At 45.3% G+C, this 217537-nt stretch overlaps 1 protein-coding gene and 1 long non-coding RNA gene across 9 annotated transcripts; both read right to left on the bottom strand.

Annotated features, from left to right (window-relative positions):
- Positions 1-36617: 36617 nt before the first annotated feature.
- ERG (ETS transcription factor ERG) lies at positions 36618-213232 on the bottom strand. 8 transcript variants are annotated; one of them, XM_032464733.1, is made up of 11 exons: positions 213143-213232; positions 205005-205092; positions 94028-94245; positions 77718-77869; positions 58234-58437; positions 57336-57416; positions 55354-55425; positions 47864-47932; positions 47127-47183; positions 46427-46474; positions 36618-39399 (listed from the first exon to the last, which is right to left on the bottom strand). In XM_032464733.1, the coding sequence occupies exons 2-11, from the start codon at positions 205041-205043 to the stop codon at positions 38879-38881; spliced, it is 1461 nt and encodes a 486-aa protein (XP_032320624.1). In that variant the 5' UTR covers positions 205044-205092; positions 213143-213232; the 3' UTR covers positions 36618-38878. The 8 variants fall into 8 exon arrangements, with proteins under 8 accessions (XP_032320624.1, XP_006193495.1, XP_014422114.1 ...); XM_006193433.2 differs by lacking the exons at positions 205005-205092; positions 213143-213232 and adding an exon at positions 141433-141579; XM_014566628.2 differs by lacking the exons at positions 55354-55425; positions 205005-205092; positions 213143-213232 and adding an exon at positions 141433-141579.
- On the bottom strand, positions 40614-46420 carry LOC116658986. Its single transcript, XR_004314265.1, has 2 exons — positions 45482-46420; positions 40614-45167 (listed from the first exon to the last, which is right to left on the bottom strand). It is a non-coding gene; the product is annotated as an uncharacterized LOC116658986 (long non-coding RNA).
- Positions 213233-217537: the final 4305 nt, after the last annotated feature.

The following is a 217537-nucleotide window of genomic DNA, read 5'->3' as shown; positions in this document are numbered from 1 at the left end:
GTCACTGGCTGTATGATCTTGGATAAATCATCCTCGCAGGGATTTGGTTTGCTCGTTGCCAAATGGGGAGACTAACGATCCGACGAGAGAGTTACTTCATCGTGAGGGTCTATTAAGATAATGGGTGCACATGTGCATGGGAGACCATAAAACTCCATCTGCTCATGACCGTTTCTCTCCCCTTCAACTGAAGATTGGAAAGGCCGTGGCAGCTTGAAAATAACAGCCTGAAAGGGTGAGTTTCTACCCTGCCCTTCAAGTCAGGCTGGTGGAGCAAAGAGGTGCAGGGAAGACGGGAGTGCACTGTCTCACTAAACCCGGCAGGTAATGCCGGGCACCTGTCACCCTCCAGGCACCATGCCCGCTCCTGTGCTCACGGTGCTGATGCGCGGGTCGTGAGCGTTCACGTAAAAACCCCCCAAACAAATAAAGCCTCCGCCAGGGACACGAGCCAAGTAAAAGCAATCCGAGAAGACCGCCCCTGAGGAAGTGATGCTTGAACTGAGAAATAAGATGGGTAGGACTTACGTCAACTAAAAAGGAAAGGAAGATGTTTCCTAAAGCTGAGAAAATGCAAGTACAGAGAAGGTCTCGTGGTAAGGAGGTCAGCAGGCTCGAGACCTGGAAGCACGAGGGTGAAGCCCAGAGAATCTGGGGAGTGAGGTGGGGGCTAGGGCTGCAGAGGAGGGTGAGCGCCACAGCGAGCAGTTCCTCAGACCAATTAAAGACCCCTGTCTTCATCCTAAGTGCAACGGGGAGCCGTGGATGGGCTTTAAGAAGAGCGCTCAGATGTTTATTCTGGCTGCAGAGGGAAGGACAGGTGGGAGGGAGGACAGAGTGGGCAGTATTACTGACGATCATTGAGCTTGCATTGATTGATTTATTATGTGCCTTATAAACACTTAAAAGTTTACATGAGGTAGGGACACTAATGAAACAGGTACTAGTATGATCCTCATTTTAACCATAAGAAATTAAAATACAGAAGGAATAAATAACCAGGATTTCAGCCATGCTGTCTAGCTGCAAAGCCACACGCTTACCAATTACACAATACTATACTATGGGTAGACCAGATGGACAGCTATTTCAGTAACCTAAGTTGGGTGGCAGCAATGAAGCCAGGGAGATGTGGATGCATTTTGAGGAGATGTAGGTGATTGAAAGAAAAGACAAGACAGAATTCAGCAATAGATCATTTGTAGGGACGTGGGGGAGGTGGTCTCGGGGAAAGTGTGACCCCTGACGAGTCTTCTCTTGAGGCAGAAGTGGTGTCTTGCATCCCCTTAGGAATGTCCTACACCAAAGCCTCCCCAAAATGCACCCAGTGTCAAGGTGGTGGATCCCATGTGCTACAGCCCCTCCCGGGGTGATTATAAAGCAGGCAACTGAGTCACACACTTTATAGCCTCCAGGACATGGGTGACCTCTCACCTCAAGGGTAGGACAGGAAATAGGGCAGCTGGGTCCCTTAGACCCTGATTTCATTGACTGATGGTTGGGAGGAAAGAGGGTTCCTAGATACCCCAGATCCTGGAGGGGAAATGTCTCTGCTTATGAAAATTTGTGGGGCATAATCATGCCTGATTTGGGGACAGGATTTCATGGGGGAGGGGGACTTTTACAGACAGGTCTCGCCTCCTTTCCTGCACCAGCGGCCACAGGGAAGAGTGCAGTATCTTTGCTAAGATGCCTCGAGATGCCATCACCATTTGCATCAGGAATAAGTAGCTAAATTCCCCAGTAATTGTCATCATCTGCACTAGGAGAGAGGAAACTCATGTGAGCAGAGGTTTTTAACAAACAATAGTTTACTTAGGGAAAAAGAGAATCACAAACAAACAAAATCTAAACTTATGCTTCTGTGTGCAGTAGGAAGAGGAAGAAGGGGAAAAAAGGAAAACACATGCACCTGACCTCCAGCTACCCTTTTTCAGGATGGGAGGATCACGTCTGGAATCTCACACGCTGGGGCTTCATAAGGCACCCCCGTTTCCCGGAATCTGCTGAAAGAGAACAGCAAACCAGCCAAGATATTTGACTGAGGTTTGTTAAGAAAACACATTCTCGGTTTGGGTTGTTTTCCGAGAGGAGGGTCGGAGAGATGCGGTTTAAGTAAAAAAATTGCCCGTGGACGGTTATGGAAATAATGACTCTCCACACTGTCCCGCGCGAAGTTCCAGGAAGCAACATGGAACAGTGTTTGCAAGTTACTTGGGGACGCGGGCAGGAGGGACAACCAACTGAGAAGGCTGGACACGGGAAAACATCTTCTGTGTCGGTTATCAGGGTAGTTCCACAGCCCGAGCGCGAGAGCACTTACTTAAGCAAAAGGTGGGAGGGTTCTGATTCCTGGAGCCTGAGAGACTTTGAAATGAAATAAGAGAATCTATGTCATCTGATTTGTTGCCCACCCTCCCCAGAGAAGACATCGCTCAGGTCTCTGACGTCAACCCATATCGAACCTCAAAGGACCAATTTTCATGCTCTTTTAATAAGGTCAGTCTATTATACATCAACCAAGTCTAAACTGTTTGACTTGACCTTGAAGGTGGTTTTGGGCAGTTTACAGCTCATGGTATAAGTGCTTGAGCAGTTTCCAAAGCTCTGAATCAACTCGATAAATAACGCTAACAATTCTAAAGAGCAGATAGTTTGGCCGCCGCGATTAGTTCTTTCTCCCTGCGGTGCCTTTGTGGTTACCCCGTGCTGTCGTGTGTCTGCTGCCCTCTGTCTATCTGGGGAAAGATAAACTGAGGGTGTGCTACATTTGATTTTATATTTTGCAGTAAGGACTCAAAAATTCCTCCTAGCTACCTTCAGTAATTGGTGGAGAAGCCTAAATTTCTAGAGATCACGAAGTTCACATGGTTATATCGCATCATTACGCATAGTCATTTGTTCAATCATTCATTCATTCCCTCAGCCTATCGACACGTGCTCTGCACCTGCAGGAGCCTGTGCTGGACCAGACTCTGGCCCCGGGGAGATGAGTGAGACCCCAGCAGAGAGCCTCCCAGCACCACGCACAGCACTGCAGGGAGTCAGGGGAGGGAGTGGTTACTTCTCAGGGACGTCCCCAGAGAGGGAGACTATTGCTGTTGGCCTGGAAGGATGGAGGGACTTTGGCAGGGAGAAACAAAGGGCTAAGGGGCTGTAGGCAGAGGAGTCTCCAAGTATGAGCAAACCGAGGAAGCAAACAATGAGAAGAATTGAGTGATTAAAACAGCAGTTGCCCGTGTCGACTGAAAAAAAGTATGACCTAAAAGTTGAGAATTATGTTTTATCCACAGACTTTCTGAGGACTTTAAGGCCAGGACAGCCTCTTAGATAGCCCTGAGGGACTGGTCCCAGGAGGTAAGGGAGGAGCCAGGATATATAGGAATTTTTGCAACAAAACCTTGGTAGTCAGAACATCAAAAGATTACCATTTGGTAAAGAAAGCCGGACATCTCAGGTTAATGAGTTTAGCGCTATTCTATGTAAGGGAAAATGCAAGAGTCTGGGCTCATTGAAATCACTCCTTTGATCTGCACCTTAGCTCTCTAGGGCCAGGGTCCCACTTTTCTCCATCCTGAGTCCCCTCAGGGTGCACCGATGCGGGTGGCTGCAGTGGCTGATGGCTTGATGGCCGCAACATCCTTTGTTTACTGACAGGGCAGGTGGCATTCTAAGTCCACATCTGGAAGATGCGGAATGGAATGGTGGGTGATTATGGTGACAAATGAGTGGATGGCAAAACACAGAGGCTTCTCAGAGAATAGGAGTTTGGGCTTTTTTTTTTTTTTTTGGTAGCAGCTGGGAAGCACAGAAAATGTGTGAGTATGAGCAGAAAAGAATAAGGGATTTAGGGAGAAATTGCAGTCAGCTGTCAGTATGAAGAATGGATCAAAGAGGTGGATTAGAAAGGCAGGGTTCAGAAACAGGAGAAACAGGCCACAGAGAGAAGCAGGGAGAAGGTAAAGTAGGGCACCGAGAGGGGAGGGAAAGACGAGGTGGTCCTGGGGGAGGCTCTACACCAGGAACCCAAACCTCTGGGCTCAGTCCTCAGCAGCTGCGCCCCAAGACTGAATGTCTCTGGCCTCCAGTTCCTCCAAAGGGAAGGGAAGAGGTGGAATGAACCCCAACATCCTGTACAGCAGCCCCTCCTGTGAGCCTGCGGGGACACTGTAGGGAGGAGAGCTTCGTGGTCTGGAAAAGAGAAGCTTTTAGAGCTGGAGGTGACCTTGGTGATGGTGGCTCTCAAACCTTCCTGTCGGTCAGAATCATCTGGGCGATTTGTCAAGATGGGGACTCACCCCGGGGAGTTCAGATGTGGTCTGAGCTGTCAGTTCACTGCACAACCCTTTGTGAGGCCCTACTCTCACGTCTGGAGTGTTCCAGAGCCTCCCAGCTTGGAGGGATCAGAAGCCCAGTGGGGCTGAGTTGGCGTTGGGCCAGAAGGGGGCACCTCTCATCCCCACCATCAACTAGCTAGGGGCCCCAACAAGATGCTGCCATTTCTACAGCTCTCTCTTTAGTCCACCTCCTCAGGACGCGATGAGAGCCTGTTGACCTCAAAGGATCCCCGAACTATGTTCAATATCTTGTAATAGCCTTTAATGAAAATGAGTATGAAAACAAATACACACACACACACCCACACCCACACACACACACACACACACCCACGACTGGGACGTTGTGCTTTATACCAGAAACTGACACATTGTAACTGACTGTACTTCAACAAAAAAGAAAAGGTCCCCAAGAGCCAAGATGGGAAGCTGCAGATTTTAGCACAGCTGGTCTGAGGGGGCCCAGGGGCTGGTGGTCCCTGTGGCACCAGCTGCTTTGCAGTGGCCGGGCCTCAACACCATCAGTCAGCTGCCCCCATTGGGTCCTCATCAGAGCACGGAGGCTCGGCCAGCGCAGGGAGCTTTATCCTTTGACACCTCCTCATGCCTTGCTGTCCGAAGCATCACCCAGCAGCAGCATCTGAGAGCATGCTGGAGATGCAGAATCTCCGGCTCACCCCAGACCCACGACTCAGCATCTGTACTTTCACAAGATCCTGAAGTGATTTATTTGTGTGCACGTTAAAATTTGAGAAGCTCTGGTGTCTGCCTCCTCTGCTGGCTGTACACAGTCCTCCCCCATCCTACACCCAAGATAAAGAAAGAAGGAAAAGGGAGGGAAGGGAGAGAAAAAAAAAAGGAAGGAAGGGAGGGAGAAAAGGAGGGAGAGAGAGAGAAAAAGAATCACTAGACCTTGCCTTTGTTTTTTTTGGTAATTGAAATATAGTTGATTTACAATGTTGTGTTAATTTTGGGTGTACAGCAAAATGATTCAATTATACATATATATTCTTTCTAAGATTCTTTTCCATTATAGATTATTACAAGATGTTTAATATAGTTAGTTCCCTGTGCTATACAGTAGGTCCTCTGAAAACTATGACACTGATGAAAGAAATTGAAGACAACACAAATAGATGGAAAGACATACTGTGTTCTTGGATTGGAAGAATCAATACTGTTAAAATTGCCATACTGCCTAAGGCAATCTACAGATTCAACACAATCCTTATCAAATTACCAATGTCATTTTTCATAGAACTGGAACAAAATGTTAAAATTTGTATGGAAACACAGCAGACCCAGAATAGCCAAAACAATCTTGAGAAAGAACAGAGCAGGGGGAATCACACTCCCTGACTTCAGACTGTACTACAAAGCTATAATAATCAAAATGGTGTGGTACTGGCACAAAAACAGACACATAGATCAATGCAACAGGGTAGAAAGCCCAGAATAAACTCAAGCATTTATGGTAATTAGCTGATGACAAAGGAGGCAAGAACGTACAATGGAGAAAAGACAGTCTCTTCAATAAGCAGTGCTGGGAAAGCTGGACAGCTACCTGTAAAAGAATGAAATCAGAGCATTCTCCAACACCATATACAAAAATAAACTCAAAATGGATTAAAGACCTAAATGTAAGACCAGGTACTATAAAGCTCCCAGGGGAAAACATAAGCAGAACGCGCTTTGACATAAATCGCAGCAATATTTTTTCAGTCCATCTCCTAGAGTAATGGAAATAAAAGCAAAAATAAGCAAATGGACCCGGCCTCAACTTCAGTTCAGCCACAGGACACATCTTTCCTGGCTTTTTTTTTTTTTTTTCTTTTTTTGCCTGTAAGTTTTGATGATGTCAATAGGACCAGAGGGTGGGGAATTTAAGAACCCTGAAATCAAAGACCTCTTCTGTTTGCCTTCCACGTCCTAAAAAGGGAGGCCTTAGCCCCCGGTCCTGTAAGAGGCACTAAGCTCTATGGATTATAGGTGATTCGTCACACTGCAGTTTGGACCAGGAAGTACATTAAACCCCTGCACGCAGCTAACTGAAACCCTCAATTAATCACATTGGCTTCCACCTTTGAGAGAAAAGCAAATACTAAGAAAACAAACTGGATTTACCTTCTTTTCTTCTCGTAATACTCAGAGCCCCGGGTGGCTCTGGGTGCAGGCGGGCACCTCCGCCATCCTCCAAGGCAGGGCGGTGGGGCTGAAGGGGAGCTGGCAAGGACCCCAGGGTTTCCATCCCAGCGCAGCCGTGCATGGGCTGTGCACGCTTGGAGAGCAAACCTACCTCTCTGAGTCTTGATTTTTTGACTATGCACTGGGGATTAAGAAAAAGAATAACTCATTCAGCAGAGTCATTGTCGAGAGGATTAGGAGTTTGTGGAACTGCTCACCTGGTAGCTATTCAATAGGGAGGGATAAGTTCTCTGTCCTAATTCCTGCACAGAGTCGTCCTTATCCAAGACGAGGGGGGCCCCAAGGCCAGGCCCAAGGCCCCAGACCTGCCCTCGGCTCAGGAAGCGTTGATTATGGTCGGCCGACAATGGCCTCGCAGAGCTGGGTGTTTCCCGCTGTGGGGAATCCCAGTAAGGGCTTTCTGTGTTTTGAAGCAACAATGCACACAAAATAGGAGCCTAAAGATTTCAGGGGCAGCTTTGCAGTGAGATGGGCAGCCGTTAGCCTTTTAGGGAGCACCAGCGCCACCTGTTGGCTGAGAGCGGCATTGACTCGAGTCCCTGGGGGGTTTGGCCGGTCCTCTCATTCCCACAACTGCAGTTTCCAATTAGAACCCCAGGGCTTCTTCCCAGAGAAACATTCTTAATTATTTATTTGTAAGAATTTCGAATATCTCTGGTCTCCTCTCTTCCATCCACATCATTCTTTATCTCCTGTCTCACTGGGTCTTTGACTGGAATATCCAAGCTTCAGTCCTAGTCCCTAAATTTATAAATCAGTCCAAACCGTCAAAGAGCTAATTCTCTAAGAGGATTATGTTTATCCTTCTAACACAAAGGGCCTTCCTTCTGACACGTCAGCAGAGGCAGTGGGGCATAGCTGCTAAAATCCTGGACTGTGCTGCTGGGCTGCCTGCGTTAGGGTCCCGCCTCCAATCAGCCTCTGTCCTGTGACCTTGGGCGACTTACTTAACATCTCTGTGCCTCGGCCCCTCATCCAGAAAACCAGGGTGATTGCAGAAACCACCAAGAATGCTTGTTGTAGCATTAGATGAATTACTCCCTAAAGCACGTGGGACAGGTCCATGATGGATGAGGGGCGAGGTGTTTGCCATCGCTGGTTTTGGGGGCTACTCTCTTGTCTCTCAGCACTTGCCACCCTGGGATACAATTTTACCCATCAGGTCAGTGTTTCTGCAGTGCGTGCAGTACCAGCAGATTAGGCCTGGGCCACACACCAAACACCAGACATCGTTAACAGGCGACACCACATGCAGGTGGTCTGCGGGCTGCACTCACCTGTGAGCCCTTCCCCTCCCCCAGCGCCATCACCTGCCCTACAGGCACACCTTTGCAGAGTGAGCACCTGGCCCCTCAGAAACACGGCTCATGTTCGTTTCCTTCTCCACCTCCTTTGCTGACTGATTCTTGAATGAACAAATGACAGATTGACCGGCTATTAAAGCAAAATAACAAGGCATCTCAGGGCAGCTTACAGCCTGAGTCTTCCCGTTGTTTCTCCATCAAGAATACACATGCACGCATTTTCCCTGTTAGATTTGAGCTGTTTTTATGAACTCTGTCTGAAAAGGAGATGAAATAATTAAATGAGTCTCTCACGACACAAATAGAGGCAAAAAGGTTGTCAGTGCGAGTGGTGGGGATTCTGGCTCTGAATTTAATCGTGTTTTACTACAAAGGAATGCTGTCTCCCTGTGGCATCAACCACCAAAAAGTCAAATTGATCAAGGATGTTCGGATTGAGAGGAAGAGAAAGCAAAACCACCCTGCCCAGCCGCGCATCCTGAGTTACAAACATGCTGCCTTTTGTGAAATACTCACAGGTCGCAACAACAGGGGGGTCACAGGTGTGTCGTCCGTGTTCTCTCTGTTTTTATTCAGTATCATGTCTGCAGCCCTCAGCCAGCACCCCTGGTGGATGCAGGCTGTTCCCTTGGCACCTGACACCCCCCCCCCCCCGAGACGCAGTAGGACACACAGCCCACGTGCTTGAAGGGTTTCAGATGCTCCCAGGAGGACCACACCTGGGTCCTGGAAGTGGCCAGTTGCACGATCTGCAGGGGGCTTGGGCTTTCGCTGACTGGGATGTTCCCACACCCCAAGGGCCATCAGATCTGTTGATCCAAATCTGCCAGTGCTGCCTCTTCTCTGGGGGACCTAATCCAACCTTCTCCCCATCAATAGAAACTGAAAGGACATTTCAAGAGGTCTGAGGTTGCAGCCCACAAAACCTAGACACACACACACACACACACACACACACATAGCCAAAAAGAGAAGTGTGTGCCTAGATTCAATCTCAAAATCTCTTTCCAAGCACCCCCCAGGCTCCCCTGGGGATCCAGCCCGCAGCAGGCTGGACGTGACCTCACAACTGACCTGTAACTTATTCTAGAGACATGAGAGATGCCTCATTTACATAAAAACTAAAATGATCGAAGTTAAGAAGGCAAATGATGAGGTGGGAACTGGGACTTGCGTCCCCGGCCGCGGTGGCCGTGACACGCAGCTCCAGCGCCACCTAGTGGACGGCTGGGACGAGTCCCCGCGCTTCCACGTCGCCCACGGAGACACCTCGCCACCTCCGGCCCGGCCCAGAGGTCTTCCCTGCCCGCGGCTTTCTAGGCTCCGTGACCACACCGTGTGTTCTAGAAACACTTCTAACACTGGGGCTTCTTCATGGGGCCTTCTGCAGTAAAGAGGGGAGCAACTCCAAACTTCTCCCCATCGCTATGAACTGAAAAGATGTTTCAGAGGAACTAGGGCTCTGAGATTGTAGCTCGCAAAACACACACACACAGGGACACACCTACAGATACACACAGGGACACACACAGACACACAGAGACACACACAGACCCACACACAGTCAAACACATACAGGGACCCACAGGGACGTCCTAAAGAACCGTGCGTCCACAGCTTCAATGCAGGGTCACTGTCCAGGCCCTGCCAGGCTCCTGGTGCGGGGGGGCAGCCATCTGGCAGCATGCTGGCCTCCCCAAATCTCGCTGCATTCCAGAGCAGGGAAGAAACAGGAAACCTCATGATCCCTGATGAGCAGAGCTGCCTTATCAAGGTCCTGACCCTGGTTTAAAGAAAAGAGTCCCCTTTCCTGCCCAACCCCAGAGAAGGGTACAGGTCTGGGCAGTCCCAGGAGAGGGACAGTGGGACAAGCTGGAAGCCTCCGGCAGGGACAGAGGTAAGTGACAGTTTACATTCTCATACACTGCTTGGCCGGCCCTCAGGGTGACAGAAGTCCCGGGTCGGGTCCCACACCCCCACTGCCTGCCTTCTGTCAGGGGCTGCTGGCCCACCAGGCGGTGACGACCTTCCTGGAGGGGCTGGCAAAATGGGGGCTGATGACACGACTTAGAGCCTCTTCCCCAGAGGAAAAAAGAAAGCAAGTGATGATCCACCCTTCAGGGGACACATAGTTTACCCTGTGGGAGCTGATGTAAAGTAAGTTACAAGTGGTCAGGGAGACAGGATTTAGAAGAGACGAAGGGAAAGGAGCAAACAACAAACAGAAAGTGCCAAATATCTGTGAGTCCTGACAGCTGCGGGGGAGAAACTTGGCTCCCCTTTGACAGGAGACCTCAGCTCTCAGGCCTGGGTGTGAATCTTGGACTTTGGAGCTGTGTGACCTTGGGCAGGTCACTTAACCTCTCTGAGCCCCAGCTTCCCCATCCACAGAAGGAGGATTCTGAGAGCGTTGCCTCATGATGGAGACCCGGTGAATTAGCAATGCGGGTTTACCTGAATAAAAGTGGCTTCTCCTTTTAGAGCCATCCTACGTAGTAATACATCCAAAAGACTCGGAGCTGAATCCACGCTCTTTGACAAGTAATGTGGGTTTTTACTGACTGTCGCTGGAAGGGAGGAGGGGAGGCAGAGCCACCTAATACACAACACAGCTCAATTTACAAACACAAATGATACAACCAAGCTTTACCCACTTATCCTGCTGAAGTCCCTGGTCCCGGGCAGCAGGCAGTGGTCGCAGATCTCTTTTCTCTCTCTAGTGTCCCCTCTCTCCCCCTAAAACTCCTCCAAAAATATTGTCTTCTCCAAGCACACCCAACCCCCACCTCACACGCATGGTCCCCAGCCCTAGCTGCCCAGCAGATGCACCTAAAAAGCTCTTTCAAAGGGCCAACCCCTGGGCTCGACCACGGATGAGTGAAATCTGAATTTCTGAAAGCTGGGTCTGGGCATCAGTAATTTTTAGATGCGCCGAGTTGGTTTTATTTGCATGTAGGGTAGAAATCGCTGTTCTGAATATTTGCAAACAGTTCCTTTAAAATATGAATCAGCTTACTGCCTCTGGCTTCTGCCAATGCTCCCTTATCCATGACTGTTCACTTCAGTGTGGTTTGCACAACCAGTTGAGAGTGGATGGGGGTAAAGTCCATGTCTGCCCTTTATATCCTCACTGTGGGGACCAATTCTGGGCCTCTACCTCTGTGGAAGACCGCTGACTGTCTCTATACTGGGAAGCGTAGCTTTGCTATAATTTTCTGCATACTCCCTGGGTATATCTGAGGACTTGAATTAAAATGAGTTTAAGTAATCTTCCCAAGACAGTTATACCAAACATCCTTCCTGAAACAAGGGTGTCAATTTCTAGATCAGTTACTTTTTTTTAAACTTTTTTTTATTGAGTTATAGTCATTTTACAATGTTATGTCAAATTCCAGTGTAGAGCACAATTTTTCAGTTATACATGAACATACATATATTCATTGACGCATTTTTTTTTCACTGTGAGCTACCACAAGATCTTGTATATATTTCCCTGTGCTATACAGTACAATCTTGTTTATCTATTCTTTATATGCTTGTCAGTATCTACAAATTTTGAACTCCCATCTGTCTCTTCCCACCCCCCACCTCCTTGGCAACCACAAGTTTGTATTCTATGTCTATGAGTCTGTTTCTATTGTGTATTTATGTTCTTTTTTTTTTTTTTTAGATTTGCTTTTCTGGCTTACTTCACTTAGAATGACATTCTCCAGGAACATCCATGTTGCTGAAAATGGCATTATGTTGCCTTTTTTATGGCTGAATAGTATTCCATTGTATAAATAAACCACCTCTTCTTTATCCAGTCATCTGTTGATGGACATTAAGGCTGTTTCCATGTCTTGGCTATTGTAAATAGTGCTGCTATGAGCATTGGGGTGCAGGTGTCATCCTGAAGTAGGGTTCCTTCTGGATATATGCCCAGGAGCGGAATTCCTGGGTTATATGGTAAGTCTATTCCTAGTCTTTTGAGGAATCTCCATACTGTTTTCCACAGTGGCTGCACCTAACTGCATTCCCACCAGCAGTGTAGGAGTGTTCCCTTTTCTCCACAGCCTCTCCAGCATTTGTCATTTGTGGACTTTTGAATGATGGCCATTCTGACCGATGTGAGGTGATACCTCACTGTAGTTTTGACATGCATTTCTCTGATAATTAGTGCTACTGAGCATTTTTTCATGTGCCTATTGATTATTTGTATTTCTTCCTTGGAGAATTGCTTGTTTAGGCCTTCTGCCCATTTTTGGATTGGGTTGTTTGTTTTTTCCTTATTAAGTCATATGAGCTTAATAAGAGTCATATGAGATCAAGCCTTTGTCTGTTTCATTTGCAAAAATTTTCTCCCATTCTGTAGGTTGTCATTTTGTTTTACTTATGATTTCCTTTGCTGTGCAGAAGCTTGTAAGTTTCATTAGGTCCCATTTGTTTATTCTTGCTTTTATTTCTATTGCTTGGGTTGCCTGTCCTAGGAGAACATTTTTGAGATGTATGTCAGATAATGTTTTGCCTATATTTTTTTCTGGGAGGTTTATTGTATCTTGTCTTATGTTTAAGTCTTTGATTCATTTTGAGTCTATTTTTGTGTATGGTGTAAGGGAGTGTTCTAGCTTCATTGCTTTACATGCTGCTATCTAGCTTTCCCAACACCATTTGCTGAAGAGACTGTCTTTATTCCATTGTATATTCTTGCCTCCTTTGTTGAAGATTAGTTGACCAAAAGTTTGTGGGTTCATTTCTGGGCTCTCTGTTCTGTTCCATTGGTCTATATGTCTGTTTCTGTACCAATACCATGCTGTCTTGATGACTGTAGCTCTGTAGTATTGTCTGAAGTCTGGAAGAGTTATTCCTCCAGCCTCTTTCTTTTTCTTCAGTGATGCTTTGGCAATTCTAGATCTTTTGTGGTTCAATATAAATTTTATAATGCTTTGTTCTAGTTCTGTGAAATATGTCCTGGGTAATTTGATAGGGATTGCATTAAATCTGTAGATTGCCTTGGGCAGTGTGACCATTTTAACAATATTCATTCTCCCAATCCAGGAGCCTGGGATATCACTCCATTTTTTTAAGTCTTCTTTAATTTCCTTAATCAGTGTTTTATAGTTCTCCATGTATAAGTCTTTCACCCCCTTGGTTAGATTTATTCCTAGGTATTTTATTACTTTGGGTGCTATTTTAAAGGGGATTGTTTCTTTACTTTCTTTTCCTGTTGATTCATCGTTAGTGTAAAGAAATGCCACTGATGTTTGAACGTTAATCTTGTAACCTGCTACCTTGCTGAATTCTTCAATCAGCTCTAGTAGTTTTTGTGTGGACCTTTTAGGGTTTTCTATATATAGTATCATGTCATCTGCATATAGTGACAATTTTACCTCTTCTTTTCCAATTTGGATCCCTTTTATTTCTCTCTCTTGCCTAATTGCTGTGGCTAGGACTTCCAGGACTATGTTGAATAGGAGTTGTGATTCGGGCAGGCTTGTCTTGTTCCAGATTTTAGTGGGAAGCTTTTGAGCTTTTCACCGTTGAGTGCTATGCTGGCTGTAGGTTTGTCATATATAGCTTTTATTCTGTTGAGATATGTTCCCTCTATACCCACTTTGGTGAGAGTTTTTATCATAACTGGGTGTTGAATTTTATCAAATGTGTTTGACACCTTGATTTTAGAGCTCTGGCCCTCAGGATCACAAGAGAGTAAACTGCTGTTGTTTTATAAGAGAATAAATGGTCGTTGCCATTGTGGGCATTCAGAGACAGAGCTTTTCACAGAAGCCCGTGGGGAGCCCGGGAGCCAGAAGCTGTTCAGGCACAAAACCACTTCAGACATTTTAACGGCAAGGGAGAAGGAGGAAGGGGGCCTTTGAAGGTGGAGTTAACTGGAGGAGGACCCCCACCCGGTCCAGGCAGTGAGACCGCTCCGTGGTCCCTGATACGCCCTTGGAGGAGGCGTTCTGGCCCCAGCGGGCCCAGGGCAGATCTGGACCACCCTGGAGCGTTAGTACGATCTTGTGTTTTCTCACTGAGAAGAGAATCCCCCCCAGCAAGTGAGCGAAGACCTGGCGTGAGCCGCTGCTGCGCTATCCCAGCAGGACGAAGGCCAGTCGAGAAACCGTCAGTCACTGACAATTTTTGACCAAGTTAAAGCCATAAAGCCTGTTGACCCCACGAACACTTTACTATTTCCTGACAATAGTACAACGACCAAAGCTGGGATTTAACACTGCCATAATGCTTATCTAACCCACTGTCCATGTTCAAATTTTGTCAGTTTTTCAGATACTATCATCTCTGAGTGTTTTGTCTTCCCTCTGGCCCAGGATCTAGTCGAGGATCATGCATTGCATTTAGATGTCATGTTCCCTGGGGTTTTCATCGGAAACAATCCCTCAGCTCCCTTCTAAAGGAATTTTGTGACCTTCATAGTTTTGAAGCATATGTGCCAGGAATTTTGTAGACTGTTTCTCGCTTCGGATTTGTCTTATATTTCTTCATGATTAGATTCCAGTTATGTATTTTTGTCCAGAAAACCAAAGAAATTGTTGTTTTCAGGGCGTCGTGATAGGAGGCACATGGTGTTAGCCTGTCCCAATGTAATTCCTGCAAACTTTCGTCACTTGATCTGAGGGTGCACCCTGATTAATCCTAAGCTACTGTTTCCCTCTGCCTAGAAATCATTCCTAAAGTGTGTAGAGACCTGGACTCCAATGTCAGATGCGCGACCTCTGCAAGAAGATGGCCCAAGACGCAGGCGAGGAATTGGAGAGAATCACCTCCTACCACCTCAAGAAGATCCGCTTCCGAGAGAAAAGAGCTGAGGAAGGCTGGCTGGCGGTGCCGGCCACCGAGAGAAAGCTCCAGGAGCTGCGACAAGAGAGTGACTGCACCAGACAGATGCTGGCCCAGGTCGAGTCCAATATCCAGCCTCCCCCCAGGGGCCCTGTTGCTCCTGCTGCTCCGCCCGCAGCCCCCAGGGGCCCAGCAGTGTCGGGGGGGGGGGGCCTGGGCCATCAGGCCCCCCGGGAAGGAGGAGGGCACCGCGGTGAGGGAGCAGGGACCTGCGGTCACCTGCAGGTGTGACTCAGCTCACAGCAGCCGGTCCAGACGCTCATAACCACAGCACAACATCTGCATGTTTCTTTCTTATATTAATGTCGATGTATTTCTTTTCAGTTTAGCTCCTGCTGTTTAACTGATGCCGCAATTGCTCTTATAGAAGTTTGGTATGTAATTTTAAGTTAGTATTTTTAAATACAAATTTGTTCATATGATGCTTATGAATACATTATTTCTCCATCAATGGACCCTTTAGAATTAGTGTAAATTTTATATTTTGACTTAAATGAAATGTCTACCATGATTTATGCCTCCTCAAACTCTGACACGGAGAGAAACGTTCAAGACCATGCAGACCGTTTCTGTCTGCGAGGACCTGCTACGAGAAACCTGTATGAGTGATTTAATATCTGCAGGGAGGAATTTAAACTGGTTTTAAAAATGAATGCAAAAGAAACCTTGAAAACGACGACACAACCTTCAAGTTCTGTAACATTTTTATTCGGGTGGCGGTAAATTCATTGATTAGTTTAGGGGCATTGATATTTCTCAGTCATTGGTTTCTTCTTTAACATTTTTTTAAACAACGTTGTTGTGGTATAGTTTCTGTGCAGTAAACTACGCATATTTCAGATGCACAGTTTGATTTAAATGAAACGTCCACCTTTGCCGTAAACTTATTTTGCTTAAAATACTGTGTGTGGTTTAACTATTTCTAATACTTAGCAGTCAAAATTAAAGTCTTCCCTTCATGGCAAACAAACCCACTCACACACACACACTATTACACACACACTCACACACACACACACCAGGTTGGGGCAGCTCAAAGGGGACACTGAGGAGGAAAGGCTGGCATCACTCTGCACAGGAAGGGGACCCTGGGAACAGAGTAAGCGGAGAAGACCCTGGGACGAAATGAAGCCTGGGCCCCGAGTGCTGACCCGCAGGAGGCACAGGCTGGTCCAGGACGTGGTACTTCCACTTCCCTCAGCAGAAGAAGCAGGAAGGAGGGGCTCACATCCTGGAGACAGTGGGGCAGACCTCAGGGGACACTGTGAGATCTGGGGGACCAAACCCCCACCTGGCTACCTGTCAGGTGTCACCTAAGAGTTACAAATGACATATGCTTGTAGTAACAATATCAAAAATTTTAGAACATGTTTTTAAAAACAGAAAAGAGGAAGGAAATAAGAAGACAGAAGAACAGAGGGGAGGAACTGAAGAGAAGACAAAAGAGGTGCAGACAGGGGAGGGAGGGGGAGGATGGGGGGGGCGAGGGAAGACCACTTCCTGCTGCTTTAAATTCCCGTCCCCAGAAGGCACTGGAGAAGTGCTATCCGTCCAGAACTTCTCTGGAATTCTCTCGCTATATACCGTCTGGCCCCGAGCTGTTTTAGGCAATAAAACACCCTGGACCTCTTGATGGGCCAATAGTTTTCATGCTGTTTCTCTCATCTTAGGGCTAGCTGAGTGCTCGGGAGAACACTGCCATTTCTTTCACCCACGCGTGATCTATTTTAAAGATCAACCACGTGCACTTGCAGACGTGGTTCTGACGGCCCTGAAAAGGCCCGACTTCCCTGGGAGGGTTCCTGCCCCCAGCCCACCCTTTCAGCCCTCTTGGGCCTGGCATCCATTGGGACCCTTGAAAAGGTCTCAGATGCCAGTTCCCTTGGTTCCCTGTGCAGTAAAGGAATGGAGGATGAGGTGCTGGGACAGATCCAAGAGTCTGACTAGGAGTCTCTGAGCCCGGGTGTGCCAGAGAGATACTAGGGGAGCACGACGTGGTTTAGTGAAATAAACGGGGCCAAAAGAAAGGCCTGTCCCCTTACACAGAGGCCACTTCTGAAGATGGCTCAGTGGACGGGAGACCCCCCTCAGGCCCACCTTGGGAAGTACGAGCTGAAATGGCAGGACCATCTGGGGACACAGCCCATGTCACTGTGTCCCTCCTGGAACAGAATCAGCCCCTTCTAGGAGCCTTAGATTCAACAGGAACATGCTGGCTCCACAGATAACACAGGATTGTAAGACCCTGAAATTCAGACTGATTCCTCCTGAGTTGTTACCATTGGAATCCTGGTCTCACACGTAATATCGTCGAGAAGACCTTTCAGACTGGGGCCCTGTCTTCCCACAGTGACCACACAAGGGGGAGGGGGGCCTCAGAGGAGGGGGATCCCCGGGACCTCTGGGGCAGGACCAGCTGTCTCTGCAGCAGAGGGAACCCTTAACTCAGGAGCCTGGCTCTCACCAGAACAGGGTCCCACCACTCTGCCCTGACCTCCTCTTAGGCACAGAACGGGACCGGCCTGGCCCTGCTTTGACCCCCTAGGTCTGCTGTGGGGCCAGGCGGGCCTCGAGTGGCCCAGCTCCAGGCTGTGCTCAGCCCTCCCCCTCCCCCAGGGCCTGGGTAAGTGAGGTCGCTTTCCACTGCCAGCGACGTTAGGGACAACTGCGGACCAGGACCTGGCTGGCCTCCCCTCCCCCGGCCCAGCTGCCCGCCCTGGCGGGCAGGCGCTTGCTTACCTTGGAGACGGAACACCGCAGGGTTCTGAGCGGGCAGTTGGGCCCACAGGACGCTGGTCCTCAGAGGCAGAGCTGCGGAGGCCTCGCCGCCATGGAGGTCCTGCAGGCTGCCCGCGGGGCCACTTTCCAGCTGATCCTGGAGCCCCTGTGGGGCGCTCTGCTGCTTGTTTACGAAAGCCTGACACACGTCCCGGGTCTGCCTGTGCTTCGCTGGGAGAGCCTGGTGTGTGCTGGGGTGCTGGTCCTGGCAGGAAGTGGACGGTACGCTTTAAGAAGGGGGAGGTCGCTTGGAAAAACGTCTTCAGCCCGAGACGAAGTCTGTGGAAAATGTGAAGAGACTATGGGCCCGATGACTCAGGCCCACGAAGCCCTCAAGCCACCTGGGCCGGAGGCCAGTCCTCCCTTGTTAAAAGTCTTATGCTTTTGGGCCTTGAAAGAAAACCTGAGAAGGACATTGTTTGAGGGCACTGTTGCCTTTATAGAAAAGGCACTGAAGAGCCAGCCTCCTCAACTCTCCCGAGTCACTGACGGAAAACACACCTTAAAGCCATCAGAGGAGAATGGAGAACGAGCTCAGAAGACAGAAAAGAATGATCTGAATAAGAGGGTTGGTTTTCCAGAGAGTCCAGAGCGGTTTCACCCAGAAATTGGAAGAAGGGAGCGACAAGTCCAGGGAAAGGAGGAGCTGGGCGGGAGGCTGGAGCGGCCGAAGGCAGGAAAGGCGCAGGGCCTGCAAGGCAGAATCAGCCGACTCAGATCCGTCGCGGACCACCTGCTGAAGGCCAGCCCCTCGCCCCGCCTCCGTGGGGGCCCCGCGGGTGGCGGGCGCGCAGACATCCAGCAGAAGGAGGGGGCAGAAGGTGGCCATCGCCCTGTCCCCGGGGCGGAGGGCGATCTGAAGGGCGTCACTGGTGATGCTGGCCGCAGTGTGCGCCTTCCCCGTCCCCAAGAGGAACATCAGGGAACAGCCAGGCGCCTGCGGGAAGAAAAGCAGATGATCCAAGAGCTTACAGCACAAGTTACAAGTCTCCAAACAGAAGAAGCCTCTGTGAAGGGTGAGAATTCCCGGCTCGATGGTGAGATTGAGCAGCTGAAGCTGAAGCTTCAAAGTCTGCCTGACGCCTATGACGACTGTGTGACGCAGCTTCACAGAGAGTTGTCCCAGGTGGAAGCTCGCTGCTTACAAGTTGAGAAGCAACTCACCCACGTGTGTAGAGACCTGGACTCCACACGTCAGATGCGCGACCTCTGCAAGAAGATGGCCCAAGACGCAGGCGAGGAATTGGAGAGAACCACCTCCTACCACCTCAAGAAGATCCACTTCCAAGAGAAAAGAGCTGGGGAAGGCTGGCTGGCGGCGGTGGCCACCAAGAGAAAGCTCCAGGAGCTGCGACAGGAGAGTGACCGCACCCGGCAGATGCTGGCCCAGGTCGAGTCCAACGTCCAGCCTCCCCCCAGGGGCCCTGGTGCTCCTGCTGCTCCGCCCGCAGCCCCCAGGGGCCCGCCAGTGTCGGGGGGGGGGGGCCCTGGGCCATCAGGCCCCCCGGGAAGGAGGAAGGCACCGCGGTGAGGGAGCAGGGACCTGCGGTCACCTGCAGGTGTGACTCAGCTCACAGCAGTCGGTCCAGACGCTCACAACCACAGCACAACATCCGCACGTGTGCTCTCTTTTGAAAGTAATTTTGATTTTTCTCTTTATATTTAGCTACTATAACTTAATTGTTCTTTTCTAAGTAGATAAAACATAATTTATAAGATTTTCTCAAATTTTCATTTCCATCTGCATGTATTTCTGCTGAAGGAATTTCGTTTGTTCCTTGTTTAGTTAAGCTATTATTGCTAAATTGATGCCACAATTACTCTTATTAGAATAGCATGAAAACTCTATGGTAGTGTTATTTAAATGTAGACCCAATAATATAATTCTCATGGATACATAATAAGTATTTTATTTTGATGAGTTGAATGCCCACGATGACTTGAAGCATCCATTAAGTCTGACATGAATGGAAAAGTTGAACACAATAAAGACCATTTCTGTATGCAATGGCTAGTTTTACAAAACTGAGGAGGTAATTTAACACTTACCTTAGTCAACTTCTGTTGATTTTAAAAAATGTGAAAACAAAACAAAACCCAAACAAAAATGTTAACAAAATAGCACCACGTTCAAACTAGGTAATCTTCGTTAGTGTACGCCTAAATTCACAGTTTAGTCCTAAATTCATCGGATTAGATTAATCCTAAACTCACAGATTGGAGTACTTAAGATTTTGCAGCCATGTCTTTCTGTTTTGTAATTTTTTTCTTAACTGTTGTTATTTTGTTAAAAAGTTTTCTCTGTTTTTACATTTCTAAAATTTATGAAGTCAAAATTAAAAAGTATTCTCTTGATGGCAAACACACACACGCCAACCACAGTACAGATAGTCAGCCTATTCAGTTGCTTTGTGGGTAGCTGAAAATGTAAAGTTAGAGTTTCATTTTTTTTAAGTGATTAAATAAATGTTGAAAATAAAAATGGTGTTGTTTTGGTATATAATTTGTATATAGACAAAAGAGTCATAGATCATATCGACAGAAAATGAGAGGTACCTGATGATTCAGTAAGGGTCCAACTAGAAACCCTTCATCCAAACGGTGCAGCTGAGGGCGCTGAGATGCAGGCAGTCACCTGAGCTGTATCAGGGATGTGGGGGGACCGAGGAAGAGGGCTCTGAGGTGCCGGCAGTAAGGAAGCTCTTCTCACTGCTGGGTCTGGAGGATGAGGGGCGAAGACGGCATCTGAGCTCAGCGAGGGGCCGTCAGGGGGACAGGGAAACCTTCCCCGCCTCTGTCCTGTCCCTCCTTTTACTGCTGGAGCAAAAGGCAGCCACCCAGGGGACCCGGGGAGGGCAGGCAGGAGTCAGCCTCCGGTGCAGAGCAGCCCAGAAAAGGCCCGTAGAACCTGGAGAACGACCAGCACACTTGACCCTATTTGATCCAATGTGTGTGTGTGTCTATTGCCTTCATTCACATCCACTTATTTAGTATGTTTGGAGTGTCTGTGGCCTTTGACAACGTATAGGTGTTGGAGTGATGGAAAAAGGCAGCCAGGTGAGGCCTGTGGCCCCCTCCCCATGGACCCAGGGAAGGACGAGCTCAGATAATAAAGAAAAAAGAGACAAAGGATGGCAATCTCTGCTCTGCAGACAGCTCCAGTGGGTGACGTGCAACATGCGAAACCAGGAGGTGGTATTTATGCTGAGATTTTAAAAGGGAAGAGGAGTTGGCCTGGGAAAGTCAGGGGGCAGAGTACTCCAGGCAGAGAGGACAGGAGTATAGAGACCTGAGAAGCTGGGTTTCTGGGCAGGGAAATGGGGCAAAGAGGACGGGGAGGGGAAGAGGGGGCGGGGAGCAGGCCCGCTGCACAGACATCTCTCTAGCGCAGGGTAGGGACACCAGGGGAGGGTGCAGACCTGGGGGAGAGGGCTGGAGGCCGAGGACACGGAGTGATGTGTATCCTACACAGGTCTCTGTGGGCGGGGAGAGAGCGGAAGGTGGGGTGGGGGAGGGGGGAGTTTGCAGGAAGGGGGCTCACAGGGGTCTGCGTGGAGCACTGGGGGCTGTGCTGGGGGGTGAAACACAGATCCAGGAGAACACAAAGACCGTGTGCAGGTGACTGGACGGTCAGAGAAGAAGACTGAGGAACGACTCCTAGACTTTTCTAAGAACCCTGTGTACTTTTGTTCTACTTCAAGGAACTTTTAACAAATCTCATCAGAGGAAGCCTGAAAAAATCCAGCCAAGCGTCCCTGAGTGACACCCCGTGAAAGCCTTCATCTCTGGGGCACAGAGGGTTGAGCAGGCGAGCACTTGGGCTCCCCAGGTGTCTGCCATCCCTGATGGCCCTCGGGATCAGTGGTCTCACCCCTGGGGGTCCCACCACAGGGACTCCAAGGGCAGGTACGGGAGGGGCTGGAGGGGAGGGGGAGGATTCCCAAGTGTGAGGCGCTGGCTACCCGAGTGGAGCTGTGAGGACGCTACTCGTGGGGAGACCAAGGTGAACCCTAGGTTTCCTCCAGCAGGGTGTGCGGGCTGTGGAGAGACGGACTCAGGGCCCAGGAGTGCTGGTGAAGGAGGCCTACACACTCACTGTTGGCTCTGCACCGGCGCCCAGACTGCCTGCAGCAACCTCGGGTGAGGTGGGAGGTCAGGGAGGGCTCCCTGGGGGAGGTGGCCCTGAGCTGAGTACTGAAGCACCAGCAGGAGTTCTCTACAGGGCTTTCCACACTTGGAGGGGCCTGCGAACCCCTTGGAGGTCTTGTCACAAAGCAGATTCTGATTCATCAGGTCTCGGTCGGCCTGTGTCCGCGCTGGCACTGGACCTGAGCCAGGAAAGGTCTTTCGCTGGTTATGGGGTAGGAGCAGAGGGAGTGGAAGCGGGCAGAGGCATTTCTGGCTGAAGGCACAGCGCAGGCGAAAAGGCAAGGACCTAGAGCAGCCCGGGCTGAGTGAACAGGAGCGTCTGTGCAGTTAGCTCTCTGGGGCCAGAAACCTGAAAGCCAGGAGGGCACGACCAGAGGGCAGAGGAGGTGTGTCTCCTGCACACACACGGTTCCCACCTGTTCCGTCACTGCTCCCTCTACCTTGTTGTCCCTGGAAGTCCCCTGTTTCAGAGGAGCACAAGGAACCACAGAGGCCCCTTGGGGGGCCCGCCCTAGACCTGTTTTGCAAGACAAAAGGCTCTTTAACCAGGGGAAGAGTCTATGGCTTCGGACCACAAACACGAGCTCGTCTGTCCGTGAGTGGGGTGTCTGACAGCTCAGCTGTCTGTGCGGCTAGTGGACACCTCAAATGCAAACACATCTTACGTGTAAGTGTTGGGTGACTAATACAGAAATTTACCCACTTGTGAAGAGAAGTAGAAGTGAAAGAATATGTATTGCTCTGTCTCCACCTCCAGCGAGGGTTTAGAGAGAGATGTATTTAATATATGGTGCTTTAAAAGCGTCACAACATCTGTACGCTTTGTCATTTCAACCTACAAAATTCTCAAGCGACAGCTACCCCAGGCACAAATTTCCAAGACAGCGGCCAAGAAGGCTGTGTGTTCTTTCTCAGGGTTAAACTGGTGAGACTTTTATTTTGTTCATTCATGCATTCACTCATTCACCAACAATGATTTACATATTTATTAATAACAATTAATTACAGTTTATTGCAGACCTAGAAGGATCACAGCATCAGAAAGAACATGAAATTTAAAAAGAGATGAGTGCAGAGTCACAGCAGGAAAAGTCACCCATTAGCCTGCTCCCCGTGAGCCTCGGGGCAGGACGGAGACCTCCAGCTCGCCCTCGGACCTGCACAGAGGCTCTTCTCAGGGAGGCTTCCATTCTGAGCCCGCGGCCACCTCCTCCTCAGCTGGACACAGCTGGAGAGGTCGGTCTGCAGAGGCCAGAGGCACAGGACTGACTGCAGGCAAGTGCCTTAACCCCAAGAAGGCTCAGTTTATATAACTGAGAAGTGAGAACAATTGTGCCTTGGCGGGGTTGCCACCCGAGTGAGAAACCACACTCGTGCTGTGACCAGGATGTCAGCTCTCAGAGAAGGGTGACTCTCAGAGGCAGGCTGAGCCTTCGTGGAGCCCGGGGCAAAAGGAGAAGTCAGTCATGCCCTTTCTCTTTATCTAAAATTTCGCTATTGTTCCTCGTGGATTTTTCTCCTTTAATTTGGATTTTTTAAAAATACACTGCCTTCAAGGATTATTTGGTTACTGGATTTTGAGAGCCTTTTTTGGGCATTCTTGAAATTGTTTTATCAAAAAATATATAAACCATTTTAACTATGTTTAAGTTAATAGTTACCATTTTAACTATTTTAAATGTAAAGTTCACTGGCATTAAAGGTAATTTGAGTGTAAAATTCACCCCCACGGTCATACAACCTATCTCCACAATCCGTCTCCAGGACTTTCTCATCTTCCCAAACTGAACCCTGTCCCCATTAAACACTGACTCCTCAGCCCTTTAAAACCTCTATTCTAATTTTCATATATATATATATATATTTTTAATTGGAGTATGGCCGGTGTACAACGCTGCGTCAGTTTCAGGTGCACAGCACAACGCGTCAGTCTTTCATGGACGTGCATGTATTCGTTTCATGCTCTCCTTCACCATAAGTTACTGCAGGGTATTGAATACAGTTCCCCGGGCTGCACAGCATGAACTTGATGTTCATCTGTTTGTCTACCTTCTGTCTCCATGACTGACTCCTAGGTACCTCCCTGAAGTGAACATACAGTATCTCTCCTTCTGTGACTGGTCTATTTGGCTCAGCATGTTTTCAAAGTTCCTGTTGTAACATGTGTCAGAATTTCATTATTTTTAAAACCTGAATAATGTTCCATCGTATGGATAGACCACAAACAGGTCAATTAATTTACTCAAGGTCAGCCACGCACCCAGGATCCGCACCAACCCTAATTTCCAATGTGATGGCCTTTGGGGATGGAGCCTTTGGGAGATAATTAGAGCATGAGGGTGGAACCCTCACGATGGAGTTAATTCATTTCAAAGAAGAAACGAGAGAGAGCTTGCTTCCTCTCTGCCGCGTGAGGACACAACAGGAAGACCGCCACCTGTAAATCAGGAAGAGGGTCCTCACGAAGAACCCAGCCACGCTGGCACCCTCCCCTCGGACTTTCAGCCCCAAGAACGATGAGAAATCAATGTTTGCTGTTTCAGCCACTCAGCCTGCAGTAATTTGTGACAGCAGCCCAAACTGAGATACCAGCTACGTAAGAAATGGCTTTGCTTGTCTTGAAGCTTGTTTCCTTATCTATCAAATGAGATAACCACATCTGCTCAGTTTGGGGGATGGTGAAATGAGATGAAATATATCAAGTCCTGGGTACACCGATGCCCTCAGTTTATAGAGCATGACCCTGGCATGACACAAGGGTTTGAGACGTTGCCATGAGCTGGATGACACACCTGCATTCACTGTCTAAACCCAAGAAGACTTCTCCTTGAAGCATCCCCATCATGGGCCGTTTACAATCGGCAGGATTCCAGTCTTGGCTCATCAGAGTCTGAACTTCCTAAGACACTTTCCCTAAGCCACTCTCCTAAAGGTAAATAGCCCCGAAGCAGGTAGTTTTAACCCTTCCTCTGTTCTTCTTTACTGGGAAGGGTAGCTTTGCTATAATAATCTGCATACTCTCTGTGTATATCTGAGGACTTGAATTAAAATGAGTTTAAGTTATTTTCCCAAGACATTTATACCAAACATCCTTCCTGAAACAAGGAGGTCAATTTCTAGATCAGTTGCTTTTAATATTTAAACTTTGGGGATTTTTAATTTTTTTAAATTTTTTTTCTTTTTTTACTTTTAATTTTTAAAAATTAAAAAAATTTATTGAAGTAGAGTGGGTTTACAAGGTTGTGCTGCTTTCTGGTGTACAGCATAGTGGTTCAGTTATACATAAGTATAGGTTTATCTATTTTCATATTCTTTTTCATTATAGACTATAAGAAGGTATTGAATTTAGTTCCCTGTGCTGTGCAGTGGGACCTTACTGTTTATAAACTTTGGAGATTTGGTGAAAGCAGTGGGCCATCTCACCAGAAAAATTCACAAATGCAAAAAATTTTGCTATGCAGTTTAGAGGGTAGCCAGCCCCAGCTAAGGATCTCTGCTCTGTGAATTAAAATACTTAAAATCATCTGCATTTTCTTAGGGTATGAGGACCACCATGACATTGGCATGATATTGGCATGGCATGGCCCAGTGCTGACCTCTGGTGGCATGAAAATAACAATGCAGACTCTTCCAAAGAGACTGCATTTAGACGAATAGGAAAATTCTTCCCTTCTGGTTACAATTCCCTCATTTCCCTTTGGGTGACAACTCCTCCTTAACCATCAAAGGCTGGAGTGTGATTGACCCAACCCCAACTCGATGGCACATGAGTGATTCAGGCTGGCCAATCAGTGTATTCCATTTCTCTGGCTACAGTGATGGGCTCAGGGAAGGGCATGGGACCAAAGTCCAGGAGGGAGGCTTAATTCCAAGTCTCCTCTTCACACTGTTGGGAAAAAGAGATGCTTTTTCACCTGGAGCGGCTGAAAGGCCATCATGTAGCTGGTGATTCTCAACCAGGGGTGCTCCTCAAGGGGTGTTTGGGAAAACCTGGGTAACGTTTCTGAGCTGTCATGTCCGGGACGACTGGCATGCTGGCGGGTAGAGGCCAGGGATGCTGCAGAGCATCTTACAGTGCACAGGGCAGCCCCACAGCCATCATTCGGCCCCAAATGCCAATAGCGCTGATGTTGAGAGATTGTCCCTAAGCCTGAAGTTTGGTTTTGGCAACTATGTTGGTGTGGCCTAAAACAAGCCCACCTAAGGCTGAACCCTCAGAGAGGAAATGAAGCTGAGAGACAGAGTAAGACAGGTCACAAAGCCCCTGGAAGCATCCTGCTGGAGGCCTAGCCCTGAACTTTCCAAATCTGTGTCCCTTACAGGTAAGAACACCCTTCCTGAGTCACCCCTCCGGGGGCCAGGACTCTCCTTCGTGGAAGCTTCAACAGCAATGATGAGACGATGACAAAAGACAAATACGTAAAAGGGGAGAACGCCAGTGATAAAGGGCCCGGAGGGAAGTACCCCTGGGGAGGTGGCATTATGCAGGAGGCTGAATTAGATGCGATCAGAGATGGCCTCGCCGAGATGCAAAGGACAAGAAGACGACTGCTCTGTGATGATCTGGAGAAAAAGTGCCCTGGGAATGGGACCTGCTCATGCAAAGGCTTGAACTTGGAAAAGGTGATGAGTTTGAGAAAGACGGAGAGTAGGGGGAGGGCCGAGTAATGAAACTAGAGAAGGCCGCGGGGGTGAGCCCTGCGGAGCCTGCAGACCTGGCCAGGAGTTTGAGGTTCTATTTTCAACATGATAGGAAGCTTCTGGAATCCAGAATCAGATGTCCCCTGCAGCTCCCTTGTGAGAAGGAACATTCTCAATTTGTATCCCTTTTAGACCAACTAGACATGAAAATATAAAGTTTGCAGTGTTTGGCGCTCCTTAAAAAATGTAATTGCAGGTGTGGTCATCAAATCCTCTCAGCTTCTTCACAAAGTCTCAAGCTCAGAGCCCCTCGAGCTTGGCTGTTTAGGCACCTGTGCAGGAAAGAGGTCTCCGAAGAGCCAAGATTCAAGATTCGGCCTTCAAACAGCCTTCAAACGGGAGCACAGGGCACAGGCTTGTTACAAAAGATTCCCAGTACTGACCCCCAGGTCCGGCCAGTTCTGAGCAGCCTGGGGCACCGCAGAAAGGTGCTGGCTGAGGGGCTGGGGCAGGTGGAGGCGGACACGAGGTCAGTCCCTGTCCCCTGGCCCAGGGGCGTGTCACCCTGGGGAGGCCACGTTGTTGTGAACCCTTCACCCAGAGGGTTTGGCTGCCCAAAGCGAGCGCCTTTTCTCATTTGCACAAAGGGGCCCTGTGTGCTGGTGGCAGCCCTGCTGGCAGAAGGGACAGTTACCAGTGTCTTTTCTTCCTCTTTTTCCATATTAATAGAGCAACGAGTGCATCCTTCAGACTTCCTGCTGCTGGGCGCGCGCTGGGGGAGTGAGCACGCTTGCCACGTGTGCTTGGTCCCTCCTGTTCATCCCTTCCTCACTGGCGCCAGCTGGCCTGCAGATGGCACTCAACCAAGGACACGTGGCCCGATCCCCCTGCACACACTCAGGACCTGCTGGGAGGCATTAACTGGAGAAAATTCAGGGAGTCAGAAGCAGAAGCGGGCGCGTGGGTCACCCGTGGACACATTGTCCCATGGCTGGCCGGCCATGGAGGGCTGGCAGGGCCTGGCACCAGGCTGCAGGAGAGGGACCCCTGCCCTTTGAGGGGCTTAAGCTTGTCTCTTCCAGCAGGACCTGGAGCCAGGATCCAAGAGCCGTAGGGGTGGCAGGGCTTTCCCTAGATCCCTGTCCCAGCAGCTCAGACTCACGTTTGGGGAGCACAGGTCCCTTTCCTGGCGAACCAGGGCTCGAAATCCAAGCCTGGCAGGTGTAGTTTCTGTAACCTGGCAGGAAGGCCCTGATTTGCCACTGCCCGCACTCAGCTGTCCCTGGCCCTCACGGAGCTTTGAGGGAGACCAGCTTGTGGGAAATCAGTCTCAGACCGGACGGCAGCCTGGGATGTCTTGTGTGCTCTTGGCAGTTATTCAAACACTTACCTAGGTATTACTGTAAGGTGTCTTGTGGACGTGCTTGACAGCCATAGTCAGCTCACTGTAAGGAAAGGAGATTGTCCCTGATAATCTGGGTGGGCCCCATCCAATCAGTTGAAAGACCTTAGGAGCGAAAGTGAGGAAGAAGAAATTCTGCCTGTGGACTGCCTGAGAGCTTCCATCCAGCTGACTCGCCCACTAGAGTTCAGCCTTGCCAGCCAGATGCCACGGCTGCAGAAGCCAATTCCCTGAAATACATGCACACATACATTCATGTCTTCATTCATATCCAACTAGTTCTGTTTTTCTGGTAGAATCCTAGTGGATACATGGTCCAAGTCCAAGTTTTTGCTTTTCAGTGAATATTTTGGAGTTAGAGCCTTTAGTTAGAACATTTGACCAAAATAACCACACATGGTGGAACAAGAAGATACAAAGATCCTGGATTTCTCGACATCATGGAGGCCACACCAGCTCCAGACTTTTGGATTTTGACATGGAAGAGTAAACTTCTACCTTGATTAAACCATTGCTCTTCTTCTTCCATAGCCAAACTGAATCCTAAGTAACTATTATTTGACCAACAGAGAAGGAGCGAGAGCTTCCGAGAAGCTAAATACAATAACCAAGTTCAAACAGCCAGCACATTAGGTAGGACCCAATGCATGCCTGTGGGGTTTGGAAACCCACACTGTTTCAGCTACAGTCTGCAAAACCCAGAATTTTAGGGTTCTAGGCTCCTGTAACCCCCCCCCTTTTCATCTGTGGGAAAAGTATTTCTTTAAGCAATATTCTTTAGCCTCAGAAAACCAGAGAGTTGACACATAGCTTGTCGACAGAATGAGAGAAAAATCAGACAAAGATATTTCAGAAGCAGAGGGATCACCAGGTCTGAGGTCAACCCAGGCTGTCTCAGCTCAGCCTCTCTTAAAGTCTAATGCAATAGGCTAGGTTGGGCAGAACCCATAGGCAGCAATCTTGAGAAAGCAAGTTGTATTAGTTATCTATTGCAGTATCATCAATTTCCCCAAAATGTAGTGGCTTGAAACAACAAACATTTATTATTTCACATTTCTGTGCATTAGCAATTCAGAAGCAGCTTATTTGGGTGGTTCTGGCTCATAATCTTTCATGAAATTTTGTCAAAATGTTGACCATGAATGATGTCATCTGAAGACTTGATCGGGGATGGATGGTTGGCTATTGGCAGGAGGTCTGGGTTCCTTACCCATGAGCCTCTCCATAGGGCTGCTTGAGTGTCCTGACATGGAAGCTAGCTTCCCCAGAGTGAGTTATCCAAGAGGGAAGGCAAAGAGAAGGTCACAATGCCTTTTACCACCTAATCTCAGAAGCCACCCGCCATCGCCTCTGCTACTTTCTATTTATTAGCAGCAGATCATTAAGCCCAGCCTACACTCAAAAGATGGGGAATTAAGCTCTATCTCTTGAAGGCAGAAGACATAGAGGGGACCAGAGAGAGACAGAATGATGCACAGATATTCATCAACAGTAGCTAACCCCCAGAGAGCACTTGGTAGAGGAAGTAAAGCTTTCTGGGGAATACCGAAACTCATTGTACTGAGAGTGAACGTTCAGCCACCTCACCAGAGGAAACGGAGCATCCTTTGCCGGGAGCAGTCAGAGGGCAGCACGTTCCGCAGTGCTGCTAAACGCTGCTCCAGCAGCGTGCTGCTGGTGGCTGTGAAGCTGTGGCTGTCTATGTGTTTGTCCTCTTTTTGACAGCATTTTAAAAGACATTTGTATCAGAAGATACATCATATGCACAGAACAGTGTTTAAAATAAATGGACAGAGCAAATAAAGAAATATTTCCCACAATGGAAAAAGAACATTGCCAGGTTTTTAAAATACCTGAGTTTCCCTCCTTGACCCCATCCCTCTTCTTCTCACTGAGAGGAGATCACTATCTTGATCTTGAAATTATTAATCCCTTGTTTTCAGTCATTCTTTGAACACCTCTGCATGATCTCTGAACAGTGTATTATTTGTCTTTGCCTGCTTTTGAAATCTAAACAAATGGAACCATATTGCCTGTGTTTTCCAGGTATTTGTTTCTTTGGTTCAATGTTAAATTTGTGAGTTTCTCTCATAGCTGTATATATTTCCATTAGGTGGACATACTGAAACTGGCTTATCTAATCTAATGTGGATGGATCCTTGGGCTGTTTCCAGTTGTTATTATTACAAGCATGCTTAGAGAGACATAGTGGTTCATGTGTCCTATCCCAGTGGACTTGTGAAAGGTTCCTAGTTTCCTTCGGAATTTCCCTAACAAGATTTTGGGTGTACACTTCATCTGTTCTACAGTGAATGCCAAAGAATGCCGAACTGTTTTCCAAAGAGATTGTACCCAGTCTCTGCTACCCGCAGTGGTGCATGAGTGCTCCTTTTTTTTTTTTTTTTAACATCCTCACCATCATGGCTCATGATTGGATTTTTTTAATATTTGCCAATACGGCGGGTATAAAATGGATATCATTTTGGTCTTAATTTACACATCCTCAATTACTATGAACTTGATCACTACCCATTCATTTATTGTCCATCATGTTTCCACTCTTGGGAAGTGAGCTATTCAATTATTTTACATTATTTTTCTGTTGTTCTTTTTCCCATTGATTTGTAAGTTACACATCCTGGATACTAGTGCTTTGCAGGTTATATGGGTTACAAATACCGTTTCCTGGAGGGTAGTTTGTCTTTTCACTCTCTTTAATGATATCTATTAAAATGAAAAGAAGTTCTTCATTTTAACACAGAAAATTTTATCAATATTTCTTTTATTTCTTGTAGTTTTTTGTCATGTTAAAAAATTCTTTTGTACCTCAAGGTCATGAAGATATTTTTCTGTACGATCTTTGAAAATCTTTGTGCTTTTGCATTTTAAATTTTAGCCTTAACCAGATGTAACTGATTTTTGTGTGGTATTATGTAACACTCCATTATATTTTTCCCAACATAGATTTCCATTTTAGCTCCATTTATTAAAAGGTGCATTCTCACTGCACTGATCTTCAGTATCATTTCTGATTATATTAGGTATCCATGTATGTGGATTTGTTTATGGACTTTTCTTTTTTCCATTCATCTACTTTTCTCTTTCTGAGCCATCTCACCTTGTAATTCTTAATTACTAGAACTTTATTAAGATTTAGTATCTGGGAGGACAAAACCCATAAGATATAGACTGTGTTTTCTTTAAGAATGTCTTGGTTAATCTGGGCCTCTGTATAAAGTTTTAAATTTGCTTGTACAGGTAAAAAGGAAAAAAAAACTGTTGGGGGTTTTTGATAGGGATTGCAGTCAATTTCTAGATTTTGCAAATAATCGACATTTTCATAATACTGAATCATCAACTCCATGAACACGATTCTTCTCTTTCTTTTTTTCTTTATCTATAGTTTATTACTATTCTTTTTGGCAGACATCTTGCTTTGTCCATAATATTGACATCTTGTCTTGAATCATACAAGAATTTTAAATGTTTTACTTACTTACTGTTTTCCCTTCCTACCAGTTTCCTCCTGTCTTATCCAGATTCCTACCATCATATGAATAATAATTCATGAATAATTGGTGCCCAGCCTATGGTTTTACTCCTAATTCAGCTTTCTTTGACAGGCAGAACACCACAGCGGCTGCACATAGAAACTTTGGAGTCAGACTTTCATTCGGATCCTGTCCCTGCCACTTAACAGCCATGTGAACTTGGATTAAATGACCTTAACAAGTGCTCGGTCTTCCCTGAGTGAGTGATTTAGAACATGTTAGTGTTTTCTTCTTAATTGGAATAAGGCCACTACACTGTGAGCACAGACCAGACAATGTAGGTTTGAAACCCAGTGACCACCCCACAGTCACTCTTGCTCTCTCCCCACCCCTTCCGGTCCCTCCCACAGGAAGAGGCGGGACTTACCCTGCTGGAAATCGATTCTGGTCACTCTCTCCCTGGGTATCACCCTCTTTGGAGAAGGTGAGTAACTCCGAGCTCTGCCCACCTCCTGCCACGTTCTTGGAATATCCTGGCCTTCTAGTCAAGAGACCTTACCAAATGGTTTCCTAACTTCCAGCCCAAATTGTTTCTTACATATTTAACTTCTGCTCCCATGCTTTCCATAGCATCTTAAGTGGAAAGCCAGCCTTGGCTCCCAGGCTCGGCTCCCAGCCTCCGAGGCCTGCTGGGAGGTGGAAACGGTGAGTCTGGAGCTGGGCTGAGGCTCCCTGGGGCAGCCCTTACTCTTCCAGCTGAGCCGTGACTAATGCTGAGCAGGCTGTGACCAACAACCCCCACGATGTGTGCCTTTATGGGAGAGTGTTGCAGTGGGGCGGTCTTCCTCTTAAGTGAGAAAACGTGGAGGGGAAGTTCAGCAGTCCCACCAGCCAGCTGCCTCTCCCCATTCACCAGGGCCCTGTGGTGTTGAACTGATATGATGGATTTTAACCTCCAAGCAAAGTGAGCTCAATTCAATCTGGAGACAGAGTCACAGGACAAGCAGATTTGGGGGGCTTCTAGTGGCTATATAGTGTTTAACCCCCAAATGTGCTCCTGCCCTTAGGACTAAGTGATACTGGCCAAGAGTGGGGTTTCCAAGCCATCACACATTTCAGACCATTTTTCATGATCTTCCATGTACATATATGACACCTTATCATCTTCATCATTTTACAGAATACAAATTACATCCAATTAGTCCACCTACCAAGTGCTGCTAAATATCTGGTGAAGAGTCACATGGTCTGTCCTTGAGCACATCCACATCCAGCTACTCCTGGGCAAAGGATTGGCCATTCCATGTGGAGCTCCTCTGTCAAAAAGTTCTTCCTTGAGTTTGGCCAACGGGCATCCCTGCTGAGTCCACCTTTGGCCTCAACAGTTACCTTTCCAGATGTTCATTCATCTCACAGCTGAGGGCATGATGGACAGCTTAATCCTGCCATTCACTGTGCTTGGGTCCTGGATGGACGGACCATAAATGTAATCCTGCTTCCGGTAGATACACTGGGCAGTCCCTTCACCTGCTCTCCCATGGCATAATCTTGGGTTCCCTCTTTCCCCTCATCTTTCTCTGCTGGGCTTGTTCTAGCTGGCCTGTGTGCCTCTGCAAATGTACGTCCAGAGTTGTGGGTGGCATCCATTCAAAACAGAATAAATAAGTTCTCTTTCACAATCTATTTTTTTTTTTAATGGAACCTACTTTTGGGCAATCACATCTCTTTCCCAAGTCCTGTCAATATGAGATGACATAGCTTAAGATTAAGAATAGAGGTTTGGAAGTCAGTCCTGGGACAAGCGTTAGCTCACTCTCTTACCTTGGGGGGCAGGTGAGCTAGGTAAATTGTTTCATCTGAGTGTCAGGATTTTTTAGTTTTAATTGGTATCCAGAGGGCAATTGGAAGGAGTAATGAGACAGTGCACCTGATGTGCTCAGCACAGTGCCTGCCCCTGCCCCTTAGCTCATTAAATATTGAATATTCCACATCATCACTGCTATCACCTGCAAAATCCGGAAGTGCTGTCCACCTGTGCTTTTGCTCAGTCCAGCTCTTAGGTGTGTTCAATGTGATGCAGATCCTAACATCACTAAGCTCCAGTAAGTTTGATTGATTTGACCCATCCCTTCAGCCTGCTCTTCAAAATGCTGAACTTATAATGTCACCTATTTTCCCCTTAGCCCACAGCATCTGGAGTTGTTGTCAGAGTACCTTCTATGTCTTCACTCTAGTAAGATATCAATAAATAAGGTCAAGGGCAGAGGCCTGGAGTCTGTCCCTGGGACCTCTTTTCCAGGTGCATCTCGATCTTTTTTAATCAGTACTCGTTGGCTGTGCTCACTCAATCAGTCATGACTTTGTACAATCTCAAAACTGCCTTATGAAGTTTATTCTGGCTACCATTTTTTTTATTATTTTCTTTAGGGAATGTGCTGTGTGTCTATGAATCATGAAAAACTCCTATTTTTTTTCATCAAGTTCTTATGTTTAACATGCTGCCTTCCTGAGTCTGTAAGTCAACATGTTCTGACACAAATGATAAGCAAATGATTATTGCCTTGCCAGAATAATATCTTGTAAAAGCTTTTTATGAGAAAACAAATGAAAGGATCTCACTTTATAAAATTAATTTGAAATAGAAAAATTGTAATTTAGATGAGTTTGCGCAGTTATTTCTATACAGAATGAAGTTGGGCTGCTTCTTCCATAGACTCCAAAAAATATATAAATACTATTAAAAAGTTAGCACTTGCCCTTACATTTTCAACATAAAGGTTTTCAGACTGGCCAGATTTTAGACTTGTTCAGAGAAGTCCACATTGCCAGTGGAAGAGGAAGCCATGGAGACCAGGACCTCAGGCTTATAGTGCTGCTGAGTCAAGGCTGGCATTTGGAGCAATGTGTGTTTTAAAAAGGTTTGATTGGCCAGAGGATTTTAGAAAATGCTAGAAGACAGGCAGTATATCCATGGTATGTAGGCAGAATTCTAAGATGACACATAAGTTTTCCATCCCTTGGAGTACATGCCCTACAGAATCCTCTCTGCTTGAGTGTGAGCAGGACCTTTGACTGTGATGGGTTCTCATCCCATGATTTAGTTATGTTATCTGAATTTTGCAGATATAGTTAAGGCCCTTAATCACTAGACACTGAATGAATAAAAAAGATTATCCTCGGCCTGACCTAGTCAAGTGAGCACTTAAAAGAAGTCAGAGATTTGAAAGGAGAGAGGTTCTCCTGCTGGCCTTGAAGGAGCCACTGCCTTGCTGTGGAGAGGGCCACGTGGCAAGGACCTCTAGTGGCCTCTAAGACTTGAGAGTGGCTCCTGGTGATGGCTGGTAAGGAAAAAGGACTTCAGTCCTACAACTGCAAGGAACTAAATTCTGCCAGCAACCAGGGAGCTTGGAAAAGGACCCCATCCTCAGATAAGATCACAGTCCTGACTGGTTCCTTGACTTCAGCCTGGTGAGACTGTGATCAGAGGACCCAGCTAAACTGTGCCTGGACTCCTGACCTGGGAACTGCGAGATAACAGATGTGTGTTGTTTCCAGATGCTGAGTTTATGGTAATTTGTTACACAGCAGTAGATAACTAACACACATGGAAGCGAGTAAACAGTAGGGAGGAGAGTTGCTCAGAAGAGCTGAGTCAGAAGCAACTCAGGATGATGCTTCCAGAGTACACTGGCTTCCCTGATGGTTGATTTTCATGTGGCCACGGAAGGAAAATGTTACAAGTTTGAGATTTCACACTGAACGCTCCACACACAGACACAGATTATCTTTTCCTCTGTTGCAGTGGTTCCCAAACTTCAGCTTGCTTTTTGAATCACCTGTAAGGGGTGTTGGATCTGATGGCTGAGCCCCACCTCCAGAGTTTCTGATTCAGCAGGTCTGCAGTGGGTCCGAAGACTTTGCAGACTTCACAAGTTCCCAGGGGAGGCTGCTTCCGGCCCTGGGACCCTACCCTGAGAACTGCTGCTCTATGATAAATGAGGAGGTTTTAGTTATTTCTAACATTTGGTTTCTATATCCAATCTTTTCCCCATGTGACATGGAAACATTTCACCAAGATTTTTTCATACAAATTAAGTTTTTTTGCATCTGATTATGACTTCAAGAAGTTTATTTTTTATTTTTTATTTTTTTGGGGGGGCAGGTAATTAGGTTTATTTATCTATTTACTTATAAATGGAGGTACTGGGGATTGAACCCAGGACCTTGCACATGCTAAGCAGGCACTCTACCACTGAGCTATTACCTCCTCCATTTTTTAAACCAAGGTTAAGATAAAAAGAAGGAACAAAACTTGAGACACCTTTGAGTAGCCCAAAGTGTTTTTCATTCTCTGAGTAGTCATCTCAGAACTCCCATTTGGGTGGAACAATGAAAAAACAGTTAAACCAGATTAAAAAAAAAAAAAAAAACAGGTTACAGGTCCCACGTGGGGGCCTGTGGGACCTCCATGTTCTCCCATTTGCCATCACTGCCCCACATCCCGGGTGTTAGTGGTCCCTGCTGCATCCCCCATCTATCCGGGCCCTCATTCCCAGGTGGCAGGGGCTGCAGCAGCACAGAGGTGCCCCGGGGAGCAGAAAGTCCTCTCCTGCACCAGTCCTGACAAATCACTTTCATCATGAACCCCTCTGACTCATAGCAAGGAAATCAAACTGGGAGCAAAAATGAAGTCTTAATTGAGATTTAGGGATCTGCAGAGATCCCACCAAGTACAAAGCCCCCATGACTGTTTAAAACAAGAAAAGAGGGAAGATCCCTTGCCAGTAGAAGTGAGATTCTGCCGGGATCATGGTGAGTGTACGTCAGGGCAAAACGGGAAAAGCAGAGAGAAAAAGGTTCTTCATATGATTATGAACAGCAACTGGAGAGTGCTCTGGAATGCAACTATGCAGGAGCAGAGAAGGAACGTTATTTTAGGATGTAATTGAAGAATTATTTATTTGGGAGAGCTCAGCATTAGCATGTTATCCAAAATGATCCCAGTTGCTCATGCTTGTCATAAAGTTTGCTAATAATCCGGATACGGGGGCGGGGGGCAGTTGGGGAACCTAAATGAAAACATCTGTGAAAACTGAATATGAGACTCAGTGTCTTGTTTATATTAATTCGCCCACGATACAATCCTGAAAGAGTGGAATTGAGTGATTATCCGAGTAAATGTCTATTTATATGCAGAAAGTAGGTGTGCTTTGACTTTGTACTCAAAATAAAAATGACTGATCTCTTCCATCAGAACAGTGCAGGCGTCCCAGCTGCCAGCTTCTATGTTTTTATTTATTTACTTATCTCCCCTAAGGAGATCCAGGCACTTTGTGGACCTTTCCCAAGCTGCTGGAACTGATTGATGGTTGGACTTCTTTTAATCCAAGTAATGCCGAGTGTCTGCAGCTTTGGTAATCGGATCCTACGGACTTGAAAGACCACTGCCAAAATACCCAGAGCACAGAGGTTTGGCAACTTCATTTAATCATCGCAGAAGGATTACAGAGTGCAAAACAAGCCCCCAGACGGCAATGAGATGGGCCAAGTCAGAAACTGACTCAGGCTCAGGAGCTGCCCAGGTTTGCTCCCTCCCACGGCCTGGCCTCCCACCTCCTGAACCGCCTTCACCTCGGCCAAGGCTGGCATCGTTTGCGGTCCGTAGGAGAGAAGAGATGTCAAGGGGGATTGACTTTAGATCAGAGAAATAAACTGTGTCTGATACTATGTCAGGCTCAGAGCTGGTTAATCCGACTCTGGTACCCAGATTTATCCTGGTGGGGGAGGGTGAAGGCCACAGTCTACCTGGTGAGATCCTCTGACGGAGAAGCCAGGTCGCAGATTTAGAAGCTGTCCCTGGTCTGGTCAAAGTGAGAAATTGTAGCCACCCGTGATGTTTTATTCACCCACGACAATACAGTTGGCATTGAGAGCAATAACTTATTCACCATCCAAGGGTTGCTTTATGATCAGAGCAGGAATTAAGGGCGATTCATGACTGGGTGTGGATCTGGAATTTCTTAAGGACAACCTCAGCTTTCGAGGCCTTTTTCCACTCTGGGCTTAAATCTGGAGGCTCCCACGTGAAATGTGGTCCTTCTGCTCCAGATGGGGTGAGGAATGAGAGCGGGCAGGAAGGCGCTGGAGAGACTGCGCCGTTTGGGTGCCAAACATCCCATTTGCTTGCCTCTCCCTTGCACGCACTCCCGGACCAAGGAAAACCCTAACACAAAACCCACAGCAAGCAGCCCACGTTTCTATTAGGCAACTTTAGTCACTAAAAAAGTGCAAATGCAGACTCCCGTGTCGATCGGATTTGCCGTGCGAGGCCAAGCTTATTTTATTACATACATTCTGCATTCTAAGAACTAATAACTTCATATTGTAAACATTAAGCATACAGAGTTAATGTTCAAGGCCACATTTTGATCATGGATTGTCTCTCTTGTGTATCTTTGGCTGGCCGAGATCAACTCGTAGTGTATAAATGCATAAGTTATATAATTATTATATAAAAAGGAAGAAAAAAAAAACTCCATGGACTTGTAGACTTCATTCTGACAAACGCACAGCGTTCGCGACTCAAAAGGAAAACTGGGGCCCCCCTAACCTCGATGCCTAGGTGATCTCGGCTTGTGGTCCCCAAGAAGGCTAGTTCTTACCTGACCCCCTGGAGAGCACTGCCCCCTCCTCCACCTAACCACGAGGTCCTGAATGTTTCGTTTAAATATCAGACAATTCCAGTTACAATTTTCTTTTGATAGACAAACAAACAAAAGAGATGCATAATTTTGCTTCTGAATTCTATGACTTCCCTTTCCTCCATCACGCCGGGTCCCTCCTCCTGACACTGGATTTGGTATAAACTCTAACCGCCTTAAGCCTCAGGTCTCCATGACTCGTTCTCTGCAGAACCAGCCCTGTCCTGAGTCCCGTCTTTACCGCTTGAGAAGTTTCTTTCCCAGTCCTCACCTCTTCCTCCTCCGCTTTCTCCTCTCCCACCTCCTCCGGTCCTTTGTCTACATCCACACGCTCATCTCTCCGGACACATCCTCAGCCCCACCCTTTGGCTCAGAGTTCCTGTCTTATTGGAAAGGAGTCGGAAGCTTTGGGTCGTCTTCACAGTTGGAGAGAGCTGAGAGCTCTCCATCAAATGGAATGAATCTGATTTCCCCCAAAAGGGCAAATGCCAATGAGTTCTGTTCCCATGTCTGTGGATGGGCCACTGTCTCTCTCTTTTCTTCTTCTTCTTCTTTTTTTTCCTTCTATTTGTGATATGTTTCTCTTTTTAAATACAGGTAGTTTTCCTTAGAATGACATGAGAAATGGCATGTTCGGTCCAGACTGTGTGATCTCTGTTGCTTTACTTGAACCCCAGTTTGCACGAGCAGGATCCCAGAGTCCACTCTAAAGTCTCCACACGCCTTCAGAACATTTTCTGTGGCACTTAGTCCTTGTGACTTCATGCTTCTACTTACAATGTCTTTTACAAGGTTGGTCACAGATGATACGCCCTTGTGCATTACATTGGTAGCATCCTCTTGATTTTGGTAGCAATACTTCAGTCATCCCCTCCCGCTAAGAGTCTTTGAACCTCTTCCCCGGCGTCCTCCCCCAGCCCCAGTCAAGCGTGGTCCTTCCTCTTGAGGCACTTCTGATTCATGTTCTACAACAGAGTTTGTGGCAATTTATTGGTGATGCATGTGGTTGAGAAAGGCCTCTCTCGGGTCTTTAGTAGTAAGTGCCCAGATGCGAAGGCATGTGGCTGGCTGGGAGCCTAGCGTTGGGGTAGATGCCTCCTGTGGGGGAATTCCAGTATGGGTTGGGGGCAGCAAAAAAACTGGACGACGTCACGGGTAGGGCCGGAGGGTGGGGGGCCACAAAGTTCATCTTCTGTGGGTGGGCGTGATAGGATCCCATGTAAGGGAGGTCCGAGGGGTACTTGTACAGGGAAGACTCTGGAGGGTGGGGCTGCAGGGCCTGGGCGATGCCGTGGAAGTCAAACTTGTAGGCGTAGCGCTTCCCGTGGACTTTGGTCATGATGTTTTTGTCATAGTAGTAGCGGAGGGCCCGGCTGAGTTTATCATAGTTCATATTGGGTTTGCTTTTCCGTTCTCCCCAGCGCCGGGCCACCTCGTCCGGATCTGTCATCTTGAACTCCCCGTTGGTGCCTTCCCAGGTGATGCAGTTGGAGTTTGAGCTGTCTGACAGGAGCTCCAGAAGAAACTGCCACAGCTGGATCTGCCCGCTCCCTGGGAGGCGGGAAAGGAAACAGAACAGCAGTGAGAACAGACTCTGAGCTCCAGGCATCCTTGCTTTAGGGATACAGGTGGGTGCTGTCAGTGTCCCACCCAGAGCTCCCTCCCCAGGCTCCCCTCTTCCCCAGAGACCCACCCTTGGCTGCACAGGTACTGCCTCAGCCACCCCCAGGGAGCCCTCACCCCGACGAACTGACACAGGGTACCAGACGCCGGCCCTCCTGCCTCAGAGGGGGACCAGTTCTATGATGCTGTTCGTGCCCGGAGATCCCCACGGGGTCAGACTGGAGCAAGAGCCCAGCTAAGTCCACAAGCTTCCTGAACCTTTCCCTGCCCTAGCCTGCTTCCTCACTTCCTCTGTCCCGAAAACACAGGCTTCATTAATCACCTGCACAAGCTTCCCCAGCCCAAGCTCTGAGTCTGAGGAACCCGACCTAAGATGAGGATTCCTGGTGACTCTCCGGCTGATCTACAGGTCCCAGTCCTTTATGGAATGTAAAGAATTCCTATGGGGCAGAGTTCAAGTTGGCTCCATCCATTTCTGACTTCCTTAGCAGAGCAGGTAGGTCAACTTTGTGTTTCGGGGGTGGAAAGGCTTATTTTTCCTATTTTGTGAGGCAGAGAGCGCCATTATATGGATGGCAATAATGACCTAATACCATTTATATTGGCGAGGTCAAGTCAAATAATAAAAGTCAGATTTAGGAAATGGACGTCTAAAAGTTTATGGAAAAAAATAGAGAATGGAGGTAAACACCGTTATTTCTAACATAACATTTTGCTGGCGCTCAGAAAGCAATTCTGTCAAAGCTTTTTCCTAGAACAGAATTAACCCACTCAAAATGAGGAAGTTTAGAAAAAAGCTGGCTCTGTTTCAAACCAGATCACCCATTTCCAGTATTCAGGCAAATGCATCTTAACGGAAACCCACGTGTTGCCCCGGTGCTGCGACGCCCATTGTGTTAAGCAGAATTTCCAAAAGGAAAACTGCAAAACCGAGTGATTGCAAGGCCTCTCGCAGAGCCGAGCGAGACTCCAGCTGAGTCAATGGATCTCATTTAACTGGGTGTATTCGGTCAGAATTCTCTTGATCCCACCAGAGGCATATAGATGTGGCTTTTATGTTTTATTAAATTCAGAGAAAAATCCAGGCACATCGCTCTAGCCACCATGCCACAATACTTTAAGATGACTGATGGCTCCCTAGAGGAGAGATGGCTGCAAACATCAACAGAAATATGGAGCATGAGGCGAAGCTGAGATGTGCTAAGCAGATTTTAGAAGCTTTGAAAATGGGTAGAAGGCAGGCTTTTCCTCCCAAACTCCAGCTGCAGCACCGCCTTGGGCTTATTACCAAAACGACCACCTCTTCTTACACCATCAGTAATACCAATAGATGTGGTAAAATGACTAAAGGAACTATTCAGGGAACTGATGAAATGTAAAAAGTGATTATAAATTTGTTTTCTCAAAATTCTTCCCACTAGCTCCCTATATAAATTGTCCAACTCAAAAATCCTTGTTTCCACATTGGCTACATGGAAATGGGTATGACTGTGAATTCATCCATGCAATAGCATCGTGAGAAAGGTCAGCCTTTTCTGAATATGTTCTGGAAAATGATCATTTTCAGTCTAGCAACACATTTGAAATGTATTAACAGCTTGTAGTTCATCGCAATGGAAGCCTTTGCTTTCTCCAGAACCACATATTCAAACTGTTCTCAATCAAGTTTTGTTGCCCCCAACATTTCATTAATATGCATTTTTAAAAATACAAAGAGGAGTTTGAGAAAACCATATGGTTTTAGTATATATAGTGTAACCATAGGATCACTGCTTGAAAAAAAAATTCCATATATGACCTGGGAATAGGGAAAAACATGGATTTTTGATTTAACAGTCTAACATATGCTTCGACATAAACACATGGCGTTGTTTGAAAATGAATATTCACTGTCAACCTCCTCTCATAGAGAGTGCAGTCCCACAGATTTTGTATAAGGACACAGATCTACCTAAACAGCCAAAATTCTACTTGGTATCCATTCGAACCTTGGCACTGCCTCTTGGGAATCTGTCGTTCATCCGCTTCCTTGATAAATGTGTACTGGATAAAAACAGTGCGCAAACGTGGTTTCCTAGCTCTTCTGCTTCGGAAGAACTAGTAAGGCGGGAACCTATATTCATGGCTAGAAACTCAAAGCTGAAAGGGCGGAGGAAGAATTTCTCCCTAGACTGTTTTACCCATCAGCCCTTAAGACACAGGGCTCGGGGCCTCTGAGCGTTGCAACGGCCTATGGAAGAAGACACCTATGAACAAAATTCATCAGCTTCCAAACCTGAGAACAAAACCATAAATGCAAACCAACTAACGTTTAAATAGATGTTACAAAGTGCAGCACTATGTCAAGGTCATTAATTGTCAAATTTAATATAACAAAAATCCGCTGTGTTCGCAGTCTACAGCAGATTTTCTTGCTGTGCAAGAGAGAATCTCAAGGATGCACCATGGTCGCTGAGAAGTCATGGTCAACAGGTCAGTTAGATGAGTTACTCACGGCCACAGAATTTCAAAAGCAGTTTATTTAATTCTTATTTTACTATCAAAACAATGGTGTGCACTAAAAGTGCATTTTAGAATACAGAATAGGGGTTCCAAAACACAGGTACCTAAGATTTAGGAAGTCTAAGAGTGGCCGAGCATCTCACTGGCCAAACCAGCAAGTAAAAGGAGACGCTCTTCTAGGACAGGATCTTCCATCCAATCAGCACCACCACCTGCCCCTCATGAACCACCTTCTTCACCTTCTTTGGAACTCGTCACACCTAGGACTCTCCCTCTGTCCTGGTAACACCCTGGCAACATCAGTAAGGAGCAGCTGCTTTTCTCCTAGATTTGTCCAGGGTGATTAACTAAAAAGGCAGGACTGCAGGCGCGGGGGTGGGGGTGGACAAAGATGTAGGCTGCAAACCTGCAGGAGAGCCCACCGGGTTGAAGCAGTGCGAGGCATGGCTTTGGAGAAGACCAAAGGCAATCTTTTCATTTTTAGGAGGAAAATGGTCTCTGAATGTGATTAAAAGAAGGGAAACACAGTAGCAAAGAGGTACAGACTGAGCAAAAAAAAGGGCAAAACATCTAAACGGTTTATAAACCACAGAGAAAAGCAGAGCTGGGAGTGACTCAGCAGCGGTGGGTCAAGTAGGAGGGGTGGCCCCGAGCAGGGCACTCAGGCGCCAGCTGACGGGGGAACAGAGCAGTAAACAAAGCGGAGGGGGCCCAGCAAGCCCCACACTCGGGCTTCCTTCTGCAGTAGCTGGGGGTGCTCACAGCCTGGATCCCCCACCATGTCAAGGTCAAGGGAGCAGGCGTGTCCCTGACGCGAGGCTTTGCCGGGGCTCAGCATGGCTCAGACGGGACTTGCTGGAGGGGCAGACCGTATGGTGGCTGAAAGTCAGCACTGCTTCAGCTAAATCCTGGCTCTGCCCCGTACGGGACTTTGAGCAGCTCACCCGGCTCTATATGCCTAGGTGTTCTCACCTGCAAAATGGGGGTGGTGGTAATATACTATCTTGCAGAGTCACTATGAGGATAAACTCCATACGTGAATGCTCTTATGATTTGTCTGAGCTGAAAACCAGGGTTTAAAGAAAGATCTTCCCTTGCCTAGAGTGGAGAGATGCCAAAAGGGAGACAGCTACCCCCACCCTTCCACCCTGGCCGCGTGGAAGCTGGGGATGACGGTGCTCTCAGGGTGGCTCGTATCCCTGGAAGCTGACTTGTGCCAGACACCATTCTGAACACTGTACATGTGTTTACTTAATCCTCCCCAGAGCCATGTGCTAGCCCACTATAGAGAGGGGGCATTAGAGCCCAACGAGGCAGAGTGACTGATCTTGCCCCAGGTCAGCATGGGTTGGAACCCCGACTCCAGGCCTTGGTGCTGAATCACTATACGATGCTGCCTTCAAGCCTGGCTTCTGCACACACCTCCACCCCCTCCTCCAGTCCTTTTCAGGTCGCCCTCCCCCCTACCCCGGGCCTGGAGCTTGGTAGGTTCCCAGTGGAAGAATGGACACTCCCAGCTCCTAATCAATGGCAAAGCATCCTTAAACGGGTCTCCAGCTCTGCATAAAGCAGTTAAATGCCCACCATTAAAGACCATCCAGTTGGCACCAAGGGAGCCGCTGAACTCTTGCTCCCAAGAAAGCTAATGCCTGGGAAGGGGATTTCTGTTCATTAGAGGAGCCACTTTGAATGCTCAGCCATTCTGGTGGGACGTAAAGGGGCTAAGTCACTTCCATCTGATCCAGAACATCATAATGCAGGGGCGCACGCTTCTCAGCAGGGACGGAGAGGTTGAGATGCTCTTACCATCTTGTGCATTCATACCATATGATGTCATCCTTCCCTTTAAAATGGCTCTAAAAAAGTTTGCATTGTGTAACGAGCAGAGGCAGCAATGTTAAGTGGTGAAGGATTTACTTATCAGAGGATGGGAGAATAGAATCAAACAGGAAGAAACATTCTCATTAACTGAAAGATAAAAGACATTCTGGTTTTAGGGGGAAAGGCCACATGAATACAACTGACACAAAGCCACCGCCCAGGAGATGGAGAGAAGACCTAACTCACTAGAAACTAAGGAAAATACAGCTTTATCCTCAAATCTGACGTGCACTGCTGCCATCTTCCCCAGGCCCAGTGGGCACGGTCTTAGCTGCATAAGGGGCAGTCCCTGCTCCCAGTGCCAGCCCACCTGAACCGTTAGGCACCAAGGCATCTTCCCAGGCCAGGGGTGGGCTGGCCGTCTCCTCCCTGCTCTGCCCCAGGTCCTTCTAAGCCCACCAGCGAGCGTCCCCCGGCTACCGGGCATTGAGTGAGTAGACGGGCCATCTGCTGAGGGGCCAGCAACTCTCTTCTGCCACCAGCGAGCATCCCCCAGCTACCGGGCATCGTGTGAGTAGACACTGAGCCCTCTGCTGAGGGGCCAGCAACTCTCTTTGGCCCCAGGCCATCAACCAAGCCACACCGTTGAGCTGCGACACCATGGGCACTGACATACGTTTCATTTAGCCAACCTGTACGAGTGAAAGGGCCAGTTTGGTTTTGCTTGGTGCAGCATGACCCTGTCCTCTTCATCCCTGACCTCATACCCATCCCAGGCGCAAAACAGTTGTCAAACGGAATGGAAATCCTTCCTTTCTGTTCTCTTGGTCCTCATTCTCCAAGACCTCCCACTTCCCTCCCGTTCACTCAGGGCCCGTCTAGGGCAAGAAAACAGAAAAATTTGGAGACAGAGAGTCAGGGTTCACACCTGGCCTCCCTTCTTATTGCCTGTGTGACCCAGGAAAAGTTACCCAGTTTGTCTGGACCTCCGATTCCTCTTCTGTAGGATGAAGACAATGGCCTCCTGGGGCTCCTGGGAGCCGGGACCACAGACAGAAGCACTTGCATCATTGGGGTGGGAGCCGTTGGTTTGTTATTTCACATCATTGTGTTAACTTTCCCAGAGCGTTTCAGCTTCCGTCCTTTTCCCCTCTCTAATCTCTCCTGACCGCTCCTGCCAGATCAGTCTTCCTGAAGCACTCCTGATAATGATCATCTCAAGACACAGTCATCGTTTTTATTTGAATGGTTATAGAGGCAGCTGCATATGAAACGCTGGGCACAAGCATGAGGAGGGACCAGAGACCCAGGAAACGTGGCCACCAGGTAGATGCTGGGAAAAACCTATGTCCACTTCTCCACTGGAATGTAAGCTGCTTCCGGGTCAAGGATGGTATCGTGTTACTCCTCGCATTCATTTATTCAACAAATAATTACTGAGCACCTGGCCTAGGCCCAGGGGTACAGCAATAAACAAAACAGACCCTTCTCACTGCTCAGCTGCTCAAAAAGTATTTGCTGAACTAGTTAGCATCAACCAAGAGCTAATGTCGAAGATGTGGGCGCTCGATAATGACCATATTCATATTTCTCAAAAGCATAGATTCCCTCGTGGGGATGTATCCTGATGGAATCTAAATTGTCCCGTTTCCCACCCCATTTTGGCCTCGATGTTTAGGAAAGATACATTCCAGCTTGTATTTGCAATACGCCTCTGACATGCTGGTATTTGAATTCGCTGTTTAGAATAGGCAAACATATGCTGTGAACTTCTGAAGTTGATGCCAGCACAGCTGGTTCTGATCTGAATACAAACAAATCCAACAATTTGGTTGGCACTGAAACGTGATGACAGGTGACGATCCTTGGCGAGGTACAGGTTACAAACGGGTCCGTTAAGAATCTGCACTTTCTTCTAGCCTTGAGGCTCAGGAACAGACCATTCATAGAAGATGATGCTAAATTTGAAGCCTCAGGGTTGTAATTACGGTTCTTCTTTTTAAGATATAATTTTATCTGCCTGTGTGATGGACTAAACTGTGTCAGTCCCCACAAATTTATACGTTGGATTTGCCCAGGACTTCAGAACGTGATGTTATTTGGAAATAGGGTCTTCAGAGAGGTCATCAAATTAAAGTAACGTCATTTGAGTGGGCTCTAATCCAATATGACTGGTGTCCTTATGAAAAGGGACATTTGGGCACAGATAGAGAGAGAGAGGATGAGGCTAAAAGATACAGGCAGAAGAGGCTCATCTACAAGCTAGGGAGACAGGTCTGGGCTCCTTCCTTCCTTCACGGCCCACAGAGGGAACGAACCCTAACAGTTTGATTTTGAACTTCTGTCCTCTAGAACCAGGAGACAATAAATGTCTGTTGTCTAAGCCCCTTTCTTAGAGCAGCCCTAGGGAAACTGCCACAGCTTGGATTGGGTAATAATGCTCTTTGCTGAAGCTACATCTTAATTTATAGCCTGATCCATTTTTTTTTCCACTTAGGCAAATGATCCAGTGAGACCTAAAACTTAAATTTGTTCAGTTGAAAAGATTTCTCAGCAATACAAGTTTCTCTTTCAAAATAGCCACCGCCAAAAAAATAGCTGTGGAAGAACAAAATGATCAACAGTATCTCACCTGGATTTGCAAGGCGGCTACTCGTTGGTCCAAGAATCTGATAAGGATCTACGGCAGAAGGAGAAAAGAAGTCAAGTTCCAAAGACATCGCTGTGGCCAGGACTGATGCAACTGCGGGAACAAGGCTGACCCGGACTTCGGAGTGGAAAATGCCTCCCACACCAGAGTCACCGGGCGCCGTTTCCTGTATTAGAAAAGGTGCCATGGGGGTCTGAGAGAAGCTTCTTGCTAAAGGCCTCCTGCTGGTGGCCAAGCTCAGATTTGGTCCTGGGGTTCCCAATACCCAGCCCAGTGCTCTCTCCACCCCAGGACAGAAACGGGGTGAATGTCTTCAGTCCACAGTGGGTCCCAGGGCTGTGCTGGCCGCAGCAGCCTTCCTCAGTGTCCCCGCCTTGGACCTGGCACACATGCTGCCGCTGCTGCACGTGGCCTGGGAGGTGAGAGTAAAAGAATTCATCTCACACGTCACAAAGACGCAGCCTGTGTGCAAGCCCGATGGGTTTTTCCATATTTATTGCAGAGGTTTGGGGGAATGTTTTAGCCAAATCTCAAATCGTCCCAGTTAAGTAGACTAATCATTTGGCCCCCACTTTCCGTGCAGAGCAAGAACAGAGAACACAAAAGAACATGAATTTCATTTAGAAATTGACACATTTGAGTCACTTTTCTCATGGCCGTCAGGACGCTCCCTGAAACATACCTAGTTGAGGACGCTGGTCTTCAGTTTTGGGCACTGTGGAAGGAGACGGCTGAGCAGCTGAACAATCCAAAAGTGAATGAGACAATTAGCTGGAACTTGCATTTGGCTACTGGTCTTTGATCATCATTCCATCAGTTCCCTCAGTGATTAACAGAATAGTCTTACTCTTAGAACAAGAAGCATCTTATGGTAAGGAAAAATTGTCCTTTCTAATAAAGCCCAATGTAAATGCTGTAGCAGAAAGAGGGTGCTTTACGTTATTTTAAAAAATGTATTTGTACCCTACTTTTTCCAAAACTAAAAAAAAAAAATTGAGATAGTTTACAAAACAGATGAAGATGAACTGCAGTCTAAAATAAACAGGGGGAGAGTATAGCTCAGCGGTAGAGTGCCTGCTTAGCATGCATGAGGTCCTGGGTTCAATCCCCAGTACCTCCATTTAAATACATAAATAAACCTAATTATCTTCCTTCTTAAAATAATAAAAATAGTAATAAAACATTTAAAAAATAAAATAAAATTCACTTCTTTCATTTCTTTTTGTTATAGAAATAGGTATAACCCCAACAGAGAAAGAGCCATTGCATTTAAAGGTGAGTTGTGCTTTGTTGCCAAACGGACAGACACTTCATGCTGAGAAGGCATAGGCTGGCTACAGAAACTATTATTTACTCTCTCAACAGTTATCCTCTGCCTTGTGATGTGAGGATTCAAGGCAGCGGAAGCCAACACGGTACCTTTTGACTGGGGGGTGGGGTGGCCATGACTGGTCCAGGCTGATCTCCTGGGTGGTTCGTAAGGTAAATCTGTAAAGACAAATAAATTGACTAAGAGATCAGTGATGTAATTTTATAACAGCTATTCCGTGTGCTTTTTTGTTTTGTGTTTTATTTATCAGAATAAATATTGTGCAAGAGAACTCAGTTATCCAAAGGGACATTCAACCTGGATTCCATGAGATTTGGATTTGATTTACAAATTATGATGTTGTCTATTTTATTAAGCTAACATTTTCCCCCGTTAACCTGAAAACTCGCACTGATGGCGTCTCTCAGAGCTGGCTGATTCTTTAAGGTAATGTCCTACAATCAGGTCAAGACTCCATCAAACGCTTCTTACAGCCTAACGCGCCCTGCTTCCAGCTGGGGCTGACCTAGGTCCACCCCTCTACTGGCTTCACGACCTGTCCGAAACAGAGCCTTCCTTCAACGCTGACGAGTCAGTCGATTCCTGCTTGAGGTCTGACCCTAAATCCGCCAAATGACACTCAGCGCTCCTTCCTCTTCTCCTTCCCTGGAAACGAGCACTGCCTTCTTAGTCCCTCATTTGCGAGCTGCCTCTCTCAGCCACCCCTCATTTGCCCTTTAAATTCTCACCCATTTATATTAAATCAGTCTGCAAGTTCTAGTTATTTTTCTATGCCAAAGTCTACTCTTTCTCCTTCTCTTAATGAATTTAGAATTTCTCTAAAATGAACTGCGTCAAATCAGATGCAAGACTGAGACAGTATTGCCCCGGCAACATGTTAGCAATGACTGTAGACAGCTTGAGGGTAAGCCAGTAAGGAGCGGGTGGGTAGAGCTCAGGGGTAGAGCGCACGGGGTCCTGGGTTCCATCCCCAGGACCTCTATTAAAATAAATAAACCTAATTACCCCCCCCCAAAAGAAGTATACGCCAATGATTTTCTTGTGTTTATAACGTATTGCCACTTGTCCCACAAACCTTCCACACTTTGCATATGCAAATTGAATAATTATACTTCTGCAGGCTCACTGCAAGTTCTGTTAATGATTATGACTCTAAGTCATTTCAAGTTTCTTTTAAAAATATCAAAAATATTTTAAAACAGTTTTATCTTTCAATGAGTTGCTCTTCCTGGAATAAACTTTGTAAAAAAATTTTTAACTACAAATATATTCAAGAAACATTATTATGCATGCTCTTACTAACTCTGCATACACAAAGCTATTTCCACATGCACTCTTATTACAGAATTATTTCAAAACTACATCTTCTTGGATTGATGGTTCTCAGTTCAATGCCATGTGTCATTCTGGGCCAGCTGAACACCATAGCCAGGTTCTTCAGCAGGTATTCTGCTGCCAGACACCTGGAGATAGCTATAAAATCTCACTTGGAGGGCAGAGCCATGTTTAAACCTTGTTTAAAATTGGAAATTTGGTGGGTCAACCTTCAAAAAGCTTAACTATGTTGCAAAAGATGTGTCTCTTCCTATTTTCCTCTCCCAGAGAGAATAGCAGTGAAATGCAACGTGAAATCCAACACAGAATTGCCTTAATTTATTCAGTCTGTTTGGCCACAGCATCTCAATGAGTGTGGTCTGTGAAACCCTACCCTCCAGAGCTCTGGTTGAGGTCGATCGTTTTGCTTTTGAAACTCTGCTATTGCTCACCACTCCCTCTCGGCTGGCATTTTTGCATCTTTGGACAGTAAGCCTTTCCCACCCAGTTCCTCAGATTCTCACTTTCCTGGTGTTGAGGTTACACATGGGAATCAAATCTGCAGCCGCTATCAATTTACAACTCAATTTCAACTTATGTCTCAGGGAGCATTTGCGTACGGATTCTCATCCAGTTGCATTTTGTCTAGAAAATGCTTAGCCAGAGGTTCAATTTGAGAATTGTCTCAGAAAGAAAAATCGATTAGCAGGGCAATGTAAGAGCATGTAGCCGACTTCAGGAGCAGACAGGCGTATCACCAAGGGGTTCCTGTCTACCAAGTGAAAAAGCCAGATAATCCAGAAATAGGTTCTAGATCCTCAATTTGCAAAGTGTGGTCCACAGACCCAGCAATACTGGCAACATCCAGGAGCTTGTTAGAAATGCAGAATCTCGTGGGGAGGGTGGAGCTCAGTGGTAGAATGTGTGCTTAGCATGCACGAGGTCCTGGGTTCAATCTCCAGTACCTCCATTAAAATATAAGTAAACCTAATTACCTCCCCCCTTCCCCCCAAATATGCAGAATCTCACTCTAGATCTACTAAGTCAGAGTGTGCATTTCCACAAGATCCCAGTTGACTTGGGCGCCCGCTAAAGCTTGAGAAAGCCTGTTGTAGACAATTCCTACTGTTCTCCTCTAGAAATCTGTGTTCCTACAGATAATGGTTTCAGAAATGCTACCTGAGTGTGTTTAAATAAATAAATAAATATATAAATACATGTATGTGTGGGAAGAGTTCTAGATTGAATGCTTTTACCTGAAATATGAGACCACGAATGGAATTCCTGGCAAGTGTCAGTAGGTCAGCTGGCTGCTATTTTAAACCTAAAAATATTGCCCACTGAAAGGTGGCTGGAAAAAAATTAAACATCAAACTACTCAGAGAAAAATATTTTGAGACGCTTTCTTCATAAAGTCCTTAGGGTGTAAAGCCATGTCTCATCCTCCCTTGAAAGTAAGTCTGGACCTAAACAACTCTAAGTCTGATTCTCAGCCAAGAATCTGAGATGTTTATATGAACAATGATGAATGTGTTCATAAACATATTGCCCTGGGAGATAAGTGGGCTTTTGTTTTTGTTCATGAAATTCTGACTCTTATCAGCTACCGATCACATGCCATGGGCGGCAAGCCCCCTCCTGGGGGACGTGACACTGGGGACTGTTGAGCTAAGCCCTGTGGAGATGAGAGACAATCATCTCAGGGACCTTGTCAGCAGCTACACCACCTCCAACAGGGCCAGTTTTGTGCAGTTCTACTCATTGGCTGCTTGAAAAATTGTTACTCCATGTACATTAGCCCCTTCTGGACAGTAGATCACAGGACTTCTAGTGAGAACACGGTTTGCATTTAATTCCTGGTGTCATTTCCACCCACTCTCCATTTCCCTTTAGCTCTAATCTTCAAGGTAATTAACTCATACCCTTGGCAGAAGGTCCTGTGTCAGGGAAGGCTGCTTTCTGGCATTGGCCCTGCTATTTTTTATGTAACAGATCATGTTTAAAAACTGAACTTTTTAAAAGCCATTTCATAGGCAGCTTAGTAACCCTATTTCATACGGATTACCAAAGAAGAACGCTCTATGCCTTGATCTAGACCCCCAAACAGGAAACTACACACAGGAATCTGCCTGGCGTTGGCTCTCCCGACACCAGCACCTCTGTTTCTTTACTGGGAGTGACGACCAGTTTCTGATTCTGAATAAGACTCCTCCCCGACCCACTCCCTTCCCTGGACATCAATGAATTATGTCAGCATCCTCGCTGCCCTTCCTGCAGGATTTTTTATATTCTCCTTTCTTCAAGCTTAGGGACGAACAGCCCTCTAGCCCTCTTGACGTCCACCCACCACTTTATTTTTTAAAGGACCAGAACTTGGATCACGAGAGGGCTTATCTTCATTCTATAGGATCCACGCCATGTTGACAAAGGAACTCCAGAGGTCCCTGGCTCCCTGCGCACTGGCTGTGAAAGGATGAAATCTGCCCACCTTCAGTGAACTTAGATGCTAGTGGCAAAGACAGAAAGACTGAGAGCTATCGCCCAAAACCAATCTATAAGCCCCTATTTAATGCAAGGAATTTTTAGAGTCAAGCCTACTAGCATGATTAAGTCAACCCCCTCTGGTTTTCCTCTGGTTTTCCTCTAGTTTTCCTACAGTTCTCTAAACTCCTCTGTCAAAGACATGGAGATCTGGGGGCATTTGCCTCTCCTTCCCTCCCAGGTGTGCAGATCTCTGTGGCTACAGCATCGCCTGGGCAAAGTAAAGAATACACATTTTTGGTCATTTGCTGTGATACAGGCTTTACAGAGCACTTAACTGAGGAGAAAGGGCATCAGCTGTGTTGTCTCGTGGTGACTGGAGATGCCAAGTGGCGCCCAGCTGCCAACGCCAAAGGAGGAATCATTTAAGATTCTGACAAACCCTTGAGAAGCACCAGCTGAAAAGTGAAAGTCAAGGCTGCATTCACAGGCCCAACTCTCCAGGCTCTTGATAACATCCTCAGTGCGCCTCATGGGGCGTGGGCCGCCATGGTGATGGAGAAGGGGAGGGCGGGGTTACAGAAAGTCCTCGGCACACCCCACAGCTTCCGCAGACACTGCTTCTAAGAGGCCAGGCAGGGTGGCACATCTCGAGGTCAAAAGCCAGCTCACAAGTTCCTCTGAGTCAGAACTGTCTCTACTCATGCCCCTTGAGTCCTCAAAGGGCCACGGCCCTAAAAGGCATGCGTTCAGCAAAGAAGGATGCTTACGGGGGAGACGGGGAAAGCGCTTCTGGTATTAATAAGGGACTACCTGGGAAACCGATGCGACACCGTAAGATATGATCATAAAAACAGAAGGCAAACTGCTATGCCTATGTGCTAGCACTTTCCAAGAATAGAGGAGGAACTGATTTAAATGTTAATTCAACAAAGGGATCATGAAGGAAGGTGCATTTTGAATCAGGAACATTTGGAAAAAATAAACAGGAACAAGTATGGCAAGAGAGGGGATGGGGCGTGAACATAGAGTGTATTGTCCGTCACGGGCTGTCTGTAAGGTCGCTGAACGGTCCGTGGAGTGCAGGCAGTAAGGGGGCACTGGGATACATGACCTACTGGAAGGTCAGGCTATGAAAAGAAAAGGCAGATTAGGGGTGGCTACTTAAGGCAGGAAGGAAAAGAAGGAGGAGGGGCAGGGGGTGTGGGGAGGGAGCACCAGGAAGGAGGACTCCACATGTGCGGGAGGAAGGGGTCCCCGGCTTCCCTGGATGTAGGAATGGAGGGGACACAGAAAACCAAGAGTGCCTGGGAACAGGGACTCGGGTCTCTATTCCCAAGGACCCAAGGACCTCTCCCAAGCAGAGTCAGCAGTCACCCCTCCTGAAAGCAGTCAGATGCCCACTGACCACAGGGTCACAGATTCCCAGTGACTCCCTCCCTCAGTGACTCCTGCAATGCCCATCCTCCCTGGGTCACCACAAAGTTCTCCCTCTGACCTGTTATAGGCTCTCATACTGACAAAATCTCTCCTGCAGTTATCGCTGGTCTGCCCAAGGTATACAAGTAAGTCTCTTACTCAATGTCAAATCCGTGAATCTGGCTGACAGCAAACAGTTCTCTGGCTCAGTTACTCTGATTTAAATTCTTTGTAGCTCAGAGACCAACATTTGCATCTCCATTCAAAATCACAGTAGCAGCCATCAAAACAAGTATTTCTAGGACAAACTGAATCTCTTTCAAGTCATCCTCAAATGACAGACCCAAGGAAGAGCATGATCTGAGCCTTGCTAGGTGAATTAGCACTGGCCACCCTTGTCTCTCCCTGGGCTGAGGGGTGTCCCAGCCATCACACCCCAGCCACTCTCCTCTCTAACACCTGAGGCACCATGTCTTCAAAATCCACCATACCCTAAAACAGAGTGGGAAAAAAGGAAGCTCCAGGATCCATTGTTCTACGGAGCAAGAAGGCCAGCTGGTTGCGCAGACCATTGTACTGAACCAACTCTCAGGACCAGCGTAGCGATATTTCCGCACAACCCTGACACCAGCTCACAGTCCCTGGCTTTTGCAACTCCACCGAAGGCATCTATGAGATTGCTTCAAACAAACACACCCTGGCCGAATGCTTTACAGATCGCTTTTATTTTTGTGAGCATGAATGGAAAGTTCTTTAGAAGGCTCACAAAATCATGGCAATTTTCCTCCACGTCCCAGGTTCTCCCAAGGGCGCATCTGCTGGAGGTGAACTCGGGATTCTCCAGAGCTAGTGGGACGTGTGCACTTCAGTTTTCCTTTTTTTCAATTTGCACAGTGGGTTTCTTTAGCGCCAGTCTAGTTCACTCCAGACCCTGGGTCCTCCCTCCCCGTCTACCATTAAATGGCCTGTGACAGAGGAGACTAAGCACTTTGGCTGACACTGTCCACCACCTGCCCAGGAGGAACAGGGGAGCAAACTTTCTCTCTGAGGCTGGAGAAGAAAAGAGCGCCAGCCTGAAGTCACTACGAGGTACCAGGGCCGTGTGAGGGTGAGAACAGCTCTGAGAAGCATCTTCACTCGGGCTGTTTAGCTCCCTGGCCCCTCGTCTTCTGCACTGGGCAGAAAGAGCAGCGGCAAGCTTAGTGCCTTGGACCAGTTCAGACTGAGACTCGTGCAGCCTGGACACGTGACAGAGGTCAAAGCCCAACAGCTTGGGTCTAAGAAGACGGAATTCTAGATCCATGTGTGAATATAGTGAAACCATCCTGTGGCCTCGATCACGAGGCTGTCGTATGTCATTGCGCTCATGGGGTTGTACGTCCCGGGGAGGGGACAGACATTTAAACCATGCTTGCCCAATGCCAAGCCTTCCTTCTCCCCCGGCAACACCTGATCCTCCTTTGGTGCACGGCCCTTGCTCCGGGAAGCCTCCTCCCTCCTCTCCTGGGGGATGGACTCCTTTCCCTTCCTGCTCCGACAGCCTCTATCCCTAGAGGTGGGGCCTCTACTGTAAAGTCAGTGCTTTAGGTTAAACATCCCCATCTGTCTCCCCAGATCTAGGTTACTAGGCCTGCACGGTTAAACATCTACGTGGGTGAGTCTGCGTCTGGCTCTGGGTGGCTCTACTGAAACATCTGGAACCCCAGGCTGTGTGACTGGGGCTGGCGCTGAGGCGCTCTGTGGACATGTGGGAAGGAGCAGGCCGGCTTTCTGAGCACAGGGCGCTTTCTGATGTCTGGGTCACCTTTAGGTTCCCAGAATCTAACGTCCTGCTTGGCACTAAAAGGCACCTGATAAGTCGTGATATTTTTGTGTGAGTGACACATACATTAATTACCTAAGTAAGTCATCGGGAAAGACATAAAGTAAGATTCAGGTGTAAGTTTTATCAATGGCATGCTTCTGCTCTGAAACCACCTGCTCTGGCGACAGCTGGGAATGCGTCACTAGTGCTATGTAAGAGGAATGCCTCTTGCTTTGCGCTGTTCCCTGGCCAGTACAGGTGACACGGATATGCCTCTGTAAACTCAAAATGGGACTGATTCTTTATCGCCAGGCATCGAGAGCAGCTAGTTAAGGGGCCGACCGGCTTTCAACTCCGCAGTTCGGGGACTGTTCATGCCACCTCTGAACGAACTGTCTGACTGATTCTAGGCTCCAGATCCCCAGAGGCAGAACAGGACTGTTTAGGACTCGCTTCAGATCCAGGATGAGCTGGCTTTGTGTCACGTGACTTAGGTCACGGCTCTCCTGGGACATCCTGGGAGGTCCCTCAATGACCAGATGACACAGGGTGTTTGCGTACCTGGCCTAGTTGTAATTCTTTGCGTGGCTTCAGGATATACTGAAGTATTGGGGAAAATAAAAGTTGCACCCCCTGCAGACAAAAGGAAAGACAAAACACGTGAAGGTCTTTGGCTGTGGTCGTCCATCTCAGCGACAGCGCCTACTCCACTTTGCCCCGTGACAGCCGAGGGAGACCACCTCCTGGAACCTGCCACACAGACTCGGGAGGGAGGGCCAGCACACGGGGCAGAGACACATCCTGAAGACGGGAGGGGACGCGGAGCTCTGCTGTGCCCCGCTTGGCACAAGATGTCTTGTGTTCTGATTGTGCGACTTCCTCCTGAAGCCCTGCTGTGTGTCTTCCCAGCCCCTCCCCTGTCCCCATCCCCAGCAAGCTCATTTTATTAAAACAGTTCTATGGTGGGTGTTTTAATTATCAAAGTGTATAAAAACCCATAAAACATCTTACAGAGCCCTTGGAAAGTAAGTACCAAAGAATTATGACTATTTTACCAAGGAATGTATGGATCTTATTAAAAATGAATCCACATCTCTCCCTAAAAGCACTTTCTCCCTTTCTCTCTCTCAATCAATGCTCAAATCGGGGGCGGAAAACAAACCCCCTTTTCACAGTTTAGCCCATTTGGAATTGGTTGTTCTGTGTTTCAGTTGCTTCTAGGTTTTGCAATAACAAAAATAATGAAATCAGAGCTTTTTGAAACTTTCACTTACTGCTAAAAGTTCTTTTAAACAACTATGAAATTATCAGAAAGTGTGTGTCTCAAAGGTGTTTCTGAAGGGGGGAGATGACTTTGTCTAAGGAACTTGGTATTTCTGGCCCAAGGTCATTAATAGGCTGATATGTGCAACTTACATTGAAAAAGTGCACTATTGACTCAAAGCAACTTTTTTTCTGACTTTAGATTACTCAGTTCTGAATATTGAGAACCAAGACCATTAGTCATTTCTCTGTAATTCTCAAATCTGGACTCCCTCACACTCTACATTTAGAAAGAACAAGGCAACTATTTGGGAAATGGCTGTACTTCGATGGAAGGGCTGCCCATGAATTGGCTGGCTTGCTTCCGAGCGGTGACCTAATCTTTCCCACACTCGATGGTTTTCTCCCCAGCCTGGGGGTGGCAGAGGGTCCCTGCAGGCTGGTACGGGGGGTGAGCAGCCTGAGGCCATGCTTCTGTTGTGTCTCCATCAGGAGGGAGGAAATGCATGGGACCAGGAGAACATTCATCCACAGAAAGCCCAGCCTCTACTCTCAGCCTTTACTAGGACGGGAGGGAGGAGGGTTAGCTGGGGAGAAGCAGTATGTTAAACTCCACAAGGCTCAGGCACAACAAATACACAGATAAACAAACAAATACATAAAAGGTAGACTCAATGGTTAGACACAGGATAGCAGGTATTCGGTTAGTAACTAATCTCATATCTGCCAAAATTATAACACAGTTTCCCTCTCAACCAAAGCTCACAAAAAACAAGCAACATCCCCTCCAACCTCCTTTTGCAAAGGTACAGTCTGTGCGAGGAGATTAACGTCCAGACAACTCAAATGGCCTAAGCCTTTACCAAAGGGGAAAATAAAACTGCTTGTCCAAGTCAACATTCCTTTAACAATAAAAATTTATAAAGGGAAAAAAATTGGAGAATCCTAAGGGTCACTTTATCCAGAAGATGCTTTCAGTTTCTATAATCAGCACAGTGCCTATTGGAGGACTGACTGTAATCCAGCACATGGGCTAAGGCTATGGCCAAAGGCTAATTCCACCCAGCTCCTGGTTGAAAGAAATCCTTCCCCTGGCGAGGAGAGGGGGAAGTGTTCAGGGACCGAAGAGCGCCCCCTGCCTTGTGTGCCTCCAGCACAGAGTCTCCGACCTACCACGGACCCCTCAACCTGATGAACGTCCCACGTTCTACCTGGAAAGCATGCAGCCTGCAGACAAGAGCCTATGCCTGTCCTGTGGGGAGGGGCAGGGCCAGCATTACCTGTGTTTCTAGCATGCATTAACCGTGGAGAGTTTTGTAAGGCTTTATCAACATCATCGGAAGTCAAATGTGGAAGAGGTGCTACAAAACAAAACACAAAGCAACATCCAAATGAAAAAAAAGAGAGAGCGAATGACCTTCCTTAAAAAAAAAAAAAAAAAAAGAAGAAGAAGAAGAAGAAAGACAAACATCCCCACCCCAATCCCCACCCTAATATTAAGGGCTGCTTGGAAATCTGTCCATGGCCCTGCTACTTGTTAGCGTGTTAAAACCTGGATGGGGGGCCCATGTTTAATTCCAGGAAAAAGTGGTTGGGATGCCAGGCAAAGCATTGACACTCAAGAGTTCACACCACCCATTGCTGCACTACGTCTACATCTCCTTCTGATCATGCTTGACATTTGAAGAAGTAAAGCATGCAGCAGACTCTGTGGATTCATGCCTCTCATCGCCAGTATGCCATTCCCACTCTGACAGGCCTGGGCCACACCTCAAGACACCGAGCAGACACCTCGCTCGTGTCATCTTCCAGCGGAATGTGGAAGGGGAGCTTGGTTCGGCTTTAGGGAAGATAAACTCCATAATTCTCATCAAGGAGGAGCCTTTCTGTAAGGTTCCTCTTTCAATTTAGGCATCGTGGAGATGAAATAATGGGTGACTGGATGAATAATAAACAATGTGTTTCCCTCTGACATGTGATCTTCTTGGTTGGGGGACCCTGGAGGAGGCAGCAGGGCTACTCACTACACATTCATCTAAGTCATCACCTTCTAAGCATTCAGTTCTCTCAATCTTAAATGGGAATCGGGTTGGGGCAGAAAGAGGACGGACCTCTCTGCATCTCAGGTTAACAAGAACCTCTCGACAGGGATCTCTGTTGGAGTGGGGACCGTCTTACTCTCTCTGAGGTAGTGGAGATGCGACAGAAGGATGTCAGCATTGTAGCTCGGGGTGAGCCTCTGAAAGTCGTCTTTGGTCATCTTGCACAGTTCCTTTCCGTCAATATTCTGAAATAATAAGATGTCGACGTCCGGAAGGCCGTATTCTTTCACTGCCCACTCCAGCCACTGCCGGACGTGGTCTGTACTCCATAGTGTAGGATCTGAAAGGGGATGCAAGCACATTTGATCAACTCCTGGAGACAAACTTCTGGGCAGAGCCACATCCCAGGTGGGATCTCCCGCCAGCCACAGATTTCCAGACCACCCCTCCTGCTCTTCCAGAAGCACGGCCTCAAGCCAGGCTCGGTGACTGGTCCCAGGAGATCATCTTTGGGGAACAAACCGACTCAGTCAGAGACCACTGTCTTCCAGGTGAATTGTTCTGAAAGTTCAGGATTATTCGTACCACCTGCTCCTGTTGCTCAGCTAGTCCAAGGTTTCCCACAGGGATGGGCTTCTCTTTTTATTAATTTCTTTTCATTTTTATTTATTCATTTATTCATCTGAAAAAGAACAGCTATAGCTATAGACGTACGTGTAACTGAATCCCTTTGCTACACACCTGAAACTAACACAGCACTGTAAATCAACTGTACTTCAATCCAAAAAAAGAAAGAATGGGGGAAAAAATAAGAATAAATGAAAATCTTCTTTCCTTAGAAAACTACTGGCATCTTTATATGAAACTAAGACCACACATGTCAGGAGGTTGCTAATTACAGATTACCAAGAAAAACACAACAGTATTTGTATGAAAGATGAAAAACTATGGAGCACAGAACTGGAGGTAAAGTGGAGGTCAACCAGAAGGCTAGCACCTCCTGTGCGCTTGGGTTTCTAAGAGAGAGCTGTCAGTTACATGCCTTTCCTGCAGGGAACTTGGTTTTGCCAGTAACTCACACCTGCAGGAGGCAGGCTGGCTTCCACAGTCCACAGCTGTGGTAGAAACACCCCACAGGATGCAGGCAGCATCACGCTCCACTGCCATGTATGGGAGGGGACCCCGGCAGGACCAGGAGGACAGGGCCCTGGGGAGAAGGAGCAGGTGATCCCCAACGGAAACACAAGCTGGAAGCACCCCACACAAACAGCTTGGGTGGAGGGGTCCTCGGGGCACCACTGGCACACAGGGCTCCTTCCTGGGGTCCCCTGAGAGCTGAGAGACACCAGGGCAAGAATCAGGAGCCCAGAGCTCTAATCCCAGGGTCTCTCAGCTCACTGCGGCCTCCGGAGGCTGCTTCTCCTGTGTCTGTTTCACATGAGAGATGGAAAGCCTTGGTCTTGGTCCTCTGGACTGGCCCAGAGCAGGCAAGCCTGCCATGATGTTCGGGTCATCACAAGTGGAAACATCTACTGTGGGAATAAATAGCCCTTCTGAATCTCTTTCTAGCTAATAATTTTAGAACCTTGTTTGGTCTTACTAATGTTCTGAGGTGCTTGAGAATGGGCAGGCGGTGTCCTGCTGGAACACATTTCAGTCTAAGAAGTCAGTGAGAAACAACCAGACACAGTCCTGAGACTAGAATTCTCCCTCCCTTTCTTCTTTCTTTTCCTTTCTCCCTCTCTTTCTGCCTCCCCCTCCCTCCCTTCTTTTGTTCATTCTCTACCATTTCATATCTTTTTTTAATAGAAAGAAATTATTTCAAATCCGATAGAATCCATTCCTATCCCATTTCCCTCCTGGACCCCCCAGGAGTAACCTCTATCCTAAAGTGATACAGCCGTCATCCTTATGTATCTCTTACCAGATCCACTACATCTATTGTTTTGTGCCTTTAAAGTGAACATCAGTGGTATCTGATTTGCTTTTGGTGCTCAGCGCTGTATTTTCAAGGTGTGTCCAAGTTAAGCTATGGAGGTATATTCCATTATCTCAGCAGCTCTCGGGCACCTCTCTATGAATATACCCAATTTACTTATTGATGAACATCCCTGTGTCTACCTCCCTGCACACATGTGAAGGAGCCTGCCTTGGTCCGCTGCCTGGGCAATGACGGGGAGATGAAAACCTACTGACACCTGTCTCACCCACGAGGATTCTGACTGAATTCTGCTGGGGGGCAGCCCAGGCGTGAGCTGTCCAGGTAATTTTAATGCGGTTCAGACCGTCTACCCTGGGACTTCACTGTTCAGATGGTGGTTGAGAGACCTAGCAGCAGCCACATCCCCTGGGAACTCATTAGAATGCGGAATCCCAGAAGCCCCCTCGGACCCGCGGAATTAGAGTCTATTTTCCCAAGATCCTCAGCTGATCCATGTGCACATTACCCTTGGTGAAGCGCTGACCTCGGGTGAGCACCAAGATATGGAATTGCTGGTCACAGGGACCGCGAGTCCTCTATGACCAGTACGTAGTGGATTTCAACCAATGCTACACGACTCACACTCGCAATCAGCCATCGGTGCACAGAATCTGAAAACTAGGAAACGTTCCCGTTGCAGCAGAACTTCTCCAAAAGCTCAAATGGCAGTGTTGACAGAAAGGTGTGTGCACCCCTTGGTAATCCAAACACATGGAAACATTTTGTTAGTCTGCGAAAATTGAATGTTAACTTTGCCCAACTCATTGAAGTTCAGATGGCTCTTTGCCATTGGGTCAGGATTGTGCTTCCAGGGATAAAATGTTCAAAACCCCAGACTGTTGCCACAGAAGGTCTTTCCCCCCCCTTTTTCTCATGGTATGTCACACTTCCTCATGATGCAGGATCAGATCATATATTGCCCTTAGGATGATGCCCTTAATTCAAGTCCTCTTTCCTTGTTTCTGTGCAGAGGACGGTTAAACAGCCCCCTCACATGGAAGGCTCTCCTTTCCATAGGGGTCCCCAAGTCATTTCCTATAAATTCCTCTGCTAGATATCAGCCAAAGCTTTCTTTTTGTTTTGTTTTGCTTTTAACAACATGGGAGGACTACGTTTTGGTATAACTACTTCCTAGAAATCAGTTCACTCTAGAAATGCATTTTCTTCTCTTAATGGTGGAATCAGATATTTTTTAAATGATTCATCAACATCTTCCTGAAAGTTACTGGGCTCATGTTAAAACAGTCAGATGACATCTGAGGAAGACAGCCAGCGAAGAGGTCCAAGCTCTCCACTGTCCCTTGGTTTGCCCAGTAATTGGTTTCCCTTGCTAAGGCCAAGGTCATAATGGCTCATTCAGTTTTACTTTAAGGCAATCGCATGCAAGACCCTAGAGACCAATTCCTCCTTGACCTGCTCTGTTATTATCTCTAAATTCTCACTTTGGATTGGTCAGACGGCAATTCTCTGGGACTGCTGGCGTGAGCATAAATCACTACAACCTTTCCAACAAACAATTCAGCAATATATTTCAAATGCCTTTTAAAAAATGTGCATCATCTCTGAACTAAAAATTCCACTTCTAGAAAGTTACCCTAAGGAAATAATAGAGGAAGTGCGCAATGATTTATTTTCAAGGATGTTCTTTGTGGCGTTGTTTATAATAGCAAAACACTGGAAACACCCTAAATGTCCCGCAAAAAGAGAATACATTTAGGAACAGTCCTGTGATAGTTAGAAACTAAAAATTACACTGCTGAATATATTTATTGCTATGAAAAAAAAAAAGTCAAATTGATTAAATTTAAAAATTTGAAAACATTACGGTAGCATAATTATATTTTACAAAGAAATACAAATCTACCCATGGAAAGAATTTTGGAGGGATATGCAGTGAAATGGCAACTACTGTCTCTGAGGAAAAAGTAATGAAGATTTTTAGATTCTTTTCTTTTCACTGAATTGTATATCTTCTCTTATTTCTACAATAAGTTATTTGGTTAAAAAGTTATTTATGAAAAAATGTATCCCCTGTTTTAGAATCAAAACAAGGTCTTACAAAGGAATATATATATATATGTGTGTGTGTTTTTATAAAACTTTCAAAGGTATAGAATTTTAATGTTATTTTCTCATACAGTTTGTTAACAGGAATTGCTTCATTTGAAAAGAATAAAATTACACAAAGTCACGTTACTCCTGTATCCTTTTGGAATTTGATCTCCGCACCTCTACCCTATACATTAATAAGAAAAGAATATTAAAAACAAAATATGGACACTTGATAGAGTAAATGAAGATGCTCCTTTCCAACCTGTCCATGGGCGCCATAATTCTGGACCTACTCTACAGATGATGTAATAGAGAATAGTTCGCAAGGGATAAGTCCAAACTCTTCAGCCTGAAGCACGTGGCCCTTAGGGCTCTGGGCCCCACCATTGTCATGGGTGTCATCCCCAACCACCGCCCCCTTCATCCTACAGCACACACAACCAGCTGCCATCTCCTGAACCAACACCCCATGCCTGTGCCCACACACCACCCACCGCTTGAGGAATCACCCTTTCTTTTACCCTCACCTACACTCACCACCTCCTTTGGGCATCTGTCCTCCATGCCCTTGAGGTGTGAGCACTTACAGTGAATCTCTGGGCAGGGAAGTGATAACAAGACTGATGGCCCAGCCGCTGCCTCGGTGACAGAGCCCCTGCCGGGCTCTCCCCCAGCTCTCTGGGTCACCAGGGATGCAGATGCAGATGGATGATACAACTACAGAGAGTGTTTTTAGGGTTCAGGTCAGTGCTTTGGGTCCTGGCTCACCTTTCAACTCCACAGAGAGTGCCCTAGGTTTCCTCCATGGCCCAAGATATGTCAGCAAAGCTTTCTTGCTTCTGCCCCAACCCACCAACACAGAAGGCGGCTCCCAAGGTCCCACAAGATTCAGCAGGATTTATCCCTTCTCCTGACCCCCAACTATGCATGTGAGGGAGAAAGGGGAGGGAGTGACAGAATGAGCCCCAACCAAGGGTCACCTCTGCCTCTGTTCAGGTGTGACCCCACACCCTCTGTCTCCAGGTAGCAGTACATCAAAACCTGTCACCTAACCTCAAGACTGAGCCTGGGTTTCTTCCATAAACAGTACGCAGACTCCAAGGACCTAAGGAATGACTCCAACAGGATAGGGACTAAGCTGAACTTAACTGAGTTACTGAGCATTTGCTGCAGGGACAGGTGCTTCAGGGATTCAGAGGCGGCCAAGACGAAGATGCTGAGAGTCTCCCGAGGGAGGCAGCCATGAACAGCACCCACCAAGCAGAAGGAAATCTGGGTTATCCAAGCAGGATGTGGGAGTACAGAGAAGTAGCAACTGGTCCCAACCAGAACAAAGGGAAAGGTTTCACCAGAAGGGTTTGGCTTGAGCCTGTATTCACAAAAAGGATTTAGACAGACGGTGACAGAGCAGAGAAGCCCTTTAGTTGAGGGGAAGAGCTTAAGCCCAGCTTCACAGACACAGAGGCATGAATCACGTGATGTTTTGAGGGACATGTGAGCATTTCAGTGTAGCTGGAGTCGAGGGTTTAAGAGGGAGCACAGAAACATATGAGGGTGGAAATGAAAGCTAGGGTTAGACCAAGGAGAGCCTTGAGTATCTTGCTAAGAAGACTGGACTTTATGATCTAGGAATTTCAGAGTCATTGCAAATGTCTAAGGAATCAACGAATGTCTTAAATTACATCAAGCACAGCAAACTTGGTGATAAAAATAAAAGGCTTTATTGGGAGCCAGCTTAGCCATATTTGGATTCTGACTCAACCATTCATTAGATGTAAAAGTTAACCTCTCTGGAATCTGTTTTCTTTTTATTGTGGGTAATTAAGTGAAACGCTAGGGGAATTGGAAAGTAAATGAGATAATGTATGTGAAAGCACTTTGCCAACAATAACATATTGCAGAGAAATAATGCATCCACATACTGGATTTTGCATTGCAAACTCTGCTAAAATGAAATAGGCAATCTATTATCACAGGAGCAGCCTCTTCCTTTAAACACAGAAGTCTGATTTATTGCTTTATTTTAAGAAGCTTTTGGAGGGGTTTCTGTCAGATGAACTATGAGCCACTGGAGATAAGCTGTTTTGCGTGCAGCCCTCCAGGCCAATTGTTTTGAAAACATCTGTATCATCACCCCGCATTTCGCGGACATCAAAATGGTAAAGATTCGCGGTACAGGGTAAAAGAAAAAAAAGCCATCTCTCTCTCTAAAGCCTCTTATTTGTATCTTCGATTACATGGTTAATATCTAAAAGTTTATGAATGCTATTTCAGTACACTGGGATTAAAACAAACAAAAGCAAAGCTGTCTTCTGGAGTTGCCCTGTTTAAGGTACTGGAGGTGGGGGTCAAGCAGTGCTGGGGGGGAGGGTTGAATTTTCTTTTTTTACACTTCCCTGAAACTGGATTCTGACTTAGTAGAGCCCCACTGCTGCCAGGAAAATATTAAGTCGATATTTAAATTAGGCAAAAGGATATTGCATTGCTGAAGACATACTGCGTCTTCATGAAACAAAATATCTCATGCAGGCAAACATCCTGTTTCAGAGACCCCCCAAGAGGAATGAATAAAAGCAAGATTAAGCAAGAACCAACTTGGTGATAATATAAGCCCTGAGTGTCATTTGTCTTGAACAATAGCAATGCAAAATATTGGCTTCCAGATAGAAAAATCACCCTCGGTAATGAACAAATACCAAAAAAAATAAAATGTACCTCTAAGCCATATCACAATCCTATGAGGTCTTTGTTTATAAAACCAGACCCTGGCAAGTCCGCCAGTCTGCTCTCCAAGACACTCAGAAGCCTGCAAAAATAAGATTTAACATTTTGCCGCCTCGTAGGAACAGACTTACGTTTATAAAGTCCAATAAAGAGAAATGGCTCAAATCTGAGCTTCACTCCACCAGAAATTGAAATTTGATCTCAAGTAAAGAACCTACCCTCAAGGTTATTCCTGAACCTTTTAATTTCCAAACTATGAATGGAGTTCAGTTATTGCATTGATAATTACCGATTTCGAATTTTATTGCACTTTGGCCAGTGAATGAAGTCTAACATGAAAGTGATTTTTTAAATCCTGGTGGTTACTCTTTTGGTGGCCTACGACATGGTCAATTTCTGCAAAAGTCCTTTGAGCGCTTAAAAAGAAGGCATATCTTCTCATCGTTGAGTGCAGATTTCTATAAATAACCACTGAATCAAAATTAGTAACGCATACGTAATTTTCACATCATTAATCTATCAAATGCTGAGAAAGGCAAATTAAAATCTCTCACTAAAGTGGATTTGTCTATTTCTCCATAGAGTTCTTTATGTATTTTAAGACTATGTTATTATGTGTTTACAATTTTATCATTTTATATATTCTTTATAAATATAAACTTTTAAAAATTATGTGATAACCCTTAATTTTCTACAGTAATGCTTTCTGCTTTCTGTTTCCATTCTTGTTTGCTTTATTTTGATTGGAATTTGACTAATATGTCTTGTCCCATCTGTTTGCTCTCAGTCCTTCTCTGTGGTAGATGTTTCTGTAAATAGTACTTAACTAACTTTGGAGTTTTTTTTTTTAATCTACTTTATCACTTTCTGTCTTTCATGGCGAGTTTGGTCACTTACATTTATTGTTACTGACATATCTGATTTCTACCACTTTATGCTTTCTATTACTGTCTGTTCCTCTTTAGTTCTCCTTTCCAAATGTCTGATTGGATTCATCCATTTTCCTTTGTTCCTTTTTTTTTTGTTTCTTTCCTCTCTAATGGTTGACTGTTCAACATTCTACTTCTATTTCTTTGTTTGTCAGTCTTTAAACAAAATCTAAATTTAATCACCAAATGTCCTTTTCCCAAAGAATGCAAGGATCTGGGGAACCTTCAACTCTAGTCATTCACCCTTAATCTTATCCGATAATGTTGGCCAGTATTTCTATTCCACCTTGTCCCTCTACTCCCCAGATAGGACGCTGTGTTGTCAGTTCACATCCATTTCTTGCTAGATCTGCCCTCATATTAACCAGTTTCATTGCAACCGTGTCCTTATATTTCACTCCTTTCTTCTAAGATCTGTTCTCTCTTTTTGTTTACTAAATCTTGCGTTACTCCCTAAAGTGAAGGTCAGTTAGCAACCAACTCTCACCCTTTGTTTGAAAGTATCTTTATTTCACTCTCAATTTACATAATAGTTTAGAATGTACTCTCTATGTAGTTAGTTTCCTTTGTATTCCTCTGAAGTTTATTTAAAGATATTATTCTAAAGGATCCATTGACTTTACCAAGTTACTAAATGAGTCTGTGGCAGAAAAAAGAGAAAAAAAAAAAAAAGGTTAAGAGACCAGAAGATATTTAGAGTTTTGTCAGTTTCCCCCAGCTCACTGGAGATTTTCCTCTACTGCCCTCTGTGGTCTGTTTTGTTGTTGAGAAGTTTGCTGGCCTCATAACTATCATTATTTTTAGACAGTCTGTTTTTATTCTTTAGTTGGCTCTAAAATACTTTGTCTTTGGTGTTCTGTGGTCTCACCATAATGTGATTAGAGCAGACTAATTCTTATTTATTCTTCTCTGACTGGTGCTTCCTGTATTTGGAGAATGGTTTTGTTCATCAGTTTTGGGAAAGTCTTAGGTTTTATCTCTTCAAATATTTCATCTCTTCCATTCTCTTTATTTCCTTCTTTCTGGAATTTCTATTAGATCTACATAGGATATTACCATGAGTCCTTCCCAATTATTGACTTTTTTTTCTTATTTTCCACCTCTTTGTCACTGTGCTGCACTTTGAGAACACTCTCAAGTCTCCCTCCTTTAATTCAGTATTCAGCATTATCAAATCAACCGTTGAACCCATCTACTGAGTTTTCAATATTTTTTTGACACTGAGTCTTGAAGACTGTTTTTGTGTTGTTAGGAAATCTATTGTTTCTTCTTTAGGATTGTCTGTTCTTTCCCATAATGTCTTCTTCCTCTTTTTTGACTCCTTCTTTTATGGATCTAGTCATTTTAAAATCCATTTACTCAAATATCTAACATTCTTGAGGGTTTAATCATGTTGCCTGTTGTTTCTGCTAAATCTTGGTCTTGGTAGATGGTTTCTTCCTGTTTTTGTAATTTGGGTTGCAGAGTCATCTTCAGTGGGTCTTTATCGGTAGGAATTTAGTAAAGCTTGAATTGAAGGAATGCTTCTCCAAGATTTTGTGTTTACTTCTGCCAGGTGCCCAAGGCTATCACTAGCCCATGATCTCTTTTCAATGGTTAATTTCACAGACTGGGATTGTTGGAACACAGCTTTGTGCACGTGTGTATAGGATAATGGGAGGGATCATGTCCAACTCCTGCTTTGTGCAAGCCCAAGATCTCATCTCCTGCCTGCAACTGGCCTTTAAAATCCAAACCTCTGTATCATAGACATTGGAACCCCACCCCATCCATGCCATCTAAGACAACCAGGTGATCACATAAGAATGGGGTGCCCTATTCTCAGTTCTCTCCGTTGTCTTTAATCCCTAAGGAATTCACTGAACTTTCTCCTCAGATCAGCTGTGCATTTAAAAGGATGTTAGAGTCTAGGCATCATTTCCAGGTGCTCTGCAAGACGTCCTTTTAAGTTCAATATTTCACTAGAACCAAGAGTCTTCTCTGCATTTTTTTAACATTTACTTTAAAACATTTCCACTTTCAGTGCAACCATCAAACTACCTCATGCTCTGCTCTACTTGATTCATTTATTAATTAATCGATTATCAAAAAATTAATTGTACCAATGAAGTGTTTTAAACCCTATGAAAGAGCCAAAAACTGTAAAAAAAAAAAAATTAAGAAAAAGTATGCCTACTCTCAACTTGGTGAGAATCAACAATTCCATTGTGTTTTAATTAAAAAAATACATGACTGAATTATTTTCATTGGGCTCTAAAGATATCTTTCACATTCTGACATGCCAAACTATTTGGATGGAGTCAGTCTCAACTCTTCTTGAGTGGATTATCTAGTTTGGGGATCTTGTTTTTCTTTATTTGCCCTGTTGCCTCCCTGTAGTTATGCCATGACAACACTGCTTACGCTCATCATGTGTTAGAAGTGGAATGACTTGTTCTCCTTACAGGTTTCTCCCTTCCTGGTTTTCTTTCTTTGCCCCTCTTTAAATGTTGATGCTCCTGGAATTTTGTCCTTGGTCCTCCACTCTCCTCATTCCATAGACATCACTGGGCATTCTGTACTCCCATGTTCTAATTACAACATGCATGCTGTATACTTTCCAAGGGTTTCCAGAACAGAGCACCACAAAAGTGGCTTAAAAAAAAAGAAGTTTATTATCTCATATTTCTGGAGGCTAGAAGTCTGAAATCAAGGTGTCAGGAGGGCTGCGCTCCCTCTGGGACTCTAGGTAGAATCCTCCTTTGCCTCTTCCAGCTTCTGGTGGTGGTCAGCAGTCCTTGGTGTTCCTCTGCCTAGGGGCTGCATCCTTCGAATCTCTGCCTCCATCTTTACATGGCCTTCTCCCCATGTCTTCACATCTTCTCTCTGTGTATGTTTGCATCCAAATTTCCCCTTTTTATGAGGACACCAATCATTTTATTAGGCCCACCCTCATGACCTCATCTTGGCTTGATCAAATCTCAAAATACTCTATTTCCAAATCAGGTCATATTCCAAGGCACTGAAAGTTAGGACTTCAACATATCTTTTTGTGGGGGCACAATTCAACCCGTAACACATGCTATCGCTTGCGTCTAGAGCTTTCTCCCAAATGCCTGATCAAATATGAAAAGAGCTGCAGTTTTTGGGAGAACTACTATATCCCTAGCACTGTTTTTGCATTTCACACATATTGTCTTATTCAATCCATACAGCACCAGATAAAGTACGCATTGCTATCATCTTTATTTCGGTGTCAAAAAAACTAAGGAACAGCAAGACTGACTTCCCAGAGCTCAGAAATGGCACAGTTTAGAACTCAAGTGTGATGACTTCTGATAAAAGATTTTAACCCCAAGCTCTACATGGGCCCACTGAACTGCCTTGTGGGTGACCCATAGCGGTCTTCAAAATAAATAAACCTAACTCTCCCCATAGGGATCTTCAACACAGGAGGAACCAAGCCAGAATCATCTATCTTAATTTTTTTCTACATTTACTAACATCTTCTCAGTCACTCTTGCTAAATCAAAGGTATTTTCAATTCAATTCTATTCATTTCTTGGTTTTCAAGAAAAACAGATAAATCATTATCATGGAGGCGTAGGGTTAAGTGCTGAACAGCATGGTAGATAATTGTGAACATCTCCTCCCCTCCTTTATGTATTAACAGAGTATCTTTTGAAAAGGCCATTTCAGAATCTCTGCAACAATCTCACAAATACATTCCATCATTCTATTCCCTTGTGTTCTTCCCAGGCACTTTTGATGGTGTTTGTTGTGTACGAATAAGAACTCAAACTCTAGATTCAGACAGAACTAAGTCAGAATTCCGTCTCTCCAAATCATTAGCTGGGACATCCTGGGAAACTCTCTTAGTTCTCCTAGTTTTTAGTTTCTTTATCTGTAAAGTGAGAATAGTAAATAGCACCGACACCATAGGGTAGTTGTGGGATTTAAATGAGATAATATCTCTCTAACAAAGTACATGGCCAAGTGCCTGACAATTGTGTACACTCCGCAGATAGTGGCTCTCGCCATTTCTGTTTTTACGATTCCACACACACATATAAAACCCAACTGCAGTTTCCTCAGTCACGACTCAGCTCATAGTTTAAAAATATAATTAGGTTTGGTTTTAGGCTTTAAGTTTTAGTTGGTTTGGTTCTTTAGTTGCTTGACTTAGCACACAAAAAAATTGTAAAACAGACGCTTATAGAAACACATTCCATAGTGCAGGCATAATGGGAGAGATCCCTGGGGGTGTTCAGAAGCATGACAAGATAAAATAAAGAAATGCGTAGTTTATGTAGAGAACACACTTGTGCTCACCAAAGGGGAGAGGGGAGGCAGAAGGACAAATTAGGGGTATGGTATTAAGAGATACTACTATTATGCATAAAACAGATAAGCACCAAGGAGATACTGCACAGCACAGAAAATTATACCCATTATCTTGTAATAACCTGTCATGGAGTATAATCTTCAAAAATACGGAATCACTATGCTGTACACCAGAAATTAACAAAATTGTGTAAATCAACTATACTTTAATTAGAAAGAAAAAGGAATGTATAGTTTTACCAACAAGTGCTTTAAGTACAAGTGAACACAGGCCTAGGGCCTGGTCTGGTCTCGCCCATCTGTGAGTCTGTCCTCGGGAGAGTTGCTTCACCTCTCTAGGGCTCCATTTTCTCATGTTTAAGAGATTTCTGATAATTAATTGTATGTGTCCACTTGACTGGATCATGGGACGCCTAGATAGTTGGTTAAACATTATTTCTGGGTGTATCTGTGAGGGTGTTTCTAGAAAAAGCAGCATTTTACTTGGCAGAATGAGGAAAGCAAAGAGAGGACAAGAGAGACAGAGACAAAAAGAAAGAGAGACGGGATGGCTCTGTTTCTTTGAAGAACCTAATACAAAGTTGAACTAAGACCATCAAGAATCTTGCAGCTCCAACTCCTGTGATCTGTGAGTCCCACTAACTAAATCTGGATTTCCATTAAATCAAGAAATGCACGTTTAGTGACCTCTGCACACAGGCCACCAGCTTGCTGCTTTGTCCTCTGGGTAAGCATGCAAAAGATACAATCACCAACCCGCGAAGCTCACAATCTAATGGAACAGACAAGCTTATAAATAACTCTAGTAAGATTAAATCGTCATATGTTGGCCATCTGGGCTTGGTTGGAGAGTATATTCTTCTGTGACTCGTTACTTATCTGCTTTCAAGCCCAGCTCAGAGATGCCACATTTGGAAGGATTGCGTGTAGGCTACATGAGCCTTCTGCCACTCCAAGAACGCAAAATCCTGACCTTCTAATAAACCAGACAAACAAAAAGACTCACACTGGGCACGCTGGCTCTCTGTCTGCACTGAGCTGTTTGCTGGTGCAGTTCACTCTGTTCATGGAGGGCGTCACAAGAAACAGGTTTCTACCATGTGGTACACGGCCACTGAGGGAGGAGGGCGGTCACAGCTGCGGCCTCGGTGAACTGCGAGCGTTAAGTCCAGGAATGCTGCTTTCAGGATTCTGCGCTGAGAAAAACATTGCCTTCCCTCTGAAATTTCTTTTTGAAAATGGAGATAATTTCCCCAAATGGCTCTTCTTATGTGAATTCTGGGTGCTTCCAACTCACTTCACGAAGGCCATGAACGTAGATCAATGTTTAGAAACAGTGGGTCCCCGTTGTACAATAGAACCAATATGTTCTAGAGAACGTAAGTTTTGTGATGTCTCATGAAGTATCTGCTTCAGGGATGCGGCTCAAAGCCATGCTGGGGGCTCAGCTACAGCATCCTGGCCAAGCCGGTGGCCAACTTGGCTACATTCTTCCTTCATGGGATTTTGGTTTTACCTTAATCATTGTAATTACCTAGTACAACCCCGAATTTCTGTTTCTTCAGTCACTGGTTCACATGATTATCAGTTTTTAGTTCACAAGTCATCTCAAACGCTACATCCAGTATACAGGTGCATTATAAGTAACATAATACATTATATAAAATATATAATATTTTCTAAATAATGTAAAACAAAATTAAGTGTGGTGATGAAAGAACTGGTAAGATGTTGTCAGAGAAACAAGACGTCAGGAGACCGAGGATGACTTCCTAGACAGGGTGGATCTCAAAGATGCCTTGAGGAAGGAGAAGGATTTGTTAGCAGAGAAGGAGGAAGGGCACCCCGTCAGGGGGAACAGCATGAATGCAGACACTGGATGGTGACCACGCAGAGTACCAGTGGCACCATGTGACCAGAGGGCAGGATGGGCCGAGGCAAATGGCGGAGGCTGCAAAGGAATTTAGAAATCATGCCATGAGGGCCCAAAGGCAGCTTTTCTTTATGAGTCGCGTTTATAGTCATCTTGTTCCTCAGATATGTTGAAACATTCATCTGAATCACTCATTTGAGCTCTTAATCACACACTCTCCGGTCACAAACTACTTACTTCATGTGTCCGGTCCTTATCTGCGTCTCACAGGCTCTGGTCACTTCCTCTGTGACCAGCATCAGAGTAACAGGCACCCGGGGAACACCTCGCGAACTGAGTACAAGTTACCCCGCACGGAGGGCCCAGGTTAGACACAACACAAGTAGTTCCAGCCATGCATTTTGGGGGCCATGGAGAGGGAGTTCACAATCATGCTTTTATTCTTGGTGACTGGGGTATTATCAGTGCTCGGTATTCAATGAGTGAATGAATGAATGCAGACAATGAACCAGTGAAGGGATAAATGTGGCAACTCCATCTCTGAGACTTCTGACTACCATGAGCACCTGGGCTCAAGGTGACTTAGAAAGTCAAAATAGAAGTGTTTGAAAAGCCTGACGCCTCGGCATTTATTTTAGGGAATACAAACAGCGAGAAAAATCTTTTCACAATGATGTAAGCTGCTGAAACCCGAGGTTCTGTTGCATTTTGGTCAGTATTTTGCAACATTTAAGAAAAGTGGATGAAGACCATGCCTTCCTCTTTGCTGGCCCTCTGGGTTAGCAAATCACCGAGCACACTGTCAACACCTAAAAAGTAACAATGACTGCCAGAGGCTGCCCAGTACACAGAGGGACAGCATCCCTGATGCAGATGCTTCATGAGACATCACAAAACTTACGTGCTTTAGAACATACTGGTTCCGTTGCATGATGGGGACCCATTGTTTCTAAACATCGGTCTACGTTCTCAGCCTTGGTGAAGGAGAGTTGGAAACCCCCAGCGTTCACATTCCATGTTGTTCCCAAGTTGTTGTGACTGTTGATCAAAACACAGTAAAATGGATGCAGGCCGAGTATTGGGCCTGATCAAGGCGTCAGAATGGAGCTCAGCGCCAATACGGTGCATGGAGCGGCGGGGCTCCTTTCTCAGCCTGCACACTGTATGCTGTGCTTTGTTACTGGCCCAGGATTTTCCTGTGAATGCCTTGACATGTGCTCTTTACAGAATTTATGGTGCCAGCCAATGCCAGCCCCCAAAAGCAGCTTTAGGAAGACAAATTTCCTTCCTACAAGTAAGCAATTCTTCATTTTTTGCATGGGGAGGTGGGGTGAGGGGGATGTCACTGTGCAATTGTTCTTTATTTTCTGTTCTTCCATTTTGTCAACTCCCTCTTCCAAAAGTGACATATCATGCCTTTGTTCAAAATAACTAAGCTCTATTAGAGTAAAATTCCTTCAGTGTCTTCCCTCTGGATCAGAGCCCTATCATGCGTGGAAACCCCCCAGGAATGTGTTCACAATGCTCACAATGTAGAATCCTCAACCCTGCACCCGGATTCAGGAAGTTTGGAAATTTAAATGGTTAAATCAGAAGTCTCCCAGGGAATCCTGATGCAAGGGGTTCTGATCATACTTGGAGAAACATTTCCCAGGCAGCCTCCAAATTAAGCTGAGGTGACAAAGAGCCCTTTAACTAGGTCACCCACGTCTGGGGCCCCTCTAATTAAGACTGATGGCACTGAATGATATTTTGATCTATAACCATGAGCCTAAGAAACAGCCTAACCCCATGAGATGTAGACCTAGACACATAGATATGCACACCAGATAGACAGACAGACAGACATAGAGACAGAGAGAGAAAGAACAAATGATAGATAGATAGATAGATAGATAGATAGATAGATAGATAGATAATAGATAGATAGATAGAAAGCACAGGTGTGATGTCTTATCTAACTAGTACACCTCGAGAAGGAGAGGTACAATCACCAATCTTGCCAGGACAACAGCCAGGGCCCCCCACAGTGTCTGGTGACCTTACTGATTGAGCACTTTCCTCGTGCCTTCCCTGTCACCCTCCTATGACAAACCGAGGAATGCATTTTTCTCCAGACTCAGAATTACCAGCTGGGCCATCCGCCCACATTAGTTTTCTTTTTCTCCTGGAGACACTGAAGCACGTATTGACTGAGACATCCCCTTCACTCAGCCTGCTGACCCCTCGGGGTCAAAGAACACCCACCTTTTGCAGTTGTGTGGGATTTAAAAGTTTGTATTAAAAGATACAAGCACAGATACATAAACATACAAACCTCACTCCTGGTCTCACTGCCTCTATTAAGTTCTTACTTTAGCCCATGTTTCTAATACATTTACTTACATTTGGGTGAGCTTTCTTACACTTGTTCTGAAACAAGGAGACAGGGTAAATTTATTAAATGAAGGCATGTATTTATTCATTAAGGGGTATTTTATGAGTTTCTTTAAAGCTCTTGAGTTAATTAAAGGCAGAGAGTCTCAGAACCAGGGACTTGGAGAAGTGAGAAATCCAGGCACAGGAGCCCAATCTGAATGCAGACAGTGCCCCCAGGTCTTGTTTTCCCTCCTCTCTGTCTACCCACTGATTTTCTGCTCAGTGTGCACCGGGACCGTTTCTAGGTCTAGAAGATGATTGTTGGTATGAGGTTGATTGAAGGTGCAAATGCTTAGGAATAATTAATGTTTTTTTTCCTGCTATCATTTTGATTTGCTTTTATGAGTACCAATCGATATGTTTAACTAGTAGGAACTGCATGAACCAGTCGGAACTGGGTTTGGAGAACTCCCACTATGTACACAGACCTCTTTGTGCCCAAAATGTGCCTGAGCGAGGTGCCTGGATCCCACAGCTCCAGCAGAGATCCAGTGGCTAACAGAGCTGCCCCCAGTTCCTGCAGTTTTCACACCGGGGAATCATTCAGATGGTGCAGTGCAGGGGTGTGTGTGTGTGTGTGTGTGTTCATTCGTGTGCATGTATGAGCACACATACGTGAGGTTTGACCAATAACTGAAAGCCTCACAACTTGCACAATCAGCCACAATTAGCTCTCTTACAAACACCATTAACTGAATAACTGCCTCCGTGCTGGTGTGAAGCAACCAAAGGAGGGAACAGCTGAAAGAGGACTTTCTTCAGGAGATGAAACCAGCCTTTACACAAAAACTCCATATGAGCCAATCTGCGTAATCCTCCTCCCACCCGTCCAACTGCCGTTCTCTGAGTACCCACGACCCAGCTCAGAAACGCTGGGCGCTCTGCCTCGATTCTACTGGTCCTACGCCTCTTTCCATGTAACTATCTCTCCTGTTTTCTGAACATTTCATTTTTGAATGTTTGCAGTCAAACATTCATTTTCGTTTGAATTCAAAATGGTTTTTAAAATTTTTTTTGAATTTTTTTGTATTTTGAAACGTTTGAATGCAGACATTTCATTTTTGAATATCTGCAGCCACATGCTTGGCCTCCGGAAAAGCTATTGATGGCATCAAAGCGCACTGATAGCAAGACAGAAACAGGACCTCCTCAGTGAAAAGGATGTGATTCCACGAGCAACCAAGATGAGAATCTTCAGTGCGGGCCTTTCCTCAGGTTGACTCTCTTCCCATCTTAGAGAACTAAAGACTTTCTTTTGCCTAAATTGAAGAAATTACATTCTTAAGGAGGAAGGCAAGGGGTGAGGTGAACCGGGGCTTGGGCGGACATCCTTTGGGCTTCTGCCTCACCCTGTTCCTATCCAGCCCGTGTCTGAGGCAGCAGCACCCCTGCCCTCCCCAGGCACATCCCTGTTCTCAAGCCTCTTTTAGGTGCCACACACCCAGGACGGGCAACTCGGGCATTCGCACTGCCGTGTGTTTTCCCACTCACAGGGGTGCTTCCTGTTGTAAATCACGGCAAAAGGTGACGGGTCTCAGGTCACAGTTCAGTTGTCACGATCAAACCAAATTCATGCCTTCTCTATACATGTTGATCGCCTTCCTGGGAGTATCAGAACCAGCTTTGCCCCTCTCATAAGGCACACATGACACTCCATGCCCACCGTCTCCCACAGAAGTCTTACAGCAGTGCTTTAGGATCAGGGGTGGCCCCGAAGGACGACCCCTCTTACACCTAACTGCGTGCAATCAGCTTCATGCATTCTGCTTCAAACCACAGTGCCAGCCCTGAAGGGAGACCCACCATGAACCCAAGTCGGACGTTATGCCAAGCGCTCTGCACTCTGAACGCTCCTGTTTGGAAGGTGGTGGAAAGAGAAGTCCGCGGGATGTGATCCTACAGAGAATAAGGAGCGGGGTGGGAATCACACCGTGGAGGGGGTCACGGAGGTGACGTGAGGTGAGCTCTGGCGCAAGGGAGAATCAAGTCTGCGCCACCTCCGCCCACGGACACCTTCCTGGGCGGTACTGCCCAGCGGCTGGGCACCCTCTCACCCCTCCTCCCCTCAGTTAATATTCACCGAGCTGCTACGTGCCAGGCCCTGTGCTTGGCCATGGACGGGAGGACTTTGTGGGGCTTCCACTCCATGGAGGGAGGAAGATAATAAGCAAAATTTCACATCAACATCCACGACGGCGACCAAGGGGAACATGCAATAAAGGAAAACGACGCAGGTTGGGGCTTGAGAGTCGCTGGGGGAGGGGCGGCTCTAGAAGGCGGTGGCCAGGAAAGGAGAGATGTTTGCACGGAGCCCTGATGAAGGACAGAACTCCCTGGAGTCAAGGGTTTGGGGCTGAGGCAGAACCACACGGAGACCAGGTGGCTTCAGAGAGTGATGGGACGGAGCCCTCAGGGCTACTGAAGGCGCTGGGATGCATTCCAACACCCGAAGGCAGAGAATGAAGGCGTCAGGCCGGCCTGTCTGAGTTCCAACTCGGCCTCTTATCAACTGTGTGCTGACCTCTCTGAGGTTCATTTTCCATATCAGGGTCACTGGAATGAGGACACTTCTGGTTTCCTAGAATTTCACGGCACCAACATCTCAATGTCTCCAAATCGCTTACCAGACACCTACTAGAGAGTGAGGACCCACCGAGCAGTGGCTGCCGGTGCCAGTGCTGTGGTTGCTGGGATGCTCTGCGTTGTATGCAGTGCATTTCCTCTGAGGAATTTGATGGCAGCCTTCCTAAAACCTTTAGTTTTGCTAAATAAATAAATTCCTGGCATCTTCCTCAAATCCAGAGCTATTGTTGCGGGTTGGGTTTAGAATAACTTCTGCAGTAAAGACTTACTCTGACTCCCAGAGTCTAGCATAAGCCAGTGATAGCTGGAATTTCAGATTTTGAGATGGAACCACATTATAGGGTTCCTAACTTTTTGTTCTGCCAGATTAGAAAACAATTTTTTAAAGGCCTGCCTTCTAGTATAAACAGCATTTCATAAAAGAGAGGCTTATTTGGTGTCCTTAAAATAAAAGAAAAATGATTTTCTGCCAAATCATCTCAGAGAAAGGGCGAGTCCTCCTTAGAAAGGTCACTTTTTATGGATTCTCCCCCCGCCACACACACATACATACACACACACACACACACAGATCAGGGAACATGTCGTCACAGGTAGACCAACTTCTCATGGGTTCCATTGACAGGCATCTTGCTAGGCGGCTGAGGGTGAGCAAAGCCACGGGCGAGAAGAGAGGGTTGAAAGAAGCTCTAGAAAGGCGTGGCCTGCGGACGCGGAGCCGGCCGCGAGCCTCTGACCTGCGGGGACGATGACCCTGCGCTCGTTCGTCGTCATGTTTGGGGGCGGCATGTGCTTCTCCTCCATGTAGCTGCCGTAACTCATCCCCACGGTGTCAGGGCTGCTCACCATCTTCCCGCCTTTGGCCAGGCTGCACTCGTCGGGGGAGTTTCTGCAGGAGAAGAAGACACATTCTTCCGTTACCGTGGCCACCCGAAAGCGGGCCTCCTTGGTCTTCTGGGGACCCGCAGAGGGAAGCCAGGAAGGGGGAGGAGAAGACACATGTGTGTGAAAAGACAAATACGGGGTCTGTTATGAACTGAATAACTGTGTCCCCACCCTTGCCCCAAGAACTACCTGTTGAAGCCCTAGTCCCAAACATGATGGCATCTGGAGGTGCGGCCTTTGGGAGATAATCAAGTTTAGATGAGGTCCTGAGGGTGAGGCCCCCAGGATTGGATTAGTGTCCTAATAAGAAGACGAAGAGACAAGATCTCTCCCTCCCTCTCTCCCTCTCTCTCTCTGCTACGGAGGATACAGTGAGGAGGCAGCCATCCACAACCCAAGGAGAGTGCTCTCACCAGGCACCAAGCCTGCCGGCAACTTGATCTTGGACTTCCAGTCTCTGCAACTGGGACAAATAAATTCCTATTGCTTAAGCTTCCCAGTCTACGGTATTTTGCGGTGGCAGCTGGAGCAGACCACGACGGTGCCCAGGCTCGGTGGAAGCAGAGGGTAGGCACATGGGATGCAAACCTTCCACCTGGCTTCCATTTCTCCAGCTAGCTCCTTCAGAAACTGTCACGTCAAAACCCCATCTGTGACAGCGGATTGGAAACATTCACAGGGGAACAGTGAACTGTGGCCTGCTCTCCCCCTTTGACTATAACCAGCCACACGCACAGATGCTGGGAGGAGACCCTGGGGCCACTCAGTTTAGCTTAGAGTGACACGCCTCTTCAAAACCTCAGAAGGAAATCCTTGTGTTGAATTTCCAACTCCAGCAGCCAAGTCTTTAGATATGGAGTTTGAAGTCTCCCAGTCTTCCTGGCTGAGGGGCAGGCCCAAAGGCAGAGAAAGGACAGGCTTGGCCCCCTGGGAGGCAGCAGGCCAGGGGACCCCAGGAGCCCCACAGGACTGGGACTGGGGTGGGAAACCCGCTGTGTGTCTGCAGGAAGGAGTCGGCTGTTGGCCCTCAGCTCACAGCTCACAGCCCACAGGGCCACTGTTAGTCCAGGCAGCCAAGGCCACGTGGATAAAGACAAGCATGCTTTTCTAGAAAAAGAAAAAAGGGACTATATATATTTTTAAGTGAGATCTGAAAGTTACCGGACACAGTGAAATCATACGCAATAGGGAAACACCAAACAGAAAATCCAGCTTAGTGGATGAAACAGAAAAATGTGTCAGTGCCTTCTTAGGTGGTTAAGCCACAGACCATTAACCCACGATCCCTGTAGCTGCAGGGGTCTTGGTAATTGGGTTGAGTTCTTCTAAGGTGGACATCTGGAAATTTCCTCCCAAGTGCTGCCCAACACAGGGTTTTCATACTCTTGGGAATCTACAAATATCCACAGGATGTTAGATTTCCACCCCAATATCTGAGGCCCTGACGGCTGTGAGCTCCACTCCAACGGGCCCTCCTTTGTCTCCTTCACACCTTTTAGCTGGAACTCGGCAGCCAACTTGCAGAATCCTGGAACTATAGGCCTGGCATGGATGTGACCTTCAAGTCTGAGAAGCTTTGAGGCATCGGAGGCAGGAGGGCACGTGCTGGGTAGGACAGGGCTGAGGTGGGATGGAGAGGTCATTCCAGACCCAAAGGCCATGGCAGGCTGTGGACAGGGAGGGCAGACCAAAGGCCCTGGAAAGAGTTTGTTCAGCGTCTGGGAACTTTCAAAATACAGATTTGTTCTCAGCATCCCTTGCACATGCCTAGTGCTGATGGAGGAGCTAAGGGTTGACAATGAGGAAGGAGCAGCGGAGCCTGTGGATGGAGGTTATAGATGGGGTCGCCCAGGACGGGCCTGGAAATACATAAACCTGCTTCGTGGCATCCTCACAGCTGTACTAACATGAAGGAAATTTGAAAATAATAGTGGTCTCAGTTCCCATGGTGCAGATCCTCTATGTTTCCATCGCTGCTACACATGCATTATTTCCTCTTGCTGCTGTTTTTCCTGGCTTCAAACATTTATCTCCAAAAGACCCATCCTAACATCAAAACACTGAACACCTTCACTTGAGACTTAGTTTCCTATCCCTTTGGAAAATTCCATCAGTTGAGTGGAGTGTGTATGTTTTGGTCTATTTGTCTCAAGGAGAGAAGTTACTAGGGAGGAAAGTTAAAGGGATTTGGTCCTTTAGGAAAAGACTTCAGAAGCTACTCAGGTGGTGAGCGTAACTTAAGTAACAACTGTACAAAGATGCCACTAAATGTTCAGATTCATTCATTCACTCATCCATTAGGGCCATTTTCATTCAGGGCCTGCAGTATACCACACACCATAAATTCTGTCTTCTCCAGCAAGGCAGTGAACCACCTAAAAAAGTTAAAAGGCATATCTAAAAACATATATATATATACAAATTTAATTTACAAACCAGAAACAGACTCAAGAACACAGAAAACAAACTGGTTACTGAGGGGAAAAGGGGTGGGGAGGGACAGGTTAGGAGTTTGGGACTAACAGATAGACACTACTGTATACAAAATAGATAAACAACAAGGACCTACTGTATAGCACAGGGAACTATATTCAATTTCTTGTAATGATCCATACTGGACAAGAATCTGAAAAAATGTATATAAGTATATATGCATATGTGTAACTGAATCGCTTTGCTGTACACCTGAACTAACATTGTAAATCAACTACAGTTCAATAGAAAATAAGAACTATAAATAAGTAAATAAATAAATAAGTCAAAATTTGTTTTTTAAAAAGTCAAATTTAAAAGTCAAAGAGATGTATAGAATTATAGAAATAGGGGACACTGGGGATCATGGACCCTTCAGACCAACAACTATTTCCCTGAGCTATTCTGTAGGTCCTTGTTTATCTATCTTATGCACAGTGGTGTGTATGTGTTAATCCCAAATCACTAATTTATCCCTCCCGTCCCTTTTGATAACCATAAATTGTTTTCTACGTCTGTGAGTCTATTTCTGTTTTGTAAATAAGGGAGAAATAGGAGTTACTAATCAACAGCCATAAAGTTTCAGCCAAGTAAAATGAAAGAAGAGATCTGCTGTAGAACCTTGTACGTTTGGTCAACAGTAATGTACACTGTTTAAAATTTGTTTAAAGGGTAAGTCTCAGTTGTAAAGTGCTCTTACCACAATGACATAAATAAAAAATTATTGTGTCTTAACCGTATTCTCAAATTCACATTTTCAGGTCTGGGTTCTAATTATAACCCACAAAACGCTGGTCTTGACAATCCCATACAATATGTGGCCTTAGTGAGAGGGAATGGGAGCCAGGAAGACAGCTGGTTCCCTCTGCTCACAGCAGAAGAAATTCCACATTGGGCTGGGGTCACCCCAAGAGGGGAAGGCTGGCTCAGACTAGGAATTTCAGAAAGGCATTGGACAACAGCAGGGATAGGGGCAAAAAACTGGGTGTGTCACTCCCAGAGTCCCATAAAACGTGTCTGGAGCCGCACAACTTTAGAAGCTTAACCTCTGCCGCAAGTCTCACACATTTCCATGCCACTTGGGCATAACTGCGGTCACCCTGGGCAATGCAGAAATAGCGTAGAAAGACCCCTCAACCTTCATGATGAACAAGATGGGGTGTGGGTGCCCTTCTTCTGACAGCTGGGGACTCATGCCCAACTAAGTCACCTGTTGAACCTCAATTAACTAATCACTCTCAAGTAGCATCTGGAGAATTCAGTTCGGGTGAGATGAGAACATCGGCCTTAACTCCCTAAAACATACTAGTATTACGAATTAACGGTGAAAGAACATGGCAAAGAACAGCAAATAAATTGGAAATTCTACTCAATTTAAATTAAGGTGAGAAGTTGGACAGGCTACCAAACCCAACGGGGTTCTCAAAGGGTTACAGAATCAGAGGCCTGGAAGAAACTCCATTCCCAAGCCCCGAGGCAAGACTCTCCAGAAGCTACCGGCATGAATACGCATTTAACTTACGTTCACATTTTTCTAAGGAGGAGAGTCCATCATTTTTCTCTGCAACTCTGGCGTATTTATGTGTACGTGTGGTGGCTCTGAATATATTTTAGTCCCCTGCCCTTCTTCAAACTATGTGACATTTGAGGTGGATTACAAAAATGCACACAAAACGATAATATAAATGATCAAGAGATAAAATCAGCACATCGAGTAAGCTTACTATTTATAGTTGTTAGAGGTAGGACATCAATTTATCTCTGAACTTTCTACTAGCCCAAGCAAAGAAGTATACCCTGTGACAATTCAAGGTGTCAGAAAGATATCAATGAACCCATTATTCAGCAGAAGCAAAGCTTTTCCTGGGCTGAAACTTAACAGAAGTTTCTCTCCTGGCTTCTCCTGGAGAGAACTGGGTGATGCAGCAAGCAGCATCCTTCCCAGCATCCCATAACAGATCTAAGAATATTCCACTCAGGGCCAGGAGGGGCTGGTGATAAAGCAGGGCGCTCTGGGCACACAGCTCTCAGCTGCTTCAGCTACAGAAATCAGGAGACTGTGTGTCCTCAGCCAGTGCTCCATACTTATCCTCTTGACATTGTTTTTGGAGAACGCCGGCCAACCAGACAGATGAGTGCAAAAAGATTTAAAAAAAAGAAAAAGAATGCTTGAAAAATGGAAACATCTTGCGAGCTGGAGTGCTGTATATTTCAATTTCCACAACCTTCTAATTTAGATGTTCTAAATTCAGATTTGCCTCTGCGAATACCTAATGCATGGTGGTCAAACAAATATTGACAAACCTTCTTTGGTTCTTCTTTGGACCTTCTATCCTGTATTTGACTGTTTGCTCATGCTAGGGACAGCTCCAAACTCTTTTCATGTTTTCACTATGGCTGAAACATTTAAAATGGTGCCTAGCACGCGATAAATACCACGTGCCAGCTCTTACTAGTCGTCTCAGCCACACAGCAGCCCCACAAGGTCAAACACCAATAGGCAGCAGCAGTGCTGCAGGTGATGTGCAGGGAGGCTGGACACAGGCCGTGCCCACGGTTACACCACCAGCAGCGGAGGAGCTGGGATCTGAATCCAGACAGTTGGGGTCCTGAGTCCAAGTACTTGACCACCACCCAATAAAACCTCACCTGGTAACTCTGCACGTGTAGTCTCTTTCACAGACACAAAATATGATGGAAGGGACCCTCAGAACACTCGGTTGCATCACTATTGGGTATTTTCAGGGAGAATATCCTGGGAGTGGCCCCGAGGACAGTCATGGAGAGGGTGGCAAATGTGAAATGAGTAGGGATGGCCACATGCAAAGGAAGAGCCTCTTGGAAGACACAAAAGATGACCATGTTTATTTGGACACACATGAACTTTGATAAATTCAGTTTAAAAAAAGTTGGCCACCTCGATTTACAGTTGAATGTCATATATTCCTTCCCAAAACTTCCTTGGGGCGCTCAGCATGGCGCAGGCTCTGCAGAGATGATGGGCAAACATTCAGGAGTGTGAGGAAATCGGGCAGGAAGCTCCCGTGCTAAGACAGCAGAGTGTGAGTGCCTGTGACTCAGAAGAGGGAACTGAGGACCAGGACAGAGGCACTGGGAAAGCAGTCAATCAAATATTTTTTTAAGATTAAGTGGATCCCAGCCCAAGACAAAAGCTTCATTTAGCTGTTTCCATACACAATCCCTTTTTTTGAAAAGGAGGTAACGTGCCTCTAAAAGCGTACCGAGAAATCAAAATTAGGGCCTTGGTTTTTGAGAAACAAAATAAACTTGGCATCTGACGTTGGTCTTCTCACATCAGAGTCTACTTAACAGCGGGGCCGATTCGATCATGGAAAGCGCCCGCAGTGCAAAGGCACAGACGTGGCTATTGGCTTTACAAAGGATGTGCTGCGCATGAATGGACCTCATTTATCCAAAGATGTCACTGTACGTGGCCCCAGGCGACAGCCCTGAGCTCACCAGCCCCATGAGATCTGTGATTCACCCTCACTTCACAACGGTTAGCGGAGGCACTCAGGCCTTTGAGAAAGTCCAAGGCAAGTCAAAATCAAATTTGGGCAATCATGATAACTTCTTCTAGTGGGTAGAGGCCAACCCACCAATCTCCTCGAAAATCCACCCATTCCTCAAGCCCCATTGTCCTTCCTGTTCCTGGATTCCTTCTGCACTTGGGGATGACTTCCCCTGCCCTGTTCTCCATCACGTGCTCTGAGAATACGTGGAGTAGTCCTGAGGTTTCCCTCCAGAGAGTCCTCTCTCTGCTTCCAGAGTGATCTTCCCCAAATACAGTCCACGCTGGCCACAGGCAACCCAAGTCTTCCCTGGCCCACAGTGCCTCTGGACAAATGCACACTCCCTGGACTCTCCCCGCCAACTGGTCCTGGGTCTCCTCGATTCATTCATGCATGTAACAAATACTCATGAAGCAAGTCTCTCCGCCAGGCACTGTCCCAGGTGCTGGGGAGCCGTCAGTGCCCCTACTCTCATGGTGCCTGCATCTGAATGGGTGAAGCGCCCCCTCCCCAGCTCTATGAACTCCACCCTTGAAGATCACATTCCACAGCACCTCCAACTCTTAGGTGGGTAAGCAAGCTAATGTCTATTCCCCTGCCATCTCCGGCCTATCCCAGTTTATTAGAATGTCACTGTCTTTCCGAATGTTCTTTTTAGTCTATTAGATGATTTCGTGTCTAGAACTTGGTGATGATGCCGCATGGGGGAAATACAAACGCTTTCTTTGGCAGCTCTACCCCGAGGGTCCAAAGAGGTCAGCTCCACGAGAGGGCCCCAAGGAGGCCGACGGGGGCCCGCAGCCCAGGCCTGGCTCCAGCCTGAATAGGAATCCGTCCGTCCTCAGGTGGTTTTCCTCCTAAGAATCCTAAAAGCACATGCTTAGCCTAAGTCGACCGCACCAAGCCCTAATCGAGCTTCACAGCATGAATTGAGGTAGTCACCACAAAAGGTATTTTTAGGACCCCAGACAAGGAGGGGATTGTCTGGAGAGCTCCGGGGTAATTTGTGGGTCTGTTTTATTTCTGAATCAGAGGCAGTGGAAAAGCTGCTTCAGACCCCACGGCCCGAGCAGCGGGCGGAGCTCGGCAGTGATTCATGCAGAAGCCCGGGCTCGAAGTGAAACTGGAGATGTTTGTCTTCACAGCTGTGTGTTATTTTTACCCTTACTAAACATTCTCTCTTACACCTGGAATTTCAGCCTCTTCCCCCTCCTCCCCAGCCCTGTCCCCGTTCCCGCTCCTCCCAAGCAGCTGAAGACTAAATTAATTAAAACGTCACCACCAACAGTTAGTTCTTTGTCCCTTAAAGGAGCTTGAAGTTTCCCCGTGAAAGTTTCATTATTTAAATACGTATTTCTCCTAACAGCTGAAAACGGGTATCAGGACCATCTCACATTTAGACCTTTGAAAACGGGAAATGCATCCTCTGAGAATTCGTTGTTTAATGGAGGCAAAATGTTCTATTGAATGAGCGCTCTTCAGATAGCCATGTGACAAAAACGACACGTGGCGACTTTTCTATCTCGTGAGGTTTTTTTCTCGAAGCACTTCCACTTTTCAGAGAGGAAGGAATTAAGCCCAACAGCCATTACGGAGCTTCAGGTTTTTAAATGCCCAACAGACTACGTAAATCCTGGTTAATGGAGATGATTTTACTTTTAAGATAGAAAATGCCAAACAGTCCCCTTGTCCCTGCTATCAACACCCACGGTGACGGATGGGATTCCCCTGCATCCTAAGGAAGGGTACAGCTCTCAGACTTCTCCTCCACATGGTGCCCCTTCATTCGACATCCCAAGAGAAGGCAAAGACGGTCATGAGTGACGCCACGGACGACAGATGAGGGAAAGTCTGCTCTGGACACAGAGGCAGTAACAGAGGACTTGTCCCCCTCACTAACTTTTCCCTTTCAGTCCCCGTCTCAGCCCTGTAGCCCAATGACCTGACGTCTGTAAAGACACAAGGCCCCTGACAAGGGGGATAAGCTGTGACCACCCGACCGCACTGTCACGGGAAAACCGGTGGTTTTCCTCCCACCCCGCGCTGCCCACCGCTTGGAAGGTGACCCAGCCTGACATCTCTCATGCCAGCGCGGTTCAGAGCCCCGAGGCAGACAGGAACAAATGCGATCACAGCTGCATATTTCACCGTCCTCAGAGAATACGTAGTCTTACAGAAAACGTAAGAATACACGTGTGAAGTAAGATCTCAGTGCATCAAAGCAGAACGGCATGAGAGAGTCCAGGCCCAGCGAGAGACCAGTTCCAATGAGCCGCTTTCAAATGCCACACACTGAGCACTGCACGTTAAATGACAGGATCTGACGTTAAGAGACCCAGTGTTTGTCGGCAGCAGTTCCTCCCCCAGGCAAAGGGCCTCTACCAATGTCATGATGCAGAGGACACTTGAACAGTCCCTATCGTGAAACTGGGAATTTTTAATTTATAATTTCAGCCTCACAAGTATCTCCTGAGAGCCACTGCTAGGCTTGTGCTGCGGGTTTCCCATCACACCAATGATTTTTAAAACATGGTTCTGTCTGGAGTCACCTCGTGAAGGTAACGTGAAGATGAAAGCCAGGTGAACTGATCTGCTGTCATGAAGTAAAATGAGACGAAGGAAAAACTTCTTGACGTGTAATATACCCAAGAAATCAAAATATGGGCTGTGTTTGGATTGAACGCCTTTCAGAGGACAGAAGATTGGACATACTGTTTGTCCGTCACCTGGAAGAAACTCCACCATCCCTGTCCACACAGAGATAGATGTCTGGCTAAAGGAAGCAGGCCTGAGGGAGGAAGAGGAGTGCAGGCCTGGGGTCACGTGGCCCACAACAGGCAGACTTAAGCAAGTTATGGAAACTTTTGGAAACTCAATGGTCTTCATCCGTAAAGTGGGTATAATCTTAAAGCCATCTCTCAGATGTAAGGAGGAAATTGGATGATATATTTTATCCTACAGTCTATTAATAAATCACAGTATGTGGTAGAAATGTTAACATTACTCCTCTGGGAGTCTTTCCTGCCTGTGTCCCTGCTGTGGCTGAGCCCAGAGCATCCCTCTGAACTTGGACCTGTCATGCAACCTCACAGAATGTTTTTCACCCTTGATGAACCATCTTCAGAGCAGCTAACACAGCCCATGATGAAGAGTAAACGGCAAATAAATGGGTTAGTGCGGGGTTTCTCACCTTGAGACTACTGACATTTGGGGCCAGACCATTCTGTTTTGGAGCAGGCCGGTGGGGCGGGGGGAGATGTCCTGTGTGTGACCGGATGTTAAGTGGCATCCTTGTGGCACCCCTAGCCTCAAGCCACCAGATGCCAGGAACACCCCCCAGCTGTGACCGTCAGCATGTCTGCAGACATTGCCAAATGTCCCCTGGGGGCACAGCCACGGTGACTGAGAACCACTGGTTTAATAAGTAAGATCCACTGAACTCAAGCGAGGCGCCCAGAGCCCCTCCCACCTTGCCCGGTGCTTATCAGAGCCCAGTGCACGTCCCCACTGCCTGGGCTGGTACTTCCAGGGGCCACGGCTTGAATCTCGGGAGGACTCCCAGTTGTAGTTTGTCCATCCCTCATTTAGGTACAACCCCTAAACCAGGAGCTCCTTCTCACTTCCCTCTTCCTCACTCCATAGGTCTAACCCGTCAGCAAAATACACCAGTGCTGCCTTCCAAATACGTCCACAACGCAATCACCTCCCTCCACCCCTCCATCACTAACGCCCTCATGCAGGCCTCACCATCCTTTACTAGGAGTCCTGCAGGGGTCTCCTTGTGAGTCTTGACTTCAACACAGGAGCCAGAGAGATCCTGCCAAATCTGAGTGACAGCATGTTCCTCCTTTGCTTACAGCCAACAGTCTCCCAGCTCACTCAGAGTGAAGATCAAAGCCCCTCTCTGGCCCCACCGTCACTCAATCTCATCTCCCCTGACTTTTCCCCTTGGTCACTAAACATCAGCCACAGCTATCCTCCAACATGTCAGGCTGACCTCAGGGCCTCTGCACTTACCACTCCATTTGCCTGGAATATTCTTCTGCTGGTTAAACACGGGACCTTCTCCCTCGCTGACTTTGGGGCTTGGCTCAGATGTCATGGTCTCAAAGGTGACGTTCTCAGGCTGCCCCATCCAGAACTGCCACCCTCTTCCCTGCTTTATTTTTCTCCTTAGCATTTACCACAATCTAACCCGCTACACTTTAATCAGTCATCTGGTTCAATGGCCATCTTGCCCATCAAAAACTGAATGCATCTCCCAAGTGAGACAGATTTTTTTGTATGTTTTATGACTGTATATAAAGTACCTAAAACTGACTGCACACAGAAGATGCTCAGTCACTTGTTGGATGAAGGTATGCCTGCATGCCTAACCAGCACGCCCGACACCAAGATGGACCAAATCAGGGAGCCCCCTCCTCTGTCATCACAATGCAGATGGCAGGCTTTTTAACTACTACGCCAAGAGCATCCCGCACTCTGACTCTCGGCTGGAGTTACTCACAGCACACGGTGAATCTCCTTCCCAGACCACAGAATGAGGCAAGGCCCAGTCTCTCATCACACAGGCTCAGCCAGACAAACACCACCGCGGTGTGAGGTGAGGGCCGTGCCCTGCGCCCAGGCAGACGGGCTTCCTGGGAGCAAAGCTTCCTCTGCACGTTGTTCCCCCAGACTATCCACTCTACCAGCCACCTTCACCCAGCTCCGGGGAGTCCTGGTCTTCACCTCCCTGGATCCTGCCACAGGGCAGCAGCTCTCAAAACAGTGAGCATTAGAATCCCCTGGGGGACCTGTTGAAACACAGAGCCCTGGGCTCCATCCCAGAGTCTCTTCTGATTCAGCAGATCTGGGAGGGAACTGAGAATCTGCTTCTCTAACAAGCTCCCAGGTGGTGCTGAAGCTGCGGATTTGGGGCCTCACTTTGAGAATCGGTGCACCAGGGGGCCCCTCAACCAACGACTTAAACAATAGGTTAACGACTCCAGGTGGCTTGGGCCCTGGGCTAGGAGCAGGGCCCACAGCCCAGCACACAAATTCAGTCCGTTTCAGCTGCAGTGAGCCTCCAGGTGGGCCAGCATGGAATTGCCATCACCTCCAGGTAGGCTACCAGGATTTTTCATTGCCTGTGGAAGGATGAAGCAGATGCCCAATGCAACCTGCCTGAGATTCGGCTGAATCTCTGAGGCAGGGATGCTGGGATAGAGTAAAGCGGACTGCACCCAACACTGCCTGCTCATAGTGGAAGGCAATTTTCTTGTGAGTGTGTGTGTGTGTGTGTGTGCATGTGTCTGTTTCTTGGCCTGTCCTGCTGGTCCACAGTGGCTTGAGCCTTAGGAACTTCACAGAGAATTACGGCCGTTAGCAGGGGGCATGCCGGAGGCTAGGCGGCCCTAAGCCCCAGCCGGGCCCCCCGTGCACATGCACCGCACAGGGAACAGCAGGTTCCAGCTCGTCTGCACTGACATGTCTCCACGTCCCCACTGTGTGAACACTTGGGAGGCTGGAGTGAAGACAGGGGAGAGGCAAGGTGGCTGTGGACCACTGAAGCTGAGACATGATGTGCTGTGTCCACACAACGTGCAATTGGATTAGCGTCTTCAAGAATTGTGTCCTCTGATACAGCCACCACCAAGCCAAACCTGCAGTGGTGGCCCTGGTGGCTCACCAGGCATGGCCCCTTTCTCTCCCATTTTCCTTTTATTATTTTTGCAGCGCTCTGTTATAACGGCAACAGAGCTCATTTCTCTGCTTGTTTTTCATTTCAGGAGCTTGTGTGCACGTTTGGGCTGAGGTTTGGTAGAATTCCATCACTTGGTTGGGAAGCTAAGTTCCTCCCTCCTCCCAAAGTCTTGGCCTTTCCCTCTGAGGGTAATGGATGGATAGAAACAGACAGAGAGGACCATTCCCAGGGGCAGTATCTCACATGGAAAGAGCTGGGCTGTGTTCTGGCAAGACCCAGGCTGTAGAGAGAACTCTTCCCCCGAGAGGTGTTGAGCAATGAGGGGTCACAAAGGTAACAGCCCACACATTCTAGCTCAAGTTCAATTTTTGACTTATATAAATTCCCCATGAAGTTGACTTTAAGAGGCAAGTGTGCTACATCAAAGTCCACCACACACAAGCTCACTTTTCTAGCTGCAATCCCTAACTCCCTGGCACTTCTGGCCAGTGTTTCAAGGTGGTGGGCCATCTCCCAGAAGACACAGGGAAGTGGCCCTTTCAGGAGCTGCTCCCCCATCCCTGGTGCTCGTGTAGAGAACCACATCCTCCCCCTTCCTCTGCAGCATCTCTGCCGTGAGCCCTTCCAGCTCCCTGACACCTGGGGCAGGGTAGGTACACCTGAGGTGCTATTCAAGGTCTCCAGAGCGAAAGCAGAGCCAATGCAGGTCCACATTCCGTTTTACGGGGCTGGAGCTGACATGCGTACAGATGATGCCGCCAGTCAGCCAAACCTGCGGATCTGATTCCGGCAGTCCTCCTGCCTGTGGGGCCTCTTCTAACCCTCTAGCTGAAATGAGCCTTAGCCCCACAGATGAATTTTGGGTTTTCCTCCCTCCATGCCTCTTCAGGCAGCTGTCATGTTCCGAAGAGCAGACGATGCCTCACCACCCACCTGGTAGTATTCCACCAGGTCCCAGCCTTCAGGCTGGTCCTGGTGAACCACCGATCTGATGCACAACCCCTGCGACCGCTTCCCGTCCAGCCAGGTTGAGCCCCTTCAATGACAGGGAACTGGCCTCAGAAAACACTGGTTTGAATGTCTGAAAGGAATGGCCCCACTAACCACTGACCAGCAAAGGGGATGGGAATACCAGGTGCGGTCAGTTTCCTGGGTCCACGGGGCCAGTGCATCGCATCAGTGACTTAATCCAATGCCAATTGAGGTGTTGGTCTGAAGGTATTTCACAGACGCAGTTAACATCTACAGGCCACTGATGTGAAATAATCCTTGAGAATGGAGGTGGGCCTTGTCTCATCAGTTGAAGCAAACCCTGAGATTTTCCTAAGAAAGAAGGAACACTGCCCCAAGACTGCTGCATCTACTCCTGCTTGCGTGTCCAGCCTGCCAGTACGCCCTACAGATCTCAGACTTGACAGTGTCCACAGCCGTGTGAGCCAGTTCTTCAAAATCAGTCTCTTAAACGCATATCCCATTGGTTCCATTGCTCTGGAGAACAATGACTGACATCGGTCCAGGCCCCATGCTCGACTCTTGCAGATCCATGGAGCTCGGGGATGGACAGGCAGGCAAAAGCCTCTTCTACCAAGATGATCAATACATGTACCCTCCTGTCTCCCCAGAACATTCCTGGGAGTGAGGAGGGATGGTACTTGGTGACCAGTTGACGTCTGCATCACGGCTCAGTCCCGCAAAGCTGAGGTCCTTTCCCAGAACTTCCAGCCACGACCGCCACTCTCCTTCAAGGAGGCACGAGACTGGATCACAGCAGGTGAGGTCCCTGGCGCCCTCCTCCTGGACCGTGCCTGCCAAGCCCGTGCCACCGTGCATCCAGGAGGAAGACAAGGACCACACTAGGGTTGACTTCCCTCGGTATCCGCCACCAAAACACACCCCAGTTTGCTGCAAAAGCTGGAGCTACCTTGAAAACTTCCAAGACATCAGCATTCTGAGCAATCTCAGAATTCCACAAGGGCCTGCAAGAGGAAGACACCGGCACTTCTGGCGTTCCCTTGCAAGAAAACGGTCCAGTTCCTCACAAAACGATTTCATTTCCCGGGACAGAGACCCTCCGCTGAGCCTGCGGCTTTGCACCCGCCTGAGAGGAAGGACCCAGGAGCCTACCTCATCAGCCGGCTGAGGAATGCGGGAGAATCTCCCAGGGCCCGCGTCTTTTTTGGAAATGGAAGCCCCTCAGCCAGGCTCTGGGTTGCCTCAAGCTCCCCATCCCCTAGACCCCATCCCAAATCCCTGCAGGGACCGCCTTGAGCTGGGAAGGTGGCCCCAGAGCCCAGCCAGGAGGGCAAGTGGACGTCAGCTATGGAAGGGGGCACAGGCCTGTGTCAAAGGAACCACGCTTCTCTCTCATGTATGTACGTACATCTGTCTGTCTGTCTGTACCTGTGTACGTACGTACGTATGCATGTGGGTATGTATGCGTGTGTTTATTTAAATTCAGGAATAACTCAGCGAGAACAAGAGAAAGTTTTGCTTCTGCACTACCGTTCTCACCTCCTCACTCTGTCTCCTTTGTGAAGCTTGCTGAATCCAGACAGGCCTTCCTCGAGCCAGCCCTAATCCGGACTCTGCCGACCAGGGCCCAGGCGCGGCAAGCTCTGCTCCTCGCCAGCTGGAAGCCATCCTGGCGCCCTTTGCCCTAAGTGTTGTCTCCCTTTCTCGCCTCGTCCCTCTCCTCCTCCTTTTCCATCACCATCTCTATTTCTCTCACAATCTCTTCTTTACACACACAGTCTCTCTCTCAAGCGTGCGCACACGCACACGCACACATGCTGATGTATTTCTTGCTCTTAGCGCTCCCACCGGGACAACCCTGGCATGTATGGGATCAAATACAGAAGCCATCCGTGTTCCCAGGGCTGACCCCACAGCTGTTCTGTGTAAACACTGCTGTGTCTGCAGAACAGGATTACCCAGCATGCCTCTCAGTCTCAGAAACACACCCACTTAGTGATCAGTGGAGACACTATCTGATGGAGAGGCTTTACATGTGTCATACTTACACGCAACGATTAACTTGCCAGGACCCCGGTAACCTGACCCCACGACTGCATTTTCTACCGAGGTCCTTTCAGAAGTCTAGGACTTAATCACTTGATGAGGTCCAAGAAGGGCCTGCCTTGGCTTGAATTCCATTTACAGGAACAGAGTTGTAGCTAATTTGCAAAATCAGAGTTATTGTTCCCACTTTCAAAAAGAAACTTGATGCACAGACGGGAGCAGACTTCTCAGCGCCTGAGAAGGTGAGTCCTGGCACCTCCCGTCCCCCTGTTTGGCACCCCCAGGCTCACCGCTGACATTCCCGCTAAGGACTCTGACTTGGCACCTTCATCGACACCACACTAGAAGTTGACGCAATGGTTTCCAACACTTATAAAACATGACAATTAAAAAAACATATTTAGCATTAAAATATATATTGCAAAAAGGGCCTATTCCAGCTGCAACAGAGTGGAAAAACGCACTGGGTGTGGAGCACAACATCCCTGGTTTACATCCACATTCTGAGTTACTCTCAGTGATAATCTGGGTCAGCAGGAGAATGCCTGGGTCTCAGTTTCCTCATCCATCAAATGGGGACAAGCATTCCTCACAGGGCTGCGTGGAGGACTGACAGGTCATGGATGTAAAAGGGCTTTATACATCATAAATCACTGACAAAAAGTAAGCTGGTCTTCTGACCCTAGGCAGACTATGCAACTTTTAAAAGGAATCATGATTTCTTTGTCCTCAGAGTCTATATTGTTCTTCCTGAAGGTATATGGGGTAGGATATCATAACTGAAATCAACTTTACTTTTCAAAACGGGATCTGATGAACTGCTTCTGCGTGCCAGGGATCAGACAGTCGATGATTCCCTAGTGCCTTCCACGTGGCAGCAGCGTTAACGTGGCGAACTCAGGAAAGATAACATGGATGAGAGACACTGGCGCTTGGTTTTAAGTGTAAGGAGAGGAATAAACAGCCAACACCCGAAGAAGGGGACGGAGGAGGAGGAGGGGTGGGGAGGGGCGGCAGGCCAGGGAAGCGGATGCATCAGCAAAGTGGATCCTGCTTGGACACGCGCGGCACCAGCCGGCCACTAGCTGACACTCTGCCTCCACAAAAACACCAGACAGCCTTACTTTCCGGGCAATAAAAACCTCAGAGATGAATCCTGCCACATGTGGGCGAGGCCCCCTCCCACCAAGCCCTCACGCCTGGGAAATGGAATTGAACACCACATCTTCAAAGCGAGTTCTCGGTAAATATACTACTGGTTTTACAACCTTGATCCTCAGCGCAAACCCCTGGGGAACACATTTTCTCAGCCTTGCCCAAGGGGACCATCCCATAGCATCACTTTCTGAAGTGGGCTTTGGGAAAGTGCAACCCGTGTCCACTTTGCCTCTTTTAGGGATGGGGAACCAGAGGTGTGTCTGGGAGAGCGGGAGCCGGCGGTCGGTCTCCTTACCTTGAGCCGTTCACCTGGCTGGGGTTACATTCCATCTTGATGGTGACCCTGGCGGGGGGTTGAGACAGCCAGTCCTGCTGAGGAACGCGCGGGCTCATCTTGGATGTCTGTCCATAGTCGCCGGAGGAGGACGCAGTCATGTCCGTCTTGGCCAGGTGCGGCGTGCCGTAGGCGCACTCAAACAATGACTGGTCCTCACTCACGACAGACAACGCTTCCTGCATGCCCAAAGAAACACAGAGTCAAGACACTCCGAAGGACAGTCACGTTTCAAAACACTGCTGACATCAGAGTCATTTCCACCTGGGACCCCATCTTAGGGAATTCGTACGGCATCCGTTTGTACCTTTCGGAAGAATAAAGTAGCTGGCTTTCTTTCCTCCAGACGGTAAGAGTTGGAACTGGCCAGCCTAGAAAAACTTCTGTGCAGGTCTCCAAACATCCCAGGCCTGGCTGCAGCAGGATGGATCATACCCACTTTAATCTCAACTCAAGGAAGTTGAATTTCAAAGGTCTTAGAAGACATCCAATTGCAAGTGTCATTATTTGACAAATGCAATCTATAATTCAAGCAGACAGGGTACAGAACGGTCATGAAGATTAAAAAAAGAAATGTGACGGCTAACACCTTAAGCATATGGCCAAACTGCCACATCCCCAGGAGAGCTGAAAGAAGTGCTACTTAGGAGAAGAGTGAGGGGGAAACGGGGCACAAAGAGGCAGGGGTACGAAGTTTTCCACTTCTAAGTTATCAGCCGGAAGAGAGTTTCAAGCCGTGTTTTCATGATGGTGAACATCTGGGTGATAAATGAACCAAAAAAAAAAAAAAGATCCAGGTGCCTCCAAATACCAGGATGTTTAAAATATCTGAATCCCTGACTAGCTCCTTCTTCCCCTTACTTTCAGTTCACATCTTTGCTCTTTTTTGCATGATTTGGTGAGAAGTCGACATCTGTCATTGTTGGATCATTCTTCTGTGGCTTTAAGTCAAACAAGTGGTGAGCTTACGGCTGTGCTTCTGTTTTCATGGCCAAATCAGCAAAGGCAAATTTGATCTGGAGATTCCAGCTCCTTGAGTGGTACACTGTGCAGCAACTACACAGAGTAACTGCGAGACAGTCCAGTTTCGGTTTCTATAACGGGGGGTGGAAATCTGTGTGGTAGCTCACGTTTATTTCAGCCCTTTGGTGCCCTCGGAATTGCTGTTGGCTAGTGAGAAGCAAATGCTGGCTGCGGTCACACATTTTTTAAAAAATGGGAACTATGGAGCCAGTGAGTATGGTAGAGACCTTCCAGTCCAGAGAAAGTCTGAGATCCAGAAAGGTCCGAGCCTCACGTTGAGATGAGCCACCCAGGATCAGTCAGGGAAATCAGTGACGATGCTGACTAGTGTTTTATCACCTGCTCCCTCCTGCCCCCATGGCCCACAATGCCCTTCTTACAGTCCTTGGTCTGGGGTGTGTGTCTCCCTTAGCACTCCCTTCTTATTTGAACTAACATTTAAGTAAGCAAGGATGCTCCCCCTGCATTAGGAAGAGAGCCTCACGAAGCAGCCTTTCTAAGATCGACACCTCCCTCCCTTCCCAGAAGTTTCAGAATCTTTCAGGAACACATGCAACTTCACAAAGCGCCCCCGACCCCCACCCCAGTGCATCCTCCACCACTCTATCCCCCACCTGCCCAGGGACTAACTTCGTCATCGCTCCCCAAGTACATGAACTTCACCGTGGGGCACCCTCTGCTATGAATCAGTGAAGTGGGGGAGAACCACAAAGAACAAACTCCAAGCTCTGGCTCGCAGAGTGGTGGCCAGGTGCCCGTGCTTATATGACAACCCTTACCCCACCTCCAACTTCTCTAACGTCCCTCAGAATCACAGCCCTGTGACACTGGGAAAGAGGAAGCTGGGGGTTTAAACAGTAACACAAAATGTATAGAAGGGTGGGTTGTGTGAGCCAGAGAGCCAGCATCAGGAACAAGAAAGAGAGAGGCGGAAAAAAAGTAAGGCATCTTGAACACTCAGCAAAATCAAACACATCAACCAACAGGCAGCAGCCCTGAAGTCCGCTGTGTAGAAGTGGGCGTGGGAGATGTCGGGGCCTGGGTCGTGAGGCTCTCTCTTCTGGTCACAAACGGAGTGAGGGGACGTAGGGCATGGGCTTAAAAGTAAAATGGGCACCATGGAATTAGTGCAGTCCTGCTAATGAACAAAGGCAAACGACAGCTTCCTCAGTAAGTTCTGCACAGCAGGGCCTCCCTTCCCATCGCAGCACTGGGCAGAATGGCTTGACACACTCTGAACAAAACACAGGCTGAAGGCTGCCCCCCTCCTCCTGCCTGGTCCTGCAGACTGGACCAAGGCTTGGAGGGGAATAACATACTATGTAATGTTAGCGTTGGCTCGCCAATGAAGAGAAACCTGAATAAATATGCAACTTGTATCAGAAATTGGCAGAAACAGGTTGGACGTAAGGGACAGGCTAAGCTGTAAATTACAAATGAGAAAGAAAATGGCTTTCACAACAGAAAGCGTCCCAGTGTTGAAATATTAGTCTATCCCCAAGATAACGTAGGGTGTTCTTGCAAACACGTCCACTGACCAAATAAATGAAGCACACGGTTTTTCAAATGGACCAAAATCCTAGAACTAAAACAAGGCTTCAGTGTGTGTTTGGAGGGGGAGGAACCCATTCTCACATCTGGCAAAGCATTATTTCAGCACGTGGTTTCCTAAAGAAAGAAATCAAAGTTAATTGAGATCGATTGAGAAAAAAAAATTACAAAAGCCGGAGATAAGGCGGAGTAGGGGGGACACACATCTTTTCCTCATATCTTAAAATTCTCCTCCAAGTTAATCCTGCCTAAAAATGAGAAAGGCCATGCACTTCAGAATACCGAAAGTTGCTTTTGTTCACTAGAGAAACAATCGAAAAAATGAGAAAGCTTCAGGAGAAACATCTAATTTCAAAAGGGGTGAAATACAGCCCATATTCTGGATCTAGTACCCCCCAAAGTGATTCTAAGTAAACCAGTGCAGCCAAACCCCTAGAGTTAAGTACAAGTCAGGAAAAGGAAACAAACAAATAAGCGAACCAACTCTCTCTCTCTCTCTCTCACACACACACACACACACACCCCAAATGAGCATACTTAACAACAGGTAAGTAAAAAGACGCTGAAGGGTGGTTTCAGAGACCTGCTTCGTCAAGGATGATCAATAAAATTAACTGCTGTTCAAAGAAAACAAACGCTAGGGACCCACGGCTCGCCTTTGTTCGCCCACTCGACTCTGTTATATTACATGCAGGTTTCATCATCCCTTTGGTTCGGGTATGAATGACAAAGGCTGAGGCAGAGGGTTCTCCCACCCCAGCAGCCCTGGGACTTCAAAGCGGGGAGAGGATCGAGCCCAGGAGGATTAAAACCAGAACGGATCGCTGCACACAGGCTGGTAACCAGGAACACGTGAGTGCCTCCACGCCAGCCCTGCCAGGGACCCTGCCTGGCCTCGACCGAGGCCGTCCCTGCTTCCCTGCCGCCTGGCTTCCCTCCTCGTCCGTGGTCTCACCTACCTGCCTGCCTACCTGCCAAAGGTGTTGGCAGATGCCTTATTAACATGTAGGGCTTATTCTCTCAGAACCTTCAACCAGCCGCGGGGCTTAGGAACTGCTTTGGTTGCTTTATAACACAGAATTCAAAAAAAAAAAAAAAAAAAGTCAAAACTTGGCAGACACGTGGCAAAATAATTTAATATGCTTGCCTCTACGTTACTATAAAAAGACCTGAACTTTAGATTGGTGTGTGTTCGCGTGTGGGGGTGTATTTTCTGTAGCTCCAGGAAAAGCTGGGATATTCTGACGTGGCGAGTGGCAGGCTACCAAAGCCATTTCTTATGAACTTTTGAGAAACACATAAATTCTAAGCAAATTGCCCCCAAACAAGAGGGACCGCTGTGTTAGTATATGGTGTTTATTATTTCATTTGAATAACGAATGCATCAATAACGCATGAGGACTGTGTCTCTGGATTCGGGTCATGGGATAACAGTTGACCGAGAGTTCCAGAAGGTGAACTCAACCAGGTTATATTTCATCCTGTGAAACAAAAACACGATTCTATTTTTAAGTAACTAGATTTGGGTACAACAGAGGATCCAAAATGCTTAGATTTTAAAAGAAAATTAAAAGTCAAATGCACTTTTAAGCATACTGACATTTCCAGCAAAAGTTTTCAGGGTCTCAAAACATGAATTTTTTTTCCATAACAGATGAATATTTTGAGATGTTTCAGTCAAAAGAACAATCAAGTAAAGAGTCTGGGCTCAATTTTGTTTCTAACTTTTGATTCCCATGGTTCATAAAAATCCTGAAGTGTCCATACAGAGAAACTGACATATGTAAATATTCATGAAGATCTGGGCATGACAGAGTGTTGAAATGAAGAAAGTCTCAAAGAACGATCAGTTCTCTTTCACAGCGGGAGCCAGGGAGGCACATGGAGGGAAACGATTCTTAAGTGTTTTTCCAAAATTCAGAGAATGACCAGAGAACAAGAGTACCAAATCGACCTTCAGTTTCCTCAAGTCTTACGTGTCTCAAACAGTTATGAAAAACAAATGACAAAACTTATAGAAGTCCTTGCAGTCACAAGACAGTGCCCACTTCAGGCAGCCAATGTCATCTTAAATGCATTACTTCGGCGCAGAACCAAGCAGAATCTGGCTCATCACGTAACTGCTTGCACTGAGGTGAATGAGGTGCCTTCCTGCCCTTTTCTCTTGACGCGTTAAGAGCTGATCCATCAAATGATAAACCAGGTACCCTGTGAAGCACTTCACCTGCAGGATCCCTGTAAGTCTTGTTTCACTGATTTTAAGAGACATCGTTGTTCCCATTTTACCAGCTCTGAAAGCCGGGTGCATCCCACAGCTGATGGCAAGTCATGGGTCATCGGCAGCGTTTCTTCTCCTCTGATGGCAGATAACATAATGGTTTGTTTTCTCATCAATGACATCTTAAGTTTTGTGAAATATGGTCACCCAGTCCTGAAAATAGCCTGATCAAGTCAGGCGTCATTCCTGCCCCAAAGGAGAAGTCAGGGCTGAGAAGCAGAGTGATGTCCGTGGGATGACGAGGCAGAAGCCGGGTTCGGGCCGGGGAGTGAACTCACTCCTGGAGGCTGTGCCCTTACCACCCTCTGCGTGCCACGAGAAGAAGAGGCTGGACTGAGGGAGGTCATGCGCACAGTGCTCCATCCCTGTCTCACTATGGCCACGGGAAGAGCACTGCTGAGAGATGAAACGTCCTAGAAGGGGAGAGGCTGGTGGAGGGAAGAGGTGGGAAAAGCGGGGAAGGGGGGCGGGGGGGGGAATGCTCAGCATCCCGGTTCTTAGGATGGAATTACAGCATCAGGAGAGTAAGTGGAAAGCCCGCTGGAAGCTAGGAAGGACCCTTCGAAGTACAACCCGCTCTAAAAGCTATGCAGCAATTGTAAGAATGAGTATTTCTTACTTAATAATTTAAATCAACAAACCTATTCTTTTCATTGTAGCTAGATGATGCCAATGTACTGGGGTGTGTTCACTGCAGGTGGATGCCTGACTTCTCCTCGTAAATAAAACACAGGAAGAACAGGGCAGGTATAGGAACACCACTGATAAATACACTAGAGCCAGTGCCACTCAGTGTCCCTAAAGGGATGTCTGCAGACCTAATGATACTGGAAAACTATTCACTAGGCTGTCTCAAGCCCAACTGTTTGTAGCTTCTCTTCAAGGCAAAGTGCATGCAGTAGATGCTTCTGGAAAGTCTGCTCCTAATCACATCCAGAGGATAAAAAAGCAACACAAACAAAAAAAAAAAACAACAGGCCCATGGAAGACCTCTATTCTGCCATCATTTGCCCAACAACAGGCCAGCCTTCGGAAGTCTATGCTAACAGTGTGGATTTTGCAAGTGGGTGTTGCCAACATCTCATGGACGAGAAGCTTCATCTCACTGGTGTCTTTAAGTCACAGAACAAAAAAAGTCAAACCCTGTGAGTTAAAGATGCCTCATCCAGCTGCGTGGGCCTCATTTTTGCCCCTTCTTGATACTGTTTTCCTTTCTTCATTCTTCAGTGGAGGAAACATTAAAATCATACATTAAATGCGGCATCTAGCTTTGTGCTCACGTTTTTCTCATTTAACACATTGCTATTTCAGTCCTTCAGAAACACCAAAAAAAATCTTGGATTAACCTCAAAGGAAAAATGTACGTAGGCAAATGAAGTCCATCTAAAGAGTGTATTTCTCCAATGTGGTATCACTTCAGTATCAAACACGTTTACAACCGCAGGACCAGCCCAGCACTGAGAGAATGAGACCCATGACTGGTGTGTGGACACAAGCTTACAAATATATTCATATACCTGTGTGCGCGCACACACACACACACACACACACACACACACACTCACACACACACACTCACATATGTACATAGTCATATGCAAGTACATGCATATTCATACATACCTATATCTGTACACATATGTATCCATATACTCACATGCATATTCATATATACACATATATTCATGCATATACATTCATATGCATGTGTACATATTCATGTATATATGCATACTTATATTTATATAACATGCATATTCATATATATGTAAATATATATTCACACATGCATATTCATACACACCTATATACATATTCATACATACAAGCATATATATTCATGCGCGCGCGCGCACACACACACACACACATTACTCTTTCTCTCCTTACCCGAGCGCCTTAGAGGACTTTTACCCAGTCCTTATTGGTCAGCACACCCACTAGGGCAGATAGTGCCTAAATGATACAGAGACCCAGGATTCTTCCCTTTTTGCCTTCACTTGTTTCTTCCTTTCTTGTCCTCGAGGGTGCTTTCCCTGCCCTCAGCTTATCCCTCTAGAAAAGACTGAGCCAGAGATCAGTCCCCTCAAGACCTTCAGTCGAATGTCCCTGCTCTGAACTCACTGGATTTCTCCTTAACTCTGAGCAGCCCAGCCAGTCCAGGGAACTCTCTTTGCTCACATAATTTGTCCTCCAGCCCCTCCCTTGATTAAGATACGAGCATCTTCAGGGCAGGATGCTTTGTGTGCTCTGTGTGGTGTGTGCACACGCGCACGCATACGCGTGTGTGATCCTAGCATCCAAATAGCTTCTTGACATCACATGTCAGTCAATGCTTGTATTAACCACAGAGCTAAGTCATGAAATTACATGAACGCCCCATCATAATGCTGTGAGTCTAGAAACGTCTATCACATCAGAATGACAGAATACACACTTGTGAGGTGAACTGAGCCGCCACCGATCAGGAGTTTGGAAGCTAAAGGCCTTGGCACCACGTCCTCAGTCACGTGGCCACAGAGCACGGTTCCCTTGAATCTACATCGGCTTCAATCGGCTTCAACTAGGGACTGTACGTAGCTAGGGAACATGCGAAATAAATAAGGCTTACTAGAAAATGAGTACTATTACCAAAGCAAGGAGAGACGCGTTCAACTGGGAAGCAGAAATCCTAGAAATACTGTGGAAGGTGCTTTGAGGAAAAATTTCAAGGAGAGAACAGTTGTGTTCCACGTGGTGAAAACTAGATTCAAATGAACCTCAGGAAATTAGAAACCCAACAAACAATTTTTAAACAACTCTTCTGCCTTTCTCAGCTCTATGCACATGTTCTTTGCAACATTTGAAATGAGCATGAGATAGGGGTGTTGAGCCTGGCAATCAGACGGTGCAGGTTCCAGGTACGCAAGGTATCCGGTCCTAGGGCCCCACCGCACAGCACCGTGTGGCAGGGAGCACAACCCTGTCGTACATGCACAAACTTGCTAAGAGGGTAGAGCCTGTGTGAAGTGTTCCTATCACAAAAATATCTAAAATAAATAAAGACAAAGGAGGAACCTTCTGGATGTGATAGATGCACTTACGGCGTTGCTTGTGGTGATGGTTTCACAGGTGGACACTTATCTCCAAACTCATTAAGCTGCACACACTACACACACAGCACGGCCTTTGGTGGGCTGATCAAGCTCGATAAAGTGGTTTTTTAAAAAAGCCAAAAGAAACACCTACATTGCTACAAATGGCAATATTTCATTTTTTTTATAGCTAAATAATATTTCACTGTATATACAGACCACATCTTCTTTATCCAGATCTGTTTACGGACACTTAGGTTGCTTCCACGTCTTGGCTATTGTAAACAGTGCGACTGTGAACACTGGGGCATGTGTATCTTTTCAAACTGGAGTTTTCTCCAGATGTGTGCCCAGGAGTGGGACTGCTGGATCATATGGTAACTCTTATTTTCAGTTTTTTAAGAAATCTCCTTATAATGAAAAAGAATATGAAAAAGAATATATATGTATAACTGAATCACTATGCTGCACACCAGAAACTAACACAACCTTGTTTACTGACTACACTTCAATAAAAAAAATTTTTTAAACAACAAAAGAAACAATGTGTAAGTGATGTTAATCGCTTCTTTGTTCTTCTACAAAGAAACACATTTTCCCCCCATAGGCTTCTTTATTTCTTTAGAGATGAACAAAAAGTGTAAAAACACGTGTGGAAACATCCTGTTCGTGTGTTTTAAGTTGGAATGAGTGCAAAGAATGCCATCGCCACCCCCTTCACATCTCTGTGCATCCCCCTGCTTTTGTGTGGGGCTGATTCTACTCTGGACATTCAATACCTGTGATTGTTTTTCTCATCACTGTCATCGCCTAACACGCAGGGAATATTCATCAAAAGCCTTCATTTTTATCTAATTTTAATAATTCATTTGAGATGGAAAGATTATTTTCTGTTCACTTTTTATCACCAAATTTCGGATACACAACGGAGAGGCACCAGAATGTCGGAGGCAGCAGGGTTGTGCACGGCGCCACTGGATTTGTTGGATTCGGGATCAGAAGACCTGAGTTAGAAGCTGCCCTTGCTCCCTGGGCACACGTGTGTATTCAAGTTTAAGTAGTACCAACTCATCCTTGCTTGAGTGTCAATAAAGGTGGTGTTGATACCAGCTGCCCAGCTCCCACCCAGGGCTGTTAAATGGGCCAAATGAGCCAGTGTCTGTAAAATTATTTATTGCATTTCAACTATTATCCCCACATGGGAAGTTGACGTGACTGACCTGCCTTCTCCCCGTGGTTCAAGGCAGTGGTCTGGATGATCCATCTCAATTCTAACAAGCCAGATGCCAGGCAAAGTACATCATCTCTTGTATGCCATTCTTTGTAAGTCCTAAATTTAAAAGTCAGGTTTCTTTGCCTAACATGGGGAGGAAGATGGGGTGGCATCTTTTATTGTCAAGAGCACTTAGTCCCACGTGATTTAGCCTTTACCACCCCTGGTCCAGTTCTTAACATGGGTTTTCACTTGTGAGTCTACATCAGTTTGCTCGATATCAATTCAAGTTTTGTGCAGGAAGGAATCTGGATCCCCTGCTGGAAACTGTAGCCTCAACAGCTGGTATGTTCCCTGGCATGCTGTTGGCATTTTCTGTAAAATGAGTGGATGAATGGACGAATGAATGAATGAATATACCTTGTTCTTATAATCCCCATCTCTTTCCCTAGAATTACACATGGCACACAGTGGATGTTCCTCAAACTCCCCAGAAAGGTCTTCTCTTCCAGAATGTGGGATCCAGGATGCTTTTCAGTTTAACTTTCCCTAAAACCTCGCGGGGGTTTTAATAAACTTGGACAAAGAAGTGTTTCTACTGCAGCCTTGCTAAGAAGCTCAGGGAACTCTTCTACCCTTCTGGTTTCTGAAGCTTACTTGCCCAGCTTGGGCTGCAGGTGATTCAGGTTCCAAGAAGCACAGAGGACCCTCAGAACGGCACCCCCACACCCGCAAGGTGACAAAGCCATTTGCAGTTTTCCTCCATTGGAACCAGCCCTCTCTGAACACCAAGGGAGGGACAGTACATTACTCCTCTCACCTGTAGAAGGAGCTCCAAGAAAAACAGGCAGCTTGAGAAACAACAAGGTCCTACTGTATTGCACAGGGAACTATATTCAATACCTTCTAATAGCCTATAATGAAACAGAATCTGAAAAAGAATATATATACGTATAATTGAATCCCGATGCTGTACACCTGAAACTAACACGACATTGTAAATCAACTCTACTTCAATTAAAAAAAAAATAGGCAGCTCTATGCTTGGCTTTTCAAAACACACATCCATGCGCTAAAAACACAGTGCACTGCACATCTGGAATGCGTCTCATCCACGAGTTCCTGACACATGGATGCACTGTTTTCGATAAAATTCCAAGAATTTTATTCATGAGAAAATTCTGGCACCATGGGAAATGCTGGCAAGCACAAGACAGCAGCAGATGTCCTGGCCTCCACCCCCAGCCTGCTCCTGGTCCTGCTCATTTCCATCAGGTATCTCTCTTGTGCCTTCAAGCCTCCAATCCCAAATCTCCCATAAAAGGGAGGCATACAACAGCCTTAATGTTTTTTAAGTGACGCCATTCCCTCCAAATGGGTGCACGATACCAGACTCCATCTGCAAGTGTCAGGATGCACGTAAGAATTTAAAAGGGACAGCAGAGACACAGGGTCACTGGTGTGAGATGCAGCTGCTCCCTCAGCTCAGCCACCCCACGTGCCTCATGCCCAGGGGCCATGGCCTCCCTCCTCTATTAAATGAGGGTCTGGTGTCCGGATGCTCCCTCAGGTCCCTCCTTGCACCAAAATGAAATCTCTTCCTGCCACAGCCAAACTGCAGGCCCACCTTCTCTGTCTGTGAGCAGACATGTGCAGAAGAGGGAGCTCCATCACCTGGGGAGCTGCCAGAAGTCCCTGCAAGTTCAGGGTAGACGTGAGCCGTGGGCTCTGTCCGTGCTGCCCCCAGATGTTCACTTCCCGAGTCTCGTGCATGACTTCCCTCTGTGCTCCTGGCGGGAAGGTAGTCGAGACCCTGAGCGTTCACTTCGCGTTTTCCAGTGCAGTTAGGACCTGACCTCCTGCACGGAAACCTGGGGACTGTTCCGCATGTAAAACACATCCCAGTACCAATAAAACACTGTTCTACTAACCGAAAGTCTTACAGGAACTGGGACGCTCAGGCTGGGAGACGAGAGCATGTATGAAGCCCCTACTTTACCCACGGTGCTCTAGGGACCCCCTTCCCCCCTTTCTATCCTCAACCCCCAGCAACAATGTAGAAAGCAGACATGAACATGAACATTGTCTTTTTCTTAGACGCCGGCTCCCACCCTGGAAGGAGCCAACGGCTCACCCACTGTGAGGGTCCAGCCCTGCCAAGCTCTCACTTCTGCTCCATGAGTGATGACGCCTCTGTCCCCCGGGGCTGGGAGGCTAAAGCCCGTGCTTTGCACCAGATTTTCCAGCACATAAATCTGCCCTGGTTGCTGCACAGAAAGGGGACCAAGTAGCCAGGGTATCGTAACCTTTGTTCACGCTCTGCACTGATCTCATTCTCCTCCCATGAGGTAGCTCGGGGCGGTGGGGAGGACCCGTCATCGGAACACTTCTCCCGCACCGACAAGCTGGCTGCCAGCGAGACTTGATTTTTACGACTCTGGAAGTGTTGATCTCAAAACCCAGTACGTTTGAATCGTTAATTGTAAACTTGTCCAACAATTTCAAACTACACATAGACACATCATGCCCGGCAAGGCTCTCCTGAACCCCTTTGTAATCAGTCTCTTAAAAAATCTGTAGACGATTCATTCAAAGCAACTCTAACCTGCAGAGCAGCTTGGTGGCCTGAAAGTCTTAATGATGTCGACCCCAGGATCTCGACCTTGGATTTTAGATTGCCTCCTTACCCGGGACCTCCTTACTTATTACGCCAAACCCCCCTGGAGAAAGCAGAGCCATGGATGCTCATAACTGTCCACCTTTTCCACGAGAAAGAGGAAGCTCCCAGGGCTCAGGATTGTGTGCGCCGCTGTACACATGGTGCAGGCGCAAAGAGAGACCTGCTGGACAGGTGAGGGCCTGCCCACAGGGCCGGGGTCTGTGTGGGGCAAGCCCCTTTCAGAGGGGGTGGGGTTTTCTAAGTCTCCAACCCGTTAATTTGCATAATGAGCCCTATGGGGGCGGAGTCACATGGGGCCAGGTCTACTTAAAAGAGCAACTTACTTAGAACAAAAGATGACTTACCTTCCTGCCTTCCTGCCTTCCAGTCTGGTAGGTTTGCACTGAGCACTATTTGTAGACACTTTAAAGTTGTTTAAAAATTCAAACAAGATGTAAAGGCCTGTACAACTGGAAGTCAGGAAACCACTTTGGCTACTGTTGAATCTTAAGCCTTAAACTCCTGATTAAAACACATGCCAACTGGAGCCACACACCCCTACAGCCCCAGAAAGTCCCAGTCCAGGCAGGCGGTGGGGGCAGGCGGGATCCCACGGGCCTGGACACATTGGAGGTGAATTTTTAATTCCTGCATTTCATGCTGATGCAGTCTTTCCACAATCACAATGTGCTTCCCCAGAATTTATCCATGCACATTAATCTCTAACACTCACTTTACTTTCGCTCAGGTCAATGTCTCTAAGCTTCTTACTTGGATTTCAAGCAGAAGAATGTGTACGTGTTCACATGGGTGTCAGCAGATGAGGGTGGCAGCTGGTGATGAATGGGACCAAAAACTGGCCATACCTATTTAAATATTTTATAACTCTTTACAGAATTCTCATCTTCCACTCACTCCCCAAGCCTTGCAGTCTCTACCCAGTACCTCCATTAAAAAACAGTAATAAAATTTAAAATACATACATACATATATATCTATACATACATAAACCTAGTTACCTCCTCCCCCTTAAAAGAACAAACAAACAACAAAAAAATTAAAAAGCAAATTTGGGCAGCTATTGCCCTGCCCAAATCAGCAGTGAGCTCCTCGCAGCTCCGTCAAATCTACACTCCCGGCTTCTCCCTTTGTTATTCAACTTTTTTTTCAACAAAAATAAATGATTTCTTTCTAGGTGAATTCAAACCTTGATTTTCAAAGTCTGATCCCTGGACCAGCAGCCTCAGCACCACCTGGGGCTTTGTCAGATACACAGAATCCCAGGCCACACCCCAGACCTACTACATCAGAACACAATCTAACAAGATTAACAAGGTGAACTGCAGGCACGTTGTTTTGCGAGCTGGGTTAGGAGGTGGTAAGTTTCTGAAAAGAAATAAAAGGTAGGGCTGATTGAGGAAGAGGAGGAGGTGAGGGCAGAGTGCTATTTTTAGAGTAATCAGGGCAGCCTTCATGGAGGAGGTAAGACCTGAGCAAACTTGCAGAAGATGAGGGATTGAGGCTTCCAGGCTGCGACAAGGGCAGAACAAGGCCAGGGGTGGGCACCAGGGTTTGAGAGTAGGACAAAGGCATTGGGAATAGCCAGGGAGGAAGTGTCATCACAGGAGAGGAGGGGGAGGAAGTGCTGGCAGGGGACGAGCAAGGGGGCCGCTGAGGCCAGGGACTGTCGGCAGGGCCTGGGTTGTACTGGGAGTGAACTGGGAGCTTCCCTACATGTCTTGGCTAAAAACCCCAGAATTGTCTTCTTTCCTGAGAGATACTAATATTTTCCACCTCCTAAGAGCTCTGCAAAGAAAACACCTTCTATCCTTTAAGCTTTATTATCTTCAAAACTAAATGTGACCCGAAGGCACGCATGATGTGTACACCCAAAGCCACACCTCATAAAACATCCCAGCCACACTCTGTCCCCTGACGCGTGGGAGTTTCTGTCCGTCACTGTACACAGAAACTGTGGGAATTCAGAATATGTGCTTGTCATTCAGAGAGCCTGTAAATGGCCATGACCACTTTTTAAAAGGATTTGCACAGACAGGAAATACCTCAGTGGGGCTCCCCTGCTCCAACCCCTCCGAAGGGCGGCCTCAGGGAGACCTGCCTCTGGCAACAAGAGGAACCATAGCACCAAAGTGATGCTCAGCCCCCAGGACAGCTGGGGGGAGGCCTGCGGGTTTGGGGAGCTCTGCGTCCGACGGCAGGGCAGGACACGACTTCCTGCGCTCACCTCGGGCTGGAGTGAAAGTTCCAGGGCTTGAGCAGTGATGCGGATGACCAGCTACTTCCTCCTCAAACAGAACGCTGCAGGTGCTGCAGGAAGGAGGCGTGCAGAAGTCTCCCTCGCCCAGCTCTCTGGTGGAACGCGCCTCCTCGTCCTTCAAGGGTGACTCCCCTTGTGCTGCTGAATCTTCTTCAAGCCACCAGCACAGGCCTGGAGGCCACCTTTGAATCCAGTTCCAGCACCCAGTACGTCATCTGTGTTTTACTTTCCTGGGACTGTATGTTCCACAGATGGAGGGGCTTACCCAACAGAAACTCACTGCCTCCCAGGCGTGGAGGCCGGAAATCCAAGATCAAAGTGTGGGCAGGCGGGATCCTTCCGAGGGCCGTGAGAGAAGGAGCTCCCCAGGCCTCCCTCCTTGGCCCTTAGACGCGTCTTCCCCTAGTGCCTTCACACAGTCTCCTCTCTCCGCAGGTCTCTGTCTGTATCCGACTTCCCGCTGTTGTAAGCACACAGCCCTGCTGGACTAGGGCCCACCCTCATGACCTCAGATCAAATTGATCACCTCTGCAAGGACCTGATCTCCACACACGATCACATTCTGAGGTTCTGGGGGTTAGGACTCCAACAGATGAACCTAGGGGCCGCAATTCAACCCATGACAAGGCAGGGCATGTGTCCACTTAATTCAGTGCTGTGGCCCCCTCCCCCGCCAGCCCAGCACAGTGTCAGGTGCCAGATTAAAGAACTCCAGGTCAGTGGTTCTCAAAGCGTGTTCCAGGAACCCCCTGGCGTCCCAAGACCCTCCTAGGAAGTCTGACGCTCAGCAGTTTTCCACATACACCAGGGCGTGATGTGCGTCTTCCGAGCTCACCCTCTCACAGGTGTACAGTCCAGTTTTCCAGAAGCTACGGACACGTGACAGCACGACAGGCTGACTACAGCAGCAGTTAGAAGAACCCAGCTGTCGGCTGTGAAGCCAGACAGTAAAAGAGATTTGCAAAAACGTAAACCATCATTCTTCTCACTAAGTATCTTTTAGGAAAACATAGTTATTTTTCACAGACAATGTTATTTAAATGAACATATGGGTTTGTTATTTTTGTTTTAAAAAGAATTCATAGATAAATGTTTTGATAATGTCTCAATTTTTATTTCTAATTCAGTGAACATCAATAGACAGAACCCATATCACCCACTGCCATTCAGCACCCTTGGGCGTTTGTCAGCGTGTGAAGGGTCCCAGGACCACAAGTTTGAGGACCGCTGCTGGATGGACATAAACTGGCAAGGACCCAGTCTATCTCCTTGGAGGTAACCCACAGTCTAATGTGATAAGACACTTTACGAAGAACATATTTTTAGTAGCTAAGTACCCTGCAAAAAGGAAACTGGTTGGCCATCCCCTTAGGTTTACAACAGAGAGTTCTCATTAAAATAAAAGCCAATCTTAAGTCTCCCAAGATCCCAGGATGGCACTTAGTGATATGTTAAATTCAGAATATATGAACTGAAAACACCGAGAGGCAGGGCACTGGCATTTTTATGCATCCCACCTGCTGAGGGCTGGCCCCCAGACTCCCTAACGTTGTACATAATCTATTAAAGAAGCAGGCTGCCCTCCCGCTCCTAGCTGCAAACGATCTACAGACATGTTTCCAGCTGAGCCTTCTTGAAAGTGGCGCCTCTTTTGACAAAACAGGAGGAGGTCCATGAGGGACCCCAGACCAGCAGGAAATAAGTGGGGGCTGCAGACCACCTCCCACTGCCAAGCTGCCTGTGCTCTGGATGTGAGCCAGCCTGAGAAACTGGTCCCAAGGCTAAGGAGCTGCAGGGCCCAGGCACAGACTCCCTGCCCATCCCCCAAAGTGTCCATTTTGTTACACGTGGCGCATCTCTGGGCTGCACATGGTACTCTCCAATTAATGCTAAGGGTGATTCTTTTTTTAAAAAAATGACCAGGATTTGCAAGGGTTAACCACTATTATAAAAATTAATTACAAAATTTCTGTACAGCACAGGGAACTATATTCAATATGTTGTAATAACCTTTAATGAAAAAGAACATGAAAATGAAAAAAAACCTGACCAGGTTGTTTTCATTTTTAAACCCATTTCCTATATTGGGAACTGGAAGACCCCCCCTGTTTGTATCCTTGCTAGGAGTTACCCGTAGGTACCTCTTTTTAAAACAGTGGTATCACAAAGGTATCTGATTCAAACAGCAAGTAGCAGGTCACCCACCTCGTGCAAAGCAACTACCACGGGCACTGGTGGTCGTGATCTAAAGATGGATGATGTTCAACGTCTCCTATTCTAGACAGACTGTAATCACTTTAACGGAGGGACAAAACACACTGGGAGAAGAGAAGATTCGTCAGGGCTAGGGAATGCAGGCTCCATGAGGACAGGGATCTTTTTCAGTGATGTTGCACTGCTGCCCGGAAAAGTGCCCACACCGGATGCACACACAGTGACTGTCTGTTGCATGAACTCTTAGTATGTAGGTGGTAAGTATGTCTACTGCTCGGATGATGGAGGGAGGAAGGAAAGTGGGGAAGAGGGAAGAAGGGAAGAAAGAAGGGAGGGAGGGAGGGATGCGATCCCTTCTCTGTGGGAACGATAATCCTACCGCATTGCTCTCCTGCCCTGAAATAAAGGCTAACATCCCACCATCTTCTGGCCCCGAGAAACCCATAAATCCTGCAAAGAGGGATTTTTTTATTCCGGTTAACTATTTTTGCAGTCACTTGTTAGTGATCTGAGCAATGAAGATAACTGCCGATCAATCAGAAGAAGCAGGTTAACCTGTCAAGGCACGACCTGTATCATTTCAACTTTGTAGGAAAATCCTCCTCTTCTACTAATTCAAGAAACATTTGGACGCACCGCCGGAATGAGGATCCAATCCTGGGATTCAAGTCTCCGAGTTAAGGACCTTGCTCCTTATCTGGATGAGGTCCCCTTTACAGTTCAGAGAAAAGACCAACAAATGAGAGCAAAAAACATGCCACAGCTCAAGTTCACGAGCAAGAACACGTCACTGTAAACTTCTGTTGCTGCAAGTGTTTCCAAGGCAATACGCACACGCTGACGTGGGCACTAGAGGGAGTGAACTGGGTTCTTGTGCTGTTGCCCCAAACAAACCTCTCTCCTCCTAGCTGGCTCCAGATCTTCTGTACATTATACAGTTTTCCCAAAAGCAGTCGGACATCGAAGTGTGAAATCAGAAACACGCTTTTTCAAAAAGCAAGTGCACTGTACTAACAAGTTAGGGGCAGTGGGGGCAGGTGTGTCTGTGGGGGTTGGAGGAGGAGGAGAGGAAGGAGGCCAGGAGGGAGTGTGCTGGGATTTGAGACATGAAAACAAGAAGGAGGAACCCCAAAAGACACTCAGAGAAGAGCTCTATAACTGTCAAATGTGCTCTCATCAAATCAACTTCAAAGGACTTGATCTGAGGCTGGGTAGAAATCCACCAATTTGCACCTTGACTTTGAGGCTTCCAAGAATCACTCAGTAGCTCCATCTCAGGGCTCAAACAAGAGAAAAGCAGTACACATGTGCAAGTCACACAAGCAGTTGGTTAATTCCAAGTGAAATCTGCATACTGAGAAAACGTACACTTTTTTGGTACGTGATGTAGAAATCAGCTCGGTTAACAAAATTAAAGCACACTCGCGGGGTGTGAGGGCAAGTGTGTCATCCATGAACATGGGCCACACACACATCCAATGGGAGTCAGTCATGCTGTGGCCTGTCACCCACTCTGGGAGTTGTCTGAGCCTTTGTCTCTCTCCCTCCGGTTTCCTGCCTTCTTAAAACATCTCACTGGCCAACAGCCAATGATCTGCAGCCGGGTGTGGAAAAGGGGAAAAGGTGAAAACCCTCTCCATCCGCACTGGGACCGACCAGTGCTCCAGATGAAAGGGCTGTGGGCGGAGGGCCAGGGGAAGGCCGTCTGTGGGTGAGATTTGTGCTTCATACAGAGCTGCACCTTCCTCATCCCCCTGAACCGTCAGCTCATCAGCAGTGCTTAGCTCCTGACTGGCGTGGCCCCCACGCCTGACTTCTCGCCCGCTGGCCTGTTAAGCTGCTCTGAAGCTTTGGCCCCTGGAAAACACGTGTGTTTCTCTGGATATGGACAGGGAAATTGGGGTTAACATGGCAAGGATACTGTGAACTTAATTGTTTTCTAAAAGCAAACATTAAACTTGAGACAAGCAAAAGTCCAAGAGCATTGGCCTCAGTTCCTAAGGACTTTTTCTTTTTTTTTTTTTTTAATTTTATTTTGTATTAAAGTGTCGTTGATTTACAATGTTAGTTCAGGTGTACAGCAAAGTGATTCAGTTATACATATACATTTTTTTTTCCTTTTCAGATTCTTTTCCATTATATATTATTATAAGAAATTGAATGTATCTTCCCTGTGCTCTACAGTAGGTCCTTGTTGTTTATCTATTTTATTATATAGTAGCATGTGTCTGTTAATCCCAAACTCCAAATCTATCCCTCCCCTGCCCTTTCCCCTTTGGCAACCACAGTCTTATTTTCTAAGATGAAAATGGGACCTGAAGACCACGCTTCGAGGCCCTTGTCCATTCAGATCGTAGCTCCCGAGACCCCTGATGGAACGGAAGTGTCCACTACAGAAGCATTTCTACCAAGAATAGTTTCAGTCAGATAATCTAAGAAATCTGTGCTGAAGTTCAACCTGTGTTGCCTCACCACTTTGTGCCGCTCACTGTGATACAATTTCAACATCTCCTAAAAGAAAATCTGAGGGTTCCATCCACCTGCCATTTGCAGGCCATTATCTTACAGAAATTCAGCCACAAATGCTCACACATGTCTTCTATGTGAGCTGGGTTTTATTGCTTTGGAAGATCCTGCTGTCTTAGGAAAACGAATGAGTACATACGGACATAATTAATTGCATTCCCTTTTCCCTGGAGAGTTATTTTATTTAATTGCTTTGGGCTATTCTTTTTCTTTCTTTGTAAGATCTGTTGCAAAATGTTTCCTTTTATTTTCTTTTAGGTGATATTAATTTTTAAGAAAAATTTTATCACCAATTATTTTTCATATTTATGTTCAAATAAACTGAGGAGTGAAAAACTGAATTTATTGGCAGCTTGTAAGCATATGTTGCTTTTACTTGGGAAGGGAAATAAGTGTACAGGCTTATGGCCTGTGTTAGTGGGATGATGCTCAGAGTTTGTGTATATACACAGTCTCATTTGGGTCTAATATAATCTTTATACATTACAGGTATTAACATTTGTAATATTTGCTACAAAGATTTCCCTAGAACTTGGTCTTTTTAGCTGTAGCATGTGTATTGCATACAGATGTTTACAATTTGTGTACAACTTTGTTACACTTGCGTGGTTTGTCTCTCTGTCTCAGGCCATTAAACGATAAGCTCTAGGAGGGCAGGGATGTATCAAATTCACATCTATATCCCCAGGCACTAAATGGATGCAGCCCCACTTGGTTACTTAACCTCTCTGTAGCTCTGTGTCCCTGTCTGTGAACCATGGACAATGACTGCACCTGTCTTATCTGCTCTGCTCAATAGAACACTTAATACAACGTCTGGCATACAATCAGTACTCTGTAAGCGTTCTCCATCATCACTGTTGTTGTCATTTCTACCTGACTGAAAAGTCTGGTAGGTGAGCCAACTTGCACGAATGAAAGTGATAGATAACTGGCAGAAAGAAAGGAATACTGGGGAGGCTATATCCTGGCCCCTAGTTTTGTCTAGTCTACCAGGCAAATTGTAGGATTTGCTTCCTAAGCAAAACTTGTACCAGGAACCAAATGAAACCAACACAGCTTTCAGAATATAAAAAAGGAAAACTGAAAAAAGTCCAATCAACTTCGGCACCACTAAATTCTATTTCTTTTTCTAAAAGCTTATTAAAATCCCCATACGGTGATACTACAAGATTGAGTAATAGTGGAAGATGTGTTTGTTGAGTCTACACCAACTACTTACAAGAAAGGCCAGCACAGAAGACACTTTGAAATTGTTTCCTAAGACTGGACCATGAGCTAGGGAAGGGTCAAAGTGATGTAGCTGGCAAGCCTGCAGAAATGCCGCTGGCTCCTCTATAGGCCAGGTAGTCCACACCACATACACAGATTCAGCTTATATATTGTAAGTTTACAATCAGCTTATATATTCTGCTTTATATATTATAGCTCAGTTCACCATAGTGGAGGCTAGTGAGTGACACATAAACGTTAGAGTTTTTTAAAATACGTTAATTTGTATGAAGACTAAAATGAAATTATGGAAGTCAGTGATGAAAGCAGGTAAATAGTTCTGTCACTTGATTTAAATATTAAAATAAGGGAAAACAAAGAAAGCTCTTACAGAAATGACTAGATCTTGGTTCTCAACTAAAGGCAAGTGCCTCTTGTCTCCCATGCAGGAGGGTGTTTGGTTAAAGTGGGGCCTTTGGGTCTTCATGACCAGGGAGGGAGCATCGACCATCAGCGGGCAAAGCCAAGGACATCTTCAAAATACGGTTTAGTTCCACACAATCAAGGAAGACAGTCCACCCAAAATTCCAACAGCACCTCCCGCTGAGAAGGGCGATACCCACAGATCTCATCGAAGAATGACAAACTGCTGGAAAAGTTAGAGACCAAAGTCCCTTTCCTTCTGGATACTTCCAACGACATTAAGAGTTTATGCTTTATCCCATCTCTACTTCTCCAAGCAAATCTGCCTCACATTCATTATGAGTATCAAACCTAATTAAACATGCTAAGCAGATAATAAAATTACTCAATGACCAAATGATAATTAGCTTTCTGTAAGTTAAAAAAAAAGAGGTTAGCATCAATGATTGTCTAATTTTATTTAATTCCTCTCTCTCCTGAATGTGAACATTAAGATAAAAGTCTGAGAATTCATTAGCCTAAATGAGCAAACATGACTCAAAGCCCATCTATCTGTCAATGAGGAAAAGCAATCCCTTTTCTGATTTCACTTGCAAATATTAGAATTCAATGAACCTATTGTGGAAAAGAGGGACCTGGCTAGGTTTTTCTATGTTGAAAAAGCACCCCAGACCTAACAGGCTCGGAGCGGAGCACCCCTAATTCTCCCTCCAAAACCAGCCCTCTGTCCATCACTCTCTTTCGCCTGCCTTTTTTGATTGCACAGCATGTATGATTCATGTATATGTATATTTGTTTACTTGACCATCATCTGAAAGACTAGATACATAAGAACGTAAAACCCTGGAGAACAGAGACTGGCTTCCCCAGAATCTGCGCAACTCCTGGAACATCCCAGACACTGAACATTTGAGGAACAACAGCACAAATGACAAGATGCACTGTTACACGCCACCTCCAGGTGCTGCTGTAACACGTGATGCCCTAGCACGCTAGGAAATGGATGTTAGATTAGCCATTATGCACAGTCGTTTACTGGATGATATGCTGAACACTTTACAGTTTAGTAAATGCTTTTTGATCATCATCTCATTTGGTCCTCTTAACCACTCCAATGTTAGACGTAGGGGAGGTTTTATGATACCTGCTTTATAGATAAATACATGGGTCGTGTTCCAAAAGTTTGCTTGTGAGTCTGTTATCTGTAACTGACCCTCCCACAGAGACATGCCATATTAGCGATGAGTCTAGAGAGGCTCCCATGTATGGTGCCACTGTCTGTTACCCACTCTGAGCTAAGCGTACTGGGCAGGGCCCCTCAGAGAGCTGGCATACTAAGAGGTGGGAGATGGAGCTTTAAGGGTCAGGAGGGAAAGGGGAAAAAATGAATGTTTTGAGAAAGGCATTCCTAAATCACAGTGGCCGGGGGAGGAAAGAAGTCAGCTCCTAAGCTCGATTCTCTTTTTCACAAAGAGGGGAACTGCACACGGGCCAGCTTTGAGCTCCGACCTGCAAGACTGTGTATGTTTCTCTGCCATATCTTGGTGTTCACTGTGCTCCTCTCTCCTGTTTTCCATTTTGAAGAGCCCCTATAGGGCCTGAAGGAAATTAGGCTTTTTTTTTTAAGTTTTTAATGAAGCATAGTTGATTTACAATGTTGTGTTAGTTTCTGGTGTGCAGCATAGTGATTCAGTCATACATATATTTTTTCTTTTTCATATGCTTTTTCATTCTAGATTATTGCAAAATATTGAATATTCTGCAATAACCTAAAATGTAGGTCTTTATTGTTTATCTATTTTATATACAGTAGTTTGTATCTGTTAATCCCAAACTACTAATTTATCCCTCACCTCCTTTGGTAACTGTAAGTTTGTTTCCCATGTCTGTGAGTCTGACCAAAGGAAATGAGCTTTGCAGCCCCGCCTCCACACTTGAACTTGGCTCCTCGGGCTGACCCTCCACTCCCTGGCTGCAGACCCAGCCAGAGGCAAGCAGCAGCCACAGAGGGGCCGGACTGCCCAGGACCTCCTCACCCATCTACTCCCTTCTCAGGTGGGATTTTGAAGTGTAGCATGTTTCCAGAACATAGAACAGTCTATAAAGATGTACTGTGACATGAAATGGGGGAAGTGCTCAAAAAAGAAAGTAGAAAGAGGCAGACACATGTCGAAGGACAGAGGAACCAGTGCACTCACAACGAAGAGGCAGAGAGAGAGAGAGAAGGGGGGGGAGGGGAGGGCTCCCCACGCCAGAGCCTGAACAAGTTCGGCAACAAAATAAATAATGAGAGACTGGATTATAACTCAAAGAATAAGATAAACATCCAATGCCTACTATACTGATGTAAACAAGGGACAGAATTAAGTGAGTAAGTGGGAAGAAAGGGAGAACTCTTCTTCCCAGAAGAGCCCCAAATACTAAACGCAGGAGGAGTAAGGGAAGCAGAAAATCCGCCTCGGAGCCCCACAGTCCTAAGTGCTGTGGACCAGGTATGCGGATGGGCGCTCAAACTAGTGGGCGATACATTTAAAGAGAAATAAGATGTTCGAATGCCCTCAAATCATCTCCTTCAAAAGATTTACTAGTAATGGTTGTTATGTTAACATATGCACCCTCCCAAATCTGTGGTATCTCCGCCTCCAGGAGATAAAGCTTCATTCTCCTCCCCTTGAGGGGGGGCTGCACTTAGTAACTTGCTTCCAAGGAATCAGGCATGTAAAGGGGGAAAGCAGTGCCCTGTGGTGGAGGAAACTGGCCGACACCACCTTCGCCGCGCCATCCAGGTCAACACCACCAGCGAGAAGACACAGTGATGTCGTGAGCCACCTGCTCTGAGGCGACGAGAAGGACGCGTCACCTCTGCAGTATCTTCCTCCTGACGATCTCCAACCTCTGCCTCGGCATGACAATCCCCACGTGAGGGACGGTACTCTTCACAAATGTCAAGGTCATGAAGGACAAGGAAAGAACATAAAACTGTCTCAGACTGGGGGAGACTAGGGCGTTCTGCCGAGGAAACGCACTGAGCCCCCAAGATCAGAGCCTGGACATCAGGGGAAACTGGGAGGATTTGGATAAAGTGTGGGGTTCCTTTGAAAGGAGGAGGTGGCAAATGTTTTACCTATAAAGAGCCAGAGAGTCAATGTTTTTCTCTCTGTAGGCCATGCGCTCAACTCTGAAACTACTTACCCCCATCACTGGAGTGCAAAAGTGGTCAGAGACAACACGGAGGTGAATGGGCGTGGCCACATGCCAATAAAACGTACCTGCAACAGGAGGCAGTGGGCTGGACCTGGCATGTGAGCCGAGTTTCCCGACCCCTGGACGATACCATCGCACCGATGTTAATTTCCTAGTTTGACCACTGTACCCGGGTTATGGAAGACGCTAACACGGGGGAAGCTGGGTGAAGGGGATATGAGAACTCTCTGTACTATCTTTACAACTCTTCTGTAAATTTAAATTTATCTCAGGTTTTTTTAAATAAACTAGAAATAATTTGGGGATTCTGTGCCATTTTTAGATGGTCTTTGTTACCCCTACTCTGTACCTTTTTACCCTGGTGATTACATTTATTCCAGAAGTGGTGGTATCTCATGTGACAATCATGGCCAATGCCATGAACTCCCCTGTGTCCGCTCTGCACAGAATGAGGGACCACAGGCTCAGGAAATCACATGAGCATCAGAAGCCATAGCAGTGGACATACTTTCTGAAATGAGGCTAAACTTCAGGACAGATCCCAAAGGGGTCTGACAGGGGTGACTCTGGGCAGTGGTAGCCCCAGCTCATTAAAATGGCTGGACAGATCCCACTGACACAGAGGTCATGGTGCCCTTTTCAAGAACGCAGAATAGCAAACTGAACGTGCTCCCCGTCTCCCACTCCAAACCCTTTTTAATAAAGATGAGAAAGTGCCTGGCCATCGCAGAACAGCCAGGACCGGAATTCATACCTCTGGGCGCCCCTCCTTCTGTAATGTTGGTATTAAAACCACCCTAGAGTCATGAGACTCTTTCTCCAAGCATGTTCGTAGGCAGGACTGGAGTGAATAAAGCAAGCTGCCTCACAGCGAAGTGACGCTGGGGCCGGGCCCTGGAGGAGGGGAGGGCTTTGCCGGCACACATGAGCAGAGCCCGAAACTCCCCACCACTCTGGAGACCCCTAAACATGGCCCCAGGGTAGCAGGTGGCAGGACACAGAGGGTCCCTGGGCTGAGACTCGAATGGACCCGACTGCCCCGCTGAGCCGCAAGGGCGTTGTTACCAGCGCTAGGGAGCTGGAAAAGCTCTGCAGGTGAGTGGCCAAGTCTGTGCTTCAGAAAGATGGGCTGGTCAGATCCTGTGGGCCCACATGCCAAGGCTCTGGAAATAGGGGCAGGAGAGGGAAGGACTGAGGTCCTGACCCCAGGGCTTTAACTGCAGCCATTTCAGGGGGACTCTGAACCCGGGGTCTCCAGAAAGATGAATTTTCTCCCTTTGCCTGCACTCCAGGCTGCTCAGGTTCGTAAGGAGGTGCTAATTGCCTCTGAAATGTAAGTTTATGACCCAGATTTCATCAGTTACAGGCGCCGTGCAATCTCCATAAATACACTCTGTACTGAGCTGAGCCATATCGAGCAATTTCCTAAATTTGATTTCCAATCACTTCAACCCCATCTTGACATCACTCACACCCTGTCCAGGCAGGAGAGTGCTTTAGTAAACCCCTTCGTTCATTTTGTTCAGCTTTTTATTGTTCTTTGAGACACTGAGCCTATGTTTTGATATTAACATGATCCTACATTTAATTCCATACATAAAACTGTTATTTTTTTGAGGAATACTTTAAATAAGAAAACAATTATTTTCGATACCAGGGAGTGGTGAAATTGTAATGCTCAAACTTAATCCTATCTTGACGATTGATAAACTGACTCATGCTTGGGAGTCAAAAATTATGAAGCACACTAACGTCAAGGAGGAAATAGCCTTCACTTTGTGGCGAAGAGAAAATCGTCAAAGTGGGTAAGGCATTTGGAATTTGGGGAGACTTATTTTGTGAAATAAAGTTGTACATACGGTACATATATTATTTTAAAGTTCATTTATGTTCTTTCTACGTATGTAAAGTGGGTGAGTTTGGAACTAAACAGGTAGAAATATTTTATATACACGTATATAACATCAAAGAAGGAAAGAAGTTGGAAAAATGAACCAAGCGATTTTTTTCCCTCAGATTGGCGTGAGAGTGAGGCTAAAGGAAAAGAGTCAAAAGTTGACTCATGAGTAAATCTATCTCTGAAGGAGTTTTTCCTTCCCTTAACAGCAGAGAAATCCGGGTGGGGCGATTCTCGCCGATGGATGAGTCACCAGTGGAGTAACTGTAAGAGGTAAGACCCATGGTTGGTCCTGGAATCCACTGCCCAAAATGGTCATGCCTGAGAATTTCCTGTCAGTCCTCTCAGCACCACCCTCCTTGAGGCAGTCACGGCTTGAGTATTCCTTAGAAGAATTCTTGAACAGGGAAATGAATTCCTCGGTAGGAAAGCCAAGAAATCAGGCAGCCCACGCAGACTGGAATCCATTCAGTGCAACCTTCACAGGTGTTCAGCGACGGCAGAGTCGGCATGCTGGCCGAGCATCCCTGGCTTTACCATCTTCTGTTGGTCTCAGGTGACCTCCAGCATCAGAGCCTGATGGGTCCCCAGGGCCCCGCCTTCTGCCCCTCAAGGCCACCATGGGCTCAAAAGAGACACAACATCAGCAACTCAAACCTCCATCCTGCCTGTCTTCTCTTCTGCTTTTTCACCCTGAAAACCATGTGCCTCTTGTGGATTTAAAAAAAAATCTCTTTAAGCCACATGATGGTTTGTGGGACAGATAAAGCACGTATTCTTCAAAGACCACTGAAAACCATGAGATTCCTGCCTGTGTGGACAGTGGTCACTACATATCCCTTATTTTCAGAATTAAAAAAACAAGGTGTTTAGATTAAAAAAAAGGTTTCTTCTGTATAGCACAGGGAACTGTATTCAGCATCTTGTAATGAAAACGAATATATGTATGTATATGCATGACTGGGACATTGTGCTGCACACCAGAAACTTACACAATGTAACTGACTGTACTTCAATTAAAAAATTACACTATGTTACTATTAAAGACATACTGTTAACATTAAAGAACTTACATTACTCAACAACAAAAAAAAATACTGAAATGAAAAAATTATCTCACCTGGTTTTTTTTTTTCTTGAGAAAATCTTGTGACAAGAAGTCTTCAATCAACAAAAATATCTCTAGACTTAATGATAATTTATGCCGCCTTTTCGTAGTGAAATGAGCAGTGCTAAATAAGGGAGCCATTATAGACAATACAGGGTCTTCATAACAAAAACTTTAATGACGCGATCACAATGTGACTCTCGCTGTAACAAGTGCCTGTGTGAGTTCCTGTATCTACACTGCATGTTAATCTTTTAAAGTGGGAGCTACCATCGCCTCATTTTAAAGATGTGGAAACAGAGGGTCAGCAGTTAAATGAGTTGCCTGGAGCGCACTGCCAGTGAACAACAGAATTCTAACCCCCAGCTGCCTGACTCCCAAGGGCGCGTGCTTAACCACTGAACACACTGCATGGAATAATCTGGAATTGAAAAAGCTGCAAAGGCACTTGGAAATGTAAGAAAAGGGGGGAATACTGAAAACCAGCCCAGCCAGTGAAAAAGGGCAATGTAACCAAGATGGGATGTAAGAAGAAGAAAAGGAAACCTACATAATGTAACTTCCTCCAGGCTGTCTACCCCGGGCTCCTGGAAATGGTACCCAATGCCAAGGCACTCCAGTCTTTTCACATCTATCAGAGAGGGAAACTGACCACAAGTGACGCAGGTGGACCTCTTCATCCAGTAGGATGTTCTTCTTACCACTTCCTCTGAGAAATGAGTTTACACGAGGCCATGATGCCCACCGCCTGCAGCCCAGCCTCTCTCCCCTCCAGCTGCATAAGCGCAGTGGCTGCCCTCAGACACCCAAGCCGGTCCCTGCCTCAGGGCCTTTGCTCTTGCTGCTCCGCTCGGCCCACAACACTCTTCCACGCGACACCCGACCCCTGTCCTCACACCTCCTTGGGGGGTCCGCCTGACAGCCTGCCCCAACCACCTAGTCTAGATAGAGCCCGTCTCTCTCCTGTTTGATACCCACATGTCCCACCTCCCAATGTACCATCACTGCTGCGCTGTGCTCTCTGTCAGACCTCCCCATCCCCATGAGCCTGAGAGCGCCACGTGAGCCTGTCCATCCCCCTTCACGTACCCCCAGCGCCCATGGCCACGATGGGTGCCCAACAGCTCACTGATGAGTGGATTCTCACAAGCCAAACCCCAAAGGGATGAGATGACGATGCTCTTGGGAAATTTTCTCAAAATAAACCAAAGTAGTGAAGCCACTTGTCATCAAATAAAGACAAATCTGCCTCCTGTTTTTAGGCAAATATTTGAAGATGGTATCTCTGAAATCCCAGAAATCAAACTGAAATGTGCACAGGAATTAAATGAAGTGTCTCCCGTCACAGAATTCCAGGTGGACGGCAGCAAAGAGAGCTCCTCATAGCTAAGGTGGGGGCCTTAAGAATGAAGATCCGATCATAGTCCAGTTGTTTTTACATCCTCAGCAGCAAACAGAGCCCGAAGTGTCACTCTGCATCCGGGAGCAGGGTCCTGCCCCGCAGCAGCACACTGGCTTTGCGCCTTTTCACGGGAGCGCTGGTGTAAGGGGTCTGATTGTCCCCACTGTTTATGAGCCTCGGCCTTCGTAACACCCCCGAAATGTGTTCTCCTAAAGATGTTCCCTGAGATATGACACTGCTCTGCATTGTTTCCCTGCATACCACCATGAATATCCCAGAGTAATCACCCTTCTTTTAACGGCCGATGACAGCTCCAATGGCTGGGCAAAAATCAGTTGAAGGAAAGGGAAGTCTTGTCGGAAATGAGATTAATCTTGTAACGAGTGTTCAGCCCTGATAACCCATCTGGGCACACAACTGCTTAAACTGGAGAGCAATTAACCTTCACCCGACAAGCTCTGTCCAACCGTTATAAACATTAAAGAGACAGGATCCTTCCCCCACTCCTTGTAGACTAAACAACCAGATTTGAACTCCACGTAAACGGCCTCTTTCTGCAGATGTGCAGTGATGACAAAGTCCTGGGGGCAGGTGGGTCACGGCTGGGCTGATAACTCAGGTAACTTGGGCCTCGGTTTGAGCAAGTTATTAGCATGAAAAATCACTTGGGGCATTTTTAAATAAAATCACTAGCTTTAAGGGAGCTGGACACGTGGAAACGCATGTCTGCTAGTAGAAACACAAACTTAGTGTTTTTTTCCTTTTATGTTTCTTTTGTTTTGTTTTATTTTGGGGAGAGATGATTAAGTTTATTTACTGATTTATTTTAATGGCAGTACTGGGGATGGAACTCAGGACCTCATGCATGCCAAGCACGCACTCTACCACTGAGCTACACCCTCCCCCGTCCTCTTCTATTTCTTTTGTCCAACAGGAGGGACACCTGCCCCGAGCTGGCCCCTCGCTTGCACTCTATGCCTCTCTTCCAACCACGATGGCATGTGCATCAGTGACGCAGCTTGTGGTCACAGAAGGGATTTTTTTTTTTTTAATCTCTGAGAAGTTATTAGCTTCCAGGGGGAGAAAACCTGTGATCTTGCCTTTATCAGCATGTGCTGTAACCAATTGAGCTAACCAAGCTGGCGCACCTAAAATACCGAGTGGTTAGGAAATCTGCTACCTACGGTTGAAAATAACTTTGACAACACTGAAGAGGAATCTCTGAGGCCATCTGACGTCTCACTCAGGCAATAGCTTTCTTTAGCATCAGTTTACACTGAGTCACTAGGTTGTTTATTTGCAGGATATCAACAATAAATCGGTAAAGGCTAAGAGCCCTGAAAGCTTAGAACTGGCTAAAAAACCCAGGTGGGTGCAAAATATACCCCACGTACAGCATTTCAACAAGAAAAATATTTAAGTCCATATACAAAGTACTATGAGGGGCAGATATTCTGCATGACTAACCTGTCTGCTGGTGTGACTGTAACTCAGATTTTTAAAAATAAGAAGAAAAGAATAAAAGGGAGGGAAAACATTCATTTAGCTTGTTCTAAGCAAATCCACTCTCCCGAGATTTTAATCTAGACTTGATGATGATCAAAGACAGCCCCCTCAAACAGTCCATCCTAACATTACGTCTTATCTCTCCTTTGAACCTAGCTGCTCGTCTTCCCATGGATAAGTCACGATGTGCGAGGCCTCGGCGGGGGGAGGGAGGGGTGTCTGCGGGGCCACAGCAGGGCTGAGTCTCCATGGAGTGTATCTCCTGTGCTGTCTCTGGACTGGCCTCTAGAAACAGCATGAGACAGTGTCACAGCAGAGGGCACATGTCACATGGGGAGGTGTTACTGCAAAAGGACAGGCTACCCCCGCCTCGAGGTCTTGCTTCCAGGGTGTGCACTTATTTGCTTCACACGTGCCTTCTCCTGCCATCCGTGGGTAAGAACATCCTTACCCCCGGGAGCGGGAGCTGCGAGAGGAGAGCACGTGGACTGACTCCCTCGTCACGGAGAACAGACCACGTCTGCATTTGCCTCCTAGCTGATGCTAGGAAGGGGTTCCACTGGTCCGGTTCTCCCAGTCACCCTGGGAGCTTTCGGTGTCTTAGCCTAAGACCAGGTGGAGATGAGCTCTAGCCCAACTTTTCATCCCAGAGTGACCATCATGTGTACTTGAAGTTGACAAGGACATGCACAAATGTGACCAAAGCCCCTGACTGGGTCAATTCAAATTGGCATTTCTTTCCCAAGAAAATCTTGCAGAGCCTTCATCATCTGTGATAAGACAAAGTTCAATTTTTTTTTAACTTAGGGTCAGATCCTTTTCACAAGACATAAGAGCAGAATGTTTAGGGGCCGTTCGTGTTTCTGGTTCCAAATCCTCCATGTATTATAACCTCTGCAGATAGTACAGCCAGAAGACAAAAACGGAACCTTCAGGCCAGTTGGTAATGCAGTTTATGAGGTCATTTTATGCCTCAGGAGCGTGCAGGTTCAACTCAAAGAGGTGATGAAAAAGGGCACGTGAATCACTGTTTTATAGGATGTAAACGGCACACTCACCCATCAGTCTAGACTCACCCATCAGTCTAGACTCATCTCACAAGATGAGATCATACTAGGTTAGCGCAGACCCTAAATCTGAAAGCATCCTTCTAAGAGACCAGAAAGGACAGAGACTCAGAGACAAAGGTGATGTGAAGACAGCAGATGTAAAGGTGATGCAGAGACATGCAGAGACGCAGGTGCTGCAGCTCCAGTCTAAGGCAAGGGTTGCAGGCAACCCCTCAGAGCCGGGAGACAGGATGCGGGTGACCGGCTGCTTAAGTCCCCACGTGACTCTGAGGAGCCGGCTCGGGCTGCCCTAACCTTGTTGCAGTTCTCGACACGCACGGCGCAAAACGATGAGATAAGGGCAACCACAGCATCAGCCTCAATATCTTGTGAAACCGAACGGTTGCAGAGTAAACACTTTGCCTTACAGTGATTTTTAGTTTTGATCGCCATCCTGCACTTAACGATGTAATGGCTGACATTCAGTCTGTGAAGCTGTGTATTTTTTTTCCAGTGAAACAAATCGTATTGACGAATTCCAAAATGGTATTGACACGTGAGTGATTTCTACCTAAGCATGAAGGTAAGAAGCCCAGCCCTGGCACTTCAGTCGTTAGCATTTATCACTGAGACGTACCTGCTCTTCTCAGCGGCAAGCAACATGTGGAGGGGAAGCTGCACCTTGAAACCTGCTCTGTCTCCTTCCTGCCTGAAGGGTGGCCCCCAAGCCCACCTGGAACCTCGGAAGGGGACCTTATTTGAAAATGGGGCTTTTGCAGGTGTAACTAGGGTGAGGACTGAGATGAGGTTGTACTAGGTTAGCGCAGACCCTAAATCTGAGAGCATCCTCATCAGAGACCAAAAAGGACAGAGACTCAGAGAAAAGGTGACGTGAAGACAGATGCAGAGATGGAAGTGATGTGGCTACAATCCGAGAGAGGCAAGGATTTAGGCAACCACTTGAAGGTGGGAGAGGGGTCTGGAGTGGTTCTCTCAGAGCCTCCAGAACCAGTCCTGTGACACCTGGATTTTGGACTTCAGGCCTCCTAAACTCTGAGAGAATACATCTCTAGTTTGAAGCCCCGCAACTCTAGGGGACTAATCCACTACCTGCGGGTGCTGTTTTTAACAACAAATTTGTCACTTCAGAGCATTGTGTAGCCCACTATTTGCCTTACAGTCAGTACAGTTTCCACAAGAGCTTGAGCTGATGCCCGGGCTACAGCAACCAGAGAGCCTGAATCTTTCAGAGTAACTCTAATTTTGTAAAACTTTTCACGTGAACACCTTTGTCTAATCACGCCCTGATTTTTCTGCTTAGGAAAATGTGTCTCTTGTACCACTGAGGGAAAAACGTCTGTTCAGATTCTAATGAAAGTCATCATCAGGTGGGAAGGTATTTCACCAAACATCTTTAAATCTCTCAATATTTGTTTGAAAAGAATGTTAGAAGTTGAAGAGAAAAAAAGAAAAATAGCCAATGGGAATTAAAACCTAATTTCTTTAGGATGTTTTTCTAAGCAACACTTGTGGAGAAATTGGTCAAATTATGATTGTGTCATGTGTGTATTTTCCTCAACAAAATCCTAGTTCTCTTAAGAGTGCCTTTTAATTATCCTAAAGATAATTAAGTTTCCTGATCCAAAGGATAATTGGGCTGAAGAAGTTATAGTATACATATACAATGGAATACTACTCAGCCAGAAAAAAGAATAAAATGTCATTTGCAGCAACATGGATGGACCTGGAGATCATCATACTAAGTGATGTAAGCCCAGAAAGAGAAAGAAAAATACAATATGATACCACTTATATGTGGAATCTAGGAAAAAAAAAGACACAAATGAGCTTATTTACAAAACAGACAGACTCACAGACATAGACAACAAATTTATGGTTACCAGAGGGGAAGAGAGAGGAAAGATAAATTGGGAGTTCAAGATTTGTAGATACTAACTACTATATATAAAACAGATAAACAACCAGGTCCTACTGTAGAGCACAGGGAGCTATATTCAATACCTTATAATGGCCTATAATGAAAAGAATATGAAAAGGTGTGTATATATATACACATACACACACATATACATATATCTGAATCTCTGTGCTATACACCAGAAATTAACACATTGCAAAATTCAATAAAAAAATGAAAAATAAATTTTCAAAAGGATAATTGGGTTGAAAAACACTGGACTCCTCAATGACCAATTTTATTCCAACTTTTGACTCCCAGATAAACATTGCTTCCTCCTCTTCAACCCCTTAAAAACTGGATTGCAGTGTTTACTAGGAGAGGACCCAAGTCCGACCTCTTCTAATCATATATTCTGCTGAAGACGTGCTTCCCTCGGGGAAAGACTCTGAGGCACATTTGGTCATTTATTCTTGTGTCCGTTCATTCAGCAAATACGTGTGAGCCACACTTTATGCTCTAGGTGCTGGAGAAATAACAGTGAGCCAAACTCTTAAATTACTAGATTGAAAAATTATTAGGTTGATGCTTCATTTAAAAAAAATCTTACAAAAGAGAACCAAATTCTGTAGGTTTTATTTAAGATGACATTTTCCTTGGCTTATACATAGTACTTTGACCAGTAAAGCTTATTAAGTTAATAATACATTCACTAAACTTAAGATTTCGGTAGGGAACCTGATTTTATGATCTGGCTTAGATAAGTTGGTTGTTCAGGTCGACCTTTCTCATAAAGCAGATTACCTTGCAATTACATATACGGAACTTAGCTATTTCTGAAAATGCTCTCCCACGTCATATCCACTGCAGATGTCATTTATAAACTAATCACAGCACTGGAAGAGCTGCCTGGCTCACCAGTGAACATGGAAACCCTCAGTGTGAACCAGTCCCTTGGATATCAGCAGACGTGTAGAAGAGATCACGTTACAGCTTCACTGAAATTTCTAAGGAGCGAGTGCAGTAACCAAAGAGGGGAAAGAAATGGTGCCCCCCGTAATCCATTAAACATGACCTTCACTCCGTGGTGCCCAGGAGGACCTTCTGCATAGTGGGTTGTTACAGCTGAACATTTAATGACCCACTGCACACCTTGGATAAATACTTGCAGGTGTCCTCACTCAGTCAAAGCAAAACTGCTGCTTGGTTTTGCCTCATCTGGACAAGTGGCAGGTAACGACATGCAGGCTCTGAGAACTGCATCTCTGCTTTTACCTTGCAGATGGAAGCATCTCCATCCATGGCCCCAGCACAGACACATGCATTTCTCGGGCATGTGCACACAAATGTTCAAAAACCCCAGTAGGTGCTGGGCAGCCTCATGGTCATCCCAGCTTCCCAAGCACAGCTGGGTTCTTTAGGACACATAATGCCTTCAGATGAGATACAGGGGCACCCAAGATGTTAGTCCCCAGACATAGGGAGAATTCTGTCTTCTGATCAACACGTACAACTTCTCTCCTAACCTCTAGGGGGCAAAAAACATACTGCTTTGCATACAAGAAGTCAATAGTCACTCACTGAATGAAATGAAATAGTTCTCCATGATGCCATCAGGTACCACCTCAGTAATTAATGCACGCATTCATGCATTTATCACCCAGGCAGATATTCATTTACTGAATAGACGTTTACTAAAGGCCGGCTGCTTACCAGGTGTGGTCAGCACAGATAAACTATTACATGATGACAGCCATGTGACTTCAGCATAAAGTGGTGAACTTTAACAAGCAGTGCTTTGAGAGTTTCTGGTCTTCAGTGGGTTTCACAGATTCCTAGTCATAGACATTAACTAGCAATAGGATAATTCACGTGGTTCAAAATAACACTTGATGCCTTCCGCATGAGGACCCCTCCAGAGACCAGCTGTGACCCCCCACTGCAAGAACGCATTCATTTACTCATTCATTCACTCATTCACTGGCACAGACCTGGGAAAAGGCTGGCGAGGAGACAGTGAGCGTCTTGCAGCCCTCCCTCCACCTTGGTTTTCTTTTGGGATCCTCAAAACTATTGGTTCTCTGGGCTCATAAAAATGCAGCTGAGCTCAGCTGCTGAAAGTTTGGTTAACGTGTTGCGTGAACTCCTAAATGGACTCGCAGTGGAGACTCCATAGTGTCTACTCCACTCTCCTCAAAGGAACGGTACAAGAAAGAAACCAGTAACGCAGGGAAACACTTTCATCTCTTCAGAAGAAGCTATATATATCCAAAGTGTGTTTGAGGAATCCATTGAAAAGATGCACAGATGTACAGCACAGGGAACTACAGTCAATTTCTTGTAATGAGCTGTAATGGAAAAGAAACTGAAAAAATACATACGTGTATGTATATGTATAACTGAATCACTTTGCTGTGCACCTGAAACTAACATTGCAAACTGGCTACACTTCAATAAAACATAAGAATTTTCTTAAAAGATGAATAGAGGTGAACACAATCAAGAACTGATCACTTCAGGAAAAGCAAGTAAGACAAGAGAGTAAATTAAGAATCAGACCAGGATTAGTAACCAAAAAAGAGCGCACACCAGCACATGAGAACACATCACTGTTCAAGCAAGGACACGTACTGAGCTATCTGATCCTTGCACCACCACCAAGAAGCAGGTGTTGTTATTGTTATTAGAGCTAGTCTCCAGATGAGGAAACCGGGGCACAGAAAAGTGAAGGGCCCTTGCTAGGAAACGCTGGCACAGGGGTCCTCCCCGGTTGTCTGGTCCTGCTTCGTAATAAGACACTGGGTCCTTAGGAAGGGACATGGGGCCTTAATCTCTAGAGGGGATCATAAAAGCTCAGCCCTCACTCTTTTCTTCACTATCCTGGAGAAAAAGGCAGTGGAAGGGACTATTAAAATGAGTCTAATGTCTCGAATTCTATGATTCTTTTTAAAGAATATGCCTATGTACATGGAAAAAGGACAAAAGAATCCAAAAAGAATCAAGCCTTAGCAGACCCTTGATGGGGTGATATCAATGAATTTAACTTCCTTTTCTAAATTATTTTTTAAACCCCTACAATAATTGTTTCTGAAACAGGAGAAAAGAGCAAAGGTTTTATTACTGTTTTGTTGTTTAAACGATACGTTATCCAGTGAATATACTGAACCTGTATTCACTTCAGGCTAAAGAAAACAAAAACCGTCCACTATCCTCGGGCAAGCAGTGGTGACTTTCAGAGAGGATGCTCTCAGGGCTCCGTCCCGCACCAGAAACGAGTCTCCCAGTGCTGCAGCCCGGCACCAGCACCACACCACTGTGACCCCCGTGGCACCAGCACCCATACAGACTGAGGAGATCAGAGAAGTCATTTTGCAAAAAAAAAAAAAAAAAAGCAGAAGTGGCGGAAGGCAGCATCGGGAAGGAAGCTTGTAGGGAGATGCTTCATGCAGTTTCACCAAAAGGTAACAAAACTGCACCATAAAGGTGGAGGGGGAACAGGTGCGGAGGAAGAAAGACCTGCATTCAAACAGGAGGCTCCTGACATGTGACAGGGTCTTCCCACCAGATGAGCAAAAGCCCACAAACAAATGAGTCTTGAAAAGAAAAATGCCGCTTGGGGCAATTGCATGTCAATTCCACCAGAATACGTGCCGAGTGACTGTGTAAATAGAATCACCGGAGTGCGTTCGTGTACTAGGACCTTCCTGAGGCAGGACTACCCCCGGCCACAGCTGGCAGCCCCTCAGGTCAGATGTTGTCCCTGCCTCCCCCGCTCAACAGCCAGCAGTACCTATGGGACACGCTCTGGAGGGAGGCTCGCCGTCGGACACTGTCTATCCTCTCGTCCATTGTGACGCAAAGCTCACAGGTGCTTTCTGATCAGGGAGGTCCCCTGGCACGAAGTGACCCAGCAATGAACAGGGGCTCAGTCTTCTCATTACTTCAGGGACCCGCAGGAGATCTGGGTGGAGCCGTCGGTTTCCATGCTTAGAGCATGTAAACATCGCTACTTGGAGCGTTGCCAGGGCGGGAGCTGACTGCCTTTCAGGTGCTATTTATTTTGTTTAGTTTATTGTTCAGTGTTACTGTTTGTTGACTTGATATATTTTCTTTCCCCTACAAAGGGGCCAGTTGGTAAGGACATATCCTGTAGATGGAAAATTGATGATTCCCTATTGTTCAGTGTTGGTGTGTTGTGGTTTTATTTGCTTTGGTTCAAAGGACCTAAACAATGCCTTCACTGGAATTTAATAACTGGTGTAAAATCGGCAGAGAACAATCTGCGCACTGAGATTTCTGTACCCAAATCGGGTGATCTCTGCTTGGCCAAAGAAAGCAAAATCTAAAATGACCTTTATGCTAAATAACCACAGGGGGGAAAAACCCTCCAATTGGATCTCAAAGAGGCTTATTTTTCAACAAAGACAAAAGCAGACTCATGAATCATTCTCCAGGATTCAAAGGAGACTGAGATGCCCTCAGGGCTCAAGACTTGCTCACTGACACTGTCTAATCGAGTTACACTCGTCTCCCCACAAACCAGCGAAGACCAAGGCTGAGAACAAGGGACTAAAGCCATTACCGAAATGCTGTATTTCCACCTACTTCAAGATAGAGAGTTCCGCCAGAAAATCTGTAGCAATAGGCTCATTCGCTCTGGTGGGGAGATAGTGAATAAACAGACCGTGCATTTGCAGAGGAAGTTTCCACTGGGAGCCTTTCCTGCGTCGGTGCGCCCCTGGTCGGGCTGGCTATCTGTGTAGGAAGTGAACGCAGGAAATATCTGTCTACAAACCCTTTATCCTCAAGGTAATTGCTACAGCAGCATTTTACTGTTTACCAAAGCAGTAAACATGTGGTCTAAAAAAAGATGTTTTCCATGTCCAAAAAACAAGGCTTAAAAAAAATATATGTGCGCTCATTTCATAACCAGCTTCTTATCAAAACTGCCTGTGATATGACTGTGCTTCCAAGAATGAGTGAGTCAATGGGAACAGTTTTCTGGGTAGAACAGAAGCCTGTCTCTCAGGGATGCCCAAGAACAAAGCACGGTTTTCTTGGCTGGGATGCTGCTCTTGGAGGGTCCGTCTTACTTCTCCTCCTCTCTCGCAGGCTTAATGGAGTCACGGTCTTTGGCTGAACAGGTCAAGTCAGCAAGACTTCCCAGTTAATTTAAATCAATGGAATGGTTAATCCAGAAAGTCACTTGTCCTTGACCTGGGGCAATATTCTTATTTTATATGCGGATATTAACATGCTTCTAGTGCTAGGAGTTCACACAAGATGAAATTAAAGACGGAACTCAGATGGAGACTTGTGGCTACCGCTTTTGAGACTCGCGCCTGGAGCAGGCAGAGTCTGCTGCCAATCTTCTCTTTATTTCTTTACTCCAGATGAAAAGCTTGCACTGTCCCAGGTGCCCTGGGATGAGAGAACTGACTGGGCACCTATGAGAGGCAGCGTGGGGTGAATGGAAGCAGGTTCCAGGCGAACCCCTGAGCATTGAAGATGTTCGGGAAGTCCTCCTCACCCTCACTGTTGTCCTTGCTGTGTTTAAAAGCTCCCGTTGGGTTGTTAACTCTTGCAAAGAGAAAGAAAGGGGCAGGAAGGAGTGTGAGACTGAGAAACAGAGAGAGAAGCAGAGGGTAGCGAGACCCCAGAGGTCTTCTCCAGGGCGGGCCGTGCAGAAGCGCAGGCCAATTCAGCAGCAAGCCTCCCTGGGCACCGTCACAAACAATGCAAAGTCCTGTGACTAACTGAGAACTCACTCTGCAGCAAGAGTTTTTATTTCTTAATAAAGAGAAAGAACATGTTAATCAGAGGAAAACTGGCTGCTTGGAAAAAAAAAAGAATCAATTCACAACCTGTGGGAGAAATTGAGGGGGTTATCTTTTGTGGGGTTCCTCATTTTATTTCTAGAAGGAAAGTGTACTGGACTCCTGTGAATAATCACATTAGCTAACAAATATTAAGGACCTCGGATGTGCTCCATACAATTCCAACTTGGTTAATCCCATCACAGTCCTAGAAGGAGTGTGATGGGATTACACTAGTGGTGACTCCCTTTTACGAATGGAAATAGCCAGACATCACAAGGTGAGTGACTCCTCCGGGTGGAAAGCCAGGAAGAGCGGTCCCATTTCCTCAAGAAGGAACTAAAGCCAGGACAGGTGCGCTCACCTGCTGAGGTCTCACTGAATGCATGCTGAAGCCCCAGCCCCCAGCTCTCAGTCCAGCCTCGCCTCTACGCCTCCCTTTCCTTGTGAGCAAGATAAGACCAATCCTTTCCCCACAGAGGTTATTTTAAGGATGCAGAGAAGAAACAGAGTATCAAGTCCCTCCCCGGGCATCAGATAAACGCGGGCTGTGCTCTGTGCACCTGCGTGCTTCTGGTGCTCTCTGGAACACCAGGTAACAACACCTCCACACAACACAGATCCTGAGGGGACTTTGCAATTTAAGACCACATACTTTTTTTTTTTTTTTTGGGCTTGGAGCAACCTCTTGGGAAATCTACCTCAAATTGAGACACAAACTAATTGTGTTGACAAATTCTGAAGGGTTGTTTCAACTGCTTCCTCTTCCTCAAAGGTGAACATCACATGCATACAGTTAACTTTAAAAAATAGAAGGGATTAGGAGTTGGGATTAATAGAGACACATTGCTGTATATAAAATAAATAAACAAGGACCTACTGTAGGGCACAGCGAATAACATTTAATGGAAAAGAATCTGAACTCTAAATATGTATGTATGTGTGTAACTGAATCACTTTGCTGTACACATGAAACTAACATTGTAAATTGACTACACTTCACTAAAAAATAAGAATTAAAAAAAATAAAATAAAACTCAATAAGACCCAAAGGGATCCAAAGAGAATGGGATGGTGAAGTTGCTATTGGCTGATGATTTGAATTCACGGATTTGGGGACCATGTGGATGGGGTTGGAGAGGGGAGGTGGAAGGGGGGACGGGAGATTCTCTTCAGTGCTGACTGTGTCAGTATTGTTAAATGAAAAAGACAATGTGCTGTACTGTAATTTTATAACGAAGAGAAAGATGTTAAATCATCAAGGTAGAATGATTGAAAACCCACTGTATTAGATTCAGGAGTGTGAATCCTCTGCATAATATGTTAGAAACATTATTTTATTCTCCAGAATCTGACATGCATTGTCTCAGACAAAACCATTTGAAGTAACAGCCTTCATGTGAATGTTATGATTGGATTATGATGTGGCTTTAAAAATAAATAATTGTGCTTGGCCTTGGCATTTCTTTTCTAAATGTCTCAGTACTTATCTGTGCCCAACAGCGGATTATCATCCTTCCCGGAGTTTAATTCCATGAACAGCCCTGCTGAAAGCCTTTGTAAGGCCTCATGGAAAACTCAGAGATGAGGCCAAGGAAGTGGATCCTTGGGGTGAGGGAACTTAAATCAGCAGCCGCTCTGGCCTCTGGAACCTCTGTCCCGTGACTATTGCCAAATATGGACAGAATTCTTGTCACCAAGCAGAGAGAATTGGGTGCTAGAGTTTTAGCTTTTGCATTTTCTAGTTCTTTATCTAGATTCGTCACCAAGAAAATAATCGTTGTGGCCAATGGGGTTTTTCACACAAGAGTGAGAATGTGAGTTAGCCAGTTACAATAAATTTCATTATTTAAGGTATCACTGTATCATTTAATACATTGCTTTCTTTTTCCTGCATAGTAATTTAATATTTGGAGCAAGGGCAAATAGCAGGGAAAATAGACATCGTATGATGATAAGTTGAAGGGAAGCAAAGACATCTGTGTGCCTTGAGCAAGTTCCCTAGCCTCTGTAGTCCTCTCTCCTCATCCAGACAGAAAGCACCAGGACTCAGGCTGCGGTGAGCATCTCCTGAGATGCTGTGAGATTCCAGCACAGAGCCTGGCAGAGAATGAGCCGCAGTGGGGAGGGTAGCGCTCAGTGGTAGAGTGCCTGCTTAGCACACACAAGGTTCTGGGTTCAATCCCCAGTACCTCCATTAAAAATAAGTAAGTATTTAAGATTTTTGCTTTTTGAAAGATACAGGTATCAGAACAAGAGAAATTCACATGATAGAAAGTTCTATTTGTTCATCATAATAAAGAATGGCAGAATTAATATGTAAATAAATAAACCTAATTGCCTCCCCAGCACCCCTCCCCAAATAATGGAACTAGTCGTTATGAGAATGACTTCATCTGGATCATGAACTCAAGACACAACTGCCTTTTACAAACGTTTTTTCTATGCTCCTTTCAACAGCAATTTAATTCTATTTAATTAATTTGTATGTAATTAGAACCATCTCTGAAGAAACACATTGACTTAAAATCTGCAATGATGATTATATTACTGATACCTGAACCTTCTCTTTACAACTTAAAAGGATTTTAATCAAAAAGTATTGTCTCAACAAATATTTATTGAATCCCAACACTTTGCCAGTCTCTGTCGAGGACACAAAAGAGGTGGACAGACTATCACAACAGTACAAGTTCTGTGGTTTACAAAAGTAGACAGAGTCACGGCCACAAACACGAGCAGAGCTGGGGGAACGTGCTCACAAGAGAGAGGACGAAGCACAGGAGTGGACAGAATGAGCAATAATCTTAACCTTTATAAAGCGTGCCTCTGCCAAATCCAATAGGGGAAATATGTGGGAAATAAACGTGATCAAACAGGGAATGAAAGTATAACTAAGAAAAAGATCCAGAGGTCACAGTGGCCACTAGCTGAAATAGGTTCACAGCAAAAAAAAAAAAAAAAAAAAAAAAGTAATGAAACAGTATAATTATGGAAATACAAATAAAAATGAGACTCCATTTTTGCCTGTTGCAATGGCAAAGATTCAGAGTTAAATACTCAAGAGCTGTTGTGAGTGCAGTGGAACTGGTTAAGGGCTGGAAGTGGGAACTGGTACAGCCTTTCTAGAGAGTAAACTGGCCATCTTTTTTTAACTGGCAAATATTTAAATTTGAGTGACTTAAAAAAATATATATATACCCACTGGTCTTTGCTAAGCTCCAATACTAATAAAACACATTTTTAACAAATTGTATAGAGTGCATTGCAATGTAACTAGTGAAAAACTGAAAGCAATATTATTTCCTACAACAGGATGTTGGTTATATAAATAATAATGCTTATTTTAGATGGAATATAATTCTGCTTATCAAAAAATTTTAGTGACACGGGGAAATGTGTGTTAAACAACGTTAACTGAGAAAGCAGGATGGTCAGCCAGACAAGAGGACAGACAGACAGTAGGGAGACACACACCAAATGTTGGTGCTTTTTCTCTAGCTGGTTAGGAGTAGGAGCAATTTCTATTGATTTTTGTAATGATTTCTTTTTTTCATTTTCTCTACAGTGAGAATGTTTTATTACTCTAATTTGTACAAAACAACAAGATGCATTTCTCAAATTGAAGGAGAGGCTAGGCCAGTGGAGGTATACCAGTAGCCGGGTTCCAGCCCTAATCAGGAACAAGATGCCTTTTCAGGCCTCTGCCTTCCGTCAGTAACACAGCCAACAACCTCCACCCTCAAAACAGGACGAAACCAACCCTCTGACCAGCCGTGCCTTTCAGGGGCCCCCGAGTTGCTCTCCTGCCCACGGGTTTATTACCTGTCCCACTACACCCTTACCCAGGGACCCTTCTGAGCTACCCCCAACCACCCCACCCCCGACCTCCCCTGGCCCCCGTGTACCCCGCCCTGGCTGGGAGGCTGCGATATTTGCACGCAGAAGCGGCCTGTTATTCTCCCCGTCTCTTCAGAAGAAAGAGAACAGAGTCACATTGTCTCTGGGCTTCACAGCTGAAGCCGGGTAAATGGAAGACAGACAGAACTCCAAGCAGGGCCAGAAGACAATGCGATTTCTTAGGAAAGATGAGATCAACCTGGATTGTCTGAGGGCCTCGACCAGGTACTGAGCACCTACCAGAGGCTCCACCGCCCTGAACCTGCCACATGCTCCCACCTCACAGGTGAGGAAACGGGGGTCACACAGGTGAGGGCCCTCGCCCAGGGTCACAGGACCAGGAAGGCTTCAAATGCAGGTATGTCTGTGGCCACAGAATATAAGAAAAGAAACCTCAGGGGCGATCGGACAGCATCCCCAGGCAGAGAAGAGCTGTCCCCCGTTCTGCCAGGACAAGAGGGGAGGACGGGTCCCTGCTGCGCTGGAGGCGTTCCCCGCCCTAAAGGAAAGATCCTCCCCCAGCAGGTGTGCCCCCAGCACTAGAAAGGCCTGGAGACTGTCCCTGTCACACACTCTTCTCACAGAAGGTCGTACGCTCCAGGGACAGCCTCCAGCTCTGACTTTCCCACGGCTTCCCCGGCTGTGATTCTCCTCTGTGTCTGCCGCTCAATCATCCACCTGCCAAGTTACCAGGACGCCAAGGCGGGATGTTCTGCTCTGGGTCCCCACAGAGGAAACCTGTAGTCTGCAGTTCTGAACACAGAAGTCCTCTTTTTCTGAAGGCACCAGTAACAGTTGTTCCATCAATGTATTTTATTTTTACAGATGCTTTTTCAAGAGACGTTAATAAGTGTATGTGTGTGGGGGGGCACTTCAGCAAAAATCTGTTTTGTAAAAAAACAATTTTAATGAAATAATCACTTTAAAGAAAACATAGATGGGGTGGGCATAGTTCAGTGGCAGAGTGCATGCTTAGCATGCACAAGGTCCTGGGTTCAACCCCCAGTACCTCCATTAAAAATAAATAAATCTAATTACCTCCCCACTAAAAAGTTTAAAAATTAATTAATTTTTTAAAATTTTTTAAAAAGAAAACATAGATAATTAAGAAATGGTTCAGACTTTCAGAACATGCCCTGAGAGCACTGTAGTCCCACGTAAGCATATTTAATGGGATAAATTATCCACAAACTCTATCCTTCACAATTTCCTTTTCCACAGCCACCGAGCTGGCGTGCCCAGGCTCAGAGAGCTGGGGAGAAGCATGCTGAGCCCCAAGAGGACAGACAGTGTCCAGAGCCACCCACTGTTCCAAGTCATTTGAAAATAATGGCCCGTAATTCCACTTTTAAGCCAGGACAGGAGATAGGGACTGCTCTGGAAATAGGACGTTTACATAGTGGGACAGCAGTATTTCATGTATTCTGCACCTTCCGCTGTCACAGAGTCCCCTCAAGTAACAAGGGAAGAAACATTTCAAACTGCACTTAGGCTGAGGGGTTGGGGACAGTTCAAGCGTCTAGAGCCATTAAACCCATCCATCACCTCCATCAACATCCTACGAAGACATGAACTCCCTTCATATAACCCTGAGCTTGTACATAAGCTGGCTTCACACATGATAACAAATATTCTGTGAGTGCCTGCTACGTGCAAGGCAGAAAATAGATAAAGGAAGCCTTATATTTTTTAATTAATTCTTTTTTCCTACTATAGTTACTGTACACTATTATATGTACAGTAGAGTGATGCATAGGTTTTAAAGGTTATCTTCCCTTTCTAGTTATTATAAAATGCTGCCTGTACTCCCTGTGTTGTACACTATGTCCTTGCAGCTTATTTTACACGTAACAGTTTGCCCTTTTACTCCCCCACCCTGTGGGTCCCCTCCCCCATCCCTGTCCCCACGGCTAACCACCGGTTTGTTCTCTGTGTCAGTGAATCTGCTCTTTTTTGCTACATTCACACGTTTGTTGTATAGCTTAGACTCCACACATAAGTGATATCGTACTGATTATCAAAACCCTCCAACCTCGTCACATCAAAGAAAGTAACCTCTTTAAACAACTAATTGAAACAGTAATGGTGTTCTCCCGCAGAAGCCTTGTTAGTAACTTCCCATATCCTGTCTGATCCTAAGATGCTCGCCACTCACGCTGCTGTTTGCAACTTGCTCTCCCCTGGTCCTTCAGTGCCCGACCTGTGATCAAGGAAAATCCCCACAATCCCATCCTGAAGACTAAAGACCTTTAAGTTCCAGGATCAGAGGATGTCACCTGGGGTTCACGGACCACCCACAGAGTCCAGGGATGGAACTGGATTTCAGCAGAATGAGCTTCCCTCCTCATTCTCTGCACTGCCTTTCCCGCATGTCAAAGCACTCTTCTGAGAAGGGACGGCAGGCTTCATTAGACTTCCCAAGTGGCCCAAGGCATAGGAAAAAGGAGCAGGGAAATCTTTGGGAGATTGGATTAAAAATCCTAACTGAAGCAAAAACTTAACTTTCCAAGTCTAACCACTGGCTCCTTCGAGTCTGTAAGCAAACGCAGCTCTGTTTTGTGGAGAGAAAAAGGAAGGGGGTGTGAGGCACCCCTCGGGATTGTCAGCTGGTCCAAAAGCAGGTGGAAGCTCCAAACTAACCGTGACTGGCATACGGGAGCATCACCTATGACGCTTACGCGTTTTTGCTAAAACTCTTCATCTGATCTTAAAATTCACGGACAATTAAAGATAAGTGGGGACAACTCACATAAGCTCTTAAAATTCCTTTACTTCTTCCAGTGGAAACACTTTGTTCCCATTTCCAAAATTCCAAGGGAAAATGATGGTGAGAATCATCAAGACAGGATAAAAACATTTAGGTTTTCCTAGTGCTTCACAGGGTCTGATAGATATTAATGCCAAGAAAAAAAAAGTCACTCAGATGTGGAGTCCCAACTTGACAAATTCATGCAGCTGATATTTGAGCAACTAATTGATTTATTTACTGAAACAACAACAACAACAAAAGAAAAAAACAGAGTGCGTTTGAGACTGGAAATTGCCTGTATGACAGAAAGTTTCCTAATTCCAAAGGACAGCCGTAATTTTCCCTATGCTAATTTGAGCTTTGCACTAACATAATTAAAACTGTAGTCAACAGACTGGGTCTCCTTTTTTCCACTCTATAAACAAGTCTGTAAAATCATCTCATTACTTTATCCAGAGAGCCCAGCAGAACCCATCTTAAAGGAAGTTACCTATAAAGAAGGGCTATTTTATTTTAACAGGGGATTAAAAAGAGTCCACTTGAAGTCACTTTTAAAGTCCTCTTGAGGTGTATACAACATAGCAATAATGCAGTGGAATCAAATGTTAAAGCAAACGGAGTGTCCGACCCGGACAAATGTAAACTTTCTCCAAATCCACCCTGAAATTCACCAAACAGGCAAGCTTCAAAAACATCCTCATATCTTCAGAAATGTATACTTTAATTTAAACAGTATGACATGTGTATGTTTTGCAAAATGTACCTCACACTCTAAAGGATGGTCTGTTATTTCAGTGTCCTTCAATACACAGGCTTTTCTGAAACATACGCACACACATACACACCATGGTACTCAAGCTCTTCCAAATCTAACACAGAACATTAGATTCAATTGCTGTGAAATATGGACACAAGTAAGGGTAAAAATAGGAATTAAAAGGGTAGCATTTGGGGTTATAAAATCAAATAATTCCTGTTCATGTAGCTGAAAGACGTCAAACCCCGGATTTTAAAATTCCTTTCTATGTAGGTTTTTTTTTACAGACTTTAATCCTTGAAGCCAAAGAAAGAAACATCTCTGTAAGACTGGATTCCTTGATACATGAATTTTTTACACATTACTGTACATACCTTGAAAAATAAAGCATACATTGAGAAATAAAAACTGAACAGAACTTCTGAAACACAGTTTAGACAACAGGCATTCATTAAGTCCTCTCCTACAAACATTTCAAAGCAAACCAAGGAGGATTTTTGAAACTGTCTTGGCCCAATTCTGGGCAAACTTCCAGATGCATGAGCCTTCTAATTAACTACAACCCTTGAGGAAAACAAAACCAAGGCTTCTCACCTAGATGCGGCAAAGAGAAAGACATCCCACCCAGAAAGCTTTCTTTTTCCTCCTTTCGGTATCTGTTTTCGGTGCTGATTTTTTATCTTCATTTCTACAAATGTCACCAAGGCACGGTGGCCTTGAAAACACTGCAACAGACCAGCACTTCATGGACTCTGCCCTTCTGACTTGAACAAACCACCAAATTGGCTTCACATCCAGGAACTAGTCCACATTTACGTTCCCACCTATGTGAACTCACCTCCACCTTCATCTCTCTACACTATCAACCAAAAACATTAGTGAAAAAATCAACACATGAGACCCCACACTCCAGAGCACAGAGAAGCGACAGGCCACAGCTCTCCCGTTCCCACAGACCAGCCATCGCGAGGAAGAAAGTTTACTCACAGTGCAGAGGAGCAAGGACTTTATTAAAGATAAATACATAACCAAACAAACCGAATTACCACCATTCGAGTTAAGAGAACGCTCCGTTCTCCGCATGAAGGTTCCAAAAATCAAGTCAACATTTGCACGTCCCATGACAAAGCGCCACTCGCCCAGGTATCTCTCCATGTCCGTTGGGACTGGCCGGCACCCCTGATGCCAGGGAATCACTCATGAACATCCGAAAGTCCAACATTTCCAAGCCCATCTTTTTCTCTGCCCCTGCCCTCCAACCTCTCCACATCCATGGCCTTCCAGCAGACACACATCCAGGCGCCGGGACAGAGGTAAAGAACAGGAAAATTCAGACGCGCTCTGGAAAGCTTTTGCAAAAGTCATCCACCGCACTCAACAGTGAATTTAGAAACCCCAATTTTTTTCTGAGTTTGAAGTTTTTAAGCCTTGCGGATGGTTGGAGTAGGAAAAAGGAAATTTACTAGGCAGTGCAAAGGAAATCTTGTTGTCCTCTATTGTGGCAGTGGGGGTGTTGCCCAATCCTAACTTATCTGCGTTGATAAAGGAAACCAAAGAAAGAGAGTACCGAGCATAAGATTTTGCCAAGTGAGAGGAGCCCTCTCCTTACCTTAATCGTGCTGGCCATAATGCAATCACGTTTATTGATCGCTAATAAATGTTAATAATAATTATTGCTTCTCTCTGACCAGAAAGGAGTTTTGATGAGGTTGTTTAGAGCGGATGAGATTGTGCTAAGTCTGGGAAATGAAGTCAGCCAATGGCAGGAAGAGGTTTCTATTGGTCCTGGCCGCCCAGCCCGAAGAAACAGGATATTTGGGAGTGGAGAGATAAGAGACCCTGAAAACAATGTTGTTTTTCTTGATGATATGCAGCCAGGAGAATTTTTTTTTAATTAAAAAAAAAAAAAAGACATCAATTGCCCGGGCCTGGGATTGCCACAGCAGGTGTGACCCGGTGTACGGCCGTGTGACACGCCGCCCCGGGCAGGATGCAGATGTGGCCGGACTCCGCGTGGCTTCACGTGGGCGGCGGGCATCTTGGTCCTGGGGCGTGGAGGGCACCCAGGGACCAGGCCAACTGGGGCCCCATCTCCCAAGACCCGCCACACACCTGGGACACAGGACTCGAGCCCCCCGCCCCACTCCCGGCTCCTTTCTCATAAAAGGAAACTTTGCAGGTGGAACTTATTTCACATTAATAGGCGACGATGTTTAATGGCAGCCATTCGCCTGCTGATTTTTAACCACCTTCATTTGTTCAACAGAATAGTTTCATTTTCTCCTTCCAAACATATGTCATTGCTATTGGCGCCCCAATTAACCGGTTGAAAATGCAGACTCTTGAATTAAAGTAACTAAAAGAAATAAAGAGGAAAATAAACCTGTCAAATTCTTGCTTTCAAATATTTATTTAAAAACCAAATGCTCTGAATGACTACAGATGCTTCATTATTATCCGCAAGCTGGCCCCACTTGGACAAACATCCCCGTTGCAGGCCACAGGCCCCGAGAGAACTCCCGGAGACACGGAGATGCCCCATCCTCATGAAATGTTTTTAAATCCAAGCTGTAAGTTCAGGGCCACACGTCCGTTTTCCACCCGAAGGAAGCCCACTTAATGCAGGCCTGAACATTCCTCAGAGGATTCCAGGCCTTTTAATTACTCATTTTCAGGAAATTACTTGTTCTCTGGAAGAAATAACATTTTGCTTTGAATCTAGCTACGCTAGTTAAAGTTGGACCAGTAAAGAGGTGTGGTCTCCACCGGGGACCCACAGAACACAATGGACCAAACCCTGAGTCATCCAGCCGCGCTGGGCTTCAGAGGCGGAGGGTCAGGGACTTGGTTTCACTCAGACGTCAGGCCTGCCCACGTCAGAGCTCGAGAAATGAGGCTGGGTTTCTGTGTCTTTTACTGTCCCCATGACTTCCCCTAGTGTCAGGACAGAGGAAAGAGAAGGAAAGATGAGGAGGGGGAGAAAAGAGAGAAAGAGAGAAAGAGAGAAGGAGGGAGAGAGAGAAAGAGAGGAAAGAAGGAAAGAAAGGGAAAGAAAAAGAGGAAGGAAGGAAAATAGAGAGAAAGAGGGAGAGAGAGAAAGCGAGAAAATGTAGGAAATCTTGTTCTGTGTAAAACTCAGAACCTGCCGCGCTGTCAGCATCCACATTTTGAGGGGATGTTGACTTCCGCTCTTTTCATCTCTGAACAATAAATGAAATGGGAGGCTGATTAAGACTGTGTTTCCCCTAAAATTTCAAAGTCCTGAGTTGTTTTATCTGGGCAGCTTCCGCCAGGATTCAGGAGTGCTGGGAAAAGGGCTCTCTCGGCTCCACCGAGATTCCTTGATTTTCAGCGTTAACCGTAGGACCCCAATAAGCAGTGCTCTGCTACAGAGTTCCCTGAGAGCAGCCTTGAGGAGGGAGACCCCTGTGCTAACAAAACCAGCCGTGGAAGAGAGTTCCCTGTGGCCCTCTCCCCACTGCCGCCTGGCCTCCAACCCAGCCCTTCTCTTGTCCTCTGCACTGGGGAAGCATCAGCACTTAATGGGGAGCTAATTCTCCCTTCAGGGCCTGCCCTTCACTCCTTGGTTCTGGGCTAATTCAAATCAAACAGCAAAGAGTCAGTGTTTAAACTCTTTATTTGGAAATAATCTCAAACTTAAGAGAAAAATTACAAGATAATACAAAGCGTTCCTAACATCCTGCACAAGTCACTCCCCCTTTGGTCATTTATTCCATTTACTTTGCGCTCTCTCTCCATCTCTGTCTCTCTATGTGTATCTATGTATATACAAACATGTATTTTATTCTTTAATAAAATTTTATTCGAGACTAATACCTTAGCCTGGAACTTACAAACCAAACCCAGTGCTACTCTTTGGTCTGTTTCCTGAAGGGTGTATCCGTAAGTTTCACTGCGTCTAATTTTGAAAACGCATACACTACAGAAAGAGATGCAAGAAAAATGCAGTTTTGAGATAATGAGTTATAAATCCAGTTACAAAACTGTAAAAATGCACATCTTCCTCATCTCTAGTGGTAAATGTTGATTGATTTCTATCATCTTCAAAGAAAGTTACTCGTCACACCTACAACAGCAGAGGGCACCATCTCTGACATTTGGAGGCAAAGTTCTTTAAAAAAAAAAAAAAACCACAAACTTCAACTGGCTGCTGATTAAGGCACATCTATGAATTAGACTCCAGGAGTGCAGAAACCACTTCCCAAATATTATTCAGGAGGAGGTCGTCTGAAAATCACTCTACCCTCCCAGCACCGCTACCCAAGCCTCTGCTGTTAAATGGCCTCAATGCCAGATCACGCAGCAGCCGAAGGACCGGGCTGTCCCTCCACCTAGACACCATCCCTCCTGGGGGGAAGCCACCCTTCAGGTCACCATGCAGACCCATTTCAGGAGCAATATAAGTGGCCTCCACCCGGGTCATCCGGCCATGAATGCGTCAGGACAGGATCCTTTTCCACCCCAACCTGGGACACAGCAAACACCATGCTGGAACAGTGTGCTCCCCCTACCCCAGCACCTGTGGGAGAAAACTGCACGTTCCCATTTTGTACTCACCCATCCTGGAGCCATTACCCATGAATTTACCAAAGCCTGTTCATCTCTTACTCCAAATGCGAAAGGAAAGAATGTAAAACAGACCGAACACTTTCTCATAAAAGGAACACTGTGATTTATTTGTCCTGAAACCACGCCTTCCCATTTTCTAAACAGTCAACAAGTTGTCATCCTTGTTCTCCGACAAACTTCTCTGTGTGGCATCTACAGAGGAAGGTCAGAGTCGAGAACAGTCTGGATGAAGGCAATGTGGGTCTGAAAACAATGTCTGAGTGTGTAGCAAAGAGGTTAACGGGCCACCAACTTGGATGGAGACGCAACAGAAGATTCCCTCATGACTGACCTGACTGATCCTCGCATACAATGAAATAATCATCACTGAAATACCGCAGGAAAACGATGTCACAGATGAATGCTTACAGGGATACAGAAAACTATCATATGAGGTCTGCTAAGTTAAGTCAGGCTGTAAAGGAGAATTACATCCCAGACTCATTTTGTTAAAAATGAAAAGGCAAAGTAGAAATATGGGTTGGTTACATGCTACAGGACGAATGGGAGAGACTCTTTCCTTTTTTGTACCTTCCACCCTTCTCCTTTGGCTCATCCGTATTTTCAAAACACTCACAATAACTTCAATAAAAATAGATAAATAAATAATAAAGTCGAGTAAAATTGGCTCCCCTGTCCTACAAGTTCTGCTTACTATGTCCAGCGAGCCAGTGTCATGGGGAAGGAAGCGAGGAACAGGGCAGGGGAGTTCTCGGGTGAATGGAACTTAAGAAACCCAAAGCCCAAATGCACATCATGGTCCATGATTAGATACTGATACGAACAAATGAGAAGTCAAAGACTTTTCCAGGACTGCTAGAGAAATCTGAATAGATGAAGGTGGTTCCATCATATTATATTTATCATTAACTATACAGCTTCAATAATGCTTTTGTAGGAAAATGTCCTTATTACATAGAGCTGTTCCCTGAAATACTGAAGATGAAAGTGTAATAATTTCTATCGTTTAAAAGAATTCACCGAAACTAACACCACACAAATCTGACAAGATGGTCCAATCGTCAAATCTCTAACTATATGAGGCTCCATCCTATTATCTGCTCTACTGTTTTTGAGTTTTAAAATTTTTGTAATACAGTGTTAAATAAACATTTCCCATAGATTTCTCTCTTTAAAAATCAGATACAATAAACATAGGCTACATTTTAATGTGGAAGTTCCATGAGTAACGTGCAATGTTCTCCTTTTTTTGTCAGTGTCTGTATAACATGCAGCACATGAAACCTACATTGTCAGGCCCCGTGTTGTCCTCACCAAAATGCACATCCTCATATTTCCCTGTGCTACACAGGAGGTCCTTGTTGTTTGCCACTGTCTTTTTTTAACACCTTCATTGTGGTGTGGTTCCTGTGCAGTAAACTACACATATTTCAGACGTACACTCTGATGGATTTTGATAGACGTACACACCCAGGAAGCCACCACCACCACCAAGAAAGCTAACACTTCCATCACTCCCCGAGAGGTGCAGTTTTCGGGCTGGATTAGCACGTTGCTTGATGTACTTAGGAGGTCGATCGTGAATTCCTTAGACTTGCCGCTGGCAATCATTAAAGGATGTCTGATTAGACAGATGGTGACCAGAAGCCTGAGATGATCTTCAAGTGACAGTGTCATTATTTTCTTGTGACTTTAGCTTTACGACTATGATACAATTCTACGTAAAACTAAATGGCATTAGCTGTTAGGGTTACCAAATTGGAAATTATTTTAGAGGCTATTTTAAAGACATAGGAAGCCATAACAAGTATTTGTACCTTGGAGCGTTCATTCATAGAATCCAAAGAGTTTAGAGTGACATAGAAATATTCATTATTCACCAGTACGTATTCATGATGTTCACTTTCAGTATTTTTAATTCGGGTTATTTTTTCACCTCCTAAGAGGAGTATGTTTATTGGTTGAAGATGGGACATGCTTAAGACACTAATTCTACTTCAGAGCTTTGACTATATTGTGCATTGTACGATGAATTTATTATAGAATATTTTGGTTTTCCTACACGTAAAATAGAGGTATTGATTTTTTTTAATGCACACTTCTTTTTAGAATAGCTCTTTTTGATTAATTTTAGTAAGGAACACAGGAGACGCTCCTGTGTTTTGTGATGGTCCTAGCATTATTCCATCCAGCCAATATTCAGTGAGTGTCTTTTCCCTGCCTGGCCCTCTGCTGGGCACTGGGAAACAAGAGGGCCAGGACTCTGTCCAGACCCTGGTGTCTGCATTCAGGAAGCCTGTGTCCGGCGACTCAAATTCCGCCCACACAAAACTGCAGAGCCTGGGACCGACCATGAAATGCAGACTCTTTAAGGGCAAAACAATAGGACAAAAGTGCTGTGTATTGTCCCTAAGATGACACATGAATCTTAAAATGTGTAACGTTTGGATTATTCACGAGAACCTTGCAAGAAGGACGTCCCAAGGATTCTTGCCAGGGACGTGCCTGCGACTGCAGATAAGGATCTGCACCTGGAGCTGCCCCCACAGTGGAAAACTCCATCCCTCAGTGGAACTTTTCCATCTCTGTCAGTTGGAGGCTTCTCCTGAGAACAGATACAGCATAAGGCACTCTTAGTCCCCACAGTCACCCACCTTATCCTGGTTAAAGACCGTCTTTCTCTTCAGAGCGCAGCCAGGAGCACGGTTTCACTCCATTGGGTAAGGCTGGCGGGGTGCATATCCTCCAGCAGCACCTTAAGCAATCATCCAATTACAATTTTAATAACTATTGTTTCAACACTTTCTCATTTTCTCTAAGTGGTTAGCATATTCTTCAGCATCTTGGTTGATCTGAACTAATCTAAACCAAGGAAGCTGTTATCACACACTAAATCCTCAACTTCTCAACACCGAGCTGCAACTTCCTTCATTCTGAAGCATGTTATGTCAAGTTCGGTTCTATGGGCTCAAATGGAGCAATGATTTCAGGGGCGCAATTTCATAAGCATCACAAGTATTCTCCCATTTTGCCAACTCTGCCTCTTACCCAACTCCAGTGCTTCTAAAAATGCAAGAAGTATTAAAACCAGGATCAGGAACCCTAAATATGTCAACTTATTACTTGTGGCTTAAAAAAAAATTAAGAAGCAAAAACGAAAGAAACAAGAGTAATTATTTTGACACAATAATTTTGTTAAAAGGATATTTAAATTTCCTGTTTCAGTGATCATGTGTCTATATACAATTTGTGAACCATTAAATGCATTTCAAGGTCTTCATCCATATAACTGAGGCATAAATGAGTATATATGTTATAGTCATCAAATTGCCACTGGCCACCACAAGGCAGTCTGCATCCAGGTCACATAACCAGAGGGCACAAAGGTGTGTGGCTGTCTGCCTAAAAGCCATCCTGCTCCTCTGTCTGCTTCTCAGTTTGGGGTTTTGTGTCCCAAACACTGTCCTCAGCCATCATCCCTGGCCATCCTGAGAAGCTCCTCAGGGCTGCTGAAATTAACTCAAGATTTTGATCACTAGATAGTCTTTTAAATGTTTTTCCTACATGTGTCAGTCTCATTTATAAGATACTGGATGTCAACATTTATTCTTGTCTTGCTCTGTAATTATTTTATAAATTATTTCTTAAAGAAAGATCATTCAAACAGCACCATCACGTCACCCAATTAATGGAAATTTCCAGAGACGCCTGCATTCAACAATTGCACGCCCTGTTTATTAAGGCTGCTTTTAGTCATGAATGGAGATGTCTTTTCTTTCCACATCACTGAACTGGTTTATGTATCTGCTGATTTGTTTACATTGCTCACGGAAGCAGAGATGAAGCCAAGCAAGAAAATGTTTGCTGTAAATAATGCATTTTGATTCGCACGCGTGTGATCAGGCAACCTGCAGGCATCACCGAGCCCTAGACCCATACTTGAAGGCAAGTGTGTGGAACAGTCTGTCTCACTGTGACGGCTTGGCTAGTCACTAGCTCATCTTGTATCCTCTCCTCTGCAAAGCGAGGTAAAGAAACCGTTTCCTCTTAGAGGTACAGAGTATAGGCCAATTTTTCTCAAATTCACCCTCATGAAAAAAAAATTTGTTTCATTCTGTTTAAATGCACTGAATTGAATCAAAACTATGCTGTAGATTAATTCTTAGTTTTCATCTGATCCCAAAACAATCACAGCACATAATCTAGGAAAAACCACAGTATTTGGGGCCAAGTGGAAACGTTCTTTCTGAATGTATTGTCAGCGACAGGCCAGAACATAAGCAATCTGCCTAGAGGGTACTATTTTGTCCTTAACTTACAACCACAAAAAATCATTTTGCCTCAAGAATTTTAGGAAGCAATGACCTATTGGCTAAAAGAACTACACTGCTTTGTTCACTACCTGGAAACCAGAAGTAAGCTTTGCAGGGAATTTCCTTTCGAATGGCTTGGATTATTGCCACAAGAGGGCGCCAAATGTCCCTCTAAAAGGACCATAGAAAGCATGTGAGTACGCCTAAATCTTGCCTTCATATTTCTTGAATTGATATTATTATCCTAGAAAGTTGTCTCATTTTATCCATTAAAAATCAAAGTCCAACAGTCATAATGTAGACCTTTTTTCTGAAAATTTTAAATTGTTCATCATTGTGGAACATCAAGAAACAGAAATTATCTGCACAAGACTAAAGGCATCATTCTCCTGGCTGAGATTTGACCATGGACGCTGTCTAATGGTTCTGTATCACGGTTAATAATTTCAAAGAGAAAAGCATAGCTCAAGTGGCAGAGCGCATGCCCAGCACGCAAGAGGTCCTGGGTTCAATCCCCAGCACCTCCTCCAAGCAGAAATCAATGAATAAGCCTAATTACCCCACCTCGTGAAAAAAACAAACAATACAAGCAAAACGTGTGCTGTGAGACTGTCCCACAAATCGGTCTCATCCTTTCACAACACTGTAAACTGACTATACTTCAATAAAAATACATTTTAAAAAATAATAGTAATTTCAAACCCTGAAAATATTCTATTTCACAATAATTCTAAATGGTTCAATATGTACTCCGTGCAGGTTCCAACAAATAGACAGTAAACTTTGAGCACATTTATTTTTTGGTTTCAGGGCTAGCACTTTGCCTAAACTCAGATATCAGGATGAGAACTTCCAGAGATGAGAACTGTGGCAGGGTTATGGATTGTACCATAATACGCAAGAGATACTTCGTAGCTCCCCCGTTTATTAAAAAAAAAATGTAGCATCTTGGAATATGCTTATAGTGTATCACCTAGCAAGTGGTACACATTATGAAGGTATATATAAATATATATGAAATAAAAGCTCTAAAACTAAATGTGAGGGTTTTCTTGAAAACAGTCCTATTATGCAATTACGCTGACTTCTGGGTCAGCAAAATGCTACCCAATTAAAGCAAAACGCAGGGCCTCAAATATCTGCAAAACCAAAAAAGTTAACCGATTTTGCAGCTTTCCTCTTTCTGTCCTCAGTTGTACTTAAAAATACCTGCAGTATTTCCTTTTTTTCCTTCCACTTTGGTGCATATACCAAGGGACAGTGAGGTCAATAGGTGACAGCTGTTTGTGCTCCTGGCCATCCCGAGGAGGGGCCACGTGGGCAAATCTCTGACTGGCATGTGAAGGGGCACCGGTGACCGCGGCTGACGACGGGTTTTCCTCTCGCTCTGCCAGGGGATCAGAGATTCATTTTCAGTGTGTTCTACAGAAGGATAATTAAGGCAGTATTTCATCTGCGAGTTGGCGAGTTTTAAAGGGAAACAAACTTTACTCTGGCACATAAATGACACAGGGCAGATGGGACAAGGCATTGAAAAGTGTGACAGCAGTGGCCTCCTTGCCCAGCTTCACCGTGACACAGCTGACACAGGAAGACACGGTGACACCGTGACGCAGCATGACATGGTGAGCGGAGGACAGTAACTCTGGGCTCAGCGCAGTCAGCACCCACAATGCTAATTACCAACCATCAGCGGGCTTGGGTGGAAACTGAGGATGTGCGTGCAGAGCATCCTTCTGTGTCAGCAGGCGAAGCCGACATGCACATGCTGGTGGGGGGATCCTGGGGGACATCTTGGGGAGCACGAGGCCAGCGGGGCACCCTGACCACAGAGGCCTCGGCTCAGGGCAGTGAGACCTCAGCCCAGCTTCAGCCTCAGCTGCTCAGTGACTCAACAAGTCATTTAATTCACCCATGCCAATTTTCCATCTGTCCATCAATCAGTGACTCTGCAGGCTTGTTCAAAGGAGAAATCAGCATGCATTGAGCAGGCTGCTCTGTGCCACCCTCCTGCACCCAGTGGCAGCCCCCTTGAGGTCCCAGTGCTCTGTCACGTGCTGGCACTCAGCCAGCATTTGCTGAATGAATGAATGAATGAAAACGTCTACCGAATCAGGAGCAGTGGAAAGGGCAGCACTGGCTTGCCAGTGGGCAGCCCAGGAGGGCCCCTCGAGGGACAAAGTTTGACTTGAACTTGACACTCCAGTGGGACAGGTAAGAGGTCCCGACAGTGAGAGGCCTCATGACGGGCCCAGCAACGCGCCCAGCGCATGTGCTGCTCAGCTGGTTTCTACTGCTTCATGGCCGATTCTTAAGACGTTCAAGTCAAACTTCAGATGAAAGCTGCTGCTGAAGTTGTGAGCCATCCATGCCTGCCCCACTTCTCTCTCTCACACTCACGCAAAGTAGATGATGATGATGATGAAGACAGACAGATGATAGGTAGCTAGACAGATAGCTGGATGGATAGAATGATAGGTAGATAAATAGATGGAATGACTGATGATAGATAGATAGATAGACAGACCGAATAGATGATAGAATAGATAGATAGAATGATGGATGGATAGACTGATAAAATGATAGACCGATCGATAGATAGGTAGATTAATAGATAGAATGATAGGTAGGTAGACAGAATAAATAGACAGACAGATAGATAGAACAGATACAATGACAGATCAACAGATCAATAGGTAGATTGATAGAATAATGGATGGATAGATGGATAGATAGACAGACAGATACGTAGGTGGGCAGGCAGGCAGAAGACAAACAGATGCAGAGAGAGAGACAGAGAGAGGCTGCCTATCCACCCCCTCCATGATGCCCCTTCCCCCAACCACCTGCCACCTCCTCTCCCAAGTGTGCAGGCCACATGCCCTGGGCAACTTAAGGGGTGACTTTCTTGAGCAAGTCCCCCAGGGCAAGGCACTGGGAAGGGAAGAAGGCAAAGGGTCTCTAAGAGGTCTTCTGACTCTGCAGGTTATGGGACTTCCATCTCAATAACTGATCTAACAGTACGTAGCAGTGAGCGGATATTCAACAAGAACAGATAAATACTGAATGAATGAACAAGTCAAAACACGACTGAGTGAATGAGTCTCTGCCCTCTATTCTGCCTGCACCGTGTTGTATCTGCAGCAGACGGACCTGAACTGCAAAGTGAAGTAATGGCTCCCATTTGTCTGTTACACAGCCCTTGCCATTTTCCAAAGTAACCCCGACTACAATTATTTCCAGTAAAAGTATTTCAGCAGCAGGGCTGGCTTCACATGCACTGAATGACAGTCATTGCATTCCTTGGCATTCGCTGTATCACCATGACAACTGTATTTCCTAAGATGGTCCAATAAGATGTCTCGTCAAATACGCCTGTCACAAGGTGACAATGACACTGCCCCCATCCAAGCTGGCGGGCTTGTGACTATAGCATAAGGTCAGCTATGAGACTTTCAGGGCTACCTATAAAGAGGATACAGTTCCCACGTGAAATCACCCGGTTTTCTCGGGAACAGCCACTCTTACACGTCACCCACCATACTGAAAGGGAACCCAGGCCCGTGGAGAGGCCACGTGTAGGTCACCGTCCAGCCAACAGCCACACCCACCCCTGGAGGCGTAAGTGAGGCAAGGTGTGCGCTGACCCTAGCCCCACTGCCACTTGACTGCAACCACCTGAGAGACCTGGAGCGAGAAGTGCCCATCGCAGCCCAGTCAAGCCCCGGAACCATGCAAAAGAGTAAGTACTAAAATGATCATTGTGATTGGAAGCCACGAGGTTTTGGAGTGATTTGTTACACAGCAATGAGGAATGGGCAAGCCGTTGTTCTTGGCAACTGTTAGAGCAGAAAATACGCTTCTTACGGGACTATCCATCCATTCATCAAACCTTCTTGGCACCCACTGTATACACAGCTCTGTGTCTGCCACGGAACACGCAGGAAGGAAGAGAAGCAGCCCTCCACCAAACCAACAAACAAAACCTGACGTGTCGGCTGGGGAGAGAAATAAGCCAGAACCACAACAGCATTTTGGCTCAGGAGAAAGGACACAAGGGTGACAGCTCTCCAGTCTCCTCTCCTGCCCTCTCCCTCTCTGCTCATTAAACCTGCACGGGCCTCAGGGTCACCGGACCCCCCCGAGGGGGACCCCCCCCACCGGCTCTGCTCCTGCCCTTCATCCTCAGCCCACACCCACGGCCAGCAGCTCTCGGGCTCCACGCTGCTGGTGCCCCACTCCCACTTTCTAGAAACAGCTCTGCTCCTCAACCCTAGATCTGTCTCCCAAGGAGATGTGGGAGAACTTTCATTTCCCCCTCTGTGACTTCCCAGAAAAGGGGGTGGGACATGAGAAGCAGAGGGAGAGGATCCCTTCCCTTCAGTCACGAGAAAGAAAAGCCCTAGTGTTTAGAAGGCGTCATTATTATTGTCCTGAAACATTAGCTCCTAGAAACCAGGGGCTCCGTCCCCACTGCCGACTGGATGGCTCCCAGGACGCCTGGGGGCTCCCACCGGTCAGTTCTGGACTCTAATGAGAGCCATCTGGAAGACCGCGGCGGTGGGCTTGGCCGAGCGCTGGCCGAGAGCTTTACTGTGGGCAAAGGCAGAAAGCCCAGGGACACACAGTGGGTCTCTTTTTCCGAGAACCAGAGTCCGGTGTGCTCACCCCCCAAAAGCCCTGTGTGGATTTCTCCCTGAATATCTGAGACTTCGTTAAAGAAGCTAAGCTGTCCTGCTTTTGAACCCCTGTGCTGAATTCTCGGGGACGCAGGAGCACCGCTGTGCCCCTCCCGGACAGCCGGGCACCCAAGCCTCACCGCCCCGCCTGGGCTGGGATCTGGGATATTTGATTCCATGTTACTCAAAGCTGTTTGGAGCTTTTCATCAGGAATGGAAACCATTAATGTGTCTCGCACGCCTCTCTCTGTTTTATGGAATTCTTGCACCAGGGAGCTCTTTTTCTTTTATTATTTTCTTTAACAGCCAGAAAACTGGGACGTTCACAAAGAAATTGTTCAACTCCCTTAAGTGACCCTTCACCTAAGAGGTTCTGCCTAATCTGTAAATTGGAGTTAAAAGTATTTCAGTACCTTTGGAGTGGGGAGCGCTTTGTCTTTAAAAGAGCACGGAGACCGCTAACAATGGCCCTACACATACCTCGTGCCTCTCTGTTAGTTACTGCAAACCAAAACCAGATGCGAAGTGTCAGCGGCTGCCTTGTACTGACCCAGGGAAGTTGAGGCTAATCCAGATCATTCTTAATAACTCAAAACTGCCACCCTTTAACTATCTAATTTTTCTCTCACTTATAAATGCAAAAAAGAATTGACAGTCCACATTAAAATCCATTTCCCTCTGAACACATACAGATTTTCTCCGATAAGAGCCAGGAACAAAAGCTCTCTCCACAAAACTGTGCTGCTGTCATCTGTGTTTTAGTTTAGATGATCATTGCCTTTCACGGAACAAGATCTGAAAGGAGAGAATTCATCCTGAAAATGGGCTATTTCTGTTGTTACCTCTTCTCAAGTAAGAGCAGGGGGAGAGTTCCTTGAATTAGGTGTTTGTAAACGTGAGAAAACACAGAATTTCAGGGCAAAGAACCTAGCTACTTAAAATAGTTCCTTATCATGGAAACCATTTTAATTGCCCATCATTTTCCTGAATTTAAAAGTAATGAATAGAAATGAGGGAGAAAAATCAACAGATACAGGAAAGATACAGAACTTTCCAAATGAAGGAATCAATCATCCTTCACTAAATCTGAACATTCTATCAATATTATGTCTATTTACTAAATCCAAGAGGAACGATTTCAACATAAAATCAAATACAAAATTGTCCCAGATAATTGAATATTGTTTTCTACCTTAAAGCGGGCACAGAGTAGAATGACCATAGATACAAGGCTAGACACTGATTGATTTTTTTCTTTTTTTTTTTAATTGAAGTGCAGTCAGTTACAATGTGTCAATTTTTGGTGTGCAGCACAATGTCCCAGTCATGCATATTCATACACATGTTTTTTTCATCTTCTTTGTCATTAAAGGTTATTATAAGATATTGAACATAGTTCCCTGTGCTATACAGAAGAAACTTTTTTTAAAAATCTATTTTTATATATAGTGGCTAACATTCGTAAATCTCAAACTCCCAGATTTATCCCTTCCCACCCCCTCTCCCTAGTAACCATAAGATTGTTTACTATGTCTGTGAGTCTGTTTCTGTTTTGTAGATGAGTTCATAGTGTCCTTTTTCTTTCTTTCTTTTTCTTTTTTTTCTTTCTTTTTCTTTTTTTTCTTTTTTTCTTTCTTTTTCTTTCTTTTTCTTTCTTTTCTTTCTTTCTTTCTTTCTTTCTTTCTTTCTTTCTTTCTTTCTTTCTTTCTTCCTTCCTTCCTCCTTCCTTCCTTCCTTCCTTCCTTTCTTTCTTCCTTTCTTTCTTTCTTTCTTTTAGATTCCACACATGAGTGATATTACTGGTATTTTTCTTTTTCTTCTGGCTTACTTCACTTAGAATGATGATCTCTAGGTCCATCCAAGTTGCTGCAAGTGGCATTATTTTATTCTTTTTTATGGCTGAATAGTATTCCATTGTATAAGTACACCACAACTTCTTTATGCAGTCATCTGTCGATGGACATTTAGGTTGCTTCCATGTCTTGGCTATTGTACATAGTGCTGCCTGATTGTTTTTTGATGTCTGTAACTAAGGGAATTACACCACCACGCTACATAGGACCTCTTAGCCCTACACTGAGATGTGATTGGTGCGTACATATAAATAAAGGAAAGGATAAGATAGAGTCATATTATCATGTTTCATCAACATAAGCCTGTGGATGATAAAATGTGAAGCACACCATGATTTAATGTATCACCAGAAAAGAAAAAAAATATCCAGCCAAACAAAATTAGCCATAATACTCCCTTATCCATCAATTGTGGCCACATCCCAATTTCTGAAAACAACTATGTGCCTTAGGTTAGATGCAATACAGGATACTTACAGAAGAACAAATCACTAAAGCACTAAAATGCTATTTGGAACAGACTATAGGGTTTCCCAAGCTTCGCACCTTGGGCTGGATAGTTATTTGTTTTGGGGGTGGTGTTAGCATCCCTGGCCTCAACTCACTAGATGCCAGAAGCACCTTCCTTACCCCAGTTATAACAACCAAAACTGTCTGCAGACATTACCAAACGTCCCTGAGGATGGAGGCAAAATCACCCCAGTTGGGAAACACTGGAACGGAGCAATTAAATTTGATCCACTTCACAATATAATTTAGTCTATGTATAAATGACAAACTGGAAAGCCAGTTGGGAAGTGTATGGTTAGATGAGACATACTGACCTAAAAAACATTACATAAACAAATAGTTGGTGCACATGTAAGAATGCATGTTGGCCATTCCAACCAACAGGACGTAAAAGAACTCTGAAAAGCGTTCAGCGTCACCAATCACGAGGGAAATGCAAATCAAAACCGTAATGAGATGTCACCTCATGCCTGTTAGAACTGCTATTATCAAAAACAAACACCAAAACAGAAATAACAAGTGTTGGACTAGGATGTGAAGAAAAAGGAACCTTTGGGCACTGTTGGAATTGGTGCAGCCACTATGGAAAACGGTATGAAGTGTTATGAAGTGTTTCCTCAAAAAATTAAAAATAGAGCTACTATATGACCCAGCAATTCCATTTATGGACATTTATCCCAAGGAAACAAATCACCACCTCAAAAAGGTATCTGTACCCTCATGTTCATCGCAGCATGATTCACAGTAGTCAAGACATGGAAACAACATAAGTACCCATCAACAGATGAATGGATAAAGAAAACGTGGTTTATACATGTGTAGTGTAATATTATTCAGCCAGAAAAAAGAAGGAAATTTGTGCCATTTGTGACAACATGAATGGACCTTAAGGACATGATGCTAAGTAAAGCCAGGTCAGAAAGAGAAAGACAAATACTGCATGATCTCACTTATACTGGAGTAATAATTTTTTTAAAAACCTCATGGATACAGAGAACAGACTGTTGATCGCCAGGGGCGGCAGGAGAGGGGTGGGCAAAATGGGTGAAGGTGATCAAAGGGCATAGACCCCCAACTAAAAGATATTTATCTTATCCTGGGAACGTAATGTACAGCACGGTGACTACAGCTAACTATGCTGTGTTGTATATTTGACAGTTGCTAAGAGAGTAAATCTTACAAGTTTTCATCACAAGAAAAAAAATGTGTCAGTAAGTGCAATGATGGATGTTAACGAGACTTACTGTGGTGGTCATTTCATAATACGTGCAGATACATTATGTTGTACATACATATCATTATGTCGCACATCTAAACTAACACAATGTTGTATGTCAATACAAATTTTTTAAAATTAAATAAATAACATCAATGAAACAAATCACTACCACAACATTTCAGTAGTTACATACTATCCAAAAAATATGAAAAGAAACTCAAGAAACTCAAAATAAGGAAGAAGTTGAAGAAAATCAAAACACAGTATTTTGGGCCTATTCACATATAATATTTTCATAAGTGAAAAAATTTAATTTTTTTGCAACATTGGCAAGGATGTGGAGAAAGAACGCTCATTCACGTTCAGTAGGATTAAAACCTTATCCGAAGGTAATTTATCCTTTGATTCAGCAATTTCCATTCTAGAAATCCACCTTTTAGAAATATTCACAGTGGACAAAGGCAGCTGCAAGAATGTTCACTACAGCACTGTGTAGCAATAGTAAAAAAATTAAAATAAACTGAATGCTAGCAGTCAGAGACTAGATAAATACACTACACAGTATTAAGAAGAAGGAGATCTAAATTCACTGCACAGAAATTATTCAAGTTATAAGGTTTTAAAAATCACCAGATGTATGTTAGTAACTGCCGAGAAAACATTCTGAGATAACAAACCTCAGCTTAGAGGCTGGGGTCATGGGATAATTACCTCTTTTCAAGTCAAACATTTGGGGAAAGTTGAGCTGTAGGAAGTAAGCGTTACTTCTGTAATCAGAAGAGAGATTTTAATTCATATTCAAAGAATACAGAAGTATTAAAATGCCACAAAATTTAAGTATACTAATAAAACATAATAAACTACAGAACAGACTTTACAAAATACATAAATAACATAAATACACAGCAATACAGATACAAAAAGGTAGAGCTTTATTCACTTATCCAAGAAATATCTGAGTATCTATTTTGTTAAATTAATGTTATTAAAATAACAAGTGAGATCATTAATAAAAGACTCCTGGGGAAAATGAAATTTTATTGGAGTCCCACAGGATTAGAGTGTGTTCAGATTGTAGGGGGAAAAGTGTCAAAATATTTTAGGAATAAGAAATTTTAAAACTTGGGTAAAGGAGTTGGTTCAACATGAAAGGAACAAAGAAACTGCAGGTAAGACTGTTCCGAGAAATAGGTAAAAATAAGGAAATATCTTGGCATCCACACATAGATACTTGTTATTGATTTATTTGGGCAATGAGAATTCACAAGAACAATCTAGAGAAAACAACTAGGTCCTACTGTATAGCACAAGAAACTATATTCAGTATCTTATAATAAACTATAATAGAAAAGAATTTGAAAAAGAAATATATATACATATATAATTGAATCACTTAGCTGTACACCAGAAACTAATACAACATTGTAAATTAACTATACTTCATTAAAAAAGAGGAATTTAAAGGACATGACATAAAACGCTTCTGATTAGAACACATTTTAGGACATGGCATGAAGACATGGCTGTGGGGACTATTTATATCCTAAATCTAACTTGAACGAGGTTTGCTTCTGCAAACAAAAGAGTAAATATGAAACGGATTAGACAATAATGTTACAGTTCCTGTGGTTAATCTCTCACGGGAAACAAGTAAAGGTATTAATCTTAAGAAGTTAGAAAAACCCAAAGAAAAAAATTAAAAAGATAAAAACAAAACTTGTAGATTAGATAATAAGTATACTATGGGGAAGACTAACAAAGCCCAATCTGCTTCTTTGATAAGATTGGTCACGTATAAATCCTTGATGAGCATAAACAGAGAAAAGAGAGAAGGCTGAAATAACCAGCCAAGGATGAAAAAGGGCCCATTGCTACAGATCCTACAGACACTAGGAGAATTACCAGAGCACGTTATAAACAATTTCCTATCAATGATTGTGAACATTTAGCTGAAATTGATAAAATTCTTGAAAAATACAATTTACCAAAACTTCAAAGAAGAAACACAAAATCTGAACTCCTGATTTGTAAGACATTTATTAAATCATCTAAAAGCTTTCTTTCAGAAAAATGAAGAAGGAAAACTCCAAGCCAGATTGATTTATCAGCAAATTCCAACACACACTTAAACAGAAATTAATGTCAGTCTTAGACAAATTTGCCCAGATAATAGAAAAAGAGGAAAGCTTGATATCAAAATGTCATTTGGACATTATAAGAAAATAAAATTATAGGCTGATCTCACACACATAAATGCAGGCTCAAAAAATCTGAAAAAAACACCCCAGAAAACCAAATCCAACACTATATAAAACAGAATAACATGTCCTATGATCAAGTTGGGAATATTCTAAAAATGCAAGGTTATTTCAATCAAATTATCAAATTTACATTGTAAAGAAGAAAAATCATATGACAATCTCAAATAAAAGAGGAAAAGGCAATTGATAAAATTCAGTATCAGACACGATATAAATTCCTAATAAATTAGAAATAAAACGGAACTTTAACAATATCACAAAGGGCATCTATCAAACCCTACAGTAAGCCACATACTTTAATGGTGAAACACTGAAATCTAATTTTTTAAAGTCAGGAACAAAGAGAAAGAGGCTCATCACCACCACAAGTGTCACAAATTGTATCAGACGCCCTAGTTGGTACATAAGGCAAGAAAATGAAATACAGTGCCAAAGAATTGGGGGGAAATAGATAAAACTTGAACTATTCACAGAAGATACAGTTTTTCACATAGAAAATCCAAAGGAATTTAGAAATGAATCATTAGCATTAATAAGTTTGGAAGCTTTGCTAGTTATGGGTCAATATAGTAAACTCAAATTTTATTTCTCTGTATCAGCATCAATAGAAAATAAAAATGTTAAATGGTGCTTTTTCATTAGCATCAAAAATCTTAAAATATGGGACTATGTCTAATATAAGATGTTCAGAACCTTTACATAGAAAACTACAACATGTTATTGTAAAAGATCTAAATACATGAATAGCGAGGCCATATTCATGGATTGAAAGACTTAATACTGTAAAGATGTCAGTTCTCTTCAAACTGACTAACAGATTCAATGTAGATCCAAACAAAACTGCAACAAGATTTTTGTAGAACTTGACAAATCAGTTCTAAAATTTGCATAAAAATGCAAAGGCCAAAAATAGACAAGATGCTTTTAAAGAAGAATAAGGTAAGGCAATTTGCTCTACCAAACATTACAAAGGCACAGCGATTAGCCAGAGTAGTATTCATGCAGGCGTAAACAAACAGAACAATGGAGAAGCAAAGAGAGTCCAGAAACGAATTCACCCATCGATCAACAGACTTGATTTTGGACAAAGGCGTCAGGCGGCGCAGTCAAGAAAGGAAGGAATTCTTAGAAAATGGTGCTGAGAAAACGGGATATCCAAATAGGAAGAAGAAATTCGACAACTAACTCACATCATCACAAGAATCAATTCCAGGTCAGTTGCAGGTATAAATGTGAGAGGAAAACAATTTTTGCAACATAATATAGGAAAATGTATTCATGACTTTGGAATGGAGAAAATTTTGTGAATAAGGCACAAAAACACTAACTATAAAGTTAGACTGATAAATTGAACTACATTAAAATTAAGAAAAAATTAAGAATGTCTTTTCATCAAAAAGACACTATAAAAAGAATAAAAAGGCAAGCCATGGAGTAGAAGATAATATTTTCAACACATCTAATCTACTATTCCTATGCACAATATGTAAAGAACCCCAATAAATCAGTAAGAAGACACACAATCCAATGGAAAAACAGGGAAGAAAGCTGAACAGGCACACATAAAAGAGGCTATCAAATGCCCCTTAAACATATGAAAAAGTCTTCCACTTTGTTAGGAATCCAGGAAATGCAAATTACAACCACAATAAGATAACACAACTTATACATCAGAATGTCTAAAATGACATTAGATTAACAATACTTTTGATAAAGATATGGAGCAGGGAAGACTTCTGCACGTAGCTGGAGTTTGGAGTGTATCTTTATTTATGAGTTACGGTTCTTATAGGAAACAGCATGTTCAAAGAGGTATAACTTCAGGGAGTTTAATGAAAGAATTTACAAAGATAAGGGCAGAAATGAGTAAAAACCAGAGGGTGATGCAGTCCCAAGGGCTAGCAAGAGCAGGAAGGCATCATGCTCTTCAGGCTCAAAAGACCAGAGGAAGTGGTTATTGCCCGCTAGAAACAGACGCAGCTGTAGCTTTAACTATAGGAGAGGACAGGAGGAGCTGTGGCTTTCCCTAGAGAGAAGCCACTGCCAACCTGTGGCCAAAGAGAGAAAGTTGGGGAAAAAATACCTGAACTCTCTCTCTCCCCCTACCCTCTGATTTCCTTCTGGTGTTTCTCATGATTTGAACTCAGTGGGAGACAGAGGACCCCAGAGTGCATCTGCTGTGGTCCACAGATGTCAAACTCCCAGGTGAGAAGCGGGGCAGAGCAGGATGGAGAGTGGACTGGAAACATAAATGGAGAAAACCCAGCACATCTGTATCATGAAAGACTTTGCAGTTTCACCACTTACTACAACACATAATGAAACGTATGCATATGTGCGCCAAGAGACACAGACACGAATGCTCTCAGCAGCGTTATCCATCATAGCCAATGCTGGGGACAGCTCAACTGTCCTTCAGCAGGAGAATGAGTCAGTAAAGTGTGGCATAGTGTGGCGCACTGGACCCTCTAGACCAATGCAAATGAAGAAACTACACACAGCAATATAGATGAAATGTCGTAAGTGTGACGGTGAGTGAAAGCAAGACGCAAAGGAATATAATGTACTATTAAAGGTATATAAAGATCAGAAAGGAGGCAACGTGACACTCTAGAGACTAAGTACGCACAGTTAGATGAGAAAACTGCCAAGAACAGCAAGGAAACGATGACAAATTAAGACAAAATCTACCTCAGAGGGAGGGAGGAGTAAGGACCAGGGAGGGGCATGGGTGGGGCTGTTCCCGATATCATAATTAATCATGGTGCACATTTACCCTTCAGGTAATTTCCTCTCTGCGTTATGCTTCAAATTTTTAAAAATTAATAAAAATCTGTGTGTAACCATGAAATACTAGATGTTAGAGGAGTGCATTCGCTTGTTCTCTCAGTTAAGCTACATCTGGCTACGGGGATAAGATGCAGATTAGGACAGAGACCCTGATCTGAAAGAAAGGGGTAATTGAGAAGCACTTTGTCATCCAATTAGATGCCAAATAAGGGAAACTCAGAGCAGGTCATCGAAAGCATTTTGTGTAAACACCTTTTGCAAAATCCCTCATCAAAAAGAAAGAAAAAAAAAAAAAGAAAGAAAGGGAGGGAGGAAGGAAGAAAAGAAACCTCCAGGGCCACTTTTCTTAGTCAGGTCAGCAGATCACAACTTGTCACCCAGGGGATACGTTTACAGATGGCGCGTGGGATTTGGGAGTGAAAAGGGGTGCAGTGCAGTCATGTGTCCATCCCACCTTTCCCAGGTGGGAAGAAGAGGACATCAGAGAGAGGAAGCATGATGGGCACTTCTCCTGACCCCCACCACTGCTCAATGAGGGCTGCTTCTCCATGAGGGTCCCGGAACTGGAGGGAGTGGCCCTCAGTGACAAGTGGCCCTGACCCAGGAGTGGCCCTTGGGGAGGAGTGGTCCTCACCGAGGAGGTGGCATTAAGTTAAAACGTGCACAACAAATAGAAGCCATTGACAGATGCAGAAAAGCAGCCCTCCGGATGAGAGCCCAGCTAGTTCAATATTCCTGAGTCAGACGCAAGTTTGGCACATCAGAGAGACAGAATACTGGAGCACAGTGAGCCAGGGCCGAGTGCTTTCATCCGGTGTCTGCAGAGTGGGCAAGACCCTGAGGAGTCTGGGCTCATCCCCAGTATGGCGGGAAGCCACTGGGGCTGCAGATGAACTAGAGAGCGCGTGATTGACCCTCAAGGCTCTCCAGCTCTCAAGGCTCTCCAGCTGCTGCGTAAAGGAGAGCTTTGTCAACACGCACCAAGGGAAGCTGCGAGAGCCCGGCTAATTAAGACCTACTGCATCAATCCAGGTGAAGGATGATGGAGCAGAGGCCACGGGTGGAAGAGCTGACAGGCCTGGCTGATACACTGGATGCAGAGAGTAAAGAGAAGAATCAGTGATGATTTGTGGTTTCTGAATGTTTTGTTTTATTGCATGGCCTGAGCAAAGGGGAAAATAGTGTTTCCACTTTACAGAGATGAGGGGGACTTGGAGAATACAAGTTTAGGGAAGACAGGTCAGGATCGTACTTAAGGTTGAAGTTGTTCATGGATATGGATGGTGAGATACCAGTTAAGAGATGGTTATAAACAGGGAGGGAAGATTGGGAGTCATTGAAATTTGGGGGGGAGGGTATTTAAGCCTTGTGACTGGATCATATTTTTTTAGGGGGGAGGTGAATGGAGACAAGATGATTAAAGCTGAGCCTTGGGACTGTCCACCACTTAGAAGCTGAGCAGTAAAAGAAGAGCCAGCCTATGACTCAGGGTAGCGCAGGAGGACTTCCATGCAGCCCTGAATGCCCATCAGAGATTTGTGGTCCCAAATGCAGAGTGAGACCAGACAGCATGGTTCTGTATATTTTCTCAGGCAACATTCAGCAGCTCAAAGTGCAGCCACTAACTACATATGGAGCCAAGCCCTCGGCCAGACACCATAAAACCTCACTAGATGTCTATTATTAGCTGAATTTTACAGCTGAAGGTACGGAGGCCCAAAGTAATTAAGTAATGTGCCCACAGTCACAGTAAGCTGAGATGTCATTTAGGGGATAGTTCTAATTAGGGCGGTAAGAATGGGAATCACCAACCCCGAAGCAAAGCCTTTCTCACTCCGTACTTCATATCCTTAAACGCTGTTCTAATGCTACCTCCCCAGAGGATGGGTGGGGTCGTACTCTGGGACAAAAGCAGCTCACAAAAAGGAAACTTACCAGAAAGGTACAAAGTGAGGAACTTAACAGCCACGTTCAGGGTTCTTAGGAAAGGTTTCCTCCATTTAATACAACACAGTTCAGCACAGTGAGACGAATAAAATGAGAGAAGAGAATGATACAAATGAAGGTCATTGAATTTGTTTGCAAGAAATCACAATTCAGCTTTTGAATTCTGGAAACTGAAATAGGGAACAACTTAAGCAATGTTTTGGGAATTTGCAGCTCAAATTAGCACAAAGATGACCAGGCTCCTCTGAGCAGACAGGAGTCAGACTACCTGGAGCTCCAGGCGATTATGACCAGGTAAGCATTAAAAGCTCTCTAGGGGGATATTTTCAGATCCAGATACCCTTACCTGTGGTGCTCTTGATCTGGTATTCGCAATGTATATCTGAATATTAAGAAGTGGTATAAGCCTGGCCTGTTTTTCATATGTAAATTTTGGCAAAATGTAATTAATCAAATTAAAAGGTATAAAATAAGATATGCATTTTTTTCTCAAACATAAGATTTACTTCTAAAGTAATGGTCTTTACAAAATATGCACTTTTGGTTTCCCTTTTCTTAGTATCTATAAATTTACTAATAAAAGGTTTTATCTTGATTTACTTACATTTGAAAAGATGGATTATATTGGTGTGGCAAGAAGCGGATACCAGAAATTAAAAATCCATACATGAATTGCCTTCTCTTATTTGCAATATGACAAATGACTGTGTGAAGTAACAATCAATAAAAGCTGTTTGAAAGTTATAAAGTGGATTTGGCCGTAACTGCCCTACTAGCAATGGTAAAATGCCCCAACTATGTTTAATTATCAGTTTATAGTGCAGCTCAAGCATGTCAAAATATTTCATTTTAATCAAGCAATTATCTGTATAGTGGCTTCATTTTACAATGTGGAAGTTCGATCAGTTATTCCCAAGGTATTTATCAAAGTTCAACAGCAGCCCTGTCTCATAAATCAATTTCCAACCAGACAAAAGGAATAAGCAAATTCTTGTTTGTGTCAGGATTTTCCAAGCCGATCCCAAAGACAGAGCTATTACTCTCATGTGAATTTCCAGTAAAAATCTGAGCAATCTTGCTCCGACCATCTGTTTAGATACGATATGATGGAAATAAAACAACCCAAAAAAGAAGGTATAAGCCCTATTAGACTATTTCCTTTGGACATAAAACGTGTTTGGGGAAGAAATGAGTTGCTCCATATGAGCTAGGGTAGTTATTTCTTACGTGGGAGCGACTTTGGCTGCACAAGATGCTTTATCAAAGGAGGCTTTGTGTTTGGGGCAGCCCAGATTTCCACTCAAAATCTTTTCATTCGATGCCATTGCATCACAGGCTTCCAGGTTCCCTCCCTAAAGGGCCTATAGTTCTTAACAAACACACCTAGGCAGCGGGGAGGGCAGGCTGAAAATAGTGTGGGTGGATGCGCCGATCCTGTCTGCGTTTCCCAAGCAGCTGCTGCCTGGGCATTTGGTATCTTAAAAGTCGGTTGTCTAGCCAATAGTCGGTTGTCTACTGCAGATAAATAATCCATTATGTTCTCCCTGTGCCTTTTCACAGAATCCAGAGAGTGCTGTTCTTGTTGCTATATCTTATATAACACCCAGTCTGTACTTATAATAAACATTCTAATGAGTAGCTGTCACTGACATCTCCCCCAAAATACTCAGGAAAAAAAAATTTTCTAAGAAAACATCTCTTCACTATTTTATCCAAAGAGTGGTACTGGTTATTACAATTATGGTATAAACACTACTAAGTTATCATATGCCAGGAATCCCAGTAAATGCTTTGTGTACATTAATCATTCATCTTTAATTCTTACCACAATCCTCTGAACTGGATGCTATTCTTCCCATTTTACAGATGAAGAAACTGAGGCTGGGACAGGCTAAGTCCTTTATCCAGAGTCAGAAAGTAAGAGGCAGGGCCAGAGTTACAACAAAGAGCTCTCTGACCACGGAACTAGTGGTCGTCCTGAATTGCGCCTCTGGGCTTCCAACCCGGGTTAATGTTCTGTGTCTGATTCTCACTCCATCCATTAGCGTAATTCTCAGTAAAGTCCCAGTTACCCATGTGGAATACTCATCTACATCCAGCCCAATTTGCTACTGGATTTCAATGTTATTTCATATGAAAACAATCAATAACAGAAAGGGCCTGGATCTGTTTTCAAAAACACAATTTGAAAGGAATTCATGCCGAAAGCTCCAAGAAGCCCAGTCATCTCCGACCAGCACCCTGGAAGGGCTTCTCAGCTACCTTCATTCTCCTTTGGACGCCTCCATCCATCTAAAAATACACGGCTGGTTCCTCCGGCTCAGAAACAGAAACAGAGTCCCAGTGTCCAAAAGCAAAGCTGTACTTTTAAGAGGCATTCTGTTTTTGTAGGTGTTCAAGGATTTGGAATCAAAGCAACAGAATTATTCAAATTAATCCAATTTTCTTTCATTTGTTTTGGTAGTTCAACCCTCTCAAAGATACACTTTTGGAAGGCACCATTCGACCCAACCATTTACAAATCAAAGCTTTCTTTGGAATCCCTGAGACCTAACCCGAGCTAGACAGTGACACTGCCAGCTCTGGAGTCCTCCCCACTGTCAGGAATATGGAAGCACTATTTGACTTGTGCTCACATTCAATTACAGTGTCAAAAATCTACCTTAAATGGCTTTAATCCACTGCCAAAACTGTGAGTCTTTCTGGCTGGAATTTCTATAAACAAAGAATAAATTCAAGTATGTCACCAAGTGGCAGCAACTTGTTGACCACCGGACCAGGAAGCGTTACACAACCACAGCTGGCTGGGAGGCGAGTCGATGCCTCGTATACGTGACTCTTTGCTGCTCATTTCAAACGGCTCATCAACAGAACCGGCACAGAACTAAATGAGCTCCTGCACTGAAATCCCTCAGCCTCAGCCACCCAAAGGCACAGAGCTGCAACAAAACTGCCGCTGACTCTCCCGGCTCCATTTCAGAGCATTTTTAGAAACATCATTGCACAGTTAAACAGTAAGAAGCAAGAGAATCCTTGATAACAAAACATCCCGTTACTAGAAACTCCAAAATACAGAAGAGGTGAGAGAGGTTAGGTTTTCTTTAGTGAGGTTGAGGTGGAGAAGACACGGGTTCCCCAGAGCAAGGAATTCCGGCGGCAGAAACAGCGTTCTTCATTTTGGAAATGTTTCCAAGTCTAATGGGTGACCTCCCAGGCCGACCTGAGCACTTCTGAAAATAACTTCTGAAAATAACTTCTGAAATGCTCCTGCAAGAGACTTCCCAAGACTCCTCTGTTTGAAATTCTTCTTAAAAGTACAGAACGAATGCAAAACGAAGGACTCGTGCTAATTTCAAAGAACGAGACCACCAGTCATAAATTAAGAATCCATCGGAGAAGGAGTGAGAGCTGCTTTGGACACAGAACCACTGTTGAAAGGAGTGGAGCTTGATGCAGCATTAACAGCACATGTAATTACTGAAAAGAGATCAGAAAATGAATTTGAAAAACTGAAAGGGAAATTTATTTCAGATATTGCAAGAAAATGAGGAAAGACAACCTAAGAGGGGTCTTAAGACCCAAGTCTGCTGGTGTGATGTGAGGATCCTGGCAGAAGAGGTGACACCACCCACATCTCCTCCCTGGCTCCCATTCCACCACCTCTCCTGGACAGTAGTCCTCGATCAGGTCCCTGCCTACTTTCTCCGAGAGAGGCTATGTTCACATCCACCTCTTAGACTGATGCCTTCACAGCTACCCGAGCCCTGACACCCCTCGAGACTCAGATCTGTACCTCCAAATGCCTGCCAGATGTCTCACCTTCAATGAAACGTGATCCGGACCCAGTGCAGAGGTCTCCCCGGTGCTTTCCCTCCGGCGTTCTTCCCACCCTCAAGTCAAGATTCTAGCGGCTGTTTGAGAGCCATCTCATGGCCTCAGCCCCACGGTCCAGTCCACCCTCAAGATCCCACTGACTTTCCCTCCTATGTGTTGTTATTTAACTGACTTCAGCCAGGATAGCTTCTTAGAGCGGAGGAGAGGCACAGTTATATTAAGGGGAAAACTGATCTCTGTACATCTGTCAGATCCTAGAACTGGCAAAGGAGAGGGAGAAAGCAAGCCTGAAATGGCAGCATATTCACCATTCCTTAGCGATCACACCTTTGATTGAGACACGGGTCTGTGGGTATAAGGTTGACTGGGAGCCAACTGAGCCGATGAGGGGTTGAGCAAACATCGAGCTGGATTCTTCCGTGAGGCAGTGACGTTAACAGGGATACACTGGACTCCAGTCTTTGAAAAGAATACTGTTTCGACTCTTGTTGGGGAACGGGAACTCCGGGGTGGGAGAGGGCGTGAATTCAGAGATGGGGGGATTGTACCAGGAGTCCGGAAGCAGGGAGGCTGTGGTCCGTGACATACACAGATGCTGTGCATGAGCAAGGCACTGCGGAAACTCAGGGAAAGGGGACGCTCTCTCCTCTGGGGCGTGGCTGGAGGACAGGGACTGAATGTCAAGGAAAGTGAAATAATCCATGAATGGACCAAATTCCCTAGAAGCAGGAACCCAGAGCCAGAGGTGATTAGGAGGAAAATGGACGCTCCACTCTGCACCTCTCTCCCTCTCCCTTCCTCTCTCTCACCTAATAAATCCATTTCCAGAATTTTATACTAGATAAATTACATGTATCTACTATAATATTAATCACAATTTTGTCTATGATAGTGAAAAACCAGAAACTACCTAAAAGAGTCAAACTAGCGCTGTGAGAATATAGTAGAGCCTTTACTATGTCATAGGAGACTACGCCAGGGCAGAAGATATGATTATATAGATAAACAAATAGAGCACTAAATAAACCTCTCAGTTAAATATGCTTAATTTCAGCAATTTAAATCGTTTCAATTTTATTTTTAAAATAAATGTATGTTATGTTCTTATAATTTATATTATATAATTAATTAAATATAATTATATTTAATTATGTAATTTAATTAAAATAAGTTTCCATATTAACTAGACGACTAATACCTAAAAATAATAGGTGTTATCTCCACAAGATGGGTCTAAGGGGGGGTTATTTTTCTTTTTATTAACTTTATTTCCTAAAATATCTACCACTATTAACTTTGTAATGAAAAAGTTACTTTTTTAAAGAAAAAAAAGCAGTTATACGAACATTATTAGGACACATGAAAGAAAAAAAAAATCAAGCATTATGCTAAGAGTTGGAAATTTTTACGTTAGGCATTCTGTTCAAGTGAAGCTGTAGCCTTTGAGAAAGTTCCTAGTTCAGAGCATCTTTTTAGACAAAGTAACCAGAGAAACAGGAGGACAGAGTTTTTACCATCTATGAAGCAATCCAGAAATAAGAAGAGAGTCCATTTACCTACATCCTCAGAATTGAGGGTCATTTTCCATGAGGGACAACCAAGCAACAAAACGAGCAGCGCGCTTGGGAGGACTTGTCCGAGACGGCCACAGACACCAAAGGCATGGTCTGCCCCACACTGGCTCTCGGTGAAATCCAGGGGCACAACAACCAACCGAAGTCGTGCGAAGGAAAGTCACCGAGGCGGGGGACAGAGCGTGGACCGGTCCTGGGGGAGGGCAGAGCTGCTCAGAACGCGATCTGCAAAGCAGCAGCAGCAGCACCGCTGGGGGGCTGGATGGAGGTGAGAGGCGCGGCTCCCTCGAAACCTGGGGCTCCCACCCCCTTTCCCATCGGAATCAGCATTTCCGAGGAAGGTCAGGAAACCGCGTTTTAATACGCCCTCGTCTGGAAACCCCTGTGGTAGGCAGCTTCCTGCCTGCTCAGGACACGGATGATGCTTAGTGAATGCTGAGGAGTGACTCCTGAAATCATTCCTTAGAATGTCGAGTTCCCGGCCAGGACGCCACAGAGCTGATGAGGGACAGGACTGTGGCCCCAAGGGAGGGCCTGAAGAGGACTGCTCTTGATTGAAAGGTGGCCCACGGTGTTTGCTGCTTCTGCTCTTCTTCAGTGGAGCTCACCCCCAGCTCCATCTCTCGGAGGGACACCAGAGACAGAGCTGGAACTTTCCATTAAGAGCAGAGTCTGTCAAAGACCAAAGGACGACTCAATACCGTGTGAATCGCCTTGCCAGGAAAAGCTTTGAGCTCAGGGGTTACTAAACAACCATATTTGTCACGTGTGGGTTTTGTGGGATTATCTTCAACAGGCCAATGAGTCAGGCACAACACAGAGCTCCTAAGTGACTTCACTTCCACCAGGGCTGCATGTTAGTTTTGTATGGATGCCACAACAAAGTACTCCAGGCTGGGGGCTTACACAACAGAAACGTATTGTCTCATGGTTCTGTTGGTTCCCTCTGAGGGTGTGAGGGAGAGTGTGTCCCCTGGTGGTCCCCCAGCTTCTGCTGGTTTGGTGGCATCTTTGGTGTTCCTTGGTTTGTAAAAGCATCACCCACTCTCTTCCTTCACCTTCTCATGTGGGTCCATGTGACAGACTCTGGCCACTGGACTGTGAACACATGTGAAGGATGTCACTGGTGCTCCAGGTATCAAATAGAACGCACAGACAGGTATGAGTTCTATGTGCTCTTCTTTCCCCTGCTACAGTGGGGTGGGGTGGCCCTGGAAGCCACGTGTTGATATGACAATATCATAGGATGCAGATGATTGGATAAAGAAGATGAGGAATATATACACAATGGAATACTACTCAGCTATAAAAAAGAATGAAATCATGCCATTTGCACCAACATGGATGGACCTGGAGATGATCACACTAAGTGAAGTCAGACAGAGAAAGAGAAATATTCTATGATATCACTTATCATATATCATTGTCAACATTCCATATATCTTGATATATGGACAGCCACATACATATATATATGACATCTTAAAAAAAAAGATACAACTGAACTTATTTACAAGACAGAAACAGACTCACAGATGTAGAGAACAAACTTATGGTTACCAAAGGGGAAGGAGGGAGGCTAAATTAGGAGTTTGGGATTAACAGATATACCCTACTATATATAAATTAAACAAACTAAAGATCCTTCTGTATAGCACAGGGCGCTATATTCAATACCCTGTAGTAAACTATAATAAAAAGAATATGAAAAGGAATATGTGTACGTGTTATCTATGACTAAAACATGATGCTGTACACCAGAAATTGACAGGACATTGTAAGCTGACTATACTTCAATAAAAAGAAAAGAAAAAGATATATACCTTGAAAAAAAGTAAAAACCACTGGGAGATGAGAAATAGCTCTTTTTTGGTAGGGTGGTCAGAGCTGGGCTCTCTAGGGGTGAATCTGGGGCAGAGAGGGGACGAATGTGAGGGAGGCAGCCAGACAATTCACGGGGAAGAGTGCCCAGGGCCGTGGGAGCGCAGGGGCCCGAGGTGGGAATGAACGTGGACTGTTCTAGAACCAGTTAGAGCCAGTGCGGCTGCAGCAGAGTGCGCTGCTGGTGCCGGGAGGCAGGCTAGATGGTGCAGGGCCTTAGGAACATGCAAAGGAGTTTGGATTTTATTCAAACGGCTGAACAAGACATGGGATACTGTTCAGCAGACATACCACCCGATCTGCACTTTGAAGAAAACACTCTGACTTCTCGGTGAAGAGACTAGAGGGGCCAAGAGAGGAAGCGTGGGAGCAGGGGGACGAGTGACGGGCCATCTCAGAGTCCAAGAGGATGGCCTCGTGACTGGAATTCAGATGCAGTGGTGGAGGAGGTGAGGCGCGGACACCTGGGGATGTGCTTGGAAGGCAGAGCCTACAGAACATATTGATGGATTGGATGTGAGAGAAAGAGGAAACAACAATGCCAAGTTTTGGGGACTAAACATCTGAGTGAACGGGTGTCCCATTACTAAGATGGGTAGAACTGGGGTGGGGGAAGGCTAAGTGGGGGAGCAATCGATATCTTCTTAGAAACTATGTCAACTATACCTCAGAAGGGAAGAACAGTCTGAGTCCATGTTACACCTGTTCCTTCAGCTCCAACCCTGGGCTCTGTTTCCTGTGCTGAGTCCTGCTGGTTCTGCACCTTTTGTAAAAGAATGTTGCCTGGAGCCTGAAATCTACAGGAGAGCCCATTCTCAAGGCTCTGACCTTTAAGAGTAAAAACACATTTCCATTCACATAGAGATAAAAAGCTGCAGAACAGAGAATAACATTTGTTTTGTTGGAGGTTTATGGGAACATCATGACCTGACCCACGTGGACAGCTGAAAGAACAAGGATTCTGACTCCAAGACATTTGCAACAAGCAACCACGCTCCCTCCCCTTTTAGTACAAAAGGAGCCCAAAATCCGACCTGGGTAAGATGGGTCTCTAGGACATTAGTCCCCTCCTCTTCTCAGTCTGCTGGCTTTCTGAATAAAGTCATTATTCCTTGCCCCAACACCTCATCCCCCTTTTCATTTGCCTGTCATGCAGGGAGCAGGATGAGTTTGGACTCGGTAACAATATGAAGCAACAGAATATCAAATTAGAATCAAATATGTAACGTACTGATGGGTATCTTTAGTCCCTCTGTCAAGATACACATCATCACTTTACACATTTAGTCCTTTTAGGCAGTCTTGGTTCAGACAGAGATGGAGATACCTACAAGCATGGATGCAGATGTATCACATTCTTTTTATTAAAAAGTCAAGTCATCGTTAACACTTTGGTGCCCATCCTTTCATAACTCTCTCCAAACCTAAAAATAAACACACATATAATCGTACACATACAGACCCCGTATTGTACGTTGTTTTCATTTTGAGTGGCACATTCCATCACTGTCATTTCTGCAGAATAGGATTCCAGACTGTCTCTAACTTTATATTTTTGTGAATTATCTGCACTAATGTGCAAGTAACTATTTATATAACTTAACCACACATACAAATGTAGTGAAGTTCTCCAGTAAATCTCTTCTCACACACATATAAAAGGATAGTCAAGTCAAAGTAGGGAGAAATAGGCTCTCATGACACATTGTGGGTGACTCAGAGAGAGCACCCCACAGTTTAAGACACTCTGCTACTTGGATCAAATCTGAAAGATCACATTTACTTTTAGTTTTTACTATTTAAGTAGTCTGACCAGCACAGAAGGAAGCGATGGTATTTTACAAAGTGATGCTAGTGCTGGGAACACATCCACCGGGGAACAGCCAGGATGGTACAAGAAATAGAACCCATGGGAGAGGACAGGGGAGGAAACCAGGGGCACTGTGTTGGGAAAGAAAAAAAAAAAATGAGGCTCAGAGGGAGGCAGAGTGTGTTGTCTTCAAATACCTAAAAGGTTCCACTTAAAAAAGGAATTTGCTTACTCTTTGGGTTTCAGTGGTTCTGGAGGGTCTATCTAAGACCAAAGGATGAACTGTTCAGAAAGGCCAAAAGGTTCCCCTAGGAGCAGAAAGAGGCAAGAGAAGGTCGCGTGCCATCTGTGAGGACTCTGTTGGGGAGAGTCCTCCCCCAGGTGAGGGGTGGGCAGGTACAGCTCTCAGTTCCCTCCACCCCTGATCTACGTTGTTAGTTCCCTGGAGAGGAGACCACGTCATTTCCTTGACTCTCTCATCCATGGGCAGTCACATATTCAACTAGTACGTGGCGTTCCTGACGACAGTGACGGAGGCTGGAGAGTGACCTTTTTCAAGATGGTGAATTTGACTTCAATTGGATTCTTTTGTAGTTTTCTAGCTTCTAAGGGAGAAGCTGAAAACTGCAGAGACCTGCGAGAGCAAAGATCTTCAAAGTCCCTTCAAGGTTTAGAACCCAGGGTTTTCTGGTTATGTCTAAACACAAAAATTCTCACCTCAGAAAATGCTCACAGTATTTAACATTTAGCTCGAAAGGACCAGTAGGGCTCCATTTGCCCGCTGCTGACCTCCAGCCCATGCTCAGCTGTCACACCCAAAGAACAATGACTGGGCCACAGGCGTGGACATTAATAATAAACCATCGTCATCGAGGCCCTTCTTTAACTGGGGGAGCGGGTTTCGGATGTGGCCTTCCTTCAGCAAGGATAAATGGAGGGCAGCATCTGAGCACGTGTGGCTCACAGGACAGTCGGTCGGAAAGCGCGCTGCGCCTGCCCTAACACATCTGGTGACCAGGGGTGCGAACTCCCCAGGGAAGGGGTGTCAAGGCGTCGTTATTCAAAGTGACCCCTCCTCCCCGCAAATCGGGATAATCAGAAACAGTTCACAAATAAAGTAAGCCCTAAGAGTCTTCATCGTCTCTTGGTGCCCTCCCCCGCCTGGTGACATCATTCGACATGTGGCCACACGACGGTTCTTCCAGGACTTTCCTTCCCCCCAAGACTGGGATCTGGCTACAGGCTAAAATTACCACTTAAAGCAAGGATTGACCCTTCCTTGACGTTCTGAGGAAGGATCCGTGTAAACAGCTTCCCTTACCCCTCGGACTCGCCCGGGGTAAAAACCTCTGCTTTGCGTTGGGAAGACAGGTTCTTCCTCAGCTGATAACAGACTTTTTTTGAAACCTAAATGAATAAAGAGATGCCTGTTTTTAATTCTTCGGTAAGTCTGGCTCGGCTCTATGAAAGCAATTGCTACGTTATACGTAGAACAGGGGCAAACAAATCTCGAGGGATTAAAAATCGTGTTCTTGTGGTTTTCTTTTAAAAGCTGCAAATTTGAAATCAACTTTTAAAAAATCATGGCAAAGGGACAAAATAAGAACAAACAAAGCTGGGAAAAACCGTCTGTACCAGTCTTCCGAGTCAAGTGCTGCTGTGTGAGCATGTTTCCAATTACACACGACGGCTCGGGGAGCGCTGGGAGGCAAGGGCAGGCAGAAGCCGAGCGCAGGCCACTCCGCAGAACCCAGCCCAGAAAAAGCCTCACAGGGTCATTCTTTCATGTAAAACAACCACAGACAATCAGTTCATTAAAAAGAAAAAACTTACGTAAAAAAGAAAAATATTATGATATGATTTTTCTCTTTTGCCTCTCACTGCAAAGCCAAGTTGGGTTAGTGTAAGAAGAATAAATATTTTGTATCTTCCTAGTTGCTTTTAGAACCACAGTAAGTCTAGACAATCCTGGATAAGAAACAGGGAGGTTTTCTTCCCATTATTCACAGACACAGACGACAACCGACGATAATTGGACACAGGGAAGTTTTGACAAGATGAACTGTTAATATGTGAGTCAAATGTGCTCATTTCTGGCTTCAGGAGAAAAACAAATACCAATTTTTTCCCACATAATAAAGACCCAATAGCCAGAGATGAAGAGAGTATTCAGGGGAAAATGTGTCCGTGGGCTTCCATTTCACCTGATGGAAGATAATTCCTGGAGTCGTTACAAAAGGTTATTTCACAAAACTGAAAGAAGTCTCCACGTCTGTATTATCCCTTCATCTGAAATAAGTCTAGTTTGGAAACAGGTGACTCTTTGGAGAGGAGTCTAAAGGGGGAGCTTTACGGGAAAGGCTGGAGTAACGGGGGAAGCTTCAGGGACTGGGCTGAGGAGGGCAGCTCCAAGAAGAGATTTCGCTCGTCCCTCACTGTGCTGAAGCTGAGAACGGACCACCTGTCCTCTCAGGTACTTTGACCAGCAGGAACCTTTGATGACATCGCCTTCAACACACTCTCAGCTCCCTCCAAACGCCACACACCTGCAAGGCAGGGACCTCTACAGATACTCAAGCTATCACCTCGACCGTCTCCTTGGTGATTTCACGTGAGGGAGACACAAAAGAAATATAAAGAAATCAAATTAAAAATTACATCACTAGAAGCCAGAAACAGAAAGAAAAATACCATCTGATATCACTTCTTTGTGGAATCTAAAAAATAGACACAAATGAACTTATTCACAGAACAGAAATAGATTTACAGACACAGAAAACAAACTTATGGTGACCAGGGGGAATGGGGTGGGAAGGGATAAACTGGGAACTCAAGATTTGCAGATACAAACGACTATCTATAAAACAGATACACAACAAAGTCTTACTGTACAGCACAGGGAACTATATTCAGTACCCTGTAGTAAGCTATAATGAAAAAGAATATGAAAAGGAATCTATGTATGTATATGGATGACTGAAACAATATGCTGTACACCAGAAATTGACACAACATTGTAAAATGACTATACTTCAATAGAAGAAGTGATAAAAAATGACAAAAAAATAAAATAAGAGTGTATCACTTGACCCAACAAGCTTCCCAGAGCTATTAGCAGTCATCAACTGACTTTTGAGACTTTTGGTAAAAACTAACTACTTAGTAAGCTGCACCGCTTCCCTGGGGCACTATCTCTTTTTCATCTCTGTGTTTCCTGAATCTGGAAGTCAGCAAAATGCTTTTTGGATGAAAATGAAGCCCAGCGCTTGGAGGGGTCAGATTTCTAAATTAAAGGATACACACAAAGATGTCCTTTTTCTCCAAACGAGAATTATTAGAACCCAGAAGCAGCGCCCAAGCGAGGTCACAGAACACCTTTTTCTAAGATCATTTCCAGTGGAGATGAACAGAAATCAGACCAATTACTGAATGTGAACTCAAGCCGGGCACTGGAACTGCTGACCTGGAAAGCACAACCACACAGTGTTCTGACTCTCGAATTCTCCATGGCCGTGGTGTGTCTGCTATCAGTCTATCGGCCATGCCCTTATTCAAATGCAAAGAAGTCAACCCGCTTAAAAATGCATCTCTTCTTATTTTAGCTTCTCTGTGTCAAACTCAAAGAAGCCTCACATAAATGATCAAAGACTTTTCAGTGGTTCCTCCAAATGCGCGGACGGGCAGGGGCTGCCCCACTTCAATAATTTTCAATGAATCCTCTAAAATGAAGGTTTTGAAGATGCTTGCCAATGGAACGTCCTGCCTCACAGCTATAATATTTTTTAAAAGGCATTCAGTTTAAATTAATATATTTGGCCAGACAACTGTATTAAAATTCTTGTTATTTTTTCTGTTATAATGGTAGCCTGTGGTATGACTGGTCTTCTTCAAAAATCTGTAGAGTTATTGCTTCTCTCTTGCCTGGGGTACCTCAGATGTTTTCCATTTAGTGAGCTACATGGCAGTACCTCATTAAAACAAACACTTAAGCTAAACGAAAGTCTTCATATCACGCCACAAAGTGTGCACGTAAACTCACTTAGAAAGTTTCAGAGCCTCGTAACTCATTGCAAACCGCTCTTGTACCAGCTGCTCAAATGATATTTAACTCTGCCGGACGATGTCACAGTATCCATGCTCTTAAAATTGCCCGCCTTTGGCAAGTTTATATTTTTTCTCATACAGTAAGCAAGAGGAGTTTCAGGAGTAAACAGAGACTTTTTTTTCCTACACAAGAAACATTTCCCCCCACCCTGCCACACACACGCACGTGCATGCACACACACACACACAAGAGCGCACACCAAACGCTTCATTTCTACTTGTACTGCAACAAAGAACTAGAGAATGTTATGTGCAAATAAAGTCTTCGTAGCTCGCCTCTCTCCTGCTGGACAGCTCCTTCACTCACTAATTTCCCAAGACAGACAATACAACATAGGTCCACTCTGATCTTCAGTCTCTGCCTACAATCCTGAGATGACTTACCTACTAATCTGAACCTCTGCATGGGCCCAAAAGTCATTGTTGACAGAAGACCAATTTGTGATTTTTTTCAAAACCAATTTCTACTGTTTTTCTTTTAGAGTTTGGGAGAGTAGGTTGTTTTGGGTGTTTCATCAAAGTTGTGATGGCCAAAACAACACTCAAGTCCAGGAGTTTTCGAAAGTCACACATAGGAAGCCTAGGACTTCAAAATACAGTCTGCTTTGAGGAAGAATTTCTTAAAAGGCACTGACCGACTGAAGACAAGCAAGTGGTGCTCAATGGCTTCATTCATCAATCTTGAAAAAGAGTTTTGCACCTCACATCCAGAAGGCTGGCTACTACAAAATCAAAAACAAAAACAGGAAATGATAAATAAGCACTGGTGAGGATGTGGAGCAACTGGAACCCTCGCGCACTGTTGGTGGGAGTGTGAAATGGTGCAGCTGTCATGGAAAACATTATGGCAGGTCCTCAAAAAATTAAAAATAGAATTTCCCTAGGATCTGGCAATTCCACTTCTGTATATGTACTCCAAAGAACTGAAAGCAAGACTTTGAAGAGGTATTTGTAGGGCAAATGGTCATAGCACCCTTATTCACAGCAGCCAAAAGGTAGAAGCAACCCAAACGTCCATCAACAGATGAACAAATAAACAAATGTGGTCCATCCGTACAATGGAATATCATTCAGCCTTAAAAAGGAAGCAAATTCTGACACACACATCACAACATGCACGGATCTGGAGAACACTATGCTCAGTGAAATGAACCAGGCACAAAAGGACAAATTCTGTGTGATCCCACTTTTATGAGGCACCCAGAATAGTCAAATCTCATAGAAACAGGAAATAGAATGGCAGTTGCCAAGGGTTCAAGAGAGTAGGAAATGGTAAGTCTTTGATTCATGGGTACAGAGTTTCAGTTTTGCAAGATGAAAAAGTCCAGAAGGTTGGCTGCATAACAATGTGAATATACTTAACATCACTGAACTGTACAACACTTAAAAATCTTAAGACGGTAGATTTTATGTTAGGTGTATTTTACTAAAACTAAAAATATAAAAGATTTTTCAGCACCTAGTACAGACAAAAATTATGCGATGTCTTACACTGAGAATTATTTCATGATTTTCAGAGCACCTTCTTCCATTCCCTCATTCATCCCTCCATACAGCAGGCATGTACAGATAACGTACAATGTGTTCACCTAGCAGCTTTTCAGCCTGAAAGACTCAAAGATGAATCAGGGATGTGCCCTACATTTCAAGACATTGCCGGGACATAAATACAAAGTACAATGTGTTCCTTGCTGAAAGCTGCTGTGTTTCCTAGATTTTTTTCCCTTCAATCGCCATTTCAAATATGCTGCCATGTTGGCCCCATATATTCACTAGTGTTTACAAATTAACGTGCTGGATCCTGACACAACTTCTCTTTTCACCAGAGGGATACAGATAAAACGCTCTGGGATTCCAAGGGTAGAAGGAACTTCCTATTAAATACACATCTTCAGCCATTAAGAAACACACACACATAATTTTTCTTTTTAATCAACACTTCTTGGTGCTTTTTCTTGTCTCATCCTCTCTGTGGCTCTGCCCTGCCTACACAAGCTGTCTCTGGACCCAGGCCTAGCTTGTTATAGCTGATGACAAGCATTACATGGGCCATGAGCCATCAGCTCCCTCTGCGCCCCAAGAAACAGAGCTCACGTGAGGACCTCCATCAGACCAGGGTTAAATATCTTGCTGGTAAGTTAGCCCTGAAACTGGGCTCTCCAAGTAGACACTGAGGTTGGCTCCAGCCAAACCCAACCTACACACAGGGACTCTGGGGGCCACCAGAGCTATTTGTGACATCTCAATCCAAAGCCCAAACTATAAAGCTGATCAGATAATGGCAAGGATGAGCCTCAGAAAGAAGCAGCCCCATAAAAATAACCATGGTTTCCAGAACAGCCGTTCTCTCCCAGGCCTAAAATACTCTCCCTTCTTTGTAAACTACCTTGAGAACCCCTCTCCATCCTTCCATACCGGATCTAGACTCGCTTCCTAAGTGAAGCCTCCTCCTGGAATGTCACCCCCTCTGCTGTGTCCCCAGTGTTTTGCGCATCCTCCATCAAGGCTCCTGTTTGTACAGCTGTACCCACCATTACATTTGGAGACAACAGGCCACGTTTTTGAATGTTCAGAACCCAACACAGAGCCTGAGACTCTGTGTGTGGTGGATAAAAGGATGCGGGAGCAGATGAGGCAACGGGATCTCATGGGTGTTCATATTTCAAAATGTTAGATTAAAATTGTGCAATTAGTCATGGTCAGTCTGCACTTAGAAATGCCAAAATGATGTGCCCGAAATTATTTCAACCCTAAAATTTCTTTTTGCAAGTAAAGTCTTTGTTTAACCAAAAAAAAAAAAGTGGATAAATTTAACAGATGGACTTTTTTTTTTTGGTCAATAACATCTCAGGAGCTAGTGCTATGAAAGGAAAATAGAATTAAATGTGTCCTGGATCCACTTGGTCCTCCTTCCTTCACTGCTCTTGGACCAAAAAGATAGAAACATGTCCAGGGTGATGAAGGGGTCTAATGAGAACGAGGCACCTGGCAGTCACTGCCCACTTAACTACCCAACTGAGCGGCCGTGGGAGAGGCACTGGCTGGGGGCAATTCCAGATTTTTGGAATTGGTTTCTGGCCAAAGCTTGTCCTAGGGCTAAGTGGCCAAATGAGTGACCCAGTGTGTCGGTTTCCATGGTTTCATCGGAGGGGTGCAATTTCACAAGGTACCACAGCCCTTTGCTTTCAGCCACGTGACCAGGTATGACTGATACTGACGGGGAGACAGAGACAGGAAGTGCCCTGGGTTCCTGGTTGTAACCGGCAAGTCAAAGAGCTCCCTGTGACTCTTATTCAAGCTCTGCTGACAATTCGCCTCTGACCACCAGGACAGCTGCTCCACTGCTCCAAGATACACTCTCTATTCTGTACAACGAGACTGAGCTCCTTTCACAGTTGCATAAATCCTTTCCCCCAGGAACAGACTTCCCAGCATCTATCCTGGACAACTGGGAAGCAAAAACATCAGTTCAGCCTCCACAGACAGGAGTAAACGCACTTCCTTATGCCATCAGAATCCTAGGTTCTAACGTGCAGGTGTGACGGTCCTCACCTCACTGATGGAGCATCTCTGGATCCCAACAAAAATGGTAACTTCTAGATCAGGGACCCCTTACAGCAACCACTAGTCATGTGTGGCTTTTGAGCACTGGAGCCGGCGAGTCCAAATTGAGAAGCGATGTTAGTGTAAAATACCACCAGATTTTGAAGACTTAATACAGAAAAAAAAAAAAGAAATATCTCATTAATCATTTTTATATTGACTACATGTTGAAAGGATTCCGTCTTGGATATACTGGCTTTTCTCAGCAGATACTGACACAGTATCTAAAGCACGTAAAGAAAACACGTGATTAAAATTAATTTCACCTGTTTCGTTCTACATTTACCTTTTCTAAAATGTGGCTTCTAGCCTCAGTCACCCCGTGATACATCGACACCGAGACAAGCACCAGACCCTGCCTTGGGAGGTTCCCAATGTCCCTTGTCACCTTTCTGAAGGATTAGCCTCTTCTGGGTGTGAAACTTCTCAGTCTGCCTCCATCAAACACTGGCCCGTGTCAGCCGACTAACCAGCCTCCAAGCTCTCAGTGAGAGGACATTCTGGTGATGACAGTGGTGGGCGGCACACTGCAGGGGACGATGGAGGCAGATAAAGAGGGTCAGGTGAGGAGGCCAAGTCTGGATCCGACTCACAATCCTGCAGAACTCACCCCCGGGCGAGAGCTCCTTTCCTTAGCTGCCCCTGCAGCAGTCTGGCGGCTGTGGCAGGTCTGGCGGCAGGGGGAGTTTGTACACCTCAAATTTCACTTAGCTGGACCACAACTGCGAGTGGTAAGCACACCGCTGTGTATCTATCTTGCTTTCTAAACGAGCTTTTACAATGCTGTCGGACCCATCTGGATGAAAGATGCCATCCAATTATAAATTCTTATTACTCTTTTTATTGCCTTGTAGGAGTTCTGATGCAGGCTTTTACACGCCCAGATGTTTCTGTTTAAAGCGCTTCATTCAAATGAAATTTGAAGAAAAGTCCAGATTACTCAACCGCAGTGACCTGAGTAAAAACCCCCTCGTTCATTTTCGTAATCCAAATAAATTTAGAGCATGAAGGCGGGTGCCTGGACAGCTCTGGCTGAAAAAGTGCTTTGTCTCCCGTTTCACCTTACATTATGATAATACACTTAATTGCACTTCGTTTTTAATAACAGGAAGGACTTGTTTTAGGCCATAGATTACCACTTGCTGGAGTGCAAAACAAGCCTTAAACAGCTGCCGTATCAGTAATAATAACTGAAAAAGCGATCATAACATGCATTTTAAGGCAATTTGTCAGGCTTACACAGACTCTTAAACAATTGAAAATTTATTTTGTGAATGGTTGAAATTAAAGTGCCATCAAATTTATTCCAAAGAAGTTTTATTTCAAACTGACTTAAAATATATAACGTGTAACATACTTAGCAGGGCAATTCAAATAGAAGTCATGTCATTCTCCTTATAAATAGATCAACGGGAAAAATCAACAGCTTCCAAGCGAAAATACAATGCACTGTTCGTGCTCTCAGCTCACTTACAGATCCATCAAGATGCCCTGTGATTCTTCCAGTTAAATTGCTCAGATGACTGACTTTCCTTTGCGTGTATTTTCTAATGGTTTGTTTATGGATTCTACTGATAGGTCTGCGGTGATCCCCCAAGGCTGAAAGATGTTTACGGGACAGATGACATCATCACCATGACAAGCTTTACCGTGTTTATCCCAATTGGGTTTAGAGGGTCTTCAAAACCTGGCTTTAAAATCTTAGTTATTATGTAGCTTAATGCGTTCCTGATGTTTCTGGAGGAGTATGTTTCTAAAAATCAAGAAATCCTTCTGTTAAAAGAAAACCAATGACTTGTCTGATCCGGTTTAATGCATGGCTAGTTCACACTCTTCCCAGACACTTACACTGTGAGTACCAAGGGGTTTATCACCAAAAATTAAATACATAAACACTACATAGTTATTTCATACAAGTTATTACAATATAGGAAACAATTAGGATATTTTATAGAAAAGAAAAAAAGTCCACCGGAGTGTAAGAAATGTCCCTCTACTGAGGGCAAAGTTACTGTTACCGGTTTAAACCTGTTAGAAGCTTCTTGAATTTGAGATTCTTCAGATGAGACCCCCAAGTAGAGCACAGCTAACGTGTGGCCATCGGGCTTCTATCTGAACTACTAGTGATGGAAAGTTCTGTCTTTTAGAATTTAGCCCCACTAGAAGGTGGCCAGCTGGAGAGAACCGACCTTTCTATGGAGCTGAAATCACCCTTTTGGAGCCTTCCCCACCAATGGAGGCTCAGGCTAACCTAGACTTATGTAGAGTACTAAGTATAATTGGTCTTAGACACAGTAATATCTAAAGCTTTCATCACGCTCCCCAGAGCCTTCTAATCTCCAGGCCAAACATCCCTCAAAATGTCCTTCAGATGATGTGATTTCAGATCTTTATTTACCCCCTGGGCATGCCATCACATTCCATTTGCCAGTATCCTTACTGACGCATTCGTTCTGTGTGTAGGTTAAAAAAAAAAAAAAAGATGACACTGAAATGTTAGTGGAGATTAGTTCTAGATACAATTTTGGACTATTTTTATTTTCTTCCTTATCCTTTTCTGTGTTTTCCCATCTTTCTACCATAAGCATATGCATTTGCAACATTTGCAGCTGGTTTAATTCAATATTCATTCATTCAATGAATTACTGAGCCCCTGCTCTGTGCCAGGAACTGTTGTGTGAAGTAAGGCTGCAGCCACAAACAAACGAAATGAAAACCCCAGTTCTTATGAACTCACCACCTCAATGGAGGAGACATGCAGTAAAAAAAAAAAAAAAAAAAAAAGACAAAAATTAACAGCATGTTAGAAGGTGAGATAAAACTGAGGAGAATGGGGTAAAGGGTGGGGGCACCGTGAGGGATGGACAGGGACAGTCTTACTATGAAGGTGATAAAGACCTAAAGGAAGGGAGGGAATGGGCTGCTCTACGTGGGCAGAATATTCCAGACTGAAGGAACAGCAACTGCAAAGGCCCTGGGGTAGGAACATGCCTGGAATTCTTGAGAAACACCAAGAAAGCCTGTGTGGGTGGAGCGGAGAGAACAAAGGGTTAGGCAGTAGGAGATGAGATCAAGATGGTCAGACGGCACAACGTGAAGACTTGGCCTTGATTTCCAGGTTTTGGCCGTGGAGTAACATGGTCTAACTCAGTGTTTTAACAGGTCACTTTAGCTGCTTGGAGAACAGACCCACGAAAGGTTATAGCAGAAGGAGGCAGACTGGTAAGCAAAGCAGAGCCATGGTCCACGGAGGCCTGGACCAGGACAGCAGCAGAGAAGGGGTCCTGTTCCAGATTCCCAAGGTTCAGGCAACAAGCTTTGCGGAGAAAACAGAGTTAAAAAGAGATGTCTGGAACTAAACACTCCAAGTGCCGTCTTCCCGCGGCAGAAGAGAGACGATTTTACATTTCCTTTCCCAGGGTATCCTATTCTCACAAACACTGAAACCCCAAATTCGAGCCAGCCAGCACGATGAGAATGATTAAATAAGGTACACAGCCCAGGCGGGGTTTGACCTGACGAGGGCAGAAGTCTGTCTAAGTAAATCCCTCCCACAAACCACAGCCTCCTCTCCTTCCATCTTTCCCTCGCCCTCACTCTCTTTCTGAAACCCCCTGTACCCTTGTTAAGCCCCCTCTTCCTCGCCTGGTCTCTGTTTTCCCAGACCCCCTGTCAACTCACGGTCTCACTTACCTCCCCGTGGTCAGCACACTGGTCCCCTGAAATCTCTCCTCTCCTCCCTAACCAGGAGGCTGGGCACCCCCTTTTCTTCCTCCACCCCAATCCCACAGACCAAGCATCACTGGGGAGATCATGTACCTGTACTGCTTGGGTCTACCTCAAATCCTGTCACTTTCTAAACTCATTTGGAATTTACTTCTACTCTTTTTAACTTTTTTCATTCCTCTCTAATCCACTGCCTATGAAATAGCCAGCACAGCCACTGGAAGCCTTCTATTTTTCTCTTACCCCAAACCGGCTCTCGCTTCACTCCTAGAGGATGATCTAGCTTTTCATCTTCTTAAGAAGAATGAAGCCACAAAAAGTGAGTTCTTTCAATGTGAGCCTCTCCCGCTCGAGGTTTCTCAGTAGCTGCACCCATCTCCTCCCCTTTTTCTGGGACTCAGAGGAAAAAATCTCTCTTGTGTCTTTCCAAATTGAACCCCTCCTGCTAAGCCTGTGAGACAGCCCTGCCAAGGGTTTCCAACATGCCGTCTTACCCACTGTCCTTTCTCTTTGTACCTTCCATCTTTCTTCCAGCAGTGGCTATTCTCCCTGTGCAAGAGAAATTTCTTCTACTCTAAAACAAAGAATCCAAAACATCTCTCGACTCCACTTAAGCCAGCATTCAATATCTCACTTTCCCTTGTTTCAGCAAAAGCTAATTAAGCCAGGAAGGCGCTACGATTCTCAGACACAGAGACAAAGATGGTAGAGCTCTGGGCTTCGCCAGCATGTTTCCCAGAAGACCAGACAGTCAACACTGCCTGTCACTTCACTTGCTTTCTTTCATTCCTTGCGAGATGACGTCTAGAGAACTCCACTGGGAGAGCTTTCACAATGTGACCACACCCATTCCTAGGGGTAAATCTCTCCCCTCCTCAGTGGTCTTCAGAACCCACCAGCTCCACGCTGTCCCGTCAGCTCTAACCTGCCTCCTGCTGAACTCTTCAAAGCTGAAGGTCAGTAACCAAATTCTCCAAACTTCTCCTCCCTTCTCTTTTCTATCCACCTCCATCCTTCACTTCCTCATGAACCTTCCTATTCTTAGAAACGGCATCCCCGTCTTCCAGGCCTCCCGGTCCAGCATGCTCACCCTGTTATCTTTAACATCTCCCACGGCCACATCTTGTCCCTCTATCAGTAAATCCTTCCTTTTCCTTTTTTTAATATCCCAGATGTGAGCACCAACCCTCTCATCAAAATCCCATAGCAGTTGTGGTATATTTATACAATGGAATACTACTCAGCCATTAAAAAGAATAAAATAATGCCATTTGCAGCAACATGGATGGACCTGGAGATCATTATTCTAAGTGAAGTAGGCCGGAAAGAGAAAGAAAAATACCATATGGTATCATTTACATGTGGAATCTAAAAAAAAAAAAGAAAAGAAAAAAGAGGATACTAATGAATTCATGTACAAAACAGAAACAAACTCTCAGACATAGTAAACAATCTTATGGTTACCAGGGGAAAAGGAGTGGAAAGGGATAAACTTGGGAATTTGAGATTTGCCAACATTAGCCACTATATATAAAAACAGATAAAAAACAAATGTCTTCTGGATAGCACAGGGAACTATATTCAATATTGCATAACAGCCTTTAATGAAAAAGAATATTAAAAGGAATATATGTATGTAGATGCATGACTGGGACATTACGCTGTACACTGGAAAGTGACACATTGTGACTGATTATACTTCAATTAAAAAAATCCCATAGAAGCTTAAAATTTTTCCTGTTACCCCAACTGAAAAGTTGTCCATCAAAATATTTATTGTTACCGAGTTGATGGGGTTTTATGTAATTATTTTTTTCAGTTGTTCACAGTGACATGTAGAGTTTTGCCATGAGAGAAAAAAACAAAAAACAAAAAACTTATTTTGTGGTCATGGGAGACAGAGAGGAAGAAAAGAAAGTCAGTATGGAGAGAGGAATGTGGAATGACGGGCCTGCAGCTCCTCCTCTATGATCCAAGCAGGTTTTACAGCACTTCGTGGGCACAGGGGAAACCGGCCAAGCATCTGCCAATGTCCCTTTCCTCCTGGGCACCCAGGTGGACTATATTTCCCTGTCTCCTTTGCAATCAGGTGTGGTCACATGACTGAATTCTGGCCAATGGGAAGTGGGTGGAAGCCCACCAATGAAACACTCCCGCATAAGCGTCCACTCTCTTTCCCACCAACTGGCTGAATGAACAGCTTCTGCGGACACAGAGAAGAGCAAAATCTAGACAGAGGCTGGGAGGGAAGGAGGCTGGATCCCTGCGTCACCGCTCACAAGAGAGATACCCAGGAGAGCCACCACACCAGCAACCCCTGTACTGGGCTGAGAGAGAAATAACTTTTTTTGGACCACTGAAATTTGGGGGGTTGTTAGAGCTGTTAGTCTTCCCTGATTAACTCCCAGGTTGTCCCTCACTCCCTCCCAGCACCGCTAAAAGAGCCCAGCCCAGTCACCCGAAGTTACCCAGCAGAGAACTGACATCTTCCACGGGAGTTGCCCTCAGTGAGAGTTACGGGACCTCCCGGCACCTGCCGCCTGGCCCCACCCCATGCTTCGTGAGACTCTGCACTTGAAGACGCCCAAAGCTCATGTTTTCAGCTACTCAGAGCTGCAGGTGCTCACGAAGAGAAAGCTCTCTGTTTCTGTGACCTGGAAGCAGTGATAACATGAATTGCATTCCTTGGAGTGCCAAGAAAAGTGTTAAGTCTCTCCTATCACTATGGAAAAATGACAAATTTGGGACTTTCTCTATTTTTAGTTGCTAACATATGCATTTCTGGAAACTCTTATTTAATACCAAAAGAAATATTTCCATATTGAATTTCAATAGTGCAATATGCTGTTTTAGTATAAAATTAAAAGATCTGGTACATAGAGATCTGTAAAGTTGTATAATCCCCACTGGCTCTCACTCTGATGGTGCTCCTCCAGGGCGCGAGTTCTAAGTGGATTGGCAAGACTTTGTGTCATGTGCTATCAGGATTCCCCTCCCAGACTTTGAGGGCCGCACTGGGGGTTTCAGGGATGGGTGAGTATCAGTGACCAAAGATACTAGCTTGAGAAAAAGCTAGTATATTTTTAAATGATAATGGTTAATTTTTAATTCAAATATAGTCAGTTAACAATATTGTATCAATTTCTGGTGTACAGCATAGTGTTTCGGTCATGCATACACATATGTACATATTTGTTATAGTTTACTACAAGATGTTGAATATAGTTCCCTGTGCTCTACAGCAGAAATTTGTTCTTTATCTACTTTATATATTATTAGTTAGTATCTGCAAATCTCAAACTCCCAGTTTATCGCTTCCCCCATCCTTTCCCTACTGGCAGCCATACGTTTATTTTCTGTCTGTGAGTCTGTTTCTGTTTTGTAAATAAATTCAAGTGCTTTTTCTTTTAGATGCCACATAAAAGTGATAGCAAATGGTATTTTTTTTTCTCTTTCTGGCTTACTTCACTTAGACTGATGATCTCCATGTCCCATGTTGCTGCAAATGGCATTATTTTATTCTTTTTATGGCTGAGTAGTATTCCACTGTATAAATATACCACAACTTCTTTATCCAGTCATCTGCCAATGAACATTTAAGTTGTTTCCACGTCTTGGCTATTGTAAATAGTGCTGCTGTGAGCATTGGGGTGCGTGTATCTTTTCGAATTAGAGTTCCCTCCAGATATATGTAGGAGTGCTGGATCATATGGTAGGTCTATTTTCAGTTTTTTTCATACTGTTTTCCATAATGGCTGCTCCAAAACATTCCCAATAATAGTTAAATGCTTAACCACTTAGAAGCCTTGGGACTTTAACCAAAGAGAACAGAGTGACAGCTTACACAGAAAAGCTCTTGAAGGGGCAGATTAAATCCTAAGCACAAGGGAAAACCGGTACGTGTTGTGGACAATTTCCCTTGATTCTTCAGAAAATTCTTGGAATGTTCTAAGTATAGACATCTTTTGGGGTGACTGTTCCAGCAGATGCTCACCTCAGTACCACCTGTATATTTACTTCTCTTTTTGCTCCTAAAGATACAGAACAAACTGAAACTGGGGGAGATGGACAAGGTGTTCCTTGGGTGTCAGTAAGCTGAACAAAGTTTTTAAAAATTCTGTTATGGCTGGAATTGTTTGATATGCGCTGTTGGCAACTGGCACTTTATAGTTAATGTACTATTTTTTTTCTTTTTCTTTTTAACTGGAGCAGGACATTAAGTTCCTAGGGGAACTTAGAGTTTTGGCAGAAGCCCTTGTCTAAAGAGAGGCACCAAACTGTGAGGTAGAATATGTTTAGAGCCGCCCCAAATCCGACCTGGTGAACTCAGCCCATCACTGATTTCAAGGTCACTGGAGGAGGAAGGAGCCGACAGGAGAAGTGGACACTGAAGTTTCTCACCCTGAAACAGCTCAGAACCGAGGGAGGCATGAACCTTGAACCTGAATAGGAGATTGGAGTTTGTTTAAGAATTAACTGGATTTCTGAATACCTGAAAATAAAATTGTGCGTTAACAATTACAAGTGATCATAAAAACTCTGAATGGACCTGGGATGTCATTTGAGAGGAGGGTACATCCTCTTAGCGGGTGGGGAGGAGCAGCGGTGAGAAAAGTAAGGTTTCCGCACACGTTCCTGAGTCCAGCTCATTCGGTCAAATGGCCACATACCTGAGTGCTGGCACTCTAGTAAGTGAGGAGGACTGGCTGCAAAAATCACAGTGCTAACATTTAAATTTCCTTTTAAGAAAGAGTGAATCACAATCCCTCCCCTCAGGTCCTGTGAGGCGTCCTCTTTTTCCAAAGGCATCCAAGAGCTTCTAGTCCAAAGGCTAAGGTTACTGCGAGTGTGCTTCAAACAAGAAGTCATTTTCCAACACTTTCCAAATTCTCAAATGGTAAATAGTGAAGGCATGGAAATACAAGGTAGATCAGTGTTCACCGTCGCCACAGCAGCCCTCCAGTCTGGAGCAGCTCTTCCTGGGGAGCCTTATTTCCATCATGTGTCAGTAAAGAACGTGGCTTTAGGGAAGCCAAGAGTAAGACATGAAGAAACCTCCCAGATATACTTACCACACACAGAGGTGACAAAAATTACACTACACGCGGACACAGAAAACAAACTACAATTACCAAAGGGGAAAGGGCAGGGGAGGGATAAACTAGGAGTTTGGGATTAACAGATAACACATTACTATGTGTAAAACAGATAAACAACAAGGGCCTACTGTATAGCACAGGGAACTCTATTCGATGTCTTGTAATAACGTATAATGGAAAAGAATCTGAAAAGAAAAAATGTATATGTATGTATATTTATAACTGAATTGCTTTGCTGTCCACCCGAAACTAACACGGTAAATCAACTACATTTCCATAAAAAAAATTAACTTTAAAAATTACACTGCAAAATGGGGGGGGGGAATGATTCCAATGAATAAACCAAAAACATTAAGGCACATTTAATAGAAACAAAGTCGTAATGGTGATATTTGTAAACAGTTAACCATCAACACAGAGGAAGGTGGAAAAGGTGCAAGGTCCTTTATCATGATGGAGAGAAACACAGAAAATAATGCCAAAATTATGGACTGGATAATCAGAATGTACAGAAAATATCAGAGAGCCAAGAAAGAGAAGAGAGGTCAAGATTCAGTCTCCTCTGGGGACACAGCGCAAATAGAGTGAGTGCCACAGGGAGGAGGGGAGTGAGAAGTGCCCCGCAGTGGAGAGGAAGCCCCCCAGCGCTGACGCCCCCGCGCCTGCTGGAGAAAGTCTGGAAGGAGCCTGGTATGGAGACGCCAGCAGTAGAACAAGGAAACCCATGTGAGTATCCACCCCCATTTTTTTTTTTTCTGGTCCACAAATTCCCCAGTCTAGTAGAAGCAAGAGGTTGGAGCAGGAACACGAGTAGAGCTGCCTCCTGGTTACCGCACATGAGGGGAACTTTCTGTGTTCTAGCACGGTACTTGGTACAAAATCAATTTCCTCCCCTTGAATCTGATTTTGAAACAGAGCAGGGTCCCTCGTACAGATCCTTTCCATGTCCTCCATTTCTTGTTAGTAGGACATAGGCTTCCTTCAGCCTCCTTGACCTTCCCTGAGTTCCAAAGGGCAGCTTCACCAGGGAAGGAATGGAACGCAGAGGGAGGAGCAGTCAGGAAACAACAGTGCAGCCTTGGGCAGGGTCCTGGTTCCTCCTCAAGGAACATACCTAACTGTATCTCTGAGATCTTCTGTGGGAACTAAGGCCCCCACTCATGTGGAGGATGGTAACTTCAGGCTGAGCACAAGGCTCCTGGAGCACAGCCCTGTTATCTCCCCACCAGCCAATCAGAAGAAACACACCTGGCTGCCCCCACCCCAAATTTTGCCTGTAAAAACTTTTCCCCAAAAACCGTCGGAAAGTTTGGGCTTTTTGAGCACAAGCCACCCATTCTCCTAGTTTGGCCCTGCAATAAACCTTTCTCTGCTCCAAACTCCAACATTCTGGTTTGTTTGGCCTCATTGGCTCAGGAATTTTTGTTTGGTAACGATTTCATTTCAAGCACTGAGGATCACAGTGGTGCAACCCAGGCCCCAGGCAGCATTAGAATAAAGCCTGAATCCTGATCTCCAGTGCGTGGGGGGGCAAAGGTTGATGTAATGACCACCATGATTCGGGTGTTCAGACTTGGGATCTGAGGAACCAATCAAAGACTTAACCAAAAGCCCTAAGAGAAATTTAATGTCCACCCTGAACTGTAACAAAAGACAGATAATACAACAAATAGAGCAAAAATTTGTCTATCCGGAGGTCTAAACCCAAAAACATCCAAACAACAGAATTAGTAGTCTTAAAAGGATTTTTTTAATAATCACCTATTATTTTTAAGCGTTCCAACTTTCCCTCAGGGTGGCCATTGATAATGGTGGAGCTTCCCAGCAGTGAAGTGCCCCAGCCCAGGTACCAAGGACAAGAGGCTATTTATTCCATGTTGTGAACATCACGTAGGTTTTGTGAACAAAGGGCATTTCTACTCAGCAGAAGATAATCCTGCAAAGGGTAAATCTGCACCCCCCCCCCAAAGAAAGGATGGAGTAACAATGTAAACAAATGCTGACCCTGCAAGGTTTCTCACAGGAGCTGCCTACTGCCTGTTCTTGCTTCTGCAGATGCTCCTGGCAGCCCAGGAAGAACCCAGGATTCACCTTCAACAGCCTCCAGCTGCTCGCAGCCCCTCTGCCTCATCTCAGTCACTGGAGCCAATGACAGACCACAGCGGAGGTGGGGGCTGAGAGCCTGGCCATTTCTGCCCATCACTGGACCACTCCAAAGGCAATGTCTGCTCCAGAGCTCCCAGTGGGCTGGTCAAACTGTCCAGTCTGCACCCCGGCTGAGGCCATCTCTGCCGAATCCTGCTTCATCCTCTTTTTCTCCTTCTCCGGAGTGCCCCTCCCCTTCAAGTAAACTTCACGCCTTCCTCATTCCATCCTAACATCTGCTCCCCAGGGGACCCAACTAACACCATGCTCCTAAAACCAACACCAGGGAAGAGTGACTCCCCACGCCCCAACACGAAGATCAACTTTCAAGAAATTAAAATTTCATCAATTCCCACTACTCATGTTATTTGGCCACTTCAAAGGAAATGAACAAGCATCGTAAATTTTAACTCTCAGTGCATGAATGGATGATTGAAATGTTATTGTAATTATGATACAAAATAATTAGTATCGTACGTAACATGTGACTTTTACATTTTCAGGTAAATTGAAATACTTTCATTTGATGCAAAAATAATCGTGGATACTTGAAAAAATCCTTCACTTTATTTATATCATATCAATCAAAAGGTTTTCTCAGACTTAGACATTATAATACTGTAAAATGTGTTTAAAGAAAAAACCTGAGAGGGCACTATGCTAAGTGAAATAAATCACATAGAGAAAGACAAATACTGTATGATTTCACTTAAATGTGGAATCTCAAAAAAGCCAAAGTCATAGGAACCCAGAGCAGCGGTGGCTGCCAGGGGCTGGAGGTGAGGGAAACGTGGAGCTGTTGGTCAAAGGGTCCAAAGGTCCAGTTATAAGACGAATACGTTCCGGGATCTAATGGACAGCATGATCACTATAGTTAGCAACACCGTACTGTGTACTCAAAGTTCCTAAGAGAGTAGGTCTTCAATGTTCTCACCACAAAGGGGAAAAAAAAGAATTTTGTGCAGGGATGGAGATACTAACTAGCTCTATTAATCACTTTGCAACATACATGTAGCAAATCACCACGCAGTGCACCTTAAACTTGGCACAATGTTAAATACCAATTATATCTAAATAAAGCTGCGGAAAATGACAAAAATACAAAAACAACTTGTGTCACTTTCTCTTATTCACAGCCACACTTCTTCATCAGGCATGCCTTATGTCACCGAAGGTGTTTTGCTTTGTCTTTATTGATTACTAATCCATTTTATTTGAACCGTGCTAAGATCAAAATCACTTTGCAAAAATGACTGTAAACCTGAGAAAGCAGAAGCACCAGAGCCCTGCCTTACTTTGTGTTTTCTTTAAATTGAAGTATAGTTGATCTACAGTATTGCGTTAGTTTCAAGTGTCCAGCAAAGTAATTCAGTTACATATGTATATTCAGATTCTTTTTCATTATAAGTTATTACGAGATTCTGAATATAGTTCCCTGTGCTATAAAGTAAATCCTTGGTGTTTCTTTAATTTCACTTTTAAGGAATAAAGTAACAGGTCTTTTTAAGTCCTATTATTGAATATACGTGAATTTTCCATTCCTAAAGACGAAGGAGTAAGAGCAGCAGCATATTGTTTAAATTATTCAGAAGATAAAAATATCTTCCCTCTTGGGTCTGTTTTCTTTCTTGATGCCTTTGTTCACAACTAATATTGCCTATTTTATGTATAATTCTTCCAGGACAGCTTTCCCTGAAGGTCAAATTGGAAACTCACCCATCATCTCTAGTCTCACCTGCAGGCTTCAGACCCCTTTTGTAACGTGTCATGAAATAGGCAAATTTACGTAACCTTTTTTTCAAATAATCATGGAAGTAAGAGTTTGAATTGCGGGCTTTTTCAAGCAACATTAAGTCATGAAAATTTGACTTACTTTTGACTGTTACCTTAGGCGCACACTTTTCAGTTCTGATGATAAAACTCAAACATAAAGACACTTTAAACTTGGATTTGAAAACAAAGGATACAAGAATCACATGGTTAGGGTTACATATTTCTGTCAGCCTCAAACTCAGTTGGCGTAATAATACCACTATCGTAAAATGTTATAGGGCTAATTTGGAGGCCATATAAATTGGTGTCATTGTTTATTTTTGGATATTGATAACAGCAGCATATTAGCGGTTAAGGTATAATGCAAATGAACGTACTTTCCAGAAAATCCACAAAGAGCCACTAGAAAATTAATAGCCGTGCTTCGGTTCAATTTGTTTACTTTTTAAAAGTGCATTTTCAGAAGTACCATGTACTCTCGATTAAGCAAAACACAACCAGGATTTTAATTTAACCCTGGGATTCGATCTTTAAAATTAAAAGAAAAAAAATTCTCTGCTATTTACAGTCCCTGCTTTGGGATAAATCCCAACATCTGGATACCAGAATCAGAGCCACAAAATCCAGGGAGACACGTGTGCAATTTTATGCCTGCAAACCCACTGCTTTTTAGGGTAAAACGACAAGGGAGGTGCTTTCTTCCTCACTTCTTACTTCACGAAAACTTGAGGGGTGTTTTCCAAATGTACCTGGAGTAAGAAACCATATTGTATAACCAGGCCGGCGTCTGCACCTACACATATGGAACTAACACGGAAGATTTCCGAAAGAATGCTTTTCCTCCCCATATGCCTCACGCCTTGATAGTTTCCACTCTCCCGTTCCATCCCATTGCCTTTTGTTAAGACTGGCCCTGACCCACTTCCTCCCACAACTGGCTCGTGACCTGTAGTTTGAGAACCAGGGCTCAGAGCCTCTCTGTAGAAGGCTGGTCCCCGGAAGTGCAGCACCTCAAGGCCCCCCGGGGTCCCCAGGTGACGCCCGTGCACAGTCAGGTCTGAGAAGCCTGATTCAGATATCAAGCTGCAGAATGAACTGGACTGAGACCAAGAACGTGCCTCGAAACAAGCTTTGTTCAAAGCAGCCCTGTCTTGCCACTGACTTCAAGAGGCCACGCGTTTTCCAGCGGGATAGTTAGGTGCAAATGAAAACTCATTTTCAGTTTCATCAACTGCATCCAGGGGGGTTTCCATCGCCAGCACCTGGGATCCCTGGGCCTCCGGGGCCGGAGCGCTTGGGGTGCTGGGTTTCCTTCAATAGATCTGTGAGCATACAAGTGTGTGTGTGTGCATGTGAGTGTGTGCCTGCACACTTATTTTCGGGGGGAAATCTGTGACATTCACCAAATTTTTAAAGAGTTCTAAGATTCAAAAAAGTTAACATGAGCTAACAAGCTATGAAAAGACATAGAGGAAGCTTGAATGCATACCAGTAAAGTGAAAAAAAGCCAACTGAAAAAGGCTTGATGCTGTACGATTTCAACTATAGGACATTCTGGAAACCACGAAACTATGGAGACAATAGAAAGATCAGTGGTTTCCAGGGGCAGGGTGGGGGCGGGGGGAGAGGAGGAATGGGTGAGCAGAGCACAGAGGATTTTTAGGGCACTGAAACTACTCTTTATGGTACTTAATGGTAGAAACATGTTATTGCACTGTTTTCCAAGTCCACAGAATGGACAAGATTCTATGTTCACATCAGCGTTCCCACCACCAAGAGGGACCTGATGTAAGCTGTGGACTCTGGGTAATGATGATGAGTCAGTGCAGGTTTACCAACTGTTGACAAATGGACCGCAAGAGTGGGAGAGACTGACAGTGGGAGGGGCTGTGGGCGTGTGCGGCAAGAGGGCATATGGGAAACCTCTGTACTTTTGCACAATTTTGCTGTGCAACTAAAACCGTTCTAAAAAATAAAAACTTTAATTATATATACAAAACTATATACAGAAAAGTTAAGACACACTGCCCTTGAGAACACATTCTCTAGTCTGCAAATTGGCTGTGTGGTTATAACCACACCTACAAAGAGGAAGAATGAAGGGTAAAAAGTTGGCAAACACTGAACTGGGCCGTTATGTCCCAGAACAGAACAAAGGCCCTGTGTGGCTCTTGCTTCCTTGGGGCCCCTGCTTATTTAATTCAAGCAGCACCTGTATGTTAAGCATCTCCCAGGCATGAGGTACCATAAGAGACACAAAGCTGAGTATGTGATCACCGGAAGTAATGTATAATCTAGCAAGCAGATAAAACAGGCACTGACAAATGACAAGGACCCAATGTCAAGACTGGGAGGACAGAAAAATAAAAGCAAGGGGCCAGCAGAGCATGGAGGAGGAGAGTCAGTTCCCTGGCGAGTGGGCACCCAGAGGAAGGGTAGAAACACTGAGACAGGGACCCCCGCTGTTTCCAACCATGATCTCATCCGGTTGGTCTGCCCCACGTTGATTGGTGTGCCCAGGCTAGTTGTTGAACATTTTGCTTATCTACCCTCCAGGGGGAACGAGCAGAAAACACTGCTGCCAAGTTAGGATGGGTTCATTCTGCACAGAACGCAGAACTCCCCATGCAAGGGGATCTGCACTGCTGTGCGCTTTCTGTGGACACTGAACGACTTTCTTGGTGGCTTTTAAAATAAATATATTTTATTTTATTTCTGTTAAACAAGAGATACAGAAGACCAGGAAATACACAAAAGAGCAAGAAAAATAGGAATGTTCTAAGTTTAAAAGCTAGGGAAAGACAGCAAAGAAAAATATCAATAGGTGCAAGCAGATAAAAACATTTATCTTCTGAGGGTAAAATTTAACAGGCAGAATAAACATCAAAACCAATCAGGGATAAAAAAATTGTGATACACACACACACACACACACACACACACACACACACACACACACACTGGAATACTACTCAGTCATAAAAAAGAATGAAATAAATGCCATTTGCAGCAACATGGATGGACCTAGAGATTGTTATTCTAAGTAAAGTTAAATCAGAAAGAAAAATAAAAATATCATATGTTACCATTTATATGTGGAATCTAAAAAAATGATACAAATGAACTTATTTATGAAACAGAAACAGACTCACAGACATAGAAAACAAACTCATAGTTATAAGGGGGAAGCAGGTGGGAAGGGATAAATTGGGAATTTGGGATTGCAGATACACACTACTATATAAAATAAACAACCAGACCCTACGGTACAGCACAGGGTACTATATTTAATATCTTGTAATAACCTATAATGAAAAAGAATATACATATATAACTGAATCACTATGCTGTACACCAGAAACTAACACAACATTGTAAACTGACTATACTTCAATAAATTAAAAATATATATACCTCTTAAATGAAAAAAAAATATGACATCGCTCAGGGTTAATATCATTAAAATAAAATGTATACAAGATTTTGAGCACTAAACCTTCTAAATCCTAAGTGGAAAGAGCTGCCTTGTACAAGCTATCTGCACTTATCTATTCTCCCTTTTGGACTGGAAGACACGCCAATATGGCTTTTGTCCACTTCATGCAAATCACTCTTCCCAAGGTCACCAATGACTCCCACGTTGCCAAGGGTGGTGGTCTTCCTCTCCGCGCACCTGGCACCCTCTCTGTTCCTCCACCCACCAGCTCCTCCTCTCAGCCCTCTGCAGGTCCAATCACAGAGCCCAGGAAATGTGCTGGCCTTTTGAAACCCAAGTCCAAATAATGTTCTCCAAACCCTTACACGTGTGACTAGGATATTCAGAGCTGTGCTGCAGAATCATGCAGCCTCCAGTGTAGACAGGAAAAAAAAAAATCAGCTGCTTTGAGATTTACCATAAGGTGAGGTTAATACTTAATAATTATTCATCATCTAAGCAAGCGCCACAGAAACACCTCAGGGGTTTGTTAACATGCAGTTCTCTGAGTCCAACCCGAATCTCCTGGAGAAGCAGCTTTGGAGGAGAGCCCAGGAATCTGCATTTTGATTCGATCTCCGGGATACCTTTAGAGAACCACCTCTGGAGGAAACAGCCCCAGAGGGGCTCTAGGTCAAGCACAAACGACTCCTCACCATTCTCCAGGGACATGATCTCAACCTCCTCCAACCCCCGTTTACACCTTCTGGTAAAGCTGGTGCCCTCCCTGAATGCGAGTGTCACTGAATCCTAACAAGGAGTTGCCAGTTTGTGGGGAGCACACCATTAGGCCCCCCTGCATGCACCCTGAGCACAATCCCCAGCAGGTGACCGAGCTCAGTCCCCAGGGACGCAGGAAGCCAGGAGGGAGGGACAGAAAGCACAGCCCTCCTCCAGCAAACCTCACCTAAGAGGCCTGCAGGCAAGACGGTCAGATGTTAGATGGCTCCACAATTTTACCTTATCAAATATCTTGATATTTTAAAATTATCTTCTGCTTATAAAACTAATATGCATTGGTGGGAATTATAGCAAATTTGCTCATCTGTGTTTAATTAAATGCCACCATCCTACAGAAAAATGAAAGTGCAAAAAATCAACTTGCAGCTGTAAACAGCCAGAACCGCCAGGCTGGTGGGGATGTGCTAACCCCACTGGAATCTGATCAAAGCTGATTTATTGAGGAAAAAACAGGCAGTGTATCAAGCAGGCTTACATCATCTTCACAGCACACAGATCGGGGAGGAAAACTCTGGCCTCTGTTGAGCATATCCTCTAAAGGATAAACTTTCCACCTTCCTAGGAAGCAGAATCATTGTAAATCAGGTTTGCAAATATGTGCAAAATACTTAAAACTCAATAGGTCCTTTGTCACTCAGGTAGGAGCGCGGCAGTGAGATCCACCTTCTCCATGGGGATGGGGTAAGTCACCGCCTGCCACAGAAGCCGCCGAACTCAGTACTCGGGAAGCAGATCACGGACTTTCGCATCTGCTTCGTGTTACTTTGAAAGCACCCTGCTCATCTGCTGGGTTCTCAGGCTTCCCAGTGACCTCGTGTTTAATGCCGGCTACTTCTGAAATCTCTTTCAGACCCTTCCTTCTATGAAACACAAACAGAGTTTAAGTTTAGAATCTTTTATAGTCAGTAATATTTAGCATTACTTCCAGAGAGGCAACCACGGAACCACGTGGGAAAGAAGTCATTTCAGCAGTTCAGTTCTCGGCAAATACTGACCCTATTATCTTTCCAGTTCTTTCCAGAATATTCCCTCTTCTTCCTTCTCCCCTTCTACTGCTATTGTCAAAATATGCTCATATACAATATTACATATTAATAATATAGTGGTATATTATACAATTGCTTTAGTTTTTAATAATATAACATATTGCTGTATTATTAACATTAATAATATATTAATTATAATGTGTTTTATATATAAATGTTAATAATATATTATTGGTAACACATATTAATAGTACAAGAATATTATATAATTACTATAACATATAAATGATAGCAATATGTAATATATAGCATTATGCATTATAATATATAATTATCATGATATTAATGACATTACAATATATGAATAATAATATGTAATGTGATAATAAGTGTTTAATAAGTGCTTTAAAAGCATTAACTCTAATTTAACCCCCATGATTCTATGAGGCAGGTGCACTATTTACCCAATCTTACAGCTGAGGCAACTGATAAGAAATGGAGCCAAGCATCAAACCTAGACCATCTGGCCCCAAGACACTCATAAAAATGAGCAAAAGATATAAAAGTTAAAGGGAAAAAGAACAGGATGGAGGGGATCATAATTAGAAACAAATCTGGAGTAAGGCAGTTTTTCAGTCCTTCTCCACATGTGGAAGCAACTAGAATCCAGAACAGAGAAACTGTTTACCCCGTGGTCCAGTATCTGTGACCGAACCTCATACAAAACCTTGGGGGGCAAGAGCTGGACATCAGCTAGAAGTGGACACCAGAATGGAACCGGGCTTCCTCCCCTGGAGGACAGGGGGTCACTGTCAGTGCAGTGACAAACTCCAGCCATTTCTAGCTGCAGTGGCAGGAGAGCTGGACCTGGGAGCCATCAGGCCAGCAGAGCACATTGCATGCTCCACCTAGAATAACCAGCAAGGTGTGACACCCACAGGAGGACCCTGGGGACCGCCAGGCTTTCTCCAGAAAGAAGTAATGCTGGCTGAGCACAGGGCTGTGAGAGGGACGAGGTAGGGTGGACGAGCTAGGGGGTGGGGGAGACCCTGGGCCATGCTGTGTCCAAAACATGTGTTTGGGAGCATGTGACCTGTGCCCTGGATTTCAGGTGCTGTGTCTTTATGGTCTCTTATTCCCACACCCACATTCCCAACACCTTGTGAGTATGTGGAAGGCTTTGATAAATGTTTGATGAATGAATGAATGAATGAACAAATGAGTCAGAGACATGTTCCTTGTTGCAAAAGGGTACAGTGGAGCCATTCACAGAGCTAAAGGCAGGTGAGCATACTCAACTTAGAAATGACTAGAGCTGCTGCCTGGACATCACCTGATCAGAGCTGGCTCCCGCCCACCTTAGCAGCTAGACCAGCACTGGGCCAAGTGACCGCTAACATTAACGATTTGCTGCGGTGCAGAATAGTGTACAATTAGAAGGCATCTCCCCAAATGCAATTCTACCCTGAGCCTCCCAGTGCGATCTTCCCTTTCTCTTCTTTCAGTATCTTAAGTTCTTTATTGCTCCTTACACAATAGGATAGGTAATACCATGCCATTTAAAGAATAAGAAGCAAACATTCTTGCACGTACCTGTCAGCCCACAACCAGCAATACCAAGACCTCAGAAGCCTCCTGAGCCCCCACGAAAGCTCTCCCCTCTCCCACAAAGCAATTCCTATTCTGAATTATATACATATTGTGCCTTTGTTCTTCTTTTTGCCTCATATGTGTGTGTCGCTGAACAACATATGTTCTTTTGTTGTGCTTCCTTTTGATCTTTATATGCAGAATCATACTCTGTTTATTCTTCTGTGACTTTTTTTTTCACTCAACCTTGAGAATCATCCACATTGATGCACAGACACAGGTAGACGCTGGTAGTTTATTTTTCACTGCTGTATAGTTCTCCATTGAGGGACTAGACCATAATTAATTTAGACATTCTCAGTGGGCATATGGGTTTCTCTAGTTTTTTGCTTGTGCATATTTCCTGGTGCCCATTTGCAGTAGGGATGGAGCTACTGGAGCCCAGGGTGGGCCCATCATTCAGTAGGCAATGCCAAATGGGTACCAAAGCACAACTGGCATTGTACCAACTTAACAGTCCCATCAGTGTGTAGGAGAGGACCTTCTGTGCCACATCCAAACCTCCATGCTAGGTACTGCCATTATCTCTATTATTATCATTTCCCTTATCCCCTAATCACCTCTCAAAGCAACCAGCCAGCCTGCCCCACATATGTACTCATCCCCTCTGATGTGGTCATGATATGTTTCAGATGTGTACATACCCATGAAATGTACACAATGCTGTGTGAGAAGTAATTTCCTAACAGCATGCATTTCCTGTATGTAAATAGTACTGTGCCAGACAGCTCATTCTGGTGTTTCTGGTTGTTCACTTGTTTTTTTTTAACTCAAGTATAGTTGATTTACAGTGTTGTGTTAGTTTCTGGTGTACAGCATAGTGATTCGGTTATACATATATATATATATATATATATATATATATATATATATATATATATATATATATTCCTTTTTCATGTTCGTCTTCATTGTAAGTTATTACAAGTTACTGAATATAGTTCCCTGTGCTGTACATACACAGTAGGACCTGGTTGCTTCTCTGTTTTGTATATAGTAGTTTGTATCTGCTCATCCCAAACTCCTGAGCACCTTCTGTTTTAGATTTTCTTTCACTCAGTTCAATATTTTTTAAGACATGCTGACAGCGCTCCGTATGTATTAGAGACAGGACAATACTGCATCTTTGAGATGGATCTGTTACTCTCATTTTACAGACCACAAGCACTCACCAGAGCTAAGCACTCAGCAGGGGCTGGGTGTATTACCTATAATAACTCACTGAATCCTCATGCTGACCCCAGGAAGCAGGCGCTTTCAATTCAGACAAGAGGAAACCCAGGCAGAGAGACAGAGGACCTGGTACAAGATCCCCGAGTTAGTAAATGATAGAGCAGAATTCAAATCGAGTCCTCGGACGTCAGCACCCTCGCTCTTATCCACAGCATGAACCTAGCTAAGAGCAAGCGGCTCAGAGATTTGGGAACTAGCCTCCCTAAGCCACACAGCTGGTGATCCACGGGGTGGAACTAAAATTCAGACTGTTCCCCTCTCAGTCCTCGCCTGGGCAGTTCCGACACATGTAGCTGGTGAACTGGCAAAGGGAACTACTACAAAATGTGCTCATCGGGCAAAATGCACAAGATGTCACAACTCTTTAAGGCTAGAAACTTGACTCATCTGCTCACCCTCTTCATCTGGACAATGTGAGACCATGAAGCTATCAAAGTGGACCTCTTACGAGGAAATGCAATGACGCAAGTTGAGAATGAGAATTCATGACCAAAATCCTTGTCAAATCCTAATAAAACGGATTTGCTAGTCTTTTTTCCCTTCTCAGGAGACGAGTCTGGGTCCACCTCTGGTGGTGAAAGGCACTACCCCTCAGCGGAGCAGAGGCACGGTCACATGCCCTGAGCAGCTAAGAGCACAGTCGTGGGACACTTACCATAATTTCTACTATAAGAAAGTGCTTGGAAGGGCCAGCAAAGACAGACAAGTCAAAATGTGCTTAATGACTTACTATTACCACCAACAGAGAATAAGCTAAAAAATGTTTTTAAGGTTCTATTCATTTTCTTTGTAAATCAATTGCCACAACTGCTATATTATTTAAATCAAAAATATCATTGTATTTCATATTTACCATCCTTCCTTTTTAAAGCTCTACCTATAAAAGTCACTTGTTCTAGCAGAAAAGAACTATGGGAAATTATGCAGAATACACTTTTTAAATACAAAAGGAACATATCTTTCGTCCAGATCGGTCTATGGACAAATGTCAGGGATGCTAAACTCTTTATGGTGATCTCCCTGCACACCTGCGATGGGGAGCCACTTCTGTGGCGAATTCAAATCCTTTCCAGATGAGAAAAACATTTCTGTAGCAACGAGCCAAAGACAAACTCTTCCATTATCTACATTAACATGTCAAGTGGGACCAGTCCTGTGTCATTTGTAAGAACTTCCTCTCCCAGAAGTAAAAGCTGCATTCCTCAGCCCAGAACCAGAAACCTCTCAGCACAGAAAATCTACTGAAGAAATTCCCCAAATCGGGGCTTTTAAGGGAATGGTGAAAGGCAATCTATTTTTGCTGACTTCCTTGTCAAGGACACCAGTTCCATACATGGGAAAAAAACGAAGTCCAGGAAGAATTATGCAAATTCAAGTAGGTGGGGCTTGATAGATGTACAAAGGAAACAAATGTCTTTACTAGAATTCTCTCTACCTCTAAGTCAACATCAGCTATTGGCACCTGCAACTCTAAACTGGCAGTTCATCTCCAAGAGACACAGAAGCAATCTGAGTCTAGATTTGTTTTGAAGAAACTCTCAGGGTCACACTTCTCAAAATTATCCTTCGCTTCTATTTCTGTCAACTGATATGAGGACAATCAGATAAATCAGATTTGAAAACATAGCTCACTCCTGAGATCAAATACAGGACGTTTGCACTAAACACATTTTCGGGACTACGTTTCTCAGCTTTGCCTGGCTGTTTGCACTTAATGAATTAACTTTTAAAAATCTTTGATAATTTCTTGCTGACTTGATCTTATCCTTCTGGTTGGTTAGGAACAAAATTCCAGTCAAAGCGGATTTCAGTTGTCGCCACTCAGACTCTGAGGAACAGAAGATACTTCTTGTATCACCTTCCCTCCCCGACAGCTTTTATTTACATCCTGCTGCTTCAAGGTCAACAAAGACTAAAAGGAGAACGCCCCTTCCCCCCATCTGTGTGCCCACAGACACACTTACAAACGTGTCCCAGATAGTTCTGAAGAACCCTTATCACAGCCACAGGACGTCCCACTTGCATTTTTGTAGACATGACTACCAAGCCCCAATAAACCATCACACAGAAATCAAACGATGGTGTCCCCAGAGGCTCGCCTCTCTCTGTCCCTGGATGAAATTCAGAACCCTCCACGGCCCTGGGACTCCCTGTATTTCTGACACTGCAGGAGCTCCCACGAATTTTAAAGGATGCATTAAACTCATTACATCTAATGCCATTTTCAAAGCAATTAAATATATATGAATATGAGCTGCATGTGGTACATAACACTTACCAAACATACTGCTTTTAAAATGTGTGAGTGTGAGTGTGTGTGTGTGTGTGTGTGTGTGTGTGTGTGTGTGTGTGTGTGTGATTTCGGAGGGCATTTTATGTTCTAGTCCCCCCGCAAAAAGGTAAACTTCTCAATACCATAAACTTTCCTCTCCTTTAATAAGCCACTTCTCATTTTCAATAAATGTTTTAGGTAAAGCATATAAATTAGGGAAACCTCCCAGGCCATGTGGGGAAATGAATTAATACAGGGAAAGTCAAACACTGGCAGTGGAGTGAGTCAGCTGGACCAGCGTGGACGGCGGAGCCAATCAGGACAGGTGCAGACAGCCTGTCTGGATTACGCAGCCCAAGCCCCAACTTCTTTTGCAACTTTTATTTGGGTCAAGTATCCGAAAACCATCACTTCATTTCCTCCTGGTGGCTGTGACCACATGGACGTATAGTACTGAGGGGCTTCCCTGCGGGCAGGAGCTCCTTGGCAGGAGCCCCACTTCCCCATTCTCTCACATCCAGAGCGCCCCGCCCGCTGGGAAGGGCTGTCACTGAGCAGGTGTGAAGCGACAAGGCGCTGAAGTGTCGGCATGCCCCGATAAATTGATGGCGGAGCGTCAGAAACCCCAGCGCTCACCCTCCCGTCTCTTCCTAGGTCACCCAGGGAGCATGAAGGAGATGGAATTAGGACAGAAGTTGGAGACTTTGGATGTGGTTTTAGATGTAAACTTGGGGGTCAGTGATCTTTTGTCTGCAAAGACCCAGAGAGTCAATACTGTCAGCTTTGAGCCATGTGGTCTCTGTTGAGACGACTCAACTTGCCAGGACAGTGTGAAGGCAGCCCTAGACAGTATGTGATGAGACTGGGCGATGAAATCTAAATTTTGTATCATTTGCATGCCTTAGGAAACATTAGTCTTCCTTTGATTTTTTTTTCAATCAATGAAAAATATGAAGACCATCTTCTTAGCTCCAGGACTGTATAAAAACAGAACTGTACTGGCCCGCGGCTGTGGTTGGCTGAGCCCTGCATTCACCAAGAGCGAGGCAGGCATCTATGGAAACCAGTGCAGGGGGAAGCCAGGGGTAGCTTCCTGGCTGAGATGGAACCTACCTTGATATGAGCTGCTGGGTCCGGGACAGTCTGAATCATGTCCCTCAGGAGGCCAACTGAGTCAGCATCCGCTCAGAACCTGAGTCAGCTGGGAGACACAAAGGGGCAAGACAAACAGTAATAAACAACCACGTTTCTGTTTTGTTTTCCATTAGAACTGAACACAGCACACCCATGGTAAAATAATCCCGGGTTCCACATTTAAATGTTTGTCTTTAGATATGCATAGTAAATGAAGTGACTAGGAAACCCACTTCTCCCCTGTTGGGACTATCACTTACTTTTAGTCCCCCAAACCCTAATATGACAGGCCCCCCAAAATCCAAGTCAAAGACAGTTCACACACATCATTTTACATGGGCAGCATCTTTGAGTGATTGTTTAAAGGAAGAAACGAGACCCCCAAAATGAAACATTTTCTATTATATTGAGAGAATTGGACTTTTGAAGTTTCTATCGAAGCTAATGCCTTCTACACGTCTTTCAGCTTCATAATTAAGCTCTTAATAAAAAGCACAACTACTGTACACTGAGTGCTTAAGTGGCAGCCCCTGGGCTGAGGACACCATACGCATTTCTCATTTGACCCTGACTGCCACTCTGAGCGTTCTCATTCTCACTGTCCAGCTGGGGACATGGACACCCAGGGAGGTCACTCATTTGTCCAGGATCCCCTGGTTAATAAGCAACAGAGACAGGATTCAAGTCAGACTGGCCTGACTCTAAGAAATTTTGGCTTGACATAATTAACAGGTTTTACCCAGTATTTTGAAGAAATTTTAATTCATTTAAATTTAAACGTGCCCATACTCTAGGGATAAATACTTCATCCAATATATTCCTTAATTCAGATTCTAAACCAGTGTGTTCTGGTTCTTGTCTGTCTGCCCCACTCCATCTCCACCTCCCACCCCCACCCCCACCCTGCACTATCCCCACCAGGGCTGACCCCTGTCAGCTGCCTCAGCTGAGCTCTGGTTAGGTTTGATCAATGTGACACCATCTGGAGATCAGCGAGTGAGAGGAGAGGACAGGGCTATTTCTTCCCTACACCTTCCCTCCACCCATGGGAGGCTCCCTCCATGTTTGGCCACAATCTGGATTCCCTGGTGACCTCTCCCATCCTCGGGACCCACCCCCAGGGCTCCAGGCTCCAGTGACCACTCCCCAACCAGTCTTTGGTTCTCTGTAGATCTTAGCCATCAGTTGTTGTTTTCTGGCACTGAAAATACCTCTTCTAATTTATATTTTTTAAGGTACCATCACTTTTTCTCAATTAACTATTATTTTTTTGGTGTTTTCTGTTTCTTCTTCGTAAATCTAGCCCATGCCTCTTAGCAGGAGTAAACCGCAAGATAAAAATAAACATCTTCACTACAAGACTGCAGAGCAGACACAAAGGCTGACCCTCAGGTTTGTTACCGAACACCTGCTTCCAGGGATATGCTCGAGCACTCGCAGGCGTCCCAAGTACCTCTGTGTTCTGGGCTTTTCCACCCTCTTACGGTACAAACCTATCCACTTCCAAAGTAGACGGGCTTCTCAGGGGAGGCCTTCAGCTCCAGGTTTGCATGCTGGGGGCCTATCCCCAGAACAGCCCCATGGGGTCCGCCCAAGATCAGGGGAGCTTGGCTGGCCCAGACAATGGCAAACCTGGGACCTTAGACATTACTATAGTGAAATTTCTCAATTTTGGAAAGTGTGCAATTTTTCCCCCTAAGTCTAAAGCAAGTCCTTTGCGGGGATAATAGTTGTTAAAAATGCAAAAGGAATGAAACACTGTCTTGAAACTGCATTGAGTAGCTGTTGGAGGTAACCCGGCTTCTGGCGCACTGGTGAGAGGAGAGGCTGAGAGGAGGGGGCCTGGCCAAAGGTCTCCGGGAACCGGCTCCTCTGGTGGGGGGTGGAATCCTTCAACTCCCCCAAGACGGCCTCCCCAGGAGAGCAGCAGTCACCTCAGGAAAACACCACTCTGCTCCTAGGGTCACCAGGCTCCATCCTTGAGCCTTCCTGACAAAAAAGAAGCCCCCCCCACACCACTGCAGGACCCCACTCTCAGGAACAGACACTCTTCCCGTAGGCTTCAGCATCTCTCTGGGACAGCTCACCCTGCACAAGGCCCCCCTGCACACACGTGCCACGGCCCGTCCCCCGCACTCAAGCTCGTCCCCTCCCCTCAGACCCCAAGCCAACTTAATGGCAGCCCCTATCCTGAGAACGCCACAGAAGCCTCAGCCCAGGCCTTGAAAGAACCAGAAGCTTGCCCTCCCTGCCTCTGGGAACCCAGTCCCCTGTCCCAGCACAGCCACACGGCAGAGGCCCGTGCTGGGTGCCCGGCGGACACCAGCACCATGTGCCAGGCCTCCAAGGGAGCCATCCTGGACGTTCCAGAGGGGCTGTCTCTCCGATGACCACAGCCCCTGCCGATCTCAAAAGAAGCAGAACTGTCCAGCTGAGTCCGCTCAGCCCAAAGGGTTACAAGGAACAAATCAGTTGTTCTGTTAGGTTACTCGGCTGGGGACAGCTCATTCCACACACAGATAATCGAAATTCCGTGTGTTCCAGATACAGAGAGAAGACAGAGACCAAGCAGCTGATGTTTTACTGTCACACTGTGGTAGATTAAGTGATGGTCCAAGGTCTCCACTCCTCCCTGCGTCCACGCTTTTTGCCACGTGACTGTGGTTCCTCTCACTAAAGAGGCAGAGTCCGCTGCCCCAGACCTCATTCGGGGGCTGTCCACAGGACTCGCTGCATCCCACAGATCTCAGCAGAAGGACAGTGTGTCGGTTCCCAGCCGAAGCTTCCAGAGGCATCAAGTGCTTCCACTTGCAGCTTTCCACCCCCATGGGAACACGCCCAGGCTCACGTGCTGAGGATGAGAGGCACGCGGAGCAAAGCCCAGTCACCCAGTCTCCCCAGCCAGGACCACTCTAGATGGTCCATCTGAGGGACCAACAGATTCCAGGCATGGGAGGGAGACAGCAAAACCTAAAACTGTCCAGGCAAGGTCAACCTGAGACCGACCCACTGGCTCAAGAGCTAACAAATGTTTCTTGTTTTAGGGGAAATTTTTTCTGTCTTTTTTTTAATTGAAGTATAGTTGATTTACAATGTTGCATCAGTTTCTGATGTACAGCATAGTGACTCAGTTATACATATATATATGTATATTTTTATATTCTTTTTCATTATCTGTTACTACACATCATTGAATATAGTTCCTTGTGCTAAACCTTGCTGTTCAAATGCTACTTGTTTTAAACTGCTGGGATTTGAGGTATATTGTTACACAGCATTTCTGTGACAGTAAATCACTGATATACATTCCATGCTCTTAATAACCAGGTTACCAAGGTGCCCCTTGAAACTTTCCCAGCTAGAGAGATGAAAGGAGACTCCACCAGGGCTTTCAAAGGAAACCAACTTCATCCCAACCCACAAACAAACCATTTCCATCCATCTAAGAGACATGATCTCAAACCCCGTTCCCGCCCTCAGAATGAGTTTGGAAAAACTGAAGAGTAACTGAGAAACTTCTACCAGAGGACTCTGGGATTCTCAGAGCCCTTCCCAGGGGCAGCTGACTTCTCACTTCACATGGTGGGACCCTGCCAGCCTGCTGGGGATTCCAAATGCAATGAAATGGGTTCGACATTCAGGATATCCAAGGCCACAGAAACATCACAGAAGTTACCAAGGCCATTCAGTCTGTAACAAAGCAAGACATAAACTTAATAACGACTGTTTATGTCTCACATCTTTTATGGGGAAGTTTGGGATATTTTCAATGCCTAAAGATGAAACTGCAGGGAAGTGCATGTATAGATTCCAGATGCAACACTGTCCCACCCCTCAAGGGATGGAGATGGGGAAACAGTTCACACAGACACCGAGAGCTCAGTTCTGGGAGCAGGCAGCCAGTGGCAGTGCCAAACGAGGGGTGAGGGGAATACTTAGACCAGGGAGAGAGCGGACTCACACGGAAAGCCAAGGAGGTGCCGCCAAGGAGTTTTGAAGATCAAGAGGCATGTGGGTTGGCAGGAAGGCAGGGAAGCAGGAACAAAAGTTCCTCCCAGCTCCCCCATCTCAGGGAGTCAGAGCATGTGACCCTAACCCACCGCCACCACCAGGATCACTGTCAACCCAAGGGATTCATCAGCCATTCAATGTGAATGGTGCTGCGAATCTCCAAACCAGACCCCCTAAAAAGCAACGCACCTAAATCTCAGGAGGATGGAAGCTCTACCATCCTTCCTGTGCCTCCTCCCTCCACAAATGCCCTCAACCGTCTCTGAGGGCATCTGGTGCCTGCTCTTTTTTGTCATTTGAGAGGTATTTTGTGGACTTTTGAAGAGCACTTCTAACTTACTTTTATGTTTCTAATGGTCATTTCTCAAATATTCAGTCGTTGATGAATGAATGACATGATGCTTTTATGTCACTGTGGGAGCTTTTTGCTTTCTATCTTACCTGCCCTTGAACCCTCGTAGAACTTGAATCCACGCTGTCTAAAAACCCTTTTCTTTCATATATATTTCTTGTGATAAATTCGTTTGGGAATGTATGCGTTTATGACTGCATTTCATGATCCAGTATTCCTTTATTATCGGGTAGTTTGAAAAATAAAATGCTCCCATCTTCATTCTTACTTTTTAAAAGCCCAATGGTTTACTAAACAGACACAAATACTTGATTTGGGATGCTTTAGCTATAATTGCACCAAGTGTGGACTGGTGCACAGGGCCAAGAGGAAAACAGTCCAAGAGGACTGTAATTAGGGAAGCAATGCTGCAAAATGGTCAAGAGTCGCCCTGAATATCTGCAGGGCTGGGGCCAGAACAGACATGGACACGCCCTTCCCCTCTTCTCTTCCCAACCCAGTTCTGTCCCCTTGGCGAGGCACTCCCCACCTTCTCCCAGTCATGCGGACACCCAGTCTACATGGCCATGTTCTGTTAAACAGCAACCTTGCTGGCCATCCTTCAGGCCTAGGGAAACACACACAGGACCTGCCCAAGGAGATGGGCTCCAGAAAAGAGGCACATGAAGACCCGGAAGATGATCAGGCCCGTCCAGGCAGGAGTTCTGGGCTCCCAGGCACCTCAGGGTCGGCGTGGGAGGGGAGGCGGCCAGGGGGCACTCCAAGAAGGCACAGCAGCTTCCCAGCAGAGGGGCAGAGTTGGATGGGGGTGGGGGCCAGACTGGGTTTTCCTCTTTTCCTCCTCGGAAACCTAGAAAAGGTCATGCTATCCTCCATGGCCTTTAGCGCCACATCTGTGAAATGGGGATAACGTTACTGTGGCATAAAAATCATATGTGGTCTTTGTTGCCAGTTCCCCGTGCAGAGCTCTTAAAACCCATGGAACTTCCTGAGTGATGAGGGTGACAGAAGCAGGTTTTGTTTTAACGGAGTGGCTCTTGGCGGACCCCCAGACAGCTTCAGCATGGACTCAGAAAGACCAAGCCTTGCCTGGAGCCTGGAACTTTCAGCCCCACCCCATCCTTTGGGAGCTGGAGACTGAATTCATAATCGGTCTTGCGTACATGATGAAATCCTCATAAAACCCCTAAAGGACAGGATTCAGAGAGCTTCCAAGTTGGTGAACACACCCACGTGCTGAGAGGGTGGTGCCCCCCAACTCCACAGAGACGGACGCTCCTGTGCTCAGGACCCTTCTACACCTCACCTTGTGAACTCCCACCTGTCTGTTCACCCATACCCTTTATGATAAACTGTAAGGACAGCATTTGCCTGAGTTCTGTGACTCCTTCTAGCCAATTACTGAATCCTGAAGGGGGTACTGGGGGAACCCTCAACTTTGTAGCCAAGTTGGACAGGAGTGTGGGTAACCTAGGGACCCGATACTTTCCATTGGCGTCTGGAGTAGGGGGCTGGGGTGGGGCAATCTTGTGGGATGGAGTCTTCAGCCTGCGGGGTCTGACGCGAACTCTGAATTGAATCAAATTGTAGGGTGCTCAGTTGGTGCTGGAGAGCTGGAAGACTGGTTGATGGTGTTGGAAGAGACACCACCTATTTGCCGTCAGGACGGGAAATCACCCTCAGTTACCACTTCCAAATTGATGTTTAGCGATTCACACAGGTGTGAACACAAGATCTGGCCAATAGCTCTTCCAACTGCTTAGGGCCCAAATAGAACCACTCTCTGGCTAACCTCCCCCGCCTACTCCATAAGGCCTTCGTGAAGATTAAACTGAATGTTGCCTCAGAAGCCTCTACCAGAGCAAGGCACTTGAAAACACTTATTAAGTGGTAAGCATTATGGACAGGAAAGCAACGTTTTTGATACTGCATAAAATCTTGCGATTTTGAGAAAAATAATTCTCAAGAAATAAACTGTTAATTTTTCCCTCTGCTCTTAATTTTCAAAACTGAATTTTTAACTTGAAGCTAACCGGTCATTAAGTGAAGACACTCCAGGCACGGTGGCTCTGTGTAAGCTCATCACAGTGGATCTGTTCACGGCTTGGGCTCATCATTAGGCACACTGGTTCTAGAAGAGTGGGTGTGAGGCGTGTCGGTCCGTCACCAGCAAAGCCTACCCTAAGGACTGCACAGGTCTGATTCCTCCCCAGGCAGCAGTCTCCCACATGGAGTGGGAGGAAGGGAGAGGCAAGGGAGACCCCCACCCCCCAGGACTCACGATTTAAGGAGGTGCTCCCTCCCGGGCTCCTGCAGGTGCACAATCAGCATATGAGAAGGAGAACCTCCTTAAATGTGGTGCCCCGCTTGGCTTACCCTAGTCCCAGCCCTGGTGCCTGCCCGCCCCACAAGTAAGCCAGACAGACCAGCAGGAGGCGGAGGTACAAGGAATCAAATGTACCTTTACATTTGTCTAAAAATAAGAGACTGAACTTCTGCAGTAGGACACAGCTTATCTTCTCCAACGAATACAAGTCGCTGGTGCATGGGCTGATCTACATCAATCACATGACCCTTCGTGTGTTAGAGTCTAAACTCCCCGTAGCTCAGAATGTGACTGTATTAGGAGACCACGTCTTCACAGAGGTGATCAGGGCAGGCCCTAATCCAATATGACGGGTGTCCCCATTTTTTTTTTTTTATAAAAAGGAACATTGTGACACGGAGACATAGGTAGAGGGAAGACCAAGTGAAGACCCAGGGGGAAGATGACCGTCCACAAGCCAAGGAGTGAGATCCGGGGCAGATTCCCCCTCATGCCCTCGGAAGGAGCCAGCCCCGCCCCAGCCCTGACCTCAGACATCCAGACTCCGGAGCTGGGAGAGAATAGATCTCTGTTGTCTAAGCCCAGTCTGGGGTACTTTGTTACAGCAGCCCTGCAAACTAATACACCTTTATTTTCCGTATTTTATGTGATGAAGATTCCAGGCCCTGACGGGGCGTGGCCTCAGGGACCACATTTGACTCCACAGTGTCTACTCACCTCTCCTGGCTTATTTTCAGCGGAGGAGAGACTCAAGTTCTGTGGCCACATGAGTGTTATGTGGGCCCCATTATCATCTCTTCCCACCCCTAGAATGCTTTTTTGAGGGAAGTCTGACAGTCTTGCAGAACTGTGGGGCATGTTTTGTAGACAAAATGCTGATATCCCCTACCTGTATTTATTTACTTTTTTTGCATTCATTATGCAGAGACTCACTCCCTGTGTGTGCCTCTCGAAATGAGGTTTTGACTGAAGTCAAATAAAATGACTATAACGTAACTACAAGCCAAATCTTGTAACAGGACAGAAAAATATAATCATCATAAAAGCACAGATCTGTAGACACCGTCCTTGGCCCTTTGATTCTTTTGGAAGGAGCAGAAGAAAGTAGAAGGCGGTGGAAAAAGGAGTCATGATGGCTATAGTACTTAGAAAGCAGTGATTTTGAAATTCTATAGTGTTGAGGGCAGGAACTGGTAATACTGGGCAAGAGGCAACTTATTTGGGGCAGAGGGTGCTGGGCAGAGGGTGCTGGGCAGAGAATCAATGGAACCAATACAATCCCTCAAAGTACATCAAAGGTTCCAAGAAAAAGTCTTTGGAGGTTTGGGACCACAAATATCAAATATTAAAGATACAAGATACTCACATATTTATATTAAAAAAAATTCTGGACTAGGAGGGTGGGATTATCTGGGTTTTTTGCTTTACCTTTAATTGCCCTTGGCTTCCCCATCTTTTTTCTTTGTGAGTCATTTGTCTTGTTTTTTTTTTTTTTTTGGTCAACACGGCTTTTCTTGGGTCTTCAAAGATCTTGAAATAACCTGAAAGAGAATTTAAATATATTAAACCTTGGTTTTTTCCAAATATTTAAACCAAGGATCAACTGTACATTTAGCAGCAAAACCTATCCCTTAAACATTATTTTTAAATAGCTTAAAAGGGGAATGAACTTAAAATCGGAATGAACTTAAAATCCTTCCCTTTAAAAAAAAAAAAGTGAGGGGGTGGGAGTCGTGGCAACATTTCTCTAAGGGAAGTGCAGCATTATGAAGCAAAAAGTAGGAATGAGATGAAGGCCAAGCCTGAACAAACGTACTGAAGCCCACATCTAATTTTGCAAAGAAAATATTTTGAAAATGTTTTCCTTCCCTTACAGCCCCCAGCTTTAGTAATAATAGTTTCTCCAGATCATTTATTTTAGCACATTTCTCTGGTCCAAACAAAAAGTAACGGGGTTTATTCAACATCCTGAGAACAGTAATTAGACAATTGTTTTAGCCCCAGGAAAGAAACAATTCTTTCAATTCATAGATGTTTCAAGGATCTGCATTTTTTAAGAGATTCGAGCACTACCATACCAAAAAAACAAAAATCTTTCTTAGAATATGCCTGTCAGTATAACTCTAAAATCCAATCACTTTTTTTGGAGATACAGGAATTTTTGTGCTCATGCAACTTTCCAAGTCAAATATCCAATCCCATAATATTTATTACACTTAACAGAATCCTCACAACATGACAAATTGCAAATGGCAACTTTTTCAGTTGAAAATATTTTCAAATTAGAAAATGCCTTAAGTATTGCATCAAAATCAATATTTGCAATGGGCAATACTATTTATAAATGGTTCCACAAGCCAGCTGAGCTCCCACTCCACCCAGGAGGCCCCCAGCCTCAAGGCCGTGGGCTTGCACTTCAAGGCATTTAATCCAAACTGCCCAACTGGTGGAGCAAAGGGTTTGGTAGGATATGGAAAACCCAAGTTCTTGGGAAAAAATTAGGGTACAACACCATATCTATAGTCTGATTCCAATATTGGAAAAAGAAAAAGAAAACAGATAAATGACAGACAAGAGGGAAGACAGAAGGAGAAGGAGGCAGACTCTGAGGAAGCACATGAACTCGCTACCGGAAGTGGTCGTTGAGTTTCCAGCATGAATTTCAAGGGTGTCTTACTTTCTTCTTTATAACTGTGGACGTTTTACAAATTTTCAGGACCAAGAATATTCACCTTGATAAATGATCATATAATCCTAAACACAATTTCAAAGTGCATTCTTCACACTGATGTAGGATAACCAACCAGCCTCCTGGAGCCGTGGGAGCCTCCCGTGCTCGGTGACAGGCCACTCAGCAGGGAAGGCAGGGACAGCAGTGAATTAGGTCCTGCTTTGCGTGGCTGCACAGATCTTGAGTTAATTAAGGTGCTGCCAAATTTCTTTTTCTCTAAATCCAAAAGCCCATATTGATTATTACTTGGTTAAATGCTCTCCACGGACAAGCGATTAAAACAATATTTAGTTTCCAATTGCTGCAAAGAGGATGAGGGCTAAAAAGCATGGCTGAAATTTCCTATGTTGTGTCATCCTATAGTACACATTTGTGCCAAAACCTCTCCTATGCCAAAAGAACGACTTGATTTATGATGGAATATTGTTGGATCTGACTTAAAGACCAGAGCAAAGCCCAGAGAAGATTCTATTAAGTATGTGCAATGGTATTTTTAAATTCGCATTATGGTGTTATTAATAGTTCATTTATTCAGGAGGTATTTATCTGACAATGTAAATTATCCATGACACAGCTGAGAAGCCACAAAGGATCCAAAAAAATGTCACAGAGTCTGGGGAGAGGGGAGTTTTGCCAGAGAAAGACACGCTACCAGCCGCATGAGGTAACAGCCAGCCCCATCAAAGCAAAAAAGTCAGAAAATTGTGCAAGAACTCCAAAAACACAGCCATTTGGGAACTTTGGTATGAGAGCAAACTGCTCAAGGCAGCCAAACAGCCCCTGGTCCTGCAGAAAGCAGAAATCGAGGAATGTGGGAGCCAACCCTGCCATGGTCAATTGCTATGAGCCCCATCCCCCCAGATTTGATGATCTAGGGAGCCCCATGTTCTGCGCAGAGAGAGGCAGAAGAACACATGTGACTGTGTTAGTTGGAAAATTCTCATTGCAAATGGTCAAAGCTAATAAACACGTGTGAGCACCTGAAGGGCAGGTTTCATTTGCAAAGCAGCCATGGTGCCCAGAGAGACCTGGACTCAGAGCCGGGTTGGTGCTGACCACCAGTGGCCAGTAGGCACTCTCACCCTCCATCTGCCCATCTGCAAATTGTGGGTAAAAGAGAGATGGTGCAAGTCCAATGAGACAGAGTTTGTGGCAGTGCCAAGTGGACACGCGCAAGGCGTTGTACGTTCAGGTATGTGAAACCTCCTCATTCTCCAAACCACCAGACAAGGAGCACTCCCTACACACAGATTTTCGCGGCCACCTTGTCTCAGCAACAGTGAACGTTTCATACGCGGACGTCAACTCCTGGAAAGATGGAAAACTAGATGTCCCGAAGAGCTGCCTTCTTGACAGAAAACACGGGGATCTTGAGTGAACAACAGCTGTTGTTGTTTGTGAGAAGGCTCTGTCCCACTCCTGACACCAGGAGCAGAGGGCAGCACGCACCCCACGGTCATGGTGAGCAGCCATGGAAGCGCCTGCTGGTCCATTTACAGCCCCTCCCACATAGGTGACAAAGGCAGCAGACATACTGGCTGCCCCCTTTCCTGACAGAGGAAACCCAACATCGTTTGGGTGTGCAGCCCACCCACCTCCCAATATGCCCTGGGGAAGGCTGACCCTGCCCCAACTTCAGGGCTAAATTCTATCACTGCATCCTTTCCTCTTGCCACCAATTGATTAAAGGATGAGCATGTGACATAATTTGGGGCAACTCAACACTGGGGGAAGTGACTAGAAGACTTCTGGAGAAAGTCTCTTGGCTGACAAAGAAAGGTCATGTGATATTGTCCCGTCTGTGTGACACTCAGAACTGTGACAGCCATCTCAAGATCATGAGAGGAGGTAGCTTGAGGATGAAACCAACATGCTGTGATCTGGGAATAAATGAAGGCAACTGCCTGGGATTCTGCTCAGGAATGGAGAAGAGCAGATTTAATCAACTCTGTAGGCACAAAGCATCCTGTCTAGCCAGTGTCTATGTTCAAAAGAGTCACCTTCCTCTTTTACTATCTGCCTCCAACTCAGACATGCTGAATACACTTTTCTGTTCTAATTCTTTCTCTTTATTTTTTAATGGAGGTACTGGGGATTGAACCCAGGACCTCATGCACACTAAGCATGTGCCCTACCACGGAGTTATATCCACCCTCCAACTATGTTCTAATTTTAAAATAAAATCATCTGCCAGAAGTTAGCCCAGCCCATAAATCTCCCTACTTAACAACATTATATCTAAGACTTGGGAAACAAATAACTATTACCAAGATAAGTGACTTATCTCAATCTACATATGCATTGAGCGTCCAGGTACTGGAGTAACTTAGGATATGCCTTCAATAAAAAGGTTTGATGGGAGAATTACACTTTTAGTTACTTGACTGTGGGCAGAATGTGGTGAGAGTCATAAGACAAGTACAAAGGAGACACCAATCCCACCCAGCACCGTGGAATAGCAGTGCCTCTTCAAAGGGGTAGATATATCATGGGCACTTAGTATTCACTGGGTGGTAATGCGGAGGAGAGCAAGGAAGGCAGAGGAGACAGAGGAGCAAAAGTATGAAGATACCTGGGAGAGGCACACTACAGAGTGTCTTTTAGTCTCTGAATGTAGCTCAGAAATGTTGATGACTTGTCTCTAAAATTAAGAAGTCACATTGCTATTTTTCTCCTTCCATGATCTAAGTGCAACCTGCCCTTCAAATCCATTCATTCATTCAAATTGTTCTTCCATCCATCCATCCATCATCCATCTATCCATTCACCCATCCGTCATCATCCACCCATCTACCATCTATCAATTTATCCATCATCCATCCATCTACCCATCCATTCACCCATCCATTATCCATTCATCATCATCCATCCATTATCCAGCCAGCCAGTCAGCCACCATTCATCCATCCATCTATCTATCAATATGCACTAAGTCCATTTCCTCCAGTGCAATCACTGAGAAGCACTAACTAGGGGTGGGCTTTGCCGTAAGTTCAGAGTCTAGTGGGAAAGACAAGGTTGTAAACAAAAAATCGTAAATATTAACTCCCCCATTGCCTTGTTTAACCCCCAGCTGCAGAATAACTCCCATG

The sequence above is a fragment of the Camelus ferus genome, chromosome 1 (genome assembly GCF_009834535.1).
Source record: "Camelus ferus isolate YT-003-E chromosome 1, BCGSAC_Cfer_1.0, whole genome shotgun sequence".
NCBI lineage: Eukaryota > Metazoa > Chordata > Mammalia > Artiodactyla > Camelidae > Camelus > Camelus ferus.
The sequence above is the reverse complement of the archived record's forward strand: the minus strand, read 5'-3'. Positions and strand labels throughout refer to the sequence as shown.

Coding starts and splice junctions, on each gene's coding strand:
- ERG (XM_032464733.1), bottom strand. CDS start 205,043: ATGATTCAGACTGTCCCGGACCCAGCAGCTCATATCAAG. Junction 58,438..77,717: donor CAGGGTCATCGTCCCCGCAG/GTCAGAGGCTCG, acceptor ATCCCCTTTCAG/ATCCTACACTATGGAGTACA. Junction 47,184..47,863: donor CCCCACCCCCCAGTCAAAAG/GTACCGTGTTGG, acceptor TGGATTGTTCAG/CTGCTCAGCCGTCTCCTTCC.